Here is a 258,483-nt window from a genome sequence, read left to right as displayed (position 1 = left end):
CTACCTGACATGATGACTCCTTCCTGTCCCCAGTCCACCTGACTGTGCTGCTGCTCCAGTTTCAACTGTTCTGCCTTATTATTATTCGACCATGCTGGTCATTTATGAACATTTGAACATCTTGACCATGTTCTGTTATAATCTCCACCCGGCACAGCCAAAAGAGGACTGGCCACCCCACATAGCCTGGTTCCTCTCTAGGTTTCTTCCTAGGTTTTGGCCTTTCTAGGGAGTTTTTCCTAGCCACCGTGCTTCTACACCTGCATTGCTTGCTGTTTGGGGTTTTAGGCTGGGTTTCTGTACAGCACTTTGAGATATCAGCTGATGTACGAAGGGCTATATAAATAAAATTTGATTTGATTTGATATTGTATTTATTAGCCCACCCAGTGTACTTACTATAAATGTTGACATCTTAAATAAGTTGATAATCAGCTCTTTATTGTCATTAAATATGTCACATTCAAAGATTGATTAGATTGTACAGACCACAGTCCCAACGGCAATCAAGCATGCACAGCCTTACCTGGAATGCTTTATTTGTTGGTTGCATTCACTGAAAGTGTTACCATTGAAAAATAAGGTTTCTACCAATGCATGCAAATGGTTACTGTAGCTTACCGTGTCCAGTCATTGCAGTGTCTTTCAGTGCTTTATCACTCCATTTTACAACACAAAATGTATCCTTATGATATAGAATATTAGATGCAATATTAGTCCATCGTTTATAAATGTGAAATAGATGTGTGGGAATGTTCGTAAATGCAATAAATGTAGAGATTCTCTCAATTCAAGGGAGAGATGTTCGGTGGGCTTTTTCTATGACTGAGTGATGAAATTGCAGATAACATTTTCATGCAGGAAGGACTAAGTGCATTCCGCTGTGTATAGCAAAAGTGAGGTGTGAGTTAGGGTTAGTGAAGCAAGAGTAAGTGTACTTCTATCTCCGAGAAACCTCTCCCTTTCTAGCTTACCATCACCCACACGACTTCCTCTCCTGTCTGCTTCTATATTAGTCTGCCTTTCCTCTCTGATTGAAACAGCAAGTCTGATGAAAAGGCCATTTTAATATTGTCATCTACAATCTATGTGGAAAATGGAATGGATTTGAGTAAGTATAGCAGTGAAATGCTCTGATACCACAATCAATGAATGTGTAAACATAATTGAAGTTGAGAGAATATAGACTACTCCTGTTATATTATTGTATTTCCTTGTTGCCTTTGTACGGCACCATTATTTTTTTGGATCTTGTATCTCACCACACAAGAAGCTATGTGTTGGGATGGCCTAAGTCCATAGCAAATGTATTACATTGCATTATGGGTAAGGGGGAGGATAGTCCCTTAGGATAAAGACTGGTTTGCCTGTGTGCAATTATCAACGATGCAGTGGGATGCTTAGAAATGCCTCTGTCATGTGCTGATGGCATGTTGTCAGTGTTAGATAACATTATTGACTTAATTTACAGTTTGTTAGTTGTCCTGTGCCGGTTCAGTGATTATCACTGGAATTGGGCCAGGCCTCAAAATGTTCCCAATATGGTTTTGTTTTAATTGGGCATTGCCTGCATCTGTCTATCAGCTTGCCCCTTCCCTGTACATATGGACGTATTTCATTATTTAAACCATCTTGAGATTAAGCTTTTCAAACTTGTTTGTTTTACTCACAGGACCATCCATGTGTAGATCACAGGCGGCCGGCCGGTGGCACCTTAATAAGGTGAGGACGGCCCATATTAATGGCTGGAATGGCATAAATGGAATGGTATCGAACACATCAAGTTTATACTATTCCATTAACTCCATTCCAGCCATTACTATGAGCTGTTCTCCACTCAGCAGCCTCCTATGCATATATTCATTATTTTGTAGTATATTGCACAGTAAAAAGGCTAATTTGTAAATAGGTTCAGTATTTATGTCTTAGTCACCAGAGTGTGTATTGGTGTTTGTGTGTGTGGCACTCAGTGGATATACTGTAGGGAATCTAGGCAGAGACATCCATTCGATTAGTTATTTAATTCACAGGAGCTATATTTAAAGAGTACATCAATAAAACACCAAGTTTCCTTACATACAATATATGTTTAAATAATGAAAGGTATCGTCATGTATGAAACTGTTCTCCCTTGTTCTCCTCTCCATGTGTCTGATATCTAGTCATAATATCAGTTATTAGTTAAGATCAGGATGGTGATTGCAGATTCAACAAAGCTAAAACACGTCTATGTGAATCTTAATGATAGATTGTTACTTTTGTTCACTCTTTTCATTGACATCCTTACATGTGAAACCTGTATGGAGATAAACATGGTCATCATGAATTTGGAATGCTTCTTTCCAAAGGAGACCTTGATGGGAGGTGCCCATGCAGATAGTAAATTGAGGTAGCACTCTGACTAAAAAATATACAGTATACTAATATGGTCTGTTAATAAGCATCTCATAGAAATTACTACGACATAACGCAAATGCTCATCTCTGTGGATTGCACATTGGATAAAAAAAGCCAGTCTTTTCCTGCAAAACATGGCTTTCAATTAAATATTTAAATAGTGATTATTAATTGATAGGAATTTCTACAAGCTCTGCTGTGAGAGGGAAGTTTTACTGCTGAATTATTGAACTTGTTTTAAAAGCATCTGCACACAATTAGAGGGGATTTTTACTAGAAATATGAAGTCGTGCTTCAGAAATACTGATAGAGGAAATTTAGGAATTTATACAAGTATTCTATTGTCTGGTTACCAGTCTTTTTAGCTAACATTCCACTCCATGCCACTCCTGTCATTTGCCAAAAACCGGAGTGGCAAGGGGTGGAACGTAATACCTGAACAGAGACTGCAACCAGGCTAGGTATTCTCTTGTAATTATAAAAAATGTGTGAGTGTTTCTGTGTGTGGTTGCAGTACCTCCCTGATATCTGGTAATGACAGGGCTCTCTTTATTTGCTACTCATACACCAACTTAATCTTTATTAATACTAATTGATGTACTTTTTTCCAAAATCAATATTCAATTTAATGGATTATCAACAACATTTTTAACAACCGGAGTACTATGCCAGATATTCTTTGTGTAAATTCCAAGCACAAGGAGGTGTAGAGAGAGAGTAAGGTGTAGACCCCAAAATAACTGAGTTAATCTTAATCATAATATATATTTTTTAATGCTTTCTATCACATCCTCATTACAACAGTATCAGCCAGAAAATGCAACATAAAAAATCTAAATGTAACAGGGTAATAATATAAGGATGAAACACCAGATATATACATAGACAAACTAGATGGTAATTTTCCATGAAGAAAACTTGTGGGACTTGCTATAACTCTTTAAAATTATTTTTGTGGTAGTGGAAGAAGTTTAAAACATTTTAATTAAGCTAATCAGTTAAATATAGTCAAAGCTAAATGTAGTAAAATAATCGGTCTGCTTACTTTGATATACTACTTTATCAACCTTATTACCTTGGATTGTGGGGCAGTTAGATCACACATTTCATCAGAAATAACTACATCCAGACTAAACTTTTGTACACTCTCCTACTTGAATATCACAGTATATGACAACTGTAATAACAGATTACAGAAGGTAATGAGGCATTGAAGTTTGAAATAAAACATAACTGTATTTTATCACAACATATTTGGACGACAGCAGGATGTTCATTAAATCCTCTCTGGGCTGGAGGAGGATAAATGGGAAGAAGGACCCACCGGCCAGAAAGGGGGAACCCCTTCCTTCAGAGCCCCTCTGCTCCCAGGGGGGGACACAAGTTAACTGTGCATAGCATACATCTGATAATCATTATTTGAAATGCAATTGTAGTTTAGTTTTTTTTTACCATGAGCATGTAGACATTTAAAAATGTATTTTGCTTTCACAACGTATTTTGACTTTCTTTTTTTACACTAACATGAAGGAAGAACTAATGCAAGCAGTGAAATGTGATACCAATGTTTTGGTCAAGATTCATACCTGAGAGATGTCTGAAGTGAAAATGCAGTAGACATGGTTGTGATAGCTGTAGTACGTCTGCAGCACACCTGAATGGAGGCAATGTTGTGGATGAGAAATTAACACTGGATTCAGCCTGGTATTCTTTTCTGTGGTAGCAGCTTGTATCAACCATGCGTACCCTCTATCATGAAACAATGTCAAGATGGGTTTGCTTGACCTGGATAGCAGATCCTTGTTGAAGTTGCCACAGACGATGATCGGTTCAGTGCCTTTAAACTATGACAATGGAAGGAGTGTGTGTGCGTACTGGTTTTAATGTGTTTATTACTTCTTACCTGTAGAAAATGCTAATTTTGGCACTTCAAACAGACTAAGTAAGCAGGGGTATTAATGCTCAGTGAAATCATATGTTGCTGTGGTAACCAGGGAGCTTTCAATAACAAAGTTACATGACAGTGGGAAGTTAGATGAAAGGAAAATACAACTCAAAAATATATTTTGGTATTTGTTTCATTAGTCCACTGTTGATAGTCTTTGTTTTGCATGTCAGCAATCAAGTTTTCAAGATATAAAACTTTAAAAATACAGAAAGTGTCACAGTATGATAGTATGGTATGACATAAAACACATGACACTTTATGCATTTTGAAAGTTCTATATCTTGAAAACTTGATTGCTGATATGCAAAACACTTTGGGACTGTATCAACAGTGGACTAAAGAAACAGATCCAAAAATATACAGTCGTTTTTGAGTGGAATTTTCCTTAATGAAAGCAGTTGATACAATTACTTAAAAAGCTTTACCTCATGATTGGTAGAAGCTAATCCTTTTCTGATTTCAGATTTGAAAAACAGAGAATTAGAGGAAGTTTTCATATGCTCTGCGTTTTTGTCTAATTTATTGGAACCTCGGTTACTGAAACACCTACGTTTGATTGGTAGAATATAATTATGTCCTAATTTCAGTTTTGAATGTCAGAAAAGCAGACTTAGATATTTCATGTGCTATGTTTGTTTGTTTGTTTTTTTTCAAATTTGTTGGGAAAGTGGCCTGAGTAGCTGATTGTGTCAAAAGCGACATTGTTTACGCCGAATAGAATACGTCTTTATCAATAAAACGTCACAAAGAGATGCAGAGCGTTCAATTTTCCTGCAGGGGGGCAAGGAGACCCCCGGCTCCGGAATTGTTAAATAAATGTTAACTATTTGGCTGTAATGTCATCACCTCATGAAGAGCATAGTCAGAACTACACATTTCCGATGATTCCATGCAAAACAATTACGCACATTTTAGCTCTATCATCAGAGTTATACAGCAAGTAACTGCATCCTTTTCGTGATCAGTGTTAGCTGATGTTTAATTTGCAAGCTATCGTACTGATATAAATGTTGTACAGTTGTCTAAACATAGTGTGTAAGTGGACCTAATGTACTTTTTTTCTCCAACCAACATAGTCCTACCTAGCGAAGTAAGCTAACGTTATCCCCTTTTCAACATTGTTTTTAAGAATGTTAAATCACGATTGCTGCTGACAGACATGATAGGCTACATTGACTGATGGACAACGTCAAATTGGTTAGCTAGTTAATAACACATCACGTAAATATGGCTAGTTAACGAGCTAACTTTCAGGGGATAAACTAGATGGCTATATCCAAATATTGTTTGATTTGCTCGCCATCTATAGGGGTGATGACAGTAGTCCAACTGACAACTTTACCACGACGAGGACTTACCGATCTAAAGCTCGTTCCAAAAGCCTCATTTCTGATGAAGAAAGGCTAAATGACACGTTGTTTGCTTAGCTAGCTAGCCTAGCTACTTGCCAAATGGATAGGCTACCCTCATGTATCTGAACATACATGATCGATTGATGTTTACTGATCATGAAAAACATGCAGTTACGTTCTATATAACTCTGATGATACAGCTTAACGTGGGATAATCGGAAATGTGTAGTTCTGACTATACTCTCTCTTCAAGAGGAGATTATATTAAAACCAAATACTTATAGCATTTATCCCTTGAAAACGGCACGCAGTTGTCAATGGTTTTAGCGGAGTTGAGGGCTCCTTGGCCCCCAGCAGCCAAATCGAATGCTCTGCACCGTATATTGTGACGTTTTATTGATAATGACCTAAAGACTACTGGTGTCATAATGTCACAATGGGCTCATTTAGAATGTTGAGGAAATCCCTTGAAAGTTGATGGAGGAGGATAAGAAAAACAAAAAACTTAATAGTTTAAACAAGTATAAATGTTATCAAAAAGTTGTATAATAGCACACTATTCCAGGCCTGTCTAAGCATTTAAAAGTTTCTAGCTTAAACTGTGTAAGAGGTGTAGCGTTCTAAAAATAACTAGAAGTTAGAAATAATTATTGCTGTCGCAAGTCCCATTATGCATGTCCCATTAATAAAAAGTCAGAAGTATGACAAAGATTTAGAGTGGGACGTTTGCTGTCGCAAGTCCCAATTAAAGGGTGGATTTGGGAGAAAAAGAGAAGAGGAAAGTCAAACCAAGCATTGAGAATAAATCATCTTATATTCATTTTCATTCCGCTCCTGTTCACATTGCAATCATAATTAGCAGAAGTACCTTTTATTATCTTTATTCATTTTGTTAAATGTAGAGTTTAGGGATTGAGCCGAAGGCAACATCAGTCTGTAGGGAAGAGTGTCGACAGGGGTCGTGAGGGAGAGCTGGTTTGTGCTTCTCAGTGCACATTCATTCAAAACTCATAAAGGGAATGCCCTGCACATGCACCTGGTTACAGTCGTCAGGCAGCTGGAGGTGGGTGTGATCTGGGAATGGGCAGATAGGGTCATGAAGGTCAAAAAACAGACAGCGATGGTTGTCAGGGTTCACAGCATGGGCTCCCTGCAGAGCACAATCTCCAGCTCGGAGCGATACAGCTTGCCCCCGTCCGACAGGGCCATGATGCTCTTCTTGTAGCCAGTCAGGTTTTTGGTGTCCACATCCTGAGAGAAGACAAGACACCCTTATCCATACAGGTGCTTCTGTAACGATGCATTAGAATGAGAGATTCAGCATTATGGGGAATTGAGTGTTAAACTCCAAACCTTCAATATTATCTCACCTTTTTGTTCTTTTCATAGAGGTCACGCAACAGAGCATCGAGCTCCTGCTCATCAATGTAGCCGTTTCCATCCTGGAAGGAAGAGGGGAAACGTATTATTTTATTTTATTTATTTATTTCACCTTTATTTAACCAGGTAAGCTAGTTGAGAACAAGTTCTCATTTGCATCTGTGACCTGGCCAAGATAAAGCAAAGCAGTGTGACACAGACAACAACAGAGTTACACATGGAGTAAACAATAAACAAGCCAATAACACAAACAAGTCAATGACACAGTAGAAAAAAGAAAGTCTATATACAGTGTGTGCAAAAGGAATTAGGAGGTATTCAATAAATAGGCCATAGGAGCAAATAATTACAATTAGCAGACTAACACTGGAGTGATAAATGAGCAGATGATGATGTGCAAGTAGAGATACTAGTGTGCAAAAGAGCAGAAAAGTAAATAAAATAAAAACAGTATTGGGATGAGGTAGGTAGATTGGGTGGGCTATTTACAGATGGACTATGTACAGCTGCAGCGATCGGTTAGCTGCTCAGATAGTTGATGTTTAAAGTTGGTGAGGGAAATAAAAGTATAGAACCCCAGTCACTGGCAGCAAAGAACTGGAAGGAAAGGCAGCCGAATGAGGTGTTGGCTTTGGGGATGATCAGTGAGATATACCTGCTGGAACGTGTGCTACGGGTGGGTGTTGTTATCGTGACCAGTGAACTGAGATAAGGCGGAGCTTTACCTAGCATAGACTTATAGATGACCTGGAGCCAGTGGGTCTGGCGACAAATATGTAGCGAGGGCCAGCCGAATAGAGCATACAGGTCGCAGTGGTGGGCGGTATAAGGTGATTTGTTAACAAAAAGGATGGCACTGTGATAGACTCTATCCATTTTGCTGAGTAGAGTGGTGGAAGCTCTGCGCACCAGAGCTCCAGTGCTCCCCCACAGCCCGGTCCATCCGGTGCCTCCTCCACGCACCAGGCCTCCTGTAGGTCTCCCCAGCCTGGTGGGTCCTGTGGCAGCCCCATGCACCAGGCTGTCTCTCCATCTCTTCCCTCCAGGATTTCTCTCCAGGCCAGAGCCGCCCATCTGTCCTGAGCTGCCAGAGCCGCCCGTCTGTCCTGAGCTGCCAGACCCGCCCGTCTGTCCTGAACTACCAGAGCCGCCCGTCTGTCAGGCGCTGCCAGAGCTGCCCGTCAGTCAGGAGCGGCCGGAGCCGCCCGTCAGTCAGGAGCGGCCGGAGCCGCCCGTCAGTCAGGAGCTGCAGGAGCCGCCCATCAGTCAGGAGCTGCCGGAGCCGCCTGCCAGTCAGGAGCTGCAGGAGCCGCCCATCAGTCAGGAGCTGCCGGAGCCGCCTGCCAGTCAAGAGCTGCAGGAGCCGTCAGTCAGTCAGGAGCTGCAGGAGCCGACTGACAGTCAGGAGCTGCCGGAGCCGCGCTTCACTCCATCACTGCCGGAGTCTCGCTTCACTACGGTGCTGGGGGAGTCTCCCGCCTGTCCGGCGCTGCCGGAGTCTCCGTTCTATTTGGGGCCCGCTGTTAGGGTTCCCAGTACGAGGTCAGCTCGAGGGTCGCCGCTCCAAAGGCGCCACTTAAGTGGGCCAAGACTATGGTGGAGTGGGGTCCACGTCCCGCGCCAGAGCCGCCACCGCAGACAGACGCCCACCCAGACCCTCCCCTATAGGTTCAGGTTTTGCGGCCGGAGTCCGCACCTTTGGGGGGGGGGGGGGTACTGTCACGTTCTGACCTTAGTTCCTTTTTTATGTCTTTGTGTTAGTTTGGTCAGGGCGTGAGTTGGGGTGGGTAGTCTATGTTCTTTTTGCTATGTTGTATTTCTGTGTTTGGCCTGGTATGGTTCTCAATCAGCGGTAGCTGTCGATCGTTGTCTCTGATTGAGAATCATACTTAGGTAGCCTGTTTTCCCCATTTTGGGTGTGGGTGATTATTTTCCGTCAGTGTTTGCTCCATACGGGACTGTGTCGGTTTCCATTTATTCTCTTATTCTTTTGTTTTCTGTGTTCAGTTATATTTCATTAAAATTATATTATGGACACTTACCACGCTGTGCATTGGTCCGATCCTTCCTACTCCTCCTCAGAAGAGGAGGACGAAAACCGTTACAACGCCCCTTGACATTTCACTCATGAATCCAAAATATGTCTTGTATATGGCTGCTCAAGAGCAATAACTTTAAATGCATAAGGAGATATTATGGAGAGGAAGGGCCATGGTACTGAAGATACCGTGGTGTTGTGTTTCTTTGGGAATGTGGGGGAAACAGGCTGTCTTGGTTGCGGGCTGTCCAAAAAGTTTTATTTCTCAAAGCTCTGTGCATTTACAGTTTGGCACTGTAGCCATGTTAGTTTTCAGTTGACCTGGTGTGCTTCTTACTATCGCCGGTCTTTTTACCCATAATCCCATAACAGTGACAGCGGCTGCCAGTGATTCAGCTGCAGGGGGAGGTTGAAACAAACACTGAAATAATTATGCACGTAAATGTTTGATGCATATCATGTATACACTGGCGGTGTTTCATTTCTAATTGAGTGTCTACCCCAGTCCTCTCAGCAAGCTTCTAGTCCAGACATCGGCACGCAAATATTTGTTCAACTTAAATACCTCTATAGCAAACTGTATCCTTTTAGAATATCCAATCACATATCTAAATGTACCTTGTCGTAGAATGTGAAGATAGCACTGAACTGCTCAGAGGTCAGCTTGATATCCTGTAAAACACATTCGGAAATAACAGAGCACCATCATTTTACTGAGTTAAATAGCAAATTAATGATTGTGTTAGGAAATATCTAATTATCATGTTGCTGGTATGTTTATTAGCCAAAATTACTGTGAAAACTACATTTGTTTGAAGGGATTATCAGTTCCTCTTGCACACTCCTCACCTGGAATTTCAGTAAGAAATTTTCCTGAACTGGGAGAAGCCTTAAAAGAGAAGAACAGAGAATAATTTCCATTAAAAAAACTTGTTAGGAGTGTTGGATGCTGAAAGCACACATGAAATATAAAAATTTCTTCTTAGTTGCTGACAGTCACCTCGCCATTTCAGACAGGCCCAGCTTCCCATCTCCGTTTAGATCAAACATCTTGAGCTGCAGAGAGAGAGAGATGGAGAGAGAGAGAGAGAGAGAGAGAGAGAGAGAGAGAGAGAGAGAGAGAGAGAGAGAGAGAGAGAGAGAGAGAGAGAGAGACTTGTCTCTCAGATCGTTCACAGCTTTGTGGAAGTTACCTGTGGCGCTGATGTTTAGGCCAAGGTATGTATAGTTTTTTGTGTGCTCTAGGGCAACAGTGTCTAGATGGAATTTGTATTTGTGGTCCTGGTGACTGGACCTTTTTTGGAACACCATTATTTTGGTCTTACTGAGATTTACTGTCAGGGCCCAGGTCTGACAGAATCTGTGCATAAGATCTAGGTGCTGCTGTAGGCCCTCCTTGGTTGGTGACAGAAGTACCAGATCATCAGCAAACAGCAGACATTTGACTTCGGATTCTAGTAAGGTGAGGCCGGGTGCTGCAGACTTTTCTAGTGCCCGCGCCAGTTCGTTGATATATATGTTGAAGAGGGTGGTGCTTAAGCTGCATCCCTGTCTAACCCCACGACCCTGTGTGAAGAAATGTGTGTGTTTTTTGCCAATTTTAACCGCACACTTGTTGTTTGTGTACATGGATTTTATGATGTTGTATGTTTTACCCCCAACACCACTTTCCATCAGTTTGTATAGCAGACCCTCATGCCAAATTGAGTCGAAGGCTTTTTTGAAATCAACAAAGCATGAGAAGACTTTGCCTTTGTTTTGGTTTGTTTGGTTGTCAATTAGGGTGTACAGGGTGAATACATGGTCTGTTGTACGGTAATTTGGTAAAAAGCCAATTTGACATTTGCTCAGTACATTGTTTTCATTGAGGAAGTGTACGAGTCTGCTGTTAATGATAATGCAGAGGATTCTCCCAAGGTTACTGTTGACGCATATTCCACGGTAGTTATTGGGGTCAAATTTGTCTCCATTTTTGTGGATTGGGGTGATCAGTCCTTGGTTCCAAATATTGGGGAAGATGCCAGAGCTAAGGATGATGTTAAAGAGTTTTAGTATAGCCAATTGGAATTTGTTGTCTGTATATTTGATCATTTCATTGAGGATACCATCAACACCACAGGCCTTTTTGGGTTGGAGGGTTTTTATTTTGTCCTGTAACTCATTCAGACATTAAAGCATTGGGCCTTCCGCAGTTGTGACGGCAAGTTTGGCTCTTCACACATTATTATTTTGATTTACCTCTGTTGGCAGTCTGTTGTAAATACAAGTTGCTAGTCAACTCTAAGATTCGTAAAGATTGGTTCTCTCCCCAGAGTAATTCAGGTCAAGCTTTAGGCCTTGAGGTTGAAACAGGTGTTTGCACATATGCTGTAGGAACACACAACCCATAGGACATTGTGAGTCCCACTCCCGACCACTCAACCACATAGCAACCACCAGCATGACGGGACAAGAGTTACATACAGTACACTCTTAGAAAAAAGGGTTTCAAAAGGGTTCTTTGGCTGTCCCCATAGGTGAGCCCTTTTTGTTTACAGGCAGAACTCTTTTTGGTTCCACGTAGAACCCCTTTGGGTTGCATGTAGAACCTGTGGTTGCATGTGGTGCAGGATGTTGGTTACTTCTCAAATAAGTCTGTGAGGAAGGGCTTGGGTACAATACAGGAAGGGATTCATTTAGACTGAAAAGACTCACTATTGTCTGTGTGTACTCGTGAAGCTTCTGGTCATCGTAATGTCTGTTGGCTTTCTTCAGCAGGTCTGAGAGGAATCCCTGTGGAGTGGGGAAATATGAATAAACTATAATTGACTAATAGGTCAAAAACAATCCTATGACCTTAGCGAGCCTGGCTTGTCTATACTTCAGCCCAGAGGCCTCAGTTATTGGTTTCCGTCAGTTATATAAGTATTGGCTTACATAGAGTTGGAGGTATCACATACTTTCTCAGATCCTTTATTGACAGAAAGGGTAATGTTATCTATCACTACCAGCTTGTTTTACAGTAAGACCCTGCTGATAAGACAGCAGAAAATACTTTAGAAATGAATTACAGTTTCAGACAATAGCATAATGGGTGGTATTACAAGTCATGATTTGTATAGTGTCCTCGTCTGACAGCCACTGAGAAGAGAGGAATTTGCATTGTCCCCATTTGCCTCACTGCATCAACACAACAACTATACCTGCAAGCATTTGGGTGTTGGTTTCTAAAGATTAATTTACATTGTAAAGCATAATGATGCATCTATCTCCTTGTTTTCTTATAGCTGGATCGAATGACAAGGAGAGATAACTATTGACTATGGTTGGAACTCTACCATAGTTTGTAAAAGGACCTACTGTAAATGTCTCTTATGGATGGGTAGCCATTTCCTGCAGTCAAATGACTCATGGGTGGAATGTTATTCATATTCTTCATAATTTCATAATTAATAGAACAGCTGAAAATCTGTTTTTTCTATGTCAAATGGTTTTGTCTTCTGTGATGTATATGAAGTGTAATATTGGGTTGCAAACTCAAAATGTAACACATTTCAACTGTATCTGACATGGTACTTGTGTCTTCTTTTTCTAAGCCCCTTTGGTTTCAAATTAGATTTGTTTAAGACTACCAAGAAACACTCTGTGTGACCCTGATTTAGCCCACTGCAGTGAAACGTTAACAAGTGAGAAACCATACCTTCAGTTCATTAGCTTCAATGTACCCACTGCGATCTGTATCGTATCGTCGCCATGCCTGTATATGCAAATTCAAAGTCACACTCATTAGAAAGAAAGAAAATAGACATAGCCAATCACTTTCTCCCACAGTAGTACCAATCACTTTTTAAATGAGCCACCTCATTCCTCCACTCACAATCAAGCACACTCTAATGTTCTGTGACACCAAAGCAATCGAACTGGATTGTATTAATAGGATCGCATGGGACATGTATTAATTACTCTCTGGCGGGACAGAACATTTTTAAAAGAAGAGGAAGAGCACAAAAAAATCATATCCAATTTCTGTGGCTGGTAATTGTTAGCTTTTTCTTCCTGTAATCACACTATGATTGTCATGTTTTGTCTTATATTGTCTTGTCATTGTGCTTTCCCTTCTGTTCGTTTCCCCCTGCTGGTCTTGTTAGGTTCGTTCCCTTTTTCTATCCCTCTCTCTCTCCCTCCCTCTCTCTCCTCTCTCTGTCGTTCCGTTCCTGCTCCCAGCTGTTCCTCATTCTCCTACTCACTCATTTAGTCTTTCCACACCTGTTCCCTATCTTGTCCTCTGATTAGAGTCCCTATTTCTCCCCTTGTTTTCTGTTTCTGTCCTGTCGGATCCTTGTATATTGTTCGCCGTGCTGTGTCTTTGTCTCGCCCTGTCGTGTCTTGTTTCCCTCAGATGCTGCGTGTGAGCAGGTGTCTGAGTCTGCTACGGTCGGTGCCTTCCCGAGGCAACCTACAGTTTATGGTCAAGTCTCCAGTCTGTCCTCGTCACTACGAGTGGAATTAGTTTTTTATGTTTTGTTTTCTGCTCCGATTTGTCTAGGAGTATTGCCTATTTCCTTTACTGGAATTAAGACTCTGTTTTCGCCAAGTCGCTTTTGGGTCCTCATTCACCGGCATAACAGAAGGATCCGACCAAAGAATGGACCCAGCGACTACAGATGCTCGTAACACTGCCGTCGAGATCCAAGGAGCCATGCTCGGCAGACACGAGCAGGAATTGTCTGCTGCTCGTCATGCCGTGGAGAACTTGGCCGCTCAGGTTTCCGACCTCTCTGGACAGTTCCAGAGTCTTCGTCTCGTGCCACCTGTTACTTCCTGGTCTGCCGAGCCTCCGGAACCTAGGGTTAATAACCCACCTTGTTACTCCGGGCAGCCCACGGAGTGCCGCTCCTTTCTCACCCAGTGTGATATTGTGTTCTCTCTCCAACCCAACACATACTCTAGAGAGAGAGCTCGGGTTGCTTACGTCATATCACTCCTTACTGGCCGGGCTCGAGAGTGGGGCACAGCTATCTGGGAGGCAAGGGCTGATTGTTCTAACAATTACCAGAACTTTAAAGAGGAGATGATTCGGGTTTTTGATCGTTCAGTTTTTGGTAGGAAGGCTTCTAGGGCCCTGGCTTCCCTATGTCAAGGTGATCGATCCATAATGGATTACTCTATAGAGTTTCGCACTCTTGCTGCCTCTAGTGACTGGAACGAGCCGGCGCTGCTCGCTCGTTTTCTGGAGGGACTCCACGCAGAGGTTAAAGATGAGATTCTCTCCCGGGAGGTTCCTTCCAGTGTGGACTCTTTGATTGCTCTCGCCATCCGCATAGAACGACGGGTAGATCTTCGTCACCAAGCTCGTGGAAGAGAGCTCGCGTTAACGGTGTTTCCCCGCTCCGCATCGCAACCATCTCCCTCCTCTGGCTCAGAGACTGAGCCCATGCAGCTGGGAGGTATTCGCATCTCGACTAAGGAGAGGGAACGGAGGATCACCAACCGCCTGTGCCTCTATTGCGGACTTGCTGGACATTTTGTCAATTCATGTCCAGTAAAAGCCAGAGCTCATCAGTAAGCGGAGGGCTACTGGTGAGCGCTACTACTCAGGTCTCTCCATCAAGATCCTGTACTACTATGTCGGTCCATCTACGCTGGACCGGTTCGGGTGCTACATGCAGTGCCTTGATAGACTCTGGGGCTGAGGGTTGTTTTATGGACGAAGTATGGGCTCGGAAACATGACATTCCTTTCAGACAGTTAGAGAAGCCTACGCCCATGTTCGCCTTAGATCAGGGGTGTCAAAGTCAAATGGACGGAGGGCCAAATAAAAAATTTAGCTACAAGCCGAGGGCCGGACTGTTCGAATGTTCATTGAAAACATTTTAAATGACGCATATAGTCTAGTGAACCTAATTGAACCTACTGAAAACCTAACAAATATATTCCAATATGATCAGATAAATAAAGCAATATTTTCTTATGGCTCTGTCAGTAATCTTAAATTTTCAACAGACACAAAAGACAAATTTCCTTTATATAAAAATCCCCATAACATGAACATTAAATGAAAGAAACCGGTATTCAAGGCACCATCAGTAGCCTATATTTTCTATTTTAGCAAAAGTGGGCTAAATTTACTTCAAAGAAAAAAACAATAATAGCAATTTTCTATCATCCACTCAACTGAAATATTTTTAAAATGTAATTGGATTGAAATACAATAAAATAAAGTGCAAAAATCTATTAATCAAAAACAACACTTTGTTTAAGGAGAAGTAACATGCAGTGAAAACAAATATTAAACTTTAACTTTTAAACTTGAACTGAGTAAAAACTCTAAATATGTGATTGCACAGTAATGTTCACTTGTTTGAGGTTGAGGGTGATACTTGGTGGTGTCCCATCTTTTCCACAAGTTCATCAATGTTCGGGGTAAGGCTCTGAGCTGAGGAAATCCTCAGAATTGAGTGGAGGTGTTCAGCAGTAAGTCGACTTCTGTGTGATGTTTTGTTCAAGTTCATCAAAGAAAACAGTTGTTCACACAGGTATGTGCTGCCAAACATAGACAACGTTTGAGCAGCCTGGATGCGCAGCTGGGGCATTGTGTCGGGAGGAAACGGGCGAACTCCGCAGCACCCACTGCCGCATATTTTGCCCTCAGTGCATCATTGCATTGGAGGTCAATCAACTCCATTTGGAGGTTTGGTGGTGAGCTTTCCACGTCAATAGCAAATGGGTTACCGAGCAGTTCCAACCTGCTTTTTTGTGCTTCAAAGTCAGCAAATCGGCGTCGAAAGTCAGCGGCAAGCATACCTATTTTATCAGCCAACTGTGCGCTCGGGAACGCACTGGTAGAGAGCTTCTCTTTCATGGTCTGGCAGCTGGGAAAGTGGCTCAAATTTTCTTTCCGCATCTGCGTCTCCCACAGAGTCAGTTTGGTTTTAAATGCCTTCACTGTACTGTACATATCAGAGATGACACGATCCCGACCCTGCAGCTGCAAGTTCATTGCATTCAGATGACTCGTAATGTCACACAGAAAAGCCATTTCACACAGAAACATTTCGTCTCGGAGTTGTGTTGTGTCTTTCCCTTTGCTGTCCAAGAACAGACAAATCTCCTCACGAAGCTCGAAACATCTTTGAAGCACCTTTCCCTGGCTTAGCCATCGCACCTCTGTGTGATAAGGCAAATCACCATGCTCCGTTTCTAACTCCGTCAGAAATGCCTTGAACTGGCGGTGATTCAAACCTTTGGCTCTGATAAAGTTAACTGTGCGCGTGATGATGCTCATTACATGCTCCATTTTCAAGGCTTTACCGCACAACGCTTCCTGGTGTATGATACAATGATAAGCTGTCAGCTCACCTGTCGCGTTTTCCTCTTGCATCTTTTCCCGTATCTTTGCCACCAGTCCGCTCCTGTGTCCACACATCGCAGGTGCTCCGTCGGTTGTCAAACCCACGAGTTTTTCCCAAGGCAGCTCCATCTCATTTACACATCTTGACACCTCTTCATACAAATCATGCCCCGTAGTTGTGCCATGCATAGGACGTAAAGCCAAAAACTCCTCTGTCACGCTTAGGCTGGAGTCCACTCCGCGGATGAAAATTGACAACTGGGCAATGTCAGAAATGTCGGTGCTCTCATCCACAGCCAAGGAATATGCAATGAAATCTTTTCCCTTTTTCACAAGCTGCTCTTTTAGATTGATGGACAACTGGTCTACTCTTTCGGCAATGGTGTTTCTGCTCAGACTCACATTTAAAAAGAGTTGCCTTTTTTCTGGGCAAACTTCGTCACAAACTTTAATCATGCAGTTTTTGATGAAATCCCCCTCCGTAAATGGCCGGGCTGATTTAGCGATCTCTTCTGCCAAAATAAAACTGGCCTTGACAGCAGCCTGGCCTTGTGATTTGGCTTTTTTGAACAGAGCCTGTCGAGATTTGAGGCCTCGTTTTAATTCCTCTGCCTTTTGTAGCCTTTGTTCCATGTCCATATTCTTGTTTTTGTCCGCGTGTTTCGTTTCATAATGTCGTCTCAGATTATACTCTTTCAGTACCGCCACACTTTCTCCACACAGAAGACACACAGGTTTTCCAGCTACCTCCGTGAACAAATACTCCGACTCCCACCTTGTTTGAAACCCCCGGTTCTCAGTGTCCACCTTCCGTTTTGCCATTTTTGATGGGTATCTGAAAGTTAATTTTACTGTGATGCTGACAACTGCTGTGCCAATAAATATTGAAATGAAGCAGCCTACTGCTCGGTGCGTCACCGTTGCATTGTGGGAAATGTAGTATTGGTGCGTGTAAAAGATCTGCGGGCTGCCGGCTTGCTGCGGTCTGCGGGCCGGTTCTAATAATAAATCAAGATCATCCCAGGGGCCGTAAAAAACCTTCTCGCGGGCCGGATGTGGCCCGCGGGCCTTGACTCTGACATATGTGCCTTAGATGGTAGTCATCTCCCCAGTATCAGATATGAGACACTACCTTTAACCCTCACAGTATCTGGTAACCACAGTGAGACTATTTCCTTTTTGATTTTTCGTTCACCTTTTACACCTGTTGTTTTGGGTCATCCCTGGCTAGTATGTCATAATCCTTCTATTAATTGGTCTAGTAATTCTATCCTATCCTGGAACGTTTCTTGTCATGTGAAGTGTTTAATGTCTGCTATCCCTCCCGTTTCTTCTGTCCCCACTTCTCAGGAGGAACCTGGCGATTTGACAGGAGTGCCGGAGGAATATCATGATCTGCGCACGGTCTTCAGTCGGTCCAGAGCCAACTCCCTTCCTCCTCACCGGTCGTATGATTGTAGTATTGATCTCCTTCCGGGGACCACTCCTCCTCGGGGTAGACTATACTCTCTGTCGGCTCCCGAACGTAAGGCTCTCGAGGATTATTTGTCTGTGTCTCTTGACGCCGGCACCGTAGTGCCTTCTTCCTCCCCTGCCGGGGCGGGGTTTTTTTTGTTAAGAAGAAGGACGGTACTCTGCGCCCCTGCGTGGATATCGAGGGCTGAATGACATAACGGTTAAGAATCGTTATCCGCTTCCCCTTATGTCATCAGCCTTCGAGATTCTGCAGGGAGCCAGGTTCTTTACTAAGTTGGACCTTCGTAACGCTTACCATCTCGTGCGCATCAGAGAGGGGGACGAGTGGAAAACGGCGTTTAACACTCCGTTAGGGCATTTTGAGTACCGGGTTCTGCCGTTTGGTCTCGCCAATGCGCCAGCTGTTTTTCAGGCATTAGTTAATGATGTTCTGAGAGACATGCTGAACATCTTTGTTTTTGTCTACCTTGACGATATCCTGATTTTTTCACCGTCACTCGAGATTCATGTTCAGCACGTTCGACGTGTACTCCAGCGCCTTTTAGAGAATTGTCTCTACGTGAAGGCTGAGAAGTGCTCTTTTCATGTCTCCTCCGTCACTTTTCTCGGTTCTGTTATTTCCGCTGAAGGCATTCAGATGGATCCCACTAAGGTCCAAGCTGTCAGTGAGTGGCCCGTTCCAAGGTCACGTGTCGAGTTGCAGCGCTTTCTAGGTTTCGCTAATTTCTATCGGCGTTTCATTCGTAATTTCGGTCAAGTTGCTGCCCCTCTCACAGCTCTTACTTCTGTCAAGACGTGTTTTAAGTGGTCCGGTTCCGCCCAGGGAGCTTTTGATCTTCTCAAAGAACGTTTTACGTCCGCTCCTATCCTCGTTACTCCTGACGTCACTAAACAATTCATTGTCGAGGTTGACGCTTCAGAGGTAGGTGTGGGAGCCATTCTATCCCAGCGCTTCCAGTCTGACGATAAGGTTCATCCTTGCGCTTATTTTTCTCATCGCCTGTCGCCATCGGAATGCAACTATGATGTGGGTAACCGCGAACTGCTCGCCATCCGCTTAGCCCTAGTCGAAGGGCGACAGTGGTTGGAGGGGGCGACCGTTCCTTTTGTCGTTTGGACAGACCATAAGAACCTTGAGTACATCCGTTCTGCCAAACGACTTAATGCACGTCAAGCTCGTTGGGCGTTGTTTTTCGCTCGTTTCGAGTTTGTGATTTCTTACCGTCCGGGTAGTAAGAACACCAAGCCTGATGCCTTATCCCGTCTCTTTAGTTCTTCTGTGGCTTCTACTGATCCCGAGGGGATTCTTCCTTATGGGCGTGTTGTCGGGTTGACAGTCTGGGGAATTGAAAGACAGGTTAAGCAAGCACTCACGCACACTGCGTCGCCGCGCGCTTGTCCTAGTAACCTTCTTTTCGTTCCTGTTTCTACTCGTCTGGCTGTTCTTCAGTGGGCTCACTCTGCCAAGTTAGCTGGTCATCCCGGCGTTCGAGGTACTCTTGCTTCTATTCGCCAGCGCTTTTAGTGGCCTACTCAGGAGCGTGACACGCGCCGTTTCGTGGCTGCTTGTTCGGACTGCGCGCAGACTAAGTCAGGTAACTCTCCTCCTGCCGGTCGTCTCAGACCGCTTCCCATTCCTTCTCGACCATGGTCTCACATCGCCTTAGACTTCATTACCGGTCTGCCTTTGTCTGCGGGGAAGACTGTGATTCTTACGGTTGTCGATAGGTTCTCTAAGGCGGCACATTTCATTCCCCTCGCTAAGCTTCCTTCCGCTAAGGAGACGGCACAAATCATCATCGAGAATGTGTTCAGAATTCATGGCCTCCCGTTAGACGCCGTTTCAGACAGAGGTCCGCAATTCACGTCACAGTTTTGGAGGGAGTTCTGTCGTTTGATTGGTGCGTCCGTCAGTCTCTCTTCCGGGTTTCATCCCCAGTCTAACGGTCAAGCAGAAAGGGCCAATCAGACGATTGGTCGCATACTACGCAGCCTTTCTTTTAGAAACCCTGCGTCTTGGGCAGAACAGCTCCCTGGGCAGAATACGCTCACAACTCGCTTCCTTCGTCTGCTACCGGGTTATCTCCGTTTCAGAGTAGTCTGGGTTACCAGCCTCCTCTGTTCTCATCCCAGCTTGCCGAGTCCAGCGTTCCCTCCGCTCAAGCGTTTGTCCAACGTTGTGAGCGCACCTGGAGGAGGGTGAGGTCTGCACTTTGCCGTTACAGGGCACAGACTGTGAGAGCCGCCAATAAACGTAGGATTAAGAGTCCTAGGTATTGTTGCGGCCAGAGAGTGTGGCTTTCCACTCGTAACCTTCCCCTTACGACAGCTTCTCGTAAGTTGACTCCGCGGTTCATTGGTCCGTTCCGTGTCTCCCAGGTCGTCAATCCTGTCGCTGTGCGACTGCTTCTTCCGCGACATCTTCGTCGCGTCCATCCTGTCTTCCATGTCTCCTGTGTCAAGCCCTTTCTTCGCACCCCCGTTCGTCTTCCCTCCCCCCCCCCGTCCTTGTCGAGAGCGCACCTATTTACAAGGTACGTAGGATCATGGACATGCGTTCTCGGGGACGGGGTCACCAATACTTAGTGGATTGGGAGGGTTACGGTCCTGAGGAGAGGAGTTGGGTTCCGTCTCGGGACGTGCTGGACCGTTCGCTGATTGATGATTTCCTCCGTTGCCGCCAGGATTCCTCCTCGAGTGCGCCAGGAGGCGCTCGGTGAGTGGGGGGGGTACTGTCATGTTTTGTCTTATATTGTCTTGTCATTGTGCTTTCCCTTCTGTTCGTTTCCCCCTGCTGGTCTTGTTAGGTTCGTTCCCTTTTTCTATCCCTCTCTCTCTCCCTCCCTCTCTCTCCTCTCTCTGTCGTTCCGTTCCTGCTCCCAGCTGTTCCTCATTCTCCTACTCACTCATTTAGTCTTTCCACACCTGTTCCCTATCTTGTCCTCTGATTAGAGTCCCTATTTCTCCCCTTGTTGTCCGTTTCTGTCCTGTCGGATCCTTGTATATTGTTCGCCGTGCTGTGTCTTTGTCTCGCCCTGTCGTGTCTTGTTTCCCTCAGATGCTGCGTGTGAGCAGGTGTCTGAGTCTGCTATGGTCGGTGCCTTCCCGAGGCAACCTACAGTTTATGGTCGAGTCTCCAGTCTGTCCTCGTCACTACGAGTGGAATTAGTTTTTTATGTTTTGTTTTCTGCTCCGATTTGTCTAGGAGTATTGCCTATTTCCTTTACTGGAATTAAGACTCTGTTTTCGCCAAGTCGCTTTTGGGTCCTCATTCACCGGCATAACAATGATTCTCATGATACTTTCCAGATTTTCAATTCTGTTCTCCTACACATTGTGAGAGGGCAAGGAGAGAGAAATGCATTTTAATGAATGTTTTAATCTAGCAGCTGTCCCTGATTCCAGAAAGTGCTCTTATCAAAGATAGATGCCCTCCCTCTCCAGGTCTATGGAGAATTACAGCAGCACATCTATAATATATGACTCTGAAAATAGAAGTTTGTACTTCCTCAATCTATCCTTTTAAAAGCCTTCCCTACCACACTTGGTGATTAAAAAATATTCATTTTCTCTTTCTCATTTCAATTTTTCTGCCTTTGACATAATGGGTGTCCATTGGGTGACTGGGTGGTCCCTCCTGTTATTACTGATAATCAAACTCTCTCCATTCACACTATGAGGACTAATCTGACAGAGCTGTCATGTGTCTCTGAAATTGTCTGCTCCATGAGTGAGTGATTGTGGCTTTCCACTTGGCAGAGGACACATACAGTATGACAGAGAAAAATCATCTTTGAGTATGATTTGTTTTTGCAATGTAATTGCAGTGCAATTCAGTAATATGATTTATGTATGATTTGGGCAAGGCCAGGAATCCTACATTTGGATTGTTATTGGTTTTAATTGCTGTGTCTAATTGTTGTTTTTCATTCTGCCTTATTACAGTAGCTCTATATTATCAATCACAACAACTCACATAAACAGCCTGTACCCGTCTTCAAATTCTTAATACTCAAACCATCTATTTTCACCACTTACTGCCATGAATTCAGAACTGGATCCCACAAACTCTCTGAAGCAAAGCAGGAAGTTTTCCTCTGTGGGCAAAATCTGAGCTAGCTGGAGAAAGAAAGAAAGATTAATGAGGGGGAAAACATTGAAAACGTTTGTTTCTCTGTGTTTGATAGTGTGAAAAATACTGTGTTAGATGATATAATCTTATCTCTTAGACAAATATTACTTGAATAAAGCATCGAGTCATCAACAGTTTCAGAACACATCTACCATAATGTCTGATTGTTTCTGCATTGATATGCAAACTGTCTGAGATCATTAGGAATAATCCTCACTGGTTTATTCAAATCCTCAATGACCTGAAATAGGAAATGGAAAAATGTCAGCTCACCTCAGACATCTCAATTCTCCCATCTGCATTCTTGTCAAACTTTTGCATGAACTCCTTCATCTTCTCTTTGAAAGTGGAGTTTGATGGGTCCTGTAAAACATGCACAAATACAGTTTGTCATGACATAAACATCAGTAAAGATCAGTTGTTTTTTAATGCAAACCGTCCTCTCATGTTATAGGGCTGTGGTCACTCACATTGTTGTGACAGAGCTAGTTTTAGATGTTAGTGGTTGTTACACTGGGCAGACAGAGATTGTCGCTCTTAAACAGACAACCCTCCCCTCCCCAGCTAAAGGGCTTGTCATGTTCTAGTCACAGATTTTATGCAGCTCCATGGAGTTTATGTAACATGATTACTGATGCTCTCTGATTCCTTTGTTGTACACACACGAGATGCGGTGACAGAAACATTATTGTGCTGACTCCTCCCAAGAAACATGTTATTTTCTATCTGTGGGAGAACTCTCTGGAGAACTTTATTTTGATGTTGCTTGAATAATTCATTAGCACTTGGTTGGACAAATCAGTCACGTTTTAATTACTGCTAGTGGCCCAAACTCAGTCCTCGGGGCCTAAAGTGGTGCACGTTTTGGTTTTTCTCCTAGCACTACACAGCTGATTCAAATAATCAACTAATCATCAAGCTTTGATCATTTGTGGTGCTAGGACAAAAACAAAAACATGCACCCCTTGGGGTCCGGAGGACCGAGTTTGGGAAACTCTCTCCTAGACGGACTGGACAGCTTACAGGCATGAGTTCATATCTCTAGGGCTTGTTACGGAACTCAATTAACCACCTACCAGAATAGGCCACAACCTTGATTAGTGAGGAGATGCCAACATGTGATTGTTGGATTTAAAGAACAATCAAAACACTACCCTCACTGTTGTCAGTAAACAATTTTTGGTAGAATTCCTTTGTGCCATTGCTTGTTATCCTGGTACGGGAAACTCACATGACACTGATTACTATGTCAAATTTGTTTTTGCAAGAGGTTGTGGTCCTTTGGTTTCACCTGATAAAACTCCAAACATCGTCAACTTTCTGTTAACTTTCTGTTATTAAAGACCAGAGCCATGTCACGTTCCTTCACTCAATTCAATCAAACCAGCATTACAGTATATCTGCTGTAGCATACTGTATAATAGCCCTAGAGAAATTATGTTAAAAAAATAGTTTTGGATTGAGTACTGTAAAAAATCCACATAGACCCATCAGAGACAGAATAGGCCTCAGACATACCATAATGGCAGTAGTTATGTAAACAGAAATACTGCATGAACATTGCATTGACATGTTTGATTGAATTGAGCCTTTAGTCAAGGTCCAGGGATCATTCCCTTACCACTCTGGCCCCTTTCCGTGAAATCTCCAACTCCCTGAAGAAGTTCTCCAGTTCCTTGCCCTCGATATAGCCATTGCCTGCAACAGAAAAAAACTGTGATTTGACCAATCATCCCAAGATTGTATCTAACATATAGTTAGACTGTGAAGCATCAAATATCCCCATGTTATATACAGTATAGGACCACTGTGAAATGTGCATAAATGTGAGAAGTGAGATTGTACATACTCTTACATTTGATAGCAAATTAGGCCAATACTTCCCTGTTTTACAGCCATTTTTTCAAGTTTATCTTGCTTACTGGCTGATTGGATGGCTGGCTCAATGACTGACATTATAACTAGCTAATTTGTTGTCCAGGTGGTTAGCATGCTGCGAAGTTGGCTCTGGCTGACGTAATTGGCGAGATAGCTTGCACCCAAACCATGGAAATTGCTTAATTAAATCCCTTGAAGGGGTCTCCCAGTCTTGAAATGCACCACTACCCCCTCTCTCTCTCTCTCTGTCTCTCTCTCTCTTTCTCTCTCTCTCTCTCTCTCACTCTCTCTCTCTCTCTCTCTCTCTCTCCGTCTCTCTCCGTCTCTCTCCGTCTCTATCCGTCTCTCTCTCTCTCTGTGCCTCTAATTGCGTCTTCCAAAGTCTTTTAAGTCCAGTTATTTGAAAAGACAATGGGGAAATCTCTGCCTGGCATGAAAGTGTAAGAAATCAATACAGTAATCTCAACTTCAAATAAATGAGGATTTCCCATCTGTGCCTAGTTGCACCCTTGCCAGGACTAATGGTTAATGGTTAAGGAAAATGTAGCTTTAAAAAAGGCAACACTAGTGAGATGGTTATTATAGTGGCTTTTGACAAATCCAACTATGCATTTCTTATCAGTGTCACGATTTAAATGTCTTACAAATGCCTGTGTATTAATTTGCCTGTGGATTCTAGTGACATTTGCAAGTGGCTGAGTAGCGACGTCTCTGGGGAAGCAGCCAGTATGATATTTACCAGAAGAACAAGTATATGTCATTATGAACAAAGAACATTTGCATTTTGTGACAGCCCTGAATTTGTCTGAACCTTCTCAGTGCTTCTCCTCCCGATGGGATAACACAGAAAACATGATTTACTCCATATAGTGCGGATTTAATCCTACCAATATCATCATGAATATGAACTTTGTATAGCTATGTGTTAGTAAATCCCTTAAACACCAACAAGCTGGAGTTGAGCATGTACAGCTGAAGTCGGAAGTTTACATACACCTTAGCCACATACATTTAAACTCAGTTTTTCCACAATTCCTGACATTTAATCCTAGTGAAAATCCCTGTCTTAGGTCAGTTAGGATCAACATTTTGTTATCAAAATGTGAAATGTCAGAATAATAGTAGAGAGAATTATTTATTTCAGCTTTTATTTCTTTCATCACATTCCCAGTGGGTCAGACGTTTACATACACTCAATTAGTATTTGGTAGCATTGCCTTTAAATGGTTTAACTTGGGTAAAACGTTTCGGGTAGCCTTCCACAAGCTTCCCACAATAAGTTGGGTGAATTTTGGCCCATTCCTCCTGACAGAGCTGGTGTAACTGAGTCAGGGTTGTAAGGTCTCCTTGCTCACACATGCTTTTTCAGTTCTGCCCACAAATGTTCTATAGGATTGAGGTCAGGGCTTTGTAATGGCCACTCCAATACATTGACTCTATTGTCCTTAAGCCCTTTTGCCACACATTTGGAAGTATGCTTGGGGTCATTGTCCATTTGGAAGACCCATTTGCGACCAAGCTTTAACTTCCTGACTGATGTCTTGAGATGTTGCTTCAATATATCCACATAATTTTCCTACTCATGATGCCATCTATTTTGTGAAGTGCACCAGTCCCTCCTGCAGCAAAGCACCCCCACAACATCATCATCATCATGCTGCCACCCCTGTGCTTCACGTTTGGGATGGTGTTCTTCAGCTTGCAAGCTTCCCCCTTTTTCCTCCAAACATAACGATGGTCATTATTTTACCTTTATTTAACCAGGCAAGTCAGTTAAGAACATATTCTTATTTTCAATGACGGCCTGGGAACAGTGGGTTAACTGCCTGTTCAGGGGCAGAACGACAGATTTGTACCTTGTCAGCTCGGGGGTTTGAACTCGCATCCTTCCGGTTACTAGTCCAACGCTCTAACCACTAGGCTACGCTGCCGCACAGTTCTATTTTTGTTTCATCAGACCTCAGGACATTTCTCCAAAAAGTACAATCTTTGTCCCCATGTGCAGTTACAAACCGTAGTCTGGCTTTTTATGGCAGTTTTGGAGCAGTGGCTCCTTCCTTGCTGAGCGGCCTTTCAGGTTATGTCGATATAGGACATGTTTTACTGTGGATACAGATTCTTTTGTACCTGTTTCCTCCAGAATCTTCACAAGGTCCTTTGCTGTTGTTCTGGGATTGATTTACACTTCTCGCAGCAAAGTACGTTCAACTCTGGGACACAGAACGCGTCTCCTTCCTGGGCGGTATGACGGCTGCGTGGTCCCATGGTGTTTATACTTGCGTACTATTGTTTGTACAGATGAATGTGGTACCTTCAGACGTTTGGAAATTGCTCCCAAGGATGAAGCAGACTTGTGGAGGTCTAAAAAACAAATCTGAGTTCTTGGCTGATTTCTTTTGATTTTCCCAGGATGTCAAGCAAAGAGGCACCGAGTTTGAAGGTAGGCCTTGAAATACATCCACAGGTACACCTCCAATTGACTAAAATTATGTCAATTAGCCTATCAGAAGCTTCTAAAGCCATGACATAATTTTCAGGAATTTTCCAAGCTGTTTAAAGGCACAGTCAACTTACAGTATGTAAACTCCTGACTCACTGAAATTGTGAATTATAAGTGAAATAATGACTTGTGTCATGCACCAAGTAGATGTTCTAACCGACTTGCCAAAACTATAGTTTGTTAACAAGACATTTGTGGAGTGGTTGAAAAACGAGTTTTAATGACTTCGACCTAAGTGTATGTAAAGTTCTGACTTCAACAGTATATTGCAGAGAATGCTGTGTATGATAATGTGACATATACAATACACTAGCCCAGAGTATGTAATGCAATGTCCCATGATCTTTCAATCATCTACTCATTTACTTTTGGGGTCTATTTCATTGGAGAAGTTCCATCCACAATGAATGAATCCTGAATGTTTGTCTAAACAATTGTGGCAATAGAATGTGGCCAACTGTATTGGTTTAGGTTCCACTTTGTGGCTACAGACATGTCCAACATTACCTGATATTAGCTTCCTATTTATTCTTAAAAGTAAAGGTATCCCTCAGAATGTAACAACTTAATAGTAGCATTCTACCGTTATGCAATCAGAATGCATTATACGACTTAGTTTGACCCATATGTCTTATCCTCTCATTATGATCTTATCCTATCAGCCATTTTGAGTCTTTTTTTTAACATATAGAATGATATGCTATTAGTTTACAATTACTAGGCTAATATCATTAACACATGCTGAGAAACATTGGCAATTATTATGGTGTTATGTGTTTCACGTGCCAGTACATTTGATGAACTGTTCAAAAATACTATCTGATTACCTAATCCCCACAAGACTGGTGGATTCTGATTTCGAAGCCATGCAGAATCTACAAAAGAGTACATTATAACGGGACTACACTACCATGTCAAGTCGTACATTTATAACTGCATCATAATACACACCTGAAATGTCAATATCAGACACACATTCGTTAGGTATATACAGTAACTCTGTGTGTTCTCCATAGCAAAAATATTAATTTAACATTTTTGTGCCCCTAATAATTTCAGCCCCAATGACAACGGCGAAATCGGTATCCAAAATGATCTGGCCTAGCCCGTTAGGCATATTTGCACCGAAAAGCACCCCGTAGGCCTACTCTATCCGTATGTCATGTTGTCTTTGCAGCAAATGCTCAAGCCAGAGAGACAGTGCAGTATATGCCCTATAGGGTGGAACCTCAGCACCAATCCCTGTTTGCGCTCAGAGAACATAAACACCCAGAGGGAACGTATAGTGATCCAAGAGACTCCTCGCGTTTTGAGGATTCTCATTCCGCTTCAACAACTGGTCGGGACGGAATGGGCAGTTAACACTATTAATGGGGGAGGATGCCCAGATGACTCGAATGGTAATGAGTGTGGAGGGGCGTGGGCTCGTGCGCTTGAAATGAGCTGAGAACTCATTTTATACCATATAATACTGGAAGTATACAGTAGCCTGTCTCCGTTTTAGTTGGGATTTAATCTGTATCGTGAATTACACTCATTTAATACTATTTAATCAAACTTTTTTATGCCGAAAATGTACGTATACAGTAGGAATTTGATTGACCAACTTCCTCCTCTTTTCATTTAAGTTTTCAAACATTTTGTTATATTTTAGACGCAACTTTCTAAAGCAGGATTCCAACCATCAATAACCATCAATGATGATGCCTATGGAAACTGTCCTGGGTCCTGACACCATCATCCATTTTTTTATTTTGTTTAATCCTTTATAAAACAATACAGTTGGATAATATGGCTAGTTTATTTAAGTATTCAGTTAGGTTGTATAAATGATTAGGCTAAGGCCTATACAAAAGTGTAACTTATTGTGTGGTTAGGCTACATATGTTTTATATGGACGACGGACCGTGGCACACGCCCATCCATCCTTTAGCGCACCGTGCACTGAGGTATGGACTAGGCGTCAGATGCGTATTGATCGACCAAACAGACTGATGTACATTGTAATACTGATGTACTGCATTTATCTGATTGGATTATTGTAATAACAGAATAAAAGCCATGCATCCATACAATCAACCTTTTTAAATTAAACATTTCCAAGAGCAATTCATACACAGTAACCTATTCTAACCTTTCTAAGGATATAATATAGTGGCCACAATTAATTACCTTTATTTATAAATCATAATTTTTAACAATCTCAACAGTAACACCAGGAGTTTTCTAGCTGCTTTCCTAACTGTCAAGCACTTGTTTTATTTTCCACACAAAACAAAACAAAAAATCGACATTCAAAACATCCAGCGGATTAGACCGTACGATTTTTCATATTGGACAAAAGTTATGATATACAACACTTTTTAGATAACGCTATCCTAATATCCAAGCTGCATCTTTAAACGAAAAGCCTTGATAAGCCTATCATATTTTCTTCTTGTAAACCAAAATATGTGATGGACTATTTATATCCTATGTAACCTACTCTATTCGACATGTTAGCTTACATTTATATCTGCATTTGAAACAATACCTGCGTAAAATTCAAAGTAACATTTTGGACAACTTTGCTCTCCGGTACTGACCGTCGGTATCGAAATGGTTCCAGATGTCGATGAACTGGGTGGCGCTCAATTCCGCCAGATGAAGGTGTGGAGGCTGCTGTAGTTTGTTTGCCATCTTCCCAACAACTTTTCCTCCTGTGCGCTAGAATATCCCGTGCAAACTTTTTCTCTGTAGGTCCACAATCCACACTGTAACAACCCTGCGCGCTGTAGGAGCTTTTAAACCAAAGTAGAGACTGCAGTTCCCATATAGCCATGCGGGTGGCGCAGTGACACCAAGATCAACGCCCCCACATCCATTCGTCTGTGTGTTCGGCTGCTTCTGCGAGGTATCATGCGGAGAGGGATATTTAATGAATAGTCCGAATGCATCCAAAGAACTTCAATGGACTGAACCTTCTGTTACTGTTCGGGTTTTGAACTCTGCCACCTCGAACCAGATTTCTAGGCTATTTGGTTTAAATGATGTAAATCACAGTGAGAGTCTGTGCAGGAATTGTATTGCTCCATGTGCAGAAAGTGCATCAAATTCCCTCAATGTATAATTTCCTTCTTTTATTTTCATTGTCAATGTGCATGCATGTCGAAGATGGATTGGCATTGAAAATGGTATTAATCCTTACTGTGTGTTTAATTGTTTTCAATAGACTTCATGGACACATCTGCGTTTACAATCACAGTAGGAGAATCTGGTAGCAAGGAATTTCCAAAAGGCTTGGGTATTATCCTCAGTCAGGAGAACCAGAGCCCAGGGAGGAGCCATGTCTGTGCAGTAGGACTGAGGAGCATAGTAGTAATTATGGTAGTCTTACTTCTGCTGTACAGCCACTGCACTGCATGAAGCTGTTGCATGCACAACTCACTCAGCTTTAATGCCAATTACTAGGGCTTCGGGGGAAAGGATTCAGATGAATTAGAAATCCACACTCTAATCATATTTCATACGGCCCTGGAGGATTCAGTGATAAGGCTGAAATACTTTGAGGACCAGAGCGTCCAACAAACATATTCCTTTACAATTATGAAACCACATTTACCATTCAAATCTTAACACACTTGTTATGAGTGGTCATGTGAAGGGTAATGGTAGGTCTGGTTTAGGCGACAGCTAGTCAGTCTTCCTGGGGTCCGACACATTAAAAAAAGACATTACAGACAAAAATACTTTACAGTTTACGTACATTCATTACCATTTACATACATTTAAACATCCTTGGACATGCAGATCGAGTTTCAAAGGTCAAGAATGACAATGACAATGCCTTATCTGGCGTGAGCTCAGAAATGAGGACACGCCTTGCTGTAATAATGTGAGTTTCCATTGAGAGGCTACTGGCTGCAACTTATAAGTGGGCTTTAGTCCATGACTCTGTCTGGACTGAGCTGCCCTGGCTTTGTGGCACAGCGTCACAATATGACTAGTGGTGAAAATTGTGAATTAACTCAGTTACTGAGTTAATATGTCCAGTAAATCAATGCAATCAACCTGGCAGTCTCACACTTCCTCTTATCTCTTCATGACATACTGTGTGTTTTCCTCTCAAGGCCACTGGGGAGCTTATTATTGTACACCCTCATTGAGAATAAAGGAGAGGGACTACACTGGCTCTGACTATTTATTTTACCTTTATTTAACTAGGCAAGTCAGTTAAGAACAAATTATTATTTTCAATGACGGCCTAGGAACAGTGGGTTAACTGCCTGTTCAGGGGCAGAACAACAGATTTGTACCTTGTCAGCTCAGGGGTTTGAACTTGCAACCTTACGGTTACTAGTCCAACGCTCTAACCACTAGGCTACGCTGCCGCCCCACTATGAGACTCAATACAGAACAAAAAACCCTCTGAAACATCAATGTAATGTATCCTATTTCGTGCGTAACACCCACCAACCAGGATGGCTCATGAGAACATGTTTAGGGCCACAGACACCATTTAAATGTCACAAAGGCTCAATAACCCATAACTTTATATGGAATGTCAGCTAACATAATCTAAAATTAGCGGTTAGCTAATATGATCTATAACAGATAGTCAGCCAATACCATTTGAACAGGCCCATCCTCCATCAGATCCAGTGCTGTCAGACCGGTTTGGAAATATTGAAAGTCTTTATTCAGCAACAATGTCTCAGTCTATTTCCTCCGCAGGTCTTTTCACCGTGGAATAGTCTCCCGTTTATTGGCAAGACAGGGTCAGATAAATCATCATTCTGAGATGAGAGCTGTCACCATGCATAGAGGTTTAAAGCATTGACCTTAAGACAATAGCACTGGTGTTCTTTTCCTTCACCCCTCCATTCTTTTGGTTATCACTCTGGTTTTCTCTATTCAGGAAATGTTTTTGTCCCCTTCATGAATATAGATTGATTGACACGCAAACAGGGAATAGCAATTGTTCATATACATATTAAAACCACCTCTGACTGATAATGTTGTTTTCAATTGTGGTTCCCATCTCTGCTGCTCATGTATCTCTTTTCTTTCTTTCTTCCTCTACTATTTTGAGATTTGAATGAGCAAAAAAGAAAAACTTAAACAAACTTTCAAAAGAGTGTGTGTTGTTCCACGGTGCACTGGTGTGTGTGTAGGCGGGAATCTCCCAAAATAATTTTAAATCCCTCTCTTATTATTACACTGTATTTTACAGACTCTCCCTCTGGTAGCTTCGAACATTTGATGCAAGAGAGTAAAAAAAAGTCTCTCCGTCAACAGTGGGATTGCTATTTACTGATTACACCAAAATGTGTGTGTGTGTGTGTTGTTAAGAGATATCTGGGTAGGAGAGACAGGGAGAGCGTGCCTCTTGATCTAAAAAAGGGGCTCAGTTTTCTTTTTAGCTTGGTGTGTGTTTATTTAGAAGAGAAAGAACATATTGTCCAAACTAGTATCACGTTCATCAATCATTATCGCATTTTATTGTGAGTGATTTACAAGTTTAGTGACTCATATAGGTTTACTGTTAACTGAAATCTGTTATCAACATAGAGATCTTGGAAAGTGTCCCTGAAATATGGGGCCTGAGAGAACATAGTTGCAGTGACATTAATGTGTAGTGAGCCAAAATGGTTTTGGGATCTTTAGGATGATTTAGCAGTTGGTGTTTGAGAGATGGGGGGGTGCTGCAAAAAGGGATGGAAGATGTGCCTGGAAAATAGAAAAGAGGGAAAAGACAGGAGGAAACAAAAACAATATCTGACCCAAAATGAAACAAAGTGTGCAATGTATGATTAACACAATGTATCTACCGTAGCTTACTCCCAGAGACATCATGATATCATGCAATAAACTATGAGATTGTTACACGCCTGCAAGTGGCTAAATTAAATACTGTGATGTAGCACTATCGCTCATAGCAATGCCAATGTTGCCTTCTCTGTTATAACACAGCACTGTTCCAGACATGTGGTTTTTAATCTAACCTTTGTGTGGTGGTCAAATAGATTTGAATGATAGGAATTCAGTAATGTTTATGCAGGGTTCTCCCCAAAGAATGTGAGAGGCGCTGCAGACTGGTTGCACCACGATGCACCATTATGCTCAAAATTTTACCAGTATCATACCACCCTGCATCCCATTGCTGGCTTGCCTCTGAAACTAAGTAGGGTTGGTCCTGGTCAGTCCCTCCTTGGATGGGAGACCAGATGGTGCTGGACATGGTGTTGGAGGGCATGTAAAAGGCATTTGGGTGAAAGAGAAATGGGGGAGGTTTGGGCAAGTTGCCGTGGGGGGTGCAGGGCTGTTGGCCGAGTTAGGGGTAGCCAGGTGGAAAGCATGGCCAGCTGTAGAAAAATGCTTATTGAAATTCTCAATTATCATGGATTTATCGGTGGTGACAGTGTTTCCTAGCCTCAGTGCAGTGGGCAGCTGGGAGGAGGTGCTCTTATTCTCCACGGACTTTACAGTGTCCCAGAACTTTTTGGAGTTTGTGCCACAGGATGCACATTTCTGTTTGAAAAAGCTAGCCTCTGCTTTCCTAACTGCCTGTATATTGGTTCCTAACTTCCCTGAAAAGTTGCATATCGCAGAGGCTATTCGATGCTAATGCAGTACGCCACAGGATGTTTTTGTGCTGGTCAAGGGCAGTCAGGTTTGGAGTGTACCAAGGGCTATATCTGTTCCCGGTTCTACATTTTTTGAATGGGGCATGCTTATTTAAAATGATGAGGAAAGCACTTTTAAAGAATAACCAGGCATCCTCTACTGTCGGAAAGAGGTCATTATCCTTCGAGGATACCCGGGCCGGGTCGATTAGAAAGGCTTGCTCGCTGAAGTGTTTTAGGGAGCGTTTGACAGTGATGAGGGGTGGTCATTTGACTGCAGACCCATTATGGACGCAGGCAATGAGTCAGTGATTGCTGAGTTCCTGGTTGAAGACAGCAGAGGTGTATTTGGAGGGCAGGTTGGTTAGGATGATATCTATGAGGGTGCCGGTGTTTAAGGATTTGGGGTTGTACCTGGTAGGTTCATTGATCATTTGTGTGAGATTGAGGGCATCAAGCTTAGATTGTACTCTGTATGACACATAAATGACTTAAATGTAAATGTAAATGTAAAAAGTGTTATTTTCTTGGTCTTCATTTTGTTGCATATTTGCAATGGTATGCCATAGATAGAAGCATCTTTGGAGATATTTCTTTATTTCTGGTGGCAGGCTGCTAGGCTCACTGTGTTAATATTTCATCTCAGCTCCACTTCTACAGTGTGTTGGCAGAACTGTTAAATTATGTAATGGATTGGGGATGGGAAATTCCTTTTCATTCACCACATTTTGGAGCATGTTTAGTGTATATGTTGATGTGTCTATATCTACAGTTAACGTCGGAAGTTTACATACACTAAGGCTGGAGTCATTAAAACTCATTTTTCAACCACTTTAACAAACTATAGTTTTGCAAGTCGGTTAGGAAATGTACTTTGTGCATGACACAAGTCATCTTTCCAAAATGTAGACCTCCACAAGTCTGGTTCATCCTTGGGAGTAATTTCCAAATGCCTGAAGGTACCACGTTCATCTGTACAAACAATAGTACCAAGTATAAACACCATGGGACCACGCAGCCACCATACCGCTCAGGAAGGAGATGTGTTCTGTCTCCTAGAGATGAATGTACTTTGATTCGAAAAGTGCAAATCAATCCCAGAACAACAGCAAATTAACTTGTGAAGATGCTGAAGGAAACATGTACAAAAGTATCTATATCCACAGTAAAACGAGTCCAATATTGGCATAATCTGAAAGGCAGTTCACCGAGGAAGAAGCCAGTGCTCCAAAACTGCCATAAAAAAGACAGACTATGGTTTGCAACTGCACATGGGGACAAAGATCGCACTTTTTGGAGAAATGCCCTCTGGTTTGAATAAATAAAAATATATCTGTTTGGCTATCATGTTGTGGGGGTGCTTTGCTCCAGGAGGAACTGGTGTACTTCACAAAATAGATGGCATCATGAGGGAGGAAAATTATGTGGAAATATTGAAGCAACATCTCAAGAAATTGGTCAGGAAGTTAAAGCTTGGTCACAAATGGGTCTTCCAAATGGACAATGACCCGAAGCATACTTCTGAAGTTGTGGCAAAATGCCTTAAGGACAACAAAGTCAAGGTTTTGGAGTGGCCATCATAAATCTTTGACCTCAATCCTATAGAACATTTGTGGGCAGAACTGAAAAAGCGTGTGCAAGCAAGGAGGCCTTCAAACCTCACTCAGTTACACCAGCTCTCTCAGGAGGAATGGGCCAAAATTCACCCAATTTATTGTGGGAGGCTTGTGGAATGCTACCCAAAATATTTGACCCAAGTTAAACAATTTAAAGGCAATGCTACCAAATAATAATTGAGTGTATGTAAACTTCCGACCCATTGGGAATGTGATGAAATAAATAAAAGCTGAAATAAATAATTCTCTCTACTATTATTCTGACATTTCACATTTTTTAAATAAAGTGGTGATCCTAACTGACCTAAGACAGGGAATTTTTACTGAGATTAAATGTCATGAATTGTGAAAAACTGAGTTTAAATGTAGGTGGCTAAGGTGTATGTAAACTTCCGACTTCAACTGTATGTTTTCAGTGCTGTGACAAAGTTCTTTCAAAATACTGATAGGGATTGGAAGGAGGGATGTTGCGTGGGGGCGTATCCCCCTTGTCTTTTTCTCTCATTTCGTCAGATTCCTTCTTTTTATTGATCAACATTATTGATGAAAATCATCTCACTTGCCCTTTTATATTTCCCCAATTGGTAGTTACAGTCTTGTCTCATCACCGTACGGACTTGGGAGAGGCGAAGCTTGAGAGCCGTGTGTCCCCCGAAACACAACCCAACCAAGCCGCACTGCTTCTTGATACAATGCCCACTTAACCCGTAAGCCAGCTGCACCAATGTGTCGGAGGAAATAGCGTACACCTGGCAACTGTGCCAGCGTGCACTGTGCCTGGCCCGCCACAGGAGTCACTAGTACGCAATGGGACAAGACATCCCTGCCGGCCAAACCCTCCCCTAACCTGGACAAGGCTGGGCCAATTGTGCACTGCCCTATGGGTTTCCCGGTCGTGGCCAGTCATCGACAGAGCATGGACTCGAACCCAGAATCTCTAGTGGCACAGCGCCACTCGGGAGGCCCACTTGCCCTTTTAAAACAAAGCATAACATAAATGTACTGCTCTATGAAACACATTAAAAGACTGTTATCTTCCCATATTGCTCATGAGTCAATATGAACATAAACAAGAGGTAATAAACCATTCCATTCAAAGGATTTTCACTACCTGTAATCTCACACTAACATTGCTCCTGCACAAACAAGCACACACACAACCTCCTACTCAAGGTGCTCAGTATTGTTTTGCCTATACTGCATGTGACTCTCACAATAACAGTACACAATTTTATAAGTGTAATTTGCTGGTTTTAAACCGTTTTATTATGTGAAAATACATTCGATTTTAGGACAACTGAAATTAAAGTAAAGAAGTTAATCTCTTACATACAGTACATTACTACTCCTCAACTGTGAAAAACATCTGACAACAACAGTCTCCTTTTTATGATTACGAAAATAATTGGTCCCCAATATACAAAACATTAAGGACACCTGCTCTTTCCATGACATAGAATGACCAGGTGAATCCAGGTGAAAGCTACGATCCCTTATTGATGTCACTTGTTAACTCCACTTCAATCAGTGTAGATGAAGGGGAGGAGACAAGTTAAAGAAGGGATTTTAAGCCTTGTGCCATTCAGAGGGTGAATGGGCAAGACAAAAGATTTACGTGCCTTCGAACGGGGTATGGTAGTAGGTGACAGGCGCACCGGTTTGTGTCAAGAACTGTAAGGCTGATGGGTTTTTCACGCTCAACAGCTTCCCATGTGTATAAAGAATGATCCACCACCCAAAGGACATCCAGCCAATTAGACACAACTGTGGAAAGCATTGGAGTCAACATGGGCCAGCATCCCTGTAGAACGCTTTAAACAACTTGTAGAATCCATGCCCCGACTCAATATTAGGAAGGTGTTCCTAATGTTTGGTATATTCAGTGTATGTTAGAGTTAAAAAAAAAAAGTTTTACTTCTCATCACTCTGAGAAATGTGATTATTCTTATAACCATGATGAGTTTTGGCGATCTCTCCATCAAGGAGCGGTCGGATTCTAGAAAGGTAGAATAATAAGTCTAACAAGGAAGAAATATACATTGTTAATCATTACTAATGAGCAACAACACAATGATTGTTGGTCCACGTGATATACAGACCATTGATTTGTCTTTCAGTGCTTGATCCCATTGTCACGCCTTGGTCATTGTATCTTGTGTTTTTGTTATATGTTTGGGTAGGCCAGGGTGTGACATGGGTTTATATGTTGTATTTCGTATTGGGGTTTGTATTAATTGGGAGTGTGTATTATTAGGGGTGTGTCTAGTTAGGCTTGGCTGCCTGAGGCGATTCCTAAATGGAGTCAGCTGATTCTTGTTGTCTCGGATTGGGAACCGTATTTAGGTAGCCTTAGTGCGCGTTGTATTTCGTGGGTGATTGTACCTGTCTCTGTGTTAGTCACCAGATAGGCTGTAATTAGTTTCACTCGTTTGTTGTTTTTGTATTTTCAGTTATTTCATGTACCGCATTATCTTCATTAAAAGTCATGAGTAACCTACACGCTGCATTTCGGTCTGACTCTCTTCAAACAACAGACGAAGTTCGTTACACCCATGATCACATTGACCATGAGATTAATTTGTACTTAATAATTGTGCAATACATGAATGTACATGAAGGCTACATATCTTACACTTCAGTGTGATGCATTTTCAGTTTTGTTTTAATTCAAAGGCATATATTATTTTCAAGTATTACATTACTTTATAGCCATATGGACAACCCCTTTTTGAAGAGGTGAGTTTGGTTAGTATGCCTCTTTACAGTGCTTCAGTTTAGAGATTACACAATGAAGACAAATCCTAGCCTATAAAATGTCAAATCAAACTTATTATTATTATTATTATTATAAGTAGCAATACTAGCATTAGCCTCTGTGCTGAGAAATGTAAACAAATAACACATCATTTAAAGCTATCTAGCCTCTCCTTCAAATTATGTATATCATGTGATTGCAATGATCTGTCTGCTAGCTATTTCTCTAGAATATATGCATCTGTGCTTTCTGTATAACATCACCTTACAGTAGCTATGTTCCTGGGCAGTTAACACAGACAGACTGGGGCTGATCTACATCTTAGCCAGCAGGTTACTGATCAGCCTCTGTAGGTCCTGAGTGCGCATTCTTGTGGTATCCAGTACCTCCTCATGGTTGGACTTCTCCTGGCTGTTGTAGTCTGTGACCACCTTGTTGGTGATGAGAGACAGGCCAAAGACACGAAGACCACAGTGACGAGCCACCACCACCTCAGGGACTGTACTCATACCTACAGAGCACAGAGAGGGTCAAAAAGAAGACAAGCACTAGAGTTCTGTAGAAGAAATGGACATCTATTGAAAGATTTCAGGGCATTGATAAAGCCCAATGAACCATACTAACCCACAGCATCTGCGCCTAGTTTCTGGAGAACTCTGCACTCTGCGATGGTCTCAAAGTTGGGACCTGCCACCATGCAGTACACGCCTTGCTGGATGAAGGAGGAACAGCCCTGCTCCTCAGCAGTCTCTTTGGCCAGTCTAGAAATGTCTTTGTCATAGGCGTCCGACATGCAGGGAAAACGGACTCCAAACCTGAAGAGATACATAAAGTCCTGTGTCATATCAGAGACCCTCAATGTCAGGTAAAGGATAAAGTACAATCCAAGAAGTCCACAAGTATAATACCATGCACTTTACTGTAATATAATGCCAGTAATCAGGCTTCTCAGACAGCAGGAACGTGCAACATGACCCTTCCTTCCAAAGATCAAGAGACTGCTATTCTAACCAGGAGTGATGGAAGGCTCACCTTTCATCGTTGTGACCACACAGTGGGTTCTGGCCTGCAAAGCCTGGCATGTTGATGTGATCCTTGATCAGCATGATGTCACCGACTTTAAAGTTGGGGTTCAGCCCCCCAGCAGCATTAGTGACAATCAGGGTCTCCACCCCGAGCAGGAAGAACACTCGCACTGGGTATGTCACCTAGAGAGAAAGAAGAACTAGAGATAAGAGATCACATGCTCAGTACTAACATTTTTTAATAGCAAGCCTGCACTGTTTTCATTTAGTGTGTTCCCTCAGGCTACTACTCCACTATCACATATTTACAATACAACATCCATGTGTAGGTGTGTGTAGAGTGTGTGTCTTATCATGTCAGAGTGCAGATTCTATTGTGTCCAAAGATTTACGATGAAAATTCAACTCACACTGTCGAAGGTTAACCCAAATTGCCTGCTATGCTACTTTTACAGAGGTTAAAAGCTAACTCAAGACACTAACTGTGTTATTCTAACATTATGGGACTTATGTTCTTCATAAAAGTAGAAACTGGTGAAGTATCATTGAGTATCCTCACTACTCATTTGAAAGAATATAGTAGCTGCATTTAAAATTAAATATCATCCCATAAAACAGGTGTCAGGTTTACCATGGGATATACAAGCATTTCAATACACTTCCACAACATATAATAAAAATGTAATGACGATATGGCTCTGGTGGGTGGAGAGAGTGGAGCTCACTGTGGCAATGTTGTAGCCTTCGTAGAAGTGGAAGCGGCCCTGCATGCAGACACACTGCTTCCCCTGCAGCTCCCCAAAGACCAGCTGACTGGCATGTCCTTGTACTGCAGTGGTGCAACAAGAAAAAAAAAAAAGGTGGAGCATTTTTATAGAATTACTGAATGTAAATATTTCAGTCAAGTCCCAAGGACAGGAAGCAGCAGCCAGCATTGGGTGAAGGTCTGGTTCTGGGTCACAGTGAAAGACTGGTGTTCTTACTTCAACTTTGAAAACATCCACCTAAATATTTCTTATCTAACATTAAATGATTAAATGCATAAGTTATCAATGATCATTATAACATATATTGAGCTTTGGTCAAGTGTTCACTAAGCATAACACTGTAAGATAGTATGTAATGTCTACAGGATGATGTAATGATGCATGTACAAACTGAAGACAGAGTGTTGCTGTACATTTTCCGGTGGGACAGTACAGGATAAGGATATTGTCTGACCTGTGCTGTTGGGGAAGCATGGGATGTCCTTGTAGGGAAACACAGTCTTGTTGTCCAGCAGGTCAGCCAGGCCGCCCATGCCAGAGCCACAGATGATGGCTACTTTAGGCCTCTGCTCAGTGTGGGACAGCAACCAATCAGCTGTTTCTCTATAATCCTCATATTTGTAACTGAGGAAAGAAACATAGTAAGTGCATGCTATTCAGTGAAATATAATAATAATAATATATGCCATTCAGCAGAAGCTTCTATCCAAAGTGACTTACATTAATTTGTGCATATATTTTTACATATGGGTGGTCACAGGAATCGAACCCACAATCCTGACGTTAATTTAAATCATCAAAGGTAATCTGTGTTTCAGCTGAGATAGGTTACTATATACCTTTCATCTGAACACAACCAATAGTAACTTTTCTTAGTTGATGAGCTCAACCTGTCAATTACAGAAGGGTGATCTTCAAAAGTATCTTAGCAACTTCTACAGCTGGTAACAACAGAATCACAGACACAACACACCCTGTAACCCCCTCTCTTGGTTGTGTGTGTGTGTGTGTGTGTGTGTGTGTGTGTGTGTGTGTGTGTGTGTGTGTGTGTGTGTGTGTGTGTGTGTGTGTGTGTGTGTGTGTGTGTGTGTGTGTGTGTGTGTGTGTGTGTGTGTGTGTGTGTGTGTGTGTGTGTGTGTGAGAGAGAGAGAGAGAGAGAGAGAGAGAGAGAGAGAGAGAGAGAGAGAGAGAGAGAGAGAGAGAGTTTATCTACTTGAATTAAATTGAATCGTGAGTTCAACAAAATGTAATTAACTTCTACACATTCAAACTCTACAAGCACATCGACTTCATTTGAGACACATAACTGTTGTCGGCAAACTCATCGGGTGAATGATTGATTGCAAGTCCTGTAATTTAAAAGCAGGCTTACACAGCTTTTATAAGTTACCATAAACCCAATTAGATCACTTGACTAGAGGTCACTCTAACAAACATTAGTTGCAGAGGCAGTTTGAGTTCTGCTAGTAAAAAATTAATATCATCCTCATATTCGATGTTAGCAATAAACCTCCAGTCACCATAAACTTTTATATCGGCAGGGCATGTTTTATGGGTTGTATACGCTTCATAATAAAGCTGGATTTAAAACGGAAAATAGTGGCAATTCAACCTTCTGCTCGCTGTAGTAAAATGGTGGGAGCTACAAAGGCTCAGTGAGCAAGTGAAATAAGCAGCAGGATTGGATGATTCAGTGGCAGCGCAGTGCGGAGCTGTCCGTGGTGCTGCTGCCTGCTGCGGGATCAGCGCATTCCATTCAGGATGGTCCACAGAGCCGCGCGAATGCACACTCCTACTGAACCAGGCGCACAATGAACACGCACAATGGCCACTCATTTTGTATTTATTGACAGACAACGGCGAGTCCCTTTCCTTTCAAATGAGCTGGCAAAAGCTAGGGCTACTTTCAATGCTTGAATTCGTTTTGCATAGAGTTTGCATGAAAAGGAAGCATGTTTCTTTAAGTGCTGCCCACGCTAACGTGTATCTACGTATGAGGATGTGGGCAGCCTAGTTACTAACAATGATAGGGAGATAAAAAGCTTAAATATAGTTAACCTTATAAACAATATATATTTTCGATATGTAAATCAACTATTTGTATTGATATCTATCAAATAGAGCCACGCTAATCTCTTGCCATATGTGAAAATATGCCTATTTCATGTAGCCTAATCAACCGACACATTGTTACATACGATATGACGATTTTACTGATCCAAACTGGCATTTTGGCAGAACTTTCATGGGTTACTGTGAAAATTATTATAGGCTCTACTGTGTAGCCTATCAGGAGGACAACCGTTCACTTCGTTTTACTTCGATATAGACCAATATGTTATCTTACCTGCATTTGTTTGAGGATGACTTGTTCATTGCTGATGATGAGGTAAAGCTACAGTAGAAATGGGTTGTTCGTCAGCCACAGCGTTTAGCTACAAATGGTACTCGTAGGACAAGGTCAGTGATGGGAGGGTGGCGTGACGGAGGAGGAGTCGTTGGACTTGCGGTTCCTTTGAAAGGTCTCGTTGTTCTAATCCAATTGTCTAACAGACTGGGGCGCTCACTGACCCGCGCAATAAACCTTGAGGAATGACACTGACAGCGGGCCAGCCGTTGACAACATAGGGAACTGAAAGGATCCTATGACTAAAGCAGAACAAATAATACATAACTCTACATTAAAGCTTAACCACAAAACAATGATTTACTGACAGTGAAGGTGCATGAAGGGGAACTTTTGTCTACCTGAAACCACGCTCTCACACTGAAAATACCCACGTTAATAGTTTGGTTAACACTCAGAGCAGAGACCTCAATTAGTCAACTATGATTTGGGCTGGGGGGGGGTGTCCCCCCCAAAATATAAATATAATATGCCCACTCTTTTGAATGTCTCCATGTGCTCTGACTCATGTGAAATGCAAAAAGTGTGGTTAGACGTCAGGTTTTGGCCTGGTTGTGTAGGACTACATCGAGAAATATTGCAGTTTGCTGGCTACTTCAAGGTCTTTCTCGGCCCTTTTGCTGAAGTCAATCCCGTACACTGTTGTATAATGTTCTAACTCAACCTGACATATGATATCTTATCAATTAATGTGGCATAGGGAGTTAGGCCTGGACTCATACTGTAATTTTTTGGTGATGCAGAATAGGCATGTGCATTTTGAGAGAAATCCCCTGGTATCAGGGTCTTCAGGACAAAATAGTCTGCTACTCTATTATTCATGATCTTTCACGTGTTCTACTACCTAGTACATACTCATGCATATGTCTACTGGGATAAAATAACTGTTAAAGAAACATTAAACATTTTTGATAGCAAACATTACAAATATGCTGGCACCAAAATGTATAGATTAATACCCCAAATGTAGCATACATATTGTCTAACAAGACTTCCAAACTGTTTCACATGTAGTTTGAGTGCTCAGAAAGGAATGCATGCATAGCCTACTAATGAAGCCTAGTTAGATAAATCTAACATTTGTCATCTTGATACCCAATTAGAATTATTAACTTTGATCATATCTATTGAAACCCACCCTTTTATTACCGCTTTGGACACGTGACCAATGATCAATGAGGACCACGTGACCAATGAGAAGGAACCAGCACGCCCGTAGAGTCGGTGCCATGGTAACGGCTAAATGCGCTACAAACTGAAAGGAGAGAAAGAGAGGGACAACTATTGGTGACTATTCTGTAAGTTTAAAAACAAATGCCAATGCCTGGTTAGTAGGAATATAAAGAACCTAGAACTGAGTATAAAATGTTTGAACTGGCTTGATAATGTAGACACATTTACTGACGTTTATAGCTAACGTTAGCTAGTTGCTAACGTTAGTTGGTTGCTAGTATAACGTTATTGTACTGTTTGCCGATTTGAACGCCAGACGAAATATTGACAAATTTGGATGGATTCAATATACCTTCGTTACCAATAATAATAAATTACTCAGCCAAAGTAAAGACAATTCTAGCTACAGTGCTGAAGAACTGTTATCTCTGCGCACAGGCTGTAAAAACACGAAATAAATTACTTTTGAGCACTGTTTACCACCAGACTTGCCAAGTAACATAACTTCAGCAGGGAGGAAGAGAGAGGCCCAACTCCGCGGGAAATCTCTCATTCAAGCAGGTTTCGTTTTTTCGCCCACAATGAATTCGTTTTTTGTATGGCGATTAATGAGAGAGTGATGAATTTGGTCAACAAAAAATGAATGGTTTATTTGCTAAGTTATTGAGGTTTATTTGATCGAATAGAAGTTTCGTAATGCTTAAGTTGTTACGAGTGTACTGATATAAGTAGGATACGAGACATCCAGGTGTTGTGCCGAACATCTCCCATGTGCCAGAATTCTCCACCCTTCACGTTCTTCATTGCTGCGACTTGCTTGCTTGCTAGTTGATTTCTGCTCTTCACTCCGTTGTCAGTTTAGCTTACATTTCACTGATCTAAGTAGCAGAAAGCATTTTTGACAGTAGTTTTCGGATTGGAGATTTGTTTCAAGAGTATGTGGCGGATCAAGTTTATATGGCGCCCTGGGCGAACTCCCCTTCAGTGCCCGCATCCCGGGGCGCTCGTGTCCCGCCCCCGGCAACAGACGCCTCACAAGTCCTCAACTTGCAGCTCCAACCAGTCTCAACGTAAACAGTGAAGAGGCGACTCCAGGATGCTGGCCTTCTAGGCAGAGTTGCAAAGAAAACGCCATATCTCAGACTTGCCAATAAAAATAAAAGATTAAGATGGGCAAAAGAACACAGACACTGGACAGAGGAACTCTGCCTAGAAGGCCATCATCTTCACTGTTGATGTTGAGACTGGTGTTTTGCGGGTACTATTTAATGAACCTGCCATTTGAGGACTTGTGAGAGGTCTGTTTCTCAAACTAGACACCCTTATGTACTTGTCCTCTTGCTCAGTTGTGCACCGGGGCCTCCCACTCCTCTTTCTATTCTGGTTAGAGCCAGTTTGCGCTGTTTTGTGAAGGGAGTAGTACACAGCATTGTCTGAAGAAAGGTGTTTGTTTCTGCCCATTTTGAGCCTGTAATTTAACCCACAAATGCCAATGCACCAGATATTCAACTAGTCTAAAGAACACAGCGTTGTTTCAGAAAAAAAGGCATTTGTTTCTGGCCATTTTGAGCCTGTAATCAAATTCACAAATGCTGATGCTCCAGATACTCAACTAGTCTAAAGAAGGCCAGTTTTATTGCTGCTTTAATCACCACAACAGTTTTCAGCTGAGCTAACATAATTCCAAAAGGGGTTTCTAATGATCAATTTGCCTTTTACATGATAAACTTGGATTATCTAACACAACGTGCCATTGGAACACAGTAGTGATGTTTGCTGAAAATGGGCCTCTGTACTCCTATATAGATATTCTATAAAAAATCTGCAGTTTTTAGCTACAATAGTGATTTACAACATTAACAATGTTTACACTCTATTTCTGATCGATTTTATGTTATTTTAATGGACAAACAAATGGCTTAAAAAAAACACGGACATAAGAGCGTCTGCTAAATGACTTAAATGTAAATGTAATTACTAAGTGATAAAATCATTGATATGTTTAAAGATAATGATTCAATAATTCTACCCTGAAACGTAACCATTAGCGAGTATAGTTTATGTTGCATGTATAAGGAATACTTAAAGTATTAAACACAAGTCGATTTAGGTTGGACTGGGAGAGAGAGAAATGTGTGTGTGCCTAAGAAAACACAGAAGAACAGTGGTGAGAACTATGGAGAAGGATAAAACTCACCTACTGTTTGTGTGTATGTACAGTATGTGCGTAGGATACCTACTGTTTGTGTGGAAGTATGTGCGTAGCTATAAAATGGATGTCTTTGTATAATGGACTTCAGAACGTTCTCGTGAATAAACTGTACTATCTTTTTGCACAAGCTGAGTCTTTGACTAATTGTTATTAAACCCATGGTCTTACAGATCTCAGAGATTGGTCAGAGCTATTGATTGTCAGTTATTATCATTGGGATTGAAAATTCTCGTGACACTAAGTGTACCCAAACTTTTGAAGGGTAGTGTATCTACTAGAATAAAGACTCTTAGTGAGTCTGTCTTGTTGATTTCTAAATAAATGAATGTGTTCATATTCAACAGGATCCGCTGTATTCTCAAATGAGCTAAACAAAGAAAGATCCAACTTTGCAATGCCCACCTCCAAGGTTCAGGCATCCCATGCGGCTCTGCCAAGCCTGCCTCTGAAAATACCAGAGGGATTCAAGAGCAAAGTGGTGGCACCCAGGAATCCCAAACTAGTTAGAAGAGAGGATATGCCTAAAAAAGTGAGTACATTCATATGGAGTGTATGTTTTTAATATACACATGACTTGCAGCTATTATTGAATATATCCTCCTACTTCATTATTCATTTATATATATATAAAAATGTGTCCCTGACTTTGAAATGAGTCCAGTTCTATGTTTACTTATTGATGAACTAACTGATGGAGAGATGTTATTATGGGGGAAATTAAGCAGAATATGTGTTTGAGTTGACCTATTCTAAAAGGGGAGAATAATAACATTCCAGGAATATGTCTGTGGTCAAGGATGGACATTTTTATTTAATGATCACTCATGGATTCTGTTCATTGAATTGCCTTTCTCAATGTAGTTGACACCATCCGCTTTTGCACAAGAGATGTCTCAATCTACGGAGGAGCGTCTGGCAAATACACATGCGATGCACCCACCACGCATTCTAGAGCTGATAGACATGACTGAGACCACTCACCAGAAGGTAAAGTCTATGCAAATGCACTACAACAGGATTTCCCAACTTGCGGCCTACAGGCCGAGTTTGGCCCGCGGGTGATTCTACAAGTTTTCTGAGCAAAAATAAATACATTTCCAAAGTATTCCCACACATACTAGAAGGATACAGTATATGTGATTGTATACAAATGTAAGCAAGGTTTGAAATTATTATGTTTTAGTCTAATATTATATATGTTTAGGCTCAGAGGTCACGTTAATGCAGAATTTAGTTTTTCACATAGAACAAAATATATAAAACGCATAAGAAATATCTTGCTGGCCTCCTGAGTGGCGCAGTGGTCTAAGGCACTGAATCGCAGTGCTAGCTGTGCCACTAGAGATTCTGGGTTTGAGTCAAGACTCTCTCGACAGCCGGCCGCAACCAGGAGACCCATAGGGCGGTGCACAATTGGCTCATCGTCATCCGGGTTAGGGGAGGGTTTGGCTGGCAGGGATGTCCTTGTCCCATCGCGCACTAGTGACTCCTGTGGCGGGCCGGGCGCAGTGCACACTGACACAGTCGCTAGGTGTACCGTGTTTCCTCTGACACATTGGTGTGGCTGGCTTCCGGGTTAAGTGGGCATTGTGTCAAGAAGCAGTGCAGTCTCTTGGTTGGGTTGTGTTTCGGAGGACGCACGGCTCACGACCTTCGGCTCTCCTGAGTCTGTACGGGAGTTGCAGCGATGAGACAAGACTGTAACTACCAATTGGGGAGAAAAAGCGGTAAAAGAAGGGGGGGGGAATGAATATCTTGAAGCGTTTTGTAAAGGCAGATCTAAAATGCTTCTTATTGTAATTTCTGCTCGTCATCAGACCGACGTTAATTTTTTCCACTCTGATGAGAATTCATGAATAGGCATTCTATGAGCAGATGTGTAGCTACCTTTCTCCTGTACTTTGGGTGCAAGATTAACTTTCAGCAAAACATTAGGAAATGTAGCTGGCTACATGAATTCTAAGATAAACATTAGAAATATGATGGCCATGCAACGTTTTTGAAAAAAATACCTTGCTTTTTCATTGTAAGCTCATTTACTTGTGTGGCTGCTAGCCGAATAGCATTGCACCTCTGTTATCATCTGATGAAAATGAAGATATTGTCTGTCGAATGTGTTGTACTAATATATTTTTTGTGAAGGAAAACCATTGTTGCATGCCACGATCACTCGATTGTATTTTCTGTGAAGGAAAACCATAGTTGCATGCCACGATCACTCGATTGTATTTTCTGTGAAGGAAAACCATAGTTGCATGCCACGATCACTCGATTGAAGGAAAAAATCGTATAAAGTGTCATGTTTGTCATTTATTATCATGTCTTGTCCCTGTGCTCCCCATGCTATTCGTTTCCCTCTGCTGGTCTTATTTGGTTCTTTCCCTCCTTCTATCCCTCTCTCTCCCCCTCCCTCTCTCACTCTCTCGCTCTCTCTTCTCTCTATCGTTCCGTTCCTGCTCCCAGCTGTTCCTATTCCCCTAATCATCATTTAGTCTTCCCACACCTGTTCCCGATCCTTTCCCCTGATTAGAGTCCCTATTTATTCCTTTGTGTTCCGTTCCTGTCCCGTCGGTTCCTTGTTTTGTATTCACCATGCTGTGATTGTGTTTCGCCCTGTCCTGTCGTGTTTTTTGCCTTCATCAGATGCTGCGTGTGAGCAGGTGTCTCGGTCCACTACGGCCTGCGCCTACCCGAAGCGACCTGCAGTCTGTGGCCGCTTCTCCAGTTATTCCCCTCTACAGACTAGAGGATTTCTGTTATTCCCTGTTTGGACTTAAATAAACTCTGTTTCTGTTAAGTCGCTTTTGGGTCCTCTTTCACCTGCATGACAGAAGGAACCGACCAAGGAATGGACCCAGCGACTTCAGACGCTCGTTACACTGCCGTCGAGATCCAAGGAGCCATGCTCGGCAGACACGAGCAGGAATTGTCTGCTGCTCGCCATGCCGTGGAGAACCTGGCCGCTCAGGTTTCCGACCTCTCTGGACAGTTCCAGAGTCTACGTCTCGTGCCACCTGTTACTTCCTGGTCTGCCGAGCCTCCAGAACCTAGGGTTAATAATCCACCTTGCTACTCCGGGCAGCCCACTGAGTGCCGCTCCTTTCTCACGCAGTGTGAGATTGTGTTCTCTCTCCAACCCAACACATACTCTAGAGAGAGAGCTCGGGTTGCTTACGTCATTTCACTCCTTACTGGCCGGGCTCGAGAATGGGGCACAGCTATCTGGGAGGCAAGGGCTGATTGCTCTAACAAGTTCCAGAACTTTAAAGAGGAGATGATTCGGGTTTTTGACCGTTCAGTTTTTGGTAGGGAGGCTTCTAGGGCCCTGGCTTCCTTATGCCAAGGTGAACGGTCCATAACGGATTATTCTATTGAGTTTCACACTCTTGCTGCCTCTAGTGAGTGGAACGAGCCGGCGCTGCTCGCTCGTTTTCTGGAGGGACTCCACGCAGTGGTTAAGGATGAGATTCTCTCCCGGGAGGTTCCATCAGATGTGGACTCTTTGATTGCTCTCGCCATCCGCATAGAACGACGGGTAGATCTTCGTCACCGGGCTCGTGGAAGAGAGCTCGCATCAACGGTGTTTCCCTGCTCCGCATCGCAACCATCTCCCTCCTCTGGCTTTGAGACTGAGCCCATGCAGCTGGGAGGGATTCGCATCTCGACTAAGGAGAGGGAACGGAGGATCACCAACCGCCTGTGCCTCTATTGCGGAGTTGCTGGACATTTTGTTAATTCATGTCCAGTTAGAGGCCAGAGCCCATCAGTAAGCGGAGGGCTACTGGTGAGCGCTACTACTCAGGTCCCTTCATCTAGATCTTGTACTACTATGTCGGTCCATCTACGCTGGACCGGTTCGGGTGCTACATGCAGTGCCTTGATTGACTCTGGGGCTGAGGGTTGTTTCATGGACGAAGCATGGGTTCGGAAACATAACATTCCTTTCAGACCGTTAGACAGGCCTACGCCCATGTTTGCCTTAGATGGTAGTCATCTTCCCAGTATCAAATTTGAGACACTACCTTTAACTCTCACAGTATCTGGTAACCACAGTGAGACTATTTCTTTTTTGATTTTCCGTTCACCGTTTACACCTGTTGTTTTGGGTCATCCCTGGCTAGTATGTCATAATCCTTCTATTAATTGGTCTAGTAATTCTATCCTATCCTGGAACGTTTCTTGTCATGTGAAGTGTTTAATGTCTGCCATCCCTCCCGTTTCTTCTGTCCCTACTTCTCAGGAGGAACCTGGCGATTTGACAGGAGTGCCGGAGGAATATCATGATCTGCGCACGGTCTTCAGTCGGTCCCGAGCCAACTCCCTTCCTCCTCACCGGTCGTATGATTGTAGTATTGATCTCCTTCCGGGGACCACTCCTCCTCGAGGTAGACTATACTCTCTGTCGGCTCCCGAACGTAAGGCTCTCGAGGATTATTTGTCTGTGTCTCTTGACGCCGGTACCATAGTGCCTTCTTCTTCTCCGGCCGGGCGGGGTTCTTTTTGTTAAGAAGAAGGACGGTACTCTGCGCCCCTGCGTGGATTATCGAGGGCTGAATGACATAACGGTTAAGAATCGTTATCCGCTTCCCCTTATGTCATCAGCCTTCGAGATTCTGCAGGGAGCCAGGTGCTTTACTAAGTTGGACCTTCGTAACGCTTACCATCTCGTGCGCATCAGAGAGGGGGACGAGTGGAAAACGGCGTTTAACACTCCGTTAGGGCATTTTGAGTACCGGGTTCTGCCGTTCGGTCTCGCCAATGCGCCAGCTGTTTTTCAGGCATTAGTTAATGATGTTCTGAGAGACATGCTGAACATTTTTGTTTTTGTCTATCTTGACGATATCCTGATTTTTTCTCCGTCACTCGAGATTCATGTTCAGCACGTTCGACGTGTTCTACAGCGCCTTTTAGAGAATTGTCTCTACGTAAAGGCTGAGAAGTGCTCTTTTCATGTCTCCTCCGTTACTTTTCTCGGTTCCGTTATTTCCGCTGAAGGCATTCAGATGGATTCCGCTAAGGTCCAAGCTGTCAGTGATTGGCCCGTTCCAAGGTCACGTGTCGAGTTGCAGCGCTTTTTAGGTTTCGCTAATTTCTATCGGCGTTTCATTCGTAATTTCGGTCAAGTTGCTGCCCCTCTCACAGCTCTTACTTCTGTCAAGACGTGTTTTAAGTGGTCCGGTTCCGCCCAGGGAGCTTTTGATCTTCTAAAAGAACGTTTTACGTCCGCTCCTATCCTCGTTACTCCTGACGTCACTAGACAATTCATTGTCGAGGTTGACGCTTCAGAGGTAGGCGTGGGAGCCATTCTATCCCAGCGCTTCCAGTCTGACGATAAGGTTCATCCTTGCGCTTATTTTTCTCATCGCCTGTCGCCATCTGAGCGCAACTATGATGTGGGTACATTTCATTCCCCTCGCTAAACTTCCTTCCGCTAAGGAGACGGCACAAATCATTATTGAGAATGTATTCAGAATTCATGGCCTCCCGTTAGACGCCGTTTCAGACAGAGGCCCGCAATTCACGTCACAGTTTTGGAGGGAGTTCTGTCGTTTGATTGGTGCGTCCGTCAGTCTCTCTTCCGGGTTTCATCCCCAGTCTAACGGTCAAGCAGAGAGGGCCAATCAGACGATTGGTCGCATACTACGCAGCCTTTCTTTCAGAAACCCTGCGTCTTGGGCAGAACAGCTCCCCTGGGCAGAATACGCTCACAATTCGCTTCCTTCGTCTGCTACCGGGTTATCTCCGTTTCAGAGTAGTCTGGGTTACCAGCCTCCTCTGTTCTCATCCCAGCTTGCCGAGTCCAGCGTTCCCTCCGCTCAAGCGTTTGTCCAACGTTGTGAGCGCACCTGGAGGAGGGTGAGGTCTGCACTTTGCCGTTACAGGGCACAGACGGTGAGAGCCGCCAATAAACGCAGGATTAAGAGTCCAAGGTATTGTTGCGGCCAGAGAGTGTGGCTTTCCACTCGCAACCTTCCTCCTACGACAGCTTCTCGTAAGTTGACTCCGCGGTTCATTGGTCCGTTCCGTGTCTCCCAGGTCGTCAATCCTGTCGCTGTGCGACTGCTTCTTCCGCGACATCTTCGTCGCGTCCATCCTGTCTTCCATGTCTCCTGTGTTAAGCCCTTTCTTCGCACCCCGTTCGTCTTCCCTCCCCCTCCCGTCCTTGTCGAGAGCGCACCTATTTACAAGGTACATAAGATCATGGACATGCGTTCTCGGGGACGGGGTCACCAATACCTAGTGGATTGGGAGGGTTACGGTCCTGAGGAGAGGAGTTGGGTTCCGTCTCGGGACGTGCTGGACCGTTCACTCATCGATGATTTCCTCCGTTGCCGCCAGGATTCCTCCTCGAGTGCGCCAGGAGGCGCTCGGTGAGTGGGGGGTACTGTCATGTTTGTCATTTATTATCATGTCTTGTCCCTGTGCTCCCCATGCTATTCGTTTCCCTCTGCTGGTCTTATTTGGTTCTTTCCCTCCTTCTATCCCTCTCTCTCCCCCTCCCTCTCTCACTCTCTCGCTCTCTCTTCTCTCTATCGTTCCGTTCCTGCTCCCAGCTGTTCCTATTCCCCTAATCATCATTTAGTCTTCCCACACCTGTTCCCGATCCTTTCCCCTGATTAGAGTCCCTATTTATTCCTTTGTGTTCCGTTCCTGTCCCGTCGGTTCCTTGTTTTGTATTCACCATGCTGTGATTGTGTTTCGCCCTGTCCTGTCGTGTTTTTTGCCTTCATCAGATGCTGCGTGTGAGCAGGTGTCTCGGTCCACTACGGCCTGCGCCTACCCGAAGCGACCTGCAGTCTGTGGCCGCTTCTCCAGTTATTCCCCTCTACAGACTAGAGGATTTCTGTTATTCCCTGTTTGGACTTAAATAAACTCTGTTTCTGTTAAGTCGCTTTTGGGTCCTCTTTCACCTGCATGACATAAAGCATCTGCTCTCTGCACCTCTCTCTCTCTCTCTCTCTCTCTCTCTCTCTCTCTCTCTCTCTCTCTCTCTCTTTTGCCCCTTTCTACCTCCAGCGTTTTCTTGCCTCTGTAATACTAATGTTAGCTAATATAATTATTTTCCAACCAGCTTGTCCTTAAATCAGAGCCCATCTTCTGAAATTGTATACAAAATTAAGTCAAATAGGATGAAGGGGGTTCAAGGCATTCTCTTTTTCACTTACAAGCTGGTCGATTGTGTGGAGTAAATTTCCACAGTTGCAGAATACAGAATGCATCATCATTATGAGATGGTCATTTTGACAGAATTGATATTAAGTTTATGAACCAGGCCTGTAAGCAGCCTTCCCTTAGTCAGCATTGTCTGATGTGACCTCCTACTGTAGTAGTAGAGACCATCTAATGCAGGGGTGTCAAAGTCAAATGGACGGAGGGCCAAATAAAAATTTTAGCTACAAGCCGAGGGCCGGACTGTTCGAATGTTCATTGAATTTTTTTTAAATGACGCATATAGTCTAGTGAACCTAATTGAACCTACTGAAAACCTAACAAATATATTCCAATATGATCAGATAAATAAAGCAATATTTTCTTATGGCTCTGTCAGTAATCTTTAATTTTCAACAGACACAAAAGACAAATTTCCTTTATATAAAAATCGCCATAACATGAACATTAAATGAAAGAAACCGGTATTCAAGGCACCATCAGTAGCCTATATTTTCTATTTTAGCAAAAGTGGGCTAAATTTACTTCAAAGAAAAAAACAATAATAGCAATTTTCTATCATCCACTCAACTGAAATATTTTTAAAATATAATTGGATTGAAATACAATAAAATAAAGTGCAAAAATCTATTAATCAAAAACAACACTTTGTTTAAGGAGAAGTAACATGCAGTGAAAACAAATATTAAACTTTAACTTTTAAACTTGAACTGAGTAAAAACTCTAAATATGTGATTGCACAGTAATGTTCACTTGTTTGAGGTTGAGGGTGATACTTGGTGGTGTCCCATCTTTTCCACAAGTTCATCAATGTTCGGGGTAAGGCTCTGAGCTGAGGAAATCCTCAGAATTGAGTGGAGGTGTTCAGCAGTAGGTCGACTTCTGTGTGATGTTTTGTTCAAGTTCATCAAAGAAAACAGTTGTTCACACAGGTATGTGCTGCCAAACATAGACAACGTTTGAGCAGCCTGGATGCGCAGCTGGGGCATTGTGTCGGGGAGGAAACGGGCGAACTCCGCAGCACCCACTGCCGCATATTTTGCCCTCAGTGCATCATTGCATTGGAGGTCAATCAACTCCATTTGGAGGTTTGGTGGTGAGCTTTCCACGTCAACAGCAAATGGGTTACCGAGCAGTTCCAACCTGCTTTTTTGTGCTTCAAAGTCAGCAAATCGGCGTCGAAAGTCAGCGGCAAGCATACCTATTTTATCAGCCAACTGTGCGCTCGGGAACGCACTGGTAGAGAGCTTCTCTTTCATGGTCTGGCAGCTGGGAAAGTGGCTCAAATTTTCTTTCCGCATCTGCGTCTCCCACAGAGTCAGTTTGGTTTTAAATGCCTTCACTGTACTGTACATATCAGAGATGACACGATCCCGACCCTGCAGCTGCAAGTTCATTGCATTCAGATGACTCGTAATGTCACACAGAAAAGCCATTTCACACAGAAACATTTAGTCTCGGAGTTGTGTTGTGTCTTTCCCTTTGCTGTCCAAGAACAGACAAATCTCCTCACGAAGCTCGAAACATCTTTGAAGCACCTTTCCCTGGCTTAGCCATCGCACCTCTGTGTGATAAGGCAAATCACCATGCTCCGTTTCTAACTCCGTCAGAAATGCCTTGAACTGGCGGTGATTCAAACCTTTGGCTCTGATAAAGTTAACTGTGCGCGTGATGATGCTCATTACATGCTCCATTTTCAAGGCTTTACCGCACAACGCTTCCTGGTGTATGATACAATGATAAGCTGTCAGCTCACCTGTCGCGTTTTCCTCTTGCATCTTTTCCCGTATCTTCGCCACCAGTCCGCTCCTGTGTCCACACATCGCAGGTGCTCCGTCGGTTGTCAAACCCACGAGTTTTTCCCAAGGCAGCTCCATCTCATTTACACATCTTGACACCTCTTCATACAAATCATGCCCCGTAGTTGTGCCATGCATAGGACGTAAAGCCAAAAACTCCTCTGTCACGCTTAGGCTGGAGTCCACTCCGCGGATGAAAATTGACAACTGGGCAATGTCAGAAATGTCGGTGCTCTCATCCACAGCCAAGGAATATGCAATGAAATCTTTTCCCTTTTTCACAAGCTGCTCTTTTAGATTGATGGACAACTGGTCTACTCTCTCGGCAATGGTGTTTCTGCTCAGACTCACATTTAAAAAGAGTTGCCTTTTTTCTGGGCAAACTTCGTCACAAACTTTAATCATGCAGTTTTTGATGAAATCCCCCTCCGTAAATGGCCGGGCTGATTTAGCGATCTCTTCTGCCAAAATAAAACTGGCCTTGACAGCAGCCTGGCCTTGTGATTTGGCTTTTTTGAACAGAGCCTGTCGAGATTTGAGGCCTCGTTTTAATTCCTCTGCCTTTTGTAGCCTTTGTTCCATGTCCATATTCTTGTTTTTGTCCGCGTGTTTCGTTTCATAATGTCGTCTCAGATTATACTCTTTCAGTACCGCCACACTTTCTCCACACAGAAGACACACAGGTTTTCCAGCTACCTCCGTGAACAAATACTCCGACTCCCACCTTGTTTGAAACCCCCGGTTCTCAGTGTCCACCTTCCGTTTTGCCATTTTTGATGGGTATCTGAAAGTTAATTTTACTGTGATGCTGACAACTGCTGTGCCAATAAATATTGAAATGAAGCAGCCTACTGCTCGGTGCGTCACCGTTGCATTGTGGGAAATGTAGTATTGGTGCGTGTAAAAGATCTGCGGGCTGCCGGCTTGCTGCGGTCTGCGGGCCGGTTCTAATAACAAATCAAGATCATCCCAGGGGCCGTAAAAAACCTTCTCGCGGGCCGGATGTGGCCCGCGGGCCTTGACTCTGACATATGTGATCTAATGTAACTTAAACAATTGCAATTGTCTACAATTATTGTGTAATATTATTTTGTAATATGTGTGTTACTAAAGGCACAATGTGGCTTGCTCAAAAAAGTATGTTATTGTTCCTACCCTAAGAATCCTGTCTTTTTTACTTTTCCTCTGTGCTGTTCTCAGTTCTCTACCATTGATGTGGACCAGGCCATGTTCCAGCCATACCCCTCAGAGATTGTGTTCCAGAATTATACGCCCTCAGAGACCTATGAGATTTCACTGATTCTCCGTAACAATGACAAGGTAGGGCAGGGCGGGTTTGGGTACCAGGGAAGCGTGGAAGGTTGATGTGAGGCTGAGCGAGCAGCCATGTGGAGAGTGGTTAGTTCTGGAGGTTTTCTTGATCCATCTGAATTCCCAGTGATAATTGTATGGCGTACGTTATTAGGACACAATGCCCACTGGTCATTAGTTACAACCCCATATGTGCCACACCAATATGTGATTGGATTCTTCATTAAAAAGTGCTCCACTGCAAACACTCAATAAACTGTAATTAATCAGATGAAAGGGCTGAATCATGCATGGATGTATCATTTAAATGGGCTCGATTACAGTTAGAAAATATGTCTCTCCTAAAACCCTGTCATGGTGTCAGAGATAAGTCAAGGAAATATATTGTTAGGCGTAGTCTATACATTTAATGCATAACCTACCTAGGATTTAGAAGAAATATCCAAATGTAACTGTCAGTCCATTATAAAAAGGTGTAAGTGCATGAAATCTGGAGAAGTTCTGTTTTCGACACATGAAAAGGCATAACAATCTTTTTACAACTCTACAATGATTGATATGCTTTTAACTTGCCTCTCAGTTATGTTACCATTGATCAACGATAATGTTATGTCTCTTCTTTCACATGTTGATAATGCATTGTGGAAGTCACAGAGGTACAGTAATTTTACTATGTAATGCAATAGTAATTCCCAACATAATAAAATCTCTGGCCCAGCTATGTGCATTATTACCCATTTTCTTATAGGCTACAGTGCATTATTACCCTTTTTCATATAGGCCACAGTGCATTATTACCCATTTTCTTATAGGCTACAGTGCATTATTACCCTTTTTCTTATAGGCTACAGTGCATTATTACCATTTTTCTTATAGGCTACAGTGCATTATTACCCCTTTTCTTATAGGCTATAGAGGCGGCAGGGTAGACTAGTGGTTAGAGCGCTGGACTAGTAACCGGAAGGTTACAAGTTCAAACCCCTGAGCCGACAAGGTACAAATCTGTTGTTCTGCCCCTGAACAGGCAGTTAACCCACTGTTCCTAGGCCGTAATTGAAAATAAGAATTTGTTCTTAACTGGTTAAATAAAGGTAAAAATTAAAATTATTACCCCTTTTCTTATAGGCTACAGTGCATTATTACCCCTTTTCTTATAGGCTACAGTGCATTCGCAATATTCCTCACACAATAACATACCTCTCTTTCCCCTACACTCATCCTTTCAAATACCAACTATTTCTACCGGTTACATCCTTTCAGAACAGTGAAACTCATTAGTAACTACATTATGCATTTTTTAATTAGGTATTTTTTTTTGTTTGAACAAAAAGCATTGTGATGAAAGGATTATATAGTTTCAACTGATTTGGTAGTCTACAACCTACATATTTTCTCCCAACCATTTACCTTTCAGGGAGATGGGGTAGACATACTGTAATAAATATGTATATTAATTCCATAGAAAAACAACCTCTTTATTCAATTTATTCATGACTGTAATGCATACAGTAGTTGGATTTAAAATACAAGGAGAAAATATATGAAAGATTTAGCTTCGTAGTCAAATGTCTCACTTTCTCACTGCAGTCCCATGTTGATGGCAAATGGATAGGCCTAGAAAAAGTTATTGGCAGTAGAGTCAAAGCCACAATTCCTCTTATTTATTGGCCATTTAAATCCTGAATTTCTAAATATACTATGTTGCATGCCTGTCCAAACCCCAAACTCTTTTTTTAGGATGTATTGCATTTGGCTGATTTTTATATCAAACAGAAGTTACACAAGTGAACTTTTACATTGATGCATTTGGCACTGTTTTGTTCCAGTGTTAATTTCATCAACAATAACTATGATGAAAAATATTTGTCAACAACCTATTTTTCCTCACGAAAACTAATGACGATAGCGAGACGAGATGCCATGAAAAACACAATAACTTTAGTAACAAATTAGTTTTAATTTTAGTTGACGAAAATGTGACGAGACTAGAATTCCACATGAGACTAATGGACATTCAATTAGACATTAATATTTTTTGTCCAATCATAAGCATTCATATCTTTGCAGAATATTTAATGCCATCCTCTCATTGGCAGAATTAACGGCTTTTCAGTCACACAGCTTCCGGGCAGTCACTTCAGTCACTCAGAAATATTTTGAACTGATGCACAGCCAGCGAACCAGGACACTTTAATTGTAACTAACCTCAACTAAAAACTATAATGTTTACTCTCTTACTTTCATGTTGGCTATTTTCGCTTTGATCACATCACATGCTCCATTTTCCCATGTGTGCTGTTATTCATCTGTACTGCTGCTCTTGCAGTCGGCAAATACGAGTCACTGTTATTTAGCCCCATTCCAAGGTTATGATTGGGAGAAAAGAGCTATACGCTTAAATTGTTAAACCTGTTGCCAAGGCTTTGTAGCCTATGGTAAGTCATGGCTGGCATTGGTTACTATCTTCCATAATAGCAATGTGCCAGCTATATGAGGGGATAGTAGGCCTCGTTGGACAAGGCTATCTTAATGTGCACATGATGGAAGTTACAAGTCAATTATTTAATGGAAAAAAATGCACTGACGAATATTTGACAAAAATGACTGTGACTAAAACTACACTAAAATTGTCCTGAGTTTAAGTTGACTGATAATAACTAAAACTAAGAAGGATGAAATGACTAAAATGTGACTGAGACTAAAACTAAATCTAAAATAGCTGCCAAAGTGAACACAGTTCTGTACCTTAGTATGGTCTGCCAAACTGCCACCAGTTGTTGAAATATATATATATTTAAAACAAAGGAAAGGAATATAATTTCTTATGTTCTTCTTGCAGTTATTTCTCTTAAATATGTTTGTTGTCTTTGAGCTTCTTTTGGGGCTTAGGAGAGTAGGGAGTAGGGATGTTGCAAAGAAAGTGGAGAGTTAGTCATTATGTCCCTCTCTCTCTTTCTCTCTTTTTCTTTCTCTCTCTTTGTCTCTCTCTGTCTTTGTTTCATGTGCGTGCGTGCATGTGCATATGTGTGTGTGTGTGTGTCTTTCTGGTCTTTAGATCCCACGGCTGGTGAAGGTGGTGGAGGGAGACTCTCTGTATTTTAAAGTGGTCAGTCCAGTGGATGTGTGTAGCAAAGTGGCCCCTGGGATGGCGTCCACATTCAGTGTCCTCTTTACACCTCAGGAGAACAAGGTACTGTCAACACAAATCAAATAAAAATTATATGGCAACACACTTAACAAACAGTTGGAACACTGTAAAGTGCAATAAACTATTACTTTTTCTTTTAATGCTATGGATCAAAGCAAACAAGTGTTTCCAACTTTATTCCAACTTTATTCAATCTGTTCATGAAATTTCCTCTTTCTGATTTCAAAAGAAAACAGCTTTCTTATGTTCTGAAAATTACTGAAAGGAATGTCGGCCTAGTTAAGAAACCAGTCTCATTCATTACCCTTGGTCTGAAGGAAAGATTTCAATGCTTCAGGTTTTCCTCTTCAGTAATGTCAACACGGTGAAACATCAATGTCAAAGCTCATATACCTTGTTAATGCACCTCTGCACTGTAATTCTATCAGAGAGTGTGCTTTGATGAGCATGGGCATGACAGGGAATTTTTCCACCACCGCCTACTCTCACTCCATTAGCTGCCATTCTCCAGGCTCTAATATGGCCTGGTAATCTGCTTTGCTCTGCTTGCACATTAATACAGAGTGTAATTGTTAGAGAGATTCAGGGGCCTTGGCAACATAATCAGGCCTGGAACCAACTCATCTGTATGGAGACAATAGGGAGAGATGACTGTTTGGATGACAGACCCCTGAAAAAACAACATATTTGACAAGATGTGAACATTTGGAGCAGGAGTGAACCTTTGGTTTTGCATGTGTTATAGTTCCAAAACATTGTTGATCAGGACATGTCCTTCATGCACCACATGAGACAGAATCCAATAAGAAACTGATCAAAGTTGAATCTGAAGTCTACCTCTGTGCTGTCCTGTCCTTGTGAACTTCAAAAAGTAACCTCTCCTCCCCCGTCTCCCAGGACTACATCCACAGGCTCATCTGTGTGACAGAGAGGGAGAGGTTTGAGGTTCCTATCCGGGCGATTGGGGCACGGGCCATCCTAGACTTCCCTGACCACCTGCACTTCTCTCTGTGTCCTGTGAAATGCTCCTCACAGAAGACCCTGCTGGTGCGCAACATTGGCAACTGTGAGGCCAAGTTTCAGCTAAGCACACACAGGTGAGAGATGATCTATGAAAGGAGTCTGTTCTAGCCTTTAGTCTGTTCTAGCCCAAGTACTCTATGCTAAACCAACCATTTCTACCTGTCTATGCCTTTGTTCTGTCAAGACCTTTTTCAGTGGAGCCCCCTCTTGGAACTATTGGAGTTGGAGAGAGCATGCAGGTGACAGTTGACTTTCTACCCAAGACTGCAGGAGACCACAGCCAGGATCTGTTTCTTCACTACCATACAGGTGCAAGACCATAACTATAAAGCAGCAGCTACACCGCACAGGTCTGGCTAGACAAGATTCAGTATCCTTGGAGCTTTATGGTCAACATTATACAGATGGTACACATGCATCTATACTCTACAATCATCTACATCCCAAATTCCCCCCACAAAGGACAAACCATATACAATATACCCCCAGTGTATAAAACATTAGGAACACCTTCCTAACATTGAGATGCACCCTCCCCTTTTGCCCTCAGAACAGCCTCAATTAGTTGGGAAATGGACTCTACAAGGTGTCAAAAGCATTCCACAGGGATGATGGCCCATGTTGACTCCAATGCTTCCCACATTTGTGTCAAGATGGCTGGATGTTATTTGGGTGGTGGACGTTTCTTGATAAACACGGGATACTGTTGAGCATGAAAAACCCATCAGCGTTGCAGTTCTTGACAAACCGGTGTGCCTGGCACCTACTACCATACCCTGTTCAAAGACACAAATCTTTTGTCTTGCCCATTCAACCTCTGAATGGAACACATACACAATCCATGTCTCAATTGTTTCAATGCTTCAAAATGATTCTTTAACCTGTCTCCTCCCCTTCATCTACACTGATTGAAGTGAATTTAACAAGTGACATCAATAAGGGATTGTAGTTTTCACATGGATTCACCTGGTCATTCTATGTCATGGAAAGAGCAGGAGTTCTTAATGTTTTATACACTCAGTGTACATGTCTCCCCAGAGTCCCCACCGATAGACCCACTCACTTTGCATTACGCGAGCACACAAGTACTTGCTCTACACCAGTAAGGTACTTCATAGAAACAGATGAATGCACACATTCACATTACATACATTTTTTTGCATAAGATAATCAACTACATCAAATGGAATGGAACTAAAAGGATGAATCTGTTTACCATACATTCACTGTGAACACAATAATAAAATATCCCCTTCGTAATGACCCTGCAGCAGGAATGGTAAAACAGTGTTAATCATTTCAGGGGCATTTATTCACAGTCTTTAATCTCTGCTCTTTCACACAGGTTGCACCTAGCGTATAGGGAAAACACCCTAATTAGCATATATCCTATTAACAGATGTATGAGTGTGGATGGATGGGTGTGCTAGTGTTATCTGTTGCCTATAGCAGTGTCGTCAGCCCAGTTAGAATGGACAGCCCCTGGAGACACGCCTGTCTTGTTTTGTTTATGTGATTATACCAGCTAATGGTTTGAGATATTGATAGAACTCCATTGGAAACCCCAATATGTTTTCTTTTTGGAATGTAAGCGGATGTGCAATTATTTTTGGCTCAATTCAAGATCTTAAACTGTCCCACGTTTGTGATTGTGATGATGGGTAGTGCTGGCAAAGGGACCTTATAGGATTCCAAGGTGATTGCAGTGTTAAAGATTGATAAAAGTGTTTTTATGCTGTGGTGAAATCCAGATTTGATGGAGGATTTAGAGTAGACCCCTTTATCACTTAATTATTTTGACAAGCCTATGGTAGAATTGCAAGTTAATAAAAGGTGAATTTGCAATGTGATGGAGAACTATATCTGTGTGAGATACAGTAAACCAATTAAGAGCCAGAGGAGTATTTGAGTGTGTGTGTGTGCATGTTTATCTGTGTGCTTGTGTGTGTGTGTGTGCGTGTGCATCCGTGCGTGCATGCGTGTTTGTGTGCGTGTTTATCTGTGTGCTTGTGTGTGTGTGTGTGCGTGTGCATCCGTGCGTGCATGCGTGTTTGTGTGCGTGTTTATCTGTGTGCTTGTGTGTGTGTGTGTGTGTGTGCGTGTGCATCCGTGCGTGCATGCGTGTTTGTGTGCGTGTAATCGCATGTGTGTGTGTTTGGCTCAGGTGGTGCTTGGTGGTCTGCTGTCTCACTACATACACACACAGGTCTAGTGAAGGGCAGCAGCATTAACATTTTATAATGTGCTCTACTCTAAAAAGACCACTCACTGTAAGCCCATCAGGGTTGTATCATTTTTAATTCAGCACCTTTCCCTGTCTCCTTCTCATGTATGCATCAGATGAAGCTGCTCTGGAAGTTACCCTCTGGAACCAGTGAACGCAGCAAATCATGAGTATCTTGTCAAGTAGTACTGTACATTTTTGACCCATGAACATGTCATTTCAAACATGGTCAAATTTTTGCAGGGGTGGTTAAGCAGTGATTCTACTGTACATACAGTGTCCATCTATTCTAATCAATCCATCTATTGGTCTATTAATTTGCCCTTTAGTAGCCTTCATCTAGGACACATTTACATATTGGATATTTTATTGGATAGTAGCCGAAGCGTGACAAATTAGGCTCCTTTGCTCAAGGGTGTGACTGCTAATACTGAGATTCTATATGACAACTAAATAGCTATATATGAATCCAGCTCCCCAGTCACTGCTATGTCATTTCCTAAAATTAACACAATAATGCAAACAGATGTCAGGTTTCTTTCATTGCCCCTGCCTGGATACTCGGCTTCTACTTGACAGGAGACAAGAAGTGCTACGTACTCTCTCTCGTTCTTGAAGTGCTAGATCAGGGGTCCCCAATTACATTCAGCCGTGGGCTGGTTTTTCCTTGAGTGGATGGTCGGGAGGGCAGAATATAGTTATAAATATTTTATACACTGCAAATTGAACGCAAACAGATATAGTATCTGACAAAAACAGAATCATTTCAAACCTTGATTACATTGGGATATGATCACATACTGTATGCCTCTCTATTTATACTTGGGAATACTTGTTTTAGTATCCTTAACGCCAAATCCCTAAGTCCTTACCCTAAACCTAACCACTAACCACTAACCATAATTCTAACCCTAATCCTAATTGTATCCCTAACCATAAACCTAACCCCTTAGCTCTGCTCACCCTCTCCTCACCAGCAGCACTCCAGCAGAATCTTCAGAATTTTTTCAAGAGCTGTTCACTGAGGGCTCAAGTCTCCTGTCAAATGCAGCATGGGCAATCAAAGGGAGAACTTCCAACAGCAGTATCGGCTGAGGTTAAAATGTCCTCTGCGTAGCCTGGAAACTGATGGCCGTGCAGAATTAATCTCTTGAGGAAATTAGATGATGAAAGCATGATATTGGCTCGACCAGTGGGGGAGAGAGGCACATTTTTCTTGCCCATCAACCGTTGTCATAGCATCAGGATCTCAGCGATAATTATGGTCCCTCCATTTCCCCCTATTTTATATTCTTTATTTTTTGTATGACACATCTTACAGCTTTATTGCACATGACAGGCTTGTCGTCATTAATATGTGCTGGTTTTAAGTGTATCTTTGCTTTGGTGATGCTGCTAATCATCTACGGTTCCTCCTGAGACAACATTAGGTTCTTTAACTGGGCAGCAACTACCTTAGTGAGCATGCTCACCCACCTTGCGTTGTCCCTTGGTCCCAAAAGAGTGCCGTTCACCGAGATATCACAGTCACACCACTAATAAGTCTACTTGGTGTTCCACAAGAGAAATCGGTGGATAAAAGGAAAAGTGGATAGATTTATGATGTTGTGACATTGATATTCATTTCTTAAAGAAAAAGCTTATTTCCCTGGATTTTGTACTTCATCTTACTTTGATGAAGACGTATTTACCTTGACTTTACCTGCAACACCTATTTAAGAGGCATACTGTCAAGCCAATCCTTTATAGTAAGGTCTTTGAAGTGATTTTGTTATAATGTGATTATTGTACAGTACTGTATAGCCTAATCCACATCCCTAATAAAGGATGTATGGTTCCAGGAGGCCTATATAATGGTTTATGTGCATCTATCTTTCTTTGACTAATCTTTTGAAGAGGTAGAGTACTGTATACATACTTATTTGATAGAGACCGACTGTTTTCCAGCATTGGACTTACTGTAGTACCAGGCTAGCCTGGGTACCAGTCTTTTTAGCTAACACTCCTTGCCACTCCTGTCATTTGCCAAAGAGACTGCAGGGTGGTGACCAAGAACACAAAGGTCACTCTGACAGAGCTCCAGAGTTCCTCTGTGGAGATGGGAGAACCTTCCAGAAGGACAACCATCACAGCAGCACTCCACCAATCAGGCCTTTGTTGTGGAGTGGCCAGACAGAAGCCACTCCTCAGTAAAAGGCACACGACAGCCCGCTTGGAGTTTTCCAAAAGGCACCTGTAGACTCTCGGACCATGAGAAAAAATGTTTCTCTGGTCTGATGCAACCAAGATTGAACTCTTTAGCCTGATTGCCAAGCGTCACATCTGGAGGAAACCTGGCACCATCCCTACCGTGAAGCATGGTTGTAGCAGCATCATGCTGTGGGGATATTTTTCAGTGGCAGGGACTGGGAGACTAGTAAGGATCGAAGGGAAAGATGAACGGAGCAAAGTAAAGAGAGATCCTTGATGAAAACCTGCTCCAGAGCGCTCAGGACCTCATACTGGGGCGAAGGTTCACCTTCCAACAGGACAACGACCCTAAGCACACAGCCAAGACATTGCAGTAGTAGTCTCTGAATTTCCTTGAGTGGCCCAGCGCAAAGCCCGGACTTGAACCCGATCGAACATTTCTTGAGAGACCGAAAATAACTGTGCAGCGGTGCTCCCCATCCAGCCTGACAGAGCTTGAGATGTCCTGCATAGGAGAATGGGAGAAACTGCACAAATACAGGTGCTCCAAGCTTGTAGCGTCTATATATATACGTATACACTACCGGTCAACAGTTTTAGAACATGTGACAGCATTCCTCCTTCTCTTCTGAGGAGGACAAGCGAGAAGGATCGGAGGACCAATGCGCAGTGTGGTAAGTGTCCATAAAGTTTTATTTTAGGATATAAACTGAACACTATGAAAATACAAAACAATAAACGTGAACATGAACGAACCCGAAACAGTACCGTGTGGCAACAACAACATAGAACAACACACATAGACTGCCCACCCCAACTCACGCCCTGACCATACTAAATAAAGACAAAACAAAGGAAATAAAGGTCAGAACGTGACAGAACATCTACTCATTCAAGGGTTTTTCTTTATTTGTACTATTTTCTACATTGTGTATATAGTGTAATGTATATACAGTGTATTTACATAAACATTGTGATTGGATGATAGGTTATCGAATCAGGATCACATACTCTGATATCCTAGAACTCATTAATGATAGAATGTTATTTGAAGATTGCCGGAAGGCCAGTCTATTTCGCAATGACAAGGAGTGGCAAGGAGTATAATTTTAGCTAAAGAGACTGGTACCCAGGCTACCCAGTATCAAGCTACGTGAAAGAAAATAAATAAATAAAAGATTTAAAATGTTGTTTGTGTGTATGTGCTGGGCTTCATGGATTGTTTGTTTGTATGTTTTGGGCTTTAGTTGAGATTATTCTTTACGGAGTCAGGCGTATTTGTCCTGGCCTCAATTGTTCCTTGACTAGCATTAATTCTTGCTGTCTATAATTCAAACCTTTTAAATTCTAATAGTAACTGTATCTACTGGCAAATTGAGAGAGAGTGGGGTGATTGCCCTCTAAGGACCAACATCTTTTTTTGCAGCAGCAGTTCTGCCTGCCAGCAGTAATCATCTCTGATTGACTGAGAGATTTAAGAAGCTATCATCGTTAATTAACATAGTAGATGCAACACATTAAATATTTACATTTGCACTTCGTAATGAATTTTATAACTTTGTCCCGGAAGCATTTATTTAACTGCAGGGCAAGTCCACATCATATGAAGGAATGTGCCCATCTGATTTAGGGGACAGAGTTGGGAGTTTGGGAGTTGGGAGTTTGGGCCAATTTCATTCTACACTTTTCCTTGGTTTTACAGTCTGTGAACAAAACAAAGTTGATGGTTCGGATTACAGGATGCCAAAGTTATATTTTTCCATATTTTGTTCCACTTAAAGGAATGTTTAGATTAATTTAGTTCTGTGGCCCATACTTTTTTAATGGCTAGCTCAGAATATGAGCTTTCCAAAAGTTGTTTATATATTAGAGATCAGTCCTTTTGGGAGCCCAGATCATTTATTTACAAATCCCAACATTAGATTGTTTGGTAGTTGGGTTTCCCAAGGGAATCCATATGCCAGCATAGCTGTTAATGTGTATGTGTCTTTCAAATCTTAGAATGTTCTCAAACCATTACTGTCCATGATATCGGCAAGGGTAAGGATTCCAAATTTGGACCACTGGGGGGATGGAAAAGGCTGCCCTCCAGATCGCAAGGCATGCCATTTTGATTCCCAGTTACATTGTTTTTCAAATTTGCGCCACATAAAAATTGTGTGAGCAATAACAGGACCAAAGCGTAGTTTACATTGTTTAAGGGATATACAGTATCAGTGTAGACCACCTCTTCCACGGGAATAAGATACACCATTTTTCTCTATTTACTCAGCCAGAGAGTGGAAAAATCCTGTCTAAAGCAAATTAGGATGGGACAAAATGCTAGTTCCTGGAAATACAATTTAAAGTTTGGTACAAATAGTCCTCCTACATCTCTCCCTCATTGTAAGTTTTTATCCAGGATCACTTATTTTGCCATATATATAACCATATGTATTTCGAAATCACACTGGGTTTTATCCCTATAGCCAGAAAGGGGAGACAAGGGAAGGATAGAACTACAGAAATTAATCTGTGGCAATATATTCATTTAAAAAAATAGATATTCTGCCTTCTTCTGAGGTCAGATTGAATTGATTTAAGCATTCTGTAAAAGTTTTGATGAAAATACGAATAATGTAATGTACGACTATACTGTTGTGGAAAAATTGTTATAATAATACACCTTATTGGGTAATGATCCACAGCGTCACATTGTGTTTACTTGTGGTGTATTACTGGTGCTTACTGCCTGTTTAAAACTCAGGATGCAATTTGAATACCAGCCTATTTCACTTTGGGTTAAATTTTTGCTCGGTTCACTCATTAGGGTCAGGTCAGGATCTCTTCTAAAGCACCATGGCTCTGCTTTGAATGTAACCAAACTAGCCAAACAAAAAGCTAGAGGTATTTACATATTCCACACGCTGATTTATGCAATGATTTTGCATTGTATTTTTTTTTTCATTCTGTTGGCTGCTCCGGTGGGAACCATGTGACTTGTGCTAATGTCACTGGGTCCCAGAGAGACTCTGTTATTGTTGTGGATGGCTCAGACAGTATAGTCTACATATCATGCTAATCCAACAGCGCCATCTCCATGAAGCACTGACCAATAATAGCACGCTGACTAAGCTATAGCATCACATTTTGGGGCTTTGCCATAAAGTCCTGAAAAATAAAATAAATAAATGGAAAAGTCTGTATTTTAGAACTACCCACAAGTACTTTTGACTTTCTATAAATATATTGGACAGCTACAGTGCTCTTGAATAATTCAGTTGCTGTTTGTGTCTGGGCTTTGTTGTTTCTCCTAAGGGGAGGATGTTGGCATCAGTCTGTATGGAGCGTCTGCAGACGTGAATGTGAGGCTGGACAGGAACTCTGTCATAGTGGAGAAAACCTACATCTCCATGGCCAACCAACGTTCAGTCTCCATAGTGAACAGGAGTGATACTCTAGTCCACTACCAGTGGAAGAGCTTGGCCACTAAAGAGGAGGAAGAGGAGCAGAAGCTAAGGTGGGATGTCTGTTCATGCTCATCTCCATGATGTACATAATATAAACATGATCAACACATCAACAGACATTGATTTCCTGTAAACAAACATCCGAAGTGACCCTTAGCTAATGGATCATCGTAAAAATTTGAGTATCAGTCCACATCAATGCTGTTTTATGTAGCCTGTTCAGATGCTCCTCTGTTCCCCATCCCCCACCTCATCCCCATACTCTCTCTCTCTGTGTGTATCTCTGCTCTGCTCTAGGTTCTGTTCCGAACTGCAGTGGGAGGAGGAGGATGACATGGATCAGTTCCTGACAGAGTGTGACGCAGACCCCACTCTACGTGACCGTCTCTCCCTGCTCTCACGCACCTTCCAGGACCGACGCAGGCAGCTGAAGGAGGAACGACTGTCCTTCTCAGACAACTACATCACAGTGGAACCTCTGGTGTGTGATGTAGAGTGGGGGTGGAGGGAGGGGAATTTACTGTGTACTGATAGCAAATGTTTTGATATACACTGTAGAGTCCAATTTTCCTGTCATACAGGACTTTGTGCACGCACACAGTCAAACAAAAGAGGAATTACATGATATAATCACTCCTGGTGATCCTCTAGGAAACCTACAGTATGTGTTGAGTCACAAAGTGCAGTGCATTGAAGGTACAGTTCTCTCAAATATCATCATATTTTCTTATACAGCAGTAGCCATGCCAACTTGCATGCCAAACTCCTCAATAATCATTGGTTTGCATTGCAATGCTTAAGGAAACTTTATACACTAAATTAATGGATGCACTTTATTACACCACACCATGTACTAGTATTCTGTACCAACCACTATAACCCAGTGTGGTGTCTGCTCACACCTCCAGCCTCAGGTGACAGTGACAGATCTGGCTCTGTGGATTACTCAGCTGTGGTGGAAGACAAACCACAGCCTTTAAAGCACATTTAAAATGATCTGCTTATAATTCTGCCACCTAGCAGTGAGTCACTGCTCCACAGCAGCTATAGAAGTCCCATGAATATTCCTATATTTCATTTCATATTCTTCAACCCCATTTGTGTTTGTGGCAATGCACTTATGAAGGGCCATGTGTTCTTGTGTGTGTGAGAAGTATCAGTGTTCCCAAACACTGTGGGAGACTGCCTGCTGAGTCAGAGGCATGGCCACGTGGATCTAATTAGCCCCTAACCTGATTTCACCTGCTGTCTCGGAGTCTGACCGATGGGCTGAGACGCCCCTGGGGAGACAGCCACTCATTCTCTCATCCATCCTGACGAAACCCAACTCGCCCTAGGCATCTGTTAAGCACACCAGGTCCTAAGGGAACTCTCACAATCATTTAACCTTGATGCCTCAATGTCGGAGAGATGGAAAACAGAGGGGAAAACAAACTCAACCCTCCCTACCAAAAAAAAGGAAGGCATCCAAAAAAGCATTGCTTTCCAGGGACAAACTGCACCCAAATATTCTGTAAAGCACCTTGAAGAGCTATGCTCCATCAGCACAGAGTGAGGCCAGAACCCCACCGTTACCCTTCGGCAAACTTTTCCTTCTGCTCTCCAGAGCTCTGCTGATTATGATTGCATTAGTGTCTTTCTAACTAATAAGTACTACATCCATTAGCACTCAGCTGCTTTTATTTTCCACTTGATGACTTTATCTATTTGACAGACACTATCATTTAGACAGAAGCTTTATAAATATCTTTCATCAGTGTTGAGTTGTCTTTGCTCTTGCATAATCACAAGTATATAAGGAAGTATTATAATATATAATTTTTAATTATATATCAAAAGTATATAATTTAGCTACTCTACACTGTCTTGACACATTTGACACATGATGGACTGTACCACTTTCTCCTCCAGCAGGATTTCAGTAATCGTGTTGCTACTGTAAGATGCACATTGTTTAAAGTTACCTCCTCTTTTGCCTTTGTGTTACCTGCAGGAGGGGGACATTTGGCCAAACACCACCTCAGAGGTCAACATAATATTCAAACCACAGGAGGCAAAGATTTATCAACAGACGGTCTATTGCGACATCACAGGTGAAGTTTGATGTAATTTGATCAGAGAGAGGGCTCATGTATTTACTACAGTATTAGCTAAGTTGTGTTTGATGTTACAAACAGAAGTATGATGAACAGAAATCAAATGGTGCATTGATGAGAAAGCCCCACCTTGGATTTGATCAAAAGTGACAAGGCCTGAAAATGTATTATATTTCTGCATTTTGTAAAAGGTGTTTTCTGGTATTATAGTCAAATCATATAGCCTACAAGCCATAAGGCAAAAAACACGTGTTAGTTCACAATTATAATTATCATCTCATACTGACAAAGCAGTTGTTGGTTGATTTGCATTTGGTATCCATCTATATTTCCGGTGCCGGAGGTCAGATTTCCATTAATTTCCATGACTGACAGAGTTTCATGGGCAGGTGGTGACCTCAATAACACAAGTCATAGAGAGTTGATTTTTGCCTAAAGGGCAATGTACAGTATGTCTAGATGTTTTCATTACACACCTGTGTTCTGCAGATGTGCTTGATTCATGCTCATTTGTTTACATATATTCAGTTTGTTTATTTAATTCCGTCTTTGTATTCTCTGCCTTTGTGCTCTTCGTTATCCACATTAGGCCGTGAGTCTCGCCTACCACTACGGATAAAGGGGGAGGGGTTAGGCCCCAAATTACAATTCAACTTTGACCTCCTTGACATGGGTACCATCTTTATTGGCTCCAAACACAGCTATGAGGTACTTAACCTTAGTTAGGAGATGTACTAACAATATTAAACAAAGCTAAGACACAAATATTTCTACACTTACACTGAATGAGAGTTTTACACCTTTGTTCCAGATTATCAGCCCTCCCAACAAATGATACTCATAATGTGCAAGGTCCCAGCTGTTGGAGGTGCAGAAGAGTTAGACAGGAAATAGAGATGTACTAGAAATAACAGCACTGTGATTATCCCCTGTAATAAGATGTGTCTCACATGAAAATAGATCACATTATTGCTGCTGGTAGTCTGCAGATACCCATACTTTTGAGTAATTGAAGTATAATTGTTACAACTGTTAGTCTTATAATAGAACAGTACATGGCAGGCTCTCTATGAATTCACTGTTAGATTAATTATTTAAGGTACGCCTACCTTGTCAGCCCCTTTTGTTTTTAGGGCATTCATGGCATCCTTGCTGTAAAACACTGTGATACTGGTTCCCACAGAACAAGACTTGGATCATGCATTGTTAGCGTATTGCTAGCTTTCCAAAGCCAGCAAACCAGTATAGATAAGACCATGGAATATACACTGCAGTCACAATACACATTCATTCTGATTAGGCGAAATAAAAAAGTGCGAATATGAACACACAGAAAACAGTGCTTGGTTAATCAAATTCAACATTTACATAGTTTGGTTTTCCCTACAAATGTCCCCTCGCTCTGTTTAAACCTGATTTGACTCCACTATCCATCCATGCACTCTCTTCTCAGGTGCTTCTGTCTAATAATGGGCTCATCGAGGCCACCTTCAAGCTGGTGCCTCCCAGCTCAGGGTTTGGCCAGTGTTTCTCCTTCAGCCCTACTGAGGGGATGGTTCCCGCTGGGGCCTGCCAAGCCATGGAGGTCTGCTTCTCCTCCAGCACCCTGGGGGTCTTCTCTGAGGAGTTCATCTTCACTGTGGGGGGAAACCCACAACCTATCAGCCTCACGTTTAGGTAACACTCGCCCTATCACCCCTCTCATCCATCCCAGCACAGTCCTCAACCTCACCATCATTGTCTTGTTAGGGTCTGTACAGTACATCACCAGATAAAGCATTGGCGAGCATGTCCAAACACATATATCACCCCATACCACAGCAGCTGGGTGATTCTCATGAAACCAGTTTTAAACATGTCTGTTACAAAACCATGAAGCATCTGCAAAAATCAAATATCATTGGAAAGACTAAGATGTCTAGTGTTTGGCAAATTGTCTAATTTTAAATACATTTGACATTTTCGCCAGAATTTAGAAAATCTTCACCCCAAATTCTCATTACTAACATTTGTCCGGATTAAATTCTCGGATCATTTTATACAATTTTACATAACTTATTTGAATAAAACAAAAAATATGTAACGCATAATAAACGAGGGGTTATGCATTATATGGAACGTCATTAATGACTTGGAAGGTGTGTTCCACGACACGCTAATGGAGTAGAACTGACCTTCCACGGAGTTGCATTATTTTCCATAGAACGCTTAGAGCCCCGAGTTGATTATCCCTTTTTTACAATGGATATAATTGAACACATTTGCCGTTTGCCGGTAGAAATGTGTTCAACATCCACTGAAGTAGCTAGCAAGTTTACTAGATAGCTACAGTAGTTTCCAAGGTAACCAAACAAACAGACTTGGTTTACCAAACCATCAGTCCTAGCTTGCCACGATAAAAATCGAATTCAACAATGCCAATAACGTTTTCAATTCGACTTTTGCTTTCAAAAGCAGCTCAAACACAACGTGGAAGAATGAACTTTGCCATTGAATTCTACTGTCCAAATATACCATGTGTTATAGGGAAATAATTTACACTCTAGAATACCAATGCCATGGTATATGTTACTGTAGTTTAACCATAAATAAATAAAAAATAGTATACTAGTTGAAGTTTACATTAAACTATAATATTTATTACGTAAAAACACAGTGTCTGTGGACATGTGCCTCATTACTATACCACCTTTTCAAGTTCCTGAAAAAACTTTAATCGCTTTTTAAATAAAGTTTTATTCAACCATTTTTTAAAATTTAACTAGGCAAGTCAGTTAAGAAAAATTATTATTTACAATGACGGCCTACCCCGGCCAAACCCTAACGACGCTGGGCCAATTGTATGCCGCCTTCAAAATTATGTTCTTATTCTCAAACGCCCCCTTTACCCATCTGTGCCTTCTCATGACCAAAATGTCTAAAAAGCTCAAATTGGGAAAAAGTCAGAGAACCATTACCTTACCAACATGGAGTGTATGAATGGGCTTAGTGATGTGGTCAATTGCTTGCTCACTCATTACATCTGTCTCCTATTACTTGCAGATTAAGCTAAGGTCCTCTCATTACGAAACACAAATGTCTCATTACCGTGTCATTTTTCGGGCCGTTTCGGTAATGAGAACCTTAATTTCTGTATTGATTATATGCTAATTGTAATGTATAGTCAATGGGTGTGCTGTGCTGGTAACTTTATTTATTTACTAGGACCACTAATACCTATTGTATAGATTTTTAATAAAACAACAGTTATTTGACTAAGTAGGGTTTGTCAAGAAATATGGGATGTTTAAACCCCATTTAACTTACTTTAAGCCACAATCTGCAATTTGTGTTTCAGCAAAGAGTTACCCCACTACTTAAAGGAGGATATCCCCCATTGTGACATGTGTACCTGTTTTCACACTTAAGTACACTGAGTGTACAAACATGAGGAACACCTACCTAATATTGAGTTGCACTCCCTTTTACCCTCAGAACAGCCTCAATTTGTCGGGGCATGGACTCTACAAAAGTGTTCTACAGTGATGCTGACCCATGTTGACTCCAATGCTTCCCACAGTTGTGTCAAGTTGGCTAGATGTCCTTTGGGTGGTGGACCATTCTTGATACACACAGGACACTGTTGAGTGTGAAAAACCCAGCAGCATTGCAGTTTTTGGCACACTCAAACCAGTGCGCCTGGCACCTACTACCATACCCCGTTCAAAGGCACTTAAATATTTTGTCTTGCCCATTCACCCCCTGAATGGCACACATACACAATCCATGTATCAATAGTCTCAAGGCTTAAAAATCATTCTTTAACCTTTCTCCTCCCCTTCATCTACACTAATTGAAGTGGATTTATCAATAAGGATCATACCTTTCACCTGGATTCACCTGGTCAGTCTAGGTCATGGAAAGAGCAGGTGTTCCTAATGTTTTGTACACTCAGTGTATTTTACATTTTAATTTATTTAACTAGGCAAGTCAGTTAAGAACAAATTCTTATTTTACAATGACGGCCTACCCCGGCCAAATCCCCCTAACCCAGACAACCCAGACAACGCTGGGCTTATTGTGCATCTCCCTATGGCGGGCCCCGATCACAGCCGGTTGTGATACAACCCAGGATTGAACCATGGTCTGTAGTGACGCCTCTAGCACTGAGATGCAGTGCCCTAGAGTGCTGCTCCACTCGGGAGCCTAAAAATACTGTTGTTGTTTGATGTCCCAAGAAAAATGTTGGTCCATATCGCACGTATTTACAGTAGGTACTTTATAGGCATATTGTCTTATGCTTTTTGCCCATAGGAACCTATTCAATCCAGAAATATATATAAAATTCTTTACAACCATAAATATCCACGTACTAATACACCAATATTACCTATAAAGACCTTGGATATTTTTTTTGTTGTCACTTTGTTACGTTTTAGTCTACTTTTGACTTTTGAAAATACTGTACGTGCATGTACTTACATTACTTATACTGAAATAAGGGCTATTTTAGTAAATTGCATTAAGATCGGTGATTTTAGTATCATGCAAGTCATTTGGGATTAACAAATGGCACACTTTGATGATTTGTTGGCTTACTGAATCTCTGATAGAGATCAGTCTAATTTTGCTAAACGATGCAACACTCATTATCAAAACATGTAGTCTCATCTCCGAAACCTGCTTATCATTACCGTAATGCACCAATATTTAGGAAATATTAAGAAAAATTGTACTTTAATTTAGCAATTTTGGCTTAAATCAGATTGTGTGATTTTTGTTCTTTATCCAAATATGTGTGCATAAATAAAATGCATAAATAACATGCATACATACACAAGTGATTATGACAAAAAAATATTCTAAAAAGGTTATGTGTTAAAGGTAATGAGATAAATGATAAAATAAATGTTAATAATTTATTTGTAAATATTTTTATTTTCAGAGTTTTGTTTAACTTAGGTCTTATCATTAGACTTTGAAAACTGTTGTGGTAATGATAATTTTTGCATTGTTACGGTATTTGTGGAAATTGTGGTAAAATACATCATATCTGATCAAAAAACATAATAATAATTAAATAAATTACTACAGATCCTAATCTCAGTGATCCGAGAGGAAATTTCATGGAAAATCACAGTTTCATAAGAATGACCAAATTACCTACATTAATCCACCGAATGCTTCGTCTCCTGAACGCTTGAATACTTGCTCTCCCTGACTTACATGTTTTATTAGCACATTTTCATACTCTAGGTTTGAGTAAGTGACTCCCTTAACGTTGTGTTTAAACTACAGAATTACCCTTCCACGCTGTCATCCAAGATATTGACTGATCTTGTTTTTTTCTTCAGTTGCTCTATACTTGCCCAACCCAGTGTAATTATTATGCATTACCCAGTGACCTTCATGCTTGCTGGTCAGCACAAATGTATTCTGTATTTCCTGTCTCTTTTATCTCTTGTAGGGGTTGCGTAATAGGCCCCACTTTTCACTTCAGTGTTTCAGAGCTCAATTTTGGGGATGTGTCCTTTGGTGAGTTAAGCTATGGTTTATTTTTCATTAATCCTCATTGATGATGCCTGTTACTCACGCTAGATGCTTGTGTTAGGCTTGGGGGCAGATTTATCAAACAGTGCATTTGAGACACACTAATAATACCTACTGCTTTGTATTTACAGTATAAAGCACAAGCATAACAATGAATGACAGATGCAAATAAACAACCATTACTGCAAGTCTATGAAATAGATGTAGCTCACAATATACACTGAGTGTACAAAACATTAGGAACACCTTCCTAATATTGAGTTGCACCTCCTTTTGCCCTCAGAACAGCTTCAATTCATCAGTTATGGACTCTAAAAGGTGTCAAAAGCGTTCTACAGGTATGCTGGCCCATGCTGACGCCAATGCTTCCCACAGTTGTGTCAAGTTAGCTGGATGTCCTTTGGATGGTGGACCATTCTTGATACACAAAGGAAACTTTTGAGTGTGAAAAACCCAGAAGTGTAGTAGTTCTTGACACACTCAAACCGGTGTGCCTGGCATCTACTTCCATACCCTGTTCAAAGGCACTTAAATATTTTCACCTTCTGAATGGCACACATACACAGTCCATGTCTCAATTGTCTCAAGGCTTACAAATCCTTCTTTAACCTGTTTCCTCCCCTTCATGTACACTGATTGAAGTGGATTTAACAAGTGACATCAAAAAGTTATCAAAGCTTTCACCTGGATTCACCTGATCAGTCTATGTCATGGAAAGAACAGGTGTCCCTAATATGTTGTACACTCAGTGTATAATTAAGCAATAAGGCCCGAGGGGGTGTGGTAGATGGCCAGTATACCACGGCTAAGGGCTGTTATTACACACGACGCAATGACACAGCCCTTAACTCTGGTATATAAGCCATATATCACAAACCCTCAAGGTGTGTTATTGCTGTTATAAACTGGTTACCAACGTAATTAGAGCTGTAAAAATAAATGTTTTGTCATGCTTGTGGTATATGGTCTGATATACTACGGCTTTCAGCCAATCAGCATTCAGGGCTCTAACCACCCAGTTTATAATTGGCAATGTGTATTGTTTTGCAGTAATAGTCCCATACAAACAGTATTGGCACACTATACCTTCTTGTAACAATTACTGCACACATTTACTCCCACAGTTGTAATTTTGGATCTCCTAAAATAGGCCTTACACACCTTATTTGACCCTTCCAAAAATTGTCCAAGTTGATACATTTGGCATTAGATGTATTTTGAGCAGGCCTATCTCTCCTACATTTTTATGGTCCACTCAATTCTCTGCCTGCAATGCATCATGCATGTGCATGGCTTACAAATGGCTTACTGTAGAATGAGACTAACACACTATTAGCCACGCTAGAATGCACATTTTTCTTGTGATCAATAACAGCAAAGGTCTTTGCAGACAGATAACATTTAAGTATACCATGACACTTTTTTAATCTCAGTGGTTATTGGTGTGGCAATTCTCCCCACACAAACCATACATTTTAAAACCTTACAGATAAATCAAAGTCTCGATTATGAGTTGCCCTGTGGCATTGCAGCTGTATATCAGATAACAGTGTTTGGAATTATCTCTGCACTAACCCTTAGAACTGTAACATTGCTTGCTCTCTGTTTCATTCCTTATCCCTCCTTTCCTACAGGTTTCCCTCACACACTGACCTGCAGTCTGAACAATACTTCTCTGGTTCCTATCAACTTTGGGCTGAGGGTTCCAGGGGATGGCAGTGGCCCTTCCAGCATCACCAGTGTCTCCCAGGTGTCAGACCTGAGTAGGACAGAGTGGAGCTCCAGTACTGTACCAGACCGGCCCATTGAGTTCACCCTGACACCCAACTCAGGAACTGTGCGTCCTCAGGGACTGGTTGACATCCAGGTGTGTTAGAGGAGCAGGGAGCATTACCAGAAAGTAATCAAACATTATTCAAATGAAAATGTGCTTATGTACTCACTGTAGAAGAGTAACATTTAATTATGTTATTAAATGTAGGTGCTGTTGGGTCATGCTGAGTCAGCTAGCTTTCCAATTAGTGCTAAAGTGTATGCTGTAGGTTTTTCATTTGAGATTTAAAATAAACTAATCATTCGATTAATTACCTCTGATCGAAACGGATTTAATCAATGATAGCCCCTGAGGGGGGCAGAGCGTAATTGTAATCATCCTGTGGAGAAGTTGAATATAAAAAAAATCTGTTGCAGATAAATGCCTGAAGAAGCTGCCTTTCTCCTTGTGGCTCTGCAGAGCTCTGATTATTACATCAGCCTGCTCTGGTTGCCTCTGGTTACTGAGTGTCATACGCTGGTCTTTTCCTATCAATGGGAGACTGTTTGGTCTTTTCCCATCACTTTAAGCTGTCAGCAGCCCTGCCGTGGGCATATCAGGGAATCTGTGCAGCTGTCTTTGGTGCTTTGTATAGGGTGTCTCCTGTCTGCCGCCCTCCCTCTGGCTGTCTGCAGCATGCTGCTCTGCTCTCCAGCCTAGTGACAGCACAGTGGCACTCCGGGGCTCTAATGAGATCTCTTACAAGACCAGAATAATGTATGTAGAAGAGGTCAGGGGAAGTCAAATGTGCTGGAGGGAGATAATCTTCATCACCTAGACCAGAAAACGGGCCCTGGCTAACCTTTCAAAGTATAGGAAGTTACTCATGGATGGATGGTGCAGAGATAACTGTTTCTCCCCATATGCAGGCACCTTTGACCATGCAGTCTACTCTACTTCCTCTGATGAAAGTAGCTTAGTAGGGTTCTACTGTATGTAGTATAGGCTATGTCAAGAAGTATAAAGAAAAAACAAAAGGAACATGATTGCAAATTATTGCAAATTAAAAAAGTAGTGTAAACTGTAAATATATTTGCAGGGTTCTCCCCCAGATATTTGAAGAAGGTGGTGCTGCTGAGTACGGCCGGGGGAAGGCCCAGAGGGCGGAAGTTTATGAACACCTGTAACTGACATTTCCTGCCATCTAGAGCAAAAAGTGGTCTTATATGATAACACATAAGTAAAAAAAAAAATGTTTACATAGTGGTGCAGCCAGTCCACAAGTTGGAGCAGCGCCTCTCTTACATTCTTTGGGGAGAACCCTGATTTGCCAAACAAGCACAGTAGAGGTGCCATGGTTATGTCATGGTTATGTTTGACTGTTTAACCAGTATGTCTGCTGTGTACCTCCATCTGTAGGTGACTCTGTGCTCCAACAGTGTGCAGCGCTACAGCCTGGCTTTAGTAGTGGACGTACAAGGGGTTGGGGAGGATGTGCTGGCCCTACCCATCAATGCCAGGTTAGAGGTCTAGATCCAGGGTCAAAACACACCTCTTAGCTACAATAATGTCCCGATTTATGATCAGGGGGGGAACTCCTCATTCATAGCAGATGATTAATAGTCCTTTCATTCATTTCAATGTCAGAGACCCCTTTTAGAAAACTACTTCATAACCTCAACACATCAATGTAGAGCTGTAAGCACATAGGGATAATTATTCTACTGTGCAGGCCAATATGTGTGTAACCTAAAAGGTGAGTGGTGTATTAAGCTTGGGTAAATGTCTGTGTCCGTAGGTGTGTTATACCAAATGTTCTTCTGGATACCCCAGTACTACAGTTCCAGAGATGTTTCCTGAGTTACCCTTACGAGCAGTCAGTGAAGCTTACTAATGACAGTGACCTGCCTGCATGCTATGGCCTTCTGTTCCAGGTTAGATTTGAAGTGTTACTGTGTTATAATGTTTCAGTGTCTCTGAATTTCTGGACTCTCCACCATCCATTTGTCTTTGCTCTACGCTTGGCTTCCCTTGATCACTGCCAAGGGGCCATTCTATTGTCTTTGACAGACAAGTTTATCAGGCCACTTACTGTTTGGGTGTTTCAGTGCTTCAGGCATTTCTCTAACACTGTCTGTGGTCCCTCTCTCCAGGAGTATGAGGAGTACCCGTCTCTGCTCTACTCCAGTGCCCACCCACGAGGGGTCATTCAGCCCCACAGTGCTGTGGACATCCCCCTGGCTCTGCGGGCTAAGACTGTTGGCAGGCTTCAACAAACTGCACAGATTGCTATATTTGGGAAGAAGGAGCCTCCTCTGGTGAGATCATGTCTGTGCTAGTGTGTGTGTGTGTGTGTGTGTGTGTGTGTGTGTGTGTGTGTGTGTGTGTGTGTGTGTGTGTGTGTGTGTGTGTGTGTGTGTGTGTGTGTGTGTGTGTGTGTGTGTGTGTGTGTGTGTGTGTGTGTGTGTGTGTGTGTGTGTGTGTGTGTGTGTGTGTGTGTGTGTGTGTGTGTGTGTGTGTAGCCTTGCATTTATACCCCTGGTCCCTCTAATTTCTTGGAATTCCATAGAACCTGCAACTGTCCTGCATTGGGGAGGGTCCGGTAGTCCATGTGATGACCACAGAGGTGGCATTTGGCAGCATACCAGTTCTGACCGATGTCTCCAGAACACTGCAGCTCTCAAACCAGTCCCCGATACCAGCACACTTTGTGGCTCAAATGGTGGGTCAAACTTAACAAGGGCAAATTCTCTCTCCCTTAAATTCTCTCTCCCATTGGCTCTGTTTACCTCTGCTCATTTTCTGCTACATGCTGCCTCTGATTCATTTCTAACCTAATTCAGTGTGTAATTAATTAGTTAATTGGTTCAATTCTTTGTTAGCTTTCTGGATATCAGGCTGCCAGTGCAATCTAATCCCAATAGCAACTCATCAGACTTTTACATTTGCTCCATGGCCCTTCCTTTATTACCGTGTTACATCTGTCACCCTAAATCTTCATAGTCTTTACCAATAGGCCCAAATTAGAAACATAACAATCATAATTTCATCGTCTTCAATTCATTCATTCTGCAGACCTTTTGCGATAGATGGGGATTTGTTTACTCTCGCCTTAAGATGTTTTACACAGTAATGTGGGTTTGTTCTATTACACATACTGTACATTGTGTTACTAATGAATCCACTGAGTATAGTCTTTGCTCTGTCTCTATTTCTGTTTGATGCCTCTTTTTTGATTGGAACCCTGCTATGTTGGGGCCTTCTAGTACTGCAGTCTACACAAACACACGCACGCACGCACGCACACACACACGCACACACACACACACACACACACATGGTATCTTGGTTTGCGCTTAAATCCTTAAAGTGCAGTGCTGTGGAAATGAGCGAACACTCTTTTGTCCTCCAAGGCTAAAGAGATGTGTGTTGATAAGGCAGGCATTTTTATAGAGCAATTTCAAGCATCAATCGTTGGTGATTCTTCCAGAATTATATTAGAGTCGATCGATAGCATGGCAAAGAGCCAGCCTACTGGGCACAGACGTCAGTTCACCATCTAGTTTTGATTTACATTTGGTTGAGTTGTCAACAACGTATGGGTGGTCCTTCTGTAGCTCAGTTGGTAGAGCATGGCGCTTGTAACGCCAGGGTAGTGGGTTCGATTCCTGGGACCACCCATACGTAGAATGTATGCACACATGACTGTAAGTCGCTTTGGATAAAAGTGTCTGCTAAATGGCATATATATTATTATTATTATAACTAGCGTGAATCCAACAGGAAATCAAAAAAATTGTCGTCATGTCATTGGCTTAAGATTCAAAGTTGGGTGAAAAGAAATACAAAATTCCTTTACATTGATTACTTTTTTTTAAACGATCAATGTCATCACATTGAATGTATTTGCTAAAATAACATGGAAACAAATTGATTTAACCAGTCTTTGCCCAGTGGGAAGTAATACTGGATAGCAAATAATGTGAAAGATTTCAAAACAAAGTATACATTCTATTTGTACTTTGTCATTAGTATATTCTAGACTGTTCATGATGGCACTATACTGTTCAATCTACTGAGTTTTGCAGTGGTTTCCAATCTAAACCTCATTGGCTGTGTTTACACAGGCAGCCCAATTCTGATCTTTTTCCCAATCTCATTAGATCTTTCACATCAGATCTTTTTCAGAGCTGATCTGCTTGGTCAAAATACCAATTAGTGAAAAAAGATCAGAATTGGGCTGCCTGTGTAAACGCAGCATTTGACATGCCATGGTTCAAAACAATCAATTTTATTAAGCTTCTCTAATGCAAGTCTGATCTGATTATTGAAATTTCAGCTGGGTTGTTCTTCACTCAGTTCCCCATCTCAGCGAAGACACCCCTCCATGATCACCTTTGTATCGACCGGCGGCTCATCTCTCACTAGCTCTCTGCCACATAAAGCCTGAGAAAGTGAACTCTGACGCTCAGGCTGTGTTTACACAGGCAGACCAATTCTGATGTTTCTTTCATTAATTGGTCTTTTGACCAATCATATCAGCTCTGAAAAACATCTGATGTGATTGGTCAAAAGACCAATTAGTGGAAAAAATATCAGATGACTCCAGAATTCACACAACGCTCACATGGATGGTTAGCGTGTGTCTTATATGTGAGGTGTAGTGGATCATTCTTTCAAGGGCAGTTTACTCCCCTTTCTCTGCAGGTCTATCTGTAATGAGCTGACATCCCACTTTGAACTGCAAGTGAATATGAAATACACTGTAGTGTACACTCTTAGAAAAAAAGGTGCTATGTAGAACCTAAAAGGCTTCTTTGGCTGTCCCCATAGGAGAACCCTTTGAATAATCATTTTTGGTTGCAGGTGTTCCATGTCCAATCCTTTCTACAGAGGGTTCAACATGAAACCCAAAACTGTTCTACCTGGAACCAAAAATGGTTCTCCTATGGAGGCAGCCAAAGAACCCTTTTGGAAGCATTTTTTTGGGTTCCAAAAGAGTGTAGAGAGTCTATTAGAATATATTCATTATGACTAGACATCTTCCTACAAATCTACCCTCATTCTGTCTTACAGGCTGACAGAATATGTTTATGTCTGAATGATCGGTTGGTTCTACATGACTGCTAGTAACATTAAGATCTTCTGTCTCCAGCAGACCATGCATGCTCTGTTCAATAAGGTCTCCTCCACACTCCAACACATACTGAAACTCCAATTAAATTCAGTGCATTGCACAATGTCAGTGTAAGGAAGTTGCATGTTGTAAAAAAAGTGAGTATTACTGCCCTTGCTTATCTAGTTTGTAGACTAGCGAGTTTGTTAGATAAGATAAGGCCCCTGCAAACACTGAGCTCATTCAGGTTCTTTGGTTGCTGTTCAAAAGCGAACGTCATGATGGCAGTCAATTGTGATGATTCTGCTTAGTCCATGGAAGCATCCAGATAGTTGGATGATGCCTCCAGTGTGGTGGTGAAATAAAGCATCAGCAATCAGAAAGCCCAATCCAGTGTCCCAGTGCTGGATTCAGTCAGAATATCCCAATTAAAGCACTATGTGTATCAATCAGGATGCTGCTGCATGGAGAATTGATTTTAGTCCTCTTTTAGCTAATAGCTAAGATATAGAGAGCTGCTGGTGCACTTTGGGCTTATCTCCTGATTTGAACAAGGCTGAAGATGTGGTTGTAGAGAAGATTAATGTGTCTTCTTTTTAGATGAGTTCCTTATTGAATGTAAATTCATTCAAATCGATCAGAAATCTGGAATGGAGCAGAATAGGATGGGGAAAGTAGGTTTCTCATCTTTTTGTCTTTAGATGAAACATAAAAACAAGCACAGCGGGGTGATCCTTGTATCTATATCAACACAGCTTTTGGGCCGTTGATCTGATAATACCTCAGCCTGTCTGTTATTGTTTCAATTAGCAGCTTCACATTATCTGTAAAACTGATAGACGAGTGAGCTTCCCCACTGCAGCCTTCCTCTGCCTCCACCAGGCTACCAAGAGGCCCACAGATAAGACAGTATAAGTAGGGAAGAGACTGGAGGGAGCCCGGACATGCTATTACTACATGGCCTCTCATTGTAAAACACTGCATGGCTCTAGAGCCAGATAAGGTTCTGCTAAAGGTGTCAAATTGCTTCTTGTGTGCTGCCCTCGTTTTATTTCTCAATCTAAAGCACTCAGACACTCTGTAAGAATGGGCCAATAATAGAGTTTAATAGAACATATGCTCTCTATTGGCCTAATCATAAAAGGGTTCAATGCCTGTTGTTGCCTTTGGCTAACCTCCTGGGTGTTTGGCTAACCTGAGGATGTTTAATTAAAATTACAAACATACTCTTACAAAGCCCCTCAGTGAATCTATCGTGCATTTGTTTTGGCTCACTGCATACTTTATACTGTATTATTTTTCTATTACCACCTCAAATGTTAGAACCTATGTAACAGAAGTCCACTGTATTTTTCCAGGTGCGCAGCAGGTCTCTGTGGCGGGTGGAGCCAAGTGAGGGAGAGGTTCCACCCCAGGGGAAGCTGGAGCTGAGGCTAGTGGCTCACCTGGATGACACCCTGCATTTCCAGGACAAGCTGCACCTGTCCATCCAGAATAGTGAAACACACACCATCCCTTTTTCTGCTACTGGCAAGGGCACTACTATTGTCACCAACCGCCCTTTTGCCCCCAGTCTGGACTTGGGAGCTCATTTCAGGTAGGCATAGCTACAAGTGAGGAAATATTGAAAGTGCATACTTTGCATATTCAATCAAGTCAGTCATTCAAATCCTTTTTATTCTTTCCCCCTGAAACCTTGTCTTCTGTCCTCTCATCCCCAGCTCTGGTCCATGTCAGTACCATTTTAGAGTGACCAACCGAGGTCGCCGCTCCCACCAGCTGTACTGGACAACGGATGGGTACCCCCAGTTTCGCCGAAGAGTTCCCCCACCCGCCAACACAACCAGGGAGGGAAAGGGTCGCAGCTCCCTGGTACCCCCACCTGTAGATGGGCCAGTCTTCAGCCTGCACCCCATGCGTATGGAGCTGGCCCCGGGACACACTGCCGACATGGTGCTGGAGGGCTCCTCTGACTCTCCCAAGGTGGGAACATGAGACAATGGTTGAAAACACTCCTCTGTCAGACACAACCTAGATATTCAGTTGAGATCTAGAAACATACACACTCCCTCAAGATACACATACGGTATGCTTCTCAATGAAAATCTATGCGGATCATGCATTGTGTGTTTCATGGAAAAAATGCGTTGGAGTCGACATTGGCGACAATGTTCTTCCTAAACACCTAAAGTTGTTGAACTTTGAATAAATTATTACATTTTCTTCCCAAGACCTACTATGTTTCACCATATTATACCTTTATGAACTCCAGTTTGTTCAGCCAAACCAGTTCCATTTAGTGGAGCATTACCAGTGTTTGGTGATCGTAATCACAGCTGGTTATTAACATTTGCTAACATTTGAACAAACATGTGAAATACAGTCAGTGCACTCTTAGCTAGCATATTAGATCACGACACAGGGGGTTCAAGGTTGAATTCTACAGAGATAAAGGTGTATAATCTTCCTAAAGTAACACTGCACAGGCCTGGGTGTTGAGTTCCTCTCTGGGGTATTACTGGGATGCCTATTGATTGAAAGAAGGAGAGGGAATGAAGCAAGAACCAGAGATAAGCCCACGCCACTGCAGCCTCTGCTGATCCCTTATATCTTTGAATGGCTATTGTGGAGTTGTAATTCAGGAAAGCCCAAGCAAAGCAGAGTGTGGCTATGTCTCAGAAAAGCTTTGCCATGGCTCTATTTCTGTTGGGTAGTTATAGGAAACTATGTCACATTTATACCTAAACAAGGTCAAAAGCTGAACTTAAGTGCAAAATTGTATCTGCCCGGTATAAAGGTTGTGTTAGCAGTTGATGTTATTCTTCAATAACACAGGCCTCAAAGCAAATCAGTGGTAGAAAAATAGGTTTATTCAAAGAGAAAAAAAAATCTAAGTTGTTATGTTGGGAAGTAGATGACAGTTGTTCTTTCTTCTCTGTCCTCAGGTGGTTAACCTTGTGGTTAACTAATTAGAATTCCTTGCAGTAAAATTGGGCCAATGGTCAAGTACCAAGTATCCTGTTTCAGGTTCAATGTATAGACCATTCGAACCAATGAGAACTTGCCACATGTAGCTATGAGTCCAGGACTGAAACCCCTACACAGATTCTAAACAGATGTTGAACTGAAAAACAGCTATTTCCATTTATCGTTAATTCCCTATTGACCTCTAGTCCACTGTGTTGTGTATTATCTTAAAATATTCTTACAGTTGTCTTGAGGTAATGGGATGTGTGAACTGAATACCTGTGTTTCTAACCCAGGTGGTTCGAGAGAGGCTGGTGTGTCACGCCATCCTAGGTCACCAGAGTGGGAAGGAGCGCATCATGACGGTGGACATCACATGTCGGTTTGTCTCACCCATCCTGGACATCTCCTCCCAGCAGCTCAGCTTCTATGTGGAGAAGGTGTGTGACACCAATCACCCATCACCCACATTTGCTGCCTCTCTGCTCACAATGCAAGTGCATCGAAGCCTTAGTGCATGGAATTCTTCTCATAAGCTTCTACAGTCATGGTGTAGCCATCCATGCCCAATGACACATATTTCATAATGCTTGCAGTGTTTCCCCTATATGCATTTAGCAGCGGCGTACCATCACTGCTAAATCATGGCCGCCACTGTAAAAAATGTTTTATATATAATGTAGCTGTATAGATGTATGCCACAGGATGACCCTGTCCGCCGCCCCGCAGGAAGACCCATTCCCCCTACTAACTCTGCCACCGCTGCTGAAAAAAATCCTATGGGAAACACTGGCTTGAAACATTAGACCTCACATCAGTCATTTGTTCATTGAAGGCATTCAGTATTCAGCAGATCAATGATTGAGTTCTGTTGAGACATTGTGCTTATTCGATGTTCTCCAGCTCCAGTGTCAGGAGTCCATTGCTCCATGAAGCTGGATCATAGTGATTATCTCCTAAGGAAATTAAACTGTATACTTCTGCACCAGTTCTTTCATGATTTATGATGTGAAGATGGCAATGGTTCTGACAGAGCACAAAGCTTTGCCCCAGATTATGTTAGTGTAACCAATAATATATGGACCCAGTGGACATGAGAGGAAGTTGTTGACCAGAGGGGTTCGGCTCAAATCCAAAATTAGTCCACTTATTGCAGTATGCGTAAACCTGAATACACATTATGCCTATTGGAAGATGAACTTGGGTTTAAGCTATTTTCAAGGATTCTATGGGGATAGCAAAAAGCACTTTGCACTCTCCATCTCATATCATCAGAATGATTGAATTCTGAATGAGAGAAAGAATGAGGCCTCACCTCTATCATCATAATGAAATTATTTCCTGTCCCCCCTATTTTACTTTTATTATCACCAGCACAAACTCTATCGCAATGTTTGTATTAACGCCCCTTTTCATGCTGAACCTGTGCATATTATTACACATACCGAACATCTCCTGGAAGCTGCTTTCAGGTTCTGTTGCTGATCAGCCTTTCAGAAATAAAAATAATAATTTATTTCAGTGGAATTCTTTTATCTGACTCTGTCCCATTCATCTATGTGTTGACAGCCTTTCCTCTAGATTTACAGGCTTGCTTGTGCAGCAGACCTCTCCGGGATAAAGCAATTAGAGAGAGGGAAATGGGATGGGGGAAGGAATGGAGAGGGAGAGGGAGAGGGGGGGAAAGGAATGGGTAAGGAGAGACAGCAAGAAATAAAGGGATAAGAAATGCAGTAGAGTTGAGAGGAGGAGGGAGAGAGGCTGAGAATGAATTGCAGATGTATAAGGCCTGCTGTAAATTGTGTTGCCCACACAAGAAAGTGATAGATAGAGATTATAGATTGAGTTATTTCTGCTTTGCTTAACCTTTAAGAAGTTATTAACTACAGGGCAGCTTTTATATGGGCATTATAGTCAATTGACTTCCAGTCTCTAGAGTTTACTGTATTGAATACCGGTAGTTACTCTTAACTTATTTAATTCATCTTCCCAATCAGTCTTATCTTTCATTTTCTAATGTGTGTTTGTGTGTTAGAATTCTAAACGTGTGACTGTTGGTGCCCCCACTGCAGGCTCCAGGTGTCTCACTGCTTCCTCTCTACCAAAAGCTGCTCCTGAGGAATGTGTCGTCTCTGGCCCTCTCTCTGCAGCTCACTCTGGCTGAGCCCTTTGGTCTGTCTGACCACGATGGTGATCACACATGTGTCACTTCTAAGGTACATCCTTCTGCAGGCAGTACTTGTACAATACATCGCAGGGATTATAGCCTTGGTTTATATTTAACATAATCTGACACGTTTGATTATTTACATTTTTTAGGTGGGTATCTGTACCTAGTATTGAGGGGCAGGTACCATATTATGTCCATGTCTCTGTTGGTAGACTTTGGTACTGGCTGTAGGAGTGCAGACGGAGCAGTGGGTACGCTTCGATCCCTTATACCGCCAGGACAGTATGACGCGGGTGGCTGAGGAGGTGCTGGAGGTGCGCTACTCAGACCATCCTCAGCAGGACACGGTGGGCCTGAGGGGAGAGGTTCACTTCCCCAACCTGCACTTCTCAAGTGCTGCTCTGGACTTTGGCTGTGTACTGAACCACACCGAGGTTCAGCACCAGCTCACCATGACCAACTGCAGCCCTCTGTCTGTGTCCTACCACTGGGCCTTCCTGGTCGACCAGCTACAGTACAATATCAGGTAGAGAGCCTAGTCCACCTCAACGTCACTGTTAGACTTGTTTAGCCACCATCCCTGGGAAAGAAAACTTAAGATTTAAGCAGAGAATATCCCTGACCTTTGTATGTGTATTCCTAAAAACTTCATTACCTTCCCTATATTGGATGGCATATTGTTATAAATGTTTGGGGATATTGTTTATTGTGGTTCCACTGTTTATTTGAGATTCTATTGAGGCATAGGAGGGCTCCAGTTTTCATGTAGTTCCAGGAGGGGACAGATGGTGCAGAAGCCGCTGGCAAATCCGAGGAAAGGAACTCCTTATTAAGACTCCATTTAATCAAGCTGTTCATTTCCCCTTCAACTGAAAAGATGCTGAGCATCAGACTGCTCATCAAGCGACTTTCCTTCCTCCTAAGAGGCTGATACAAAGTTCCACTCCTGTAAACTGTGTGTTTGAAATGTGTAAGCACATACCATACTGTACTGTACTGGAATGGCCACCTCTGGTGTCAGGACCCGGTTACGAACTCCAGGTCTCCGGAGTGAGAAACAGTCACTAAACCAACTGAGCCACGAATAGTCAGCAGAACCCAGAAGATGAGGCAGACACAGCAGTACTTGAGACGGTGTATTTAATGAAGTAAAAAGTGAAGTTCTTCAGGAAAACATGTAACTCCACAACCTCAAAAGGAATTCCACAAGAACAAAGGTAATCCTCCAAGACAAAAAGGTAAATCCACAAGGTGGAAGGTATAGCACAAAAAAGCCTCAAAAGATACTTAAAAACAAACAAACAAGAACAAAAAACAGAAGTCCACCGGGATCAACAAGCGTTCACAGAGTACTAGGGCTGGGTGCTAACATACAAACACAGAGCCAAGAACTGAGTAAAACAAAGGGTTTAAATACAATCAGGGGAAACGAGGCACAGGTGCAAATAATAATGGGGATCAAGGGAAAAGAAAAGGTCAAAAGGCACAATGGGGGCATCTAGTGACCAAAAACCGGAACAACCCTGGCCAAATCCTGACATCTGGGATTATGGATTTAAAGTTGTCTGAGATGGGAAAAGCAAGATGATTGCACCTTTAGTAAAGCCAAATCCAGCCATTCTCTAAGGAAACCAACAGGAAAATATTTATCTGAGACGCTTCAATAAAAAGTTTGATCTACTGACGGTGCACACGTATTGCTATTTTCATCTACATCTCTACCTTGGCAGCCATTCCTTGGATCCATCTTGAGAACACAATGTACACCAGTCCAAAAGCCTGTCCTTGGAAGTGGCTACTCAGCACCACACTCCCTTAATCTCCTAACACCAGTCAAGAAGGGATCCAATCTGTTACACAACAACTCTTTGGCTACTATTTCAAGCTATCTATTTTGAGGGAATATGAACCTCAAGCAGCTCCACAATATGGAGTTGCCTTCAGTAGATATCAGTTCATTATGCACCGAGATATATAGACTCCATATCAATGATGTCCTGCTTTTTGTGATCACAGCAGGGTTTGTTTCTGTAGTGTGTACAGATAACAGATTTTCTGCAAAATAATTTAATTGTAGAAATTATTATAAGTTAACTAGAAAATAAAAAATACTACACTCTAAGCACTCAAAGTAGTCAATGCCCATGTTGGCTCTGATGTTAAATCTGAGCTGTCAATACAGCTCCAATCTCTGGCAGCGTATTGTTGAGTTTTTATAGTTTTTAATTGTTCTTCAGCTGCTGCCATGTCCTGCCTCAGAGGAATCAATAGTGCTGTACGTGGGGCTAAAGTGCAGGCCAGTGAAGATTTATCACCCAGCCTCCTGCTTTTCATTTCTCCAGACCCACCCCCTTAGAAGTGGATGACCCTTCCTATCAATATTCACTTGGTTTACACAATGCATAGGCCAACCCGCTAATTAAATACCTATCAGTAATTCAATCATTGGTGATCCTGCTATTATTATTGCACCATTTTCATCCACTTAGCTAACTGATTTATGGTGTATATGTTTCTGACGGACAGTTTGCCTTGCTGTCCATTTCTGATTTGGTGCTGATATATTTCACTTCCCCAGGTTTCCTGAGCAGACCAACGTGAGTGAGGGAAGAGTGACCACACATGAGGAGGAGAGGGATACGCGATGGGACCTGTCCAAAAATAGAAACATTGACATCAGAGTTGACTCAAACAGGTCTGATCCTGCCGTTCACCAAGCTCCAGCACTTGCACCCTGTATCTGAATAGAATGAGCAATATAATGTATTTACATCATGCCAACATATAGAGATATATTTGAGATCAGAGATTCACAGCAGGCTTATTTCATACGATAGTGGCCGCATATGGAATCCAATTTTTTAAACTTTACATTAACTGGAAATAATTCCAAATGGTTGAAGAACTGGATTGTCAGCATTTAGCCCAATTATAGCAGAGTATAATAATTTCAGGCGTCTCCCATGAGGGTCTTCACTTCAGACAATCTTTGAAAAGGCATTGGGCTTCGTGGGGTACATTAACGATAAAAAAAAAAATCTACTTTTCTCTCTGCTGACAGTTTTGTGTAATTGAAATGTTATTTGTTCCAGAGACTTCTGAGGTGTCTGGGGATTAGTGTGATGGAATGTCAGCACATACACACACTCGTGCACAGACACATACATGCACATACATGTACACACACACACACACACACACACACACACACACACACACACACACACACACACACACACACACACACACACACACACACACACACACACACACACACACACACACACACACACACACACACACACACAAATGTTTACAAATGAGAGCAATGGGACAAGATAGAAAGCTTAAAATCCTATATTGTATAGTGAGACAAAATATGGTGGTTCTTCCTGACAGTGGTCCTCTGGAGTATATTAATTTAACCTGTTAAATTATCTTTGCTGGTGGCACGAACTGCCATAGAATTCCCCATACAACACTGCCCCCTGCTGTTACTCCTCAGAACACCTACTCTTACTATAGTCTGCAGGCGCGACCTGCTTTGTCTCTTTCATCACCATGTCTCCTTCTATTTTGTATCTCTGTATGTATCTGTGTGTTTCTCTATGTCGCCATTTCACTACATTTCTCTCAATGTGCATGTCTGTCTCTCATTTTTTATCTGGCAACATCTGTCCGGTCCCCTTTCTTGCAAAATATGTTTTCAGTCCATTGGAGCATTTTTATTAAAATGCCATTAATTAATTAGCATTCTGTAAGGAATTAACCTCATGGACGTACCAAGCGTGTAGCTACCGATTACTTTGTTAATGTGTCTGTTAATTGGATCCCTTTCTTGATCCAAGATTAAATATCCAGTGAGTTGTCTTTATTACAGTTCAATACTGTAGATATAACATAACACATTATATACTTATTCTTCAGGGAAATTGAGGTTCCCAAACTGTTCCTGGATGAGAAGGTGGAGGACGAGAAGGGAGACCAAGAGAATGAGACTAAGGAGGGTAAGGGCTCTCCCAAAGATCCCCTGTCAGCTCCAGTCACCCTCACTCTCATCACAGAGGGGAGGCAGAGCCAGGGGCGAGGCAGCTACAACCCCAGCAGACAGGAGATCAACAGGACCTCATCAGCACAGTGGCCAGACAGTACTGATCAGAACACAGGCACAGCATGCCGCATTACCAAGGACCATCCCAGTGTTGGAGTGGAGGAGGTACAGTACACACTATCAGGTGCCCAGCTGATAAGCTTTCCTCTCTGTTTTGGTAAGATGGAGTTTTGGCCTTCCATGGTGACATCACCAGGTGGTACATTAATTAATAGACTAATACGAAAGAGTTCCGAACCTCTCTGCCAATAACAGCTAGTTTTCAGTTTTCCCCTTCCCTCCCCACCCAGACCAGACAGTCCTAGCAGAATTCTTGTTTGAGAAATTGATCTTTGCTAAGAAGCTATTTTCGTTTATTTTTCACCATTTTAATTGAAATCAGTCACAGTAAGGTACTTAATTGTTACTCAGAAATAATTTAATATTGAGATAAAATGGCTGCATTGGACCAACAGAGAACATTGTTGAATTGAATTACAGTATTGTATCAAAGTTTCTCACCTCTTATCAACTATTCCTTTGTGCATCCCCTACCCTCTCACTATTGTTCTATCCATATGTCCTTGCCTTTCTCTATCGGTCCATCATTTTTCTGACCTACTGTGTACCTCCTTATATGTCTCTCCTCCTCTCTCCTTGATGCAGGTGTTTGATATCCTACCTATATATGGGGTGCTGCAGCCAGGTGAAAGCCAGCTGGTGTCCTTCTCCTTTTACGGTCATGCAGACATCAGTGGTCAGGTTCTGGCTCTGTGTGAGGTCGAGGAGGGCCCCACATATGAAATCACACTCAAAGGAGAGGCTTCAGTAGTCACCTACAGCCTGAACAGAACAGAGATAGACTTTGGCCTTCAGGTATTTGTACTATGGTCACCCTGAGGCTGTGTTAGTTGAGTCCAGTTCACTTGTGAAGGATAGAGATATCTGTGTTGGCTTTCTTTGCTTGTGTTTTTCATTCGTCCCTGTTTGGGTATGCAATGAATGCACTCAAGGCAATTGTCATTGATATTCAAACAAGGACTTATTGATTTTTTTATTTTTAAAGGAGTGAATCAGCAGAATCTTATCCTTGCGGGTTCAGCATACATTGTTTGGATCCATTCCCGCTCTTCTTCTTCTTCCCTTCTTTCTCCTGCAGTTATTTGACCATGTGGCCGAGGCAGAGATCACCCTGAGGAACACAGGGAAGGTGGGCTTTCAGTTCAGTGCTCTTTTGGGGGAGAAGGATGTGTGTGAGGACCCTCGGCCTGGACATCCCCTGGTCATCCCCAGAATGGTGAGACAGCCCACAGCACAGGGGATCCCTCCATTTTACAGTCTGCTTTCTCTACCAATCCTTTAGTGTAACTACATACACCCTTTATGGAGTTACTTTCAAGGGATTTTGGCAGAGCCAGATGAACTTGTGGATACCATTTTTATGTATTTTATGAAACCCTTTGTTTGTCTCTCATTACTCAAAGGGTTACATCGAGGCGAATGCAGAGCAGAAGCTTTCAGTGTACTATCTCCCTGGGGTCCCTGAGGTCTTCCACAAGACTTTCCAGCTGCAGGTGGCTTTCTTTGAGCCAGAGAGCCTCACTCTCAGAGGAGAAGGCATCTTCCCCAGGGTGTGCCTGGACCTACCCAGAGAGCTCAGTATGTGCCTTTGGTCATTGTGGAGGTCTATCGCGATACTCTAAAACTGTTTTGTTGCGGTGTGTAACTCGCTATTCTTGTATTGTGTAGATGATGAGAGGTATACTGCAGTGGTGAAGGAGGCCAAGGAGGCTCTGGAGGAGGACAGGAGGGATGTGGGCATCAGCCGGCCTGCTACTGGAAATGGCCTCCTGTCAGACAAGGACTACATCCCTACAGTCAGTACCTACTGTATCACAATCACTCAGCACTTTCACCTTGATTCATGTACAGTGCATTTGGAAAGTATTCAGACCCTTGACTTTTTCCACATTTTGTTACATTACAGCCTTATTATAAAATGTATTAAAATGTTTTTTTTAACATAGATCTCACCATTATGATTGTCTTCATAAGACGAAACAAAGCTAATGTGTTCAGTTTGTATGGCAGACATGATACCTGTGCTGTGTGGACAGATGTGTGTGAAAATTGATTTCTGTCTCTCTGTGTGCAGTATGATGCCCTGCTGCAGATGGAGGTAGAGAGGCTCTTGGTGAAACAGAATGCCATGGCTGTTGAGAACAGACAAGTGGATAATAGAGACACACCTGCGTCTACTAGCAAGTGGCGCAAGAAGCTTAGCAGGTAGGCTCACATGCAAATGCACCATCTCTCCTCCATGGCTATGCATACTGTATATGTGACTCATTACTGAAAGTGGGATCTCATTGTGTCTCATGTTTAGATTCCTCCTACCGGAGTACACACTGGATTTTGGCTATGTGATCCATGGTAGTGTTCCTAACCACATAGTCAAAGTGACAAACACTGGACCCATGTCTGTGTCCTTCCGGGCTGACCGCCGCACACTCACAGGCACAGGTAGGTTCTCCAGTATTCCTTAAAGTAGCTACATATGGAGCTGTGTGGCTGTTTGGGGAATATTATGGATCATTTTTAACAATAGATTTGTTTTTTTCTCCAGGATTTGTTGTAGAGCTGGATAGAGTAAAGAATCTGCCATATTGTGAGACTGAGACCTTTGAAGTGAAGTTTGACCCACGTGGAGCAAATCTGAATTTAGGGGAGATCAACACTGTCATGCCTATACAGGTACAGCAGGGAAACTGTACCTTTAGTTCTCTACTTCATTATATCCAATTTATTTTCTTTAGCTTCTTGAGTGTATTTTAAGTTTTATTGTTTTTCCACCACATTAAATATTTAGACCCATCTTTTTTTAAGGTCAAACAGGCTGAATGTGCCATGGTGTCATTATGCTGTGTGTTGTGATTACCAGGTGGTTGGGGGCCCTGTAGTGCAGGTCCATCTGTGTGCCGTAGTTACCATGCCCTCCCTCACAGTCTCCACGGATACGCTGCAGTTTGACAGCATCCAGTGTGGGCTGTGTCAGGTAACCACCGTCCAGCTGTTCAACCCCGAGCCTGTCCCCTGTGAGTGGAGCATCGCAGAGGAGCAACGGCCCAGGAAGAAGGTACACTACCCAACTTATGCACCAATATACTGTACTCTATTGCCTCCTGCTATTTTAGATACTTGTGCTTTTGAACCTTTTACTGCAGTGGGCTAAATCAGGGTCACACAGAGTGTTTCTTGGTAGTCTTAAAATCTACTTTGAAGCAAAAGTATGCACCTCACACACATGGTTATGGACTTAGAAAAAGAAGACAAGTACCATGTCAGATACAGAGTTGAAATGTGTTACATTTTGAGTTTGCATCCCAATATTACACTTTATATACATCACAGAATACTGAAATGTAACAAAACCGTTTAAATAGAAACATCGGATTTTCAGCGTTGTATTTTATTAATACAACATATTAAAAACATTCCACCTGTGAGGCCACTAGAGGGCGATTTGGTCATTTGACTACAGGAAAAGTCAAACAGTAGGCAGCAACACTGTAGAGTAAAAAAGAACATGACCTTCAAATAGAGTGTGTTTAACCTAAATGATGTGCTGTTACCGTTAACACAAATAGCTAATTAAGTGCATTTTTGTTCATTATCTCGTGTTTTATGATGGATTAAAGCTTTTAAAATGGGATATTAAGGGCATTAGCTGCAAGGCTTTGGCTCATTTTTCTTCTTGTCTTGTGTCTTCAGAGGATAATTATAGACCCCAGGCCCCACACTGAGTCTAATGAGGGGCAGTCAAGCTCATCTCATTCATATTTTGGGCTTTATCTTTACCAATAAGACGTCCTAGTATTACAGAACATACCGACATCATGATACATATATTCCTCTTCAGTAATGAAGTTATCCACATAGTTATTCATTTGGGATTCTCTAATTAGTCTAGGGTATAGATATTGTATCTCTGTTATTTATGACCTGTTAATAATTGTTAAAAACTCGAGGAATATGTGTCTATGGCCTGTGTGTAGATTGACAAACATGTCCCCCTCCACCTGAGACGGAAGGCCAGATTGGAACAGTGTCCTCCTCCAGTGGTATTTGAAATGCTACCTTCAACAGGCGTGCTGTATCCTGGAGATAGAGTCAACGTCCAGGTCAAATTCAGCCCAGCCGAGGGGGTAAGGAAGACCAGGGGCCCATAACATTTCAATATATTTAAGCTGTCATGACTACAAGGAACACTGTTCTCTCATAATGACAGAAACAGTTTGACCCTGTCTCTGTCTCTTGTCTGTTCTGTTAACACTGCATGTTCACATTTGCACAATATTTCCAGAGCTCATCTTTCTCATGAATGATGGAGTCAGGTTGAGCTGGGAGACACAGATAAGAGACTAGACTCACAGAGGGCATTATCTCTCTCTGCTACAGTATGGATATCCTCCATCAGATACACACACACCACACACACCCCAATGACAGGCCTGCTGCCTTAGAGTCTTGATGGTGTCTCATGGAGATTAGCTGAACTAAACTAAAAGCTTGGTGAAGCCTCTTGTTGCTGACTTGTTGGTCTAAGTAATGTTCTAGAGTCCGGGAGAGACACACCACAGGGAATACTGCGAGAGAGACTGTTGGCTGGGCTGCAGATGGTGTCTGGTTGCTTCCTTGGGATGTACGTGTAACTGTCATCTTGACTGTGTTGTTCGCCATAGAGGGCGTACAGCCAGAGGCTGGTGGTGTCAGTGGCCCAAAGCACCCAGAGGATGTTGCTGCTGGCCCAGGGGCAGGGAGAGGAGCCCCAGCTGGAGTTCTCCTCCTCTGTGCTGGAGCTGGGACCCACCCTGCCATTCAGTGCTGGAGAGGAGGCTGAAGTGATCGTACGGAACCCCTGCCACTTTCCCATTGAGTTCTACTCCCTGGAGTTTGACAAGAAATACCTGGAGGAAGATAAGGTGAAATCAATTGACTGCCTCTAATGGTGCACTCTGGAAGACATGGTTCTTTTAACTCATTAAGTTATCTCCTTTGTTCCGTTTCTGTTTTCGTACCTTTCAAGCACTAAGAAAGAATGTTTGGATTTAATTTCTCCCTCTTTCTTAAGATTCTGCGTATGATGAAGGGCTATGATGTCCAGAACGTCCTGCTGTTGCCCCCACGCGCCCCGGGAGAGTCACTACCTCCTGAGATAATCGACTATTACAATGAACATAACTGTGAAGAGGAGGATGGTAGGTCTGCTCTGCAGTGGAACCACACTCTCATTCTGCAACCAGACTGTTCAATTATCTCTTATCAGGATGGATAAGACATATCTACAAAATGGGAGCCTCTGCAGAGCAGTAGATTAATATTTACTGATGGCTTACTTATTTAGAGGTCATGTATAATCCATTGGGGTGAGATCTGGGACTTACTGTGTAAAGGGCCTAGTTTGAGCTACAGTGTAAGCTTTGATTTTATCTGGGATCATCTGTAATGGAAGTTCTCACTGACGCAGAGCTTTGTCTGGTTTCCCAGAGTCCAAGGCTAGCTACCCTAAAGATGAGGAGGCATCTGAGGCAGGGGACAAGGGAGAGCAGGAGGAGGAGCTAGCCACCCCACCCCTTCCAGAACGACTCGTGGAGGAGGAGAAAGAGGCATCTCCCTCCAAGGATGGGACTCCATGTGGAGGTACTGAACAAGACCAAATATATAACATTAACATCACAACACTCAGAACAGTACAGATTACCTTGAAGAAACAGACAGAATAGCTGAACAGCTCTCACACTGCTCACAGTACACAACTTTGCCACAGGATACCTCAGACACTGTAATAGTTATAGAGATCAAAGACAGCAGGTATCATGTTGCATTCTGTCACAGACCTGATCAAAGACACAGTGGAAAGCAGGACTGCCAGTGTGGGGGACCTGGAGGTCAACCCAGTGTCCAGAGCTATTGCACGCCACATGGGCATTGACCTGTCACCTGAGGGCCAGGCTGCACGAAACCGCCGGGGCATCGCAATCATTGTGCATGGGGCTCCCCTCTCAGGTAAAGAGTGGCACATCCACCAAAAGATTTCAACACTTTCAACACTCAGTTTTTTCTTTCAACCATTTGCACATATCTCTGTGCAGGTAAAACAGGCACAGCAGTGACTCTGGCCAAATACTATGGTGCAGCGTGTCTGAACATTGATGCTGTAGTGCTGGAGGCACTGTCCTCAGGGATGACCTCTGCTGGCCTGCGGGCCCGAGAGCTGTGTGCCAAGGCTGCTATGGAGCATGCTCAGAAGAGGGTGGAGGAGGCTGGTGAGTCTCAGCTTGATGGATAGGATGTTTTTGGTGTGTCTCACTCTCTCAGCCAATGATAACTGTATCAAACAAATGGTCATTTATTGCATTAAAGCCTAACAGTAAACTATCTGTGGACGAACTAGGCTATATGCTTTGTTTGTAATTGTCTAACTGTAGGTGTAATGTTTGTGTGTGTGTGTACAGCCCAGGCTGTGGTGGAGGTGATGGGGCCTGCTGGTCAGGGTGCTGGTACTCTGAGTGTGGAGGCTGTAGCCAAACACACAGCTGAGGGCAGTCAAGTCATTGACCCCAAAGCTCCAGCCTCTTCCATCTCTACACGTAACAAGAACAGTGTTGTGGGAGGGAAGAGGATCGACGGATCACAGCCCACCGCCCCCTCAATGGTACCCTGATCATCACAATAGTGTGTATTACTATATCAAAGCTAGGACACAGTTTGTAATGCCTCTTATTAGTGCTTGCTTTCTGTGCAGGGTGGTGGCCCTATCCACCGGCAGCTCAGCATCAGTGTGAGCCAGGTGGGAGAGCTGGGCCTGATGAGCTGCCTGCTACCAGACCAACTGCTAGTGGACATCCTCTCAGAGAGACTGCAGGTGACATACAGTACTGAGAGACACAGAGCCTATATGGGCCTCCCAGTCCTTAGTCTGGGATGGACCCTCAATGAATCTCATGTGTGATCCTCGAGAGTGTTGATGATGAATGGGATGTATGTGTTGTCCCCTGGCAGCTGAGTGACTGTCACCGGGGTGTTGTGATGGATGGGCTGGAAACGCTGTACAGCCTCTCCCCCAGCAGCACCCTTCAGATCATCCTCAAGGCCTTCAACAACAGATCCTTCATCTACATGGTCAATCTCTCCAACAACTACTATGCCTTCAAGGCCAAGGAGAGGGCACAGAGAGAGGCAGAGGGTAAGGACAAGCTAGGCCAAAGGAGCTGGGAGCTGTGCTAAACTAAACAATAGTTTGAGGTAATTACTACGGTGACTGGTAATAACACTCCTTCCGTCACAGAGGTCTTACAGAGAGAGCACGCTGAGAAGGAGAAACTGCGCTTGCAAGAAATGGATGAGGAGGAGTATGATGCCCTGCCAGAGGAGGAGAAAGAGAGCATCGATCTCAGACACCTTGTGGCACTGAGAGAACGAAAGCGCAGGTATTGGATGAAAAATGCTTATGCACATATGCACATATTAGGTATAGCAATGTGTCTGACTTAGAGAGAATGGTTTAACCAGACTGGAATGTGAATAATTATGTATGTAATTGTAGAGTTTATGTTAATGTTAATGTATGTAAATGTGAAAGGGAACAAGAGCAGGCCGAAAGGGAACAGGAGGAGAGGAGACAACAAGAGGAGCTAGAGAGAGTGAGAGAAGAAGAGGAGATGAAAAAGAAAAACAAGAAAGGCAAGAAGGAGCCTGCCAAGGACGACTCATCAGGGAAGAAGAGTCAGCTTGGAGGAAAGCAGGTCAGTGTTTCGTCAGATCAGCCAACTGTGTCACACGGTATTATAGAAGCATTGGAACTGTACATCTGTATATTCTCTATTATTTTGTGTGAATATTGGCTATAGCTGAAGTGTAATCAGCATTATCTGTGACTACATATTATAATCGCTATTTATTTTTATTATTGGAAATGTGAGGACTTTTTTCTGTTGTTAATGTTTGATTGTTGTTATGTTTTTGTCTTTATCTTTGAGTTGGGGGGGTAATAGTATTTCTGTAATTGTTGATTGTCCTATTTAGAACTAATAAAAATGTCTTTAAAAAAAGCTGCATCACATGGTGCTCATTGCAGTGCATAGGAGAAGTGGTAGCATAATAAATGACATTTCTTAATGTGTTCCTCCCTTATTTCCACTTTACACTGACAGTCTGCAAGTGCCCTACGCTCAGAGACAAAACTGGACCAGCCGGTGAAAGATGGGAGAAAAATGTCCTCCTGTGCTGACGGCAAGGAGTATAAAGACTCTCCCACAGAGGGCACTAGGGAACCAGAGGAGGGACCCAAGAAGAAGAAGCCAAAAGAAGGCAAGGCAGGGGGTCAGGATGAGTCTCCATTACCAAACGAGGACCCAGAGAGAGAGCTGGTATGTTACCCTCATAAATACCAAGTGAAGCATAAGAACGCACAGCCATTACGTGACAAACATATTTTGAATATGAACTAGTTCCTTTCCTCCTTTTACAATTGTACCTCATATTGTTTAAACAATAGCTGACACCCAGATTAATAAAACATATTTAATAGCTGTTTAACTGGCCTGTAATTGAAACTCCTCTACTCCTTCTGTTCCCTGTAGTCTAGTGAGGGTGACCGACTGCTGCTGTCTCGGTTCAGGCTCTATGAGCAGAGCCAGCCCCAGCTTCTCCACATCCTACAGTTCTGGGACCGAGCCCAGGGTCAACTCCTCCAGCCCCTGTTCTCTGAAGACAACATCCAGGAGCCAGAGGAAGTAGTCCCTGAGAGACAGGCCCCCTCCGGCAAGAAGACCAAGAAAGAGCGGGAGAAGGAGAAGGTGGAGAAGGAGAAGGAGCGCTTGGAGAAGGAGAAGTTGAAGGCAGATGCCACAGATGTGAAGCTGGTGTCTCCAGCCCCTAGCCAGGCCCTTCTAGTAGTGGAGGGGTCTGAGGGAGGGGACAGGGAGGCTGCACCTGAGACTGTGCCCCACATCCTCCTTTCTGTTACTGGGAGGGACTATCTTAGCGGAATAGAGATCCTGAAGAGCAACAAACTGCCCCCTCTTGAAGAGGTACAGTAGATACTTGCAGTAATACTCTCCCTTCATTTTATATTTTATCCCTATGATGATCTTTGATAAAAAAGCTTTACATGATGTCAACTTACTCTGATCCTCAGGTGTTGGATGGTTTAGGGCTGGGACCCAAGGGCCCTCCTATCCCCCCCTCCACTATCTTCTCTGTCATCCCCTACCCTAAGAAGAGGCCTGTGCCCAGTGCACAGCAGATCACTAGTTGCTTCACCTTCATGGTGCCCTCAGTTCCAGAGGATCCAACAGGGGAGAAGAAGGATACAGACATGGAGGCTGAAGCTCAAGGCTCAGTCAAGGTATAATTGGTCCTCCATGGAAAATAGCATAACCTCACACATCAAACCACTATTGCCACCATATTCACTCGTTTATTTTTTAAAACTTCTTGCTCACTTTAAAAAACACCATTGATGATACAGTAATAACACTATGTCAAGAGCAGGGATGGACAACTGGTGGCCAAACTCAGTAGGGATCTCAACTTACTGTTGAGAGTTAGAATAGTAGAATACACAAGGTGCAATTTCAGAATTTGGTTGTGCATCAGCAGTTGTTCTCACTTAGATATCATATTAAAAACAGCAAACATTTCTCTCCACCCTATGGCAGAATGTGTAGAATTGCAAGAAATGTGTTATAAAATTGCTGAATCTTCTCTACGCCCCATGGAAGAATGTGTAGAATTGCAGGAAATTAACTCTAAAACTGCTTAAATGTTTTGCTCACAAATTTGTATGTGGGTATGGATGTGGGTACACAGACCTGCGAGCCACTGCAGCCTCTCTTGGTTTAATTAATGAAGCTATTCATCATAGTCGGGTCTAACTGAATGGGTCTTACAGGAAGAAGTGGTGACCCCTACCAAAGGACGGGCGAAGAAGGCAGACACAGGCAGAGAGAGTCAGAAAGACAAGAGACGCACCCCAGCCAAAAAGGGGGCCAGGTCCAATGACTCTCGCTCCCCTCCTCTCAACGCTGTGACTCCCTTATCTGACACTGAGCAATGCCAACAGGAGTCCCAGCAGGACCGCAACCAGCGGTGAGATCATCTATACACTACATAAGAATATACACTAATGTGCATAAATGTGACTTAAATGTGTTGTTTTCTATAGGCTCACCACATTCCGCTGGAATGTCCCACCCAATGGAGAGGTGACGCTGAAGATCTGGTTCCACTCCCAATTGCCTGGCAAGTTTGACCAAACACTGAACTTTGAGTTGTTGGGTACAAAGAGACGGTACCAAATGTACTGTAGGGGCATCTGTGCATATCCATCCATCAACAAAGATGTAAAGTGAGTATTGTTATTTGTTTCTAGAAGACATTTGTGAAATAGAACCAATTTCTATACTTAAAGATGCACTATGCAGAAGTTGCCCCATTTCCTGGTTGCTAATAGTTAGCCTAATTTCAGTTTATGTGACAAAACAAGCAAGTATAGTATAGAGAATCATTTTACTATCTAAACCGGTGTGAAATATATTTTCCATAAACCAAAAATATTGTATTTTCAGATGTTTGAAGCTGGTGTACAAAACCGACAGTAAAAGACTAAAAACCTAATCTTAAGAATGGGGAGCATAGAAATAGCACACATAGAAAAGATCTAGCACTTCTTAGACTTGCTTTCAATTAGAATGAGAGATCTATAACACACATGTCTATGTGAATTTGGTAAGGTCACCCAAAAAGTTACATATTGCAGCTTTTCCAATGCAGCTGTTTTTATCTCAATAACAAAAATGCCAGAGTAACAATTAAGTATCTTACTGTGATAGTTTTCAATTAAAATGGTCAAAAAGAAACAAAAATAGCTTAGCAAAGATCAATTTCTCACATAATAATTTTGCTAGGACTGTCTGGGAGTGGTCTGAGTGGGAGGGTAAAATGGAAAACTAGTTGTTATTGGCAGAGAGGTTTGGAACTCTCTTTCTTATTGGTCTATTAGCTAATTTACTGCCTGGTGATGTCACCAGACTCCAAAACTCCATCCCACTGAAACATGCTGAAATTTCAGGCTGTCTTTTCAAACAGCTCTTACACTAAAAGGGAATTATCATAATTTTCACAATTTCACAGTATTATTCCAACCTCATTGTGTGTAAATATATATATATATATATATATATATATATATATATATATATATATATAAAACACATGAAAATCACATTTTTGACTGCGCTGGGCCTTTAACTGAATTTTGTCAGAGCTGTTCTAAGTTTTATTATAGATATATATGTTTTATTATCACTGTAAATGATGTGTTGAGTGTGTGTCATTTGGTCTCTCCCAGGATGGTGTTTGCCCACAGTAAGAGGGTCCTTCAGTCTGATGAGGTTCTGCAGAAGACCTACATCATCCGCTCTGGTCTCTATGAATTTGGCCCGCTGCTCTGTGGGAAGACCAGAGATAGGTAAGAGGATTATTTTCCACTACCTACTCTGTGAGTTTATTCACTGTAACTCCATAGAGGACAACATGTGTGATGTATGTCTGTGTGTTACCTGTCTGCGCCATAGGTATAAAGAGAGGAAGTATCCAGAGAACATGGAAAGGCTGGTGATACACAATAACTCCCCACTGGATGCTGAGATTCACTTCTGCTTCCAGCATGACACCAAGGCTACCACCTACCTATTGGACCCTCCCAACATGACCCTCAAGCCCAACGAGAGACAAGTAGCCAATCAGAACTACTCATAACATAGTTGAATGTAGTCAAACATACCAGGAAGGTGTCATTGTCACTAATATTATCAATAAACAGTTTCACATCTATACATTTTTCATGTTATCAGTATACAACTGTAATAACCACATTTTATTATGAGACTTTGTATGGTAATCACAGAGTACCACTTGTCCATGTTGTGCCCTTGCAGGAGCTGACAGTGTGGGCATACCCTACGAGCCCGGGGCAGATAGAGGACAGTGTGGTGTGCTGTATTAAAGAGAACCCAGAGCCAGCCATCTTCCGCTTCTCCTGTCGCGGGGTCCGGCCCGAGCTCGAGATCGAACGCAAGCAGCTGCATTTTGATAAGATTCTACTGCACAGGTCAGGGAATTAATTAATGCTGTAGTCCACATTGTACAGAACTACTGTCGTGCTTTTTAACGTGTCAGTTTCAAAGTAGAGGAATTTGTTTTTGTCATGGTAGTTTTCTGTTGATTTTCCTTTCGCCACTATACTCCATTCTCCCTGTGCTGGTTGTGAATCTCAGGAAGGACACAAGGAATCTCTGCCTGCGTAACAACACGCTGCTCCCTGCAGCCTGGAGGCTGAGTGGGCTGGAGGTGCTGGGGGATGAGTTCAGTGTGTCTCAGGACCAGGGCATCATCCTGCCACACTCTGAGTTCTGCTTGCAGATGCATTTCAGAGCCATGAAGCCCATAAACCTGAAGAGAGCCATTCGCCTCGAGGTACAGTACTGGGTGATAATTAATTTGATGATTGGTATCATTATGTTGCATTATTCCTGTTTATCTCATATTGTTGTTGTGTGACTTTCTGTCTGTGTGTTGCTGAGTGTGTTAGGTGTCCGATGTGGAGAACATCCTGGGTATTGTCCATACAGAGAACATTCAGATCCTTGCTGAGGCCTACGACGTGGCTCTGGACATCACCTTCCCTAAAGGTCTTTACAGGAGTTCTCACAGACAGATACGCTTGTTTCTTTCACACATGCATCATTTTACCAGCTCCCTTTGATTTGGATGAATTCCTTTTCCTGTTTGTGAAAGGGAAATTAATGGTGTTTCCCTTGATCTACCATACGTGTGTTTGTTTTTTAGGGGCTGACGGCGGTCTAGACTTTGGAACCATCAAAGTATCTGAGGAGGTCAAGCTTTCTGTGAACATGAAAAACAAGGGCAAATATGAGATAGCTTTCAAGTGAGTATCAATAAACATACACTATCCTAAAGCTAACTGCTAATCATGTCATTTTTTTTACCATATTAAGCACATTATCCACCAGCCCTCCCTTTGCCTCCACTATCCCAGGTTTATCCTGGAGGCCACAGACCCATCCGTGCCAGACCTGAACCAGATCTTCACTATCACCCCACAGAAGGGCTCCCTCAACCCCAACGACCGGCCCACATGCGTCCAGTTTGTGTTCCGCCACAACAAGGAGGTGTCCATCCGAGAGCAACCAATTCTGCGCTGTCAAGTTAGTAGACTCAACCAATAAAACTTGTGAAGAGTTTCAGTAGTGTGCTGTTTCAGTCTCAGTATCCACTGGTGCCTTACAGGTGTCTGCTTTTTCTCAAAGGTGATTGAGCCAAATATTGCAGAGGGTGGAGAGACCATTGCCATCATTCCCATCAAAGTTTCAGTCCAGTCCCTCTTCTCGAAATACAACATCATGCCCTCCAGTGACATTAACTTTGGCCCACTAGTCTACGGCTGCCGCAAGACACAAACCTTCACCATAGAGAACAAAGGAGACTTTGAGATCCGCTTCAACATCAGCAGGATGTGTAAAGACCTGCCACAGCCTGCCCAGAGGAGAGGGTATGACCACCACTATGAACTCTAATCTTACTGTATCTCACTCCTAATACTTCCTCTATTTTAGCACTTTCTCTGTATAACCCAAAGTCATGGAATGCCTCTTTATGTCTCACTGCAGCATTGTGGGGAAGAGAACATCACGTGAGAACCACTCTGCTAAACCCCTCACTGGAAACAAAGTGCGGCGAACTGAATCCATCCAGAAGGACATGGGCATGTCCACTCTGGTAAGAGTTCCTCCTCGTATTACAACATACCTAGAAACTAACTTCAGCAGATGTAAATGACCTTAATGAAGATAAACATTTGAATATGGATCCATAATCCGCCACTGCCCCATCCCCATGCCTCCCTCTCTTCCCCGGTGTGCAGGCCCGTTTCACCATGGGCGTGTTCTCATTGGTGCCTGGTTTTGGTACCCTGGCGCCGGGCGCTCATCAGGTGGTCACGGTAGACTGTGTGGCAGAGCAGGCAGGACGCTGGCAGGAGTGCCTGGCCCTGGACATCACTGACCGAGACCCCTCAGACAATCCAGGCGGTATCCCCTACCGGCTTGTAGCTGAAGTCTGCATGTCAGGTGTGTATATGAGTTAGCAATGGTTGAGAAGGAAATGTGATGTAACGTTACCCCTGGCCCTGAGTGCTTATGTCGAAATTGGGACTCACTTTCCAAATGTCTGTTTTTTTCTACAGGGATTGCATACAAAGACATTGCCTCTATTTTTGAGGAGCACCGTATCTGCAAGACCAGCACCATGTTGTACTGTGAGCAATTCCGTGATTCCATGGGCATCTATATCCAGGATGAGAACAAATTTGTTTTCAATAATGTTCTGGTGGGTCGCCCGGCCAAAGCCCGCTTCCGCCTCACCAACAACGGCAAGGTGCCCTGCGAGCTGAGCCTCGCAGTTAAACCTGTCCTTACGAAGGTATGGGTGGTTTTCTGATGAACATGTTTATGAAACAGAGATTGATTTTGTTTGTAGGCTGTAAGGCAGCAGGGCGAACAGTGACTGTTTGTCTGTTACAGATATCAGTGCGTAGCACGGAGGTGTTTGAGTTGACGCCTGGCAGGCTTTCTATACCCAGTCACTCTCATGCCTTTGCCATCATCACCTTCGCCCCTCAGACCATGCAGACCTACCATGCTGTGTTTGAGGCCACCCTGGAGGGAGCTACCAGGTACAAACCTCCGTTTGTGTGTGTGTGTGTGCGTGTGCGTGTGTGTGTGTGTGTGTGTGTGTGTGTGTGTGTGTGTGTGTGTGTGTGTGTGTGTGTGTGTGTGTGTGTGTGTGTGTGTGTGTGTGTGTGTGTGTGTGTGTGTGTGTGTGTGTGTGTGTGTGTGTGTGTGTGTGTGTGTGTGTGTGTGTGTGTATGTGGGTAAACTTTTCTCTCATCATTCACTCTCCTGTATTTCCTAGTCTGCAACCCATGGCCAAGTCCAAGGTGTTGGTGTTTGATCTGATGGGTGATGGCAATCTGCCCAGTGTGACTATTCTGAGACCAGTCCTGAGGACCAGCCGTGGACACCCTCTGCTGCAGTTCAAACGGCTGCTGGTGGGCCGGGCCCAGACCCTGCCCCTGGTGCTAAAGAATGATGTCAATGTACCCGCTCAGGTGAGAACATCCTCTGTTTATATTACGTTTTTGGAACAGTGCTGTTTATACATTGGCATTATTTGACTGCTTTGCAGATTCACATTGATCTTCTGGATAAGATGGGGGTGTTCACTTTGAGAGCTGCTCCCAACACCATCTGCAGCAACATCTCCTCATCACAGATAGATGCAGAGGTCGGGACAGGTTGGTACAGTATACAACTGGTCCATGAGAAAACCAGCAGAGACACTGTGTAGAGACACTGTATAGTACGATTGTTTCAACCGTGAAGTTCATCCTATCCATCCTTCCTCTCCCCTTAGAGAGACAGATGTCACACACTGCCTCGTTGGTGCTGTTAGGCGGTCAGCAGGCGGAGTTTGAGGTGGAGTTTAATCCCGTGGTGGCTCAGAGCTTCGAGGCCAACATGCGCCTCCTAGTGGTGGACAACCAGTATGAGGAGACAGTGGTGCGGCTGCTGGGGGAGGGCTACCATGATGTTATCTCCCTGGACAACATCAACAGCAAGGCTCAGCAAAAGGAGTACTCACCAGATGGTAAGGCCTCAAAGCTTTTTAGAATGATACAGCAAAGGTGTGCATGTTTTCCATTACTTCAGGCCCTTAGTTGAATATGTGTCCCTTCCTTGTATTTTGTACCCAGGTAAGGGGGACCTGCTGTTCTTTGGAGACTGTGACGTGTCCAGGCCCTACCAGGAGACCTTCACCATGACCAACCTGAGCAGCAATAACGTGCTGAGGTTCGAGTGGCCCGCCGATGGCCCCCAAGTCTCCTTCTCCCCCCAGGTTGGCCACCTCCATGCAGGCTGTGCCAAGGAGGTGACCGTGACCTTCTGTTCAGAGCAGCCCGTGGTGCTGATCGCCCAGCCTGTGAAGTGTAAGCTGTGCAGAGTGGTGTTCCAGCAGCCAGTGGACCAGGTCCCAGACTGGGACGACCGCCTCAGGACCGTCAAGTGGGTCGACTCTGGAAAACAAGTGGGCAGTCAACAGCCTACAAAGAAGAAGGTGAAGTCACCCAAATATCTGTGACTGACCGCCCAGTCATAAAACAGCTGGGATAAAGCAGAATCTTTCATGATCTTTTTTTTATTTATCAAATGGAAACACATTTTATTTATCCAGAAGCTTTACTTGCACTGTATTTATGTGTATAATGACCCATGAAGGAATGAGAGGCAATTCAATTTAAACACTGATAGAGAGCTCAATATTAAATTGTGTGTGTCCTGTCTGTCCCCAGGTGATTGAGACAGACACAGAGCCAGTCCATTCTGTAGTAGAGAAGTCATTCAGGGAGACGGAGCTGCGCATCAGTGCTGTGTGTGATTATGCTAAATTCACCTGCAACACAGAGACCATCCGCTTCAAGGACACACTGCTCTATCAGACCAGAATGTTCCAGTAAGTTAATGTCTATTTGGGTTTCTGTGCCTTTCATATGTAAGTCAGAAATACAAATTATGTCATTTTAGTTCCTCTAATTTTCATCATGTCCCATGGTGTGCAGGCTCCAGATGGTGAACAAAGGCAGTGTGAAGCTGGAGTACTCATGGCAGGTCCTAATGGACAGATATGGAAAAGGTGTCAACTTTGATCATGGAGGTAACTTTCAGACACTGTCTTCTGGTTTTGAGGGAAAATGTAAAAATATGCTATCAATATACTGTATGTACTGTATATCAGCAGACCTTGTAACTGACATGATCTGTGCTCTATATTTCCAGACGTTAGACCTCGCTCCTGTCAGAGCAGTAGATTAGGGGTGAGACCTGCCAGCTCTTTGGAGAGCGTGTCATGCCTGATGCTGGGTGACCCAGACCTGCCACCCTTCTCCGTGGAGCCCAGTGTGGGTATCATCAGCCCTGGAGCCACCCAGACCTTCAGGATCAAGTTCTCCCCCTTCGAGGTAGCAGAGTGTGAGGCCAGGCTGGTCTGCAGGTCAGGATTAGGAACATAGACACACTTACAAATCAAGGCGGAGTGAATTTTTGATGTGTGCTTTCGCACTTTCATCATCTCAAATATTGTATTTATGTGTGTGTTTTATGACAGCATCCCAAACCTGAAAGATGAGCAGAGCCCCACCATGGTGGTGTGTGGTCGCAGTTTACTGCCCTACTGCCACTTCCACCTGGAGGACTCAGACTACATCAGTGGAAACAGACGTAACCCAGAACTGCGTGGTCCTCATGGGGCCCTGCCCAGGGCCCCCCTGGACCCCAACACTAGGGTCATAGAGTTCAGATCTGTGGGCATTGGCTCCTCCATCCTTAGGTGGGTTGTAAGCTTGATCACTCAAGCCAAAAACATGTTTACTACTTTTGAATAGTATATTTCATTGTATCTTTTCCCCCCATACAGGCAGTTCAGCATTGTAAACCCCACCAACAAGCCTTACTCCTTTATCTGGAGATGTGAGGATGCAGGTGCCTCCCCTTTCCAATGTCTCACACCCAATAACTCCATTCAGCCTGGGAAAAAAGTAGAGGTATGGCATGTATATATTGTGCTTCACTTTGAGGTCCTTGATCACTGATAAAATGTCAGCTACTCTTACTGCTTTTCGTGCAGCTCCAGCGAACCCTGTTCTCTGCTGTTTTACTATTTTACTGGGAGAAAATGTCAGCTGTAAAATCTCTAATTCTTCCCGCTGCAGGTATCTTTTGAGTTCCAGGCCCAGGAGCCAGATACAGTGGAGTCATTCTGGACCTTCCTGATCCCAGATCAGAACCTGTCTGTGCCCTTCCTGCTCGTTGGAACAGCTAGTGAGCCTGTTGTCTACATGGACCATGCCCATCTTAACCTGGGAAACCTGCTAGTGGGTAAGTGCAATAAAGCAACTAAGATAGAAAATACCCACTGCACTAGAATCATTATCATATGAGATAATTCTTAATAACATTATCCTAAACACAACATCAGTCTTAACCTGTGAACATTTGTTGTGACAACATGTTTCTGTGAATATGTCTCTGTAGGACACAAGGCTCACCAAACAGTGTATCTGCTGAATGGAGAGAATCAGCCCTTTCAGTTCTTCATTAAGGAAACGTCCCGTTACTCAGAGGCCTTCCTGGACAGCCTGCAGCTGGAGCCCATGGAGGGGGTGGTGCCACCTAAAGACAGGTGTGTAACTCAACTTCATTGGTGATACACCTGAATCTAATTTAATAGAATGGTGTATCAGCCTAAGAGGGACTGTCTGTAGTTATAGTAACTATATTGTCAGAGTGATACCCTTGACACAAAACATCCTCTCTCTCCTGGTGTCTTGCAGGTTCCCTGTGTTTGTGTCTTTCACCCCGACACAAGATGGAGTGGTGACCTTTAACCTGCTGGTCCAGGTGAAGGGGAAGGTCCAGCCCCTCAATATGAACATCAAGGCAGAGGGTTACAGCATGAATGCCTGTGTGCAGTGTGAGAGCACCGAGGGAGGCGTCACCGAGCTGTCTCCAGGCAACTCTTATCATCAGGTGGACTTCAAACAAGTGAGAAATGTCCACTTCAAAGCTTAAGACTCAGACAGAAAGGCTAATTATACACCGAACTCCCCTTATAAGCCTTTGTTGTGTGAAGTACAAAACTCTTGCAAATTCAGAGGTCCTTTTTCTCCCCTTTGCCCTGTTTGAGTTTTATAATTACATTTTGTTCTCTTCCTTTTGCTTTTTGTCCTTGTTCAGGTGGAGCTCAGTGATACAACATTGTGTACCTTCTTAGTGTCCAACCTGGGGAAGTTCAGTCTGGATGTTCAGTATGAGTTATGGGGCTCGGCGGAGATGCAGCGCCACCTAAAGGTGGACACAGACAAGGGGAGTGTTGAGGTGGGCAGACAAAGCCGCTGTATTGTCACATTCTTCCCCCTGCAGAAGTGTGTGCTCAAAGACGTGGGCCTCAACATCAAGGTGAGCATCTCATCTTAGCATCATTGCTCTCCCTTTTCCTCCTTATATCTACTGTGTGTATGATTCCAATCTATGAATGATTCCGTCTCTCTTTCTCTCTCTCACTTCTCTTCAGATTAAGAACGGGCCTGTGTTCAGCTGCTCCATCCTGGGTTCAGCGGTTGCCCCTGGCCTGGATTTCTCCTTCTCGAAACACAACTTTGGAATGAGCTTTATCTACTGTGCAGGGATGGTGCCAGCCACACATACACTGATCATAAGCAACAAGGGAGAGAGAGGGATCAGGTACCAGCTGACCAATTGTCTGGCACTTTGCCTGTGTTTGAGCGACAACTTCAAAACCTAAACAAAACAGCATTTTTCCATTATCAGGCTCGCTGTCAGACCATTTAATTTCCTCTCAAACTACCTAAATGAAATGTAATGAAAAAGGCCTCACTGCACTTACAGGGAAAGGCATACTTTATATATCAGTGTTTCTCATTGAGGGAGCTGCCATAGCAGGTTATTGTCCTCTCCAGTCTAGATTGTCAGTTCTCCAACACCCCATTCCTGGAGGTGGGCTTCCAGCCAGAGGTGCTGCCCCCTGGTGGGTCCATGGAGGTGCCCATCACCTTTTACCCACGGGAGGCCATGCGCTACCATGAAAGAGTGGTCTTCGAGATCAATGACTGTGCCAAGCAGATGGTCGAGATCCTAGGTCAAGGCATTGAGATGAAGGTGAGGAGTGCGTGTGTGGGAGCTTGCGTGTGTGTGTGTTCATGCTTGTGTGTGTCTTTATGCATACCTCCCCTGTGAACTTCCTGCTACCAGGTTGACTTTGAGGACCCCAGACACAAGCTGGTGAATCTGGGGGCTCTGCAGATTGGTCAGAAGATCAGGAGGGTGATTCCCCTGGTGAACAACAGCCACTCCTCTCTAACTTTCTCCCTGCTACTCAGCTCTACTGTACACACTCTGCTGGACTCCAGGGTACGCCTCACAGCCACCTCCACACCACTGACACTATTCCCTCTCACTGACACACAATAGTACAGTTGCTAGATTAATGTATATTTTGCTCAGAATTAATCGATAAAGAGAACACAGTGGAGCCAAAAAGACTGTTCCTTTTCATGGGGTTGCCATTCTAGATGTGAGTGTGATGAGACGTGTTCCTCTCCTGTACCGTAGGTGCTGTCAGTGAACCCGCCAGGTGAGGTGACCCTGAAGCCGTTTGGGGGCCGCTGTCTGGTGGAGGTGCTGTTCTCTCCCAGGCAGCGCATGGCTCCCTTCACGTCAGAGCTGCAGTTTGAGTGTCTGGGCACGGTTCGCCCCCTGCTGGTACTGAAGGGCTGCTGTCAGGGAGTGGAGGTCAAGCTGGACCAGGACTACCTGCCCTTTGGAGCTGTGGCTCAGCGCTGCAAGGTCACAAGACGCATCATCATGCAGAACACTGGAGACATCGGAGCCAGGTAGCCTGACATTAATACTGAGTGATTAGTGCTTTTTGAGGTTCATTCAGTTTCGATTCAATTATTAAAAAACAATCACGGTTTATTCTTTTTAGTTTTGCACTATGCACTATCTGGGTTGAATTCTGTAACAACACAGCATTACAAAAATGTGTCCCATGATCGTAGTGACTGCTTATCACTTAATAACCATCATTTATTCACATTACTTTACTTTAATAAAATATTTCAGTTGTGTATATTACATTTGTTTTATTTGATGACTTTATTATTTCATTCTAAGTCATCTCTAGAGCTTCTTTCTATGCTGTCTGACATCACTATTTTAACAATTCTTCTAAGTAAATAAGGCATACTTATAAAACATGAAGAACACCTGCTGTTTCCATTACATAGACTGACCAGGTGAATCCAGGTGAAAGTTATGATCCCTTATTGATGTCACTTGTTAAATCCACTTCAATCAGTGTAAATGAAGGGGAGGAGACAGGTTAAAGAAGGATTTTTAAGCCTTGAGACAATTGAGATATGGATTGCGTATATTTATTTTATTTTTATTTAACCTTTATTTAACTAGGCAAGTCAGTTAAGAACAAATTCTTATATACAATGACGGCCTACCCTGGCCAAACCCTAAGGACACTGGGCCAATTGTGTGCCGCCCTACGGGACTCCCAATCACGGCCAGTTGTGATACAGCCTGGAATCAAACCAGGGCCTGGTGGGACGCCTCTAGCACTGAGATGCAGTGCCTTAGACTGCTGCGCCACTCGGGAGCAAATATATGTGCCATTCAGAGGGTGAACGGGCAAGACAAAAGATTTAAGTACCTTTAAATTGGGTAAGGTAGTAGATGCTAACCACAACAGTTTGTGTCAAGAACTGCAACGCTGATGGTTTTTCACGCACAACATGGGCCAGCATCCCTGTGGAATGCTTTCGACACCTTGTAGAGTCCATGCCCTGACGAGGGCAAATGGGAGAATGCAACTCAATATTAAGAATGTGTTACTAATGGTATACTCAGTGTATATGACTGCTGAATACCAACTATCAATCAGTTAGATCATGTATTTTCAGGTAGAGATACACTATATATACAAAAGTATGTGGACACCCCTTTAAATGAGTGAATTTAGCTATTTTAGGCCACACCCCTTTCTGACAGGTGTATAAAATCGAGCACACAGACATGCAATCTCCATAGACAAACATTGGCAGTAGAATGGCCTTACTGAAGAGCTCAATGCCACCTTTCCAACAAGTCAGTTCGTCAAATTTCTGCCCTGCTAGAGGTGCCCCGGTCAACTGTAAGGGCTGTTATTGTGAAGTGGAAACATCTAGAAGCAACAACAGCTCAGCCGCGAAGTAGTAGGCCACACAAGCTCACAGAACCAGACCGGCGAGTGCTGAAGTGCGTAGTGCGTAAAATGAGTCTGTCCTCAGTTGCAACACTTACTACCGATTTCCAAGCTGCCTCTGAAAACAACGTCAGCACAAGAACTGTTCTTTGGGAGCTTCATGAAATGGGTTTCCATGGCCGAGCTGCCGCACACAAGCCTAAGATGACCATGTGCAATGCCAAGTGTCGGATGGAATGGTGTAAAGCTCGCCGCCGTTGGACTCTGGAGCAGTGGAAACTCGTTCTCTGGAGTGATGAATCAGGAACTGCACAGAGCCCTGACCTCAACCCCATCGAACACCTTTGGGATGAATTGAAACGCCGACTGCGAGCCAGGCTTAATCTTCCAACATCAGTGCACGACCTCACTTATGCTCTTGTGGCTGAATGGAAGCAAGTCCCAGAAGCAAAGTTCCAACATCTAGTGGAAAGCCTTCCCAGAAGAGCGGAGGTTGTTATAGCAGCAAACTGGTGACCATCTCCATATTAATGCCCATGATTTTGGAATGAGATGTTCGACGAGCAGGTGTCCACATACTTTTGGTCATGTAGTGTACCTTGCGAGGCAACTGCTCTCTATCCCTCTCGAGCGCACGTTTTTCTCTCATCTCTCCATCTCTGGGCCCACACAGACCGGACAAGTAGGCACGTAATGGATTATGTAGTTAATTACCACGTTTTCTGCACTAAACTATGTAGAATATTGGCCTGTTTGAAACTTCAACGCCATATTACATCACACAGTTGGGGCTTGATCTGATTTCTGTAGAGAAACTGCGCATTGAGCTCAGAAACCCCCGAAAAATATGGAATTCAAATAATTGAACCGATGTCAGTCAATGATAAAGTTGAATACTTTATTAGATACTGTATGCTCACCTATTATTGATGGTCATAAAAATGTAAACGTATGCTATGTTACTGCTACATACTTATACAATAGGTAATAATGGCCATTATCTAGCATCCGTTGTATTGATGTATCCATCCTTGTGACTGTGTCAGGTTCCAGTGGGAAATGAAGAGGTTTGGCAGAGACTTCTCCATCACTCCTGTAGAAGGCTACATCTGCCCCGGCATGGAGGTGCCTTTTGAGGTGACCTTTTCCCCTGTGGAGCTGAGCCATGAGCTGAGATATGATGACCTGCCCTGCTCTATAGAAGGAGCCAAGCCCATCAAACTCACCCTGGCAGGCTCCTGTATCCTACCCCCGGTCACCAAAGAGGTATGGCTGCTTGGAAATCTCTTTAATACAACGCATGTGCACAATATAAACCCAAAACCTGCATAGAAAATGAGACCTGTGTTTAATAATGATTGTTCCCTATTGCTTGTTCCCCTTTCTCTACCCGTCTCATTCTTCACAGGTGTTGCATTTTGTGTGTCAGGTGCGCTGTCAGCACATCCAGTCACTGACCCTATCCAACCGCACCAACCAGCGCTGGACTCTGAAGCCTGTGATGGAGGGGGAGCACTGGAGTGGCCCTCCCTCCCTCATCATCGAGCCCTACCAGCAGAACAAGGCCTACGAGATCACATACAAACCCATGGTCACGACCGCCGATGGCAAGAAGCACCTGGTGAGACACTTTCACTGCAGCGCTTTCTTGGCTCTAGAACAGACTGAGCATATTTGTAGTGTGAAGAACCTTGAATAGGATGGCAAATTATTATTGTTGCCGACAATTAACATATTTTAGTTTTAGTTTTAGTATGTTCATATGATACAGCATATTATTGCATTATGTAGTATAGATGCATCCTGTGATTTGTCTCTGTTGCTTGACCCTACTGTCCTCCTGTGCCTCTTCCAGGGCTCTGTATTTTTCTCCTTTCCAGATGGGACAGGCATGCTCTACACTCTGCATGGCACTGCTGAGGCCCCCAAGGCTGTAGCCACCATCACCCACGAGATGCCCTCCAAGACCCAGTACACTGAGATGGTTCCCGTCCAGAACTGGCTCTCCAAACCTCAGAGGTACCACCATTCTACTACTTTAGCAGGACGTCTATCTGATTCTTACTGATTCTACCACTGTCACACTACACTCCTAATACGTTGCCACAATTTTGTTAGCTGCCAGTGTTAAGCTGTTCTGTGTGCAGGTTCCGTGCTGTAGTGGAGATCATGAAGCCAGAGAGGCCAGACAGCACTGTGTCGCTGAAGGGCCTGGACTATCTGGATGTACCAGCTCTGGCCAAGAGGGACTACAAGGTCTCCTTCTTCACCTACAAGGAGGGCCAGTACAACGCCAAGGTGAGTGGAGATCTACATTATAAATGCATACAGGAGAATGCTATCTATCTTCAGGTACTGTATGTTTAGATTGCAAAACCCAGATCATTACTCTACCCTGCTACCTACACATAGATGAAGAATGCCAAAGGCAGCTGTTTTCCAAGTTGACTTTGTATTTAACCATATGTGTCCTGTCCTCTACTCCCTGCCCTCCAGGTGACATTCCGTAATGAGTCTACAGGGGAGTACCTGTTCTACTACCTGAACTTCAAGGCCACAGCGCCGGGTGTCATCAGCACCATAGAAATGGTGACTCCGGTGCGCCAGACAGCCTCTGCCTCTGTCAGGGTGGAGAACCCCCTCCCCATTAGCCTGTTCTTCAGTGCTGAGTGCCGCAGCCCAGACGTCAGTGTGCCTCCACAGCTCTCTACGCCTGCACTCTCCAAGGTGGGTCTACATGCACCTGACTTCATCTATTATCTTGACTATGACTGCTTTTCCTAAGCATATTCACTGTATCTAACCAATGCTTGATTGTTCCATTTTCGTTTGGTTTTATTTAAATCGCAGGCCACTCTTTCATTTGAGTACCAGCCTCTGCGTGCGGGCGAATCCACTGCTCGTCTCATTCTTCATAATGGAGAGTTGGGTTACTTCCACTATGAGCTGTTGCTGAAAGCCCTGCCAGCGTCGCATGAGAAACCGCTCTACTTCCGTGCTCCGCTGGGCAGCGGACACTCCGTCTCTGCCAAGTTTACCAACTACTCCCGCGTCAAGGCAGAGTATGCCTGCAAGGTACTGGATCCACCTGCAATCATTTACCCACACGTCCAAGCACACTGCTCATGCTTGATGACCACTGTTACCTGGAAATCTGTTGTCTTACTGCCTTTCTCTACAAATTGTACTTTTTATAGAATATCTTGTAGACGTTGGACAATACAAGCTATAGCATTTCCATTATAGATTTAATTCATTATCTCGGGGAATGCATGATCATAAAATGATGTCTCTGATGATATGATATCTCTCTTAGACGGACAGTCCTGACTTCATTGTGGAGAAGAACATCAACGCTGCAGCTGGCTACCAGGCAGGCACAGACATCAGCCTGGAGGTTTACTTTGAGCCCTGTCAGTTGGGAGAGGTCCATGGCATGCTCACCCTCTCCTCAGGGTTTGGAGGAGAATACATGTTCCCTCTCTTTGGGTGCTGCACCCCTCCCAAAGCCCAGGGCCCCTTCACCATCCGCGCCGGATCCAGCGTGTCCATCCCCTTTAAGAATGTGTTTGTCCAGACCACAGCCTTCTCCTTCCAGGTGGACAGCCCATCCTTCACTGTGAAGGGCGTGGAGACCATCCGGTCCAAGAAGACCCACAACATTCTTGTTATGTTCGAGGGGCCTCCCCCTGGCTCCCGAGGGCCCTGCAGTGGTAAGCTGACCATCTCCAGCCCGCGCTCCGAGGGCCACGGCCAGAGCATCTCCTGGGTCTTCTACCTGAAGGGCTACTGCCCTGAGCTGGCCCAGAGGGACAAGACCACCTAGAGGAGGGTGAACCTCTTCTATACAGTATCTACAGTCCAATGCACAATGTGGTTGATACTACAATATGTTTACTCCACACTGATATAGTTTTAAGCAAATGTCAAGCTAATAAATGTCATATAGATGGGTGTTTTTCTTCTGTTGCACTTACATTTGTACTTTTAGCACAGAATCATATTTGTTGAATGTGTTTTAAATCAGTAGGCTACAGTAATCACATTTAGTTGTTGATTTTACAAATAAGAATGTGTTGTTGTCCTATTTATAAAGCCTTAGGAGTTTTATACATTTTGAGAGTAAATAATAAATATATTTATAGCAGAAATGGTCTATCGTATCAGCTCTGTTGGATTTTATCTCTTCTAGATCATGTCCCTCTCAGAGCCACTAGGGAGAGCACTTACTCCTCCAAATAGCAATCATTATGTGTCAGCACCGGTGACTTCCTACATTCATTTGTGGGAACAGGATGGGTGGGTGTTCAAGATGCATGAAATATAAAAAGAGTTTCGATTTGCATAAACAGCAGTTGAATAGGTGTGTCAGAACGAGAGAGAGCGTGTGTGTGTGTGTGTGTGTGTGTGTGTGTGTGTGTGTGTGTGTGTGTGTGTGTGTGTGTGTGTGTGTGTGTGTGTGTGTGTGTGTGTGTGTGTGTGTGTGTGTGTGTGTGTGTGTGTGTGTGTGTGTGTGTGTGTGTGTGTGTGTGTGTGTGTGAGTGAGCATACAGTTAGCAAGCAGGATGAGTGCCTGTGTTTTGGGACAGATAACTATTGCAATTTTCCCTCATTCTCTCAATCAATGAGTTGTAAATTCTTTCATATTTAAATATTGCGCAGGGGTTTGAAGTCTCCTGGCAGAGCTTTTAATCTGGTGAGTAGGAGAGCTTTAATGAGGGAGTGGGAGGGCATTGTACAGACACACGTACATATATTGGCTCTTTTTCCTAACCACGGAATTCAAATTGTTCTTTCATTTTTCACAGGATTATGAATCCCCTGTTTCTTTTCTGCCGTGTCAAGCAGTCCCTCTGCCAGAACTAACTTAGTACTGTGGGCTGTGCTGTGTAGGCTATTGGCTCAATAGGGATGGATGGAATAACCACCACTTTCCCACTGTATGTCTCCCTCCCACCCCCACTGCATAGCCTGTGGGTCTATTTGATGGGCTTGTTATATGATCAGATTGTTCTTGATACCCCTATCTTGTGCGGTCTCAATAGAAGGCGGTGACCAGAAGAGGATGAACAGTTTTGACAGAAAGGACATGTGTTGTGTTTATGATTGTCGGTTTGAAACTGGCTAGCAGTTATGATGCAGCTGAACTGTAATCAGAGTAGACAGATAAGATGAACCAGTGAAGGAGCTCTCTCTCTCCTCTATGGAACACTCCGAGCTCTTTGCTAAGGGGCATCACATCTATCTGGGCCTGACCACAGGAGAGGCCTGTGTATGCTGGACTGCCTGTATTGGGCTTGTTTGCCTGATCTGTGTAGGGTAGCAATGAGGCAGATGAAGCTCAAGTAACCAGAGTCACATAAACAGAAGTCCTGTTGAGATCCATTTAGTGTAACCCAGCCAGGTCTGACTGGCTGTGCTCTGCTGGGCATCAGGCCTTCTGTCAAGAGACCAGAGGCGGATGGATGCACTTCTAGTCGCCTGAGGCAAGACTTCCTCTAAGAATGGGTTCCTCCTCAACTGCTGTGGAGTATTTCCATATGCAGTTTTATGCCACACATTAAAATGGCAATAATTATATCTAAATATTTCTAAAGGCAGAGCATTCTTCCTACTCTGGTGGATTTGGCTAATTAAAGAGAGGGGCCTGGAATGACTTAATCACCTCTCTGAAAAGGGCAGGACCAGGGAGTCTTTCAACTCACAAAGGTTATCCTGCATGGGCCTTTATAGTTGCACACATCACACACTAGTAATGAGGGACATTCCTCAAAATTTAGAGGGGCTCAGATGAAACATGTAGGTGGGGAATTCTGCGCTCTATGGTGAGGCCAAATGTCTCTGATCATCATCAGCCAAACTTTTCATCTAGCAGAGATTATGAATGCAACAGGGGGCCTAATCAGTGGCTTAATTAATGAACCACATACACTGGTTGACACCACCCCACTCAACCATGCCACTATCCTAATGGAAACATAGTTAGCTAGTGACTTGATTAATTTGCCCCACAACTGATAGAGATCTGTTAGAGGTAGTGTTGTAAGGACTCATATACTTTTCTTTAACTTAATTCATGATGCTTCAGTCCACTTTGTACAATGTCTCTCAACACATTTACTTACATTTCTTTACAATAACTTCTACATATACAATAACTTCTCATATATATAAGCAAGTAGACCTGTATCAGGCAAGATGCTGATTAGTTTAATCGAATATTGCCACGGCATCAACAGACAGTCACCTGGAATAGTCCACTAACCTTCTTAAAGTTTGAAGTGATGTTGAGGAGAGGTGTGTTTTCGGAGATGTTCGGAGGGTCGATGATGATGTAAGAGAGGAGGGAGGGATTGGCCCCATAGCGCTCAGCATGAACGCTCCGGTGCAAAAGGATGTGTGAGCAAGCAGCGCGCTACTGCAGGGACGGTGTCCACAAACTGCTCCAAAAAGAACAACCGAAACTCCGGGCTCAGGACAGCAAAGAGCACCCAAAACCCGTGGACCAGGACAGCGAGTCAGCAACGGCTGCACAGTCCGGAAACAGCGGCGCCCAGCCCGGTGCAATTGACGGGCTCGTCCGCTGGATAGTCACCAAGATGAGCGACAACAAAAGCATCTCTACCCGGGAATACGCGAAGGAGGAGGCGTCGGTTGCCCAAGAGCAGTTCTTCGCACCAGAGCCACGGAAAGGCATCTCTGTTATATTGGATGTAGGTATCGCTAACTTGATTGTAGGGTTACCAGATATCTTACCTGCACATGATTCGTTAATATGGTAGCTGAGGTGGAATAGTTTGCGGGAGAAAGTCCAATTTTAATTCAGTGCGCACTTACGCTCAAAGATCATCCTCAATGTTGTGCAAATACTGTACATTAAATTCTAGCTTCTCTGAATACACATGCACTAACTATAAATATCTTGAAAATAAAGTTTCTCTGTAATCAGTAGGCCTATCTGGCCCATATTTTCCATAAATAGTGGAATAATTCTAAGCACCCATAAACAAATCAAATAGGCTACTCAGAGTTACGTCCCCCCCACATTTGAGTGGTGTTTTATAGGCTATACATCCTAGAATATGTATCACATCCGACAGTGATTGGGAGTCCCGTAGGGCGGCGCACAATTGGCCCAACGTCGTCCAGGTTTGGCCGGGGTAGGCCATCATTGTAAATGATAAATTGTTATTAATTTTATTGCCTAGTTAAATAAAGGTTACATTTTTTTAACAATTTAAAAAAGGTTTTTATCCATGCTCCAAATTGATATCAATAGATGTAAATGCTCCTACATGTGTGCAGTTTGTTACATAATTGGCCTTTGATTCCACAGCATGCATATAGAGTAATTTAAAGCTACAATGATCAACTGTTTGAGAGACCCGGACAAATGGGATTTATAGATTTGTCATTCTTATTGAAATCAAGTTTAAGAAGCGGTAGATATGTTATAGGTGCGCTAATTCTATGCTTCCTGTTCTTAAGTTACGTTTTTGGTCTTTTACCTTCAGTTTTGTACACCAGCTTCAAACAGCTGAAAATACAATATTTTTAGTCGTGAAAAATATATTTGACAGAGGTTTAGGTGCAATGATTCTTTAAACTATACTTGCTTGTTTTGTCACAAACTGAAATTAGGCAAACTATTAGAAAATTAACAACCAGGAAATGGCAGAGGGATTTCTGCATAGTGCATCTTTAAATGTTGTCTTAATTAAAAATCTTATAAAGAGCTATAGATTAATATATGACTGATAGTCAGACATCTTGTCTTTACCATGCACTAGCACAACTTTGACAGTCATATCTTATTTTTTATAATTTATTATGATTTTGCAGTGTACCCAGCAATTAGTCTACACTGTCGGGTAGGCTGCTGAAGCTGGTCTCAGCAGTGTTGATTTAATAATTCAAAGTGTTGCCATAGTATTAGTCATAATTGCTTTATGTGTATCTGATGCTCGTTTCTCTAGGGATCTACATATTGCTTTAATGGATAAAAAAAACCTGAGAGTGAGAGAAACTAGTTCACTTTTAGACCAAGACCCAGACCCAGATAAGATGATAAAGAAGTGGTGCATGGAAACTGATTATAGGAGACCAGAGGAGTAGAAGTATCCTAGTGGGTGTGTGTGAATGTGACTGTGGTGTGTGACTGTGGCGTGTGTGTGACTGTGGTGTGTGTGTGTGTGTGTGTGTGTGTGCGTGCGTGCGTGCGTGCGTGCGTGCGTGCGTGCGCGCACACGCGCATGAGAGAGAGCAAGAGAAAAAGAGAGTGAGGTGAGGGGAGAGATAGTACTCAGTATATGAAAGTGAGAGAGACGGAGTTGTACAGGGTGGCCATTTAAAACCAGACATTCTCTGCTGAGCCCACTTTTAAGTTCACAATAAATTGCACAGCTGATACTGTATAAAGACTTGACTGCACCTAGTGTACACTGAATGACAATGCAGCCTCATACAGTATACTAGATATACAGTATAAGCAATGTAGTGTGCTTCTGCATTTGCCTGTCGATGTAGTGTATTGCTCTAGGACATTCTAGCTCTGTGAGTGACTTAGAGGTGATTATTGAAGGTTTTTAATTAAACTGTCCATATAGATCCAGCAAGTGACATTTACAGAAGATTTTAGTTGGATTATTGGCCATGAAATGTAAATGTTGTTGTCATTTGCACCGTTTTTAGCCTCAGCCATACCAGACTTTACTACTTGCTTTAATTGCATGTTATCCCTGTTTGAAGGACAAACATATGGTATTAATTAATATTATTTTTTGCTTGCTATGTGCCAGGATTTAAATATATATATATATATATATATATATATATATATTTGTCACATGCTGGTGTAGAACAGTGAAATGCTTACTTACATGTTATTTTCCAACAATGCAGAGTTAAAGATAAAAAACAAAAATATGAGGAATAAATACACAATGAATAACAATAACGAATAAAAAATAAAATAACGTGGCTATTTACAGGGAATACCACTACCGAGTCGATGTGCAGGGGTACGTGGTAATTGAGGTAGCTATTGTATGTACATATAGGTAGGGATAAAGTGAACAGGATAGTTAATAGACAGTAGCAGCAGTGGAGGGTGCATTCGGAAAGTATTCAGACCCCTTGACTTTTTCTACATTTTGTTACGTTGCAGCCTTATTCTAAAATATATATATATTTTAAATCCTCAGCAATCTACACACAATACAATGACAATGCAAAAACAGGTTTTTAGAAATAAAAAATAAAAAAACGGAAATATCACATTTACATAAGTATTCAGATCCTTTACTCCGTACTTTGTTGAAGCATCTTTGGCAGAGATTACAGCCTTGGGTCTTCTTGGGCATGACACTACAAGCTTGGCACACCAGTATTCAGGGAGTTTCTGTTATGCAGGTGAATGAGGACCCAAAAGCGACTTGGCGAAAACAGAGTCTTTAATCCAGTAAAGTAAAAATAAAATCATAAAGCACAATTCCACTCGTAATGACAAGAACAGACTGGAGACTCGATCTTGAACTGCAGGTTGCCTCGGGAAGGCACTTGAACGTAGCAGACTCAGACACCTGCTCACCACGCAGCATCTGAGGGAAACACGACACGACAGGGCGATACACAGACACAGCACGGTGAACAATAGACAAGGATCCGACAGGGCAGAAACGGAAAACAAGGGGAGAAATAGAGACTCTAATCAGGGGGAAAGATAGGGAGCAGGTGTGGGAAGACTAAATGATTGATTAGGGGAATAGGAACAGCTGGGAGCAGGAACGGAGCGATAGAGAGAAGAGAGAGAGAGAGAGAGAGGAAGAGAGAAAGAGGGGAACGAACCTAAAAAGACCAGCAGGGGGAAAACGAACAGAGGGAAAAGCAAAATGACAAGACAAAATAAGACAAAACATGACAGTACCCCCCCACTCACCGAGCGCCTCCTGGCGCTCTCGAGGAGGAACACTGGCGGCAACGGAGGAAATCATAGATCACAAACGGTCCAGCACGTCCCGAGAAAGAACCCAACTCCTCTCCTCAGGACCGTAACGAAAAACGATAAAAAAGGAAACTAGGGTACTACTCTAAAAAAAAAAATGAGACACGGGTAGAGAACTGAAAACTTTAGAGCAAACAGGACCAAACAGGCCAGGAGAGTAACAACTAGGGACAGACTGAGACACAGCAAGGGCAGGAACAAGAACAGGAGAGATGCGATGGCAGGGAACAGACAGACCCAGCAAGACCAGGAGCAGAAGCAGAAAAAAAATTACCAGACTTCTTCTGCGCGCAGTCTGAACACGCAGCCACGAAACGGCGCGTGTCACGCTCCTGAGTAGGCCACCAAAACCGCTGGCGAATAGAAGCAAGCGTACCCCGAACGCCGGGATGGCCAGCTAACTTGGCAGAGTGAGCCCACTGAAGAACAGCCAGACGAGTAGAAACAGGAACGAAAAGAAGGTTACTAGGACAAGCGCGCGGCGACGCAGTGTGCGTGAGTGCTTGCTTAACCTGTCTCTCAATTCCCCAGACAGTCAACCCGACAACACGCCCAACAGGAAGGATCCCCTCGGGATCGGTAGAAGCCACAGAAGAACTAAAGAGACGGGATAAAGCATGAGGCTTGGTGTTCTTAGTACCCGGGCAATAAGAAATAACGAACTCGAAACGAGCGAAAAACAACGCCCAACGAGCATGACGCGCATTCAGTCGTTTGGCAGAACGGATGTACTCAAGGTTCTTTTGGTCAGTCCAAACGACAAAAGGAACGGTCGCCCCTCCAACCACTGTCGCCATTTGCCTAGGGCTAAACGGATGGCGAGCAGTTCGCGGTTAGCCACATCATAGTTACGTTCCGACGGTGACAGGCGATGAGAAAAATACGCACAAGGGTGGACCCCATCGTCAGTATCGGAGCGCTGGGACAGAATGGCTCCCACGCCCACCCCCGACGCGTCAACCTCAACAATAAACTGTTTAGTGACGTCAGGTGCAACAAGGATAGGAGCGGATGCAAAACGCTTCTTGAAGAGATCAGAACAACAATCATACGACCGGTGAGGAGGAAGGGAGTTGGTTCTGGACCGACTGAAGACCGTGCGCAGACCATGATATTCCTCCGGCACTCCTGTCAAATCACCAGGTTCCTCCTGAGAAGAGGGGACAGAACAAACAGGAGAAATAGCAGACATTAAACACGTCACATGACAAGAAACGTTCCAGGAAAGGATAGAATTACTAGACCAATCAAAAGAAGGATTATGACACACTAGCCAGGGATGACCCAAAACAACAGGTGTAAAAGGTGAACAAAAAATCAAAAAAGAAATGGTCTCACTATGGTTACCAGATACAGTGAGGGTTAAAGGTAGTGTTTCATATAATATACTGGGGAGATGACTACCATCTAAGGCAAACATGGGCGTAGGCTTGTCTAACTGTCTGAAAGGAATGTCATGTTTCCGAGCCCATGCTTCGTCCATGAAACAACCCTCAGCCCCAGAGTCAATCAAGGCACTGCATGTAGCACCCGAACCGGTCCAGCGTAGATGGACCGACATAGTAGTACAGGATCTAGATGAAGAGACCTGAGTAGTAGCGCTCACCAGTAGCCCTCCGCTTACTGATGAGCTCTGGCCTTTTACTGGACATGAATTGACAAAATGACCAGCGGAACCGCAATAGAGACAGAGGCGGTTGGTGATTCTCCGTTCCCTCTCCTTAGTCGAGATGCGAATACCCCCCAGCTGCATGGGCTCAACACCTGAGTCAGTGGGGAAAGACGGTAGTGTCGGAGAGAGGGGAGACACAGTTAACGCGAGCTCTCTTCTATGAGCTCGGTGACGAAGATCTACCCGTCGTTCAATGCGAATAGCGAGTTCAATCAAAGAATCCACGCTGGATGGAACCTCCCGAGAGAGAATCTCATCCTTAACCTTAGCGTGGAGTCCCTCCAGAAAACGAGCGAGCAACGCCTGCTCGTTCCAGTTACTGGAGGCAGCAAGAGTGCGAAACTCTATAGAGTAATCCGTTATGGATCGATTACCTTGACATAGGGAAGACAGGGACCAGGAAGCTTCTTTCCCAAAAACTGAGCGATCAAAAACCCTTATCATCTCCTCTTTAAAGTTCAGATAATTGTTAGTACACTCAGCGCTTGCCTCCCAGATAGCTGTGCCCCACTGCCGAGCCCGACCAGTAAGGAGTGATATGACGTAGGCAATCCGAGCTCTCTCTCTTGAGTATGTGTTGGGTTGGAGAGAGAACACTATATCACACTGGGTGAGAAAGGAGCGGCACTCAGTGGGCTGCCCAGAATAACATGGTGGGTTATTAACCCTAGGTTCCGGAGGCTCGGAAGAACCGGAAGTAGCTGGTGACACGAGACGAAGACTCTGATACTGTCCTGAGAGGTCGGAGACCTGAGCGGCCAGGGTCTCAACGGCATGCCGAGCAGCAGACAATTCCTGCTCGTGTCTGCCGAGCATCGCTCCCTGGAACTCGAGAGTAGAGTAGAGAGAATCCATAGTCGCTGGGTCCATTCTTGGTCGGATCCTTCTGTTATGCAGGTGAATGAGGACCCAAAAGCGACTTGGCGAAAACAGAGTCTTTAATCCAGTAAAGTAAAAATACAATCATAAAGCACAATTCCACTCGTAATGACAAGAACAGACTGGAGACTCGATCTTGAACTGCAGGTTGCCTCGGGAAGGCACTTGAACGTAGCAGACTCAGACACCTGCTCACCACGCAGCGTCTGAGGGAAACACGACACGACAGGGCGATACACAGACACAGCACGGTGAACAATAGACAAGGATCCGACAGGGCAGAAACGGAAAACAAGGGGAGAAATAGAGACTCTAATCAGGGGGAAAGATAGGGAACAGGTGTGGGAAGACTAAATGATTGATTAGGGGAATAGGAACAGCTGGGAGCAGGAACGGAGCGATAGAGAGAAGAGAGAGAGAGAGAGGAAGAGAGAAAGAGGGGAACGAACCTAAAAAGACCAGCAGGGGGAAAACGAACAGAGGGAAAAGCAAAATGACAAGACAAAATAAGACAAAACATGACAGTTTCGCCCATTCTTCTCTGCAGATCTGCATAGCTATTTTCAGGTCTCTCCAGATATGGGTTTAATTCCAGGCTCAAGGACAATCAGAGACTTGGCTTCTGTCTGATCACAACCATAAAGGCCTGATTGGTAGAGTGCTGCTGAGATGGTTGTCCTTCTGGAAGGTTCTCCCATCTCCACAGAGGAACTTTAGGAAGAGTATTGGTGGTTCCAAACTTCTTAAATTTAAGAATGATGGAGGCCACTGTGTTCTTGGGGACCTTCAATGCTGCAGATATTTTTTGGTAACCTTCCCCAGATCTGTGCCTAGACACAATCCTGTCTCGGAGCTCTACGGACAATTTGTTCGACCTCGTGGCTTGGTTTTTTATCTGTGTGTGCCTTTCAAAATTATGTCCAATCATTTGATTTTACCACAGGTGGACGACAATCAAGGTGAAGAAACATCTGTTGGATGATCAATGGAAAGGATGCACCTGAGCTCAATTTCAAGTCTCATAGCAAATGGTCTGAATACTTATGTAAATGTAAATGTACTTATGTACATGCTGGTAAAACATGAGGTAAAATAGATTTCAGTTTCCCTGCATTAAAATCCCCAGCCATGAGAAACCCTTCCTCTGAATGTACATGTTCTTGTTTGCTTCTTGCTTGTGTTGAGTGTGGTCTTAATGGCAGCATTGGTTTGTGGTGGGCAGCTATGAAAAATATAGATGACAACTCTCTTGGTAGTAGTATGGTCTACAGCTTATCATTAGGTATTCTAACTCGTTATAGCAAAAACTTGAGACTTCCAGGACCTACTGTATATTTAAAGGTATGTGAGTATTGAAAACCCATCTGATTAGAAGAGAAAACTCACAGTATCTGTTCTTTGTACAGTATTTCTTACAGCCCCATTATTCTCCTTTCTTCTCTCCTCCACACCCCTACTCCACACAGCAGTGACTGCCTAGGGAAAACAGATCCATCCATTCTTAATGAGGAAAAAAGTCAGGGAGAACGCTGCCTCTCTCTCTCTCGCCCTGTTCCCACCATTCTGTGCCTCGCTCTTTCTCACTAATTTTCATGCTTATTGTTTGTCATGTCTCTCATTCTTTTCCTCTGTCTCTCATTATTACCTTTTTATTTTCCAGGTCATGGTTTAGCTTTTTCAGGAGAGGCTTTATTACTGACACTTTTAGTGAGTTTGGTACGCATCCGGAGGATAGGGAGGCGTTTATTACTGCCACTTTTAGTGAGTTTGGTACGCATCCGGAGGATAGGGAGGCGTTTATTACTGCCACTTTTAGTGAGTTTGGTACGCATCCGGAGGATAGGGAGGCGTTTATTACTGCCACTTTTAGTGAGTTTGGTACGCATCCGGAGGATAGGGAGGCGTTTATTACTGCCACTTTTAGTGAGTTTGGTACGCATCCGGAGGATAGGGAGGCGTTTAATACTAACACTTTTAGTGAGTTTGGTACGCATCCGGAGGATAGGGAGGCGTTTATTACTGCCACTTTTAGTGAGTTTGGTACACATCCGGAGGATAGGGAGGCGTTTATTACTGCCACTTTTAGTGAGTTTGGTACGCATCCGGAGGATAGGGAGGCGTTTATTACTGCCACTTTTAGTGAGTTTGGTACGCATCCGGAGGATAGGGAGGCGTTTATTACTGCCACTTTTAGTGAGTTTGGTACGCATCCGGAGGATAGGGAGGCGTTTATTACTGCCACTTTTAGTGAGTTTGGTACGCATCCGGAGGATAGGGAGGCGTTTATTACTGCCACTTTTAGTGAGTTTGGTACGCATCCGGAGGATAGGGAGGCGTTTATTACTGCCACTTTTAGTGAGTTTGGTACGCATCCGGAGGATAGGGAGGCGTTTATTACTGACACTTTTATTGAGTTTGGTACGCATCCGGAGGATAGGGAGGCGTTTATTACTGACACTTTTAGTGAGTTTGGTACGCATCCGGAGGATAGGGAGGCATTTATTACTGCCACTTTTAGTGAGTTTGGTACGCATCCGGAGGATAGGGAGGCGTTTATTACTGACACTTTTAGTGAGTTTGGTACGCATCCGGAGGATAGGGAGGCGTTTATTACTGCCACTTTTAGTGAGTTTGGTACGCATCCGGAGGATAGGGAGGCGTTTAATACTAACACTTTTAGTGAGTTTGGTACGCATCCGGAGGATAGGGAGGCGTTTATTATGTTCAACATAGAAGGGTCAAGAACAGCAAGTAACTCTTTCAGTGGTTTAGTTGGAATCGGATCCAGTAGGCAACTGGAAGGTTTGTGAATGTGTCAAGAGATACAGGATTTTAAAAACTTGAGTGTCTCCATTTATCTTAGGTCCTGGCAGTTCTGTGTAAACTCAAGACATTTGTTTTGGAAAAATACGCAGATTCAAAGAGGAATCAGCAATTTGCTTTCTAAGGATCATGATCTTTTCGTCGAAGAAGTTCATGAATACATCACTGTAAAAGTGAAGGCCATCTTCTCTTGGACTTGGGGAATGCTGCTTTTTTAGTTAGCTTTGCGACTGAATCAAAAATAAATTTTGGATTGTCTTTAATCAGCGTAATTTCTGTTCCAATTTTCTGGGAGCTTGCTTCAGGGCTCGGGTATTTTCTGTATACCAGGGAGCTAATTTCTTGTGACAAATGTTTTTAGTTTTTAGAGGATATTACACAAGGTTAAATTTAGATCCTTGGTTAGGAGGTTAACTGATTTTTTAACTCCAACATCCTTGGGTAGGTGGGAGAAGTCTGGAAGGGCAATCTAGGAATCTAGGGTTCTTTGGAGTTAAAAAAAGGAATCTTTGGGTTGTCCGAGAATTTAAAGTGCAGCTTTTTATAATCCTTGGTTGGGGTCTGAGCAGATTATTTCTTGCGATTGCAAACGTAATAAGATGGTTTTCTGATAGTCCAGGAATATGAGGAAAAACATTTAGATCCACAATATTTATTCCAGGGTATAACTGTGGCAATGCGTAGGTTCGGAGACAAGTTGGACAAAACCCACTGAGTCGATGGTGGCTCTGAAAGCCTTTTGGATTGGTTCTGTGCACTTTTCCATGTGAATATTGAAGGCACCAAAAATTGGAATATTATCCTCCATGACTACAAGAACTCAGTGAGGAATGCTGTATATGGCCCAGGGGGCCTGTAGTAACAGTAGCTATAAAAAGTGATTGAGTAGGCTAAGTAGGCTGCATAATAACCGTTCTGTTCTTGAACAGTATTGATCACTTTCATTCGCGGTTCTGTTCCTCTGTAAAAAATATTTTACGGTTTTCAGTTCTGTTCCCTGAACCAGTTCCAACTGCTGGATAACAGTAGCAAACCACACATTTACATTACATTTAAGTCATTTAGCAGACGCTCTTATCCAGAGCGACTTACAAATTGGTGCATTCACCTTATGACATCCAGTGGAACAGTCACTTTACAATAGTGCATCTAAATCTTAAAGGGGGGTGAGAGGGATTACTTATCCTATCCTAGGTATTCCTTAAAGAGGTGGGGTTTCAGGTGTCTCCGGAAGGTGGTGATTGACTCCGCTGTCCTGGCGTCGTGAGGGAGTTTGTTCCACCATTGGGGGGCCAGAGCAGCGAACAGTTTTGACTGGGCTGAGCGGGAGCTGTACTTCCTCAGTGGTAGGGAGGCGAGCAGGCCAGAGGTGGATGAACGCAGTGCCCTTGTTTGGGTGTAGGGCCTGATCAGAGCCTGGAGGTACTGAGGTGCCGTTCCCCTCACAGCTCCGTAGGCAAGCACCATGGTCATGTAGCGGATGCGAGCTTCAACTGGAAGCCAGTGGAGAGAACGGAGGAGCGGGGTGACGTGAGAGAACTTGGGAAGGTTGAACACCAGACGGGCTGCGGCGTTCTGGATGAGTTGAAGGGGTTTAATGGCACAGGCAGGGAGCCCAGCCAACAGCGAGTTGCAGTAATCCAGACGGGAGATGACAAGTGCCTGGATTAGGACCTGCGCCGCTTCCTGTGTGAGGCAGGGTCGTACTCTGCGGATGTTGTAGAGCATGAACCTACAGGATGTTGGTTGAGAACGACAGGGTGTTGTCCAGGATCACGCCAAGGTTCTTGGCGCTCTGGGAGGAGGACACAATGGAGTTGTCAACCGTGATGGCAAGATCATGGAACGGGCAGTCCTTCCCCGGGAGGAAGAGCAGCTCCGTCTTGCCGAGGTTCAGCTTGAGGTGGTGATCCGTCATCCACACTGATATGTCTGCCAGACATGCAGAGATGCGATTCGCCACCTGGTCATCAGAAGGGGGAAAGGAGAAGATTAATTGTGTGTCGTCTGCATAGCAATGATAGGAGAGACCATGTGAGGTTATGACAGAGCCAAGTGACTTGGTGTATAGCGAGAATAGGAGAGGGCCAAGAACAGAGCCCTGGGGGACACCAGTGGTGAGAGCGCGTGGTGAGGAGACAGATTCTCGCCACGCCACCTGGTAGGAGCGGCCTGTCAGGTAGGACGCAATCCAAGCGTGGGCCGCGCCCTGGCCCCTGGGAACTGAGCTGCTCTAGTTGTTTTATACTTGTCTTAGTAAGTGATACTCTTTGATGTCGTTTTCATTCTATATATTTTAGAGGAGCAGTGTGTGCATTTGGTGTTTGTCCCTTTTTTTTGTCAAATATGTTTTTTTTATCTGAAACGAAGTGAAATTGGGTCACCTACATTATGTGACACCATGCTGGTAGGCCTGACAAATGGATGATCAGACAAGCCCCTCAACACCAAATTGGCCAATTCTATACACAAACGTCTGCCACCTTTGTCATATTATTCCCCACTTCTGTTGCTTTAATTGTGCTTTACATTTTGCACAATATGTAATATTTGAATGCACCTTTTCTAGTTGTGTCATTGAGGATGAGTCTTTCTGGAGAGTAGGTACCTGTATTTCTTTTGCACATTAGTGTTTTACATCATGAATCTTGTTCTTGAGGCAGCTCTGCAGAGTGGTCACTAATATTAACCACACTGCTAACCCTAATGCCTAACCCTAATCTAAAATGAAGCCAATTTTGATTTAGCAGCTGTCCCATCTAGCAGTAATCTCTCAGTTCTGCCTCCAGGACAAGACTCATCCCAATAAATGTCAACCTGCAATTCTTTCTCTCTCCCCATCTAATTTCCCCAATCCTTTTTTATCTCTCTCTCCCTCTCCCTCTCTCTCTCCCCCTCTCTCTCTCTCTCTCTCCCTCTCTCCCTCCCTCTCTCTCTCTCTCTCTCTCTCTCTCTCTCTCTCTCTCTCTCTCTCTCTCTCTCTCTCTCTCTCTCTCTCTCTCTCTCTCTCTCTCTCTCTCTCTCTCTCTCCCTCTCTCCCTACCCTCCTCTCTCTCTCTCTCTCTCTCTCCCTCCCTCTCCTCCCTCTCTCTCCTCTCTCTCTCTCTCTCTCTCTCTCTCTCTCTCTCTCTCTCTCTCTCTCTCTCTCTCTCTCTCTCTCTCTCTCTCTCTCTCTCACTCTCCCTCTCTCTCTCTCTCTCTCTCTCTCTCTCAAACCTGACTACTTCATTCACCTCTTGTGTTTGATCTCAAAATGATCTCCTTTCCCTTATCTTTGTATCGCAAAGAAATTCTCCGATAGCAGAAGAAATAAACGATTAAGCTCAGCAAACACCATCACTTCTAAATGATTTCAATAGTGCTCTAGCAGTGCCTTTTGGGTGGAGTGGAAGATTGTGGTATTGATCTGAAATGGTTCCCAAGACGTTTTGCTCAGCTTACTTCACCCTCAGATGCCAAAGATAAGCATGGCACAGACTCGTTATAAAGGCTTCAAACATCTGCAGTCACATAATAAAGCCGTAGTAATGTATGGTGTGTTCTCTAAGTCACATGTCCATTTTCATGGTCAATTATTTACCCCTGATTTGTTTTATTGAAACTACTCAAGTGCTCATCAATCTGGTGAAGCAAATAGATAGTATCAGCAAACGCACGAAGGACAAACACCTACAGTATTTTATACTGTTAAGCTCATTCATGGATGAAATGCACTCGCCGCTTTCAAAAGCATAGAAAGAAACAACACATATTCATGAATAAACAACACATGAATATGTTTCCCCCACTAGATATGACAATAGTTACAGAAAATGTATTAGTGTTTTAAACTGGTGTGAACACTGCTTTTCCAGTGACAAACGAATGCTTTTTCTTACTCTACCCTGCAGCCTTAACTGTGCTATTACACACATGAGTGCACAATGTGGTCAGGCTTTTTAAACAAGACTACACTGGGTTTTCACTTACTCTTAACCAACCATTCAGGCAGGCTTATTTACTGTCTCCGTGTCTGTAGCTAGTATCTTTTTAGGTGTTATGGTATCATTGACCTTTTTTGGCATGTTTTATCATGTTTCATGTCTTGACACTTTTCACGTGACCCTTCGCTAATGCAGAGCTCCTATTTTGTCTTAACAGATTTTCCGGAGAGCTGATAAGGATGGTAAGTGTGTTTTTGTTTGTTAAACTGATCTGTTATCATGTTGTCTGTGCCCTCTCAGTAAGGTAGCCACCCTGCCCAGTGTTGTGGGTTATTTGGGTGTTGGTTCATTTACAGGCTAGTACAGCGTTTTGTTTGGTGCCAGCGCTTCCCTCATTCCCTCTGTCACTTGTTAGTTCTGCTGTCGTCTCTTGGAGCCTTTGACAAGACAGAAGAAAACGAACAAGGAGACAACTTAAAAAGCTCAGTTTTCATATCAGCCAGATGGCCACCTTCTTGTGTTCTCTGATGTGTGTGTGTGTGTGTGTGTGTGTGTGTGTGTGTGTGTGTGTGTGTGTGTGTGTGTGTGTGTGTGTGTGTGTGTGTGTGTGTGTGTGTGTGTGTGTGTGTGTGTGTGTGTGTGTGTGTGTGTGTGTGTGTGTGTGTGTGTGTGTGTGTGTGTGTGTGTGTGTGTGTGAGCATACAGTTAGCAAGCAGGATGAGTGCCTGTGTTTTGGGACAGATAACTATTGCAATTTTCCCTCATTCTCTCAATCAATGATTGTTAAATTCTTTCATATTTAAATATTAAAAATAGTTAACTATTCTGTGTGTATGTTTGTTACTAACACAGTAGATACACTACATGGTCAATACACCAAAGTTAATTGTATCTCTTGCAATTTAAGAGTGTGTAACCCTTTTGCACGGACACCCAACAATCCTGTAAATGCAAGTTCCCTTTACGTTTACCAAATAATTTGCTGTTCTAAAACCAGTGATTTGTCCTTGGTTTTGTTTTACTCAGAGGAATATGGGCTTTTTCCTGTGGGTTCATGAATAAGCTGCGCAATGGTGAAATCTAACTATTTATTTTTCAAAGGGAAAAACAGCTCAACACTGTGAAAAGGACCACAGCTGCCAAAAGCACATAGTTAAAGAGAATCCTTGTTATTTGATGTATGGAACAAGCTCAGTGTGTGCTATTTTTACCCTCCTCTCCTGGGAAATGCTCTGTGGCTGTTTTAACGAGAGAGAGATGCTAAACACACACACATAGAGAGAGAGATGACTTTCTGTAATCTGCTACACACTGCTAACACTAATATGTGAGAACAATCTTTCTTGTGAACAAATGTTTAATTTTGTCGTTATATATAATAAAGTTCGTAGCAACATGTAAAAATCTTGGTGGAAATCTGTTCCAGCTCAAGTCGACTACAAAACCCATAATGCAATGCTCTCTCTATGGTAGTTAGCTACACACATTAATACCAAGGTAAATATCAGCATGTGAAGTAGCTACAGTAGCTGTAAAATCGCCTAAACAAACTGCATTATCAATTTTGGAGTCTACAATCTTAACATGTTCAACCTGCAGATCGATGTGCCTCGCAGAGTGGAGTCTGACATTCACAATGGCCATGCAACGGCACCATGCAATGCACCTTGGACTGAAGAGGCAGACAAATAGGAGAAATGTGGTGGATTTTCTGTTAAACTACACATTTCTCGGGTTTGGAATATCGCAAAAAATATGGTCAATGGCTCATTGGAGAGAAGACAACCTCCTACGTTATGACATCGGCCAGTATTGAAATCAGACATGTATGATAGACGTTTTTGAGATCTAAAAGTCATATTCCTATTAACTTTCTGTGTAGTGAGAGAGACTTTATCACGATGCCATATCATACTGGACGGATTTCTGCCTGCTTGAACAGATACACATGAAGATATGAAAACATGAAATTACCCTGAACAAAGGGGGGGTCAAATCCAAAGTAACTGCCAGTATCTGGTGTGGCCACCAGCTGCATTAAGTACTGCAGTGCATCTCCTCACATTTACATTTACATTTAAGTCATTTAGCAGACGCTCTTATCCAGAGCGACTTACAAATTGGTGCATTCACCTTATGACATCCAGTGGAACAGCCACTTTACAATAGTGCATCTAAATATTTTAAGGGGGGAAGGGGGGAGTGAGAAGGATTACTTTATCCTATCCTAGGTATTCCTTAAAGAGGTGGGGTTTCAGGTGTCTCCGGAAGGTGGTGATTGACTCCGCTGTCCTGGCGTCGTGAGGGAGTTTGTTCCACCATTGGGGAGCCAGAGCAGCGAACAGTTTTGACTGGGCTGAGCGGGAACTGTACTTCCTCAGTGGTAGGGAGGCGAGCAGGCCAGAGGTGGATGAACGCAGTGCCCTTATTTGGGTGTAGGGCCTGATCAGAGCCTGGAGGTACTGAGGTGCCGTTCCCCTCACAGCTCCGTAGGCAAGCACCATGGTCTTGTAGCGGATGCGAGCTTCAACTGGAAGCCAGTGGAGAGAGCGGAGGAGCGGGGTGACGTGAGAGAACTTGGGAAGGTTGAACACTAGACGGGCTGCGGCGTTCTGGATGAGTTGTAGGGGTTTAATGGCACAGGCAGGGAGCCCAGCCAACAGCGAGTTGCAGTAATCCAGACGGGAGATGACAAGTGCCTGGATTAGGACCTGCGCCGCTTCCTGTGTGAGGCAGGGTCGTACTCTGCGGATGTTGTAGAGCATGAACCTACAGGAACGGGCCACCGCCTTGATGTTAGTTGAGAACGACAGGGTGTTGTCCAGGATCACGCCAAGGTTCTTAGCGCTCTGGGAGGAGGACACAATGGAGTTGTCAACCGTGATGGCGAGATCATGGAACGGGCAGTCCTTCCCGGGAGGAAGAGCAGCTCCGTCTTGCCGAAGTTCAGCTTGAGGTGGTGATCCGTCATCCACACTGATATGTCTGCCAGACATGCAGAGATGCGATTCGCCACCTGGTCATCAGAAGGGGGAAAGGAGAAGATTAATTGTGTGTCGTCTGCATAGCAATGATAGGAGAGACCATGTGAGGTTATGACAGAGCCAAGTGACTTGGTGTATAGCGAGAATAGGAGAGGGCCTAGAACAGAGCCCTGGGGGACACCAGTGGTGAGAGCGCGTGGTGAGGAGACAGATTCTCGCCACGCCACCTGGTAGGAGCGACCTGTCAGGTAGGACGCAATCCAAGCGTGGGCCGCGCCGGAGATGCCCAACTTGGAGAGGGTGGAGAGGAGGATCTGATGGTTCACAGTATCGAAGGCAACCGATAGGTCTAGAAGGATGAGAGCAGAGGAGAGAGAGTTAGCTTTAGCGGTGCGGAGCGCCTCCGTGATACAGAGAAGAGCAGTCTCAGTTGAATGACTAGTCTTGAAACCTGACTGATTTGGATCAAGAAGGTCATTCTGAGAGAGATAGCGGGAGAGCTGACCAAGGACGGCACGTTCAAGAGTTTTGGAGAGAAAAGAAAGAAGGGATACTGGTCTGTAGTTGTTGACATCGGAGGGATCGAGTGTAGGTTTTTTTTTCAGAAGGGGTGCAACTCTCGCTCTCTTGAAGACGGAAGGGACGTAGCCAGCGGTCAGGGATAAGTTGATGAGCGAGGTGAGGTAAGGGAGAAGGTCTCCGGAAATGGTCTGGAGAAGAGAGGAGGGGATAGGGTCGAGCGGGCAGGTTGTTGGGCGGCCGGCCGTCACAAGACGCGAGATTTCATCTGGAGAGAGAGGGGAGAAAGAGGTCAGAGCACAGGGTAGGGCAGTGTGAGCAGAACCAGCGGTGTCGTTTGACTTAGCAAACGAGGATCGGATGTCGTCGACCTTCTTTTCAAAATGGTTGACGAAGTCATCTGCAGAGAGGGAGGAGGGGGGAGGAGGATTCAGGAGGGAGGAGAAGGTGGCAAAGAGCTTCCTAGGGTTAGAGGCAGATGCTTGGAATTTAGAGTGGTAGAAAGTGGCTTTAGCAGCAGAGACAGAGGAGGAAAATGTAGAGAGGAGGGAGTGAAAGGATGCCAGGTCCGCAGGGAGGCGAGTTTTCCTCCATTTCCGCTCGGCTGCCCGGAGCCCTGTTCTGTGAGCTCGCAATGAGTCATCGAGCCACGGAGCGGGAGGGGAGGACCGAGCCGGCCTGGAAGATAGGGGACATAGAGAGTCAAAGGATGCAGAAAGGGAGGAGAGGAGGGTTGAGGAGGCAGAATCAGGAGATAGGTTGGAGAAGGTTTGAGCAGAGGGAAGAGATGATAGGATGGAAGAGGAGAGAGTAGCGGGGGAGAGAGAGCGAAGGTTGGGACGGCGCGATACCATCCGAGTAGGGGCAGTGTGGGAAGTGTTGGATGAGAGCGAGAGGGAAAAGGATACAAGGTAGTGGTCGGAGACTTGGAGGGGAGTTGCAATGAGGTTAGTGGAAAAACAGCATCTAGTAAAGATGAGGTCGAGCGTATTGCCTGCCTTGTGAGTAGTCCTCCTCATGGACTGCACCAGATTTGCCAGTTCTTGCTGTGAGATGTTACCCCACTCTTCCATCAAGGCACCTGCAAGTTCCCGGACATTTCTGAGTGGAATGGCCCTAGCCCTCACTCTCCAATCCAACAGGTCCCAGACGTGCTCAATGGGATTGAGATCCGGGCTCTTCGCTGGCCAATGCAGAACACTGACATTCCTGTCTTGCAGTAAATCACGAACAGAACGAGCAGTAACGGCTGGTGGCATTGTCATGCTGGAGGGTCATGTCAGGATGAGCCTGTAGTAAGAATACCACATGAGGGAGGAGGATGTGTTCCCTGTAACGCACAGCGTTGAGATTGCCTGCAATGACAACAAGCTCAGTCCGATGATGCTGTGACACACCACGCCAGACCATGACGGACCCTCCACTTCCAAATCGATCCAAAGTACAGGCCTCGGTGTAATGGTCATTCCTTCGGCGATGAACGCGAATCTGACCATCACCCGCGATTCGCAATTTTTGCCAGTCCTGTCTGGTCCAGCTACGATGGGTTTGTCCCAATAGGCGACGTTGTCTGGTGACGACCTGCCTTACAACATGCCTACAAGCCCACAGTCCAGCCTCTCTCAGCCTATTGCAGACAGTCTGAGCACTGATGGAGGGATTGTGCATTCCTGTTGTAACTCGGGCATTTGTTGTTGCCATCCTGTACCTGTCCCGCAGGTGTGATGTTCGGATGTACCGATCCTGTGCAGGTGTTGTTACTCGTGGTCTGCCACTGCGAGGATGATCAGCTGTCCGTCCTGTCTCCCTGTAACACTGTCTTGGGTGTCTCACAGTACAGACATTGAAATGTATTGCCCTGACCACAACTGCAGTCCTCATGCCTCCTTGCAGCATGCCTAAGGCACATTCACGCAGATGAGCAAGGACACTGGGCATCTTTTTTTGGTGTTAGAGTCAGTAGAAAGGCCTCTTAAGTGTCCTAAGTTTTAACTGTGACCTTAATTGCCTACCCTACCCTCTGTAAGCATGGGAAACAATGTTTTACAATGAAGATCTGTGAAGTTGTTTGGATTTTTACAAATGATCTTTGAAAGACAGGTTCCTGAAAAAAGGACATTTATTGTTTTGCTGAGTTTAGGTGTCTTCGAACACATTACTTTCTACTACAGATAATAATATGATTAGGCTATATATTTACATTAAAAACAACAGTCCGTCAGATTTCCAGTCATTCCGATTCAATTAATACCCCTTGATATTCAAGAATAGGACTTGGAAATATAGATTTGCCAAATTGTATTACCTGAGCATAACCCAAAAGTTAAGACCTAATTAGTCTACTCTGTTGTTTATGTTTTTGATGTCATGGAGGACTGCTTCAAGTTGAAGAAATGCTGCTCTGGGAATTTCATGCTTTGAGCACTACCGAAATGTATGCTGCATATGCTGCATTTGCTATAGGCCTATTATTTACATTTTTGTTGGTGACGCTTGATAATTTGCAGCTGTTTAAGTCTATCAAAAGTGTATGTGTTTCAGCATATGTCCGTTAGGCCTATGGATTATTCTAGTTTTTTTATCAGCACAAATTAGATTTAGAAAGAAGTAACTCCCTCAAACTTGTATTCCACAGGCTGGGATCCACTCTATACAGCTGTTGCAAGAGCGTATTTATCACTGGCTGTCCACTGTGGCGTAGCCTATTCATTATGCCGATTCTTTTGCAAAACGTTTCTTAAGCGGAAGTGAACTGAACGAAACGGGGAGGGATCTACCTGAATTGGTCCAATAGAAGCTTCCGGTTTGCTCTGTTTGCTTCCGTTTGGTTCTTAAATGGTAAACGATTTCTGTAATGAATACATCCCTCGTGGCAAAAACATTGATTGATGGGCAGCTTAAACTTCTTCATTTCAACCATTATAGAGTTAAAATACACATATAGCAGTGGAGGCTCCTCCTCAGAGGAAGTGGAGGACCATCCTACTCAGTGAATTTCAGAAAGTTATAATTTTTAGATAAAACTATACTAAATATATATTCACCAAATAACTGATTAAAACTCACTGTTTTGCAATTAAGGTCTACAGTAGCCTCAACAGCACTCTCTGGGGAAACACCAAGGCGTAGCCAGAGGACAGCTATTTTGGGTACCTATGAGTACATTGGCTTTAGTAGAAAACTTAGGAGGCTCATGGTTGTCATCCCCTTCCAAAGACTTACACAGTAATTATGACGACTTACGGAGGATGTCCTCCAACCTTTCAGAGCTCTTGCAGCATGAACTGACATGCTGTCCACCCAATCAAAGGATCATAGAATGAATCTGGTACTGAAAGCATAATCAGCGGCTATCTAGCACTGCAGTGCATATAATGTGGTGAGTAGTTGACTCAGAGAGAGAATGACAATAGTTGAACAGTTTTGAACAAATTAATTTAGTCAACAATTAAGGGGAAGCAGCAGAAAGAGAAAGAGTTAGCATTTTTTTCACTTACTTAGCTAGCTATTGCAGCTGGCTAATTTAGCCTACTCCAAAACCCAGCTCGAACAGAGAGGAATGTCATTTATGTTAGCTAGCTGGCTAAGCCTATCCAACACTGGAACGCTTTAAAATCAAGGTAAGCTTTAGGTTTTGTTAATCTATTGTCACCGGGGCCCACCGGTGTAACTGCTAAACTGCTTGCTGACTGTACACTGTACCATGATTGTAGCGGGTTTACTAACGTGTTAGTTCTACTAGCTGTTGACTATGTTGAGTATGACGTTAGCTAATATGGTGAGAATGATATAGGCTGTGTGTAGCGGTTAGCGGTTATGGTATGAATGTTTGGCTTGGAACGTTTTTTCTGTTGTGTTGTGCACTGAAGTCCACAAGTGAAGGGAAAATGTGAGCGGAGAAGGATTATACAACGAGCAAAGTGATGATGCTGTTTGTATGTTGCTGCTATTAAAGTGAACTGTGTTCGGGTGATTATGGGTGTATACATTCTGCCGAATCTGTTGAAAACGTTTGTTATAAACGTAACAAACAGGGATTAACCGACCTACATTTGTCCAATAGAAACTCTTGTTTGCAACTGTTTGGACTAATGATTACACCCTAGGCGGTATTGAATGTGTCATTGTCTGTCACCTTGAATACACCAATTTGTCCCTCGACCTGTGCACCTAAGTTATAAACTTTAATTTGAAGGCTAGTTTGTAGCATGTTACATTTGAGCTAGTTGAATGGATTATGAATGACAGTCATCCAATATGCTGTAATAGAAATAAGGCCATGTTCATTAAGAAAAAGTGTCCTCCCTAAACTTAAATGGCACTGACCGGCACTGACCTACAGTATAGGACTACATTTGTGAACAGCCATCCACAACAACCACAATATAGCAAAATAGCAAAATGAGAAAGCAGAAGTGTGAGTCACATCAATGTGCTATGTGTCCTTGATATCAATAATAAGTTATATCTGTATCGCCCATATGCTACACCACTGCTGTTTTCCTAACCTCCAAGCTTTTATTTAAGTTGAATAATATTTGGATGCCGACAGCAGTCGCACCATTGGAAGACAGCCTGGGCTGTAGCCTACAAAGGCCTATTCCTGCTTTTCTACCACAATCCATCAAACACATTTATTGTGTAATCATAAGGGTCTCTGACCTATGGTCATTTTTTGCAAATTTGAATGTCATTGAGAAAACAGCAAACATCCTTTCTGAATTTAAAAGTAATCATCTAGTTTTTCAAAGTATCTGTAATCTTATTACAATATTTTAGCTGGTAACATAATGGATTACAGTTTGTTTTGTAATCCGTTACATATGGGAGGGTACTGTATATTAGGGAAAGAGAGGGGGAGAGAGAGAATCCTTAGCTCTCCTCAATAGAATCCATGTATGGATCGACAAGGGTCAGAGGTTGTATTGCCTCTCCCTTCCTGCCCACCTCCAAAAGGGCACCTGCTAACGAAGCCTATGATCATTTCCATGAGCACCAACATGTGGAATTCATCGGAGCATGTCAAATGATAGCTAAGAGTCTATAATTTTGGGAAATGAAGGCATAGATAAAAAAATTATAATAATAAATTATAATAACAAACATCTTAAAAATGTGACATAAGTAATGTCTTTGATTTCTGATCAAACAGATGGAAAAGGAGTCTTGGAAAACATCTTCCAGAAAAAGGTATTAGAAATACATCAAAACACAATAATGTTGAAGCAAAGACCCCTGACAACTAATATCAACACATATTTATTTTTGGAGACATTTATCTACCTTCTGTAAGTTTAACTTAGGGATAGCCCCATTTAAATAAATAAAAATAGCCTAAATGACATACCCAAATCTAACTGCCTGTAGCTCGGGCCCTGAAGAAAGGATATGCATATTCTTGGTAGTATTTGAAAGGAAACACTTTGAGGTTTGTGGAAATGTGAATTTAATGTAGGAGAATATAACACAATAGATCTGGTAGAAGAAAATACAAAGACAAAATCAACCATTTTTTTCTATCACCATCTTTGAAATGCAAAGAGAAAGGTCATAGTTTATAGCCTTCACTCTGGTTGTAATTCTGATAGTATCCTCACAATGGCAGCAGTGTATGTGCAAAGTTTCAGATGGATAACTTGAAAAATGAATGAACAACAAGACTTTTAGTGTGAAGTCCCCAGGTACATTTGGGCAAATCATGGAGGAGAGATTCGCATTCATATTCCATTTTTCTGCAAGAATATCGTTAAATCTGTACACTTGGACTTTTAGCTTTCCAAGTATTTGTAGCCATATTATAAGTTCAACATTTGCAAAACAACCAGTTTTTATAACTTCATAACTCTGAATATCCTTATAATTTTTGTCCAAAATAAAAAGGCATGCTGTCGTACAAGGTTAGTTGCTACATTTTACAACATACATTTGACAAAGATACAGTTGTTCAAGTGATGGCCGCTCGAGTCATCGACATGTCTTGAAGGCGTCGCTCTCTGACCAAATATGGTGTCCTATAGGATATACTACACCCCTAATTAAATAGTGAAGTCTTGTTACCTTCTAGGAACTCTGAGGAATACATATGAAAGTGATTTGACTCATTGAAACAACATTTAGGGTGAGATTTTCACAGATTCTATTCTTTGCAAATTGAACGAGTGGAAATACAATATCGATCGTGCATGCTATATGGATCTTTTTAGGATATATTTAAAAGGATTTTATCTAACAAAACTAACACTTCATGTTATCTCTGGGACCCTTTGGATGATAAATCAGAGCAAGATATCAGAATGTAAGTACACATTTTACCTTCAGACGTGAATTTATCAAACCTATCGCGAAGAAAAAAAGTTTTTTGTGGTTAGGAGCTCTCCTCAAACAATAGCATGGCATTTTTTTCTCAGTAATAGTTACTGTTAATTGGACAGTGCAGTTATATTAACAAGAATTTAAGCTTTCCGCCGATATAAGACACTTATATGTACCCACATTTGTTGTTTCTCTCAAATCTGCAATCTTGACATAACTTGTTGCATGATTTACAACTGTCCCATTGACGGAACGCCAATCCATATGAATTAAGCAATAAGGCAAGAGAGGTGGTGGTATATTGCCAATATACCACGGCAAAGGGCTATTTTTAAGCACATTGCAACGGAGTGCCTGGATACAGACTTAGCCGTGCTATATTGGCCATTTTGGTGCTGCAGGTATTCAAGTGGTTAGAGCATTGGGCCAGTAACTGAACGGTTGCTGGATTGAATCCCCAAGCTGACAAGGTAAAATTATTTCGTTCTGCCCCTGAACAAGGAAGCTAACCCACTGTTCTCCGGAAGGCCGTCAATGTAAATAAGAATTAGTTCTTAACTGATTGCCTAGTTAAATACAGTATACCACAAAACACCATAGTGCTTTATTGTTATTATAAACTGGTTACCAACATCATTGTCATACCTGTGGTATACGGTCTGATACGTATACCACAGCTTTCAGCTGATCAGCATTCAGGGCTCGAACTACGCAGCTTATAATAATTAATAAACAGAAATGTATATCAGCAAAAACACTATAACTAATTGGTAGGTCTATCTTCCCTTGTTACTTCTATGAACGTTCATTATTCTCCCTCTTCATGAGTGAGAGAAATTAGAACATATCTTAAAAGACAGATACCATAATTACAAGGCACAAGACAATGTTTCTTAAAACTTGTAATTCTGTTACCAAATTGGTAACAACAATTACAGAAAAATCTGTAAAGTAATTACTGCAGTTGAATTGACTACAATGGGAAATCAAAGTAGCCACAATCCACAGTTGGTGTTTGAAACTTGGTTAGCCCACCCTAGCCTTGATTTCAACATCCACAGACGTCGTTTTTTGGGCAAGTCCGGACCACCAATGAATTCAACGTCAACAGTTTATTACCGGCAATGATTTGGCCCAATCATAGGCGTCCATGACCGGAACAAATCGGAACCAATCATAGATGTCTATGTTTCACAAGTTTGGACAGCACAGTACAGTACTGTACAGCACAGTGAAGCACAGTACAGTACAGAAAAGTACTGTATAGTTCAGTACAGTAGTGCACACTAGAGTACAGTATAATGTACTATACTGTACTGTACTGAACTCTACTGTGATGTGCTGTACTGTACTCTACTGTGCTACCCTGTGATGTTCAAACTTGTGAAACATAGACATCTATGATTGGTTCAGATTTGGTCCGGCGCAACCAAATTTGGTCTTGTTTGGCAATAATAGCCGGTGTGTAGAATAATACCCATATATGCAAAGGATGATGTTGCATACAGTGCATTCGGAAAGTATTCAAACCCCATGACTTTTTTTGTTACCTTACAGCCTTATTCTAAAATTGATTACATTTAAAAAAAATCCTCATCAATCTACACAGAATAGCCCATAATAAGAAAGCGAAAACAGGTTTTTAGACATTTTTTGAAATGTATTTAAAATAATACTGAAATACCTTATTTATATAAGTATTCAGACCCTTTGGTATGTTTCCATTGATCATTCTGGAGATTTTTCTACAACTTGGATTCTACCTGTGGTAAATTCAATTGACTGGACATTATTTGGAAAGGCACACAGCTGTCTATATAAGGTCCCACAGTTGACAGTGCACAAACCAAGCCATGAGGTCAAATCAATTGTCCGTAGAGTGCCGAGGCAGGATTGTGTCGAAGCACAGATCTGGGGAAGGGTACCAAAACATTGGGGATGTTTTTCAGAGTCAGGGACTGGGAGACTAGTCAGGAATGAGGGAAAGATGAATGGAGCAAAGTACAGAGAGATCCTTGGCAAAAACCTGCTCCAGAGTGCTCAGGACTTCAGACTGGGGTGAAGGTTCACCTTCCAACAGGACAACGACCCTAAGTACACAGCCAAGACAACATAGGAGTGGCTTTGGGACAAGTCTATGAATGTTCTTGAGTGGACCCAGCCAGAGCCCGGTACTTGAACCCGATCGAACACCTCTAAAGAGACCTGAAAATAGTTGTGCAGCGACACTCCCCATCCAACCTGACAGAGATTGAGAGGATCTGCAGAGAAGAATGGAAGAAACCCCCCAAATACAGGTGTGCCGAACTTGTAGCATCATACCCAAGAAGACCCGAGGCTGTAATCGCTGCCATAGGTGCTTCAATAAAGTACTGAATAAAGGGTCTGAATACTTATGTAAATGTGATTATAATTTTGTTTTTCTAAATTTTCAAAACAATCAAAAATGGTTTGGGATTTGTCATTATGGTTTATTGTGTGTAGATTGATGAGGGATTTTTTATTTATCGATCTTAGAATAAGGCTGTAACATAACAAATGTGGAAAATGTCTGAATACTTTCTGAAGGCACTGTATTTCTACCTTTGTGTACCTATTCAGGATACATCAGCATGAGGAGAATGACCTTCATATCCATAATTATGCATTTCTGTGTAGTACAGATCAGGGACCCAGGAAATAATTCCGTTACCGTAATTATTTTACTGGGTTATGCACTTCACTTACAGTAGTTCAATAACCAAGATATTTTTCAAACTCAAGGTGTCATGTCATATCTGACACCCCATTCTTTCTGTGGAGTAGAGTTTTTGGAAAACGTGATCACAGTAAAAAATTGAGGGAGATTTTACTGTAATTCTGTTGCCAAACTTTACATCTGCACAGTTCTTCCAGTAAATGTGTTTTTGTGAAATTCTCTTTGTAAATTGTTCAAAGTAGTCATTGTGCATATAGTTCAATCAATCAAATGTATACATCAGCCGATGTCACAAAGTGCTGTACAGATCCCAGTCTAAAACCCCAAACAGCAAGCAATGCAGATGTTGGAGCACAGTGGCTAGGAAAAACTCCCTAGAAAGGCCGGAACCTAGGAAGAAACCTAGAGAGGAACCAGGCTCTGAGGTGTGGCCAGTCCTCTTCTGGCTGTGCCGGGTGAGATTATAACAGTACATGGCCAAGATGTTCAAACGTTCATAGATGACCATCAGGGTCAAATAATAATAATCACAGTGGTTGTAGAGGGTGCAACAGGTCAGCACCGCAGGAATAAATGTTAGTTGGCTTTTTATAGCCGATCATTCAGAGTTCGAGACAGCAGATGCGGTAGAGAGAGATTTGAAAACAGCAGGTCCAGGAATGGTTTGTATGGTTTGTTAAACTTTTAAATCAATGTTTTTTGTTTGGCATATATTTTAAAGTGAAATATATGCATAATTACGTTACCATGGAATTGCCCCTACATGTCTCCAAGCGTTAATAACGCAGCTGCAGTGAGAACGGTAATCATTAGTGTGTGTTTTATAGCTGAGCTGACATGCTCCTTTGGCCCTGGAACTTTTATGGCTGCAGACGAGCTCTGCTTACCAGGCCCTGATTAGAGGTTCTGACCCTGCAGGGTAATGCTTCTGGGCCCACCGTCAGAGAGTGGGACGCATCACGCCCCTTTAAATGTGGAAGTCCTGTAAGCGAAACGCTTCTCTGAGAGAAAGAGAGGTATCAGTAATTATAGACAGTGGGTGGTAATGGAAATGTAATTGGCTTCTTTCTCCCACTTTAAATTCTGAGCACAGCTGCCAGTGCTATTCTATGCTCCATTCCCAAAACTGCTCAGGGGGTGCTTGAGTGTTTCCCATCCAGCATTACAGGAAAAAGCTGTACCAGCACCGATAGTTTGTGGGAGAGTGTAAGCCTGTGTACCTGATTAGTGATTTACATGCCTAGATCGTTGTGGAGCTGTAATTCTGTTTTTTTGACTGGCTTGCAGAGAGTATCCCACTACCTATCATATAATCGTTTTCCAGAAAGTTTGCAGAAATGTTTTCAGTAATGTTGTTTTATTGAAGCACAATGAGGAAATGTTTGCAAATTTCAGCCCTTGAGTCACTAGATTTAGTGTTGAAGTAATTGTTTTTCTGAGAGGTTTGATCCTAGTGTTGCCTTAGGTTTCAGTGTGAGTGGAATGTTTGCATCATACAGTATGTTATATCCTAGGGTGAAAAGTATTTGTGCCATTGGCTGGTATAGCTGTGTGTTGTCTCTCAGCGTTTTGTCTCCTCTCGTCTGAACAGATCTAGTGAGACAGATCACTCTGCTGACGGAGTGGAGGGAAGTGTTCTGCTTCAAAGTGACAGGCTACTGACATTTTCATCAGAGAGTGAAGATGGAAACGGAGAGAGGAAGAGAAGGAAATGAGAGGGAGAGAGAGTGAGGGAGAGATAATGCGAAATTGAGTGAGAGAAAAGAAGAGAAAGAAGCAGAGAGAGAGTGAGTGCTGCTCTTTGGGAAGTGGAGAGAACTCTAGAGGGGTGGATTCACAAAGGTTTCTTCTTGCCCTATTTTCCTCTTCTCTTCTCCATGGGCGGACTGCAGGGAAAGTCCCTCTCACAACCCCACAGAGTGCAGCATGAATCTGACCCGCTAACCCAACACTTCTTCCTCTGCTATAATGCTCTTTTTGTTCCCCTCTTTATTCCAGTATTTTGGCTCCTGTGCCTTTGGTGAGCTCTCAGGAGTGTTCAATCAATCAAATTTATTTATAACTTACTGATGACTTATAACTTACTGATGTCACAAAGTGCTGTACAGAAACCCAGCCTAAAACCCCAAACAGCAAGCAATGCAGGTATAGAAGCACGGTGGCTAGGAAAAACTTCCTAGAAAGGCCAGAACCTAGGAAGAAACCTAGAGAGGAACCAGGCTATGAGGGGTGGCCAGTCCTCTTCTGTCTGTGCCGGGTGGAGATTATAACAGAACATGGCCAAGATGTTCAAATGTTCATAAATGACCTGCATGGTCAAATAATAATCACAGTGGTTGTCGAGGGTGCAACAGGTAAGCACCTCAGGAGTAAATGTCAGTTGGCTTTTCATAGCCGATCATTCAGAGTATCTCTACCGCTCCTGCTATCTCTAGAGAGTTGAAACAGCGGGTCTGGGACATGTAGCACGTCCGGTGAACAGATCAGGGTTCCATAGCCGCAGGCAGAACAGTTGAACCTGGAACAGCAGCACGGCCAGGTGGACTGGGGACAGCAAGGAGTCATCAGGCCAGGTAGTCCTGTGGCATGGTCCTAGGGCTCAGGTCCTCTGAGAGAGAAAGAAAGAGAGAAAAAGAGAAATAGATAGAAAGAGAGACAGAATTAGAGAGAGCATCTTTAATTCACACAGGACACCGGATAATAAATACTCCAGATATAACAGACTGACCCTAGCCCCCCGACACGTCAACTACTGCAGCATAAATACTGGAGACTGAGACGGGAGGGATCAGGAGACACTGTGGCCCCATCCGACGATACCCCCGGACAGGGCTAAACAGGCAGGATATAACCCCACCCACTTTGCCAAAGCACAGCCCCCACACCAATAGAGGGATATCTTCAACCACCAACTTACCATCCTGAGACAAGGTCGAGTATAGCCCACAAAGATCTCCGACACGGCACAAACAAAGGGGGGGCGTCAACCCGGACAGGAAGATCACGTCAGTGACTCAACCCACTCAAGTGACGGCATGGAAGAGCACCAGTAAGCCAGTGACTCAGCCCCTGTAATAGGGTTAGAGGCAGAGAATCTCAGTGGAGAGAGGGGAACTGGCCAGGCAGAGATAGCAGGTGGTTCGTTTCTCCAGTGCCTTTCCGTTCACCTTTACACTCCTGGGCCAGACTACACTCAATCATAGGACCTACTGAAGAGATGAGTCTTCGATAAAGACTTAAAGGTTGAGACCGAGTCTGCGTCTCTCACATGGGTAGGCAGACCATTCCATAAAATGGAGCTCTATAGGAGAAAGCCCTGCCTCCCGCTGTTTGCTTAGAAATTCTAGGGACAGTAAGGAGGTCTGCGTCTTGTGACCATAGCGTACGTGTAGGTATGTACGGCAGGATCAAATCAGAAAGATAGGTAGGAGCAAGCCCATGTAATTTCTTTTTTTCTTTTTTCTTTATTTAACTAGGCAAGTCAGTTAAGAACAAATTCTTATTTACAATGACAGCCTAGGAACAGTGGGTTAACTGCCTGTTCAGGGGCAGAACGACAGATTTGTACCTTGTCAGCTCGGGGGTTTAACTTGCAACCTTCCGGTTACTAGCCAACGCTCTAACTACTAGGCTACCCTGCTTTGTAGGTTAGCAGTAAAACCTTGAAATCAGCCCTTGCCTTAACAGGAAGCCAGTGTAGAGAGGCTAGCACTGGAGTAATATGATCAAATCTTTTGGTTCTAATCAAGATTCTAGCAGCCATGTTTAGCACTAACTAAAGTTTATTAAGTGCTTTATCCGAGTAGCCGGAAAGTAGCATTGCAGTAGTCTAACCTAGAAGTGACAAAAGCATGGATACATTTTTCTGCATCATTTTTGGACAGAAAGTTTCCGATTTTTGCAATGTTGCATAGATGGAAAAAAGCTGTCCTTGAAACAGTCTTGATATGTTTGTCAAAAGAGAGATCAGGGTCCAGAGTAACGCCGAGGGCCTTCACAGTTTAATTTGAGACGACTGTACAACCATCAAGACTAATTGTCAGATTCAACAGAAGATCTCATTGTTTCTTGGGACCTAGAACAAGAATCTCTGTTTTGTCCGAGTTTAAAAGTAGAACATTTGCAGCCATCCACTTCCTTATGTCTGAAACACAGGCTTCCTAGGAGGGCAATTTTGGGGCTTCACCATGTTTCATTGAAATGTACAGCTGTGTGTCATCCGCATAGCAGTGAAAATTGGTGAAGTCATTTCCGAATGACTTCACCACGAGGTAAAATATATAGTGAAAACAATAGCGGTCCTATAATGGAACCTTGAGGAACACCGTAATTTACAGTTGCCATGTTGCCATGTTGCTTAGAGAACGGCAGTTGTTCTAGTTCCAGCCTACTGATAGAAATATGCCCATAGAGTGAGTCCTCTATCCCAGCAGTAAGGGAAACTGCACAGAATGCTAACAGAGGTGACCTTGATGTCTGCTTTATTTGCTGTTGTTTGTGCTGTGTACATGCCCTGGTTATCTCTGTTAGCAGTGGTCACTGTCCCTACATGGTGACCTCTATACTTGCCACCTCACTGCAGGGTAGGCTGATCAGATTCCCTTCTGCCCCATCACAGCGCTTACTTTCCCTGGCCACAGATAGGACAGGAATCAGGACAGAAGAGGCTGGGGAGCTGCACAGGTGAGCTGGAAGCTGATGAAGTGAACAGATAGAGCTGCTACTCTCCTCCCTGTCTTGTCCTCTGTTCAGCATCATCTATTATTCAGGGGCCTCTTTGGGAGTTATAGAACATCATCTGAACCAGGGCTGTCGCCAGTGTCAGGAAAGGACAGTGCGCATACACACGTACCCATGCATTTCTACCTCATCCATTATCCTCTCCCTCCCTCTTTCTCTCTCTCTCTTTCTCTCTCTCTCTCTCTCTCTCTCTCTCTCTCTCTCTCTCTCTCTCTCTCTCTCTCTCTCTCTCTCTCTCTCCCTCTCTCCCTACCTCTCTCTCTCTCTCTCTCTCTCTCTCTCTCTCTCTCTCTCTCTCTCTCTCTCTCTCTCTCTCTCCCCCTCTCCCTCCCTCTCTCTCTCTCTCTCTCTCTCTCTCTCTCTCTCTCTCTCTCTCTCTCTCTCTCTCTCTCTCTCGCTCACTCTGTGTCTGTCTTTCTCTCTCAAAGTTACCATAAAGTGTACTGTATAAACAAAGATATACACAAAGTGTACACACACACACGCACACACTCTCTCGCTCTCCTTCGCTCTCAGTGACTTTCCCTCTTGTATGTGTTTGTCATCATCCCTGTGTGAATACCTGTCAGACACCTCTCCTCTCAGCAGGATGAAGTCCTGTCTCTACGCTGCCTGCTGCCTGGTGCCCTTGTCTTGTTCCTCTTTTTGGGCGTTTAATTATTGTTTGTGATGCTCCGTAGATTTCTGACTCATTTAGCTTGAGATAATTATTGTAACTCACGGTGATAAGGAGACAACAGTCATTTAGGGATGTTTGTTTATCCAATATTCTCTACTTCTGCCTACATAGTGGTTTCAGTATTGGGCTAGGGTGAATGGTGGTTGTAATGGTGATTGGTGGATCTAAATGAGCAGCATTACCTCTGTGAACACTTGTAAACATGTGTTCTTCTAACAGCCAGTCGCAACCTTGCTCATTTATTAATTAACCTGCAGTCAGGCTGGGGAGAGTGCTTAAGAGTGGAAAGGGCTGGAGAGAGGAGAGAGAGAGGAGACTATGGAAGAGAAGCGCAGGGTGCTCATGGTTTATTCAGCATCAACACCCAGCATGATAGAATCTGCTCACTGACCTTGAGCCTCAGATAGACCATTCTCTTCCCCCTGACCAGACCAGGGCCCGGTTTCCCAAAAGCATCTTAAGACTAAGCTCATCCTTAGAACCTTCGTAGGAGCATCGTTAAATCTCCAAGATGTATCCAAAAACCATTGTTAACGTTGCACTTGAAAACGCACATAATATAACGCCTGCCTCAGAACACTCGTAGAACAGCTAAGTGCGTCGTTAGATTTAAAAAATATCCCTCCCATTTCACTTTATGCAAATAGGATCTCTGCTAAATATTGAATCACTTGGTTATCTGTCTCTCTGTGACCGCCGATAGCTTCAGAACAAAGTTGACTACAAATACAAAGTCGCCAACGTCTTTGCAATTATACAGTACAAACAAGCGAAGTTTAAAAATATGCTTCAAATAAAAACCAAGATATGACTGCATTATAATATATACAGTAAGCTAAAGGCTTATTTCAATCATTTTGAAATACATCTCATGTTCAATTAATTGAGTTCTATTTTGCTACTTGTAGACTACTGTCTAATATGTCTCAATATATTTAATTATGTGTAGCCTAACGTGCGCAATGATGTGCCAAATCGGTGGTTTAGTGCATTTTTTTTGGTTAGGCAATATTTGCAGCCAGAGGTGGTAATATCTCTCTAGAAGCTGATCCGTCGTCAGTATTGAGAAATTATTCTAATGTTAAGTTTAAATTTAAATAGAGAAAGCTGATCTGAAAGCTGATCTGTCCTGTATACATTGTCAATGGTATACATTGTCAGTGTGGAGAGAGAGATATGGCACTGAAGTTTAGTGCTCAGCAAAAACCAAGACGTCCAGCAAATGAAGGAAACAAAAAACACCTTAGCTGTGTTCAAATACCCATACTAACCTACTGTATACTACATACTTAATGAGTATATACTACATACTATTAGTTCATTTTAGTATACTGTAAACTAAAGGTATCCTTTAAGTTGAGTGTACTAGCGCTTCGCCTGTGTATTGGAAGTCGATGCTGTTGCTATGCAACATCTTGCTAGCTTGTTAGCATAACAAATGACTAGCTGGACATCTTACGACTTTATTAACAATGTCCATTGAGAACGAACAATGACTATACCACTTAGCTAAGCCAAGAATGACATGAATAATCAAGGCATTAAAAGTTGGGTACTTAGTTAGATAGAATCTAGTTAATATAATATAATATAATATATGGCAAGTTCGATGTATTAGTAGCCAACTAACGTTAGGTAGTTATTATTAACTAACATACCGGTACATACAAGCAATTCCTGTAATTATATGCTCTGCTGTTTGTAAGGCTAGTGTAGCAAAACAAATTGTCGGCCAACGTGTAACATAACTTATTTAAAAAGTCATTACTTTTTTATTACATTGCTCAACATTTTCTTAACATATATCATAATTAGTTAAAGAAATTAATATTTACTTTTTGTACTTATATTTGTATCCGCTCTCGTCAGACTTCGGCTGTATATTTTCCGCCATTTTCTTCAAATCTGAAAATGTTGTGAATCCACGCCCATTTTTGGAAGAATTGCAATACGGGCCCTAGAGCACAGAATTGGTGTCCACAGTTTGTATACTTTAGAATTTTGGCGAATGTAGTACGATACCCGGGAACTTTTGGCATACTAACTATATCCATACTATGACCAATAAGCATACTACATACTCAATTTACGTCACAAATAGTAAGGTTAGTGAGGTTAGTATGAATATTCAAACACAGCTCTTGTAACAATGCAGCAGCAGAACCTAACAACTGTGAAAGATCAAAAATCAGCAGGAATCTTTTAAAGGTGTTTGAAAATGATTTTGGCACCCGCAGGTCTGTTGAAGTCTCACTACTCAATGCCAGGAGTTGCTGGCTAATTAAAACACACTTTGGGCCTCAAGCAAAGAGCTTTGGGTTTGTTCCCATTTTTAATATTGTTCTGTTTTCCCCCCCTTCTCTCCAGTACTCTATCCAGATTAATTAGGCTTAGATTTTTTCCCTCAGAATAAGCAACAGGGCGCTGCTGTTTTTGAATGTAGAAGTATCAAAAAACGGTAAGCAGGAATGTTTGGGTTTGTGATAAGCACAGTGTTCAGTGGGGGATGTGGGTAGGCCTACTGGGCAAATAGAGTGTGTGTTTCTGACTTTCCTCCAAAGCTGTTTGTCTCCCTGCAGTGTTTAATCACACACAGAGAAACCCTGAATCACAATGCCCTGAAACCATGCAGAACATCAAGAGCAACCCAAATCAGTGTTTTCAGACAGACCCAACATCCTTAAGAAATTTGGATTTTTGACTGATGCGTTGGTGGTACCTCTCTCAGTAAATGCCTATGGGAGTGAGCCAGAGCCATCCAGGAGCTGTGCTGCGCATACATACTCTAGGGGATTTAATGGCCCCCGTCCCATCAGACCACACCAGGGAAGAGGAGAGACAGCGGAGTGATTAGATGGCTGGGAGCTGCTTGGTGTTTCTGAGGGGGATTGATGCTGGAACTGGACAAGACCTTAGGTCAGCACCATGGTTTATTTATTTTCCATTTATTGTCTACGGACCACAGTCCCTGTAAATGAGAGGGAAAAATCATCATGCAGCCTTTTGTTTTAATCAGTACTTATACTCTTATACGAGGCAATAGATCCAGGTTTTCCCTATCTAAACTCTATAGCAGCCTTGCCTTGCAGACTGCTTATCTCTGTTTTATAGCTACTGTATATAAAGTATAACATACATTATTACCCAATGATACATCCTAGTACATTCTGAAAATGTGTTTGGCTTTGATTGGAGTGAAGAGACTAAAAGAGTCTGATATTTTCATGAAATTTCTTGGTTTTATGTATGGATTTTGGATCAAAGGCTCAAAATTAAGATGCCCTTTTGAAGATTTTTTCTCTACCTGAACCTTCTTAAGGTGCTGAAAAGCTTAGCACTGAGAAGAAAGCTTTGCCATCCATCCCCCTGTGAGCTGTAACATCCATTCTCTGAGCATTCATGATATGACTCAATATTGGCTAGTATGGAGTCAAATCCGATTCAAAGGTTGAACGGGCGCGAGATGGTGCGTACCAGCAAGATGAAACATCATTGCACAATTTGAGAGAGAAGAAATGTGGTTTCTGTCAAACGAAAAGCAGACAGTCAGCTCTAGCAAACACCATCAAACGAGTCCACTAATTGATGGCAGGATCCAATATTTAAGGTATTAAGCCCAAGATCACACACACGAACAGCACATGGGGATTTTTAATTCTATGAAGACACAAAGAGGATAATCTGCTGCTACAGTTCATACAGTAAATAAACAGTCCCAAATAATAGAATGTAAACTGACATATGATAAACCTGCTAAACTCAGGTTAACATGTCAGAATCAGCTTTATTCGCCAAATACATTTGCATGTACAGGAATTTGACTCTGAAATGGTGTTAGCAAAATAAACGGAATATACAGAAAGACGATAAACAGAATATACTGACAAAATATATAGACACGGAATTTCCACGGATCCACATACACTATGAACACTAAGCTAAAAACTGTAGACTACACTATGAAAGCTATAAGCAACATTTTAAATTATGCAAGAGATGTGCAAAGAAAAATGTGCAGTTCTGTGGTGATAGTGCAGGGTGCATGGTCTGTGGATGAATAGTGCAGGGTGCATGGTCTGTGGTGATAGTGCAGGGTGCATGGTCTGTGGATGAATGGTGCAGGGTGCATGGTCTGTGGTGATAGTGCAGGGTGCATGGTCTGTGGATGAATAGTGCAGGGTGCATGGTCTGTGGTGATAGTGCAGGGTGCATGGTCTGTGGATGAATAGTGCAGGGTGCATGGTCTGTGGATGAATAGTGCAGGGTGCATGGTCTGTGGATGAATAGTGCAGGGTGCATGGTATGTGGTGATAGTGCAGGGTGCATGGTCTGTGGATGAATAGTGCAGGGTGCATGGTCTGTGGTGATAGTGCAGGGTGCATGGTCTGTGGATGAATAGTGCAGGGTGCATGGTCTGTGGTGATAGTGCAGGGTGCATGGTCTGTGGATGAATAGTGCAGGGTGCATGGTCTGTGGTGATAGTGCAGGGTGCATGGTCTGTGGATGAATGCAGGGTGCATGGTCTGTGCATGGTCTGGTCTGGATGAATAGTGCAGGGTGCATGGTCTGTGATGAATAGTGCAGGGTGCATGGTCTGTGGATGAATAGTGCAGGGTGCATGGTCTGTGGATGAATAGTGCAGGGTGCATGGTCTGTGGATGAATAGTGCAGGGTGCATGGTCTGTGGATGAATAGTGCAGGGTGCATGGTCTGTGGATGAATAGTGCAGGGTGCATGGTCTGTGGATGAATAGTGCAGGGTGCATGGTCTGTGGATGAATAGTGCAGGGTGCATGGTCTGTGGATGAATAGTGCAGGGTGCATGGTCTGTGGTGATAGTGCAGGGTGCATGGTCTGTGGATGAATAGTGCAGGGTGCATGGTCTGTGGTGATAGTGCAGGGTGCATGGTCTGTGGATGAATAGTGCAGGGTGCATGGTCTGTGGTGATAGTGCAGGGTGCATGGTCTGTGGATGAATAGTGCAGGGTGCATGGTCTGTGGTGATAGTGCAGGGTGCATGGTCTGTGGATGAATAGTGCAGGGTGCATGGTCTGTGGATGAATAGTGCAGGGTGCATGGTCTGTGGATGAATAGTGCAGGGTGCATGGTCTGTGGATGAATAGTGCATAGTGCATGGTCTGTGGATGAATAGTGCATAGTGCAAAGTCCATGGATGAGAAGACCATCGTAGAACAGGTGGCCGGATGGTGGAGGCCACGGTGCAGGGGAAGGAACTGTTCAGGTGGCAGGAGGTTTTGGTCTGTGGAAGAGGGGGTGGAGGGGGTCTGCAATGGTCTTTCCTGCATGCTTCCTTGCCCTGGAGTCGCGCAGGAGATTGATGGAGGGTAGGTGGCAGCTAATGACCCTCACAGAAGCCCAGACAATCTGTTGCGGTGATCAAGGAGGTGAGGATGGAATCGAACATGGCTGTTTAGCACTGAATCAGTACACACAGCATTCAAAGGAGGACTGAGGACAAAACAAAGCCATGCATTCACCAAACATTGCGCTAATGAAAACTCGTTTGTTTTACAGTAATTATCTGATTGGGAACTACCATTGTCCATCACCCTCAAAATCAACTCCCAAAGACAGTTCCACTCCTTTTTTTCATTGTTACCCTCTAATCAGGAACTGCTTTTGGTGGGTGCAATTAATCATCAAGTAGAACAGAAAACCAGCAGGCTCCGGACCTCGTAGGGTAAGAGTTGGATACCCCTGCTCTATCAATTACAGAATCTCAATTTATTTCAATTTGGCATATTCGCCCCCCACCCCTCCCCCCCTATTTTTCTACATTGTAGAATAATAGTGAAGATATCAAAACTATGAAATAACTCATAAGGAATCATGTAGTAAACAAAAAGTGTTAAACAAATCCAAATATATTTTAGATTTTAGATTCTTCAAAGTAGCCACCCTTTGCCTTGATGACAGCTTTGCACACTCTTGGCATTCTCTCAACCAGCTTCATGAGGAATGCTTTTCCAACAGCCTTGAAGGAGTTCCCACATATGTTGAGCGCTCGTTGGCTGCTTTTCCTTCACTCTGCGGTCCAAATCAAATCAAAATCAAATCAAATTTATTTATATAGCCCTTCGTACATCAGCTGATATCTCAAAGTGCTGTACAGAAACCCAGCCTAAAACCCCAAACAGCAAACAATGCAGGTGTAAAAGCACGGTGGCTAGGAAAAACTCCCTAGAAAGGCCAAAACCTAGGAAGAAACCTAGAGAGGAACCGGGCTATGTGGGGTGGCCAGTCCTCTTCTGGCTGTGCCGGGTAGAGATTATAACAGAACATGACCAAGATGTTCAAATGTTCATAAATGACCAGCATGGTCAAATAATAATAAGGCAGAACAGTTGAAACTGGAGCAGCAGCACAGTCAGGTGGACTGGGGACAGCAAGGAGCCATCATGTCATTGTAGTCCTGGGGCACGGTCCTAGGGCTCAGGTCCTCCGAGAGAGAGAAAAAAAGAGAGAATTAGAGAGAGCATATGTGGGGTGGCCAGTCCTCTTCTGGCTGTGCCGGGTGGAGATTATAACAGAACGTGGCCAAGATGTTCAAATGTTCATAAATGACCAGCATGGTTGAATAATAGTAAGGCAGAACAGTTGAAACTGGAGCAGGAGCATGGCCAGGTGGACTGGGGACAGCAAGGAGTCCTCATGTCAGGTAGTCCTGGGACATGGTCCTAGGGCCCAGGCCAGTTGAAACTGGAGCAGCAGCATGGCCAGGTGGACTGGGGACAGCAAGGAGTCATCATGTCAGGTAGTCCTGGGGCATGGTTCTAGGGCTCAGGTCCTCCGAGAGAGAGAAAGAAAGAGAGAAGGAGAGAATTAGAGAACGCACACTTAGATTTACACAGGACACCGAATAGGACAGGAGAAGTACTCCAGATAAACAAACTGACCCTAGCCCCCGACACATAAACTACTGCAGCATAAATACTGGAGGCTGAGACAGGAGGGGTCAGGAGACACTGTGGCCCCATCCGAGGACACCCCGGACAGGGCCAAACAGGAAGGATATAACCCCACCCACTTTGCCAAAGCACAGCCCCCACACCACTAGAGGGAAATCTTCAACCACCAACTTACCATCCTGAGACAAGGCCGAGTATAGCCCACAAAGATCTCCGACACGGTACAACCCAAGGGGGGAAACCCAGACAGGCCGACCACAACAGTGAATCAACCCACCCAGGTGACGCACCCCCCCCAGGGACGGCACGAGAGAGCCCCAGCAAGCCAGTGACTCAGCCCCGTAACAGGGTTAGAGGCAGAGAATCCCAGTGGAAAAAGGGGAACCGGCCAGGCAGAGACAGCAAGGGCGGTTCGTTGCTCCAGAGCCTTTCCGTTCACCTTCCCACTCCTGGGCCAGACTACACTCAATCATATGACCCACTGAAGAGATGAGTCTTCAGTAAAGACTTAAAGGTTGAGACCGAGTTTGCGTCTCTGACATGGGTAGGCAGACCGTTCCATAAAAATGGAGCTCTATAGGAGAAAGCCCTGCCTCCAGCTGTTTGCTTAGAAATTCTAGGGACAATTAGGAGGCCTGCGTCTTGTGACCGTAGCGTACGTATAGGTATGTACGGCAGGACCAAATCAGAGAGGTAGGTAGGAGCAAGCCCATGTAATGCTTTGTAGGTTAGCAGTAAAACCTTGAAATCAGCCCTTGCTTTGACAGGAAGCCAGTGTAGAGAGGCTAGCACTGGAGTAATATGATCAAATTTTTTGGTTCTAGCCAGGATTCTAGCAGCCGTATTTAGCACTAACTGAAGTTTATTTAGTGCTTTATCCGGGTAGCCGGAAAATAGAGCATTGCAGTAGTCTAACCTAGAAGTGACAAAAGCATGGATTAATTTTTCTGCATCATTTTTGGACAGAAAGTTTCTGATTTTTGCAATGTTACGTAGATGGAAAAAAGCTGTCCTCGAAATGGTCTTGATATGTTCTTCAAAAGAGAGATCAGGGTCCAGAGTAACGCCGAGGTCCTTCACAGTTTTATTTGAGACGACTGTACAACCATTAAGATTAATTGTCAGATTCAACAGAAGATCTCTTTGTTTCTTGGGACCTAGAACAAGCATCTCTGTTTTGTCCGAGTTTAATAGTAGAAAGTTTGCAGCCATCCACTTCCTTATGTCTGAAACACATGCTTCTAGCGAGGGCAATTTTGGTGCTTCACCATGTTTCATTGAAATGTACAGCTGTGTGTCATCCGCATAGCAGTGAAAGTTTACATTATGTTTTCGAATAACATCCCCAAGAGGTAAAATATATAGTGAAAACAATAGTGGTCCTAAAACAGAACCTTGAGGAACACCGAAATGTACAGTTGATTTGTCAGAGGACAAACCATTCACAGAGACAAACTGATATCTTTCCGACAGATAAGACCTAAACCAGGCCAGAACATGTCCGTGTAGACCAATTTGGGTTTCCAATCTCTCCAAAAGAATGTGGTGATCGATGGTATCAAAAGCAGCACTAAGGTCTAGGAGCACGAGGACAGATGCAGAGCCTCGGTCCGATGCCATCAAAATGTCATTTACCACCTTCACAAGTGCCGTCTCAGTGCTATGATGGGGTCTAAAACCAGACTGAAGCATTTCGTATACATTGTTTGTCTTCAGGAAGGCAGTGAGTTGCTGCGCAACAGCCTTCTCTAAAATCTTTGAGAGGAATGGAAGATTCGATATAGGCCGATAGTTTTTTATATTTTCTGGGTCAAGGTTTGGCTTTTTCAAGAGAGGCTTTATTACTGCCACTTTTAGTGAGTTTGGTACACATCCAGTGGATAGAGAGCCGTTTATTATGTTCAACATAGGAGGGCCAAGCACAGGAAGCAGCTCTTTCAGTAGTTTAGTTGGAATAGGGTCCAGTATACAGCTTGAAGGTTTAGAGGCCATGATTATTTTCATCATTGTGTCAAGAGATATAGTACTAAAACACTTGAGCGTCTCTCTTGATCCTAGGTCCTGGCAGAGTTGTGCAGACTCAGGACAACTGAGGTTTGGAGGAATACGCAGGTTTAAAGAGGAGTCCGTAATTTGCTTTCTAATAATCATAATCTTTTCCTCAAAGAAGTTCATGAATTTATCACTGCTAAAGTGCAAGTCATCCTCTCTTGGGGAATGCTGCTTTTTAGTTAGCTTTGCCACAGTATCAAAAAGGAACTCATCCCAAGCCATCTCAGTTGGGTTGAGGTCGGGTATTTGTGGAGGCCAGGTCATCTGATGCAGCACTCCATTACTCTCCTTGGTCAAATAGCCCTTACACAGCCTGGAGGTGTGTTTTGGGTCACTGTTCTATTGAAAAACAAATTATAGTCCCACTAAGCGCAAACCAGATGGGATGTCGTATCGCTGCAGAATGCTGTGGTAGCCATGCTGGTTAAGTGTGCTTTGAATTTTAAATAAATCACTGACAGTGTCACCAATAAAGCACCCCCACACCATCACACCTCCTCCTCCATGCTTCATGGTGGGAACCACCCATGCGAAAATCATCCCTTCACCTACTCTGCGTCTCTTAAAGACACGGTGGTTGGAACCAAAAATGTCAAATTTGGACTCATGATACCAAAGGACAGATTACCACCGGTCTAATGTCCATTGCACGTGTTTCTTGGCCCAAGCAAGTGTCTTCTACTTATTGGTGTACTGTAGTAATGGTTTCTTGGCAGCAATTCAACCATGAAGGCCTGATTCACGCAATCTCCTCTGAACAGTTGACGTTGAGATGTGTCTGTTACTTGAACTCTGTGAAGCATTTATTTGGGCTACAATTTCCAAGGCTAGTAGCTCTAATGAACTTATCCTCTGCAGCAGAGGTAACTCTGGGTCTTCCATTCCTGTGGCAGTCCTCATGAGAGCAAAATTCATCATAGCGCTTGATGGTTTTTGCGACTGCACTTGAAAACATTTTCAAAGTTCTTGACATTTTCCGTATTGACTGACCTTCATGTCTTAATGTAATGAAGGACTGTCGTTTCTCTTTGCTTATTTGAGCTGTTCTTACCATAATATGAACTTGGTATTTTACCAAATAGGGCTATCTTCTGTATACCACCCCTACCTTGTCACAACACAACTGATTGGCTCAAACGCATTAAGAAGGAAAGAAATTCCACAAATTAACTTTTAACAAGGCACACCTGTTAATTGAAATGCATTCCAGGTGACTACCTCATGAAGCTGGTTGGGAGAATACCAAGAGTGTGCAAAGCTGTCATCAAGGCAAAGGGTGGCTACTTTGAAGAAACTCAAATATAAAATATATTTGGATTTGTTTAACACTTTTTTTGCTTACTTCATGACTTCATGTGTTATTTCATAGTTTTGATGTCTTCACTATTATTCTACAATGTAGAAAATAGTCAAATAAAAAAAATGAGTTGGTGTCCAAACTTTTGACTTGTACTGTATGTAGAAATAAAGACATTAAGGATGTTCTCTCAAGTGTGCTGTTTTGTAGGTAGCACATTTAGGCCTGCCTCTTTAAATGTTTGCTCTTGTGGCTTTCAGTAAGGTTCATGGAATTTGCTACTCAACCATCATAGCTAATGCTATTTTCTCTCTCTAACCTGTGTTTTATGCCTCTCTCTCTCAGCTGTACCATCCTACTGTAGCAAGCTTGGTTGCCAGCTGTAGCAAGAGAGTTGTATACATGTAGCAGTGTATAGTATAGCCCTATAAGTATCCACAAGTATAGTAGTATGTGTCCACTGAGACAAGTGACTGAGATTATCAGAGCAATTTATCTCAAATGCATTGATGTGAATATAACCTTTTATAGTATCTTGAGGACATTTTCATATCGCAGTAAAATGCCTGTGTCTCACCAGTGATCTCAGAATGTCTTCCTCTGCCTCCTGCAGGGTGGATATACAGTATTTACGTAGCCTAACACCACTATCATATGCCATCCTACTGGCAGTACTGTCACTGGCAGCCTGGGGGAGGGAGTGGGCAGAGACCGCCCTATCCGAAACTCCTCTCCAGCGATCGCTCACAGCAAGGATCACGATTCTCCATTTAATTATGTGCTTTTTTAATTGGAAGAGAATGAGGACTGCTAGCAGGGGAGACGTTATGAAATAACGAGATTCAGCAAAACTGTTGTTGAAGCCGTTTGGTTGTTGCTGCGGGGGGACTGTGCTGAACACAGGTTCATGCAGCATACAGTCTGAGATATACAGTACACACAGTAAATGCAGACTGTCAATGCATAAGAACATGCATACCAGCAAAATAAGTGCTTGCCTGTAGTATTATTATTATATTTTACTTTCATACTCAAATTAAGCAATAGATCCCAGTTGTCCATCCAATTTCCTGTGAGGTGTAGGAGTGAATCATCAATGGGACCTTTCTGCTCAAAGCCTCTTAGAAACAGACAGATAGTCTCTCTGACCATACTAACCAGAACAAACAAACCACTCAATATGACACGATTACAGCACTGCACTGTGTGTCCTGGCATAGATTACAGTATATATGCCATTTAGCAGACACTTTTATCCAAAGCGACTTACAGTCAGTGGTGGAAACAGTACTAAATTGTCATACTTGAGTAAAAGTAAAGATACCTTAATAGAAAATGACTCAAGTAAAAGTGAAAGTCAGCCAGTAAAATACTACTTGAGTAAAAGTATTTGGTTTTAAAAATACCTAAGTATCAAAAGTAAATGGAATTACTAAAATGTGCTTAAGTATAAAAATGTAAAAGTATAAATCATTTCAAATTCCTTATTACTCAAACCAGACATCACAATTTACAATTTTCTTGTTTTTTTTTATTGATGGATAGCCAGGGGCACACTCCAACACTCAGACATCATTTACAAACGAAGCATGTATGTTTAGTGAGTCTGCCAAATCAGATGCAGTAGGGATGACCAGGCATGTTCGCTTGATAAGTGTGTGAATTGGACAATTGTCCTGTCAAAATGTAATGAGTACTTTTGGGTGTCAGGGAAAATGTATGGAGTAAAAAGTACATCATTTTATTTAGGAATGTAGTGAAGTAAAAGTAAAAGTTGCTAAAAATATAAATAGTAAAGTACAGATACCTCCAAAAAACGACTTAAGTAAAAATACTTGAAAGTACTACTTAATTACTTTACACCACTGCTTACAGTCATGCAGGCACCCAAATCAACCAAGGGTGTCAGGTAGCAGGATGGAATAGGAGAGGCGACAGGGTGGCTGAGTTAGACTGAAGGTGGCGGTTAGAATCAGCCTTGGTCGATTTGGGTGCCTGCAATTTCATCATCATCAGCTCTTTCTCTCTATCCTTCACATTTATTTTAGAGCACAGGGGTTGGTGACAGTCAATGAAGTGCTAACATGAGATGATGACATTAAGGAAGATTTGAAATATAAATAATATGATTGACATGCCTGGTAAGTGGCCAGAGTGTTGAGATTATCTCTGTTTGTTCTTGGCGAGGTATGTAAACCATCCTGAGGGTAATCTATCTGTGTGTTTCTGTTAATGACTGCCCTTTCTGTGCTCTCACTAATGAGCTGCGGTCATGATGGTGTCAATCACATGACATGGGGGATGGCTGGATGTGATGCGCTTCTCTGCGCCAGGGCTCAGCAGGGTCTCTGTCCAAATGACATTTGGATGCCTGGTAATTAACCAGGCTGCCTTGCTGTGTGTTTGTTTGTGTGTGTGTGTCTCAGAACTCTGTGTGATATCACAAAATTGTGTGTGTGTGTGTGTGTCTCAGAATTCTGTGTGATGTTACAAAATTAAACCTTTGAGAATGGTAAAAAAAAAAATCATAGTTCGAGCCTTAGAGGAAAAACAGCCCTCCACCTCTTCCTCTCTCTCTTTCTCTCCCATGGCCATGACCACTGTTGTTCAGGATCAACTTTTATCACTGAAGGAGACTTTTGTCCCTCCAAATTATGCCCCCCAGCATGTAGAGACCTTGACCTAACAAACGGTAATTGCCTTGACATCTACAGGAGACAGGAGTACAGCAGTGGCAGCCTGTAGTCAAGTTGAAAGAACTCATTGCAGCAGCTGTACCCTTTCTCTAGTCCAGGGTTTCATAAACTATTTGGGGGAGGACGGTGAATTCCTCATATGGGTCTCGAGCTGAAAAAGTGTCAGAACACCTGCTCTAGACAATGACTTTGAGGTGACTCCCCGCCATATTCCAAGTGCATCTAGTGGTCAAGTAGGGTGTATAGTTTCAGCCAACAAAATGGCAGAGGGAGGCACGGGGAGGGTTGTCAACAGCATTGGCACATAATTGGCAATTATGGTGGTGGAAGTGGGTAAACATACTTTATGTCTGTAGCACGTTATCCACAGACCAATGTCATTGCCAATTTTGTACTGTATATGTTGTGTTGCCTCGGCTGCTTTCTCAGACTTATTTCTCCCTCTGACTATGAAGAGTTTAGAATTTAAACTGGCACAGTACAGTGCATGATGCAACAGTGATAACAAGAAAGTAGTCTGACCCTGGTTGTTGAAGATGTCAATCTCATATCGAGGATTGCAGTAAGAACACTGTGTGAGGTCTGAGGGTGAAGTGACAGCTTGTAGAAGAGCTTTGAAACTTTTCATTTGACTTTATTAGAATGTCCACTCCCCACCAACCTCCCAGTGCCCAGTTGCCCCTAGTTACAGCACTCTGGAATCCTTCTTCTCCCATGAGGCCATTCAGCTCGCTGTTACCATGGTGTCACATTCATCCCTCTAAAATTGCATACTGTATCTCCAGATGGCTGAATGCTTTAATGAAATGAAAATCCAATCCAAGGTCAGATCCTGGCCTTATCTCATGTGTATTATATCTCCATAGAGGTTTGTATCTGCTGATTGAGTAGCACATCCTACATTGTTTTATTCAGAATGTTCATTAACCGTATAACGATCCTTCCCCTTACCTCATGGAAGACCTGCCATTGAACAGTAGCCTGGTTTAATTAAATGCTTCCTTTCAGGGATTTTTCTTCATGTCTGTTGGTTTCAAAGTGCATGTCCAGTCCAATGTATTCAAATGCTTTCACTGCTTCACAGACTAAGGATTTTCACCGCACAGCATGAACCAAAAAATAATTCTTATTAGATTAGTGCTCCTCTGAGTGAGTGGGAGTAGAACGTGGGATGTTATTATTGTCTACAGTCCAGTGTATTGATGGGCTATTCAAATTCTCTCCATTTACACCCCCCTCCTCCTTTCTTCTTTTTCTGTCTTTTACCCCCTCCTTGGTCTGTAATGTTCCAACTTCCAAGTGTCATTTCTAGTACAATATTAGATGCCTCCATATTGCCAATTCTAAAGGCCATTTAGAGACTTAATTTAACCTGCGGAGGAAAAAAACCTTCTGGTTGTGAAATACGTTTTTTAACAGCAAACGACCATAATGCAGCAAAACTACCACCATACGACCTCCTTTGTGCCCTCAACATTCTATATTATATTATTAAATATATAACATAATTACTCAACATACAGTGCATTCAGACCACTTGACTTTTTCCACATTTTGAGACGTCACAACCTTATTCTAAAATGGATCAACTTAAAAGAAAATCCTCATCAATCTACACATAAAACCCCATAATGACAAAACACAACACATTTTTTGTTGTTGCTCATTTATAGAAAATTCAAAACAGAAGTACCTTATTTACATACAGTAAGTATTTAGACATTTTGCTAGGAGACTGGAAATTGAGCTCAGGTGCATCCTGTTTCCATTGATCATCCTTGACATTGATTGATTGGAGTCCACCTGTGGTAAATTCAATTGATTAGACATGATTTAGAAATGCATACACCTGTCTATATAAGGTCCCACAGTTGTCAGTCTATGTCAGAACAAAAACCAAGCCTTGAGGTCGAAGGAATTGTCCGTAGAGCTCGGAGAAAGGATTGTGTCGAGGAACAGATCTGGGGAAGGGTACAAAAACATTTCTGCAGCAAATCAAATCAAATCAAATCTTATTTGTCACATACACATGGTTAGCAGATGTTAATGCAAGTGTAGCGAAATGCTTGTGCTTCTAGTTCCGACAATGCAGTAATAACCAATGAGTAATCTAACCTAACAATTTCACAACAGCTACCTTATACACACAAGTGTAAAGGGATGAAGAATATGTACATAAAGATATATGAATGAGTGATGGTACAGAACGGCATAGGCAAGATGCAGTATATGGTATCGAGTACAGTATATACATATGAGATGAGTAATGTAGGGTATGTAAACATTATATTAAGTGGCATTGTTTAAAGTGGCTAGTGATACATGTATTACATAAAGATGGCAAGATGCAGTAGTTGGTATAGAGTACAGTATATACATATGAGATGAGTAATGTAGGGTATGTAAACATTATATTAAGTGGCATTGTTTAAATTGGCTAGTGATACATTTTTTACATGTATGGCAGCAGCCACTCAATGTTAGTGGTGGCTGTTTAACAGTCTGATGGCCTTGAGATAGAAGCTGTTTTTCAGTCTCTCGGCCCCCTGCTTTGATGCACCTGTACTGACCTCGCCTTCTGGATGATAGCGGGGTGAACAGGCAGTGGCTTGGGTGGTTGTTGTCCTTGATGATCTTTATGGCCTTCCTGTGACATCGGGTGGTGTAGGTGTCCTGGAGGGCAGGTAGTTTGCCCCCGGTGATGTGTTGTGCAGCATTGAAGGTCCTCAAGAACATAGTGGCTTCCATCATTCTTAAATGGAAGAAGTTTAGAACCACCAAGACTCTTCCTAGAGCTGGCTGCCCAGCCAAACTGAGCAATCGGGGGAGAAGGGCCTTGGTCAGGGAGATGACCATGGTGATGGTCACTTTGACAGAGCTCCAGAGTTCCTCTGTGGAGATGGGAGAACCTTCCAGAAGGACAACCATCTGCAGCACTGCACCAATCAGGCCTTTATGGTAGAGTGGAAGCCAGACTGAAGCCACTCCTCAGTAAAATGCTTGAAGTTTTCCAAAAGGCACCTAAAAGTCTCTCATACCATGAGAAACAAGATTCTCTGGTCTGATGAAACCAAGATCGAACTCTTTGGCCTGAATGCCAAGCGTCACATCTGGAGGAAAACATTTTAAAACCTGTTTTTACTTTGTCATTATGGGATTGTCACGAATCCCGCTTCCTGAGTCTGTGTTTGCTTGTGTTTCTGTCCTGGAGTGTGTGTCCGGTGTCCTGGAACGCACCCTGTCTGGTTGCCGGGCGAATTAGCTTGTTGGGAGATCGATGTTCACCCGCACCTGTATCCCATCAGTAATCTGCACACCTGTCCTGATCATCACCTCTCCCCTTCAAAAGCTCTGACCTGACATCCATTCCCTGCCGGATCGTTAGCCATGAACAGTATGTTGTGCCATAGTATCAGCCTCAAGTCGGATAGAATTTGTTTTTGTTTTTTTAACGTATTGCTTGCCTTAAACTTACCTCCGTTTGTTCTGTCTTCAGTTACTGTAGTGGCAAATCGGTTCAAATATGACACAACCAAGAACTTTGTGAAAATCAATATAGACTTTTAATACACCAGTATCATAAGCCGGAGAGCCCCGCGGGACCCACACCTTTCCAGAGCTCTCACTCTTCATTTTATACCCACACATACATTATCAGTTCATCCCCCAATGCAAATACAGTTACATCCCAATCCTGCTTGTTCAGCCCAGTAACGCCAACATCTGCTTTCGGCCAGATTATAATGATGACAAGACCCTTGCTTTGACCTAAAGATAATATACATCCCCCTTTCCTGTGGCCTGTTTTATCTATTGTTTTTAGTGTGTCCAGCTGCCTTGGTCGCCTTCTCTTCATATGGTTGTCTAAGATCAAACAGACTTATGTGTTTCCCCTGTGATGTGATTGATGTCTGTAATCCATCAGTTGGTCATTTGGCTGACCCCCTCCTTAGACAACCTCTGATCTTTGTATGTCCAGCTGGTCTAGGCGTCTATGTCACCTTCCCTTCATGTAGTCTGTTTTTAGTGTTCAACTATTCTATATATCTTATCCATTTGTCTATGTGTTATATTTTGCACCCACATTACTCAACCGGATCATTTACCCCATTCCCGCCTGGTCGTCGGAGGATTCCGCTACCCCATTGGATCCACCTATTTACTCCCATCAACTCACCACCGCTGCCCGCTATGCCACCTGGATATATCTACCCATTCACATTCACTTGTAAATAAATACTCACCTTCTTCCTACTCACATTGTCCTGGTCTGCGTCTGGGTTCGATTTTGAAAGAACGTGACAGAACGATCCGGCCAAGGATGAACCCAGCGGACCTGGACTCCGTTTGCCATGCCATTACCCAGCAGGAGAAGATGTTGGGACAACACAACACGGCGCTACACGAGATAGCGGGTTCAATCCGGAATTTATCGGATAGATTAATGAGTATCCAGGATCAGCTCAGGTTGCCGGCGGATCATCCACCACCTGTTTCACCCATATCACCTGCCGATTCGGGAGCGGGTTCCTTCCGTGAGCCCAAAGTTCCGACACCGGAGAAGTACGAGGGAGATCTGGGAGGATGCCGTTCATTTCTTTTACAGTGTGGGTTAGGTTTTGATCTGCAGCCCTACTCTTACGCCACAGATAAGGCTAGGACAGCTTTTGTTATTGAGCTGCTGCGTGGTAGAGCTCTGGAATGGGCTTCAGCTGTTTGAGAACGACGGGACACATGCATGACGTCATACCAGGGTTTCACGGCAGAGATGAGAAAGCTTTTTGACCATCCAGTCCGAGGTAAGGACGCAGCTAAACGTTTGTTCTCTCTTCGCCAAGGAGCTCGTAGTGTGGCAGACTTTGTGATAGAATTCAGGACATTGGCTGTGGAGAGTGGTTGGAATGAGGAATCACTACAAGTGTTTTTTTACCAGGGGTTGTCGGAGCAACTCAAGGACGACCTGATCTCCTATCCAGAGCCTAGTGACCTAGATAGTTTGGTCACCTTAGCTATTCTGGTAGATAATAGAGTCCGAGAGGGAAGGAGGGAGAAGCCGTGGGGTCCATCTAATCAATCTGAGACTCGGTTACCATTTGGGTCAGGAAGTGGACCAGAACGGGTTGATCATTTTCCCTTACACGGGATTAGTCGAGGAGTCCTGCCGCCAGATCCTGAACCTATGCAAGTGTGGCGGCACGGGTTAAGTAAGGACGACCGCCAACGTAGACGTGAGACCAACAGCTGCCTCTACTGTGGTAGCTCGGGACATTACATCTCCGTTTGTCCTCAGCGCCCGTTAAACTGCTCGGCTCGTTAAGTTTGGGAGGTTTGTTAGCGAGCCAATTTCAACCTCTCAAGAGCCCTGTCAGACCACGTTTTCACGTTTAGAAATTAACGCTTTCATCGATTCAGGTGTCGATGACAGCTTCATTGATGCCGACTTAGTGGAACAGCTGGGGCTTTCCAAGGAGCAATTACCGGAAGCCATTGAAGCAACCACTCTGAACGGCAGTAGTCTGGCACAGATCACTATGAGGACTGAACCGGTTAAGATGTTGTTGTCGGGGAATCATTCAGAGGTTATTTATTTTTTTATTTTGCCTTCCCCCCATGTTCCTCTGGTTCTTGGATACCCCTGGCTAAGAGAACACAATCCTTCGTTCGATTGGGTGACTGGTAAGGTAACTAGTTGGAGCATTGAGTGCCATGCTAACTGCCTCAGGACTGCCTGTTCTCATGCTGTCCCCAGTCGGGTCAATGAGTCTGCTCCTCCTGATTTGTCCCTGGTTCCTGAAACATATCACGAGTTGGGTGAGGTGTTCAGTAAGCAGAAAGCTCAGTCACTTCCTCCCCACTGACCTTATGATTGTACAATTAAGCTGTTCCCTGGAGCTGCCTTTCCCAAGGGACGGTTATACAGTATTTTTCGACCTGAGTGGGAAGCCCTGGAGACCTACATAAAGGAGTCTCTTGCTGCAGGTCTCATTCGTCCCTCGTCATCACCCCTGGGAGCTGGATTTTATTTGTGAGTAAGAAGGATGGCTCTCTTCGACCGTGTATTGATTATCGGGGGTTGAATGATATTACGGTCAAGAACAACTACCCCTTGCCCTTGATGAGTTCCGCTTTCGATTCTTTACAGGGTGCTACTGTGTTTATGAAGCTTGATCTACGCAATGTGTATCATCTGGTTCGGATCAAAGAGGGGGACGAGTGGTTGACTTGATTCAATGTACCTATGGGACATTTCGAGTACCAGGTGATGCCGTTTGGACTTTCCAACGCTCCAGCAGTGTTCCAAAGTTTGGTGAATGACGTGCTGAGGGATATGATCGGTCTGTTTGTGTTTGTTTACCTGGATGACATCCTGATTTTCTCCAAGGAGCTTTCCAGCCACATCCAGCATGTTAAGCAGGTCCTGCAGCGGTTATTGGAGAACCGTCTGTTTGTGAAGGCAGAGAAGTGTGATTTTCACGCCCACACTACATCCTTCCTCTGGTACATCATCTCCAGGGGTGAGATCAAGATGGACCAAGAGAAGGTTCGGGCGGTTCGGGATTGGGCCCGGCCCGGTACGAGATTGCAGCTCCAGAGATTCCTGGGATTTGCGAACTTCTATCGGAGGTTTATCCATGATTACAGCCGGGTGGCCGCCCCTTTAACTGCTCTGACGTCTTGCACCAGAATTTTCTGTTGGACTCCTGAGGCAGACCGAGCATTTCTGAACTTGAAGAGCCGATTCACCAACGCGCCGATTCTCTCTCAACCTGACACTTCCCGTCAGTTTGTTGTTGAGGTGGACGCGTCTGATGTGGGGGTGAGCGCCATCCTGTCCCAGCATAGCTCCACTGGCGGTAAACTCCATCCCTGCGCCTTTTACTCTTGTCGTCTTTCACCAGCTGAGAGAAACTACGATGTGGGTAACCGGGAGCTTCTCGCTGTGAAGCTTGCCTTGGAGGAGTGGCATCACTGGTTGGAGTGAGCGGAGCAACCGTTTGTGGTCTGGACTGAACACAAGAATCTGGCTTACGTGCAATCGGCTAAACGTCTCAACTCCCGTCAGGCCAGGTGGGCTTTGTTTTTTGGACGCTTCAAATTTTCACTGACGTTCCGACCTGGGACGAAGAACGGCAAAGCGGACGCCTTGTCCCGGATGTTCTCAAAGACGGATGAGAGTGGGGCCAAAACTGAGACGATTCTTCCCCAGAACCTTGTCGTGGGAGCCGTTACATAGAGGATTGAGAAGGATGTGATGGCGGCCCTCCGGACGCAGCCCGGCCCCGGTAACGGTCCACCCGGTCGGATGTTCGTGCCTGAGTCGGTCCGTTCTGCTGTTCTTCAGTGGTCCCATGCCAGCAAGATAGCTTGTCACCCTGGCGCTGCTCGGACTATGGCGCTACTGCGCAGACGATTTTGGTGGCCAGCCATGGGAGAAGATAGCCGGAGGTTTGTTGCCGCATGTCCTGTTTGTGCTCAGAACAAAAGTACCAATCGGCCCAGCTCTGGGCTTCTTCACCCCCTACCTATTCCTCGGCGACCTTGGTCGCATCTGGCCCTGGATTTTGTCACGGGATTGCCCCCTTCTGTTGGGAACACGGTCATTCTGACCATTGTGGACAGATTCAGCAAGTTTGCTCATTTTGTCCCTCTCTCCAAGCTTCCATCTGCCATGGAGACGTCCGAGATCCTGGTTAGGGAGGTTTTCAGGGTCCACGGATTGCCCAGTGACATTGTTTCTGACCGTGGTCCTCAGTTTACCTCTGCTGTCTGGAGATCCTTCTGTTTGGCCATTGGAGCTACAGTCAGTCTCACTTCTGGATTTCACCCACAATCTAATGGTCAGGCGGAGAGAGCCAACCAGAAGATGGAGTCCACGCTGCGTTGTCTTGTCTCCTCTGATCCCACCTCTTGGTCATCTCAATTACCCTGGGTTGAGTATGCCCATAATACCCTTCCTTCATCTGCCACTGGGATGTCCCCCTTCCAATGCCTGTACGGATACCAACCTCCCTTGTTTCCTTCTCAGGATAGGGATCTTTCGGTTCCTTCTGTCCAGGCCGACATTCGTCGTTGCCACCGGACCTGGCATCGGGCCAGGAAGGTCCTCAGAGTTTCTGACCGGTATCAGATCCAGGCGAATCGTCGCCGTATTCCTGCTCCCGCTTATACCATTGGCGATAAGGTTTGGTTGGCTACACGGGATCTTCCTCTACAGACTGAGTTGAGGAAACTGTCACCAAAGTTCATTGGTCTGTTTGTGGTGGAGAGAATCATTAACCCTGTTGTGGTCCGACTCAAATTGCCGGCAACGCTTCGAGTACACCCCACCTTTCATGTCTCCTGCCTCAAGCCGGTTCAACTCAGTCCTTTGTTGCCCCCTCCTCCTCGTCCTCCTCCTCGGATGATCGGAGGTGGTCCTGCCTACACGGTGCGCCGCATAATGGATTCCAGACGGCGGGGTCGAGGTTTCCAATATCTCGTGGATTGGGAAGGATATGGTCCATAGGAGAGGAGTTGGATTCCTCGGCGTCAGATCCTTGATGACGACCTGCTTCGTGACTTCTACCGCCTCCACCCTGGCGCTCCAGGTAGTCCGCCCGGTGGCATTTGTCGGAGGGGGGGAGGGGGTACTGTCATGAATCCCGCTTCCTGAGTCTGTGTTTGCCTGTGTTTCTGTCCTGGAGTGTGTTTCCGGTGTCCTGGAACGCACCCTGTCTGGTTGCCAGGCGAATTAGCTTGTTGGGAGATCGATGTTCACCCGCACCTGTATCCCATCAGTAATCTGCACACCTGTCCTGATCATCACCTCTCCCCTTCAAAAGCTCTGACCTGACATCCATTCCCTGCCGGATCGTTAGCCATGAACAGTATGTTGTGCCATAGTATCAGCCTCAAGTTGGATAGAATTTGTTTTGTTGTTTTTTACGTATTGCTTGCCTTAAACTTACCTCCGTTTGTTCTGTCTTCAGTTACTCACCCGGATCATTTACCCCATTCCCGCCTGGTCGTCGGAGGATTCCGCTACCCCATTGGATCCACCTATTTACTCCCATCAACTCACCACCACTACCCGCTTCGCCATCTGGATATATCTACCCATTCACATTCACTTGTAAATAAATACTCACCTTCTTCCTACTCTCCTTGTCCTGGTCTGCTTCTGGGTTCGATTTTGAAAGAACGTGACAGGGATATTGTGTGTAGATTGATGAGTGAAAAACCTCCCAATTTAATCAGTTTTAGAATGAGGCTGTAACGTAACAATATGTGGAAAAAGTGAAGGGGTCTGAATATTTTCCGAATGCACTGTAAAGCCACATTATTGACCATGAGACATTATAACTGACCATAATGACCATGAGACATCATTCGTGAAAATGAAATCTCCCCTGACCATGGAATGGTGTTAGGAACCATCAGAGTCCTTCTCTCATCGCTGCATGAATCTTCATCAACTTGACACATTGCTATGTGTTACGGATACAGTTATCCTGTGTGTGTGTGTGTATCCTGTGTGTGTGTTTCTTTTCTCTCCTTCTCCCCTCACAGGTGAAAATCATCACTCCCAATCAGTCAACAATCAATCATCAATCAGAAGACACACCTCCTCCTACTTCCTATCCTATCACAGTTCCTTCCCCATGGTTTAAAAACCCCATCATTTGTTTGTTCTAGAGCTCAATCTCTCTGTAAATGCCATGTCTGTAAGTCTCTGTGTTTCACTCTCGCTTTGTGTCTTAACCTCTCTTTTGTTTAAACACCTCCATAGCACTTTGTCATCCCCTGTGAGTATTGTTTTTGGTTATGGTGTTTGTTTGTTGCTGGTGGGAAAAGGGGGAAACCAAGACAAGTCGCCCATGGGCATACACTACCCGTAGGTGAACTTTGTTAAATACACTAGTTAGAACTGGGCGGACCACCCACTGTATTTTTGGTTAGTTAGTTAGCTGTTAAAGTAGGCTAGTCTAGCTTAGGGGTGTGTTATTGTATATTTATTGTTTCTTTCCTTGGGTCCAGCTCAGCCCCTTTTCCTGCTCCCCCCATTACCGTGTGTTTATAAATAAACCTGGAGTTTGACGGTAGATTTCTGTTGTCGTGGTTATTTCGTGCACACTTTTACTTTGTCACAATAATAATTTGCATGAGTTATGTTACGGGTCTCATTACCATCCCCCCTAGACTGTCGGGCCAAAAGGGATTCGTAACACTATGTTTTACTATAAAGCATAATTACTTAAAACAGCATTATGGATATTTGCATGCACATACACACATCATATTTGTACTGGGCAGTGACTCTTGTTGATCTACTTGATTGATGATGATTACATGAAAGTCTGTGCCATTTGAATAAGCTCTTAGCCGCTGAATAAGAGGAAATGGTGATCATTTATTAAAGCTTCTTCACCCATCATATCTCCATAAAAAGCCTTAATGTACTGGATTATTTTATTTATTTATTTTTATTTCACCTTTATTTAACCAGGTAGGCTAGTTGAGAACAAATTCTCATTTGCAACTGCGACCTGGCCAAGATAAAGCGTAGCAATTCGACACATACAACAACACAGAGTTACACATAGAATAAACTAAACACACAGTCAATAATACAGTAGAACAAAAGAAAGCAAAAAGTCTATATACAGTGAGTGCAAATGAGGTAAGTTAAGTTATTGTCTTTGATCATGTTAAATTTCCCATTGGAAGTCTGAGCACAGTGTCCTTTGTTATGATTTTGGGGCTGACTGATTTTGTATGTTGCGAATTGATTGGTTTGACTTCTTAGTAAGTATATTAGGATCCGATTGGTTAGGAGAGCTGTGTGTGCTCAGCTTCTATTGGCAGGTTGCCTGTGCTGTGTGCTACTGTTCAGAGGTGTTCAGTTTAATCCGTTCACCACAGCCTCATCCAGGCCACTCTGAGAACATGTAGTAGGGGTAGTGTAGATTACATCTGAATAATATAGGGTTATTGTTAATGAATTGATCCTGTCAGTGACGCTGCTGATCATAATGATGCAGGGTACGGATGGGATGCAGTAATGAGGGTTGCACTCCCCCCTGTTCCCATCATGACAGATAGTAGCCACTCAGAGGAGACATGGGACTTATACTATAGATAACTCAATCTCTGTCTCTACCAAGCTCTGCACTATAGGAGTCTGCAGTATCAACACTTAATAAAACCACTAATTATACAGTATGTTGATGTATGCTTCACACCCCTACGCTAAATTATTTTATGTGGTAACATCTGTTGGTGAGCATCTGTCCTGCGAAGAGTTTGGTGTATTTCTTTATCGGGGCAGACAGGGCAGGTTTGGCTGTGCTGATTTGATGGACGGTAATAAGGAAAGCTGACAGCCTTGTGAGAGCCACTTGTGTTCCTCATTTATCAGACAAAACAGGTCTCTGGGACCGGCCCTGGCTCTGTGTGGGGCCGGTCCTCGTTGTGCGTGCACACACGCTATCATTTCCAGACTCTCTCTCTCTCTCTCTCTCTCTCTCTCTCTCTCGCTCTCTCTGTTACTTCATGTGGAAGAGTAACTTGAAGTTACTTCATGTGGAAGAGTTCCATTTAGTCGTGGCTCTATGTAGTACTGTGCATTTCCCAGAGTCAGTTCCGGACTGTGAAGAGACCCCTGGTGTCAGCTCTTGTGAGGTAAGGTACGGGTGTCTGAACTGTGTGCTAGTCGATTGAACAGACAGCTTGCTGCTTTCTACATGTCAACACCTCTCACAAAGACAAGTAGTGATGCAGTCACTCTCTTCTCTTCTTTGAGCCAGGAGAGATTGACATGCGTGTTATTGATATTAGCCCTCGGTGTACATTTAAGGGCCAGCCATGCTGCCCTGTTCTGACTGTAATTTGCCGATGTCTTGCTTTGTGGCACTTCACCATATAACTGGGCAGTAGTCCAGGTGTGATAAAACCTGTAGGACTTGTTTTGTTGATTGTGATGTCAAGAAAGCAGAGCAGCACTTTATCACGGACAGACCTCTCCCCATCTTAGCTACCGTTGATTCATCTGTCACACACACACACACACACACACACACACACACACACACACACCTTCACTTTCAGACACTCCCAACCACAGCTTTGTCTCTAATGAAATGTCCCGTCAATCCATCAGAGGAAGATATTCCTGTGTGTGGTAATCTTGCTTGGCAGGGGGCTATTCTCCTGCTCTCAATTGATGGCACAGACCATCTCAGGCAGGAGATAAAAGCTGTAAAAATTAGTCTAGGACTAAAAAAGGAATTGTAAAGAGAGAAAAGATGGGTCACTGGAAATGGGTCTCTACACCCTTTTCCTGGATTGGGTCATTAGAAATGAGGAAGATGGCGAATAGAGGAAAAGGGGAGAGATGCACATGGAGTCTGGTTGCCATGACAACCAGGAAGCCCAGCACCCCAACAATTATATGTTAAAGGATAGAAATGAAATACAGTCTGTGTCTGTTCTTATTCTTGGAAGAGTGCAGGATGTGAGAGCCCTGCTGGAAGTAAAAGTGCTAATTGCATCCCTTTTATCTGTAGCAGCGAGGTCTGCATAGTATCATCCGTGTTGCGTCTGCCCACTCAGACACATTAGCAGAACCGTTCCCATCTGTCTGATGTACCCCTGTCTGTCCTCACTAACTCCCCACACGCACATCACATTTTATTACAAAATAACACCACTGGATATGAGGTCTTTTCATTGCTTTGAATCTAATCTGAACTCTATCGGAAAAACGTGACCATCTGAGCAGAGCTTTTTATGCAGTTTGGGGTTTATACTGTGTCTTTATCAGATCCTGATGCTTGCATATCTATCAGCCTGGAACACAGTGAATGTTATTCCCTTTCCCGTTGGTGAACAGAGATAACACTGGAACCAGAGATCTGCCCACATCAGAACCTGATGTCCAGCCCATATCCCACTGTACCCACTGAGCTGCAGTAGTGGCCATATCCTCCAGCACACTCTAATTTGGAGAAGATAGGGCTGGGCTGGCGTGCTTCTTCATGCGCATGCTATTCCTTAGTGGGAGTACTGCGGTAAAAGTGGGTCAGTGTTTAATTAACTGCTGGTACAGTTGTGCTGTTCTGAGACTCTCCTGCCTCATATGGAAACAGGGTGGGACAGGGGGACACAGAAGAGAGGTGGACATTAGCCTGTGTTTAGTAGAAAGATGTTTCTCCTCTGTTCCAGCAGTTCACTCAGCTCTTAAGTGCCTATGCCTGTCGCTCAGGCGCAAATGAGAGATAAATGACAGTGACAATGGAGAGAGGAGAGGAGAGAGAGGGGGACAGAAAGAGCAATGATGAAGGTAGAGAGAAGAGAAAGAACAGGGAAGGGATATCAATAGGATAGAGAGGAGGGCAGAAATAAAGAGATGATAAGAGAGAGATGGAGGGAGAAAGAGAGAGAGGAACGTGCTGCTGCAGCCAAGAATGAGGGCCAGTTTTAATTCAAAGGACCAGGTTCAAAAGCTTTTCCATTTCAATGTCCCAATAGTTCTGTTAGGTGGCAATAACGAAAACCACTCTCTTTATTTTGGCTTGCACGTTAGTCATTTTCTTACACTGGAGATTAGAGCCTACAATGGCTCCAATAGCCAAAAGTCCAGTTGAACAGCTTCAAGGGCGTGGTGCGCCCAGCCACAGCATGGCTCCACAGACTCCTGTAGTCCTAATAATGCTGACTGGAGTCCTCCTGGCTGGGGCTGGGCCTGGAGTCTGGTTCCTTGGCCTGGAGTCTGGTTCCTTGGGCTGGGCCTGGAGTCTGGTTCCTGGGGCTGGGCCTGGAGTCTGGTTCCTGGGGCTGGGCCCGAGGGCTAAGTTTGAGGGCTAGGACCTGGCCTGGTTCTGGGGTCTTAGTCTAATTCTAGTTCTGATCTTGGGTGCAGGGCCTCTCACTGAGTCCAGAGTGGCTCAGTGGGAGCCTGATGGATCAGGAGCCAGCTCTGTCCAGGTCCAGATACCTGTTCAGGCCTTGTAGTAGTACTGTACATCATTCTGGAATCAATAATTACTGATCCGCAGAGAGCTGACCAGTCTGTAACAAAAGCTCTGCAAGTGGTGGCCTCTCAAATGATTTTCACTTTGTTGATCTTACAGCTTGCAAATGCCCAGAGCATTGTGTAAATTCTTTACCATAATCTATAATGGTTCAGAATTGATGGAAGACTGCAAGGTGATTGTGATATATCATGATGCGGAGGAGGAAGATGACGATGATGATGATTATCATTATTATGGCGATGATGATTATGGCTATTATGACATTGTTGGTAATGATTCCGGTGATAATGGCGATGATGATATCATGATAAAGACCATGTTCATTGATCACTGTGTGTATACATATTATCACAATGAGCCTAGTGGTAATGACGGTGATCATGGTGTGTAGCTGCATGGTTTATATCCGCTGTTAACCTGATGGATGTCTCCACCTCTCCTCTTCTCCTCTTCTCCTGCAGATGATGGGAAGCTGTCTCTGGACGAGTTCCAGGCGTTCTTCTCCGACGGAACGCTGAATGAGGAGGAGCTGGAGAATCTGTTTCACTCCATTGACTCAGATAACACAAGGTGAGAGCATCATCACACTGCTGAAGCAGAGGTATTGACCTGCCCATTTGGGTCTGGAGTGCAGGGAGGAGATAGCATTGAGATATATGAAACGATCACAAGTCATCCTCTAGTTTCGGTCTACTTTTGTCCATAGCTGAGGCATCCCAGGACCTTTATGTCCCTCTTTTCATGCCAGGAGCCTATTCACTAACATAAGGGCTAAAGAGGATGTGCATGTGTGCATGTGTGCATGTGTGCATGTGTGCATGTGTGCGTGTGTGCATGCGTGCGTGCGTGCGTGTGTGTTTGTGTCTGCATATGTGAGCAAATGGATCTATCCTACCAGGGTGTGTATATATTATATATGCAGTACTGTTTGGTAGGCCTGCCCTGCCTGTGTGTATTTTGCCACATTTCTCCCCCGCTCAGTGTCAGGCTGCCTCAGGAGGGTATGCTGCTCCACTGTGTGCATTGTCTTTAATCACATTTCAGATTGAATTATGTAAAAGGGAGGAGACGAGTGCAGCTGCTGAGCTCAAGTCCCCGTTTGCCAGGTCTAGCGCTTCCCTCTCATTAAATAATGAACCAGCACAGCCAGCCGTGAACAATGCCTTAGCAAGGAGCAGAAGGGAGGAGGGGAGGGAACAGAGAGGAGAGGAGATGAGGGAAAACGGAATAGGACAGGGATGACAGTAGTAGGGTGGAATTGAGTGGATGGGGTCACTCTTAGAAACAAAGGTGCTATCTAGAACCTAAAAGGGTTCTTTGGCTGTCCCCATAGGAAAACCCTTTGAATAACCCTAGAGTATGTCAGACAGTATGCACTATGTTTTTACATGATCTATCTCAAATAGTATGTGTTATCTATCTATATTATCTTCAATATGTAGATCATAATCTGCTTTCTAGTTATGATCAGGACTGTTCTAATAAAGTGTGTTACATTTAGGGGGAAATGTCACTGGTTGCTTGCAAAGTATACAATTTATCTGTACTCATAAATGTCATATCCACCTTTTCAAGATCTTTTGATATGATTTGGTGTGACCGTTAGCTGACAGGCCTTTGTTGATGACACCTCTAGATTAAAAAGTGAAAAAGAGAATGATGAAGAGAAAGATGAAACACCAGGGAAGAGAGAGAGAGGATGATGAAAGAATTGCAGAGTAAGGACAGTCCTCCAGTTCCTGTGTTACCTGTGGTCTCATCCTCTTATCTCCTCCCTCCTTTCTTTTTCTCTTTCACCTTCTTTCACTGTCCTTCAGTACTCCTGACCGTCCATGTCATCAGCCTTGTTATTTTCAGACACTAAATGCGTTCTCTCTTTAGAATATTGATTGAAAAAAAGATTGTTCCACTCAATTTCTCTTTAATCGTGAATAAATGCTTTTTATGTCATATATATTTCGATTTTATCCGAAGGTTTTCTTTCCCTTCGTTAACCAGTTACTGTTGGGAGATAATTGATTGGCCTGTTTAAAAACGTTAAATTACAATGTAAGCATTTGATATTGTTGGATTCTGGGTAAGCTTTGAACATTGCTATACTAGAGAGATGATAGATCAGAAGTATGGTATCTGAGGGATGATAGTGAATGGTTATTACAACAGAAGTTAATGGTTATCTGTAGGAGTCAGATGTCTTTGGAATGTGTAGGGGAGACGGGTGGAGATCTTAGAAACAAACAATGTCACTGAGGGAGTGAGGGTGATGTATAACGTTTACATTATGTCAGGATATGTGATTGTTAGCCACCAGGGATCCTCTGGGAAGAGAAGAGACACAGTCTGGTATCAATGACCATGACAGCCTTGAGTTGGGGAGGAGTGAGCACTTTGGGGTAGAGGTCAGGTCAGATGAAGTGAGGAAGAACAGATATCACTAAGGTTCTGTCTAGCAACAGAGATGCATTGGCTGTTCAGTGTGGAGGAGGAGACTCAGCCTAGGAGAAAGGGTTAAATACTGTATCAATGCTTGCGTGAAATGTGATGTCTGAATACAGCTGTGTCGACCCTTTGGGAATAATTCAACTTGGTTAAGCTTCTCTAGTGTCCGTGAGTTATTTACTCTGCAAAATAAGAACCTAACAATATTTAATGCCAATCTGATTTATCGACTGCCCAGACCACAGCAAGCAAAGATGAACTGTTCTCCTTATTCCTGCTCCTCATCAATCTGGTTCCTACACTGCGCCTGTGTAGAGCTTTTTTTAATCAGTCATTTATAGCAGCATCTTCTATGCCAAAGAATAATAAGATACAAAACTAATAAAGATGGAATAACCTGAAGCTGAATTCATGAGAACAGATTTAGGTTAGGGTTTTGTCAAATTATTGTGGACCTGCTGCTCCCCCTGATGGAGCAATATAGATATAGATGGTTATAGATCATGTTGTGTTGCATGCAAGCCTTGCCTGTTTCTTACCACATTCTCCCACTGCCTTTTCCCTCTCTCTCTCTCTCTCTCTCTCTCTCTCTCTCTCTCTCTCTCTCTCTCTCTCTCTCTCTCTCTCTCTCTCTCTCTCTCTCTCTCTCTCTCTCTCTCTCTCTCTCTCTCTCTCTCTCTCTCTCTCTCTCTCTCTCTCTCTCTCTCTCTCTCTCTCTCTCTCTCTCTCTCTCTCTCCCTATGCTGCTCCTAACTAACCTGTGGTGTGTTAGTAATGTTGACACTAAGGAACTCTGTGGTAAGTATTAACAGATTAATCTGTGTGTGTATTTGTGAGCTTTACTTGTGTTTGTCTGTGTCTTTGGATGTATTGTATATGTGAATGTATGACCAAATCAATCTGTGAAGTCAATATGCCATGTATAGTTTTCTGGCTTCACAATAATCCCAAACTTCCCAGTAGAATATCTGATTTTGTAGTATTCAAACGAAGACTTGATTAATCACGTAGCTAGTTGGTAGTCTCCTAAGTGTGTATGTGTGCCTGTATGCATTTGTATTTGTGTGTACTAGAGCCCGACCTATATGTTTTTTGGGATCCGATATGATCCCGATTTTTGGGGGACACAATTTACAGATAAATCTGCCGATATACTATTTTTAGATTGGGGAAATTAAAAAATGTCATTTTCCCACACTGAATTCTCATAAATTCTCATCCAAAAGAGCAATTGTCCAATAACTGCTTCAAATGTTGATTTCATACATTGTGACAATAATGACACATCATGAGAACTGCAGAAAGTGTTCAGATAAGATTGAGATTCCCTTTTTTCATCCTTTTTATTGAATACCGGCTATTGTGGAATTACCATCTGATACCGATATAGCAGTAAAAGGCCAATGTCAGCCGATAATATCGGTAAACCGATATTTCGGTCGGGCTCTAGTGTGTACCCCTCTTACCTCTGTCTTTTCCCCTGTCCTTCCAGACTACTTTGTCAAACACATGGGTGACTATGAGGGTGTACTGGCCTCCCTGGAGACTCTCAACTTGTCCATCCTCAGAGCCATGGACTTCACCAAGAAGGTGAGTGTCAACCCGGTATGCTACGCTATTAGATGTGTGTAGGCATGTCTGTCTTGCTTGTTTGCCCTGTCTGTACTACTATATGTATTATTAATTTGCATGAGTTTTCAATGTGGTTTACATTGCAAGGTGGGGACTCACCTCATCCAACACCAGAACACTTTTCTTTGGAGCTGAGCCTACTTAAGATGAGGATGTTCGTTCTTATAGACAAATACTAGCAATAGGGGGCTGAAAGCTCCTCTTTCCACCAGTAATATAAAGTAAAGCCCATGTGATGCAGATAGGACTGGGAGTTACAGTAGATGTGTGTGGTAAACGAATGTGTTAGTGTGGCGGCAGCTCAGATAGGGGCTATATATAGCCTGTCGTTTCAGAGCTTCACTTCCATATTCTGTTTGTTCCTGGCTTCTAATTAGCATTGTGTCTGGGTTCAACCTAATGATTCTACTCTGTAGCTCTGAGCTCCAGGGCATCCAGCGACGCAAAGCCAGCAGCTAGTTACCTCTCCTCATTATAATGAACAACTGCTGTTTTATGTATCAGCTCTCACCACTGCCCTCTGTGCAGTTTACAGTCCTTGTAATTAATGGAGCCAAGCTACAGGGCCAGCCCGCCCATTAGGCAGGATTAGGCAACAGCCTAGCGCGGCAGATTGACGAGGGCAGCAAATTCCAAGCTAAACTGACCAAGACAACACCTCACATAATTCTTCCCAAAAAACAATGACAATCTCTTTCACCCAGTGGCATATGGGCTATTTAGGTGAGCGTTGATACCACCCCGTGACAAGCAGTGCCCACTTTGTCAAAGGCAGGGGCGCAAAATATTTAGCATGTCCATGCCCAGTGCGTCTCTCCAGGGTGCTGTTGGAGAGACACACCGCTGCAGCGTTCCATCATTGTTTCGTCAAAAAATGATCGCACATAAATCACGTATCCTGTAGCCTATGGTAGAATGGGTATGTGGCGTTTTTTGTAGCCTGTCATGAGACAGACACATGTTACATCATGCATGTTTCTCAGATCAAATAGCCTAACCTGACACTCAATCAAATAAAAACATGTACTTCAATGTGAAGATGACATATCAACAATATATGCTGTATCAAACAATGTATCCTATATCAAACAATATATCCTAAAACAGGACAGGTCCAAGTAAAATGGAGAATATGGAATGAAAAAGCTACTCGCAACTGCTGTCCGGGAGTTTCACCCTCTGGGCTAAATTGTCATGATAATCAGTGATTTTAAGTTTGTATTCCTAAATTTATGTCAAGCTGCATAATAGCGAAAAAATAAAATACTTCTGCATTTCCTGCAAACACATGGATTCTCTTTGCAAATACAGTGCCTTAAGAAAGTATTCATGCCCCTTATTGTGTATTCATACCCACTTTGTTGTGTTACTGCCTGAATTCAATATATATATATATATATATATATATATTTTTTTTTTTTTTAACCTTTATTTAACTAGGCAAGTCAGTTAAGAACAAATTCTTATTTTCAATGACTAGGAACAGTGGGTTAACTGCCAGTTCAGGGGCAGAAGGACAGATTTGTACCTTGTCAGCTCAGGGATTAGAACATGTTTTTAGACATTTTGTCAAATTGATTGAAAATTAAATGCAGAAATATCTCTTTTACATATCTATTCACACCTCTGAGTTAATACATGTTAGAATGGCCTTTGGTAGCAATTACAGCTGTGAGTCTTTCTGGGTAAGCCTCTAAGAGCTTTGCACAACTGGATTGTACAATATTTGCACATTATTTTTTACATTTTTCAAGCTGTGTCAAGTTAGTTGTAACTAGGCCACTCGGGAACTTTCAATGTCGTCTTGGTAAGTAATTCCAGTGAATGTACAAAACCTTAGAAACACCTGCTCTTTCCATGACATAGACTGACCAGGTGAACCCAGGTGAAAGCTATGGTACTTTATTGATGTCACTTGTTAAATCCACTTCAATCAGTGAAAATGAAGGATTTCTAAGCCTTGAGACAATTGAGACATGGATTGTGTATGTGTGCCATCCAGGTTGTATCACACCCGTCGGTGATTGGGAGTACCATAGGACGGCGCACAATAGGCCCAGCATCGTCCGGGTTTGGCCAGGGTAGACCGTCATTGTAAATAAGAATGTGTTCTTAATTGACTTTCCTATTTAAATAAAGGTTAAATAAATAATTTAAAAAATAGGGTGAATGGGAAAGGAACAAGATTTAAGTGCCTTTGAACGAGGTATGGTAGTATGTGCCCGGCTCACCGGTTTGAGTGTGTCAAGAACTGCAACGCTGCTGTTTTTGATTTATTACACTGAACAGTTTCCAGTGTGTATCAAAAATGGTCCACAACCCAAAATGCATCCAAACAACTTGACACAACCTTGGGAAGCATTGGACTCAACATGGGCCAGCATCCCCGTGGAAAGCTTGAAACCTTGTAGAGTCCATGTTCCGACGAATTGAGGCTGTTCCGAGGGCAAAAGGGGGTGCAACTGAATATTAAGGTGTACCTAACGTTTTCTACACTAAGTGTAAATTTGGCCTTGTGTTTTAGGTTATTGTCCTGCTGAAAGGTGAATTTGTCTTCCAGTGTCTGTTGGAAAGCAGGATGTTGGATATCTAGGATTTTGCCAGTACTTAGCTTTTTTCCGTTTATTTTTATCCTAGCAAAACGTCCTAGTCCTTGCCGAAAATAAACACACCCATAAACAAGTATACCCATAACATGATGCAGCTACCACCTACCACCATGCTTGAAAATATGAAGAGTGGTACTCAGTGATGTGTTGTGTTGGATTTGCACCAAACATAATGCTTTGTATTCAGGACAAAGTACATTTCTTTGCCACAGTTTTTGTAGTTTAGTGCCTTACTGCAAACAGGATGCATGTTTTGGAATATTTGTATTCTGTACAAGCTTCCTTCTTTTCACTCTGTCATTTAGGTTAGTATTGTGGAGTAATTACAATGTTGTTGATCCATCCTCAGTTTTCTCCTATCACAGCCATTAAACTCTGTAACTGTTTTAGTCACCAATGGCCTCATGGAGAAATCCCTAAGCGGCTTCCTTCCTCTCTGGCAACTGAGTTAAGAAGGATGCCTGTTAAGGTGTGTGAAAACTTTCTGAAGGCACTGTAGATTCAGGATAACTCCTGATAAGGTTGGGTAGCTGATGCAGAGCCTAAATAGCCAAAATGATTAGTCACAGGAATCAGGACTAATAAACCCAATGCAACTGCTTGTTTTACAAACGGTAGGCCGACCACATGGATGGGCATTCATAAAATTATATGGCGAGCCGATAGTGTAAGCTACACTATTCTAGTTTTGCGTGGGAGGAAAGCGGCAATTTGTTTTGTTTGCCTAGGGTGGCATCAAGGACTAGGACAGGGCTTGCCAAGCTATATATAAGTACTGCAGGTTAGAGTCCTTAAAGAGTTGATGGAACTAATGACTGTTGTAAACTATATACATACACAAGCTGAGTTTACTATTTAAATATTTACGGTGCCTTCGGAAAGTATTCCGGCCCCCTGACTTTTTCCACATTTTGTTACGTTACAGCCTTATTCTAAAATGAATTGGATTGATTTTTAAATTAATCAATCTACGCACAATAACCGATAACGACAAAGCAAAAACAGGTTTTTAGGTTTTTAGCTAATTTCTTAAAACTAAAAAATGGAAATATCACATATGCATAAGTATTCAGGCCCTTTACTCAGTACTTTGTTGAAGCACCTTTGACAGCGATTATAGCATTGATTCTTCTTGGGTATGTCGCTACAAGCTTGGCACACCTATATTTAGGGAATTCTCCCCATTCTTCTCCACAGATCCTCTTAATCTCTGTCAGGTTGGATGGGGAGCATTGCACAACTATTTTCAGGTCTTTCCAGAGATGTTCGATCGGGTTCAAGTCCAGGCTCTGGCTGGGCCCCTCAAGGGCATTCAGAGACCCAAAGTCACTCCTGCATTGTCTTGGATTTGTCCTGTTGGGTCGTTGTCCTGTTGGAAGGTGAACCTTTGCCCCAATCAATTTTGAGGTCCTGAGCGCTCTAGAGCAGGTTTTCATCAAGGATCTCTCTGTACTTTGCTCCATTCATCTTTGCCTCAATTCTGCCTAGTCTCTCAGTCCCTGCCATTGAAAAACATCCCCACAGCATGATGCTGCCAACACCATGTTTCACTGTAAAGATGGTACCAGCTTTACTCCGTCAGAAGTGATGCTTGACAGTCAGGCCAAAGAGTTCAATCTTGGTTATATCAGACCAGAAAATCTGGTTTCTCATGGTCTGAGAGTCTTTAGCTGCCTTTTGGCTGTCATGCGCCTTTTACTGAGGAGTGGTTTCCGTCTGGCCACTGTACCATACAGGCCTGATTGGTGGAGTGCTGCAGAGATGATTATCCTTCTGGAAGGTTCTCCCATCTCCACAGGTTTTCCCATCTCCACGGAGGAACTCTGTCAGAGTATCCATTGGTTCTTGGTCACCTTCCTGACCAATGCCCATCTCCCCCGATTGCTCAGATTGGCCGGACGGCCACCTCTCGGAAGATCCTTGGTGGTTCTAAACTTCTTCCATTTAAGAATGATGGAGGCTACTGTGTTCTTGGGGACCTTCAATGCAGCAGAATTTTTGGTACCCTTCCCTAGATCTGTGCCTCGACGTAATCCTGTCTCGGTGCTCTGCGGACAATCCCTTCGACATCATGGCTTGGTTTTTGCTCTGACATGCACTGTCAACTGTGGGACCTTATATAGACAGGTGTGTGCCTTTCCACATCATGTCCAATCAATTGACTTGCAGGTGGACTTCAATCAAGTTGTAGAAACATCTGAAGGATGATCAATGGAAACAGGATGCACCTGAGCTCAATTTCGAGTCTGAAAACGTAGTTATTTCTGTTTTTTTATTTTTAATATATTCGCAAATATTTAAAAAAAACTGTTTCACTTTGTTATTATGGTGTATTGTGTGTAGATGGCTGAAAGTGATCAATTGTAGAATACGACTGTAATGTAACAAAATGTGATAAATACAAGGGGTCTGAAAACTTTCCAAATGCACAGTATGGCCCCTTTTACGGTGTTGCGGTGCTTCTGCTGCTGTGTTCACAAGGTTGGCTGTGCTGCAGTGGCCTCTCGGGACTTATAGGAGGAGAGACACGGAGCTTCGGGTGAAAACCACTAATGTTTAAATGCAGCCGAATGATTACCAACAAGAACACCTTCGATAATATAGAAAAACATTTTTCCACCACTGTCAAGTCCTCCTCCTCCTTCTCTTCCTCCACCCTTTTATCCGCCAAAAGTTTGGACACACATACTCATTTTACTATTTTCTACATGATAAAATAATAGTGAAGACATCAAAACTAGGAAATGGCACATATGGAATCATGTAGTAACCAAAACAGTGTTAAATTAATCTAAATAGATTTTATATTTGAAATATGAAATTCTTTCAACCAGCTTCATGAGTTATTCACCTGGAATGCATTTCAATCAACAGGTGTGCTTTGTTAAAAGTTTATTTGTGGAATTTCTTTCCTTCTTAAGGATTGGTGTTTGAGCCAATCAGTTGTGTCAAGGCAAGGGTGGTATACAGAAGATAGCCCTATTTGGTAAAAAACCAAGTCCATATTATGGCAAGAACAGCTCAAATAAGCAAAGAGAAATGACAGTCCATCATTTCTTTAAGTCAATGCGGAAAATTGAAAGAACTTTGAAAGTTTCTGCAAGTGCAGTCGCAAAAACCATCAAGCACTATGATGAAACTGGCTCTAATCACATAAATGCTTCACAGAGTTCAAGTAAAAGACACATCTCAACATCAACTGTTCTTAGAGTACTGCATGAATCAGGCCTTCGTGGTCGAATTGCTGCAAAGAAACCACTACTAAAGGACACCAATAATAAGAAGAGACTTGATTGGGCCAAGAAACACAAGCAATGGACATTAAACCGGTGGAAATCTGTCCTTTGGTCTGTTGAGTCCAAATGTTTTGATTTTTGGTTCCACCCACCGTGTCTTTGTGAGACGATAGTAGGTGAACAGGTGATCTCCGCATGTGTAGTTCCCACCGTGAAGCATGAAGGAAGATGTGTGATGGTGTGGGGTTGCTTTGCTGGTGACATATTTATATAGAATTCAAGGCACACTTAACCAGCATGGCTACCACAGAATTCTGCAGCAATACAACATCCCATCTGGTTTGCGCTTAGTGGGACTATCATTTGTTTTTCAGCAGGACAATGACCCAACACACCTCCAGGTTGTAAAATATCTATTTGAACCAGAAGGAGAGTGATGGAGTGCTGCATCAGATGACCTGGCATCCACAATCACCCAACCTCAACCTAATTGAGATGGTTTGGGGTGATTGGACCGCGGAGTGAAGGAAAAGCAAGTGCCTTGCAAGACTGTTTGTAAAGCATTCCAGGTGAAGCTGGTTGAGATAATGCCAAGAGTGTGCAAAGCTGTCTTCAAGGCCATGGTTGGCTACTTTGAAGAATCTCAAGTATAACAAATATTTTGATTTGTTTAACCCTTTTTTGTTACTACATGATTCCATATGTGTTATTTCAGAGTTTTGATGTCTTCACTATTCTTCTACAATGTAGAGAATAGTACAAATAAAATAAAAACCCTTGAATGAGTAGGTGTGTCCAAACTTTTGACTGGTTCTCTATATCTTCTCATTCTCTCTTTTAGTTATTTTTCCTCACAGCAGGTGTTCCTGTTCTTCTCTCTTGTCTTGCAGCACAGACTGCTATGCTCTGATGTTTCCCTCTTTACGGAGTGTGAAATTCTCAATAATGCTTCAAATGTCTGCCTCATGGTTTGCAGCACAATCCTGTTGCTTGCTGACATTTCACACTTCCTTGTTCTCTCCCTCTCCTAAGTATTGGAAAGGCTATATGGACATGCCTGGTGCCCCTATGGATGAAGTATGGTCGCACAGCGAGAGTTGAGTGGAGATGAACGAATTCGGTTGAGTCAGTTCATTCAGTCGTCCTGATGAGACATTCCCAGCTAGTTTATGTTTGTGGCTAAAAACTTCATTGAGAATTTGAAACTTGTCTGCCAAAGTTGGGACTTGGAGGAGTGTTCAGAATTGTCCCGTTTATCGGAGTAGTTGTTTTGTTTTTCATAAAAAATGTAGACGTTATTGCCTTAGTTGTACATTTTCAAGGAAAATCGCGGTCACCCTGGCCTGATATACAGTATACTGCAGCAAGTGGGACCAAACGACACCGTGCCCCGTTTTGTTGTGTGGCTGGCTTGCAGCACAAACTCTACCCATTTAGTAGGCTGTATCACGGTGACATCCAGATAGTTACCACCAATATTACAAGTTATTTCTTGCTTCCCACTCAACTAATGCCCAGTGGGTAGCAACTCACATCAGCAACCACCTTGATACAACACATCGTTGTAGTGGTCATTCGCACCGGCTTGTCACTATATTTGCTAATTGGCATGTCACGGTGACCTCCAGATGTTGATCAATAGGTCTACTCCGTTGAAATAAACATCACTTTCTTTTCCAAGTTTTAACTAGCGCCATGCTGCTGTTGTTGCCAGCATAAACTAGCTAGCTGGGAAGGGCTCATCTTCACTGACTGAACCGAATCCGTTCGTCTCCATACTCAACTCTCAGCTGCACGACATACTGTACATCATCAATTTGGGCACCAACCGTGTCCGTATAGCATCTCCCTCTGAGTGTGTACCCACTAGACAGGCTTCAATGACTGACATTAACCCCTCCCTTTGAATTAAGCAGCTGTGTTCTGCTTTCTACCTTTGAACTTTGGACGCAGAATTGAGTTCCACATCACTTGAGTTTGATTGCAATCATGTCAATTTTGGCGTTTCTCCTGGAGAGTGCGTCAGGTGTTCTCTCTCGCCTCACTGGCGAATAAAGCCCAGGAGATTGATGTGTATTTGATGTTGGCTAATCGAACAACCCAGGCCATGTGGTGTTTGCCTGACTGGTTTATAGAAGAAGCTATTGAGAGTCCCATCACTCACAGTCTATCCTTCACATCTCAAGGGACATACCACCAATAATTCATGTAAATGTGATATTTACATTCACTTCATTAAATATGAATCCTGTGACAGTCTGCACATCAATTAGAGGGACAGTTGTAATCCCTTTTTAGGATGGAAATGAAATATGCAAAACAATTCTCAAAAGTGGTTATTAAGTAACTTATAAACAGGAGCAGGATGCATCCTAACCTTTCACACAAATCTTTGGTAAATAAGAATAATGAAGTTGTGTTTAATGGGAAAGTAGGGAGTGATTTACATCTCTGCCTTCTAGTGGTAGTGGTACAGTAGTTTTAACACCTTGTCTCTGTCAAGCTGCAAGATTACTCATGTGGTTAAATACTATGCATGCCAGTCTCTCTTGGCTAAGAGTTGAGGAGAAACTGACTGCATCACTTAATGTGTTGAAAATCCCCAAATTGTTTGCATAGTCAACTTAAACCATAGGGCGGCGCACAATTGGCCCAGCGTCGTCCGGGTTAGGGTTTGGCTAGGGTAGGCCGTCATTGTAAATAAGAATCTGTTCTTAACTGACTTGCCGAGTTAAATAAAGGTTTAAAAAATGGTTTTAAATCAAGAAAGCGTACAGCATTATATTGAGCCATTATTGCATGGAACTCTGGTTTAAAAAACAGATACAGCAATAACTCAACGTGAGTTATTTGACCTAGTTAGTTTGTGTGTATGTATTGATATGTAGGCTATGTGGGCTTTTTTAAATATTGATGTAGTTCTGTCCTTGAGCTGTTCTTTTCAGGAAGAGTAGCTGCTGCTTTCACAGCAACTAATGGGGATCCTAATAAAATACCAAAGGATCATTCATTTGTAAAACTCCTGATCTCTTGGGTATTACATGCAAGTCCCAACTTAAGTCTCGGCGGTGCTGTAATGAGTGCAGAATTTACTATGGAGACAGTTGACTATTGAGACATTCAGTCAGAAACAGTGTTTGTTTGGTGTACCCAGGGCGGGTGTTGTTCCGTCCCCAGCTGCATGCTGAACCCCAGAGCTACCATTGACAAATTCCCCAACAAATGATCCCAATAAGAGAGCTCTCACATCAGAGCTCCACAGCACTCTCCTCCTCTATTCCTTTCTTTTCATCCTCTCCATCTCTCCTCTCCTTTGTTTACACGCCCAATGTATGGGAGTAAAGAGAAATCATACGTCAAAACAGATTGCCTTTCCTTGGTTTTATTGATTATAGATACGAAGTCACGTCTATATTAGGCATTGGATGAAGCTCTCCCTACCATCATATCTAAGACAATATGACACCAATCACAATGAAAATATGCAAATCAACTTGATTGGAGGTACACAACACACGCCTCTAGTCATCCATCCTTTACCGAGAACCAGATACCGGATTTTTTAACAGGGTCTTTAGAAATTGAATTTGAAGACTATTTATTGCGCCAACCTAGCTAAAATTCTAGACATTGGATTAAAATAAGACTATAGTGTCCATAAAGTGACCATTGGATTGAAGAAATATCGGATTGACTAAATTTGTAAGGGCAACAGTTTTTATTAATTGTATAATTTAATGCTCTCTCGTGTACATTTGTGTCCATTAAGAAACAATAATGTGCTACCTTTTTGGATTTGTGTCATCCAATATAGAATGATTCTCATATTAGCTGGCCAGTAATAATATTGAAAGTTTGTAAGTGCTATACCACCCTGGGGATGAGATCTCTGCAATGTGCTCTTACATATCCAAGAGTTTTTCTTGTTCCAGATAAACTGATATCCGCTTTTATCTATGGAGATAAAAAATACTTTGTCAGAAAGATAGGAATACATTGAAATAAGTATGAAAATGTACATAATACATTCATTTAAACAGTGTTAATTCTTCCTCCCAAGGAAAGAGAAAGTAAATCCCAGTATTCAAGATCCTGTTTCAGACAACAATAAAGGGAGGGAAATTGGCTTTATAGAGTTCTTTGGAATTGTGAATGACCAAATGTCTTTAGTAGAACCTGGATCTCTGGAAGACCAGTTAAAGGGTCAGACATATATAATAGCATGACATCCACATAGAGTGAAACTATAATTTCTAAGCCCCCACTTCGAATACCTTTGATAGTGGTGTTATTACGTATTGCTATGGCGAAAGGCTCAATTGCGGTGGCAAACAGCTGAGGGGATAGAGGACAACCATGTCTTGTCCCACGTTGAAGTTGGAAATAGGATGGAAGATTATTATTTGTGTGCACTGCAGCCATAGGGAAAGAGTAAAGGACTTTGATCCAGGGCATAAAATTGGGACCGAATCCAAATTGTTTGAGAGTATAAAATAGATAATCAAACTGCACCTGATCAAACGCCTTCTCAGCATCAAGTGATAACAATATCTCTGGAGTGTCAGTTGAAGAGGGAATTAAAAACATTTAAAAAACAATACTCTGAAGTCTGGTATGAAAAAGAAAACCCACCCTGGTCAGGTCACCTGAACAAGTTAATCGATAATCCCCAAACAAAGATATCCGCACATAATGTCCTTGTTGTGGGGAACACTAAACCTATCGAGTAGAGAGCCCTGCTGAAATAGTGAAGGATTTAAAACAAGTTATGCATAATAAATCAATAAGAAATACTTATTGTTTTAAAAGAAAGTATAAATAATTGTATAAATCACATCTTACAGCAATACCACTAAATAAGCAATTAAATCGAATTGGTCACATACACATGGTTAGCAGATGTTAATGTGAGTGTAGCGAAATGCTTGTAGCAACTACATCTTTAAAGAAGTGATGTAACCTAATAATAGAACTGTGCTTTGTCTACCCTGGATACGGGTACCATCGATAAATAGAATAAAACGTTAAAACAAAAGGAGAATTGACTCACCAGAAATAAGGCACTAACGTAACCTAATAATTACAATATCAACTGATTCCACTGGCAACGCTATACAGTATCTACAAAAGAGAGACTGAGTCTGCAGTGGACACATTCGTCCATTACCTTAAACGCCAAATAAGTGAACATTCAGCCATTTGCTTCGTCTGCCCTCGGTAGAATGTTCACCTTTATGAAGGACATCGCCTTATGGGGATCTTGGAAATATGTTATACGGAGTCTGTCAGGAAAAGACACACCATACCGAATGTCGGTCTGTCCACGGAGCAGACTCTTGACATAGTTGAAAGCGGCACGGTCGTAAGTAACGCTGGGGGCATAGTCTGGGTAGATAGAGACGAGTGCTCCGTTGCATCAAAGTGGTCCAAATTCTCTGGCACGCCGAAGAACATCAATACAGTCCTGATAGTAGTGCGGTTCAGCCACAATGACACAAGGTTTCTGCCAGGCTTTCTTGCTTGAGAGCGCCGGTGTGAGCGTCTACAAATACAGTTAAATGTCAGAAGTTTACATACACATTAAAACCTGTTTTTCAACCACTCCACAAATTTCTTGTTAACAAATTATATAGTTTTGGCAAGTCGGTTAGGACATCTACTTTGTGCATGACACAAGTAATTTTTTCAACAATTGTTTACAGACAGATTATTTCACTGAATCACAATTCCAGTGGGTCAGAAGTTTACATACACTTCGTTGACTGTGCCTTTAAACAGCTTGGAAAATTCTAGAAAATGATGCCGTGGCTTTAGAAGCTTCTGATAGGCTAATTGACATAATTTGAGTCAATTGGAGGTGTACCTGTGGATGTAATTCAATCAAGACCTACCTTCAAACTCAGTGCCTCTTTGCTTGACATCATGGGAAAATAAAAGGAAATCAGCCAAGACCTCAGGAAAAAAATTGTCTGGTTCATCCTTGGGAGCAATTTCCAAACGACTGAAGGTACCACGCTCATCTGTACAAACAATTTGTTATGCAGGTGAGTGAGGACCCAAAAGCGATATAACGGAAACAGAGTCTTTTAATGTCCAAACAGGGAAAACATAAATCCTCAATCATTACAGGGGAAGTCCAAACAGGGAAAACACAAATCCTCTAGTTTAACAGGAGAGTCCCCCTTCTAGTTGTTAAGGAGAGTTGCAGGGCTAGCGGCAACAGACTGCAGGTCCCTTCGGGTAGGCGCGGGCCGTAGAGGATAGAGACACCTGCTCACACGTAGTATCTGATGACGAGGCAGAATACAACTGGACGGAACAAAAGCAAAGCAAACAGCAAACAAGAATCCGACAAGGACAGAAGCAGAAACAGAGAGAGAAATAGAGACTTAATCAGAGGGCAAAATAGGGGACAGGTGTGAAAGAGTAAACGAGGTCGTTAGGAGAATGAGGAACAGCTGGGAGCAGGAACGGAACGATAGAGAGAGAGAGGAATAGAGAGAGAGAAAGAAACCTAATAAGACCAGCAGGGGGAAACGAAGAGAAGAGAAAGCACAGGGACAAGACATGACAATACAATACATGACACAATTGTACGCAAGTTTAAACAGCATGGAACCACCCAGCCATCATACCGCTCAGGAAGGAGACGCGTTCCTGCGAAAGTGCAAATCAATCCCAGAACAACAGCAGAGGACCCTGTGAAGATGCTGGAGGAAACAGGTACAAAAAAAGTATCTTCATCCACAGTTAAACAAGTCCTATATCGACATAACCTGAAAGGCCGCTCAGCAAGGAAGGAGCCACTGCTCCAAAACTGCCATAAAAAAAGCCAGACTACGTTTTGCAACTGCACATGGGGACAAAGATCACACTTTTTGGAGAAATGTCCTCTGGTCTGATGAAACAAAAATAGAACTGTTTGGCCATAATGACCATCGTTATGTTAGTAAGAAAAAGGGGGAGGCTTGCAAGCCAAAGAACACCATCCCAACTGTGAAGCACAGGCTTGGCAGCATCATGTTGTGGGGGTGCTTTGCTGCAGGAGGGACTGGTGCACTTCACAAAATAGATGGCATCATGAGGGAGGGAAATTATGTGGATATATTGAAGCAACATCTCAAGACATCAGTCAGGAAGTTAAATTTGATGGCAAATGAGTCTTCCAAATGGACAATGACCCCAAGTATACTTCAAAAGTTGTGGCAAAATGGCTTAAGGACAACAAAGTCAAGGTATTGAAGTGGCCATCACAAAGCCCTGACCTCAATCCCATAGAAAATTTGTGAGCAGAACTGAAAAAGTGTGTGCGAGCAAGGAGGCCTACAAACCTGACTCAGTTACACCAGCTCTGTTAGGAGGAATGGGCCAAAATTCACCCAACTTATTGTGGGAAGGTTGTGGAAGGCTACCCAAAATGTTTGACCCAAGTTATTTGGCTAAGGTGTATGTAAACTTCCGACTTCAACTGTATCTGAGCTACTGTGTCCAACACACCACCTGTTGTTATGTTGGGCACCTGCTGACCAAAAAAGGATGTTAATTATGATATTTTTTTCTAATGACATGTTTGCTAATATAAAGGTTTAAGGAATACAGGCATGCACCACATTACTACAAGACAAAACAGCTGTCATGACGTTGGCCTGGGGGTTAGGTTTATGACAGTCATAAATACCTCTTTCCCCCTTTTCCTCGCCTTACTGAGGTTACATTTGCAAAACCCTTGGTTAACATAGAGATTCTGGGAACATCAGTAGGTGGGGGAAAATGAACTCTATTCTGGTAATCCGAACAATTGAACATATGCGGTGGTACTTAATGAATATGATATCAGTTCGGTTGTCATCTGAGTCATTCTCATCAATGATAAGATGACATAAAATCTACAGTGGAAAGTCTATACATCAGAGTTATTGGATTCACATGGAATTGTTGTTCAATTTAAATGTTTGAATATTAAATTATTCGTGATGGGATGAAATGGGATTTTAGCTTCTAAAATGTGAGATTTGGGTTTTCATAAGATATGGCTCTGCTGAATCAGTTGCCCTTCCCTGTGAAGGGACATGGGCTATAAAACCTTTCAAACACGCCCTCCTCTCCCTTCCTATATAAGCTCTTGACGACAATATAACTTCCTGTTCCGAGGATGTAAGACGAAGGTCCTATGTCAGAATAGTTCAGATAATAACTACAGAACGAAGCCAACATCAGCGTTGGCTTTGGTTGCGAATGGTATGAACTTTGAACTCTTATTCACTACAGAAGTGATACCTCCTAGCCGTTGAGTTAGCAACAGCAGATGCAACGAGGGTTAGGAAGGAACAGACAGAGTATCCCGTCTATCACCCAACGACGTTACTACAACGTATTCAATTGACAACCAGAGACATTCTTCAAAGGACTCGGTTTGGTAACACGGCCTTCCATCTACCACCAACTTACCGAAGTGCAGCTCAGAGTAAATATTTATTGCGTTTTCCTTTTTCAAATTGCCGGTAATTTAGAATGCATAAGATACTGTATTTACGATAGCACAGCTTTTTCCCTTTGTTCCTCAGTCTTCCCGCTCTTTCACTCAAACCCAGACCCTTTTCTTTTGTGTAACATTTACATTACATTTAAGTCATTTAGCAGACGCTCTTATCCAGAGCGACTTACAAATTGGTGCATTCACCTTATGACATCCAGTGGAACAGTCACTTTACAATAGTGCATCTAAATCTTAAAGGGGGGTGAGAAGGATTACTTATCCTATCCTAGGTATTCCTTAAAGAGGTGGGGTCATATCTGTTCCGCCCACTAGGTACGTTTTCCTTTATGACGTAATTTGTCATCAAGTTATGATTTAATGATGTGTATGTGTATTTCTGTGTGATTGTTTCGGTATTTAGTAAATAAATAATTAAACCCAATTTTGTTTTGCTGATTCAAATTGTTAGCCAGGGTTCGTGCAGATAACCAAGAATGTACAACTTTCAGATGAGACTGAATTAAGACGACGATTGATATTGACTGCTATTGATGTAAAATATTACTAGGTCTTTAAGAGTTTATTCGGAAGATAACAGCTCTATAAATATTATTTTGTGGTACTCGACTCTCTAGTTAATTCCATTTACATGATTAGCTCAATCAGGTGATATTAATTATGGAGAAATTATTTTATAGAATAGCATGTCATATCACTTAATCCGGCATGGCCAAAGACACGACACAGCTCAATCAAGCCTGATGGTCTTGCAAGTATAAAAGCAAAGCTTGCTTTCACAAAAAGCATGAAAAGGTAGTGTAATGGGATAATGTCTTACAGTGGTGTGTGAAGAATCCAATACTTTACCTTGCATGCAGTACAAATCACATTATTGTGGAAGCACCACCTCTAAGAGTATGAATTAGTCTGTTTGAAAAGGTTTGAATCCTAAGCAACCTGCCTCCACATAGTTTGAAGTACAATGCCAACATTGCTACTGTGGTAGGTCAAAGCTGTGTGCTGGAAAACCTTGAGCATGGGCGGAAAAAGGCATTGTGGCGCTCATGTGAGTTTCCTTTATTTTTTGGCTTCAAACCAATGCCTATTCTCACTTAAAACATTTTATTTGGTTTTTAATTGTATAGATACTGACGTCACTGCAATGTTCATGTTATCTCTTATGTATTCTTTATTGTTGTTAGTTTAATCCACTTCACGAAGGAGTAGACAGATGGAAATGTCAGTGAAGGGTTTTGAGCCATATCCAAATGTAGCTGCTATACATACCTGTATGTATCCCTAGCCTCTTGATGTTCTAGAGCTGCCTGTGAACATGTCAGTAGCAGTGTGGGGAGCCGCCACCATATGGGATTGTAACTGCTGGGCTGAATTGCTGCTGATGACAAGCAGGTCACAATGATTGCTCTCATCCCTGTATAGTCAGACTGCTGTGATGTGATTTTTTTCTGTGTCTGTCTGTATCCTTCCCTCTGAGCTGGTAGGAGGCTGTGGGTCAGTCAAGGTCTGTCATTAAGAAAAGATTGGTAGCTCTCTCCCCAACAGGGATCAGTCATTCCTCACCCTGCAGCTGACATACTGACCCAGCACTGGACCACCAGGATGCACTGTAATTATCTGAATGGCAGGGAATGGGTTTGGCTCTGGTGGGACGAGATGATGAGCTAAAGATACAGTAACTCCTTTGGGTAAAAGTTTCCATCCCCATATGACAGTCAGACTCCATGACAACCAAATAGACAACATACAAATATGTACCCAAATAAATACACAGAACTTGTGTGTTGACTATTCCAACACCTGTACTTTTAAAGCAGTTATACTAATAAGAAAGTCTGAAATGATTCCATAACATTTTTAATTGGCTCTTTAGCAGGTGGAAATAACTAATGGACACTCCCATTGGGAGAGGATATGAGTAAAATTAAACTGAGAATTCATTAAACACATCTCATCTTCTCCTGTCCGTCCTGCACACATACTGTTTAATGAGCTACTGTAATTATCCTCTTATTTATTCAAGCCTTGACCCAGCACACAAAACTAAAAAACACACACACACAAACACACTCTATTTCTGAATCCACTCAGGACAATGTTTAATATTACTAAGTGACCATCCAAGTTCAGCAGGTTTTCCAATAGTACATTTATTCCACTGGCCTGTTGTTGTTCTTTTTTTCGATTTTCTGTCCTTTCTTTCCTTTTGTGTGCACCACTTTCATCTTCTCCTCTCTATTCTCCACCCCTCCCCTCACCGTCTTGAGAGATGGGGATGATTTATTTTTGTGTTTTTTTTATGGCAATGTCACAGGAGTGCATGGTGAGGTTAAGCTATTGTTTAAAATGGCAATGTAGAGAGACTCGTTTAAAGCTGCAGAGCTGGTGTAGCAGCCCTTTGAACCAGCTCCTCCTGACATATACCTGGGGCGGCAGGGTAGCCTAGTGGTTAGAGTGTTGGACTAATAACCGAAAGGTTGCAAGTTCAAATCCCCGAGCTGTCATTCTGCCCCTGAACAGGCAGTTAACCTGCTGTTCCTAGGCTGTCATTGAAAATAAGAATTTGTTTTTAACTGACTTGCATAGTAAAATAAAAATATCTACAGTGCCTTCAGAAAGTATTCATACCGTTTGACTTATTCCACATTTTGTAGTTACAGGCTAAATTTTAAATGGATGTTTTTTCTCTCCTATCTACACGAAACCCCATAATGACAAAGATACAAAATGTATCTAGAAATTATTGCACATTTACTGAATATGAAATACAGAATATCTCATTTACATAAGAATTCACACCTCTGTGTCAATACATGTTAGAATCACCTTTGGCGCAGTTACAGCTGTGAGTCCTTCTGGGTGAGTTTCTAAGAGCTTTGTACACCCGGATTGTACAATATTTGCACATTATTATTTTTTAAATTCTTCAAGCTCTGTCAACTTGGTTGTTGATCATTGCTAGACATCCATTTTCAAGTCCTGCCATAGATTGTCAAGCCAATTAAAGTCCAAACTCGATGTCATTTATTTGTGTATATTTGGGCTTGTGTTTTAGGTTATTTGTCTCCCATTGTCTGCTGGAAAGCAGACTGAACCAGGTTTTCCTCTAGGATTTTGCCTGTGTTTTAGCTCTATTTCATTTGTTTTCATCCTAATAAACTCCCTGGTCCTTGCTGATGACAAGTATACCCATAACATGATGCAGCAACCACCGTGCTTGAAAATATTAACTGGTACTTTGTTGTGTTGGATTTTGCCCCAAACATGACGCTTTGTATTCAGGACATAAAGTTTATGTCTTTGCCACATTTTTTGGTATCTTATTGTCAACATTATTTATGTTTTAGAATATTTTTATTCTGTACAGGCTTCCTTCTTTTCACTCTGTCTTTTAGGTTAGTATTATGGAGTAACTTGTTGATCTTGTTGATCTCCTATCACAGCTATTAAAGTCTGTAACAGTTTTAAAGTCACCATTGGCCTCAGGGTGAAATCCTTGAGTGGTTTCCTTCCGTTAGGAAGGGTGCCTGTATTTTTGTAGTGACTGGGTGTATTGATACACCTTCCAAAGTGTAATTAATAACTTCACCATGCTCAAAGGGATATTACGTGTCTACGTTTATTCTTACCCATCTACCAATAGGTGTCCTTTTTTGCAAAGTATTGGAAAACCTCCTTGGTCTTTGTGGTTGAATCCGTGTTTGAAATTCACTGCTCGACTGAGGGACTTTACAGATAATTGTATGTGTGGGGTACAGAGATGAGGTAGTCATTCAAAAATCATGTTAAACACTATTATTGCACACAGACTGAGTCCATGCAACTTATTATGTGACTTGTTCAGGAAATTGTTATTCCTGAACTAATTTAGGCTTGCCATGACAAAGGAATTTGTTGTGTTGGGTTTGAAGACTGAAGACATTCCAGCTTTTAATTTTTTATTAATTTGTAAACATTCCTAAAAACATAATTTCACTTTGACATTATGGGGCCAGTGACACAAAATCTAAATTTAATTAATTTTAAATTCAGGCTGTAACACAACGAAATGTGGAAAAAGTAATAATTTCTGAAGGCACTGTATCTCCTCCAGTCATGTCTCATTGATCAAGGTTCCTATTCATGCAGCTCCAGTGTATCTATAGTCATCTCCCCAAAACGTCATTGATCTAGGTTCCTATTCAAGCAGCTCCAGTGTATCTATAGTCATCTCCCCAAAACGTCATTGATCTAGGTTCCTATTCAAGCAGCTCCAGTGTATCTATAGTCATCTCCCCAAAATGTCATTGATCTAGGTTCCTATTCATGCAGCTCCAGTGTATCTATAGTCATCTCCCCAAAACTTCATATGTATAAATGCGCCCCTCTCTCTGACATGGTTGCACAGCAGGGGAGTTATTTCTGAATTGTTTTGTTGTTGATGTTTACCTCTGTGAGTTAGTTGACTGATGTGGTAGGTCGTATTCCTCCACTCCTATGCCCTGAAGGAGGGAGAGATACCTGTCAGCTACTATCCAGTCTATTCCAAAACATTGCTAATGTAGGTGAGACCAGTGTTGTTGTCACAGTTTTTACTCTTGTGTGTATTTCTCAACATCATTATATCTTACAAGACTATTTTCAATATGAGGAGAAAGACCAAGGTCTTGGGTTGAAATGGGGACCCTTTATCCTTATTCCAACATGGAGTTATTAGCCATTAAACACATTCTGTCCACTTGTGACAACCAGCCCCATCGTAGGGTTGGATGTCACAGAGTGTGGGGTTGGATGTCACAGAGTGTGGGGTTGGATGTCACAGAGTGTGGGGTTGGGTGTCACAGAGTGTGGGGTTGGGTGTCACAGAGTGTGGGGTTGGATGTCACAGAGTGTGGGGTTGGATGTCACAGAGTGTGGGGTTGGATGTCACAGAGTGTGGGGTTGGGTGTCACAGAGTGTGGGGTTGGGTGTCACAGAGTGTGGGGTTGGGTGTCACAGAGTGTGGGGTTGGGTGTCTCAATGTTTGCTAGTAACTTATTTCTTTTGTAACAGGAAACAGAGCAATATAGCAAACAGAGTCTTAGAAATAGCCTTTCTTTGATCAAACAGATTTCTGAATTTTATGCCTTGAGAAAATAATTGTACCTTTTTTGTAAATTTGTGTGTGTGTGTGTGTGTGTGTGTTTGCTTGCACATGCATGTGTGCGTGTGTTGTGATTTATTGTATATTGGCAGTGGTAAAGTTGATAGTGACGACCAATCCCACAGTTCATTTGACAGCCATCCCCAACAACTCCCCCCAATGTTAATTAAGATGCTTGTTACCACATGGCTTGACCTAGAAATTCAGAAATTGGTTTGAAATATAGCTCTCCCTTTCCTCTTTTCAGCAAACATAATATTTATGGATACTAACATAACTCAAACATTTACAAAGAAAATACCAAGATATCTATTTCTTTGCTTTCACCTATGAAAGAAACATAAATTCCCTTTACCTCATTGTTTTGTCATGCTAACATGACCAGGTGAATGAGTCCTTTCAAAGAATTCACACATTTTAAACCTACAATTATTACACATTTAGATTGGGAGTAATAATCACTGTGACAACCAACCCGTGAAACAACCAACCCCGTTCTCCCCTCACTCTTTTAGTGTCTAACAAGAATAGCTGTATTGGGGCAATAGTTAGAGCATATTGCTATACAACCCTATTGAAGTGCGTATGTTATTTTTTATTATTAATCCGTTATTTTACCAGGTAAGTTGACTGAGAACACGTTCTCATTTACAGCAACAACCTGGGGAATAGTTACAGGGGAGAGGAGGGGGATGAATGAGCCAATCGCAAACTAGGGATTATTAGGTGACCATGATGGTATGAGGGACAGATTGGGAATTTATCCAGGACACCGGGGTTAACACCCTTACTCTTACGATAAGTGCCATGGGATCTTTGATGACCTCAGAGAGTCAGGACACCCATTTAACATCCCATCCAAAAGATGGCACCCTTCACAGGGCAGTGTCCCCAAGCACTGCCCAGGGGTATTGGGATATTTTTTAGACCAGAGGAAAGAGTGCCTCCTACTGAGACTGGCTAGGACCAACCCTGCTGAGCTTCAGAAGCAAGCCAGCAGTGGTATGCAGGGTGGTATGCTGTTGTATATATATATATATGTATATATGCTCAATCTTTTCTTCAGTGTTTTATGCTTTTTTAAACGAGGGACAGTGTAGCTTCAGTGTGTTTTCAATGCTGACACACAGGTCAAACCCAGTGATAAGTCCACTTCAGTGCTTCTGTTTTTGTTTTCCAACTACTTTTCCCTGGATGAGATCATAAATAGTGCTAAATAAGGTTTCCTGAAAATAAGATTCTCAATAGCACCTTGCTTATTTTATGTTTACTGTTGAAGTCAGAGTGTTTTGGTTTGTGTAGCAGTGATGTGATATTAACCATGGCCCTGTGTGCACTCTAGCAGCACCTGCTCTCCTTTCCTCTCGCATAATCAAACCTGGTGACTAGGGTTACTGTGTAACCACGGTAACAGAGGAGGCACCCATCAAGAAGCACTGGCTGGCCTTGCTGTAAACTAGAGTTGTTGGAGGGGAAAGCCAAGGGATTGATCCTTACAGTGCCTCTGTTTTGACCTTATCCTTCAGGCTCTGGACATATTTCATTAGCAGTGTGTAAATGATTTTGTCATGAAAGTCGTTTGATGGGTAGGTCATGCAACCAACTGTCACAATAACATCTATTTATCAGCAAAGGTCCCAGTTTGTGTCTGTCTAAGCCTGGCTCTCTGAGTAATAAAGTTCCACCCAGTAAATGAATAATGTAGTGGAATGTAAAAGTGAGAGCAAATAGAGGGAGGAAGGAGTGAGGAAGCTAGACTTCAAGGCAGGGTTAGTGTGTTTCTCATGGGAGGGCACATCCAGAAGAAGCTCTCTCTCATTCCTTCTCTTTCCTCAGGAACGTGCTGCTGCTGTGGTGCACAGGGCCTCTCACAGATCTGTCTACGTCTGAATAATCTAATTGGGTAGCTCATTTGAATTTCTATATAGATTACAGAGTTAGTGGTGAGTGTTAGATTTGAATATAAGTCTACAGATGACAGGTTACTGCGCAGCTAGGTATGCTGTTGGCTAATTTATTGTATGTACAGAATAGACAGAAGCTTTTGTTGCTCCCTTAACTAGTTTGACGGTTGGTACCACCAATAGTATATCCTGTTACTCTACCCCACTCATTACTTTCTTTTCTCCACTCAATTGATTTTTTGGTCTAGTTAGAGGGAATGAGAGGTACATCTGAGAGACAAATAATGTATGCATGAGTAATGTCTGTCACTCCCAACTAGAACAAGTTCAGGTCATTTCCTCCATTGTTTCATATTATATAGATGGGGTTGAGATTGTCCCGGTACCCTTCCATGGAGGATGGGAGTGGTGGCCAGTGCCATATGAAGTAGACAGAGACATAGCTGAGCAGTAAATCTATGAGGGATTCACTCAAACACCCTGGTATAAACCATAGCAAGATTCATCACCTCCAATACTGCCCATTCTATTGGGGTAGATTGCTGCTGCTTCTGCTCTCTGACAGAATCAATGATGTATATAAAACCTGGATTGCTGATGCTATGTACTGGCCAGTGAGAGAGGCTTTGAAGCCACTAGGCGGCCATATTGCCACTGCCCAGAAGGAGCAGTCGTCCATAGGAATGAATGGCATTCTACAGTATTTCAATTAAATGTTTAAATGACAGAATGTATTTATTTTTTGTTGTTGTAGTGGGGACAGTATCACTAGAACTTTAAAAAAATTACACTTTAAGGAAAATGTTTTTATATATGTTTTCATTTTTTATTTCTATGTTTATCTCACAGAATATATTTTTAAAATTATGCATTAAGGTGTCTGTAACAGAATAAATGTGGCAAAAACAAATGTAGACATGAATAAATTCCTTTCTATAGCTTCCAAAATATTTTTACAATGGTCGGGGAGTGCCAAGATGGAGGCGTGTTGGCTTTAAAACAGCGCCTCCTGTCAGTCATCTAGTGTATATATAAATAATTGGTCAGAACTCATACCTATTTATGTGGAGAGCAGCATGGAATATATATTGATTGTTGCCAGTGATTACTAGGAGCTATGTTTATTGCTAATGAACCTGGCATCATATCTAAAGGCGCCTTATGTTTTAGATGTTTTAGACTGCCATCGTACCATCATCACACCTTAAACAGTCATGGTCCATCTGTACCCGGATTCAGAACTAAACCAACAAGCAAACATGGAATTTTAATATTCATCAGCAGAATGGCATGAAACCATATCTAGAATTCCTGGATCATCAGTGAATAGCACATGTATGATTCTGCAAGGAGAATGTTGAGGGTCTGAATGTGCCATCGAACACCCACTATAATGTATGTGTCTCAATGAGCCATTGAGATACATACATTATAGTACATGTTTATCCTTATATCATATATCCTTATTAACTTCTTATATAGGATTGATGAAAGCAAAATCGAGGACCTTCTACCTTGGCCAATTATGCAGGTAGTTATGCACTCCAGAGTGGGGCAGCGGTCTAAGACACTGCATCTCAGTGCTAGAGGCTACACTACAGACCCTGGTTTGATCCCGGGCTGTGTCACAACTGGCCGTGATTCGGAGTCCGGGTTAATAGGGGAGGGTTTGGCTGGGGTAGGTCGTCATTGTAAAATAAGAATTTGTTCTTAACTGACTTGACTAGTTAAATAAATCTAGTCCTGTCTGATCACAGAGGATACACAGGAAATCAAAGATGTATTTATTTATCAAGTTCATTACCACAGTATGTCACCAAATTTAGCAACAGCAGACCATTCATTAGTCATGTGCCCATTTCAAGCAGAATTTGTTTTAAAGTTGGATATAGAGGTTAGGTTTATAACTAACTGTAAAAATAAACATATAATCCTACCCGCTACCTTTAATAAAGAATTCTGTTTGAATTCTCTCTCCAGCCTAGCCATAAAGCTGCGGGCTGTATTGTATTTGTTTAGGGGCACCCCACAGTTACCCTCTCTCTCCATCAGTTCCTATCACAACCCCCTGTTCAAGAGAGAAAGAACCCATTTCCTTTTGGGAATAGAAACCAAAAAAGATTAAATCCTGTAATCTATAATTCATTGAGGTCAGTGACCTCTGGAGAGTCACTGCATCGCCCCCTCTATCTGGGATGTTGATTTGCTTTGTTTTCATGGCACTCCTCACCCCCTGTTGTGGTTGGGCTGTTGTGCTGCTAGCACACTGCTAGGACACTAGTCTACAAACTCGATCACCCAATAGTGAAATGCAGTAATGTAAGCTACTTTAATCTAATTTCCATACCTACGCATTTGTGATGAATACTTTTTCAGTGTTCTGATTTTAACATAACCTGTGAATTTAAGTGCTACAGTATATCAGCAACGGCCATCGGGTACTGAATCAGCCAGCCAATTCATCTGCAGTGCTTTTCACATTGACTGATTAATGATTAGATTTCACCACTCACTATCTTTAACTTCAATATGGTCCAATTACAGCCCAGGATAATGATGACTGGATTGTTACTGCTTGATGAATAGTACTAGTGAATTGAATAATAAGATTAGAATAATCTTTGCTCTTCTCAACTCTTTTCTTCACCAGAGAGAGGAGGGAGAGAATAGGACATAGCTTGACTGGCACTTTGTGTGTTTATTATTACATTTAATCAGTTTGAAATAGGTCAGGGTGTCAATGATTCTCTCTCTGTCTCTTCATCACTTGTTGCACTCACCTTTATTTGTAGTTTGAGTGTCCCTATCCAACAAGAGTGTGCTGTAGTAACTTCTGTTGAAGTATCACTCAGGGCTCCCGAGTGGCGCAGCGGTCTAAGGCACTGCATCTCAGTGCCAGAGGTGTCACTACAGACCCTGGTTGAATTCCAGGCTGTATCACAACTAGCCGTGATTGGGAGTCCCATAGAGTGGTGCACAATTGGCCCTGAGTCGTATGGGTTAGGGTTTGGCCAGGGTAGGCCGTCATTGTTCATAAGAATTTGTTCTTAAAACTTATTTGGGATAGGGGGCACCATTTTCACTTTTGGATGAAAAGCGTGGCCAGAGTAAACTTTCTCCTACTCAGTCCCAGAGGCTAATATATGCATATTATTATCAGTATTGGATAGAGAACACTCTGAAGTTTCTAAAACTGTTTGAATGATGTCTGTGAGTATAACAGAACTCATATTGCAGGCAAAAACATGAAAATAAAATCCAAACAGGAAGTGGGAAATCTGAGGTTTGTATTTTTTAAAACTCAGCCCCTTTCGAATACACAGTGGGATATTGGTTATGTTGCACTTCCTAAGGCTTCCACTAGATGTCAACCGTCTTTAGAACGTTGTTTGAGGCTTCTACTATGAAGGGGGGCTGAATGAGAGGGGAATGAGTCAGAGGTCTGCCAGCAGTCACGCGCTGGTCACGCGCATTTCACATGAGAGGTAGCTCTCGTTCCATTGCTTTTCTACAGACAATGGAATTCTCTGGTTGGAACATTATTGAAAATTTATGATAAAAACATCCTAAAGATTGATTCTATACATAGTTTGATATGTTTCTACGACCAGTAATATAACTTTTTGGAATTTCCGTCCGACCTTTCCGCTGGAATTGCACGCACACATTTCGATTTGTTTAACAAACGCCCTAACAAAAGGAGGAATATGGACATAAATGAACTTTATCGAACAAATAAAACATTTATTGTGGAACTGGGATTCATGGGAGTGCATTCTGATGAAGATCATCAAAGGTAAGTGTATATTTATAATGCTATTTCTGACTAATGTTGACTGCGCAACATGGCGGATATTTCATTTGGCTGGTTTGGGCTCTGGGCTCCGTACTCAGATTATTGCATGGTATGCTTTTTCCGTAAAGTTTCTTTGAAATCTGACACAGTGGTTGCCATAAGGAGAAGGAGAAGTTTATCTAAAGTTCCATGCATAACACTTGAATGTTTATAATGAGTATTTCTGTGAATTGCAAAATCACCGCATGTTTTGGAACTACTGAACATAACACACCAATGTAAAATTAGATTTTTGGATATACATTTGCACTTTATCGAACAAAACATACATGTATTGTGTAACATGAAGTCCTATGAGTGTCATCGATAAAGATCATCAAAGGTTAGTGATACATTTTATCTCTATTTGTGCTTTTTGTGACTCCTCTCTTTGGCTGGAAAAATGGCTGGGTTTTTCTGTGACTTGATGGTGACCTAACATAATCGTTTGTGGAGCTTTCGCTGTAAAGCATTTTTTTTAATCAGACGCTGTGGCTGGATTAACGAGAATTCTATCTTTAAAATGGTGCCTAATACTTGTATGTTTGCGAAATTTAATATATGAGATTTCTGTTGATTTGCATTTGGCGCCCTGCAATTTCATTGGCTGTTGGCGAGGGGTTCCGCTCGTTCCCAGACATTAACTGACTTGTCTAGTTAAATAAAGGATTAAAATAAAATCAAGAGTGCTAGTCCATTAAACATCACTGTCTAACATCTAACATCACTGCTGCTGTCTGCCTCAGAATAGAAAAGTGGAAAATGGAGTTGGGACAATGAGAGACTGAGGTAAGTGGTATGTCTGGAGGATGGGGGAAGGGGTGTCGGGAACTTGGGTAAGACAGGTGTAGGGAGGATGGGACGGTGTGGGTGAGGGGTATGTGGGGGTGAGGGTCATAGGGAAGTTGGGAGAGTTGGTAGATAGGTGTAGTGAGGATGTGCAATGTACTGTAGGCAGGAGGGGAAAGTGGAGTAGAGAGATGTTGGTAGTGTGGACGAGAGATATCTTTTGGGGTGTGGAGGGTGAGGATGTATGTGGTAGAGCAGCAGCAGGATGTGGAGGGTGAGGATGTATGTGGTAGAGCAGCAAATTACATCTAATTTTATTTGTAATAATATAATAATAATATATGCCATTTAGCAGACGCTTTTATCCAAAGCGACTTACAGTCATGTGTGCATACATTCTACGTGTGGGTGATCCCGGGGATCGAACCCACTACCCTGGCGTTACAAGCGCCATGCTCTACCAACTGAGCTACAGAAGGACCATTTGTCACATACACATGGTTAGCAGATGTTAATGCGAGTGTAGCGAAATGCTTGAGCTTCTAGTTCCGACAATGCAGTAATAACCAACGAGTAATCTAACTAACAATTCCAAAACTACTACCTAATACACACAAGTGTAAAGGGATAAAGAATATGTACATAAAGATATATGAATGAGTGATGGTACAGAGCGGCATAGGCAAGATGCAGTAGATGGTATCGAGTACAGTATATACATATGAGATGAGTATGTAAACAAAGTGGCATAGTTTAAAGTGGCTAGTGATACATGTATTACATAAAGATGCAGTAGATGATATAGAGTACAGTATATACGTATACATATGAGATAAATAATGTAGGGTATGTAAACATTATATTAAGTAGCATTGTTTAAAGTGGCTAGTGATATATTTTACATCAATTCCCATCAATTCCCATTATTAAAGTGGCTGGAGTGGAGGGTGAGGATGTATGTGGTGGACAGCAGCACAATGTGGGTCGGCCCATCCCTGGCTAATAGAGGACGGAAAGTTCTACCACAGCTCTTTCATTAAGCCTGGGAGCCTCCTGCTCTACAGTAAATCTCTCTGGGGCTTTTCTATATGGCTGCAGGCTGCAGTCAGCAAGACAGACTCCTTCACTCTCTCCACCCATCTTCAGTAATGCTGCAGGAGAATGTTTGGCATCCTGCAGACTGGTTAGACGTGGGCAGTTATTCCCCTGAAGTGATCCCTGTCTGAAATATACACATCATGTGAATTGGAGGAGACTGTCAGAGGAGTTTGCCCGTGCACATGTAGGACTTTTATGGACTTTCTTCCTTTACTTACCACACTGCAGTGGAGAGCTCCTTTCATGCAATCATAAAATATTGTCTCGTTATTCCCTTTTGAAGAGGCAGTTGGTCAGTTCAGTGAATTTACTGAATGCAGTCCTTCTGCATCATTACATTTCATTATTTCATTGGCTTGACAAAATAACTACAGCAATGACAATAAGTTAGCCAATCTACATTGTGCCTCATCAGTAACCCTTCTTCTGTGGCAGGGGGTACAATAGGCACACGTGAAACACAGGCTGAATGCAGAGATACAGCTGCGCTGCATCATGTCCTAATCAAAGGCGATAGAAAAAAGCCCCCATAGAGAATGATTTGTTTTCCAGCATTCACCACTGTCCTAACAAAAGCCTTATCATTACACAATCACATGCCTTTTTAATGGTGATTCCTCCAAATAACCCTGCCTGATTCAAATGACCTGGAAAAAGGGCGGTGAGCAGCGATTATAATTAGGCACTGGACAGGACTCATTTGGTGGTATTTGGGGCCATTGTTTGAGACCACTCTGCACCTGCTAAACTATCAGTCCCAACCTCACACAGAGAACTGCAGAACTACCTCTCTTCCACAGAGATAATATCAAGAGAGCCTGTAGTGTTCTTAATGTTTTTCTAGGCCTGGCTTGTACATTATTGGAATCCCCCTCTGGTGAATTGGCAGTCTATCTACAGTACTTTGATCCACACCTGTACAGTATGTCATTTACCCATAACGACAGTCAAAGGTTTAGCCTTTTCTTATTGAATACTTTACACTATATGACTCTCTCCTAGAGGTAAAATCTTTGAGTACCGAATATCTACATTGCTTCAAACATTTTTATAATTTCTGTCATATCCCTTAAAGGGACAATCTGCCGTTGCTACATCCATTTTTGGATATATACCCATTGATTCTTGAAGAATATACCTTGAAAATATCTAATGAGCTTGTATCCCATCAGAACCCAAAATAGCATACGCCTCTTTTACTCCAATGTTTGTAAACATTGTAAATGTGTACAAAATACAGTTTTATATCTTTTTGTTTGAAGCCTGAAATGTGGCAAAAGGTCGCAAAGTTCAAGGGGGCTGAATACTTTCGCAAGGCACTGTAATTGCAAAAGGATTTTCTAATTATCAATTAGCCTTTTCAAATGATAAACTTGGATTAGGTAACATAACGTGCCATTGGAACACAGGAGTGATGGTTGCTGATACAGTTGAAGTCAGAAGTTTACATACACTTAGGTTGGGGTCATTAAAACTAGTTTTTCAACCACTCCACAAATTTCTTTTTAACAAACTATAATTTTGGCAAGTCAGTTAGGACATCTACTTTGTGCATGACACAAGTAATTTTTCCAACAATTGTTTACAGACAGATTATTTCAGTTATAATTCACTGTATTACAAATTCCAGTGGGTCAGAAGTTTACATACACTAAGTTTAAACAGCCTGCGTTTAAACAGCTTGGGAAATTCCAGAAAATGATGTCATGGCTTCTGATAGGCTAATTGAGATCATTTGAGTCAATTGGAGGTGGACCTGTGGATGTATTGCAAGGCCTACCTTCAAACTCAGTGCCTCTTTGCTTGACGTCATGGGAAAATCAAAAGAAATCAGCCAAAACCTCAGGAAAAAAGTTGTAGACCTCCACAAGTTTGGTTCATCCTTTGGAGCAATTTCCAAACACCTGAAGGTACCACGTTCATCTGTACAAACAATTGTACGCAAGTATAAACAGCATGGAACCACACAGCCATCATAGCGCTCAAGAAGGAGACGTGTTCTGTCTCTTAGAGATGAACGTACTTTGGTGCGAAAAGTGCAAATCAATCCCAGAACAAGAGCAAAGGACCTTATGAAGAGGCGGGAGGAAACAGGTACAAAAGTATTTATATCCACAACAAGTCCTATAATGACATAACCTGAAAGGCCGCTCAGCAAGGAAGAAGCCACTGCTCCAAAACCGCCATAAAAAAGCCAGACTACGGTTTGCAACTGCACATGGGGACAAAGATCATACTTTTTGGAGAAATGTCCTCTGGTCTGATGAAACAAACATAGAACTGTTTTGCCATAATGACCATCGTTATGTTTGGAGGAATAATGGGGAGGCTTGCAAGCTGAAGAACACCATCCCAACCATGAAGAACGGGGGTGGCAACATCATTTTGTGGGGGTGCTTTGCTGCAGGAGGGACTGGTGCACTTCACAAAATAAATGGCAACATGAGGAAGGAAAATTATGTGGGTATATTGAAGCAACATCTCAGGACATCAGTCAGGAAGTTAAAGTTTGGTCGCAAATGGGTCTTCCAAATGGACAATAATCCCAAGCATACTTCCAAAGTTGTGGCAAAATGGCTTAAGGACAACAAAGTCAAGGTATTGGAGTGGCCATCACAAACCCCTGACCTCAATCCCATAGAAAATTAGTGGGCAGAACTGAAAAAGCGTGTGCGAGCAAGGAGGACTACAAACCTGACTCAGTTACGCCAGCTCAGTCTGGAGGAATGGGCCAAAATTCACCCAACTTATTGTGGGAAGCTTGTGGAAGGCTACCCGAAGTGTTCTTCTGACCCACTGGGAATGTGGTGAAAGAAATAAAAGCTGAAATAAATCATTCTCTCTAGTATTTTTCTGACATTTCACATTCTTAAAACAAATTGGTGATCCTAACTGACCTGAGACAGGGAATCTTTTTACTATGATTAAATTATTAAATGTCAGCAATTGTGAAAAACTGAGTTTAAATGTATTTGGCTAAGGTGTATGTAAACTTCTGACTTCAACTGTAATTGGCCTCTGTACACCTATGTAGATATTCCATTAAAAATCTGCCGTTTCCAGCTACAATAGTTATTTACAACAATAACAATGTCTACCCTGTATTTCTGATCGATTTTATGTTATTTTAATGGCCGAAAATGTTTCAAAAACAAGGACATTTCTAAGTGATCCAAAAAATGTATGTAGCAACTACAGATTTCCCCTTTAAATATATCAAAAGTGTACAAGTTTGAGCATGTGTCCATTAGGCCTATGGACTTAAAAAAAATCAGCATTAATTAGATTGAGCAATAAAAGCCCCACTTTCTTCCATAGGCTTGGATCCTCACTACGCAGCTGTTACAAGATCACATTTTTCACTGGCTGTCCACTGGTTTCAAAAACAATGATTGATAGGCAGCTTAAACTCCTTGAATTCAACCATTATTAGGTTCAAATACACATTTAGATTTGTGAACAACAATCCACAGCAACCACAGTACGTAAGGCGTAAATAGCTAAATGAGAGAGCAGCAGTGTGATTCACATCAATGCGCTATGTTGATATCAATAATAAGTGATACCCGTATCACCGTAGACTACACCACTACTGTCATCCTTACTTCCAAGTGTTTATTCAAGTTGGATAACCTTTGGATGCCGACAGCAATCGCACCATTGGAAGACATAGCTTACAACTTTAGCCTACAAAAGCCTATTCCTGTGCTTTTTTGCATCAAACACATCTGATGTGTCATCATAGTGGTCTCTGATTTGTGGTCAAACTCGCTATGGTGGAACAAAATATTTTCAATGCTGATTTGAATGTCAGTGAGAATTGTTTTTCACAAATATCCTTTCTGATTTTAAAAGTAATCCTCAAAGTAATCATCTAGTTTTTCAAAAGTATCTGTAATCTGATTACAATCTTGTTGCTGGTAATGTAACAGATTACAGTTACCGTGTTTTTGTTGTTGTAATACCTTACATTATTACATGTAATCCGTTATTCCCCAACTCCCCAAGACAGGGTCAGCCTGACCTCCTGCAGAAACTCACACAGCCATGGAATGACAGACATCTGCAGCAAGTGGATGAAGAAAACATTTCACATTGTGGATTCACATACACAAACACACACACACACACACACACACACACACACACACACACACACACACACACACACACACACACACACACACACACACACACACACACACACACACACACAATAGAAGAGACAGTTTAATGATTGGCTTCTTTGACAGGAGGCTCCTCATCTCCTCTGTTCATTTTCTCCAGCACTAGATCTAATCCCAGTCTTGTAAAGTCTCTACAACATAGATCCAGCAGCCGCTGAATGGTTGTATCAGTGCCTGAATAACTGGATTATGTCCTGAGTCCTGCTTTTAAGCCTGGCTAATGCGATTGAGATTGAATCTTTTCTTTCATTTTCTCGGAAGCTTTGTCTAACTGGGTCTGCAGCAGGACCAGATCAGTTCTACTGATGCAGGCAGCACAGCACCTTTAGCTGTCTGTCACTGTTCAGACTCCAGCAGGGAATGAGTTTAAACCCAGAGAACATGACAAACCTTTCTTCAGCCACTCGAGAACGTGATAGTGTGAAAGTGTAACACTCTGTACCTGTGAACTTTCCCTCATGATACAATAGATGAAATACATTGTGACAAGTCCAACTTCGTCCTTGCCTAACTTCCCATATATCCGTCAATTTCAGGTCATGATAACGATGTTTTGCAATGATTAAGTACACAACAGACATCAGGTTGTAATGAAATATTCTTTAATATTGATATTGATTTTCCTTAAACATTTTCAGTCTTATGCAGAGCCTATTCTACCGCAAAGCCTTCCTCAGTCTTGCGCTCCCTCGATAGTCCAGCTGGTATGTAAACCTCCCGACAAAGGTGTGATCACTGTTGGGAGATAAATATGCAAAGATAACTTGTGTTTTTAACTAGTTTGAGGTTTAAACATTCCTAGTTACAGACTCCAAAGTCGCTGTTAGCTGACTTGAACCAATTAATAGTATCCTAACATCAGTAGTCAATATGTTTCTCAGCAACACCATTTACATATGCAAAAATCATATTTAAGCTAGGCCTTCCAATAAAGTATTTGACGATGCCAAGGCTACGGCTCACACATTATCATTAAGGAATCGTCAGGCAACGTCATCTTAGAAGTCGTAAAAATATGGGTTTCCAGGAGGTTATGTCTAGAAATGGATAAAAGTAACAAATATCACTCAACTCAATCCAGCTCTCTCTCTGTCTCATACCACATTCAACCCTCAGTATGTCTCACACAGTGACTCGTAGACCTTTCCTGTCTATGTCTGTATCTGTCCCTGGAGGGAGACCCTGTTAATAAAGAGACCATAGTCCTCACCAGGCTCTTCAGCTCACACACACAGAGCAGCAATTAGACCTCTATCACTGCTCATCATCATTAATCAGCCCACAGCAGCCAGGCTTAATGTTATCTATTAATTATCTCTCTCTCACTGTGTGAAGACCAACAGTGATAGGATCGGTGGCTGGCTGGGCTTTGTCTCAGGTGCTACCTGCTACTCACTGCACACTAATATTTAATATTTAACAATCCCATTAGTTAAAACAAAACCTTAACTCGTTTACCCACTTCTTTCATTCATTTTACAGGTACACCAAACACAAGATATACCTTATGGATGGCTCTGAACTGTATTAGAGATTTTGTGAAATGAGCCCTACAGTATTCACATGCATTTAGAGGCTATTTCTCCAAGCCTGCCATTTGAATAATCAGTTCTCCAGATGCATGTCATTTTCCTCAACCCTCTCATAGAGCTAGGAACCTCGTAACTTGTTAACGGTGCAGGGTTTTGAACCCACATCCTTTAACAGTCTGCACTCTTCACACACACACTTCCCTGAGTGTGCTAGATGACCTCTGTGTAATAGAATATGGGCCTGTGAGCCAACACTGTAGTATTCCCCCTGCCTGTGTTACTATCACACTACTAATGGACCTCTCTGTCTGTCTTCCCTAGAGGACCATTCAGCAGGCTGACCATTAGTGCAGTACACAAGGGCAACCACACACAGATAGAATTGCAAGATAAGCACCCTCCTTTCACGTATCATATTTTGCTCTACTTGTGTCTCATTTTGCTTAGATCAGTCAAATAGTCTCTGTCTGTGCATGAAATATAGTATACCAGAGTATACCAAACATTAGCAACCCCTTCCCAATATTGAGTTGCACCCCTCCACCCACCCTTTGCCCTCAGACAGCTTCAATTAACATACACTATGCACTATACACACATGTACACCTGGAGTTTGTGTTGATATGTGGTAGTGGAATAGGGGCCTGAGGGCACACACTTAGTGTTGGGAAATCTGTTGTGAATGCATTGTAATGTTTTTAAAATTGTATAACTGCCTTCATTTTTCTGGACCCCAGGAAGAGTACTGCTACAAATACACATTTGTCAGGGTATCAACTACAAGATGTCGAAAGCATTCAGGGATGCTGGCCCATGTTTACTCCAATGCTTCCCACAGTTGTGTCAAGATGGCTGGATGGATGTCCTTTGGGTGGTGGACCATTCTTGATACACATCGGAAACTGTTGAGCGTGACCCAGCAGTGTTGTAGTTCTTGACACACTCAAACCAGTGCGCCTGGCACCTACTACCATACCCCGTTGAAAGGCATTTAAATATTCTGTCTTGCCTATTCACCTTCTGAATGGCACACATGCACAATCCAAGTCTCAATTGTCTCAAGGCTTAAAAATAATTATTTAACCTGTATCCTCCCCTTCAACCTACATTGATTTAAGTGCATTTAATAGGTGACATCAATAAGGGATCATAGCTTTCACCTGGATTAACCTGGTCAATCTATGTCATGGAGAGAGCAGGTGTTCCTCTTGCAAATAATGGGGATGTTGGCCCTGTCGGGTGTTTGGAGAATGTCTTGTGCGTCTTGCTTGTTGAAGAAGAAATCTTTGTCTAATCCGAGGTGAGTGATCAATGTCCTGATATCCAGAAGCTCTTTTTTGCAGTAAGATACGGTTGCAGAAACATTATGTTCAAAATAAGTTACAAATAACGCGAAAAAAACACATAATAGCACAATTGGTTGGGCGCCCGTAAAGCTGCTGCTATTTCTTCCGGCGCCATTTTGTATAATCAAATTGTATTTGTCACAAGCGGCGAATAAAACAGGTGTAGTAGACCTTATAGTGAAATGCTTACTTACAAGCCCTTAACCAACAATGCAGTATGAAAATACCCCCCCCCTCCCAAAAAAGTAAGAGATAAGAATAACAAAAAATGAAAGAGCAGCAGTAAATAACAATAGCGGGGCTATATACAGGGGGTACAGGCACAGAGTCAATGTCAATGTGCAGGGGCACCGCTTTCAAGGTAATATGTACATGTAGGTAGAGTTATTAAAGTGACTATGCATAGATAATAACAGAGAGTAGCAGCAGCTTTCCGGGAGGGGGGGGGGGGGCAATGCAAATAGTTTGGGTAGCCATTTGATTAGCTGTTCAGGAGTCTTATTGTTTGGGGGTAGAAGCTATTTAGGAGCCTCTTGGACCTAGACTTGGCGCTCCGGTACCACTTGCCATGCGGTAGCAGAGAGAACAGTCTATGACTAGGGTGGCTGGTGTCTTTGACAATTTTTAGGGCCTTCCTCTGACACCGCCTGGTATAGAGGTCCTAGATGGCAGGTGATGACCTCGGTGATGTTCTGGGCCATACACACTACCCTCTGTAGTGCCTTGCGGTCGGAGTCCGAGCAGTTGCCATACCAGGCAGTGATGCAACCCATCAGGATGCTCTCGATGGTGCAGCTGTAAAACCAAATATTTTCAGTCTCCTGAATAGGTTATGTCATGCCCTCTTCATGACTGTCTTGTTGTGCTTGGACTGTGTTAGTTTGTTGGTGATGTGGACACCAAGGGACTTGAAGCTCTCAACCTGCTCCACTACATCCCCGTCGATGAGAATGGGGTTATGCTCAGAATCGGTCTGTGGTGGTATGTAGACAGCTACGAGAAATACAGATGAAAACTCTAGGTAGATAGTGTGGTCTACAGCTTATCATGAGATACTCTACCGCGAGCAAAACCTCGAGACTTCCTTAGATATTGTGCACCAGCTGTTGTTCACATATATGCATAGGCCCATTCTATTCTGCCTGCATCTTTACTATACCAGCTCCGCAATGTCCATAGTGTGCAAATAGAGTACACATTTATAACTGTTCTATTAGATTGCTTCAGTAGCTTCTCTAATGTCACATTTAAATACATATTTCATATTTGATGATCCGACTTGGAATAATATTGTCACGATCGTCATAAGAAGTGGACCAAAGCGCAGTGTGGTGTGAATGCATCATTTTAATGGATGACGAAAACACGAAGTAAACTGAACAAAACAATAAATGAACAACAACCGTGAAGCTATATACCAAATGTGCTGACACAAGCAACTAACATAGACAATCACCCACAACCTACAATGACAAAACAGGCTACCTAAATATGGTTCCCAATCAGAGACAACGACTAACACCTGCCTCTGATTGAGAACCATATCAGGCCAAACACAGAAACAGACAAACTAGACATACAACATAGAATGCCCACTCAGATCACACCCTGACCAAACAAAACCTATAAACATACAAAGCAAACTATGGTCAGGGCGTGACAAATATTAATTATTTGGTATTCAATCACCAGATACACCAATACAAAGATTCAGCACGTTGCCTCACTTTTTCTTTTCATACCAGTATGAAAACTGTTTCTGAACCTACAGCCGACATTTGCTGAGATAATGGTATTCGATATTCACTTTCTGTTTTCTTGGCCTGTTTTTCTGTCATAAGAAATGATCAGTCTGATGTAACAAAGTGTTCCAATTATCTCAATAATCTTAGTGTGTGTCTGCTTACAAGAGCTGACAATTAAGTTTATCGCAAATAATATAAAGCTTGTTTGACAGCACGGACCATTTCCCCACAATGACAAAGCAGAAAGAATATTGATTATTTCAACCAGTTAAATTAACCTGACAATAGATGAGTATGGCCAAGGCTGCATCCTAGCGGCCTTTGAAACAGAAACTGTCCTTAGATCTGTCTGACTGTGCAGTTCTGAGCCAGGTTAAAAACTCCTTAAATGTTATCACCCTATTTTTAATATTTTTCTCTTAACCTTAGCGAAAGTGTCTGTCTTCAACTTTGACAAACCCTTAAACACTCAGGAACGTTGAAATGTGCATTTGGCAAAAAGCACTCTGCAGGAGGGAAGCTTTCATAGGCAGTGAAAGACATAGAGGGGGACTTACCTGATATGTGTTCAGGAGATGTGCAGAAAGGTGCCAAGGCTTCTCTCATTCTCTATCTCTTCTCTCCCCAGGTGTACGAGCGAGGGACCAACGTGGAGCAATTTGTTACTCGCTTCCTGTTGAAGGAATCAGCAAATCAGATCCAGTCTCTGCTAAACTCGGTGGAAAGTGCTGTGGATGCTATTGACGAGCAGCATTGTAGCCAATCAGGGTGAGTCGTCGAGGGAGGAGGGAAAGGAAAAGGGAAAGGGGGATACCTAGTCAGTTGTACAACTGAATGCCTTCAAATGAAATGTGTCTTCCGCATTTAACCCAACCCCTCTGACTCAGAGAGGTGCGGGGGGCTGCCTTAATCGTCCTTGTCAGGACGCCACTGCTGTGTCATGTCATTATGTGTGAAATTGAGACTGGCAGTTCCCCAAATCAAAAGTCACTCTGGTTCCTAGCTACACTACATTACCAAAAGTATGTGGACACCGGAATATCGAACATTTAATTCCAAAATCATGGGCATTAATATGGAGTTGGTCACCCGTTTGCTGCTATAACAGCTTCCACTCTTCTGGGAAGGCTTTCCACTAGATGTTGGAATTTTGCTGCGGGGACTTGCTTCCATTCAGCCACAAGAGCATTTGTGAGGTCAGGCACTGATGTTGGGCGATTAGGCTTGGCTCCCAGTCGGTGTTACAATTAATCCCAAAGGTGTTTGATGGGGTTGAGGTCAGCGCTTTGTGCAGGACAGTCAAGTTCTTCCACACCGATCTTGAAAAACAATTTCTGTATGGTCCTCGCTTTGTGCACAGATTCATTGTCATGCTGAAACAGGAACTGGCCTTCTCCAAACCGTTGCCACAAAGTTGAAACCACAGAATCGTCAAGAATGTCATTGTATGCTGTAGCGTTAAGATCTCCCTTCACTGGAACTAAGGGGCCTAGCCCGAAACCATGTAAAACAGCCCCAGATCATTATTCCTCCTCCACCAAACTTTACAGTTGGCACTATGCATTTGGACACGTAGTGTTCTTCTGGCATTCGCCAACCCCAGATTAGTCCATCAGACTGTGAAGCGTGATTCATCACTACAGAGAACACGTTTTCACTGCTCCAGAGTCCAATGGCGGTTTGATTTACACCACTCCAGCCGATGCTTGGCATTGTGCATAGTGATTTTAGGCTTGTTTGCGGCTGCTCAGCCATGGAAACCCATTTCATGAAGCTCCCTACAAACCATTATTGTGCTGATGTTGCTTCAAAAGGCAGTTTGGAACTCTGTAGTGAGTGTTGCAAACGAGGACAGATGATTTTTATGCGCTACACGCTTCAGCACTCAGCGGTCCCGTTCTGTGAGCTTGTGTGGCCTACCACTTCATGCTGAGCCGTTGTTGATCGTAAAAGTTTCCACTTCACAATAACGGCACTTACAGTTGAACGGGCCAGCGCTAGCAGGGCAGAAATTTGACGAACTGACTTGTTAAAGGTGGCATCATATGACGGTGCTACGTTGAAAGTCAATGAGCTCTTCAGTAAGGCCATTCTACTGACAATGTCACCTGTCAGGAACGAGTGTGGCTGAAATAGCCGAATCTACTAATTTCAAAGGGTGTCCACATACTTTGTATATATAGTGTATGTGCCTGCTGTACTTACTGTGTTCCTCCGTTATCATCCCTCTCTCTCTCATGCCTCTCTCTTTATCTCTCTGTTTCTCATCCCTCTCTCTCTATGTGAAGGTATCCCACTAAGGTCAGTCCACGGGTTCCAGAGAAACGTTATGAAAAACCAGTGCCTGACTACCCTCCTAACAACAGAGTCCGTACTGCCAAGGATGTTGCCCCAAGGAACATCAACACTGCTACAGGTCAGACCTCTGCCATGTGTCACGCACATGCTACACTGATGTACATCTCTCATTGAAGTAGGTTTGTATTGATTGCAGTCGATTGTCCAATCTGAAGATTCATTTAATTTAAAAAAATTATTTATTTTTTATTTCACCTTTATTTAACCAGGTAGGCTAGTTGAGAACAAGTTCTAATTTGCAACTGCGACCTGGCCAAGATAAAGCATAGCAGTGTGAACACACAACACAGAGTTACACATGGAGTAAACAATTAACAAGTCAATAACACAGTAGAAAAAAAGGGGAGTCTATATACAATGTGTGCAAAAGGCATGAGGAGGTAGGCAAATAATTACAATATTGCAGATTAAGACTGGAGTGATAAATGATCAGATGATCATGTACAGGTAGAGATATTGGTGTGCAAAAGAGCAGAAAAGTAAATAAATAAAAACTGTGGGGATGAGGTAGGTGAAAATGGGTGGGCTATTTACCAATAGATTATGTACAGCTGCAGCGATCGGTTAGCTGATGTTTGAAATTGGTGAGGGAGATAAAAGTCTCCAACTTCAGCGATTTTTGCAATTCGTTCCAGTCACAGGCATTGAAGCTCGTTTGGAGGTTAGATAGCACAGTGTCCAATGACGGGCCGAAAGTATATAGAATGGTGTTGTCTGCGTAGAGGTGGATCAGGGAATCGCCCGCAGCAAGAGCAACATCATTGATATATACAGAGAAAAGAGTCGGCCCGAGAATTGAATCCTGTGGCACCCCCATAGAGACTGCCAGAGGACCGGACAGCATGCCCTCCGATTTGACACACTGAACTCTGTCTGCAAAGTAATTGGTGAACCAGGCAAGGCAGTCATCCGAAAAACCGAGGCTACTGAGTCTGCCGATAAGAATATGGTGATTGACAGAGTCGAAAGCCTTGGCAAGGTCGATGAAGACGGCTGCACAGTACTGTCTTTTATCGATGGCGGTTATGATGTCGTTTAGTACCTTGAGTGTGGCTGAGGTGCACCCGTGACCGGCTCGGAAACCAGATTGCATAGCGGAGAAGGTACGGTGGGATTCGAGATGGTCAGTGACCTGTTTGTTGACTTGGCTTTCGAAGACCTTAGATAGGCAGGGCAGAATGGATATAGGTCTGTAACAGTTTGGGTCCAGGGTGTCTCCCCCTTTGAAGAGGGGGATGACTGCGGCAGCTTTCCAATCCTTGGGGATCTCAGACGATATGAAAGAGAGGTTGAACAGGCTGGTAATAGGGGTTGCGACAATGGCGGCGGATAGTTTCAGAAATAGAGGGTCCAGATTGTCAAGCCCAGCTGATTTATACGGGTCCAGGTTTTGCAGCTCTTTCAGAACATCTGCTATCTGGATTTGGGTAAAGGAGAACCTGGAGAGGCTTGGGCGAGGAGCTGCGGGGCGGCCGGAGCTGTTGGCCGAGGTAGGAGTAGCAAGGCGGAAGGCATGGCCAGCCGTTGAGAAATGCTTGTTGAAGTTTTCGATAATCATGGATTTGTCGGTGGTGACCGTGTTCCCTAGCCTCAGTGCAGTGGGCAGCTGGGAGGATGTGCTCTTGTTCTCCATGGACTTCACAGTGTCCCAGAACTTTTTGTAGTTGGAGCTACAGGATGCAAACTTCTGCCTGAAGAAGCTGGCCTTAGCTTTCCTGACTGACTGCGTGTATTGGTTCCTGACTTCCCTGAACAGTTGCATATCGCGGGGAATGTTCGATGCTATTGCAGTCCACCGCAGGATGTTTTTGTGCTGGTCGAGGGCAGTCAGGTCTGGAGTGAACCAAGGGCTGTATCTGTTCGTAGTTCTGCATTTTTTGAACGGAGCATGCTTATCTAAAATGGCGAGGAAGTTACTCTTAAAGAATGACCAGGCATCCTCAACTGACGGGATGAGGTCAATGTCCTTCCAGGATACCCGGGCCAGGTCGATTAGAAAGGCCAGCTCACAGAAGTGTTTTAGGGAGCGTTTGACAGTGATGAGGGGTGGTCGTTTGACTGCGGCACCGTAGCGGATACAGGCAATGAGGCAGTGGTCGCTGAGATCCTGGTTGAAGACAGCGGAGGTGTATATGGAGGGCCAGTTGGTCAGGATGACGTCTATGAGGGTGCCCTTGCTTACAGAGTTAGGGTTGTACCTGGTGGGTTCCTTGATGATTTGTGTGAGATTGAGGGCATCTAGCTTAGATTGTAGGACTGCCGGGGTGTTAAGCATATCCCAGTTTAGGTCACCTAACAGAACAAACTCTGAAGCTAGATGGGGGGCAATCAATTCACAAATGGTGTCCAGGGCACAGATGGGAGTTGAGGGGGGTTGGTAGCAGGCGGCAACAGTGAGAGACTTATTTCTGGAGAGAGTAATTTTCAGAATTAGTAGTTCGAACTGTTTGGGTATGGACCTGGAAAGTATGACATTACTTTGCAGGCTATCTCTGCAGTAGACTGCAACTCCTCCCCCTTTGGCAGTTCTATCTTGACGGAAGATGTTATAGTTGGGTATGGAAATCTCAGAATTTTTGGTGGCCTTCCTGAGACAGGATTCAGACATGGCAAGAACATCAGGGTTAGCAGAGTGTGCTAAAGCAGTGAGTAAAACAAACTTAGGGAGGAGGCTTCTGATGTTGACATGCATGAAACCAAGGCTTTTTCGATCACAGAAGTCAACAAATGAGGGTGCCTTGGGACATGCAGGGCCTGGGTTTACCTCCACATCACCCCGGAACAGAGAAGGAGTAGTATGAGGGTGCGGCTAAAGGCTATCAAAACTGGTCGCCTAGAGCGTTGGGGACAGAGAATAAGAGGAGCAGGTTTTTGGGCATGGTAGAATATATTCAGGGCATAATGCGCAGACAGGGGTATGGTGGGGTGCGGGTACGGCTGAGGTAAGCCCAGGCACTGGGTGATGATGAGAGAGGTTTTATCTCTGGACATGCTGGTTGTAATGTGTGAGGTCACCGCATATGTGGGAGGTGGGACAAAGGAGGTATCAGGGGTATGAGGAGTGGGACTAGGGGCTCCATTGTGAACTAAAACAATGATAACTAACCTGAGCAACAGTATACAAGGCATATTGACATTTGAGAGAGACATACAGCGAGGCATACAGTAATCACAGGTGTTGAATTGGGAAAGCTAGCTAAAACAGTGGGTGATACAACAGCTAATCAGCTAGCATAACAACAGCAGGTAAAATGGCATTGACTAGGCAACGGGGCCGACAGATAAAACAAACAAGCAGAATGGACTACCGTGATTAATGGACAGTCCAGCATGCATCAGCTATGTAGCCAAGTGATCAGAGTCCAGGGGGCAGTGGTGGATGGGGCAGGGGGGCTGGACTGGCGAGTGTTACCCAGGTTAAAAAACTAACCATGACTAAATAGCTTGTAGCTAGTTAGCTGGTTAGCTTCTGGAGGTTCTTGAGTGTGTTCTAAAAATTTAAAATAATATCGATTCCGTATCACATTGGGTGAGGCAGGTTTCCGGAAGGTATAAACAAATTTTAAAAAATTGGGAAGAGATAGAAAGTATATATGGGCCACTGCGTGTTTGGGACGCGGCGATGCAGACGGTTAGCAGGCCTGTGCTAACAAGCTAACAGATTAGCAGGCCGGGGTAAACAAGGTAGTAGTTAGCGGACCTGGGCTAAACAAGCTAGCTGTTAGCATGCCGAATTAGCAAGCAAGGAGATAGCGAGGGCTAGAGAGTTAGCCTTTGGAGGATGTCGCGATGGGGTGAGTCTGTTTATTCCTCTTCATGCAGTGACATCGGTCGTGGGTCCGGGTATTGTAGCCCAGGAGTATGCTAGGAGCACAGGAGCTCTGGCCGGGCTAGCTTCAAGCTACGTGGGTGGAAACGCTAGCCAGGAGTAATCAACCAGGGTTGCAGTTTAGCTCGATAGCTAGTTGTGAAGATCCAGCTGAAAAATGTTCCGTTTGCGGTGGGAATCCGGGGATAAAAAAATAAATAGGTCCGTTATGCTCTGGTTAGCGTCGCGTTGTTCGAACTGGCGAGAGCTTTCCGAGCTAAAGGTTAGCTGATGACCGGTTAGCTGAAGACCGCTAGCATAGCTGGTGGTTAGCTGGCTAGCTTCAGTTGAGGGGTTCCGGTTCCGAAGTAAATATAAATACTTTAGGAAAAGTAGCTACATTGGGTGAGGCGGGTTGCAGGAGAGTATTTGGAAGCTTAGGTTTAGCAAAATGTTTTTAAAGGTATGCGAAGAAAAATAGAGACATTATTTACAGAGGGACGACAGGACGAATTACTGCTATGCCATCTTATACTTACTGCTACGCCATCTTGGAGTGATGTACTCTAACTTTTTTCTCCTTTAGTCTCCCCAGAGACACATCACATTTAAGCATAATGTAGCCTTGTCACCTCAACCAAATGCAATGTAAATGTTTTCTGGATGAAGTGTGACACATTTGTCGGTTGCATTTGTGATAAGCTTGAAGAGAAGCATGGGAGCATTAATCAAGTGCAATGGAAATCAAAAACTCTGTTCTCTTCAGGCAGAGTGATTTATTTCCCATTTTCTATCTCAATCTCAATCAATCATCAACAGAAACATGGAGATGTGCCTGGCAGCTCTAGCTCTCCCACAGAGGAGAGAAGTAGAAGGGAGGGAGGGAGGCAGAGAGAGGGAGGAAGTGAGGGAGGAAGTGAGGGAGGAAGTGAGGGAGGCAGAGTGAGGGAGGCAGGGAGGCAGGGAGGCAGAGCAAGGGAGGCAGGCCGAGGGAGGGGGGCAGAAAAAGGGAGGGAGGGGATATACAATGACACAGATCGATCAAGTAGGCATATATATTCTGCACTGCAGCCCTCACTTTGGGTTCGGGGGCAAGACACTGTAGAGAAGGTTTAAGCACAAACAGCTAGTATATTTATGGCTATCCGTAGCAATAACAAAATGGTCTTCTAAAACCATTGTATATGCCAGACACCATCATTTTTTAAAGTTTTCCTTAATTTGGAACCACAATGAAGTGTAAGCTGTTTCATGGTGCTTCTTCTCAAAGTCGATTCTGGAATCAATCCATTTAAATCAGATTGCATAACGTACAGCATTTAGAGCAGTTACAGAAACCATAAACAAAGAGTGCCCCGTCATCATGCATGCAGTAGATAAGCATTACGTAAGTATCCAGTGGTTTGGAAGTAGACCATAAGTGCTGAAAACGGTAACTTTTCAATGGGGATAAATAATCCCTATTTCCCTGAATCCATTCCTGTATTTAAATTAGAGCACGGCTCCACGGCTCCACTGCAAAGCTGGAGCTTCTGCCTATGGCCTCACAAATTAATTCAATTTTTTTTGTGACACAGATAGAGGCCAATAATTCCCTTTGAAGTTCAGCAGTGTTTTCTACCCATCGCCACTCTCTTCCTCTCTCTTCTCTTCCTCCCTGCTATAGATTCCATCTCTCTCCATGTGTAATGAAACCCTCAGATAGCTTCTTAACACTGAGTCACATACTGTGAATACTCATAGGCTATTGATACTCCCTTCCACTCACTTGCTGTAACAAATGATATGTTGTAAGAAAGAAGTGCCACTTTTGAAGGGTTTTGAGAGGTATTCAGTGACTTAATTGATTTAGGAATGACGCGCATTGAGAAGGAGGGCTATGAGATTGATTAGCAGTATATCATGAAGTAGCCATTTCATTTCCTGTGCTACCCAGACTCCTTGCTCCGGACAAACGCTTACGCCTCTCCCATGGATGTTAGTTTCTTCTCCACAATAAGTCTGGATCTGAGTACTTGCCCAACCCTTCAACAAAAGCGAACACTTTTGGGTCCGTCTGATTGGTCCAGAAACTAATGGGTTGGGCCAGAGCCAGAACACTAGTGGGTAAAAGCAGCAGTTTGAAAATGTGTCATTGGCTTTGATACTCTGATTGGTTAAAGACAATCCAATTTGCGTATTACTTTGTTTTTTACAACACCCCTCGTGCCTCTCGTCACCAAATCAAATCAAATTGTATTTGTACATACACATGGTTAGCAGATGTTAATGCGAGTGTAGCGAAATGCTTGTGCTTCCAGTTCCGACAATGCAGTAATAACCAACATGTAATCTAGCTAACAATTCCAAAACTACTACCTAATAGACGCAAGTGTATGGGGATAAAGGATATGTACATAAAGATATATGAATGAGTGATGGTACAGAGCGGCATAGGCAAGATACAGTAGATGGTATCGAGTACAGTATATACATATGAGATGAGTATGTAAACAAAGTGGCATAGTTAAAGTGGCTAGTGATACATGTATTACATAAAGATGCAGTAGATGATATAGAGTACAGTATATACGTATACATATGAGATGAATAATGTAGGGTATGTAAACATTATATTAGGTAGCATTGTTTAAAGTGGCTAGTAATATATTTTACATCATTTCCCATCTATTCTCATTATTAAAGTAGCTGGAGTTGAGTTAGTGTGTTGGCAGCAGCCACTCAATATTAGTGGTGGCTGTTTAACAGTCTGATGGCCTTGAGATAGAAGCTGTTTTTCAGTCTCTCGGTCCCAGCTTTGATGCACCTGTACTGACCTCGCCTTCTGGATGATAGATGATAGCGGGGTGAACAGGCAGTGGCTCGGGTGGTTGTTGTCCTTGATGATCTTTATGGCCTTCCTGTGACGTCGGGTGGTGTAGGTGTCCTGGAGGGCAGGTAGTTTGCCCCCGGTGATGCGTTGTGCAGACCTCACTACCCTCTGGAGAACCTTACGGTTGTGGGTGGAGCAGTTGCCGTACCAGGCGGTGATACAGTCCGACCGGATGCTCTCGATTGTGCATCTGTGGAAGTTCGTGAGTGCTTTTGGTGACAAGCCGAATTTCTTCAGCCTCCTGAGGTTGAAGAGGCGCTGCTGCGCCTTCTTCCCGATGCTGTCTGTGTGGGTGGACCAATTCAGTTTGTCTGTGATGTGTACGCCGAGGAACTTAAAATGACTTCAACGGTGGCAGTCTCAGACTAAAGTATGTAGCAAACAAAAGATAAAAAGACAATTTAGTGTGAGCCGTCAGGCTAGCCTTTTCACACATGGCCTTATGCGGCTTTCCTGATATTGTACTCTACCTGACAAGAAAATATTCCATTGGCCAAGTTGTAACAATTAATTAAAAACCAACAGTCAATATTGCTCTCCTTTGATAACCCACCGGGCAAAAATTGGTTGAATCAATGTTGTTTCCACATCATTTGAACAAAATAATTAAATGTGATGTCTTTGAATCAAAGACAACATAACCAAAATTTATATCACCCAACTTTTAACCTAAATCCTGTGATGTGATTTTTATGTTGTTAATTTCACATTAAATTAATTTTAGTTGACATTGAACTGACTTTGGTTCCCAGAGGGAAAAGTCTTTAGAGAATTGTACTGCAGTTAAATTAACACTTAAGTCTGACACCAGTTTAAATAGTCCTGTTTGGGCCATAAAAGCCAGTGTTACAGCTGTCATAGGCTGGGGAGAGGACCTTGATTGGATCCAGCTTTGTCTGGCCTGTCATTTGAGAACACCAGAAAGAAAATATTGATCAATACGTCCCTATGCCCGACTCTCTCTGTTTCTCACTCTCACATTTACTTGTTCTTCTCTCACTATCACCCTCTCTCATTCTCTTTCTCCCATTCACACTTTTGTCAAATATATTTATTCTTGCTGTTTGTCCTACTGTTTCTTTTGCAATATATCTTCTTTTTTTTATCATGGCAGGCAATACATTCTGGTAGCAGAATCTGTCTCTGCCCTCTGTTTACTGATCAGAGAATACTTTGCCAGTGAAAATGCTAAATGTAAACATTCAGTTTTGTATCTGCAGGAGTATTTGACACCTTGGGTGAAAAGTTATTTTTAAATGAGCCATTGTTCATTGTGCAATGCTACCTGAGGCAAGGAACACTCCCCCATGCATTTTGACAAGAGTGTGTCTGTTTGTGCTTGTGTGTGTGAGTGTGCAGGCACCAGCCTAGCCTGAGTCATGTACATTTTCCTTGCTCACAGCTTATCTGCAACTGTGCCATATGTTAGACAGTATGCTGAGACAGCTGCACATGGAGACGGCTGTCTGTCGTTAGCATGGCTAGTCAGGACTAATGACTGCTCTCCTGCATTTGACAAAGACCATGCTCAAATAGCGTGGACTGCCATTCAAGCCCAACTGACCAAATGTGCCTGCAATGTGCCTGCTTCAAATGTCTCTATGGTTACAGCTGGTAGGTTCCAAAACACAGCAGCCCCCCTTAGCTGTGTGGTTCTCTGGTAGGCTCATCAACACAGGGGGAAGTGTCATCCTCTAATTGGCTTGGCACCTCGAGAGGTGATGATTTTGAAGAGCAGGAAGCCCATTTTCCACCACTAATTGGCTGTGTGGCATCACATAGAGGGGAGAAGAATGGAATGATTAATATTGTTGTCTCATATTTATTTATGCCTCAATGAAGCCTCCTATTCCAGGGCTTCTAAGTGTATTTGACTCTACTGGCCTTTACAGCACACACTACTATCCAGGGTGACTTAAAACGGCAAAGCTAATGACTAGAGCCAGGTGCCCTAGAATACAATGTATTATTGCTTTCTAAACAGAGCTGAAAAGCAATAAAGACCCTTCTCTTCTGAGGCACTGTGAATATATTTCAACTTCAAACCTTGAATAGACATGATTTTTCCTGATTAACAAATGCAGTTGCCTATTTATCAGACCTGGTTGGAACTCTTTATTTCCGTCAAATATTCATATACTATGGAGAAAAGGATCTGTATAATGATTGCTATCATAAAATGTGTTGAATGCTGGGAGTGTGTTGGCGTCAGGTGTTGTGTGCTCTGTTTAATCAGGGGTGGTGGAGGTGAGGAAAGAGACTCTGGAGGCACAGATCAACCGACTGGCTGAGCTGATTGGACGCCTTGAGAACAAGGTAAGAACCCCCCACCCTACTCTACATTAATTCAGGTACAAAGGTAATCTGTCCTGGCTTTGGTAAGTAGTCACATGTGGTGTGGTCACACTTTTCATTGATGTCATGACTGGCTTCTTCAACACAGCCTCGGTCCTCAGCTAGTTAACTCACCTCTGCCGTATCAAAATCTGCTTAATCAATATGGGTCTCCCAATGAAGGTCATTAGCAGTAATAACACCACACAATAGATAAGATACTTGGCGCAACTTGCGCTGTAGAATGTTCAGAATACAGGGCTGGCCGATCTCTAGCACATTTCAGGGCGGCAGGTAGCCTAGGGTTTAAGAGCGTTGGGCCAGTAACTGAAAGGTTGCTGGTTCAAATCTATCGATGTGCCCTTGAGCAAGGCACTAAACCCTAAATTGCTCCTGTAACTCATTAAATTACTAAAATGTCAAATACAATGGTGCCTCTTTAGCACATCTCCAACAACACATCTCATCTGTACCTCCCAGTAATTATGCTGAGAGAAACACAGGGACCTGAGATGAGATTCAGGTTGTGTTGAGGAAAGCATTACTGTAAACCCAGTAATCTCTCCTCTGGTTATTACTGCTCTCTCTCCCCCAGTGGGGGATGTGACAGAAAAAGACAAAGGAATGAATTATTGAGCCTTGACGAACTATTGCAATATGTTTAGCTATTTATTTCACCTATCCCTCCCTCCCTCTCACTCACTAGCTTTCTTCTCCCTCTCACTCACTAGCTTGCCCTCCCCCTACTCTTTTCCTCATGCTCTGTCTCCCTCTCTCTCTCTCTCATTCTCTGTTCTTTCTTTATCTATCCATCTCTCTCTGCTCTGCTCTTTGTCTCTCCCCATTGCCCATGTCTTGTAGGCAGCGAGCATGGTAGACTAATGGAGTCCCCAGTTAATTCTGTTGTCTCTGGCAGGCAGGCAAGTTCTTATTGCAGCTAAGAATAGCTGAACGGGTTTATTCCACGCTCGATGAAGCAACCCTTAGAGAACAGGGAAGGAGCTGTCAGATCCCAGTAAAGATTCCTAAATAGGAGGATTTCTGAGTCTTCCCAGGCAGATCCTCTAAGTCACAGTGCTAGGCGCGATCCTGAAGCAGTTAACTGTACTGTACGTTTGTGGTGGGAGCAGACAAACGTTCCCTCACAGGAAAGATGTATTAGCAGTGGGCGGGGCTGTTTGCCACAAGTGCTTATTATCCATGTTATAGGAGAGGGACTGTTCAAATTCCCAGGTGTGAAATCAATTATTACAAAATGGTTTAGAACAGAGCGAGAATTTTGTTTACTGGATGCAGTTATGACTAACATGCATCGCACAAATTGAGTTGTCTACTGCCTCATGAGATCAAAGTAGTAATTCCCTCAGCTATCTCTGTGTGCTATCTCCATATGGAAAAAGCCAATCTTATACAAGTGAATGTACTTTTTTGGTTTGATTTCTCATACAAGCAGACATATGCTTTAAATTGCTAGTCCTAAACAATGTGCCTAATTTGCACACACTGAAGGCCCTGATTTTCATAGCCATGTCCCATCTAGTCATTGTATATTATCTGCAGGATGATTTTACCCAGAGGTGACCTCAGGCCCATCCCAGATGTGCTCTTGTCTAGAATGCTTGCCTGCTGCTTCAAGAAGCATAATTTCCTTTTCCCATTGTGGCATTATAAAGGTCTCAATTACCGTGGCAACTGGAGCACCAGCCCGCTTTCTTCCACAAGCAGCCCTTGTATTGCTACAGTATTTGGTTCTGTATGAAAGAAAATTCCAGGATCTCAAACTCACATTGATACACATCTGCGTTGAGTCATCATGCACCATTATGCACTCCGTAAGACATTTGTGGGAAGGATTCTGCTATACAATACAGTGTTTCACTCCACTCCCACCGGAAAGCAGAGAGTAACTTCAGAAACACCAGAGAATGTGACATTTTCTCAGTTTTCAATAGTTGTGGTCCGTATGCGGCCTGCTGTAGACTTCAGAATAATAGGACACAGAGTGACTGCATTGCTCATGCCATTGTTATTTGACTCAGTTGATCCAGCCCATGTTCTCCTATCACTACTTTGGATTGGATTTAAGACTGGGAGATGGGAAATATAGCTCTCCAATACAGTGGTGCCTTTTCTGGGCTTTACATCTCTGATTAAGATCGCTGTGATTACTTGTTTGAGCTCTTGATCGCTAATGTCAACACATGCAATATTAAATGTAGTGTCTACACATGCAATATTAAATGTAGTGTCTACACATGCAATATTATCTTAAAGGCCCTTCCACATTATCCTTTGTGATAACTACCCTCTGCAGTGTAACATTTTCCTCTACAGTTATGAGTATATTAGCTTGCTAAACGATATAGCATGTCACATTATTAAAGTCAGATGTCTGTTCAAATAGAAAGCAAGCCTTTCTCTCATGACAGCGACAATCCATTATAGGGGCAGGGGTGTAGTTTGACGGTTTGAAGGGAACTCCATTGTTAACTGTAATGAAGGGGTCATAAAGCAGCAATAAAAGTAGAATTCATGACTACCTTAGTTACTGCAGTTTGTATTCACTTCCTAACCAGATGAATATATTGCTCATGGTTTATGAGCAATACAGTGATTATGTGTTTATGTATTCCAGGAGTGTATTGTTGAATTTCTTGATATTTTTCTCAATTTTCTCATCTGATACATGTATATTATTAAAAAATATATATAACAGCACCAGTCAAAAGTTTGGACACACCTACTCATTCAATGATTTTTCTTTATTTTTACAATGTAGAATAATAGTGAAGACATCAAAACTATGAAATAACATATATGGAATCATATACTAACCAAAAAAGTATTAAGGAAATCCAAATATATTTTAGATTCTGCAAAGTAGCCACCCTTTGCCTTGATGACAGCTTTGCACACTCTTGGCATTCTCTCAACTAGCTTCATCTGGAATAATTTTCCAACAGTCTTGAAGGAGTTCCCACATATGCTGAGCACTTGTTGGCTGCTTTTCATTCACTCTGCGGTCCAACTCATCCCAAACCATCTCAAATGGGTTGAGGTTCGGTGATTGTGGAGGCCAGGTCATCTGATGCAGCACTCCATAACTCTCCTTCTTGGTCAAATAGACCTTACACAGCCTGGAGGTGTGTTGGGTCATTGTCCTGTTGAAAAACAAATTATAGTCCCAATAAGCACAAACCTGATGTGATGGTGTATCGCTGCAGAATGCTGTGGTAGACATGCTGGTTAAGTGTTCCTTGAATTCTAAATAAATCACTGACAGTGTCACCAGCAAAGCACCCCCACACCATCACACCTCCTCCTCCATGCTTCACAGTGGGAACCACACAAGCAGACATCATCCGTTCACCTACTATGCGTCTCACAAAGACACAGCAGTTGGAACCCAAAATTTCAAATTTGGTTCATCAGACCAAAGGACAAATTTCCACTGCTCTCATGTCCATTGCTCATGTTTCTTGGCCCAAGGAAGTCTCTTCATATTATTGGTGTCCTTTAGTAGTGGTTTCTTTGCAGTAATTCGACCAAGAAGGCCTGATTCGCGCAGTCTCTTCTGACCAGTTCTTGCCATAATATGGACTTTTAACAAGGCACACCTGCTAATTGAAATGCATTCCAGGTGACTACCTCATGAAGCTGGTTGAGAGAATTCCAAGAATGTTTCCAAGCGGTCATCAATGCAACTGGTGGCTACTGTGAAGATTCTAGAGAGCGAGAGAGACGGGGTCAGTCATCAGAACAGTATGAAAGCAAGTCTTCAGTCTGTTGTGACAGTCTAGAGAGGAAATCACTGGATTGAAATAAATCAAAAATATTCTGTACAGTTGCAAATAAGAAATGTGAGGTGAAAAACCTGCCCAAAGGGGTTTATGCAGTGCAGAGTAGGGTTCCTTTGTTCCCCTGTTCCAGTGCTGCTTAGGGTTAACGCTAATGCAATTGTGGTTCTTGTGTTTTGGTTCTTATTGCAGACAGTTTGGTTTGACCTGCATCAGAGGCTAACAGACACTGATGGCACAGCCAGCGCAGTAAGTAGCATTTTTATGCCTGAGAGCCTAGTAGGGGAACACTGTACAGCAGTGACACTGTGGAGGACTCGCTGCTCCATCCCTCTCTACTCCTCACAACCCCCCCATAGACACATCTCCATTCGGAATTTTCCCGCATGCACGGGGAATCATTGGGATCTCATATCCAACTCCTCTCCAGTAGAAAGCAGCCAACAAGGTTATCTCAAATGTATTTCCCATTTCAATCCTGTCTAAAAGTTGCTTTTCGTCTCCATGCATGAAGAGCATGAGTGCATGTCATTTATTTTTTGCTATCAATGTACCGTAGTCAGATTCAGTGCTTCAGTTCAAAATATGTATTTTAAGTGGCTCCCATGGGGGGGGTTCTTTTACACTGCAACCTTAGGGCAAGCACACAGTCTGTTCATATTGTTGGCATGGCCTTATGCTTCCATATAAACAATTACTAAACAATCTGGACTGTTTCCTGCAGTATAGCTAACTTCTTTATATCAAATAAAGTACTTCACCAAAATCGAAGACACTCAAATGTTTATTTACAGTTTGTGTAGTCTGCGACAAGCATACTCTCCAAATGCCAAATGGTATTATGCTCTTATGACCCTTTCATAATTTTTCTTTGATTAAAGAGGCCAAAGTTTCTCCATCTGGTTATTGAAATAGATTATCTTAATATATATATTTAAAAATCTCTCCCTCAGCAGCATGACTGTATGAGATGTGGAGGCAGTGGCCTGTAGAGCTGACAGTATGAGTAAGATGGAGAGATGGCAGTTCACACAGGGACAATCAGAGGTCTGATGAAAAATACATCTGGTCTGGTGTGTCTAACTGAGCATCAGTGCAGCTCCCCGGCCTCCACTCGCTCCTAGGATCCTACTGCAGCAGTGCACTGGCAGCTCCTCCTGAACCAAGACACCCGTAACCTACCTCCAAATGTCTTCTGCCTTATTGATGCTTGAGGGATCAGAGCAAATTTCATTATTCCTTTTCACCCATTAATCTTGTTAGCGTCTAGAGCCATCATTTGCACTGACAAACAGGATTAGAGCAGGCTTCACCTGTCAGCTGGACGGTCTGATTGGTGTGGGGCTGCATCTGCGCCCGTGCGCCCAAAGCTCAATAGGGGCACATTGGTAGCCCAATGGCTATTCTTAAAGTGGGAGAGAAGACTGAACCTTTTGACCCACCGTACTCTCAGCAGGATTTCTCTTAGTGCTGTGAACATTACTGAGAGTGAGCCATCAGCTCAGCATACGATCAAGAATAGAAAGATAGTGCCAAGAGTATTGTTTTTAACAAAAGCATGTACAGTGGAGGTGCTGGAGTTTTGTATGGCATTTTGATACTGATATGGTACTGTATGTGTACATTACTGTATGAGTATTATGCAATGTTTCTTAATGCAAATCCATCCCCTGCAAAAACGGAATCATTCCAGTAATTTCCGCCTCCTCTCCAGCACCCAGGTCACACATATGAGACTGGGGTCTGATTATTACCTCTTTGACATGCCTTAGTCCCTATTTCATAAAATGCTTCCAACTTACTGTGTAACAGCTAATGATGCTCTGGCCTAGTTTTCTTGCTGCTTTCTGAATGAGACAAACATTCCCATTTTACAAATGGATTGCCTGCTTGAGAAACTGCTAGGTATTATACATGTTATCCTAGAGTGGGTGGCAATGTGGTAAAACATTGATTGACATACAATTGGGGGGTGCATGCCCTAAAGTAGCACTCGGTAATGCATATTACTTACGGGTTTATCTGATTTTACAGAGAGGAAAACCAAGGCCAGTCTATAGCCTAACCTGACAGAACAGAGCACACTTATTTTTTCGTTCCATTACCCAGTTCAGTGATATAATGTACCTGGGACAGACCAGTGCTGCAGACCAGAGTTATCTGACCTGACTTTAGCCAGCACAATGGACATTGTGTGTAGCACCACTGTTACTTCTGACAGACCTATTTAATCTTGAGTGCAGCAGGGTAATAAACTTTTTCATCCACTCTCCAGTTGTTTGGTCTAGAATGTGAAACAGCAATGTGGTGAGGGATCGGAGCATTGGAGGGAGTGAGCTGTAGTTATTGCTCACTGTGGGAGTGACTAGTGCTCATACACTATCTCCATCTGGAGAGAGTCAGAATGAATGCTTCGTTGCTCTCGTGTATTGTCAGAAGTTTAAGGGTTTAGAATGCTGTTTCACAGTTGTTAATAGTCTCCTAGACCACACACAACGTTATTTCAGATTGGCAGACCTGAATATAAATCATGGCCCTTGTCGATATAACCACTGTGCCATGAGGGATGGAGAGAAAGACACAGGGAGAGAGAGAAAGAGAGAGAGAGAGAGAGAGATAGAGAGAGTCCTTGGAGAAAGCTCTCCTTGCTCATTTGGAGTGTAGTATGGTGGGAAGGGATGTACCACTGCAGGAAGGGAATCGTCCCTCTAGGCACTGTATGGTTCCTTTATCAACACTCCAAGACAGAGCCCTTTAATCTGGTTTTAAGAAAAGCTGAATAAAAAATATATGCAAATGTGTGTGAATAAATTAAGGAATGATTTACTGAGCTGGATTACAGTGAGGGATATCGATAAGGGAGCAAGGCTAGCTGAGAAAGGGGAGATGGAGTCCTGAAAAGGGGTGGGGGGGTATTCCCCAGATTCCATGGTAACGGTGTAATTTTGTAATTTCCCTCAGTTCTCCCCCTCCCCCATCATATTCCATACCCTATGGATGACACATTCCAAAACATACACTACTGTTCAAAAGTTTGTGGTCACTTAGAAATGTCCTTGTTTTTAAATACTTTTTAAAAAATTGTCCATTAAAATAACATGATTTTGATCAGAAATACAGTGTAGACATTGTTAATGTTGTAAATGACTATTGTAGCTGGAAACGGCAGATTATTTTATGGAATATAGGTGTACAGAGGCTCATTATCAGCAACCATCACTCCTATGTTCCAATGGCACTTTGTGTTAGCTAATCCAAGTTTATAATTTTAAAAGGCTAATTGGTCATTAGAAAATCCTTTTGTATAATTATGTTAGCACAGCTGAAAACTGTTGTGGTGATTAAAGAAGCAATAAAACTGGCCTTCTTTAGATTAGTTGAGTATCTGGAGCATCAGCATTTGTGGGTTTGATTACAGGCTCAAAATGGCCTGAAAGAAAGAACTTCCTTTTGAAACTCGTCAGTCTATTCTTGTTCTGAGAAATGAAAGCTATTCCATGCAAGAAATTGCCAAGAAACTGAAGATCTCGTACAACGCTGTGTACTACTCCCTTCACAGAACAGTGCAAACTGTCTCTAACCAGAATAGAAAGAGGAGTGGGAGGCCCCGGTGCACAACTGAGCGAGAGGACAAGTACATTAGAGGGTCTAGTATGAGAAACAGACGCTTCACAAGTTCTCAACTGGCAGCTTCATTAAATAGTACCCGCAAAACACCAGTCTCAACGTCAACAGGGAAGTTGCGACTCCAGGATGCTGGCCTTCAAACAGGATTCATGTTTAGGAATATTTGTTTTATTCTGTACAGGCTTCCTTCTTTTCACTCTGTCATTTAGGTTAGTATTGTGCAGTAGATACAACGTTGTTGATCCAAACTCAGTTTTCTCCTATCACAGCCATTAAACTCTGTAACTGTTTCAACGTCACCATTGACCTCATGGAGAAATCCCTGAGCGGTTTCCTTCCTCTCCAGCAACTGAATTAGGAAGGACGCCGGTATCTTTGTAGTGACTGGGTGTATTGACACACCATCCAAAGTGACAGTAATAACATCGCCATGCTCAAACGGATATTAAGTGTCTGCTTTTTACATTTTTACCCATCTACCAATAGGTGCCCTTCTTTGCGAGGCATTGGAAAACCTTCCTGGTCTTTGTAGTTGAATCTGGGTTTGAAATTCACTGCTCGACTGAGGGACCTTGCAGATAATTATGTGTGGCGTACAGAGATTAGTTAGTCATTAACAAATCATGTTAAACACGATTATTGCAGTTCGTGCAACTTATTATGTGATTTGTTAAGCACATTTTAGGCTTGCCATAACAAAGATGTGTGAATACTGTCTGAAGGCACTTTATATTAAATGTATTTATTGACTGTTAGAATGCATTGGCTCAGAACAAGATTTCTAGATGCCCAGCTTTTCTTGTGTTAATAACCTACATGACCAAAAGTATATGGACATCTGCTAGTCGAAATTCTCATTCCAAAATCATGGACATTAATATGGAGTTGGTCTCCCCTTTGCTGCTATAACAGCCTCCACTCTTCTGGGAAAGCTTTCCCCTAGATCTCGGAACATTGCTGCAGGGACTTGCTTCCATTCAGCCACAAGAGCATTAGTAAGGTCAGGTACTGATGTTGGGCGATTAGGCCTGGCTCTCAGTCGGCGTTCCAATTTATCCCAAAGGTGTTCGATTGGGTTGAAGTCAGGGCTCTGTGCAGGCCAGACAAGTTCTTCCACACTGATCTTGACAAGCCATTTCTGTATAGACCTCACTTTGTATACGGGGTGCATTGTCATGTTGAAACAAGAAAAGGCATTCTCCAAACTGTTGCCACAAAGTTATCAGCACAGAATCATCAGCACAGAATCATCTAGAATGTAATTGTATGCTGTAATTGTAGCCCATTTCATAAAGCTCTCGACGAACAGTTCTTGTGCTGACATTTCTTCCGGAGGCAGTTTGTAACTCCGTAATGAGTATTGCAACCGGGAACAAAGGTTTCCCTTCTCAATGACGTTTCCACTTCTCAATAACAGCACTTACAGTTGACAGGAGCAGCTCTAGCAGGGCAGAAATTTGATGAACTGACTTGTTGGACAGGTCAGGCCAACAAGGCCATTCTACTGCCGAAGTTTGTCTTTGGTGATTATAGGGCTGTGTGCTCGATGTATACACTTGTCAGCAACAGGTGTGTCTGAAATAGCCGAATCCACTAATTTGAAGGGGTGTCCACATACCTTTGCATATATAGTACCAGTCAAAATTTTGGACACACCTACTCATTCCAGCGTTTTTCTTTTGTTTTTCTTATTGTAGAATAATAGTGAAGACATCAGAACCATGAAATAACACATATGGAATCGTCTAGTAACTAAAAATGTTTTAAACAATCAAAATAGATTTTAGATTCTTCAAAGTAGCCACCCTTTGCCTTGATGACAGCTTTGCACACTCTTGGCATTCTCCGAACCAACTTCATGAGGAATGATTTTTCAACCGTCTTGAAGTTCCCACGTATGCTGAAGACTTGTTGGCTGCCTTTCCTTCACTCTACGGTCCAATCATCCCAAACCATCTCAATTGGATTGGGAGATTGTGGAGGCCAGGTCACCTAATGCACCACTCCATCACTCTCCTTTGTCAAATAGCCTTTGCACAGCCTGGAGGTGTATTTTGAGTCATTGTACTGCTGAAAAACAAATGGTAGTCCCACTAAGCGCAAAACAGATGGGATGGTGTATCGCTGCAGATTTCTGTGGTAGCCATGCTGGTTAAGTGGGCCTTGAATTCTAAATAAATCACAGACAGTGTCACCAGCAAAGCCCCCCCACACCATCACACCTCCTCCATGCTTCACGGTAGGAACCACACATGCAGAGATCATCTGTTCACCTACTCTGCGTCTCACAAAGACACGGCGGTTGGAACCCAAAATCTCAAATTTGGTTCATCAGACCAAAGGACACATTTCCACCGCTCTAATGTCAATTGCTTGTGTTTCATGGCCCAAGCAAGTCTCTTCTTCATATTGGTGTCCTTTAGTAAATCAACTCAAATCAATTATTTGTCACATACACATGGTTAGCAGATGTTATTGCGAGTGTAGCGAAATGCTTGTGCTTCTAGTTCCAACAGTGCAGCAATATCTAACAATTCCACAATAAATACCTAATACACACATATCTAAATAAGAACTGGAATAAGAATGTAGAAATATATTGATGAGCAATGTCAGTGCAGCATAGGCTAAGATGTAATAGATCGTATAGAATACAGTATATACATATGAGTTGAGTAATGCAAAATATGTAAACATTACTAAAGTGACTAGTGTTCCATTTATTAAAGTGGCCAATGGTTACAAGTCTGTATGTAGCCAGCAGCCTTTCTGTACTAGTGATGGCTTTGAGTCTGATGGCCTTGAGATAGAAGCTGTTTTTCAGTCTCTCAGTCCCAGCTTTGATGCACCTATAATGACCTCGCCTTCTGGATGGTAGCGGGGTGAACGGGCAGTGGCTCGGGTGGTTGTTGTCCTTGATTATACTTTTGGCCTTCCTGTGACATCGGGTGATTTAGGTGTCTTGGAGGGCTGGTAGTTTGCCCCTGGTGATGTGTTGTGCACATCTCACCACCCTCTGGAGAGCCTTGAGGTTCTGGGGGGTGCAGTTGCCGTACCAGGCGGTGATATAGCCCAACCGGATGCTCTCAATTGTGCATCTGTAAAAGTTTGAGAGTTTTAGGTGACAAGCCAAATTTCTTCAGCCTCCTAAGGTTGAAGAGGCGCTGTTGCACCTTCTTCACCACACTGTCTGTGTGGGTGCACCATTTCAGTTTGTCAGTGATATGCACACCGAGGAACATAAAACTCCACCTTCTCCACTGCTGACCTGTCTGTGGACAAGGGGGTGCTACCCTCTGGTGTTTCCTGAAGTCCACGATCATCTCCTTTGTTTTGTTGAGTGAGAGGTTATTTTCCTGACACCACATTCTGAGAGCCATCACCTCCTCCCTATAGGCTGTCTCGTCGTTGTTTGTAATCAAGCCCACTACCGTTGTGTTGTCTGCTAACTTGATGATTGAGTTGGAGGCATGCATGGCCATGCAGTCGTGGGTGAACAGGGAGTACAGGAGGGGACTAAGCACGCACCCTTGTGGGGCCCCAGTGTTGAGGATCAGCGAAGTGGAGATGTTGTTTCCTACATTCACCACCTGGGGGCAGTCCGTCAGGAAGTCCAGGAACCAGTTGCACAGGGCGGGGTTCAGACCCAGAGCCTCAAGCTTAATGATGAGCTTGGATGGTACTATGGTGTTGAATGCTGAGCTATAGTCAATGAACAGCATTCTAACATAGGTATTCCTCTTGTCCAGATGGGATAGGGCAGTGTGATGGCGATTGCATCGTCTGTGGACCTGTTGGGGCCGTAAGCAAATTGAAGTGGGTCTAGGGTGACGGGTAAGGTGAAGGTGATATGATCCTTGACTAGTCTCTCAAAGCACTTTATGATGACAGAAGTAAGTTCTATGGGGCGATAGTCATTTAGTTCAGTTACCTTGGCATTCTTGGGTACAGGAACAAAGGTGGCCATCTTGAAGCATTTGGGGACAGTAGACTGGGATAGCGAGAGATTGAATATGTCCGTAAACACACCAGCCAGCTGGCCTGCGCATGCTCTGAGGACACAACTAGGAATGCCATTTGGGCCGACAGCCTTGCGAGGGTTAACACGTTTAAATGTCTTACTCATGTCGGCCACAGAGAAGGAGAGCCCACAGACCTTAGTAGCGGGCCGTATCGGTGGCACTGTATTATCCTCAAAGCGGGCATTTTGCTTATTTGATTGCCTTGCTGAGGGAATGACTACTCTGTTTGTATTCTGCCATATTCCAAGTCGCCTTGCCATGGTTGAATGCGGTGGTAATCGCTTTCAGTTTTGGTGAATACTGCTATCTCTTCACGGTTTCTGGTTAGGGTAGGTTTTAAGTCACAGTGGGTACAACATCTGCTATACACTTCCTTAAACTCACTCACCCGAATCAGCGTATACGTCAATATTATTCCCTGAGGCTACCCGGAACCTATCCCAGTCTGCGTGATCAAAACAATCTTGAAGCGTTGATTCTGAATGGTCAGAACTGTGTTGAATAGTCCTTAGCACGGGTACTTCCTGTTTGAGTTTCTGCCCATAGGAAAGGAGGAGTAAAATGGAGTTGTGGTAAGATTAGCCAAAAAGAGGGTGGGGGAGGGCCTTGTATACATTGCGGAAGTTAGAGTAACAATGGTTCAGTGTTTCTCCAGCGCTACAGTCGATATGCTGGTAGAATTTAGATAGCCTTTTCCTTAAATTTGCTTTGTTAAAAACCCCAGCTACAATAATTGCAGCCTCAGGATACAGTTGAAGTCGGAAGTTTATATGCACCTTAGCCAAATACATTTAAATTGAGTTTTTCACAATAGCTGACATTTAATCCTGGTAAAAATCCCTGTCTTAGGTCAGTTCGGATCACCACTTCATTTTAAGAATGTGAAATGTCAGAATAATAGTAGAGAGAATGATTTATTTCAGCTTTTATTTCTTTCATCACATTCCGAGTGTGTTAAAAGTTGACATATACTCAATTAGTATTTGGTAGCATTGCCTTTAAATTGTTTATCTTGTGTCAAACGTTTCAGGTAGCGTTTTGGCCCATTCCTCCTGACAGAGCTGGTGTAACTGAATCAGGATTGTAGGCCTCCTTGCTTGCACACGCTTTTTCAGTTCTGCCCACACATTTTCTATAGGATTGAGGTCAGGACTTTGTGATGGCCACTTCAATACCTTGACTTTGTTGTCCTTAAGCCATTTTGCCACAAATTTGGAAGTATGCTTGGGGTCATTGTCCATTCGGAAGTCCCATTTGCGACCAAGCTTTAAGTTCCTGATTGATGTCTTGAGATGTTGCTTCAATATAAGTCTCTCTGGATAAGAGCGTCTGCTAAATGACTTAAATGTAATGTAAATGTAATTGTCCTTACTCATAATGCCATCTATTTTGTGAAGTGCACCAGTCCCTCCTGCAGCAAAGCACCCCCACAACATGATGCTGCCAACCCCGTGCTTCACGGTTGGGATGGTGTTCTTCGGCTTGCAACCATTTTTCCTCCAAACGTAACTAGGGTCATTATGGCCAAACAGTTCTATTTTTGTTTCATCAGACCAGAGGACATTTCTCCAAAAAGTATGATCTTTGTCCCCATGTGCAGTTGCAAACCGTAGTCTGGCTTTTTTACGGCGGTTTTGGAGCAGTGGCTTATTAATTGCTGAGCGGCCTTTCAGGTTATGTCGATATAGGACTCGTTTTACTTTGGATATAGATACTTTTTGTTTCCTCCAGCATCTTCACAGGGTCCTCTGCTGTTGTTCTGGGATTTATTCGCACTTTTCGCACCAAAGTACATTCTTCTCTAGGAGACAGAATGTGTCTCCATCCTGAGCGGTATGACAGCTGCGTGGTCCCATGGTGTTTATACTTAAGGTACTATTGTTTGTATAGATGAACGGGGTACCTTCAGGCATTTGGAAATTGCTCCCAAGGAGTCTTTTTGATGTCTTCACTATTATTCTACAATGTAGAAAATAGTCCAAATAAAGAAAAAACTAAACTTTTGACTGGTACTGTATATAAATATATACATTGGAAATTATGCAGACAATTACATTGATAGAAGCCACAATCTATTTACAATATTAAAACTCATCCACCCACAAGTTGTTTAAAAAATAAATAATAATAATAATTAAAAGTGGGGTAAGGTGCGTCAACAGGTGCGTCGTAGGTTACAGGAGGTCAAGTCGCATAGATAGATTTCTAGGAATTTCTAAAGAATTGGTGTTATAATGTTTTTGATTACCATGCGCAGAGGAGTTCATTCATTGAGATGTACATGAGTTACTTGCTGGATAAAGACACAGGAAAGTACTCAAATTCTGTGACACACCCGACTCAAACCCTGAACAGTCAGAACTTAATGCAATATACAGATTTCAGTGGTTATCATGACGTCACATGTATCAATGACCCGCATTTCCAGACGACAGGGAAGTGGGGAAATCCACTTACTTCGCATCTCCACGGGAGAAGTGGTCACCGTGTGATTCCCCAGATCTGACATCCATCCTGCCTCCGGGGCCGGGAGCTCTTCCATCACTCAACTCACGAGAAGAAACTTGTACGACTGAATCAGACACAATGTACATTCATCCAGTACAGGAGGGAAGACGCCCAGCAAGGAAAGTACAGTGTGGTGTACACAGACCAGTAGTGCCTAGAGCTAGAGAAGGAGTGGCAGTACAGCCGCTACATCACCATCAGGAGGAAGACAGAGCTGGCCCTGGGCCTCAGCCTCTCAGAGAGACAGGTACAGATCTGGTTTCAGAACAGCCGCTACATCACCATCAGGAGGAAGACAGAGCTGGCCCCCTTACCCTATCCAGCCTTGCTGACCCCGGAAATGACTCCATGGCAACCTGCTTCAACAGCAGCAGCTTGTTGTCAGAGACAATATCAATCAAAAGAGTACTGAGGAGTTCCTTTACTGTGGACAAACTGTACAACACTTGAATACCCGTATTAAACTGCTGATCCCATAAATAAAAAAAGATAGCTTGGTGGGAGAACAAAATATTACTGGCAAAGTAAGTACACTTTTCATCAATAAATTAGCTATCAGCAAAGCCGGATATTAGACAACCCTCCCCTATTTTGGACCCCCCTCACCCCAGTAAATTATGAACTGTCCCTAGACATAACACATTAAACCTGAAGATAGCACAAACATTATGCAAATTAGTTTTGTTTATACAGTAAGAGAGGGGTATGACAATAATCAGTTCTCTTTCATATGCCTAAGCTCTTTCCTAATGCTGATATTCAGTGGGAATATCCTACTTGATATTGCTGGATTAGCCTTAAACATGACTTTCTTTTGGCAACTGCCCTGGCAAAAATGGTAATCTGCAATACCATGGTTATATGGCACACTGCAAGCACTCCATAGAGCATTCCCATCACACGATATAATGGATTTTGTTCCCTCTCTGTTTTTATCTACCTCTTTTTCTCAACCCCTCTCTCTTCCTTTGTCTTTCTCTTTCCCAGTCTCTGTACCTGATTCGTCAGGAGATGGCGGTATCCCAGAAGCAGCTGGGAGAGTTCTGCGAGGCCCTGAAGCAGTACCTGAAGAATGTCTCTGCCCAAAGAGACTGCTTCCAGTGGGTCCACCTATTTCCTTTATCTGTCATTGTCAATCTTTCATAATAGTGGCCTTTTGTCTGCTGTGTGTGTTTTATTTATGGCTGATCTATTCCCAACCTCACTGGTTATTTGTGGAACCCTGCTCAAGTACTTTAGCAATCCTCAATACACAATTTAATATGCGAGACTGATTCTTGACTCCAGTGACTTCTGCACTGACACATTTCTCTATTAACACGATGGTGTCATGCCTTTACAAATCCTCATATTCATCTCTGGAGTGACGGGCTGTGCCTTCATAATGCTTGGTTTGTCACAATGCTCAGCAAGGTACTAAACCCATCCCCCGGTATAATGGCAGGACGCTCAGGGGAGAGAACATGAATAGATATGAGGAAATAAAGAGTACAAATAAGTCAACATTACAGTGACCTTGGTTGAGGGAGATAGGGAGAGACAGAGAGCCTCTGAGTGCTGGTGTGTGTAGGTTAGTAATGGTTGAGAATCCATCTGACAGAGAAAGGATGTGCTGCATGTGGGCTGAAGAGGCAATCAGACCTGGGAAAGGTGTCTGGCCGCTGGATAAACCTGTTAGACACGCTGTTCTCCTCTGTCTCGCCACAACCATCATCAACCAGGAGGAATCTCCATGTGACAAGGGACCATGGAGTGGAAAATAGGGTTGAGCAGATTAGAGAAAGCTGGGTTTAGTTGGACAGAGCCTCTGATCTTTTGCTCTGAGGTAGCCTACTACAAAACCTCCAAGTACACTACAGCACTGCTGTCAAAGCGAGGATATTACTTTATCAATAACTGCTTTGTAGAGAAGATGACATGTACAGTTGAAGTCAGAAGTTCACATACACTTAGGTTGGAGTCATTAAAACTAGTTTTTCAACCACTCCTCAAATTTCTTGTTAACAAACTATAGTTTTGGTAAGTCGGTTAGGATATCTACTTTGTGCATGACACAAGTCATTTTCCCATCAATTGTTTACAGACCAATTATTTCACTGTATCACAATTCCAGTGAGTCAGAAGTTTACATACACTAAGTTGACTGTGCCTTTAAACAGCTTGGAAAATTCCAGAAAATTATGTCATGGCTTTAGAAGCTTCTGTTAGGCTAATTGACATAATTTGAGTCAGTTGGAGGTGTACCTGTGGATGTATTGCAAAGCCTACCTTCAAACTCAGTGCCTCTTTGCTTGACGTCATGGGAAAATCTAATTAAATCAGCCAAGACCGCAGGAAAATAATTGTAGACCTCCACAAGTCTGGTTCATCCTTGGGAGCAATTTCCAAATGCCTACTTTAAGTATAAACACCATGGGACCACGCAGCCATCATACCGCTCAGGAAGGAGACGCTTTCTGTCTCCTAGAGATGAATGTACTTTGGTGCAAAAAGTGCAAATCAATCCCAGAACAACAGTAAAGGACCTTGTGAAGATGCTGGAGGAAACTGGTACAAAAGTACCTCGACATAACCTGAAAGGCCGCTCAGCAAGGAAGGAGCCACTGCTCCAAAACCGCCATAAAAAAGCCAGACTACGGTTTGCAACTGCCGATATGGGGACAAAGATCATACTTTTTGGAGAAATGTCCTCTGGTTTGATGAAAAGAAAATAGAACTGTTTGGCCATAATGACCATCGTTATGTTTGGAGGAAAAAGGGGGAGGCTTGCAAGCCGAAGAAAACCATCCCAACCGTGAAGCCCGGGGTTGGCAGCATCATTTTGTGGGGGTGCTTTGCTGCATAAGGGATTGGAGCACTTAACAAAATAGATGGCATCATGAGTAAGGAAAATGATGTGGATATTTTGAAGCAAAATCTCAAGACATCAGTCAGGAAGTTAAAGCTTGGTCGCAAATGGGCTGAAATAAATAATTTTCTCTACTATTATTCTGACATTTCACATTCTTAAAATAAAGTAGTGGTCCTAACAGACCTAAGACAGGGAATTTGTATGATGATTGAATGTCAGGAATTGTGAAAAACTGAGTTTAAATGTATTTGGCTAAGGTGTATGTAAACTTCCAACTTCAAATGTACAAATGTATCTTATTTCCTATCATGCGAATCAATGTAGCAGCAGATTCTTAGGCCGTGTAAGACTCAGTTCAAAAGGACTAGTTCCTCTACAGTTCGTTTCAGAGCGACTCCCTGGAGCCAAGTCCAGGAAATGGGCCGCATGTTGTCAGCAGCGTTTTGTAATCTCATCATAATGCACGTAGGGACAGTGAATAATTTATCACTGAGGAATTGGGCTCTGAGTCTGTACTGCTTCTACTGCTGCTGCTGAATAGGCAATTTTCTTGTCTCTTTTCTAGTCTCACTCACTCCACCACAATCTAGGTCTGACATTTTCTTTTCCTCCCTCTCATCTCTTTACTCTTGGTTACTATAAGTGCTTATATATGGTACTAATACATCCTGTCAAACTCCATAAGAATATGTCCTCCTTTTTAGTCATTTAACTCAGTCTCAGATACACACAAACACTGGCAAAGTTATGGGAAGGAAGCACACAAATGAATGCACAGACGCACACTCAATCAACCTCCCACTGTCCACAGCTTTCTTTTAGATGGACACACACTGACTTGGACAAAATGTTTCTTTGGTTTGATTAATGTGATTGTTGAGCCTTGCACAGCATCTGCCCGTCAAATGAAACAATGTAGTGGTCTAATATAGATGTTACCTCCAACAGAGAGCTGCTAGCCATAATGGAAGCATTCAGCGGGTCAATAAGACATGTCAGGAGTCTCTCCAGTGGAGTTGTGAGCTCCACTGTGATGGAAGCCATTATAAAACCCAGCTCATACAGTAGAACTGTTCTACTGCACTAAACCCGAGGCACAACTCATCCATCTGAACCACTACTGCCCTCCAGTGGAAGATAATGGGTGGGAAGTGAGTGGAGCTGAAGTCAAGTGACTATGGGTGTCTACTGCTATGGTTTATGTGGTGTGAAAGTGGTTCTTTGCTTAACTACCACACATAACTACTACCACATATGATTATTGGCAATTAACTCTATTAGGATATTTCATAGTTCTCCAATGTCCATTGCCCATTATTGACTTTCCAATGTCTTACCATCTTTCTTTTTATTCCTTTCTTTCTCAGTGTGACTGCAGTGCGGCTGCCAGATGGACTCTCCTTCGTGGTGTATGAGTTCTGGGATGGAGAGGAGGAGTGGAAAAAGTAAGACCTAGATATGTGTCAGATTTGACCTCGTTCCTCTCTCTCCCACATCTCCTGAACCTTGACTCATTGGTGTTTTTATAATCCCATAGGTCCAATGTTCACACCCCTTACAGTCTTCACATTTTTCTGCTTTAAAATGTAATCTCAAAAGGGATCAAAAATAAAATACAAAAATTCTACCGATCTACACAACCTACTACACACTTTCAAAGTTAAAGAAAAGGTATTAAACATTTTCCAAAGGAATAAATATAACAAAACAAAGACGTTTTGATTGTGTATGTCTTCACACCCCAGAGTTAATATTTTGGCAGCCATAACCTGTGAATCCTTGTGAATAAGATTTGACCAACTTTGCACAACTCTTAGGGCAACATTTATCCACTGGTTTTGTCAAAATTGCTCAAGCTCATTGATGGATGATGGATATTCAAACCTTGTCTCTGACTTTCAAGCAGATTTTAAGTCAGGACTGAGACTGTACTACACATGAACACTCAACACCGCTTGGAAAAGCCATTCTGGTTTGTCTTTGGCATTGAAAATTGTAATTGTCCTGCTGAAAAATAAAACTATATCCCAGGGTTAGGTTTTCAGAAGACCGAGGTGGGTTTTCCTCTAACGTTTTGACTAGGCTTTGCTGCTTTCATATTTCTTTAGATCCTAACAAACTCCCCAATCCCGGCAGGTGACATGCATACCCGTAACGTGATGCTGTCACCACAATACTTGAAATTGCAGTTGTATTGGATGTGCCCCAAGCCTGCAGTTTTTCATTTAGGCCGAAAAGTGTCTTTGCCGGGTTGTTTTGCAGTATTACTTAGCGGCCTTGTTGGAAACAGAATGGATGACTTTGTTGTTGATGGCAGCATCATGTTATGGGTATGCTTGTGGGATAGGATACAAATAAATATCAAAGGAGCAAAGGCCAGATAAAAAGGTTAGAGGAAACCCTGCCTCAGTCTTGTAGAGACCTATCCCCTGGGATAGTTTTCTTTTTTAGCATGAAAATTACACACATTTTAATGCCAAAGACACACTGGAATTGCTTTCCAATAGGTGTTGTGTGTCCCTGAATAGTCCCGTCTCATTCCAGAGACAAGGTTTGAATATTTCTATCCATCAACGACTCCCAACCAAATTTACTGAGCTTGAACAATTTTGACAAAAACAATAGATATACACTGAGTGTACAAAACATTATGAACACCGGCCTTTCCATGACATAGACTGACCAGGTGAATCCAGATGAAATCTACATTATGGTCCCTTATTAATGTCAGTTGTTTAATCCACTTCAAATAAGTGTAGACGAAGGGGAGGAGACAGGTTAAAAAATGATTTTTAAGCCTTGAGAGAATTGAGACATGGGATTGTGTATGTGTCCCTTTCAGAGGGTGAATGGTCAGGACAAAAGATTTAAGTACCTTTGAACAGGGTATGGTAGCCTGGCACACCGGTTTGCGTCAAGAACTGCAACGCAGCTGGGGTTTTCACGCTCAACAGTTTCCCATGTGTATCAGGAATTGTCCACCACCCAAAGTTGGTAGAATCTTATTCAAAATGTTTCGCAGCTGTAATGGCTGCCAAAGGTGCTTCCACCAAGTGAAGACATATGCAATCAAGACATCCTTTAAAAAAATATGTAAATCATTCATTTGGAAAATATCCTATACTTTTTCTTAAAATTTGGAAGTGTGGAGTACAAAAACCAAATTATTATTTTTTATTTTATTTTAAGGCAGCAAAATTTGAAGACTGCAAGGGATGTGTAGACTCACTATGCACTGTGTCTGTATTTCTTACATGATTGGGTGGATGAATACAGAAGAGCCATCGTTGCTTAGTGTTTTTGTTGTTCATTCTAAGGTAACATCTGGAGTCAGTCTTTGGTTAAGTAGAGGTCAGTGGAGACTCCTCAGAGGAGGAAGGGGATGACCATCCTCCTCAGTGAATTTCATAAAAATAAAAATAGTGAAACATTTAAAAAGTTATAATTTTTAGATAAAACATATTAAATATATTCACGTCACAAAATAACTGATAAAATACACTGTTCTGCTATTTCGGTCTACAGTAGCCTCAATGGCTGACAAGGTAAAAATCTGTAATTCTTCCCCTGAATAAGGCAGTTAACCCACTGTTCCTAGGCCGTCATTATAAATAAGAATTTGTTCTTAACTGACTTGCCTAGTTAAATAATGGTTAAATAGAATTTAAAAAACTGAAAAAACGAGCAGTCTATATGGTAGCACCATGGTGTAGCCAGAGGACAACTAGCTTACGTCCTCCTCTGGGTATATTGACTGCAATACAAAACCTAGGAGGCTCATGGTTCTCACCCCCTTCCATAGACTTACACAGTAATTATGACAACTTCCCAGAGGACGTCCTCTAACCTATCAGAGCTCTTTCAGCATGATCTGATATGTTGTCCACCCAATCAAAGGATCAGAGAATGAATCTACTACTGAAAGCATAAGCTACAGCTAGCTATCACTGCAGTGCATGAAATGTGGTGAGTAGTTGACACAAAAGAGAGAGAAAAACAGTCATTAATTTCTGAAAAAAATGAAGGAGAAGCAAGAGAGAGATATTTAGTCTTTTTTTTCATTTTCACTTTCACTTACTTAGCTAGCAAATGCAGCTATACAGTTTAGCCTATTTAAACAGAGGGATGTATGTTAGCTAGCTAACTATCCAAAACAATACTATGATTTTTCCAAGTCAGGGTAAGCTTTTGGTTTTATTCATTTATTGTCACCGGGGCCCACCGGTGTAACTGCTAAACTGCTTACTAACTGTATACTGTACAAATGACTAACATATTTAGTAACACGTTAATTATATTAGCTATGTTGACTATGACGTTACTTTAGCTAATATGGTGACAACAATGTAGGCTGTGTGTAGCGGTTATTATATGGTTTGGCTTGGAAAGGTTTTTTCACTTGGTCACACGCAGCTGATGTGTTGTGCATTGAAGTCCACAAGTGAAGGGAAAAGGTGAGAGGAGGAGAGTGTGTAAATGCGAGAAGGAATACAACATGGCTGCTATGAAAGTGAACTGTGTTTACGTGTGATCAGGGGTGTATTCATTCTGCCAATTCTGTTGAAAAACGTTTCTTAAACAGAAGCAAACAGAATGAAACGGGGATAAATATACCTGAATTTGTCCAATAGAAACTCTAGTTTGCAATGGTTGTACTAATGATTACACCCTAGATCAGCTAGATGCAGGCAAGAAAGAGTGTGCCAGGCAGTATTGAATATGTCACTGTCTGTCACATAAAAAAAATATCTTGACACCTACAGTATATTGTAAACTTTCATTCATAGGATAGGTTGTAACAACCTCATGATGGGTATAGGGAAAATTTGAATATAATGTAGTAGCCTAAACCTATCGACATTACATTGAGCTGGGTGAATGGAATATGAATGACAGTCATCCAATATGCTGTAATAAAAACAAAAAAGAATCGTCCTCCATCTTAAACGGCACAGACCACCAGATGTACAGTATGTGACTCTACAGCAGCAGGAATCAATTAAAATCAGTATATTTGTCACGTGCGCCGAATACAACAGGTATACTTACAGTGAAATGCTTACTTATGGGCTCTAACCAATAGTGCAAAAAAGGCATTAGGTGAACAATAGGTAGGTAAAGAAATAAAACAACAGTAAAAAGACAGGCTATATACAGTAGCGAGGCTGTAAACGTAGCGAGGCTACATACAGACACCGGTTAGTCAGGCTGATTGAGGTAGTATGTACATGTAGATATGGTTAAAGTGACTATGCATATATGATGAACAGAGAGTAGCAGTAGCGTAATCTAGCTACAGCTAGAATAAGGCTAACATAATTACTTATTGATGATTTAGGGGATGTGCTGTGGCTGTAATGAATCTTTATCTTGTATGTTCTCATTAATATTTTACTGCTCACAATCACAATATAATCTATGGGGCATACTGAAGAAGTGAGTGAGCGTGCATATGTCCTCGTCTGTCTTTGTGTGATCTTATGCCCTCCACCTCTGTCCTCAGACACCTCCAGACTGCATCTTCCAAGGCCTTTCAGCATGTTAAAGTGGACACTCTGTGCCAGCCCGAGGCTGTGTCCACTGTCGCTGTGCCAGGTTAGTCTCCTGAGAGGGCAACCAGGTTTCAGAGAATTTCATATTGTTCTATACATAAATCCGAGACACTCGATTTAGTATGATATGTTACGTTTGCTGTGGTTACATAAGACAGATGCTTACATAAGGCAAAACAAAAGGAGGGTGGTTGGTCGGGGTAGATGGGTGGGCGTAGTAACAAGAGTTGCGAGTTCGAATCTCATCACAGACAACTTTAGCATTTTAGCTTACTTACTACTTTTTTGCTACATTCCAACTACTTAGCATGTTAGCTAACCCTTTTCCTAACGTAAACTATTTTAGCTAACCCTTCACCTAAAGCTAACCCTTTTAGCTAATGCTTCCCCTAACCCTAACCGTTTAACCTAACTCCTAAACTAGATAACATTAGCTACCTATTATCCGTAACATATCATACGAATTGTAATCATATGAAATTGGTGATGGACATCCACAAATTAATACATACCACACAAAACGTAGCATATTGTACGAAATGGAGTGTCTTGGAAATACGTAGGAATAATACGAAATGCTCTGAGTCCAGGTTGGAGAGGGATGCTGGCATAGTGCCATGTGTCTGGGATGGATGGGGAGCCCTTAATACAAGGGAACCTACTGTGGAGAGATGTGTTCAATGTAGAGCAGGAACAGTCAGGGAAAGCACATACCTTGATATTTATTGTTGTGGACTTATTGTTATTGGCATGAATGCATAAGGCCTTATGTCATAGACTTACCCCATACAAACCTGAAAATGTATGACATTACATTTGAATTATATTACACAGTGTATTATCACATTTGAGCAGAGAAACAGTAGATGAGTGTCAATGTGTGAGTGTTTTAATGATAGACTTGTTTTTTTGTATTCCTGAGCTGCTTGTGTCTTAACTGAACTCCCCCTCTGTCTCTCTCCCTGCAGCCGCCTGGTGCAGCCTGAGCAGAGACTGACAGGGGTGGGGCCAGATTGCCTGAGTCTGCAACACCCACCATCCTTAGCTCCACCTTAACCTCCCTCACCCTCTCTCTCTCTCACCCTCACAACCCCTCTCTTTCTCTCTTTTGTAAGTACATGTTTACACAGTGTCTGTTTGATATTGAGGCAAAATGGAATGTGTCAATTGCAGTGAATATTGAACAGTGCATTAAAGCGAGATTACCTCCATCCAATGCATTTCTTCATCATATCATTCACCCTCAAGTCATGGTAGAAATGACGTGAACTGTTAACCTGCTTTTGAGGCTCTCGTGCATGTCATCCATTTTGACTAAAGACATGAACCTGCTACTGCTAATGGTAGACTAATAGAACGCTCAACATTCGTCTCTATCAAGCAGTTAAGGTTGTTTCTTCCGTTGTGTTAAAAGTACATGTATGAATCAGCACTGGATATATTAGCTGTTAAAGTCTAGTAAAATTATATGAAAAAATGTTATATTATAATTATATTTGTATTGATGTCTTTCGTGATACAGTGCAAAATTATTAAGAAAAAGCAATTACTACAAAAGTAGCAAAACTTGGTTTGCTGCAGCAGTTCCCTTTTTGACCAACACAATCTCAAGCCTTAAACATCAGCATATGGTTGAGGTTGTAAGTGGGTACCTAGGTACGATTTCCCATAAACACACACTAATTAGATTTTAAACATCTAACGCACAGCCCCATCTTACAATCACAATGTTCATTGCAATTGAGCAAAAAGGAGATGTTTACACACCTATCAAGCAAAATGATAGTAACAGAAAATATATCAGAATGTTCACCCACCAGCCCAGTTAGAGATGAACCTCTTGTGCACATCTAGGACCATGACGACTTTGTCCAACCCCAATTTCACCAACCTGAAATCAACATGATCAAACAGAGACCTAGTCAAAAACCACAATGTACATAAATGGAATATAGCGATTAAGATATATAAAGTATGAGAGTATTAGAAATGATCAAAATATGAATGTTATCTATAAAGAATAATGTATGAATCACTCATCTTGATCAACCTTTAGAGGGCGGAATATTTCACCTACTTCGCCATTGAATTTTTTAGTTTGTCCTGTAAGCACATGAAGGTCATGGCAAGCCTGTCCTTGACCAATGGGGGAATATCAAACTCTCCCTCCCCAGGACAACATTCTCAGATAATATCAAGTAATAACAAATACGGTCCTTGTGCACTGTAAAATCAATAAAACGGTTTGTTTACTTGCCTTTGATCATAACTAGGACCACCACTGAAATGGAATGAACTCATGTCCAGTTCAATCTCTGGTGCTAGGCCACATTACACTTTACCTTGAGAGAACCCTGGACTTCTCAGTGTTAATGCACCTGTGATATTAATCAATAATGAATAGCACGCCTTGGTCTTTATATTAGCCTCAGCATCAGTATTACAGAATGGAGCAAGTGCATGGATCCCTTGTTGACAGACATGGGGAAATTCTACTGGAAAGGTTTTCTATTTATCCGTTGTTTCTGTTGGGTTCTGTATGAACAGGTCAGAGCCAGCCAGACAAAAAAAAAATGCCAATACTATTTCTAGAACATTCCTGGCTGTTCCCTAAACTGTGCAATCAATTTTTTCTCTCCTTATCCCTCACTTGAGTGCATGTTCAAATGAATGTCCAGTAACTTATTTGCTGTAGTATTTAGCCATGCTATTTTCAATGGGTTTTGTGCGTTTCTTATTTTTCTTTTATAGTATTCCTATAAAGGACAGACGAAACAAAAATATATATGAATAGAAAATGCCATACAGAATGAACATTCACTTTTATGGCAATGTTTAATGAAATACTCATTCTTATACTTATGTATGTTTCAGTAAAATGGCTTTCTCTCTTTGAGTGTAGAGACTTATTGCAGGGATGCAAGTACTATATTTAGTCTTAACGTTGTTGAAATTCTAGATAATGTAGAGTGATGCAACTCAATAAAATGGTAATACTGAAATAAACCATGAATCTGTTGCTTGATTGCTTTACATTTCTGGGAAAGCAGGCAGTCGACATGTATGAAGACAAGCGAAACAAGTGCCAGAACATATTTCCTATTAAACTTTTCTTTTATTTTTAACTTCTGACAAACATGTCAATACAATGATGAATATCGATATACTGTTCACAGAAGGCCAGTAACCGAAAGGTCGCTGTTAAGAATCCCAGTCGACGAGGTAAAAAAAAAGATCTATTGATGTGCCTTTGAGCAAGGCACTTAACCCTAATTGCTCCAAGTCTAGAACCAACAGAACCCTGAACGGCATCTAACCCCAAACCATACAACTGCTAAAGATGTTAACGAAATAGCTACCGACATCTGCATTGAACCTTTTTGCATAAACTGTTTTTACTCACTCACTTGGCTGTTAGCATTATCATGAAAAGGGGCATGAGGGAAGCCCTACAATATTACCTTTTTCTAAGTGGCGCGAACAGGAGGGAGTAGGAAATGTTGAAAAGTAACCTTTAGATATGTGGTACTTCTCTAAAATGTAGTTTTGTAATTTAGTAAAACAATTCGACAACAAGAAAATTGAGTTTGAAAAAGGTCATGTTTTTGCTGTGAGTCAAAGTAGTAACCTTGGTAACCACAGGTTGTTTTCCCCACAGGCGGGCAGTGCCGCGACGTCATATCTAATACCGACTGTGTCTATAGGAAAACTCTTTGAAGAACCCTTTTTGGTTCCAGGTAGAACCCTTTCCACAGGGGGTTCTACATGGAGACCAAAAGGGTTCTACCTGAAACCAAAAAGGGTTCTACTATGGAACCCTTTTTTCTAAGAGCGTGCAGTCATATAGTCGCTGTGTTCACTACAATCACTTGGTGCTATCAGATAGAGTATTGAAAGGATGAGCCTCACAAGTTAGGGAGTAGATGACCAGGCAGAAGAACACGGACGACACAGAGATGAAAACCCAGTGGGACAGGCTTTTGTTCTCCATGCTGCTGCATGTTGCTGTAGATGGCTGTGCAAGCCTTGTGACACTGGAGCACAGAATGATACAGAACAGGACATGGCAGATTCAGAATGCAAAGCACAGATAAACATGGCTACATAGACCTGAGACTGAGACTTGTGTCACTCATATAGCTCTAATTTTCACAGACAGTTCTCACAGGAAAAAGAGCCCCAACAATTCATCCTTTGAATCATTCTGGTGTCCAGTTAGTCTCAATGTAAGAGCCAGAGAAGCAATCAATAGTATGGGGCTCCAAAGCTGTTAATGCTCATAGAACGTCAAAGCCTGTCATGAGCTGAGACAAGCTTCCAATGCAAAAGTATACATTGCATAAGCAAAGTTCTCCCAGGTTTCATCAATATGTTCCTCCAACGTTCCTCCATCCCACCTTCCTTCAGGATCTCCATCATTCCTTTTTCTTCTCCAGCTAAGTAATCAATCAGCCTGAGGATGCAGGGGCTCAGCTAGCTGGGCTTTGTGGGCCTCTTTTAGCTTCGTATGAACCATCCTGATCTCGCAAGCTTAAGTTTGGTTTCGCTAAACAGATAGCTAAATAGAATGTAAGCTTGAGAGATCAGGATGGTTCGTACAACACTAGTTCTCTCTCCCACTGCCCTTTAATTGCATTTCTGATCATCCTCCTGTGTTCCCTTGGTTACTCAGAAGATTACAAAGAAACTACCTCTGGAAGAAAAGTGGAAAATACCACTTATTTTCAATCTTACCTATGTTCAAATATTGAACAGAGAACCAGCTCTCCTTAGCCATTGTAAAGAGCAGGATAGCCTGAGGCTCGACTGGACTGTGATGGGTTTCCAGACAGCTCCTCAATTGACCAGAATTTGGGGTAAATGCCAGACCTTTAACCATTGGCTTCATAAAGAAAATGATCTAACCTCACTAGTAACCTCTGAAAACCAGACATGATTTAATAATATAATAATATAATAATAATAATATATGCCATTTAGCAGACGCTTTTATCCAAAGCGACTTACAGTCATGTGTGCATACATTCTACGTATGGGTGGTCCCGGGGATCGAACCCACTACCCTGGCGTTACAAGCGCCATGCTCTACCAACTGAGCTACAGAAGGACCACGTACTGAAAGCCAAAGTAGATGGTCGGGATAACGCTGAACATCGAAGGCATAGAGCTTATTCTACAGAGAGCCAACAACAAAACTATGGAAAGGCTTTTTTGAAGTACCTGGTCTGACCTTTGAGGCAATGTCAGTCTTTTACAGTTTGTGTGTCAATCACACTGACAAATTACAATGTGTGGGCGGCTGATGGCCATGACTTCAATCCCAAACAGTCAAAATGTTGTTGAAAATTAAACTACCTTTAACAAGAGCAGAATGTTTAGAAGTTACTTTTATTAAAATATCATCTTATATCCTGATCTCACAGACCTAGATGCATAAAAGGCTACATTTAACTTTGACAGCATTTTTCTACCTAGCACATAGACCGATCATAAACTCCTATCTATTGTTCACCTCAGATTATATAACAAAGATAGAAATGACTCATATTAATTGGGATTACAAGCACTCACCCACTACTGTAGAGGGTGGATATGTGCACCTCACGTTCCTCTCGTGTGATATTTCAGAACAATGGCCACTGTTAGGTATGTAGCGGCCAGAGTACCTAAAATACTTCAAAGAGGGGGAAAAGCTTGAGTATAACATGATATTGAATATGGCAGCAACATACATGTCAATATTGCAATGTTATGCACCAAGTAGTCTTTGCAATGCCGTATTAAACTGCCCATAAATACCTCACCTGATGTACTTCTGAATACTGATCTCTTTAGGGATGGAGAGAGGGAGGATGAGGAAGACACACAGGAGGATGAGGACAAAATGCGGGTCTGTTTACCAGTGGAATGGCATGTCTGCTTCGTGTAATCCAGTTATCAACACAAACACATAAATTACATCATGAAACATGTATCAGTTATAATGTTGACAATCTATATCATTAACCCATTTCCTATGAGCATCATTACATAATGAGAAGGATGGGGGAAAACAAACTCAGATGATTTCAAAGGCTCCAGAAGAAATAGTTCAGGAAGGAATTTTCTATAACATAATTCAGCAAGAGATCTCAGAGAGTCATGTGGTCACGGAGATGACTCACATTTCTCCAGCTGGTCCGTTACTATGACCAGGAAAGCCACAGAGATCATGAAGAGGTTGAAGAGAACACGACCTCACAGAGTTGCCCGATCGCAGGCCCACACACATCCTTCACCACAGCTTGGTATGTGTTCTGACCACTGATGGAGGAGGAGTAGCCCAGGATTACCAGGCCACTGATTTCTTTTTTTTTTCACCTTTATTTAACCAGGTAGGCTAGTTGAGAACAAGTTCTCATTTGCAACTGCGACCTGGCCAAGATAAAGCATAGCAGTGTGAACAGACAACACAGAGTTACACATGGAGTAAACAATTAACAAGTCAATAACACAGTAGAAAAAAAGGGGAGTCTATACACATTGTGTGCAAAAGGCATGAGGAGGTAGGCGAGTAATTACAATTTTGCAGATTAACACTGGAGTGATAAATGATCAGATGGTCATGTACAGGTAGAGATATTGGTGTGCAAAAGAGCAGAAAAGTAAATAAATAAAAACAGTATGGGGATGAGGTAGGTGAAAATGGGTGGGCTATTTACCAATAGACTATGTACAGCTGCAGCGATCGGTTAGCTGCTCAGATAGCAGATGTTTGAAGTTGGTGAGGGAGATAAAAGTCTCCAACTTCAGCGATTTTTGCAATTCGTTCCAGTCACAGGCAGCAGAGTACTGGAACGAAAGGCGGCCAAATGAGGTGTTGGCTTTAGGGATGATCAGTGAGATACACCTGCTGGAGCGCGTGCTATGGATGGGTGTTGCCATCGTGACCAGTGAACTGAGATAAGGTGGAGCTTTACCTAGCATGGACTTGTAGATGACCTGGAGCCAGTGGGTCTGGCGACGAATATGTAGCGAGGGCCAGCCGACGAGAGCATACAAGTCGCTGTGGTGGGTGGTATAAGGTGCTTTAGTGACAAAACGGATGGCACTGTGATAAACTGCATCCAGTTTGCTGAGTAGTGTTGGAAGCAATTTTGTAGATGACATAGCCGAAGTCGAGGATCGGTAGGATAGTCAGTTTTACTAGGGTAAGTTTGGCGGCGTGAGTGAAGGAGGCTTTGTTGCGGAATAGAAAGCTGACTCTTGATTTGATTTTCGATTGGAGATGTTTGATATGAGTCTGGAAGGAGAGTTTACAGTCGAGCCAGACACCTAGGTACTTATAGATGTCCACATATTCAAGGTCGGAACCATCCAGGGTGGTGATCCTAGTCGGGCATGCGGGTGCAGGCAGCGATCGGTTGAAAAGCATGCATTTGGTTTTACTAGCGTTTACGAGCAGTTGGAGGACACGGAAGGAGTGTTGTATGGCATTGAAACTCGTTTGGAGGTTAGATAGCACAGTGTCCAAGGACGGGCCGGAAGTATATAGAATGGTGTTGTCTGCGTAGAGGTGGATCAGGGAAT

At 42.9% G+C, this 258,483-nt stretch overlaps 4 protein-coding genes and 2 pseudogenes across 8 annotated transcripts; 3 read left to right on the top strand and 3 right to left on the bottom strand.

Annotated features, from left to right (window-relative positions):
- Nucleotides 1–3,150: 3,150 nt before the first annotated feature.
- On the bottom strand, nucleotides 3,151–29,213 carry LOC124000717 (calretinin-like). 3 transcript variants are annotated; one of them, XR_006832657.1, is made up of 13 exons: nucleotides 29,016–29,213; nucleotides 23,674–23,750; nucleotides 22,326–22,415; nucleotides 21,959–22,039; nucleotides 12,794–12,850; nucleotides 11,809–11,886; nucleotides 10,115–10,170; nucleotides 9,964–10,003; nucleotides 9,733–9,786; nucleotides 7,067–7,138; nucleotides 6,733–6,947; nucleotides 3,983–4,050; nucleotides 3,151–3,757 (listed from the first exon to the last, which is right to left on the bottom strand). XR_006832657.1 is itself a non-coding variant. In XM_046307293.1 (11 exons), the coding sequence occupies exons 1-11, from the start codon at nucleotides 29,107–29,109 to the stop codon at nucleotides 6,831–6,833; spliced, it is 816 nt and encodes a 271-aa protein (XP_046163249.1). In that variant the 5' UTR covers nucleotides 29,110–29,213; the 3' UTR covers nucleotides 5,179–6,830. The 3 variants fall into 3 exon arrangements, 1 of the variants encoding a protein (XP_046163249.1); XR_006832655.1 differs by having other exon boundaries at nucleotides 3,151–4,050; XM_046307293.1 differs by lacking the exons at nucleotides 3,151–3,757; nucleotides 3,983–4,050 and having other exon boundaries at nucleotides 5,179–6,947.
- An 8,082-nt stretch (nucleotides 29,214–37,295) lies between these two features.
- Nucleotides 37,296–41,776, bottom strand: pnp6 (purine nucleoside phosphorylase 6). Its single transcript, XM_046307282.1, has 6 exons — nucleotides 41,546–41,776; nucleotides 39,653–39,822; nucleotides 39,157–39,260; nucleotides 38,439–38,614; nucleotides 38,031–38,221; nucleotides 37,296–37,917 (listed from the first exon to the last, which is right to left on the bottom strand). Exons 1-6 carry the CDS (start codon nucleotides 41,572–41,574, stop codon nucleotides 37,721–37,723), a joined length of 867 nt encoding a protein of 288 aa, XP_046163238.1. The 5' UTR covers nucleotides 41,575–41,776; the 3' UTR covers nucleotides 37,296–37,720.
- Nucleotides 41,777–42,805: 1,029 nt separating this feature from the next.
- On the top strand, nucleotides 42,806–117,142 carry hydin (HYDIN axonemal central pair apparatus protein). Of its 2 annotated transcripts, none has more exons than XM_046307270.1 (85): nucleotides 42,806–42,903; nucleotides 45,335–45,519; nucleotides 45,852–45,977; nucleotides 55,160–55,279; nucleotides 58,326–58,460; nucleotides 59,316–59,515; nucleotides 59,626–59,750; nucleotides 67,153–67,354; nucleotides 67,602–67,785; nucleotides 69,298–69,397; nucleotides 69,990–70,108; nucleotides 70,854–71,077; nucleotides 74,847–74,914; nucleotides 76,564–76,796; nucleotides 78,102–78,202; nucleotides 78,481–78,616; nucleotides 78,836–79,000; nucleotides 79,252–79,404; nucleotides 83,157–83,395; nucleotides 83,520–83,781; nucleotides 85,062–85,205; nucleotides 86,838–86,981; nucleotides 87,148–87,461; nucleotides 89,514–89,630; nucleotides 90,863–91,151; nucleotides 91,692–91,901; nucleotides 92,185–92,322; nucleotides 92,510–92,684; nucleotides 92,775–92,902; nucleotides 93,181–93,311; nucleotides 93,412–93,548; nucleotides 93,652–93,779; nucleotides 93,967–94,161; nucleotides 95,081–95,230; nucleotides 95,768–96,007; nucleotides 96,157–96,283; nucleotides 96,573–96,725; nucleotides 96,921–97,091; nucleotides 97,178–97,351; nucleotides 97,541–97,740; nucleotides 97,831–97,950; nucleotides 98,088–98,271; nucleotides 98,374–98,515; nucleotides 98,668–98,830; nucleotides 99,239–99,454; nucleotides 99,668–100,117; nucleotides 100,225–100,434; nucleotides 100,981–101,177; nucleotides 101,254–101,436; nucleotides 102,439–102,558; nucleotides 102,665–102,824; nucleotides 103,028–103,200; nucleotides 103,367–103,565; nucleotides 103,681–103,780; nucleotides 103,938–104,037; nucleotides 104,149–104,317; nucleotides 104,420–104,661; nucleotides 104,780–104,888; nucleotides 105,034–105,238; nucleotides 105,355–105,590; nucleotides 105,692–105,843; nucleotides 106,083–106,278; nucleotides 106,356–106,464; nucleotides 106,584–106,817; nucleotides 106,924–107,285; nucleotides 107,521–107,681; nucleotides 107,788–107,882; nucleotides 108,005–108,218; nucleotides 108,333–108,554; nucleotides 108,642–108,768; nucleotides 108,937–109,102; nucleotides 109,259–109,406; nucleotides 109,558–109,768; nucleotides 109,961–110,182; nucleotides 110,298–110,467; nucleotides 110,704–110,902; nucleotides 110,996–111,154; nucleotides 111,356–111,636; nucleotides 114,044–114,263; nucleotides 114,406–114,618; nucleotides 114,853–115,016; nucleotides 115,145–115,295; nucleotides 115,494–115,724; nucleotides 115,848–116,072; nucleotides 116,314–117,142. In XM_046307270.1, the coding sequence occupies exons 2-85, from the start codon at nucleotides 45,385–45,387 to the stop codon at nucleotides 116,821–116,823; spliced, it is 15,312 nt and encodes a 5,103-aa protein (XP_046163226.1). In that variant the 5' UTR covers nucleotides 42,806–42,903; nucleotides 45,335–45,384; the 3' UTR covers nucleotides 116,824–117,142. The 2 variants fall into 2 exon arrangements, with proteins under 2 accessions (XP_046163226.1, XP_046163218.1); XM_046307262.1 differs by having other exon boundaries at nucleotides 97,813–97,950.
- Nucleotides 117,143–119,350: 2,208 nt separating this feature from the next.
- Nucleotides 119,351–252,125, top strand: necab2 (N-terminal EF-hand calcium binding protein 2). Of its 2 annotated transcripts, XM_046307229.1 has the most exons (13): nucleotides 119,351–119,710; nucleotides 132,515–132,539; nucleotides 177,679–177,787; nucleotides 180,429–180,454; nucleotides 181,149–181,246; nucleotides 217,814–217,953; nucleotides 219,474–219,601; nucleotides 228,460–228,539; nucleotides 232,547–232,603; nucleotides 243,499–243,611; nucleotides 246,730–246,807; nucleotides 250,866–250,957; nucleotides 251,883–252,125. In XM_046307229.1, exons 1-13 carry the CDS (start codon nucleotides 119,393–119,395, stop codon nucleotides 251,909–251,911), a joined length of 1,293 nt encoding a protein of 430 aa, XP_046163185.1. In that variant the 5' UTR covers nucleotides 119,351–119,392; the 3' UTR covers nucleotides 251,912–252,125. The 2 variants fall into 2 exon arrangements, with proteins under 2 accessions (XP_046163185.1, XP_046163194.1); XM_046307238.1 differs by lacking the exon at nucleotides 232,547–232,603.
- LOC124000686 lies at nucleotides 242,195–243,492 on the top strand (annotated as a pseudogene).
- A 2,654-nt stretch (nucleotides 252,126–254,779) lies between the features above and the next one.
- Nucleotides 254,780–258,483, bottom strand: part of LOC123989886 — a 6,798-nt pseudogene continuing 3,094 nt past the window's right edge.

This window comes from Oncorhynchus gorbuscha, linkage group LG02 (assembly GCF_021184085.1).
Source record: "Oncorhynchus gorbuscha isolate QuinsamMale2020 ecotype Even-year linkage group LG02, OgorEven_v1.0, whole genome shotgun sequence".
Taxonomy (NCBI): domain Eukaryota; kingdom Metazoa; phylum Chordata; class Actinopteri; order Salmoniformes; family Salmonidae; genus Oncorhynchus; species Oncorhynchus gorbuscha.
Note: the sequence above shows the minus strand (reverse complement) of the source record. Positions and strands in the feature narration are given on the sequence as shown.

What these genes read in the sequence shown, in the direction of transcription:
- hydin (XM_046307262.1), top strand. Translation starts at nt 45,385, where the DNA reads ATGCCCACCTCCAAGGTTCAGGCATCCCATGCGGCTCTGCCAAGCCTG. An exon ending in TCAAGCCCAACGAGAGACAA is followed by an intron (nt 102,825 to 103,027) that starts GTAGCCAATCAG and finishes GTGCCCTTGCAG; the next exon opens with GAGCTGACAGTGTGGGCATA. An exon ending in AAAGGAGTACTCACCAGATG is followed by an intron (nt 106,818 to 106,923) that starts GTAAGGCCTCAA and finishes TTTTGTACCCAG; the next exon opens with GTAAGGGGGACCTGCTGTTC.
- LOC124000717 (XM_046307293.1), bottom strand. Translation starts at nt 29,109, where the DNA reads ATGGCAAACAAACTACAGCAGCCTCCACACCTTCATCTGGCGGAATTG. An exon ending in TTGAAGCTAATGAACTGAAG is followed by an intron (nt 11,887 to 12,793) that starts GTATGGTTTCTC and finishes CCCACTCCACAG; the next exon opens with GGATTCCTCTCAGACCTGCT. An exon ending in GGCCTGTCTGAAATGGCGAG is followed by an intron (nt 10,004 to 10,114) that starts GTGACTGTCAGC and finishes TTCTCTTTTAAG; the next exon opens with GCTTCTCCCAGTTCAGGAAA.
- pnp6 (XM_046307282.1), bottom strand. Translation starts at nt 41,574, where the DNA reads ATGAACAAGTCATCCTCAAACAAATGCAG. An exon ending in ATGCTTCCCCAACAGCACAG is followed by an intron (nt 39,261 to 39,652) that starts GTCAGACAATAT and finishes GCACCACTGCAG; the next exon opens with TACAAGGACATGCCAGTCAG. An exon ending in TGTGGTCACAACGATGAAAG is followed by an intron (nt 38,222 to 38,438) that starts GTGAGCCTTCCA and finishes GTATCTCTTCAG; the next exon opens with GTTTGGAGTCCGTTTTCCCT.
- necab2 (XM_046307229.1), top strand. Translation starts at nt 119,393, where the DNA reads ATGTGTGAGCAAGCAGCGCGCTACTGCAGGGACGGTGTCCACAAACTG. An exon ending in CCATGGACTTCACCAAGAAG is followed by an intron (nt 181,247 to 217,813) that starts GTGAGTGTCAAC and finishes TTCTCTCCCCAG; the next exon opens with GTGTACGAGCGAGGGACCAA. An exon ending in CAGCATTGTAGCCAATCAGG is followed by an intron (nt 217,954 to 219,473) that starts GTGAGTCGTCGA and finishes CTCTATGTGAAG; the next exon opens with GTATCCCACTAAGGTCAGTC.